At 38.4% G+C, this 276,920-nt stretch overlaps 5 protein-coding genes and 1 long non-coding RNA gene across 12 annotated transcripts; 3 read left to right on the top strand and 3 right to left on the bottom strand.

Annotated features, from left to right (window-relative positions):
* Positions 1-3,225: 3,225 nt before the first annotated feature.
* EFHB (EF-hand domain family member B) lies at positions 3,226-27,737 on the bottom strand (the record flags this gene model as incomplete). Its single annotated transcript, XM_083378713.1, has 13 exons — positions 3,226-3,424; positions 5,607-5,788; positions 7,343-7,561; positions 9,284-9,491; positions 13,938-14,092; positions 15,123-15,190; positions 17,332-17,415; positions 18,342-18,471; positions 20,520-20,630; positions 22,150-22,330; positions 24,844-24,987; positions 26,985-27,047; positions 27,645-27,737. The coding sequence occupies 13 exons, from the start codon at positions 27,735-27,737 to the stop codon at positions 3,266-3,268; spliced, it is 1,797 nt and encodes a 598-aa protein (XP_083234839.1). The 3' UTR covers positions 3,226-3,265.
* Positions 27,738-34,960: 7,223 nt separating this feature from the next.
* Positions 34,961-62,101, top strand: RAB5A (RAB5A, member RAS oncogene family). Of its 2 annotated transcripts, none has more exons than XM_083379388.1 (6): positions 34,961-35,141; positions 45,011-45,263; positions 54,471-54,622; positions 55,742-55,864; positions 58,357-58,450; positions 60,684-62,101. In XM_083379388.1, exons 2-6 carry the CDS (start codon positions 45,101-45,103, stop codon positions 60,797-60,799), a joined length of 648 nt encoding a protein of 215 aa, XP_083235514.1. In that variant the 5' UTR covers positions 34,961-35,141; positions 45,011-45,100; the 3' UTR covers positions 60,800-62,101. The 2 variants fall into 2 exon arrangements, with proteins under 2 accessions (XP_083235514.1, XP_083235515.1); XM_083379389.1 differs by lacking the exon at positions 34,961-35,141 and adding an exon at positions 35,664-36,123.
* Positions 62,102-62,198: 97 nt separating this feature from the next.
* PP2D1 (protein phosphatase 2C like domain containing 1) lies at positions 62,199-68,371 on the bottom strand (the record flags this gene model as incomplete). The annotated part of the gene is made up of 2 exons (XM_083377586.1): positions 62,199-63,079; positions 66,949-68,371. 2 exons carry the CDS (start codon positions 68,369-68,371, stop codon positions 62,199-62,201), a joined length of 2,304 nt encoding a protein of 767 aa, XP_083233712.1.
* A 13,618-nt stretch (positions 68,372-81,989) lies between these two features.
* KAT2B (lysine acetyltransferase 2B) lies at positions 81,990-160,570 on the top strand. Of its 4 annotated transcripts, none has more exons than XM_083376123.1 (18): positions 81,990-82,388; positions 106,055-106,181; positions 109,396-109,541; positions 109,707-109,796; positions 111,387-111,568; positions 113,827-114,018; positions 124,060-124,166; positions 135,868-135,993; positions 137,012-137,148; positions 139,937-140,145; positions 142,242-142,368; positions 146,944-147,054; positions 147,741-147,884; positions 156,679-156,793; positions 157,245-157,281; positions 157,489-157,552; positions 157,638-157,722; positions 159,952-160,570. In XM_083376123.1, exons 1-18 carry the CDS (start codon positions 82,059-82,061, stop codon positions 160,143-160,145), a joined length of 2,523 nt encoding a protein of 840 aa, XP_083232249.1. In that variant the 5' UTR covers positions 81,990-82,058; the 3' UTR covers positions 160,146-160,570. The 4 variants fall into 4 exon arrangements, with proteins under 4 accessions (XP_083232249.1, XP_083232250.1, XP_083232248.1 ...); XM_083376124.1 differs by having other exon boundaries at positions 139,934-140,145; positions 157,494-157,552; XM_083376122.1 differs by having other exon boundaries at positions 139,934-140,145.
* Positions 160,571-160,691: 121 nt separating this feature from the next.
* On the bottom strand, positions 160,692-187,035 carry SGO1 (shugoshin 1). 3 transcript variants are annotated; one of them, XM_083376686.1, is made up of 11 exons: positions 186,810-187,020; positions 179,644-179,695; positions 172,760-172,822; positions 172,123-172,266; positions 171,851-172,047; positions 171,575-171,679; positions 170,718-170,785; positions 168,450-168,598; positions 164,321-165,163; positions 163,737-163,908; positions 160,692-163,580 (listed from the first exon to the last, which is right to left on the bottom strand). In XM_083376686.1, exons 4-11 carry the CDS (start codon positions 172,256-172,258, stop codon positions 163,442-163,444), a joined length of 1,809 nt encoding a protein of 602 aa, XP_083232812.1. In that variant the 5' UTR covers positions 172,259-172,266; positions 172,760-172,822; positions 179,644-179,695; positions 186,810-187,020; the 3' UTR covers positions 160,692-163,441. The 3 variants fall into 3 exon arrangements, with proteins under 3 accessions (XP_083232812.1, XP_083232811.1, XP_083232813.1); XM_083376685.1 differs by lacking the exon at positions 179,644-179,695 and having other exon boundaries at positions 186,810-187,035; XM_083376687.1 differs by lacking the exons at positions 160,692-163,580; positions 163,737-163,908; positions 179,644-179,695 and having other exon boundaries at positions 163,961-165,163; positions 186,810-187,035.
* A 15,542-nt stretch (positions 187,036-202,577) lies between these two features.
* LOC310648529 lies at positions 202,578-203,271 on the top strand. Its single transcript, XR_014494105.1, has 2 exons — positions 202,578-202,660; positions 203,173-203,271. It is a non-coding gene; the product is annotated as an uncharacterized lncRNA (long non-coding RNA).
* Positions 203,272-276,920: the final 73,649 nt, after the last annotated feature.

Here is a 276,920-nt window from a genome sequence, read left to right as displayed (position 1 = left end):
CAGCTGCTCTTTGTTTAATCAAAGCCCTGAAGGTCAGGACAACAGTCTTTTCTTTCTGGACTGTACATTTAGGGCAGTATTTTCATCCACCACTAGATGTCAGCACCAGTCCATCTTTCAATTTTCTGTATTTCTTTCCCATAAACTTGCTGCTTCCATTTAGAGAGGAGGGTGGAACAAAGCCCCCCCCTTCAATTTCGGAGGATTTTTACTTCTGGGTTTTGTTTTTTTTCTCAGGAAATCAGTCAGGAGAAGAGATAAAATCAATATTCTTACCCAGTTCAGTTATGTTGTTTACAATCACGCTTAGTTTAGTGCTTTTTGGCTTCAGCTGCATGTAGCTTGGGCTAGATTCACGAATGATGCTAGCCTTTCTTCTGTTGGTTTTTGGAAAGCTTTCCCCAGATGTCCAGACCAACCACCATCTCCCCAGGATCGGCAGGGCTTGCCTCCTTCCTTGCCACTTTTCTGGGGCGGCTTTGGGCCCATTTAGGGTTTACAGAGAGAAATCAACCTTAGGGATCAGATTGTCTCGATCCCTTGGCTGTCACACTAGCTGCACAGAACCGGAAGTCTTGAATGGATGTGTTTCATAATTCAATACATCATGTGATGTAACAGATGTATATAATGCACTTGTGTGAAATAAAGAAATGTTTTCTGAATTTTGGTTTCTGCAATTTTTGTTGCTTTTGTGTGGACCATCATTCTTAATTGTCAACATTTTTGTTGCCACTCCTGTCTCATAATTCTTCAATTAACACTTAATTTAATGCAGGCATGTCAAACACAAGGCCTGCGGGTCAGATCTGGCACCCAATGGGCCCATATCTGGCCTGTGGGCCTGCCCCAGAGATAGAATGGGACCAGCCCTTGCCATCCCAGCCCGAGGCCAACCCAGCCAGGCTCCCCCCAGGAATGCACACAGGAGGAGATGAGTGTGCAGGGGCCAATGGTGCCTCTTGAGGACAGGGGAACTCCATTCTTCCCATTCGCCAAGGCCATTGCAAGTGGGGCAGCAGGCGGGAGGCTCATTCCGTGTATCATGAAGCTGGAGGATGAGGTTGGATGGTGGGTGAAAAGTGCACAGAGGCTGAAGTGTGGTGTCACCCCTGCCCCACTACCTGCCTTGCCTCACCTCACAGCAACAGCAGCAGGTGGAGGCAAAGGCATGGGAGGGCACATGATTAATGTAACATGTGGCTGTGTGATTCATCATGCCTGCAAGCAACCAAAAACTAGATGGTGGGAAAGAGTAGGTGAGTGACATGTAGCATGTCTGGCAGGCTGGATCACATGCCTCCTCCCTGTGCGTCTGCCTTTGCCTGCTGCTTGGAGGGCTGGGGTGGCGGTTGCAGTATTCGGACTCACTTGTGCTACACAGGCTGTGCACACCTTGCAACCCAAATCCACCAGTCAAGATCCCCACGTGCTTGCTGCCTCCTCTGCACATACCTGGTGGGGTACCCAGCTAGGTTGGCCAGGGCAGTAGAGGCTGGTCTCTCACCATCTCTGGGGCAGCTCCATGGGACAGATATGGGCCCATCCAGCCCGCAGGCCTTGTTTTGACATTTCTGAAAACTATTTGGCTAGTTGCCCTATCTGTGCATCAGCCAAAAGGAGTTGTGAGAAGTTGCTCACTCAAAACACTGAATTTCCTGAGCTTTATGGTAGCTATATTAAAGAGGAAATCTCTATGGACTTTATAATATAGCTACCATAAAGCTCAGGAAATACAGTGATTTGGATAATAACTTATCTTTCTTAAAACAGTAATATATACATACACATAAATAGTAAGAGAAGGTAGAATAAAATACAATTATTTTGGAAAGTCATTTATTAAATATTCTCCATAATATATACTGTATGTGTATATATATATATATATATATATATATATATATATATATATATATATATATATATATATATATATATATATATATACAAATATACAAATTATTCAAATTGCTAATAAAGAATTTGGGAGGCTAAGATGATCATTTCGAACTCTTTATGTTCTCATCAGTTAGTCATACCCTTTATCTGAGATTCGAACCTGGGCTGATTATATATATCAGGCAGTGTTTTAACGTCCTGAGCCACGGGTTCTTTCTCCCTTTTATTAGCTGGAAGGCAAGGCAAATGTATGTTTAAGTATTTGTCAAGGCTTTCAGTTATATATATATATATGGATCTTTGGTCATTCGGGTTTTTCCCCGCGTAGAATTGAAGGTGTAGGAGCAACGTTTCGACGGAATCCCATCCATCCTCCTCAGGCTGGTGGCTTCAGCTTCCTTCCTTCCTTCCTTCCTTTATATATATATATATATATATATATATATATATATATATATATATACATACTATAAAAAATAATACATACATACACACACAAAAAAAAGAGAGAGAGAGAAGAGAGAAGACGGAAATTTCATGGAAGAGGAATGTACTCAAGAAAACTGCCATTCATGACTAGCCTAGTAAATTGTTATTTTATTTTTTATTTATTTTAATTCCATTTATATCCCGCCCTTCTCCGAAGACTCAGAGCGGCTTACAAGCTTAGCAGTAGCCTTCATTCTATGTATATGCCTGCTTATTAGGGCTTTCACACACACCCCAAGCGGCATTATTACAAAGTCAGCTTAATTGCCCCCAACAATCTGGGTCCTCATTTTACCTACCTCGGAAGGATGGAAGGCTGAGTAGTTTATGTACAGTAGGTTCACTGCATTGAATAACATAAAAACAATTTTGACAAATGTCATTAGATTTGGTGTACAGGTCTATCAGTGTTTGAGAGAAAAGCAGGAAAATAATGCAACTAGATTCATTGGGCTCTCAAAGTATATGTTTATTTCCAATTTCTGGAGAACAATATATGCAGCCACTATTCTTAAAAATAGCATATTTTTTGAGTGAGATAGAACATTTATAATAGTTCTGAAATTAACAATTTTTTGCCTGATGACTATTCTGACAAATTTTCTACCTTATTTTAGTTATTTTATGTTTTGAAATAAATGGGTACTATTTTGGGTCTCATAATATACAGTACATATTTCTTCTTTTTGGACATTTAATACTTTTTCAAAATACATTTTGAAATGAATATGAAACCCAATTTAATATTTTCCATAAATAAATGTCTTCATATGCACTACACGCAGACTCTCAAAACCATGTCATAACAGGAGAATTTACTGCAGTAAGAAAATATTCAATCATAAATATCACATAATTCAATGGAGAATGGTTATCAGCTGGTCAAGTGTAATGCCTGCATCTCATCTAGTACATTTCTGATGGATTCTACACAAACTTTTCCTCTGTGATCTTTCAGGCAGGCCTGCCTCCACACTTCATCAAAGCTTTCATCTGAAAGTTTCACACCAATGTTGCGCAAAATGTCTGCAATCTGTGAAATAACATATAATATTGTTAGTTCTTTGAATTTTCACATGCATGTACATATACAGAATCACTCATATATGTCTCCCTAGTCCTAGTCCAGCACTATCTCAAAAGTAGACAAAAAGTGGAGCTTTCTTGGATCATTTTACAGTATATCTAAGCTGATAGCCATGGAATAGTTGAGACTCTACACTGAAAGCCGAAGGGCAATTGAGTGAGTATACATGCCAACTGTCAGAAAAAACAAAATCATGCATTCAATTTATTTATTTATCTACTGTACTTAGTTATTTGGCCACTTGAAATACTAATGACTCTAAATAGTGTACATACTGGTCATCCATAAATCAGATTAAAAATATAAATGTCAAACTATCTCAGCATACAAGTAATCCTCAACGTACAAATGTAATGGGATCTGGCCAGCTTGGTCATATGTTGTAACAGTCATAAAATGGTTCAGTCACATGACCAATTCAATTTTATGACCTTTTGTGTTAATTATTTAGAGAACCGCTATGATCACTAAGCAAATATTATGGTCATTACATGAACTAATGGTTTGTTATGGATATGGTTTTACTGAAATGTGAAAGTAAGTTCTGTCATAGGTTGTTAAAAAGCATGGTTAAGTGACCGTGGGGCACTGCAATAGGCAGTAAATGTAGCTCTGTTGCTGAGCATCCAAAAGTTAATCATGTGACTGCTGAGAGAGCCCAACAATAAGAACTTTGAATCTGGGTCATAAATCCCCTTTTTCAGATCAGTCGTAACTTTGAATGGTTACCAAGTGACATTTTAAGTCAAGGAGTATCCATATACCAAATAAATATGGAACTTCACTTACTATACCAAAACCCAGAATCTTATGTCAGAGGAAAAATATTACAAAACCCAATTTCCAAGAATCTATTAAAAACATTAGGTAAGATTAGCTAGCTTCCATACACCATACAGGTATAGTCAGATTTCCCTCATCTCCACCCTCTTCTATGAAAAAGAACTTGGTGCTCCCCCTGCTGATTGATCAGAAAGAAGCATTTTCTAGTTTCTATTATTAACTAGAGCAGTGTTTCTCAACCTTGGCAATTTAAGATATGAGGATTTCAATTCCCATAATTGACAGCTATGTTAAACTTACAAGATTGAAAAATACTGGCCTATAGAACTAAAAATAGGTAAACCCAAGGAAGAAAATTTAGGATAAGAAGAAGCAAAATCTGGCCCTATACATCAGGGGTTATTTTCAGTTCTTCAGTTGTCTGTAGAGATTCTCAGTCATTCGGGCCATAGTTGTCTCAAATGTGCTTTTTCAAAAAGCAACTGGATTGTTGTTCTTTTCTTGAGGAAGAAGAACAAAATGTTTTGCTTCTTATCCAAGAAGCTTCATCAGTTGTGATGGGGGGGGGAATGGAAATGGAATGATAAGTATTGACAATTGAGACTGGATGATAAGTATTGACAATTGAGACTGGATGGTGGGAGAATGGAAGGCTAGATTTTGACTGGATGGTGGAAAGGGGGAAATGGAAGGATTGTATTTCTTTGCAGTCCTCTGGTCGTTAGCACTCTCACTGAGAGCTCTTTAGACCACATGGTTTATCTTTGCCCTCAGGGTCACCTGAATCAGAGTACAAAGGATTCTGGAATCTTCCTGGAATTCTGCAAGGGCTGCATTGTAGACTGAAGAGAGGTGATGTCTTATTTCTCCTCTATTGAGAGAGGGCTGCTCAATGTTAATATAAGTGGCCTCTTTTACCCCTCTTTCAAAATCCACATTTTGGATTGAGAAGCCCATCCAGTCAGAAACTATCCTTCTATCCCTCTCCATCCAATCTCAACTGTTAGTATCTATCCTTACATCCCCTCCTCCGCCCCGCCATCAGAACTGATGAAGCTTCTTGAATGAAAAGTGAAACGTTCTGTTCTTCTTCCTCAAGAAAAAAAACCATCCAGTTGCCTTTTGAAAAAGCACCTTTCAGATAGTTCTTCAGTTATTTTTCCATTTGCATTGTGATTAATACATTAAATCTGCAGCTGAGGACCTTTTTTAGTGTGAAACCTTTTTTGTTAAAACAGTTGTACTCAAGATTGGTACAAGATGATTATCAGACATTTTTAACAGAAATGTCACCTACATTCTTCTTGATAAGATAAATTATGCTATATGTTTGAGATATAACTACCTCTTCCTTTGATCTTATCCTGAAGAAGTCTTTCTCATAAACCCCTTTATTACTACTGACAGAGGGGTATAACAGTGCATACATAGTTGCTTGATCTCCATAATTAGTGGTGTCACTGATACGGCGAAAACGAGGAGCCGGAATATCTGAACGAATGGTTGGAATACCATATAGGGGGTAAACTGTGTGAAAACATATTTTAAAAAGACAAGAGAAAAACATTATGGTGCAGTTAGGAATAACAGAACTAGATTAAAGCATATCCTTTTAAAAACTCCCTTTTCCGTGCCAGGTTTTTTGAAACCCATTGAAGATAATATAAAGAGCTTCTCTTTTTATTTTTGTATGATTTTACATTTTTTGTTGTACAATGTCAATCTACAACTGGAAATAGGAATGTCAGTGACAGTCAGTAGTTTCAAAATGTAAGAACAAGTGGTGCTTCAATCACTGGGTCAAGCCCACAATTTTACAGTACCATAGACACCTCTAATTAGAGGCATAACTAAACAAGCAGTACTGAAAAAACAAAGTTCTCAAAATACACTGATCTTGGTAGGAAGGAACAACTCTACTACCTAGTTAGAGTCCTCCAATATTATCAAGGCCCCTTTGAAAGATGGAATATCAGTGATCTTCCTATTTTTGTTTTTCATTAAAAATATTTTTCTCACTGTGAGCAAAGTAATTTATACCAGTTCAAAAGGCTGATCTAGGTCAGCAATGATGTGGACGATTAGGAAGGTTTTAGATCTAAAATCTCTCCCATCATTCCTATTGCTTTATCCCTGCCATTCCAGATGTCAGACACAGATAGCCTCAGAGGCTTATGGGGGAGGGAGATAGCTGACTGATGGAAAGGATATCTTATATCTGAAATTTGGGCCTTTGGATTTCCTCCACCAAAGAGAGGAGGTCAGAGGATAACATAGAACTACCATCTTAATGTCCCTCTGAAATCAGAATTTTCATCATTCTTAAATTTTGCCTGGATCATGGACCATATTTGCAACCTACCCCAACTCATACTTATGCTATTAGTCTTTTTCCAGAAAATATGCATTTCAAATATTTGACCTAACTACGGTAGTATCTAATTTTTGAACATTTTACTTTAATATTTTAAGGATAAACACATGCAATATTTGCTTACAAACATACTATGTGTCTCAGGGATACCCCAATTTCAGTCTACAATAGGCTTATGGAGATGACTATAGGACCCAAACTTCATTATGAAGATGTTACAGAGAAATCAATGTGATGAAGGGTTTCCAGCATTCCCAGTAACAAACCATGATGCCACAATAAATAGATTAGCAATTGCTCTCTTAAAAATCTTTAGAGATGAGAGATAAAAATCTCACTTAAGTTATGTTAGAGTTATGGGAGTCAATTAAATACTGCTATTTGGATGGCAAACCATCAAAAAATCCGAAGCTATAAAATGGAAAGTTAACAAACAGTCTCAGATAGAAGGCAATGCAAAACCATTTACATTTTATTGTCAAGAAAAACAGGACAAAATTATTCATGGAATCAAGCCTGGTTTGAGGAAGTATGTATTTTAAAATAACAATATAACTATTATACAGATGCTATATTCTCTTTCAAAACAACTAAAGAAAGCAAAAGAGCAACAACAGATCTTTAGGAGACTGATTAATAAGTATGTTAATGATATATTCGAACATTTATAACCTGGTTGTAAAAGAATATATAGCTACTTTACATACATGATGAAGGAATGCCACCTACAACTGCGTTATATTGAGAAGAGGTTGTGCGATAATCAGAAAATACACGATCAGTTGGTCTTGACAGTGTTCTAGCTGTTTTTTCTAAACTTCCTGGTTCCATGGGTACAAGATCATCCTGCTTTAGCAGTGCATTTTCATTAACTTTAATTTCTGAATCATTTGCTGGAATAAGATCAAAAGGAGCTGGTTTTTTCCCTGTGAACAATGAATAAAAAGAAAAAAAAGAAAGGTTACTTTTATGGAGTGACATAAAAACTATAAAATAGCACAAAATGAGTAATTTTAGGAAGCTCTAAAATAAGTTCTAAGGCTATAAACAAGGTACTTTTTTGAAATGAAGAAGTAATGGGGTTATGAACACTTAAATGTAAGGGTCCAGCTTCAACCATGTCAAAAGAAGAAGAAAAATACTGGTCACATATGGATACAAAAGTAGACCCGTTATTTATTAATTTAATTTATTAATTATTATTAATTAAAATAATTTCAGAAATTTATATGGCTGCTATAATGCCTCGGGGAGGGGACCTACAATACAACTGATCATACTGTACAGTAAAAGAACAATTCACCCAAACACCAGAGGGAAAGCAACCATTAAAAGTCAATCAAACATCCCACCCACATTAACCCAACACTTGGGGAAAGCAGGGCTTTTTTTTGGATGGAACCTTGTAGGATATGCAAGGTGGGTTGTATGACATGAGTGAATTCCGGCACCTTTTTCTTTTACAAAAAAAGCACTGGGGGAAAGAATCAGATTTTCAGAACAATTTTGAATATGGCCAGGATGGAGGTCAAACCTATCTAATTGTCAGTTCTTGAGGTGGTAATGGGACACCCCTAACTGCCAGGAAGGTAGTAGTACCCTCTGAATGCTAGAGTATCAGTGAATCCCTTCTCCTATATCAGACATGTCAAACACAAAGCCCGGGGGCCAGATCCGGCCTGTGAAATGGTTTCATGTGGCCCGCAAAGCCATCCTGGAAACAGTGAGGGAATGGTCCCCGCTGCCTTGGCCCTGGCCCAGAGACCCTCCTTCTGCCAGAGACCCCCAGATCTGTCCCACTCCTGCCCAGGCACCCATAGGCACCCATGATGCCAATGATGTAGAGCTGGCCATGCCCACCCAGTAGGCCATACGCACTCCAGCTGCGCCCACCCAGTAGGCCATGCCCACCATGGCCATACCCACCCAGCCCCTCGAGGGCAACCACAATGCTGATGTGGTCCTCAATGAAATTGAGTTTGACACCCCTGTCCTACAGTATATGAAGGGAAAAATAGAACCAGCCAAGGTTTCTTCTTGAGTGATGACAAAATAGCTGAATGGAGCTCCCCTATTGTCTCCCCTCTCACTATTTCAAGAAAGAATATATACTCTACTGTAATATGGTCTACTTTAATAGTAATAGAAAAATAAGGAGGAAAAAGTGTGCTGATTTTATGATGATAAGTGCCCTCTACAGGCCTCAGTTATGGGGAATTAAACTATCAGCAATAGTTCTTGTCAGCAAGAATCTTTTTTTCATCTGTTGCTGAAGGACATTAGTCACCTGAAGTTAATGGAAGAGGGGGAGAAAGAATGAAAGAATAAAAATCTTCTCTAACTTCAGAGTTTTCCAGTTGTCCAAACTACAATTCTGAACATTTTTCACCCCAAGGAATGTTCAAAGTCCAGCCAGGGGATGCCAAACTTAGGTCCAGTCATTTCACACTACTATTTAAAACCAAAAGTAATCCTATGCAAGGTCCGCATGTAAGTCTCAAATTTAATCCAAAAGAAAAAATGGTTATTCTTGATTACTACAAATTCCAAATCTTTAGTTTACTTTATGAAATACTCAAGAAACGCAAGTCCACTGTATTGGTATCAGATTGAATAATATAAATTATCATTTAATGTTGGCCACATACCTTTTGTTATTATTTTTTCTTCATACTCTTGAATAGCCATTTTGTCTTTCCAGTTAAGAAAATTTGCAAACTCCAAATAGTCTATAAAACCATCTTTATCCAAATCACAGTAATTAAATAAAGAATCCAAAAGTTCATCATCCAAGTCCAAGTTAAGCTGACAGCATGCCTTCTTCAAATCTTCTCTGCTTATTTTTCGATCACCATCCTGATTAAATATGATAATATGAATTTTAAAAACAAATTTCTGTGTGCCAATTTCCTAACAGACTTGTGAATTAATACAAGAAATTATACTGTGGAGACTGAATATACTAAATTAAAACACAGCGTGCAAACATAAATTAAATTGAATTAAAGGGTCAACTGAAATAATATTTTAGATGAACTAATAACAAACCAATGTACTTTATAAAGTCAGTACAAAGGAATACAATAGATATAGATAATGTCTTCTTTCAAACTGAGGCACACAGTTGATATGTTTAAAACTATTTGAAGGATTAGTGTTTACAAATAACTTTGTTTTTCTACTTGGATAAATTGAATTCTTTCAACATTAAATAATATTGAAAGACTAACTGAAGCTGAGCTCAGGTTCTGACTTGACCACTTCCATGTTACTCTCTTGGTAGTACTAAATAAGTGGTTTGTCACTACTTTCTTCTGGGGATAATTTTTTTCCTTTCTTTTCTTTGCCTATCTTATAATCCAGGACCCCATAAAATTCAGAGACTGCTTAAAACATTGTTTACGTTATGGGTTATAAGAACATATATATTCACACCTTTTAAAAACTGCATGTCTTTTTAGAGACAAGCAATATATCTGAATTGTTATTATATAATAATTAATAAAATATCTAAAGCATTTTAATTAAAAAGGAACAGGCTTTTTTACAAAGAATTACATTTACAGTATGTTTAATGTCCTGCTTTCTTTTTTTATATAGACTCCTTCAAAAAGATACATTTTTTAATTGTCAGCCCTATTTTCTTTGCTTTCTTTTCAGCTCTGTCTGCCACCCACTGGGACATTTTTGAATTACTCACAGAATAAGCTTAAATTGCTTCATAACACAAGGACTATCTGTATGCTCTTTTCCATTGTAGCATAAAATATCAGGCTCTCCGTCCAACTGTGTGTATATCACCATCATATCAGTATCTAAACCATTGGAATTCAGTAAGGCCTCTATAATTTATTTTTCATTCTTTTTCTGTGCTGTTACATCAGCTATAAAAGTATTATGCAGTGCATAGTTGGTTAATTTTGTGTTATAGTGAGTTAGATTTACATGGTTAATTTTCCTCTAGGGATTATCATATTGTGCTGCCATCATGTGGTCATTTTGGGAACTACAATATGTTCTGTTCATGTTAATCTGTTCAGTCAATCCCTCCCATTTTGTGATGTATTTCCTCCTTCTTGTTAATCTTGAATATTGTATCACTTCCTGGACACCATTACATGTGGTCTGCTCTCGTGGTAGTACCATTACTGTCTTTGACCTTGAAATACAACAGTTGGAGTCAGAATATTATCTAACATACTCACACAACCCAACAGGTTGGTGTAATTTAAATTATAGCTAGCAATAGTCAGATAGACAGACAGACAGATAGATAGTCAAAGAGCTACCTAGATCCATACAGATTCTGATATCATCCATCATTAAAAATTACAAAAATTTAAATAAACAAGGAAGAACAATGCTTGAATGTTTTTTCTTTTGGATGATACAAAATATATATTTTGGATAAACATATTTGGATGTACACAGTGGTGGGATTCAGTCAGTTCGCACCAGTTTGGCAGAACCAGTAGCTAATTTTTTGTTGCCAAGGCCCAGAATGGACTTCCAGAAGCGGCATCCATACAGAGAACCAGTTGTTCACATATCTGAATCCCTCCACTGGATGTACTCATATATATCCAGAAAGAAGTTTCCCATGCATCCTAACTCAAGACCTGGGGAAAAGCCAGGTTTTCAAAGACTCTCTAAACAAGGTCATAGGGAAGTCATACAGATCTCTGGAGAGAATGCTTTTCTATAGAGCAAGCATCACACACAGAAGGCTCAATTCCTGGATCCAATTAGAAATAATTTAATTGCCAAAAAAACAGTGCATACCCACTCTGGCTGATTACACAGGATGAAAAGAAACTATCAGAGACAGGTATTTCTTCACACACTTACAAATCCTAGACAAGGTCACTGAGCAAGTCAATGACTGAGATGAAATAAGAAGAAATCCATCTGCTCGTGGTTGAAAAATCTGTGACTCCAGCCAACATTCTGAAACATGAATGATGCTAGGTACTATAGTTCAACAACATTCGGTTAACAACAGATTTGTATGCTGTTTACCACCTATTTGTTTACCAAATTTTCAATAGTTGTTCTCCAATTAGTTCACAGAAAGTTTAAGTATAATAACCATAAATATATCAAACTGCTTTCACTAAATTACATTGTTGTATATTATCAGGACCACATGGAAGTAACAGACAGGATTCACAGCAACAGTCTTTATTGCGAGTAGGCAGGAACAAAGGGACAATGGAGCCTCCGGAGCCCCCTTAAATACCTAGCCAGGTAAATTCCCCAAACCAATCCCCACATCTGGAATTCCCGCCGAATGCTGGCCAGCCAATCCGAGCCTTGACTGGCGCCACCTGTTGGTTCTAGTGGCTTGCTGTGATTGACAGTCCCCAGCATACACAATATATATATAATTTAAATCCTCTTCACTGGGATATGTGTAAGATACCAAGATTCACTAATTTGTATGATAACCTCTCTCTACCTACCTATAGACAGACTTCATCTTAGTGAAAAGGACTAAACAAGATACATGGAAGTGAATAAAGCCTCATGGCTGGCGTCTTACATTACACTTACCCATGATGTGTTTTCTTAGACACGATTTATGTATTAAAATGAATTGTATTAAAATCATTTGCTCAACAAATGATTGCTTGTATGATGCATGAATAGCAAAAGGTATCTTTATTTCAGGGAAATAGCTTCAGAAAGTCTACAAACAGTATGTGAAGGAAAAGGCTCTCACTGTTTGCTCCCAGCAATTGGTATTCAATTAAAAGGGATATAGAAAATGTCTCTGCATGAAATGTTGATTTTGAATTGCTTATGTATACACTAAACTATATATTTCAGATGTTTTATTCTGGACACAAACCAAAATAGATCTGTTTTGTTTTAGGTATGGATCAAAATATAGTTGTTCCAGGTAGAAGTGAGTTCTATTTTAGATGCTATAATTGAGTGTTCTTGTTTCTTGCAAATAGTAGTCATCTTTTAAATTCTGGCCCAATACAGTAGTCATGTCCGTATTGTTATTCACTTAGGCTTGGTTGTGATGATCAGAGTGGAGTTTTGGAGTAAAGTATCAGGCATTTAAAGAACACATAGTATGGAGGGAGCCTTTCTACATCTTTTCCAATTTTGACTTAGTGCAACGGGCTGGGTAGTAGTTTTAGTGAGATATAAAAAAAATGACTTGTCTGTTTATTCACTTAGGTTCAACTCAGTCCCTTTTGAGTTTAAAACTGATAGCACTGTCGATTCTAGAAAGACAGACCCACACCTACATCCATCACCACTTTCAATAGAGTTGTTTCTTTTTCTAGTTTAAACAAAGTTTTGCTTTTAAGGCTTCTTTCCACTATTATCCCAGTTTAGAGTTAGTTATGTATATTCTCCTAACTATAGACCCTCATTATAAGCCCTCCATGAACAAGCCATGATTGGAACAGCTGGACTGACCAGAAAGCTAGTCAATGGAAAGGCAATGTATTTATTTTATTTTATTTTAATTCCATTTATGTCCCACCCTTCTCCGAAGACTCAGGGCGGCTTACAAGCTTAGCAGTAGCCTTCATTCTATGTATATGCCTGCTTATTAGGGCTTTCACACACACCCCAAGCGGCATTATTACAAAGTCAGCTTAATTGCCCCCAACAATCTGGGTCCTCATTTTACCTACCTCGGAAGGATGGAAGGCTGAGTCAACCTTTTTTTTTTTTTTTTTTTATTTTTTTTTTTTATTTTTTTATTGAAAAGTTTTATAAAATACAATTTTCCTGAGTCAACCTTGAGCCTGGTGGGACTCGAACCTGCACTAATTGCAGGCAGCTGGTGTTACTTAAGGAGGCATTAGCCCACTGCTCCACCAAGGCTCAATGCCAAGCTTTGTTGGTCAAGGCAGGGGAAGAATATTTCCTGCAAGGAGGCATACCATGACTACTTCGCTTGAGGAAACAGTGATGTCACCAGACAATGTTGAAGTGGATGAGGCTGATGGAGGTGCCAGTGTTGGAATCTCTTTCTCCCCAATCCCCACAAGCAAAAGAGGTGGTGATATTCATGTTTCATGTAGTTAGCCTACCATTGTCTATGAGCAAACCATAAGTCAAAGACAAAGCTCAGAAGGCTATGCTACCTCTTTTGAATTTGAGCTCATTGCCACAGGGTGGTAGTGATTATCATCTTATCAGCAACTACCCCTTATCAACTGAGTGATAAACTGAAGTATTTCAATTTTGGCTGCAGGATTGAGGATACTGGAGTCTAAAGTTTCATACATCATTCACCAAAAAAGCTGTTATTGCTAATATGAAGTCAGTTACCTTATCATAATGCCGAAATGCATGCAATAAAGTGTCAAAATTGTGGTAATTTGCCTTTTTTAAATTTTGTCGAATTGCAGTAAAGACAGCGCGTTCTCTGTCTTTAGTCTTAAGATATTCACTCGGAAGCCGGTTATGAAGAAGGTCCCCAACACCTAAATAAGAGATATATTCTATCAAAACTTTTCTTGACCATGTTTAACTGCTCTATGATACTTCCAAAATGCTGTTCTCAAAATGAATTGCACCATAATACAAATATATCCATATTGGCTTTATCAGTAAGCAATAACTATGATGCTGTTTTCTTGTCTCTACTTTAAATCTCTTGACTCTATTTTAAATCATATCCTTCCATCATAAAGTTCTATCAGTGAATGTACAAGAAACATAAAGGAGTCCATCAGTAACAACAAAATAAATGGTTAAATGTAATAAAAAGTTAAGGAAATGACAGGAAGCAAGAAGAGCAAGGTAGCAGAAAGAAAAAGAAGATGTTATCCAGGCATTGCGATTCAAAGAATATAGTTGAAAAATGCTTAGTGAATACAAGCTGAGAAATTAAGGTCGTCTTATACCAAAATCATATCAAGCATAGTACAGGAAACTCCATAGGTAGGGGATTACCACAAAAATATATTTTTAGATGATTGCTTCCTATTTTATCTCACAAGGAACATACACTAAACACACACAAAAAAGGGCCTCTGAGAATAATTGTAACATGCAAGCAAGTATATATGGAGGCAGATGTATCTCCAGTTACTCAGGTCACAAATAATTCAGAGCTTTACGAGCAAACATCAGCCTTTGGAACTCTGCTCAGGAGCAAATGAACAACAAATTAAGCAGCACGATATGTTCATTTGTTCTTTCAATTTCTAGACTCGCAGATAAGGCACAAAACAAAATATTTTGAGGTTATGAAAGTGAGCCTTGAATTATCTCCTTTAACATTTAATTTGGTAAACACCCACTTCAGTTCCTTCATTAATTCTAATCTAACATGGCCAGTGCCAGAAGACATTAAGATGAAGCCCCGGAAAACAAAAAGTTGACCATTTTAGAATAGATGTACCAACTTCATTACAGGGAAGAAGAGAGTATTAATTTTCAGATAATAAAATAAAGCCAACATAATATTTCAAGGGTGTAAAACATAAGAGAAGCTATTTTTATGCTTGCCGTATTCTTCAGGCCGAATAAGTATTCCAAATGTGTGGTCTGGAGGAACATTAAGTGTATCTGCTAAGCTGAAAATGAAAAAAAAAACTGCTTTCAGTTTTCAGTGAAGTGTAATCTTTGTTTTAAATAGAAAAGCTTTCTTTATTTGTAAAAGAAAAATCTTTAATGAAATATGGCTAAATTGGTCATGGCGAAGCCACCATGCCTTGGGTTTCCTTGCCTACTCTTGGACAACTGAGATACAGAATAAAATATAGATAATATCTATTATGGGTACCCTTATTTTCCTAATTGGTTTATCATGTACCTTTGGTTTACTAATTGAAAGTAATCGATTAGTCTGTCCATTCATTGTTTTCTTGCTTTTTCTCCCAGAAATAATACTGAGAGATAGGAACTGAAAGGATTTCCGGACATAATCCAACAGGCACATCCATATAATTGGATATGCCTGTTGGAGCAGCTATCCTTAAAAAATAAAACAAAACATCCTTCCCCCAAGTGCTCACATGGTGATAATTTTGTAACATACCCATATTGTACTCTTAAATTTTCAAATGTGCCTTCTGGTCCAAGATTGCAATCCCTGGGCAACACTGAGAGAAAATAAATCTAACGAAACTTTAGTTTGATTTTCTTTTTCTTTTTATTGCCTACATTTATTTTGTTTACTACCATTTTGCATAAAGTTGTTAACCCTAACAAGGAATAGCATAATGGTTATATATATCTTTATCTATATAAGATAATGGTTTCCCTGTCCACACATGTCCTACTCTAGGGCATGGTGCTTAACTTCGTTTTTTGACCGAGGGAGACAAAATTGTCTGAAGACATTTTCCGTGGTCATGTCGCCAGCATGACTATATGCCAAAGGCGTATAGAATGCTGTTACCTTCCCACTGAAGTGGTACCTATTAATCTACTTGCACTTGCATGCTTTTGAACTGCTAGGTGAGCAGAAGCTGGGGCAGGAACATTGTATAGTGCTCAGGTTTTGAAACCACACTGTCAGCTTTCCAGCTGATAAGTTCAGCACCTTTAATCATTGAGCCATTACGCCCCCTTAAATATATACATGTATACACTATATGTATAAATACATACATACATATATTTGTATATATTTAAAGGGGCATGATGGCTCAGCGGTTAAAGGCACTGAGCTTGTATGCATACACATGTATACATTATACACATACGCACATTGGGCATCTCTTGTCAACCTTAATATCCTAGTAGTATAGGGGTCTCTCATCTTATGAATTATATCCACACAGTTTGAATAATTACTATCACCTCAAGGCCATTTCATTCCCCATGCACATTTCATCCTCACAAGCAGATCCCAGATATTAATTAAAGTGGTTCTAAAAGTTTCAGAGAGTATGTTCAATCAATCACTACACAGCCAAAATTAGCTAACTGAGCTATGAGAATGCCAGTCAGTCAGTGCTCACTTTCTCTGCTTCACTGTTACTAGCTGTTGACTACTATCCAAGACACTCATGGAAGGATTATAATGAGCCCTCAAGCAAATTGTAAAGATAATGTTATTCGGCAAGTTATTCTGTGTAGTACATATTCTGGAAAATCCTTATTGTGCAGCAAACCAACAATGCTGGTATTGTTTTTTATTGAATTAGGCTGAGTAAAATGCAGCTGAGCTGGCAGAAACATAGCAAGCTTCTTTACTAACACTCCCCACATGTACATACAGATTTTCACTGTTCATGAAGCAAAAGGTGTTCACTAAGATACTGTTTTTCAAGCCTATGCAAGGTATAGCAAACCAGAATTTGAAACGTTTTCCTGAGTTACTGTAAAATGGTTTGTCCAAGAGAAAGCAAATTGTCTACAAAAGAATGCAGTAGATGAGGTATAGCAGGTTGTTGTTATTATTCCCTAACTGCTGCAGACAGTAAAAACTATAAATTTTAATACTCTGCAGCATATTGTTGATATTGACATCATGGTGCCAGGTAAAGCATGCATAACAACAGAGGAACAGGATAAAGTAAGGTCTCTATCTGAACCAAGCTGAGACAAGGCAGTGTGGTATGCTACATGATTATGAATGCTAGCAATCTGAGTTTGCCAAGATATGTCTAGCTCCAAACAGTTATTGAACCAATATGTAAATAAATTCTTATAAATAATCAATTTATTTCTAGAAAATCTTAATGCAGACTTCTCTTAGTTGACTTACGGATCATGAACTTTTCCAACCTGAGGCTGAAACTTTTCATTGAAATCATCACTTATTTTAGACACAATTTTTGCTGATTTCTTCCTGTAGAAATTAAAAGGAAAATAGAGGAATAGAGGAAAAATGGCTAAATCACAATAGCAAAGAAGAACAAAGATTTTTTTATGAATCCTATGGGGAAAAAAGAATAAATTTTGACATCTCTCTCAAACTACATTATCAACAGGTTTTGTAATGCTGCAACCAGATAAGAGGTAGTGTTCAAATTCTGAATTAATTTTCAATATCTTACAGTGCCAAATGCTATACTAACAAAGTCAAGTATAATTGATTTAATGCCATTTTTGTAACATTGTAATTAGGGAACAGGCTTAGACAAAGTCAGTAAACAAACTGGATCAAGTCAACTAGAGAATAAAATATTGGCTTCCAACTACAATCTCTACTATGAAGTATGTGTTTCATTTTGTTGTGTTAAACTCCTGCCAGCTTAACTATTCATTTATCAAAACATATAAGCAAAGAACATAGACATGAATAAGTTGTGTAACAAAAAGGGTGACAGGATTAAAATAGCATTTTGAAAGTCAAAGCATTTTAAATCACTGGGCCTCCAACACAATTAATCAGAATCTCCTGAACAAAAACTGTCAAGACAGATTCAAGTGACTGAGAGGTACCAATTGTCACACAAAAATCATATTATTTCTGAATGCATACATTTTTATCTCTTAAACAACATATGAAAGGGCTGAAAATTAAAAAGAGCAAGAGAAATTAGTTAAATATTTCTCTAAAGCAGATGCACAACTTAAGACCCCAGAATAGCACCCAGACCTAAAATGTCTTTGCTATGACCTCCACATTTCAAACTATATATAATTTTAATATGACCAAAAGAGAAAAATAATTCATGGTGATTAGTCAGGTTTATGATTAATAACATTTGGACCCCTGACACTATAATTTAATTGATAATACAAAAGTTATGAATTCAAAGCATAACTTACATCTGCAGATCATGTAACCAATGTAAAGTTCTCCCAATATTCCGGCCATCATTAAAATGTGGTGTTTCTTTACCATAAAGATTAAATCTGTTGAATGTGGATGGATTATATTTTCTATTCACTGCCTCTCCTGGAGAAAATAGGACATGATCATTTATTGTCAAGGCTTTCGAGCTGCCAGGTTAATAAGCCCTCTACTTATTTAGCATTCTCAAGCAACATAAGGTTAGATGCAAAAGGTTTATTCCAGAGAATTTGGAAGCTTTAAGTCTAAGGAAGCTGTCTGCTTCAGTGCATTTTGGAATCCTAACCTTTAAATATTAGTCTTTAAATTTAACTTGCAGCCTTTCCCTCCCATCTTTTTAAGTTAATAGACATGTAGCTAGTTGAAAGATTTTGCCATTTTGCCATTACTTGTTTACAAATTACAGTTTTCTGCATGAGATTCCAACCTCATCAGTTTCAGCTATTTTGTATGAAAGTGCTTTACTCTATTAACAAAAACAACAGTAAATATTTTGGCCCAAACTACGGTAGTTCCAAATTATTTTAAGGATGTTTTGGGGTCTTTCAAAAATGCTATGAGAAGGATGCCATTGCATCTTCAAGTAGGATTACAGGAACAAGTCAAAAGAAGAAAATGTTTTCATCTTTCTGTTGTTTGCAAAACAAGAACATTTTAAATGCAGCTAGAGGGGACAAGGTTTTCTGAGCCACATTATCAGATTACGAACCAATGAGACATAAATTAGAATAAAATATCTTTTCTCTAGACTGATCCTAACCAATTCTTGGGAAACTGTTCTTCATGTTTTAATCTCCAGGCACTAATTACCTTAGTTTCTCTTCTCTGCACTTCTTCCAAGTCTCGCCATCATTTTTATAATGAGGTGACCAAAACTGGATGCAATATTCCAGATGTGGTCTTGCTAAGGTTTTATAAAGTGGTTCTAATACTTCACATGATCTCACGTCTATCCCTCCATTTATGTAACCAAGAATTTCATTGGCTTTTTTGGTTGCTGCCACACCCTGTTGGCTCACATTTAAATGTTAGTCCACTAGGACTCCAAGATCCCTCTCACAGTTACTGCTTTTGAGCCAGGTTTCACTTAATCGGTACTTGTACATTTAGTTTTTCTTGCCTAAGTGTAAAACTTTATTTTTTTTCTCCATTTTCAGCAGTCTCAGTCAGCTACCACTGTACCCAGACCTCTACTTCAATCCCAGCAAGACTATTGCCATTGAGAAATGCTACCTCAAGCCCCACATTACTGGTTTTTGCCATCTCAACTGTTTTCCATCCCATTTCTTCTTCAAGTCGCAAGATTCATTCTCATGATCCTTTGGAAACCTATCTTTCCTAGTCTCACAAGACATGAATTAGAGAAGGAATAGTGCACATGATTTGGAGAATGAGGTCTTAAAAAGCAACACCAGAACGGAACTCCTGCTGTTCCACAAATAGTATGCCTGTTCTCACAAGACCTGGGAATGTTTCTGAAGATCACAAGAATGGAAAAATGAACACACAGGTTGGAGAATGGCACAAAATAATAAAGTTTAGTGGTATGGGGCTTGCACATGGTTTGAGGTGGTATTTCTCCGTGGCAATGGCATTGCTGGGACTGAATGAGGGACCTGGAGGTCTGGCTGACACTGTTAAAAACCCCAGGACACTATTTCAGCTCCAATCCCAGGACTGTTGCTGCCACATGCCTCTGTGCAGGGCAGTCAAAAGGGGACATAGGCAAGTGGGGAGAAGATACAGTATCCCTGCAGTCATAAGTGTGGGTGAGCTGCCAAACATGATCGTGTGACTACAGGAACACTGCAGCAGCCATAAGTTCAGGCAAAGATGGTAAGTCCATTTTTTTCAGCATCCATCATAATTTTAAATGGTTGCTGAACAAATGGTCATGAGTTGAGGATTACCTGTAACTGATCTTCCTATGAAAGAAGTGTCAGAGCTATGCATTCCTGTCACCATTTCATTTCCATTTATCAAATATATTAGTATCAATTTAACAAAATCTTTAATTCAAAAGACATTGCAAGAGAAGTGTTAATTTTATTCCTTATTATAAAATGGAAAATAACCATGTCTTTGCAAAATAAAACTATGATCATATTTACATCTAGAGCTTCTTCATGATATTTATTTGTCCTTTTACTCACCAACATAATAATCATTGTGTGTCAAAACATATAATTCATGTCCTTCCTGTGCTTCCTTTTGGACTTCATCAAATGTCTTTCTGGGATTTATAATGTCTGCAGCAGAAATCTCTGAAAATAAATCAATGCATGTAATGAAACAATCTAATATAAATCAATATTTATAAATACAACATTTTTATTCATATATTTGGTTCCACAGTTTTTTATTTATATAACTGCAGAAAACCATACTGTGTAGCCATGCACAAATGAAATTTATGTATCATTGAGTAACAGCAATATATATATCTGTATGAATCATTACGGTATTTTTTATAAATTAAAATGTTTTAAAGTACATTTTAATAAAACCCTGAATACAGTGAGAGGGGAAAAAATGAGGACGATGTGCTTTTAATCAACACAGACATCAACAAATGTTATGGCAAGAACACCTTCTAGAATTTTTCTTCATTCATGCTCTCAAATTTATTCACTATTTGATTGGTTTCTTTATACAGTATAATTATTTTCTCTATGGGTTTATTTTCATTATATTTTGAAAATAGTTGATAAAAAATATGTCTGAAATCAGTGCTCTTATCTGAAGTTCTTTAGTAGATTTAGGTCATATAAAAGCAACCGCCATGCATAAAACATGCATAAAACACCACATTTCCTATCTGGTAGACCACTGACAGAGATATTTATATATTTATTCTTTTATCAGAAAGAATATGGTTATTTTTCCCCAAGTCCATCAGGAAAAAGGAACAGGGATACTGAAACCCTCTTTACCTGAAGAGAACAGGTCCAATGGGAACTGGCCACAATCACTGTGAAGTTTTGTTTCAATGAAAGGATTAGGCTGAAAAAATTATTCTGGCTTTAAAGGAAACTTGCTGGCATTTAGTTTGGAAGATTCATCAAGCCAAAAGACATTTCAGAGGCAACTTTTAGGGGCTGGAGGGAACATAATTTACAAGAGGAAGGCCTGGCTATATGATTTTCTTCTATTTGGTGGATATAGCAGGATTGGAGCAACTTGAAACACATGAAAGGCTGAATATCATTTAGTAGTCAGCTCTAAAGATGGTTTTGCTGAATATGTTAAATATAAAATGCTTTCTTGAACTTAGTTTAACTATCCATTGCAACTTATTACTGTTTATGACTCAACATTGTGTGTGAACTACATCACAAGACTTGTTCAACAAATCAGGGTTAATAAATTATGGGATAGCATAATAGATCAATCTAGCTTAATTGTGAGTATGTCTGGAGCCAACAGCAGCAAATTAAATGATTGCTTTTGATGTTCAGAGTTTATCTCAGAATACTGTTTTTAAACAACCTAATTTGAGAGCCATTTTTGTCTAGTGATTAGGGATATCAGGCTAAAAGGAGTTCTAATCCTGCCTTAGGCATGAAAGCTGGCTACGTAACTATGGGTCAGTCACTCTTTCTCAGTCACTTCACAGGGTTGTTCATGTGGCAAAAATTGAAAGAGAAAGAAGTAATAAATATATTCACTTTCTTGAGTTATTTATAAAAAAATAATAAAGGTGAGATAAAACAAATAAATTATTCAGTTCCATGTTAAATTATAGCATGAAGTGACACCGTATTTTCTTACTAATTTTCCTACCTCTTTTGACTGTTGTTCCAAATCGAGTATTATTCACATCCAACTCTTTAGGCAATCGCAGGGATTGATCATGAGATTTCCCAAGAGGAGCTTGACAGCTACTTAAGTAGACAGATTCTTTCTTTTCTTTAATTTTTTGTTGGAAGTATGTTTTAGGAGGTGGATTTGTTAATAATGATGCCTGAAGAAGTTTTATGCCATATAAAATGTATTAGTTCTGAAGTACCTTCTGTTATGCTATCACATCAGTTTTATTAATAAAATGGCACAGTATCAACTACTAATTTGATTTAGAACAGGGAAAAAATGTGAGTGATTTTTTGAAGATACTGTTATCCTTGTGTAAACTAACATATTGAAATTTCTTCTAGTTGTTCGTCACTTCCAATGTTTGTTATGTATTATTCAAAACATTTACATTTAAATATAATAAAACAACAAAAATTTCAGACACACTGGTTGTAAAATATATCTATTACAAATCATGTGATATCATTAAAGCTGTAACTAATCCTTCATTTTTTTAAAAAAATTATTACAAGGGGGCAGTGGTGGGATTCAAATACCCGTATATACTTGAGTATAAGCCGACTCGAGTATAAGCCGAGACCCCCAATTTCACCCCCAAAAACTGGAAAAAGTTATTGACTCGAGTATAAGCCGATCCGCCGTTCTGCAAGCCTCCGCCGCCAGCAGAGGCTCGATCCGCCATTTTGCAAGCCTGAATACACAGGAATACCCTGTGTGGCCGCGGCTCTCGGGGAAGCCCTGGCTGTCCGCTTCCTCGCTCCACGCTGCCATTCGGGGCCCGTGCGTTCCCCGGGCAAATCGCGGCGCCCAGCAGGCGAGGAAACACGCCCGCTCCAGTCGCCCCCCCTTCCCTCAGGAGACGCGAAGCAAGTGACCGCCCGGAGCTTACCGAGGACTTGCGCATGGCCGAGGCTTCGGTACTTCCAGGATCGCGCGCACCTCTCCCAAGCCGCTGCCGTCCGGAGACCTGCCGAAGTTTGGGGAGGTTTGGGCACCTCCCCAAACGTCGGCAGGTCTCCGGATCTCCGTGCCCTGCCTGCCTGCTTCTTTCCACTGCGGAAAGAAGCAGGCAGGCAGGCAGGGCGCGGAGGTCCGGAGACCTGCCGACGTTTGGGGAGGTTTGGGGAGGCGGAAAGAAACAGGCAGGCAGGGCGCGGAGGTCCGGAGACCTGCCGACGTTTGGGGAGGTTTGGGCACCTCCCCAAACGTCGGCAGGTCTCCGGATCTCCGTGTCCTGCCTGCCTGCTTCTTTCCGCTGCGGAAAGAAGCAGGCAGGCAGGGCGCGGAGGTCCGGAGACCTGCCGACGTTTGGGGAGGTTTGGGGAGGCGGAAAAAAGCAGGCAGGCAGGGCGCGGAGGTCCGGAGACCTGCCGACGTTTGGGGAGGTTTGGGGAGTTGCCCAAACCTCCCCAAACGTCGGCAGGTCTCTGGACGGCAGTGGCTTGGGAGAGGTGCGCGCGATCCCGGAAGCACCAAAGCCTCGGCCACGCACAAGTCCTCGGTAAGTTTTTTTTGTTGACTGGAGTATAAGCTGAAGTGGAATTTTTCAGCCCAAAAAGTGGGCTGAAAAATTCGGCTTATACTCAAGTATATACGGTATGTGAACAACTGGTTCTCTGTGTGGATGCCGCTTCCAGAAGTCTGTTCTGGGCCTGGGCAACAAAAAATTGGCTACCGGATCTACTGAACTGGTGCAAACCAGCTGAATCCCACCACTGCAAGCAGGGCCGGGGGGATGATTCTACCATACTCGATTTTACAAAGAGCTACTGTAAATCCCTGGCTGATTGAAAGATTGCCTCTGGTGACAAGGAATATATAGTAGAGGTGTTATGAATACTGCAACCTTAAAGAAGGTGGATTTTTTTTTAGAAAAAATATATCCTATTATCTATGTGTTCCACGCATAGACACTGAGTGAAACATATGTAGATAATTTTATTTTAAGAGTATCCTTCATTAAAAATGATTTACATAAATTGGAGCAGGTGCAGAAAAGGTTAATAAGAATGATTAGGGGATAGGAAACTAAATTGGGTTTTCTGGGTATCTTAGATTTTTTAAAAGGCAGTTAGAAACAAGGAAAACTAATATAAACACCTGAAGGAGTGTCAAAACAAAGTCTTCTTTGGCATCCCAGAATAATTTAAGTTACAGGAATGTAAATTCTGAATGAATGTTAGGGAAAACTTTCTGACAGTAAAAGCAGTGAACCCAACTGGTAAAAAGATATCATGATGTATTCAAGTGAAATATTGGCAGCCACTTGTTCGGGCTGCTTTTATTTGCATTAATGAATAAATTTTGGAAGTGAAGGTCTAAGTGGTCTCTTCCAATTCTACATTTTTATGAACTTATTGCTCTTCTTCCTGTTAACCTTATTTTTCTTGATTTTCACTTTGTTGTTTAATGGAGCAATCATTTCAATAATCAAAGTATGACAAGACTATTTCTGGCTTTGGTTTATCATACTTACATTGCAGAGATTTGACTGATATAAGTTATGGAAATACCAGCTATAATTTTACACAGAAAGTCACATTTCAGCATGTCCACCAAGGGTTCCTTATTCAGAACTAATTAAGACTTTTTCACATAAAATAAAATTAAGTATGACCTTTGCTTAGAAAAAAAAAAGAATATATATATACTGTATATTCTTACATTCTCTGAAGTGGTGGTTGTTATTCCATGAGTCAAATATGATGCAATGTCAGGATCATTTGCTCGACCATAAAATACTCTTTCTTTACCTGTAGGAGGATTGCTGGTATTTCTAAACTTTTTTACAACAGATGGTGTAACTGGCTACAAGACAACATGAAAGACATTTTAAAGTATACATTCTTATAAATACTTTTATTTAAAAAATAGACATGTATTAACTTCATTAGTTCACTTATACCCAAAGACACAGAATAATAATACTTTTATTAAAATTTGCTAAGATATTGCCAATTTGTCAAATTTTACAATGTAGTTCATTGAAAGATATATTTATTGAAAATGAGGGTAAAGAGAAAGTCATATATGACATTGTCATTTAATAGTCATCCCCAAATTGATATACTCCAGGAATGTAAGCTATAACTCATAATCATCAGCCAGCCTAGGTAAAGGTAAAGGTTCCCCCGCACATGCGTGCTAGTCGTTTCCGACTCTAGGGGCCGGTGCTCATCTCCGTTTTAAAGCCGAAGAGCCAGCGTTTGTCCGAGGATGTCTCCGTGGTCATGTGGCCGGCATGACTAGATGCCAAAGGCGCACGGAACGCTGTTACCTTCCCACCGTAGTGGTCCCTATTTTTCTACTTGCATTTTTACGTGCTTTCGAACTGCTAGGTGGGCAGAAGCTGGAACGAGTAACAGGCGCTCACTCTGTTACGCGGCACTCGGGATTTGACCTGCCAAACTGCCGACCTTCTGATCGACAAGCTCAGCATCCTAACCCACTGAGCCACCACGTCCCGCGTCAGCCAGCCTAATTACATATAAAACATTTCAAGCAGAAGTAATGTCTGTAATATTAATATTTTCACTGATTGCTGACCTACACAGGATCTTGACTGCTAGTAATGTGAAAACAGAAATATCTTTTAAGAAACCATGTCTTACACATCTTGATTGTTCTGAAGGTATATCTTTGTAATCTTTCATTACAGTATCAAACAACATGGCATGATACCACTGTAATGAAAGATTACAAAGATATACCTTCAGAACAATCAAGATGTGTAAGACATGGTTTCTTAAAAGATATTTCTGTTTTCACATTACTAGCAGTCGAGATCCTGTGCCATGTTGTTTGATACTGTGATGAAAGATTACAAAGATATACCTTCAGAACAATCAAGACGTGTAAAACATGGTTTCTTAAAAGATATTTCTGTTTTCACATTACTAGCAGTCGAGATCCTGTGTAGGTCAGCAATCAGTGAAAATATTAATATTACAGGCATTACTTCTGCTTGAAATGTTTTATATGTAATTAGGCTGGCTGATGATTATGAGTTATATATATACGTGTGTGTGTGTGTGTGTGTGTGTGTGTGTGTGTGTGTGTGTGTATTAAACTGTTCTCTAATTGTTTTCCCAGTGGGTAATGAACCATTGGTAACAATCATTTAAAAAAACAGCTTAAATATGTGGAATGGCTATTCTGGAACAACTGTCCTAAATGTTCCATCAGACCTGCTATTCATACATACATATATACATACACACACATGTATGTATGTATGTATGTATGTATGAACCACTTTTTTCACATTTGCACATGTCTTTTAAAGCATCTTCAGGATTCCTTGGCATGATAGAAGACTTTTTCCTAAAAATACTAAGAGAGTCCAGATCAAAATTAATTTGGCTTAATTTAATTTATTTTGAAGTATAATTATAGTTAATGAGGAAAAACATGACATATTCAATAATTTTTCCCACTATCAAATAAAAATTACAATTTAGTACCAACAATCTGGCACCAATAAAAGCCAACCTCAGAGAGTAGCAAGGATTCCACAGTTGTCCAAGTGTTTGAGATATCTGGAACCTTTGGGTCAGCCATCAATAAACACATATAAGTAAACTATGTGTGTTTGAAATACACATAGACATATTAAAAACCTTTGGTCAGCCGTGAACTGAAACAATCCACAGTGCAGCCCTGACCTACATGAATTCTCTTATATTGGAACCTTGGGTTGTGATACCTGCAAGAGTGAGTCAGATGTGTCTGTATCAAATACACACACACAAAAAAAAAATATGGTTAGATGGAAAGATGGTAAACTGAAGAATCAAGATACTCACTCTGGGTAGGATTTCAGTAAGACAAGTGGCAGCAGTTTCTCCAATTGGTATCAACTTTCCAGCCTGCAAAAAGCAAACAAGTAAAACCACATAGGCAAGATAATTTCCTTATATGGATTAGATAGCATTTATTTTTATTTTTACTAGGTTCTGGTAAAGTTTGGAGGGTCCCATCCCAGAAGACCATCTAACATTAGCCCGGATTTTTGTTACTGTAGAATTTACAAGGTGTCTAGGTTGTGGTCTGGCTCCCCACTGCCATTTTGCTCTCGCTTAAAAAAGTTCCTCAGATGTTAGCAGATGACAACGACCTAGGCCAGGTGTCGGCAACCTCGGCTCTTTTATGACTCGTGGACTTCAACTCCCAGAATTCCTGAGCCAGCATAGCTGGCTCAGGAATTCTGGGAGTTGAAGTCCACGAGTCATAAAAGAGCCGAGGTTGCCGACCCCATGCTGGCTCAGGAATTCTGGGAGTTGAAGTCCACGAGTCATAAAAGAGCCGAGGTTGCCGACCCCTGACCTAGGCAAACAGTGTTTGTCGATCTCCGCAAGTCTTCCTTTGGGCAACGAATCACACGCGAAAGTGTTGGGGCAGCAACTAATTCCAAAGTGGAAAGACCGCGATGGTGGCAGAGACGAACACAACATATAAATACTTACTGTGGGGAGCTCAGGAAACCGGTCTATAAATTTGCCTTGATACACTTGCCTAACCGTCCCATGCAGCCCCTTAACGGGCAGCCCGCCCACCATCCTGACCAGCTGGGCAATGGCGGAGGATGTTTCCTCGGGTAACCTAGCGACGGGAAAGCTCTCCGCTCCGCTCCCTCTGCTCGTTCCACTCCATAGGTACCCTGAACGATTTGCAGGGTGCGAGCCGATATATGTACTGTAATGCACGTACAGTACCACCTTCCCTCCAAACCTATGGGCTTTGCTGCCATCTACTAACTGTCAGGATTCTTACAGTCCAAATAACGATCTATCTGCGGATTTTGACCTCGAAAAACAACTCACTGAGATGCAAATAACACTGAGAGTTTGAGTGTCACCTCTTGTGTCTGGTGACAGAAGAGGGATTTGAATCCAGATCTTCCAGTCTCAATATATATATATCACATGTAACCCAACCTCCTGTGGTTCCCAAAAGAAATATTGGGCAACAACTACATCCTAAAATGCAAGGGTTAATTCAAGACATTGAGACCAGAGCAAGTAAACAGTCACTGGCTGGATTCACTTTACTGCTAATTGATAAATACAAACTATAATAACTGAGTCAATATATGATGCTAAATCACTTTGTACTTGATTGTAAAGTTTGAAATGCACTTCCGGACGAATTAGGATCAGTTGTTATTCAGACTTGAAGTTCACATATCTTAAAGTTGCTAAAGTTGAGAAACCAACAACAAATCATATCTTGAATTCTTTCTCAACTGGCAAACTATATGGGTTTTTTATTATTTTACATAACATGGATAGATAATGTACTTAGGCTTTATATTAAATGGAATTTTCTACTAGTTGCTGAATTTGCCCAATTTCCTAGTAATGAACTGTTGCAGGTCCCCCTCTCATGAAGTTCATAAACTGTGGGCTGGATACAGTAGGTTTTTTTTCCCCAGTATTGACTCACCTTTAATGAAATATTCTTCCCCTGGAAATACTGATGGCCAGTACTCTACAGATATTTAAAAAAGAATTGTTGAACCAATAGACGTTTGATTCTTAGATTCATTTAATGGCACTCTTGATGTATTATTGTCTAGTTTTTTTCATTATTCAGATTTATTTATTTACTGAATAGCTACCCATCTTGAGCATTGTGACTCTGGGCAGCATAAGAACGGAACAAGATAAATAATTTATATTAAAATACAGTCATACATTAATAGATACCAAAGATTCCCATTCATATCTGTCTCCAGGCTCCATTTTTCCAGTGTCTAATGCCTGAAGAAAAACTTAAGTTTATGCAGCCTTTCTGAAGACCAACAGGCTATCCAAAGGCCAAATTTTAGTAAATTTCCTTGTACTTTGTTCTACTCCTGCCAGAGTTTCCTTAGCTGAGGCTGGCTATAAATATTGTGAAATGAATACATAAAAATATTGACTTTTTTAAAAAGCATCAATCCCCAGAAATACTTTGAATTGCTTTGCTATTTTTATTTCTATTTGCATGCCTATTCTGCAACTGGGTAAAGGTAATCCAAGTACATTCATTCGACCACAGATTGTTTGAGTACTAACTGTACTAAACCTTAAAGGCAGTTCAGCGAATAGGAAGCAAACTCAGGTCTATATTCTAAGCGTAGATTTTATTTTCACCACTAGATGGCCTCATATCCTGTAGACTTGCCATTGAGCAACTAGACCAGGGGTAGGCAATCTCGGCTCTTTTATGACTCATGGACTTCAACTCCCAGAATTCCTAGGCCAGCCAAGCTGGCTCAGGAATTCTGAGAGTTGAAGTCCATGAGTCATAAAAGAGCCGAGGTTCCCTACCCCTAGTCTAGACAAAGGGGTTAGAAAATGTAAAAATGTTGTCCACTTTGATTAGGGTAGAAAACTAACCAAACCAGTTTACTATCACCTCTGAAGGTGTGTCAGAAAATGATATATAATTAAAATACATAGTTACATGTATCACAATATAATAAATATGCCTAATTCCCATAAAATATTTACTGTATTTACTGTTTTCTCTACAATCAATAAAAATATAAATCATTCATTCATTCAGCAAAATAATTGCTATAAAGATTTATCATCATCCAATACTATGAATAATGTTACCTTTACAAAATTAAGTTCATTGCATTTAAGTGTATATCGGATGTTGTGACCCTTTGAGAGCTGTATGCAATGAAATTTCATTTTAATGTATGCTGATTAGTGTACATTCAAACTGCAATAAAGTTATTATTTTATTCTATTATTCTAAAGAAACAACATAATTAATACAATTTGCTTTGTGTATGATTAAAGAATCTCCATCAAGTAAAAATTGTGCATTAACAGAAAACATTATCACAAAATGATTCTAACTTTATACTATATTTTAATTCCTGGATTCATAAAGCAAACTAAGCAAGCCATCTTATAGCCTAATGCAATGTATATACCAAATTAATCCCGCTCTTTCAACTTTTTTCCAGTTTGATTGTGCGTCCTTTAAAAAAAGCAGTTACTGATTTTAACTTGATAACGTAACACAATATACTCTAGGCATGTTCCTTGATAGTGATTAAATCAGCCATTTAGTCTTAAGGACTTACCCACACACCCTCCATATCCCAGTACTGAGATGACAGCTTAAAACTTCTTGGAGACATGTCTTTACAAAAGGCTCTGTATCTTGGTACCAGCTTGCTATTGATTAGCTATAGCCAAATCAGAGAATTATACCATAATTGAACTAAATAATGCCATAACCTGTCAGGAAGTTATGTTTTCCATTTGAAAATGGAATAAACCTGCTAGGTGAACAATGACCTGCAGAGCTGTATTGCTTGCTGCTTTCTCCTATCTTAGTGCAGGACTCTATACCTTAATTGTCATTTCTATTCTGACTGCTGGAAAAGGAGACTGTCTCCTGACCCTTTGTTCTTTTGGATTGGACAATAACTACCCCAAAACCCCAAAATTTGGTAAAGTCTTTGCCAACAGGCAACAGCAGGATCTCACAAACAACAGCACACTCTCCAAATAGCTACCCTGATCCACAAAACGTAATGTCATCACCAGAACACAGAACACTCTTGGTCTAGGCCAGGGGTAGGCAACCTCGGCTCTTTTATGACTCATGGACTTCAACTCCCAGAATTCCTGAGCCAGCTGGAAGGGCAGCAACAGCAAGTAATGAGACCAACAAATTCCACCAAGGATCATTTTGAGGTTGACAACTGAAGGAACCATATAGTGAGGAATCAACAGCTACTTTGCTGGCCCTGTCTATTCTATTCAGCCTTCCAACATGCCATCTGTTGAGGAATTCCTGCCCTAACTTAACTCATTCAGAAAGAAGGCACAATAAGAAGAATTTTGTGGGGACAGCAGTTTTCCAGCCAAAATTCTTTCTTCTAATCTTGAGAATGTAAACAATAATTAAAGCTATGTGAATCAACCATTAATATCTTGCAGGTATTTAAATAGGCTGCCAGTTCTGCTTTTCAATTAAATAATAACATAATTCAGTTTCTATAATATTCTGGAGATAGAAAGAGATAGATACCAAAGAAAAAGGGGAAGAAATAAGGGAAGCTGGCTTGCTTTCATTTTAAAAAAGTGAAGATAATGGCAGTCCTGCAAATTAATTGTAGAAGAAGTGTCTAGTGTGAATTATGAACCTCAGGCTCTATCTTTGTAAATTTTAAGATTATAAATCTTAATATAGATAGATTAACTCCTGAATTGTCTCCTAAGGTTACTAGAACTGTTTTGAGAACCAAGTTCTATAAGGTAGAAGATAAGCAAACTGGATGTCAGAACAAGTCATAAAAATTATTGAGAAGAGAAACCAAAGGCAAATAATATGAAAATCTTAATGAAGAATTTCAGAAAGTTATTAGAAGAGACAAGAATCAATATTACAACATCTATGAAGACATCAAAGTGAGAAATTCAGATTAAGATGCATTGATGAGAAATCTAAGGAGACAGGTTGGGGAGAGATCATCTTAGAAGAGGTTTATCTCTGTAGTCACCAAGAGCCAACACTGACTTAACGGCATATAATCAAACAATTATGACATCACTGTTCCTGATGTTAAATAGAACAAGATTACAGTCTATTATTATCACAGAAGCTACAGTATTTGTCACTGTATTACTGTTAATTATTTACAGGAAGTACTTAACAGCATGATGTTGACTATTTGAACTCTCTTCCTCTTCAAAGTTTTATATAAGTTACATTAATTTTAAATAAATACCGTACTACAAAACGTGGATAGTATACTGTCTGCAAACTGTAAAATGAAGCATAAATGTGCTTCTGTATATCTCAAATTTTATAAATATATTTTGTAATACATAGATTCTCCTCTTCCCACCCAATGGGCCACACCCACCCAATGGGCCACTCACACCCAGCACCCAATGATACATAAGTGGGTTTTGGGTTGTAGTTTGGGCACTCTGTCTCTAAAAGGTTCTCCATCACTGTTCTAGGGCATTTGTATTCATCCATGTTTCTCTTGTTTTAAATCAGTTGCATCAGTGGACTCCTCTGTGCTATAATGGCGTTGTTTTGCCTCAATTGATAGCCAACGAGCAACAACCCTTCCCTGCCTTCTACTACCCTTTTTTATTTTTGATTATTCTGAGGGAACTAGTCCAAAACACCATTACCAATTCGATTCCCTTTTGAAATCTGCATATTTGCCTACCAATTAGCAGGGGTCCTGACAAGGATTTTTAACATCTCATTGCAAACGGCATGTGTACCATCGTACTTGAAAGCAGCTACCATTGTCCCAGTCCCCAAGAAAACTGCAGTTGAGTGCCTGATCGACTACAGACCTATTGCATTAACATCTGTAGTCATGAAATGCTTCAAAAGATTGGTTCTCCAACATCTCAGGACATGCCTCCCACTGGATTTTGATAAACATCAATTTGCCTGTAGGGGGAATAGGTCGACAGACGATGCCATAGCTACTGCTTCACACTCTGTAGCAAGTCATCTTGAGAATCCTGGAAGTTATGTCGGGATGCTTTTTGTTGATTATAGCTTGGCTTTCAACACCATTTTGCCGAGCATTCTCATTGAGAAGCTGACTGACTTGAAATTCTCCCCCGCCATCTGTGACTGGATTCAAGACTTTCTTAGGGACTGGTTACAAACAGTGAGGGTTGGGTCTGCTTTGTCCACCCCCCCTGAAGTTTTGCACCGGCTCGCCACAGGGCTGCGTGCTTAGCCCCTACCTGTACTCTTTATACACATATGACTGTGTATCATCTGACCCATCCACTGTGATAATTAAGTTCGCAGATGATACAACTGTGGTGGGTCTTATTACAGGTGGGGATGAGACAGCATACAGGGTGGAGGTACAAAAACTATCCATATGGTGTAGTAACAACAACTTGCACCTGAACTTTGGCAAGCCGAAAGAGATGGTGCTAGACTTCAGGAGGAAAAAGGATGAACCTGCCCCACTTTATATCGGGGAGGGCTGTGTGGAGAGAGTTTCCTCCTTTAAATTTCTGGGAGTCTACCTCTGTGAAGATCTGACATGGAAAGTTAATACAACCCAGGTGGCTAGAAAGGCCCAACAGAGGCTTCACTTTCTCAGGGTCTTGCGGAAGAACAGGGTAGAACAACAGCTAATGACCCTCTTTTACCGGTCTACTATAGAGAGCATCCTCTCGTATGGTATTGTGGTTTGGTATGCTGGTTTGACAGCTGCAGATAGGAAAGTATTACAGAGGGTGGTAAGTACAGCACAAGACATTGTGGGCTGTCCCCTGATACCACTGGATGACATCGCCAGGGCTCGTTGCCTTGGAAGAGTGAGGAAAATTCTCAAGGATGACTCACACCCTGGACGGTATCTCTTTACTCTCCTACCATCGGGTAGGAGATATAGTATAGCCAGCCGCACCAACAGGCTGAAAAACAGCTTTTATCTGTGGGCTGTTAGGCTTTTGAACGGGAAATAATTTTTATAAACTATGCAGAATTGACTTACGAGGCCAGTGTGTGGTGCAATTAGTTCACATGGTGTAATAAGATGGAGGTTTGTTGTCACTGTGCGTTGGGGGTGGGGGCACGAAGGGAGGCTCAGCTAATCTCAATGTATACATGGTTGTACTTTGACAATAAAGGTTCATTCAAAAAGATACACCCAGCAGACTTAGTCTACTTCCAGTCTGAGATGTAGTAAGTGGTCACAATGATTGATAACCATTTGATATGAACCCTTTAAAAAGCCCACTGGAACATCATACATCTCAGACTAGATTGTTCATAACCCTAATACCTTTCCATGTTTGTGACACCAGGTGTGATGATCTCGAAGCAGAGCCCACTTAGTGGATCTGTTGAGTGTGGATTTGTTTTTAGACCCTGGCTATGTATTTTCTTAATTTTATTTGTACTGGTTTATATGTATTTTAAAGGGACGCGGTGGCTCAGTGGGTTAGGATGCTGAACTTGTCAATCGATCGGAAGGTCAGCAGTTTGGTGGGTCGAATCCCGAGTGCTGCGTAGCAGAGTGAGCGCCTGTTACTCGTCCCAGCTTCTGCCCACCTAGCAGTTCAAAAGCACGTAAAAATGCAAGTAGAAAAATAGGGACCACTACGGTGGGAAGGTAACAGTGTTCCATGCGCCTTTGGCGTCTAGTCATGCTGGCCACATGACCACGGAGACGTCCTTGGACAAGCGCTGGCTCTTCGGCTATGAAACGGAGATGAGCACCGGCCCCTAGAGTCGGAAACGACTAGCACGCATGTGCGGGGGAACCTTTACCTTTATATATGTATTTTATTTTGACTGAATTTTTTTAGTATATTTAGATTATTGTAAATTGTCCAGATGGGTTATTATTTATTAAACTTCTATGCTGCCCAACTCACCAGTGACTCTGGGCGGCTCGTAACAATCAATTACAATAATTTCACACAGTTGAGACAGGTGGCCATATAAATCAAATCAATAACTATTTCAAACTCTCAAATATCAATGTTGATGCGCGGAAAGGCTCTTTGTGAAAATTCTGCACCAGCTCAGTCGACCACACAAGTGACGCAAACAACGAGCCTTCCGGCCTCCCACAATTCTCAGCGCGAGCCGGGCTGCTTCCCAGAAAACGCCTTTCCTTACAGTCTCGATCTGTAACGCCGTCTCGACTAGCACGTGATTGTGCAAACGGAAATGATAAGAGGACGGTGGGAGGGGGGAGCGGTGACGTGGCAAGAGGAGGTGGCCACAGCTAGAGGAAGTTACGTGTTTGTGTTTTGGTTCGGGAGTAAAGGAGGAGGGAAAGACGGAAGTTGGAGGCTGTGTTTACCCCATCGTGATACACGGAAGAGCCTCGTTTCCTTGTCTCCTGTGCCGTCAGCCACAGGGTCGGGCGTTCGGCGGCAGCCTTTCTTTTGCTCAAGGAGAACGGAACTGGCGAAGAGGCTCTGGCTTTCTGTCACAGCCAGGTAAGGAGACATCAAAGCCGGATCTAATGGGGGAGGGGAACCGCCCGTGGTCCGAACAAAATGGATAGGCGCCTGCGATGCGCTCGCTCCCCCTCTTTTTTGGGGGGGCAGGGGGAGGGGGAGTTGAGCGTTGGCTACGATGCCTCAGATCGCCGTGGAAGTGGAAGGAGATGCGGCAAAGACCGAGAACTGAGCCGGTTTCCCTTTCACCCTCAAAATGGCGCCCCCAATTCTCCCACTTCCTCTTATTCCTGGGGCAGGGCTGCAGGAGAAATAACACGGGGGAAAGGCGATGTCTTGGGGCAGAAGGGATTTTTTGGGAATGCAGGGAGGGCATCTTTCCGAAGAGGGAATGAAATACGGAAGCCGAGGAAAGTTACTGGCATCTACTTATCTTGGATCTCTTATAATGTAATTTCTCTTGGATGAGGGAGGTTAAAAGAGTTGTAGGTATGCAAAATGCCGTATAGGAGATTCGTGACGTGGGCTTCCTCCATCCTTTGCAGCAAGGATGTACTAAATGTGACATGGAATTATACACAAGTAGAGAGATACTACAGGAATGTTGCTCGCGGATTAGACGTTTGAGTTCATTTGGGTTTTTTTAATTACTTGGCCTGTGGAACTGATGTGAGATTTAAACGACAGAAAAGGGAAGGTTTCATTTAATTCTTTTTTTAAAAGGACTATTTCTTTCATTGATAATCTCTAATTATTAGTGGTATTAACTTCTGTAGTAGATTAGAAGATGAATATTTTAACTTCTACCAAATAAGAACTTCAGGTTATATTCCTACTATATTTCAGAGGATGCTGTATTTCTGTTTAAAATTGGCAAATTACTATTTGATTCTGTATTAAATTCTTTTTATAACTACCTACCTAATTATTAATCTGTAGGTTTTACTTTTTACCTTTTTTATTTTTGTATGAATGGAGTAAAATCAGGAGAAGACACCTCTCTTCTATTGATGTAATAATTGTAAGTTAACATTTTGTAAAATGATCTGGAAAATTTATTTAGCAGTAAAATGAATGTTAAATACTCATAGTTCATTTTTATAACATTTTAAAGCAGTAATCTTATTCAAGTTATAACTGCATCTGATATTTAATGTTAGAAATTCAATTTGAAATTAATGATTACTGGTACTTTTAGCACAGTGTAATTTGTTCCTAAGTAAAAATAGATAATTCTAATGAAAATAATTTCCAGTGAATTAAAAAATGTTGTCTAAACATAAGGTGATATTTAGTTATTTTTTTCTTTTTGGTGAATGGCTAGTGTCATTATAGTGGCTGATATAGAAGCTATTAAAAATAAAAGTCCCAGTTTATTTTAAATTTTGTGAGTCCTTCAGATAGATTTGGATGCATTGAAGTAAAATAAGAGACATGAATTGATGAAATGTGCTTATGCATAAGATAGCCATATAATGTTGATATTTGCATGCAAATCTTAAAATTAGAGCATTCCTTTCTCATGTGCTATATTTTTATTTGATAGGTGTAATTGAAGAGCCCCCTATGTTGATTTAGTATATGTTATATTAGTTAACTAATGCCTATATTATTCCTAAATACTTAACAATATCTCACTGTTGAAATAATAGTATATAAACATGAAAAGTTATTTTGATAAGGTATAAGACTTTGGGGCATTTTGCAATTTAAAGTGTCACTCCTTTTATTAAAGTTCTAACCTCAAGTTATATGAAATTAGTTATAAAAATGCACATCTGAAAATTCAGATTTTATTTTTTATGAAATATCAGTATCATAAAACAATTAAAACATACTGCAATATTTAAATTCTGCTTTAAAATTTGTGGCTCATTAAATATTGTTTCAGATCCATTTTACTTTGATTTCATAAGAATCTGCTTTTTTTACCATGAAGGTTTTATAATCTAAATTTAGTTTTTTAAACAGGACTAATAGTTTATTAATATGTAATTCTTTCCCAAGGTACTACTAAGACAAGATACATATTCTTGCTTCTGTCACTGTTCCTGCTTCTATTTCTGGATCCCAAACAAAATAATATGAAAAGACAGGAGAGAGGTCTCATTTTTTTCCCTTTCTATGAAGAATTAAAGTTCATGCTTGTTCTGTTCCAATGAAATTGGTCCTAAGTAGCTCTTGGGATGGAAGAGAGGGGAGAGGATAGTGAAACTATAAGCTTACTATGTTTAAGAGTGGCACTTACTAGCAATAGAGTTAAAGAACCTTTTGTAATGCATTTAATTATGGTATAAATGTACTTCTTTACATTTTAAAGAAGAACTTTATGAATATATTTTATATCTAGATTAAACGGCTTGTAATCTTACAAAGGGACGCGGTGGCTCAGTGGGTTAGGACGCTGAGCTTGTCGATCAGAAGATGGGCAGTTTGGTGGGTCGAATCCCAAGTGCTGTGTAACAGAGTGAGCACCTGTTACTCGTCCCAGCTTCTGCCAACCTAGCAGTTTGAAAGCTCGTAAAAATGCAAATAGAAAAATAGGGACCACTATGGTGGGAAGGTAACAGCGTTCCATGCGCCTTTGGCGTCTAGTCATGCCGGCCACATGACCACGGAGACGTCCTCGGACAAAAGCTCGCTCTTCAGCTTTGAAACGGAGATGAGCACCAGCCCCTAGAGTTGGAAACGACTAGCACACATGTGCGGGGGAACTTTTACCTTTACCTTAATGTTACAAAATGCTTGTTATTACAAATTACAACTATTTTTCCTCATTTATACTTTGGCTTTTATTTTTTGTTTTCAAGTAAAATTTATATATGCAAACATCATTCCATGTAATCCTAGCTATAATTATCCATTAGAAATCCAACTTGTGTGTCTGTAGAATAGCTGTGTTTTTTCCTTGAATAAATGCGATTTCATACGACAGTGATGACAAACCTTTTAGAGACCGAGTGCCCAAAAACCGCCTCTGCCTCCCACCCTACCTGCTCCGCCCCCGCCTGCCCACTGCCCCACCTGCCCGCAGGGCCATGCACCACCTCTATGGCCTGCCGCAGATTGCCCAGGCAGCCCTGCAGCATGCCCTCCACCCATACCCCACAGCATCATCTGCACGCTATGGGGAGCGAGAGCGGAGTCTTGGCCCTGCTACCCGCATATCTCCTTGGCTGCATGCGGGCCGGGGAGACTCTCCTCCAGGAGGGCTGCTGGTGAGGGGAGGCGGGGCTCGGGCGATGGCACATGTACCCACAGAGAGGGCGCTGAGTGCCGCCTCTGGCACACATGCCATAGGTTTGCCACCACTCATAGGATCATTAAAGAATTGCTTTAAAAAGATGAGTCTTAAAGCATCAGCATCTTTTTTCAGGCAAAGAAGTTCTGTGTTTGCATAATTCAAAAAAGGCATAATACTCTGTAATTGCAATGAAAAAAATAAAAATGCATTTTGTTTGCTGATACCTGGATATAGTTCATTTATATTAGAACAATATATATATTATTTCTTAATACTTGTGCTTTAAGCATTACTATTCCTATGAAGAATATGTAAAAAGGCTAAAACATCCAATTTAGTTATTATCTATTTCTGTTTTTAACATTTATAAAGAAGGAATCGATAAATCAACACTTTTTAAATGGTAAGATCATCAGAGGCCTTAATTCCAATTTAGAAGCATAAATAGCAAATCTAAGAATTATCTTTTTGTAGTCTATTTTCAGGGCTGAGATAGTAATTTAAGAGATCCTTTCTGCACTAATTTTAATAGCTTTTGTGCAGTAATGTATATGTATATTAACACAGCAAGAATAACCAATCTAGTGTGTTCAGATATTTATGGATTCCAGTTTCCCTTTATAGAAAAATCCTGAGATTCAGAAAATAATGTAATTCTTTGTAAATTGCAAGATGTCATTACTATAATTGGGGAAGCAACCAGAGTCATGTCACCCCCATATTTGTAGTGTAGTATCAGTTTCATTTTAACTAGGATACAGGTAGTGATGTTGAGCTGAGTAAGAACTGATTAATATATAACAGGACGTGAAGTAATTGATGATCCAGTGAAGTTCTGAGTAAATTGTGTGACTACTAAGCAGCTAAACTGGATTTGCAATACATGTTTACTAAGGAATAAATTCCACAGTATTCCATCATCTTATCTTTAAAGTATGCTTTGATTGAGGCTTAGTGTCAAACAATGGTCTATGTGATCATGTTCTTAAAAGTAACCAGATATATTTTCAATCTTAATACCAAGGGAAAACAATTTTTCTTTCTTCTCCCAAAATAGTTTTCAATGTATGAATCTGTAAAATTTCTCTTTAAAAACTTGCTGTTATTAAAAATTCCCATGTTATATGTGATTAGAATTACAAAATAACAGATTTGGAAGACACCTTAGAGGTCTTCTGATTCAACTCCCTTTTTTAAGCAGGAGACCCTACGCCATTCTGGATAAATGACTGTTTAATATCATGTTAAAAACTTCCAGTGATGGAGCAACTAGAATTTCCATTGATTAATTGTGCTCACTGTCAGGAAATTTTTCCTTAATTCTAGGTTGGCTCTCTCTTCGATATGCTTTCATCTCTTACTTTTTGTCCTGCCCTCCACTGCTTCTCTCTCTGACAGTCACTCAAATTTTGGAAGACTGCTATTATGCCACCTCTAGTCCTTTTCTTTTTTAGATGAGGCATACCTAATAAACACAACTGTTTATCATATGTGTAGCCTCCAATCCCTTAATCTTCATCATTCTTCTCTGTACTCTTTCTAGGATCTTAACATCTTTTTTTGTATTGTGGTGACCAGAACTGGACACAGTATTCCATATGTGGTGTTACCAAAGTAGTAGATAGTGGTACTAATACTTCATGTGATCTTGATACTATTCCTTTGTTGAAGCAGCCTAGGATTGCATTGGCTTTTTTGGCAGCTGCAGTACAACTGCTGCCTTATACTTAAATGATTGTTCACTAAGACCCCTAAAACCCTCTCACAGTTAATGCTATTGAGCCAGGTACCACCAATTTTATACTCTGCATTTAGTTTTTCTTGCCAAAGTGTAAAAATAGTAATTTTCTCATCACATTCTGTTGGATAGGGCCCAGTGTCCTGGATCTTGAGCCTGTCTTCTAAACCAGGGCTTTTCAACCTTTTCACAGATTGTATTACTTTTAGGACATGACAGTAAGCAAGGTGTCAAAAACTTGATGACTAAAAAAAGAGGGGGATTTTGGGCTTTACTGGTTAGATTCATTTGTTGTTATAGACATGGCTAGTTTATAATATTATGGAAAAGTAAAAAGTTGAGGTTCAACATTAATGCAACAGAGGAAGTCAGAAGTCAATGCCTTTTCTTTTTCCCTTCTTCCCCTCACTTTTCCTTTTTTCTCACGCTTCACTCGCGAAAGCCTCTCGCTCGCTCTTTCACTCACTCACACGTCGCTCACAAAAGCTACTCTCTTTCGCTCACGTTGCTCGCAAAGGCTGCTCCATCGCTTTCTAACTCTGTGCTTTGTTAACAAAAGCCTCTCTCTTCATGTGTTTTTCCTCTCCTGCCAAAACCTTCTTTTTATAGCTTCTCTCTCCGCCCTCCTCCTCTTTTTCTCTCCAATCGGTATGCAGCCACGCACGCAGATCCTGGCGCTTCTTTTGAGCCCTGCAGCTCCAGCTGATCTCCAGGCCTTCGCAGCACCACTTTAGCTTGTTCCCTCCCCCGCTACACTTGGCTAGGGGTACGGGTGCCACGGTGCCACCGGTATAGGGCTTATTATTTTCACATACAGGAGGTGGAGTGCAGGGGAGCCAATGGGAGTCCTGCCCTCTCCATTGCATTTCTCCGTTCGTTTCTCAGCCTTCACCGTGTGTTTGTGGGACTAAAAAAAAAATTCAATCAGACCTTCTAACTTCTCTTGGAAAAAAAAAGATCTTGCAAAGTTGGAAGGTCTGATTGAACTTTTTTTTTTTTAGTCCCACAAACACAAGGCGAAGGCTGAGAAACAAACGGAGAACTGCGATACAGCTGAAAGGCAGGTTAGTGGAAAAAACGCTTGTGGGAGGCAAGGACATTTGGGCTGGGGTGGGGGTGGCAATCTTTCCCTGCGTGACTTTGGCAAGTGTCTGGCAAGCAGAGGGAAACAGTTTCACCTGTTTCACCTTACTTCATAGTGGCGGCAGCAGCTGGCAGGATGGAAGGCAAATGAGTGGCAGCAGCCGATAGAAGTCAAAAGTGCATAGTTGTTAGGTGAGCTGCAGCGCCCGCCAGGGCCCGAAGAGGTTCAGCCTGGCACATGCAGCACTGAGTAGGCATGCAGGCTGGTGCTCAGCAGCTCAAAGGTGGAGGCCTCGGCAGCGCGGTTCCACTGGTGGCCACTGGTGGAGGATCCTGGTAGGCTGACAGGGGGGGGGGCAGCCAAGAGCAGTGCTTCCAGAAGAACAAGGAGCCTCCACGAGGCCAGAAGCAGCACGGGTGGCCACTTGGCACCCGCCACGGCCGATAAGTGTCCCAGGAGCAGAAGGGCCAGCAGGCAGGGCGGGTGGAGACTGGCGTGTGTTGAGAGCTTGGCCCACAGGCACTGCTAGAAAAGCAGCAAAGCTGTGACCAGAGTTGAGGTCAGGCAGGACAGTGGCAGGTTGCGCAGCAGCCGCATGGCCTGCACAGATCACCGTTCCTGTCAGTACCTGTTAACCTGGCTGAAGAACAACCCGGCCCGGGCACCACCGGCCCCAGCAGCAGCAGGTGCAGGAGGCCCAGCCTTGGCACTGGCCAGGCGGCAGCAGCGGCAGATTCTGAAATCGATCCAGAGAAAAACAGATTTACTTTCTTCCCTTTTAGCCCCTTCTGTGTTCTCTTAAGAGCTAAACGGCAATCGCTCAGGGAAAAGGTAAGGGGGGGATGAAGAAATCTTTCTCTCCCCCCACATAGGAGTTCCTGATGTCAACTGGCCACCCCCCCCCCATCTGGTTGACAATCACTGCAGCTGGGGCTTACTTTCAGGAAAACACTGTACCCACACCTGAGACCAAACTACAGAGGTTCAGTAGCAGTCTAAGTTTTGCCAGTTAACTATCCTTCCATCCATCCAACAAGAGTAGAATAGGAGCAGCAGTCTTCTCAGAGGAAAACCTATTTGATTTCAGCTTTATTTATTGATTATATTCATTTATAAATGTTACCTTTTTAATTATTAGTGCATGTTTTGATTAACTGATTGAACCCATGTAATCAATAATAGATTATGCAGAATCTTGTACTAACTATACCATACCTATTTACCCAGTTGTAATCCTTTCCACAGACATCCATGTAACTCGTATCTGCTCCAGATTTGAAGCTGCTGTGGAAAAAGGAACTATCCTACCATCAGTCATACCACAATATTTCTTCAGAAATAAACCACACTGGGAGAATATTCAGATTTAGTAATGTTCTAGTCAATTTACCGATAGCATGTATTTGTAACAACAATATGGAGAAACATACCTTGAGAGAGGCAGCACTGCTAAAATCACTTGAAGTCACAGTGTTCCTGCTTAGGAAGTTCAATTGAGCTGCACATTTCGGTGTGAAAAGAAAAAAAGAGTTTGGCATCCATAGTTTTCCAGTTCAGTTTTGTTTCTATATTCTAAAAATTATAGAGTCTCAGCACTGAAGTTTTGCTGTAACACGGTTCTTTTTCTGAGAATTAGTAAATTCCAGTTCTGCTTGCGGCATTGTGTTAAAATAATGTAATTGTGTAAATTGTAATTTATTTAGATGGCTATATTTTATAAATTAGAGATTTGAGTGAGCATTGAAGACAATGAATGTGAACTGAGAGCCATCCTTGTCCTTTGAATTATATACTTGGGTAGTAAGAGTCGAGAAAAAGCCTAAATTTTATCTTGGGTTACATTTAATTGAAATGATGAATAGTTACGGTAATATGATTATTCTGTTAAGATATTTACTAATTTTCCCACTCAAATTCCATTAAAAATTGCTATTTGTAAAAATGTTCGGTCTTCTAGTGTGATGCTCACAACAGTTTCACTGTGTCAACCATACATAACGATTAGAAATGGGAAAAAGTAAAGGTCTTGAGTAATATAAAGGGAAACTAGAGACAGTCACTCATGAAAGGAGAATGTGAGAAGTGGGATTTGTCTTTATCATTCTATTATCTACTTCACACTGTTCTCAGCTACAAAGTAATGAGGAAAAATGGGTTTTATTTAAGTGTTGAATTAATTAGACATAAGGAGCAGTTTAGTTCTGGATTAAAGAGGTGAACCAATCCTCCTTTCAAATGTAAATAAAGCTAGTTCTTGTTTAGCTACTGCAATCTATTCCGGTAAATGGTTGCTTAGCAAACATGTGACAGAGAGAGAGAGAGAGACTAAAGATTTCTGGTTGTTGCTATCTCATCCATAAGCTTCAGCTAGTGCAGAATGCAGCGGGGGGTGGGGTGAGAGGCCCATGTTACACTATTGTTCCATAAACTACTGGCCGCCATTTTGCTTCAGGTCCAATGGTTTTCACCTTTAAAGTCGTACATGGCATGGACTCAGCTTATCTGAGAAACCAACTCAACTTGATGGAATTAGCCTGCCCGCCCCTTCCTATGCTACTAGTAGGGACATGCTACGGACCCTGTCAGCCAAGGAATTTTGACTGACAGGGTCTAGAAGAAGAGTAGAAGAAGAATCTTTTCTGCTGTGGCTAGTGCCCTCTGGATCAGGCCTTCTACCATCCTTTGGACCTTCTGGAAGACTTGAAGACATGGCTGCACAAACTAGCCTGGGGGCCCAATGGGAACGTGTCACTTTGGAGCTGACTAATGGAGTAGATAACACACCACCTTTTTCCTGTGTGCACTTTGCTCTTCTCTCTCCTTATTAATTTTTTAAATTGAATTTTAAATTTAGGACCCTTACTTAATGGTTTAATGTTTTATAGTGCATTTGAATGCTGGTAAGCCATCCAGAGTTGCCTCTAGCTAGATGGACAGCTCACAAGTTTATTTATTTAATTAATTCTCCTGGGTATCAATGCCCAAGTTGCTTTCATTCCAGTGTGTGTTTTTGGGTGCAGAAATTTGGTTGTAAGTGCATGCATTGGTCAGATAATGATATTTTACTACTGTTTCTTACTGTCATATTTGTAAACAATTGCTAATTAAAGTAGTTGCTAAATGAAGATTGGCTATATTACTGGCATCTATTTTGGCTACTGCACTGCTGAGATATCTGAATAACTAGAGCTAAAGTCATATTTCTTCACTATTGTTTTCAGTTCAAAGCTTAATCCTGTTTTGGACTAGCAGATTTAAAATAGATGTCCTGGTAATGACAACATTTATCAGATTAAATTGCTATGGCCAACTAATCTTTCCCTTTTGTTCATAAATACACACCAGTAGTTTACAAATCTTCAGAGTAGAGTATTGTGAATGAGGAACTCAAAGTATTTCCTCTGTATAAGAGTAAAAAAGTATTAATAAAAATGATGTAATTTCTGAAGCAAATATTTATTTGGCTGTTTGAGTTGTACCACTGCTTGTTACTAATTTTATTCACATTTTGTAAAGCTTTTATTATAAACAGATTATGATTAACAATACCATTCAGAGATAAATTATTTTGCATTGTGTATTATAGTACTTTTAGGTCTTTAATATTAATTCTTTGAAGATATTGGTGGAAATACAGTTCAGTGTCCAACTGTATTTCCCTGAACCTGTTATATATATAAATATGGTATATAAATTTGATTTGCTGTAATTCATTGCTGGTTAACCTGCTGTCAAATATGCATAGTGTTTTGAAAATCAGGGCACCCTATTGATGACTGTAAGTTTTAGTATGACTGTGCCCATGATCTTTTCTAAAATGTGAATGCTATTTTATATTACAGGCTGCCTTGAGGTGAAGGCACATTGAGGTTTGCATCCTGGAATCTATATTTTTAAGAATCTGAAACAAGGGACTCCTTTTTAGTTTGGACATGGCCAACCGAGGAGCAACTAGACCCAATGGGCCCAATGCTGGGAATAAAATATGTCAGTTCAAGTTAGTTCTTCTTGGTGAATCTGCAGTTGGCAAATCAAGTCTGGTGCTTCGCTTTGTTAAAGGCCAGTTTCATGAGTTCCAAGAAAGTACAATTGGAGGTGAGAAATGTTAAAATTTCAAATTTAATCATTTATGCTTATGAATCTGTAATTCATGTCAAGGTAAATAAATTATGCTTAATTGTATCTCTGTCACAGGCTTATTGTATTACTTGTGTAATTTTAAAATGGTTTGGGGCTCTTTTACTTCCAATGATTTTTTAAGTATGCTTAAAAATCTCTGAGACAAGTTTTAGAGAAAGTTCTTAAATGAGACACAGTTAATTACAGATAATTTTATAATCTACTGTATCTTACAGTTAAGTTACAGGTTGTTGTCGCTTACAATAATGGTATGTGGAAATGACCTTGAGAAACCAGAGACAGAAATGCTGCCTAGGGAATGAGGACCATAACCATAGCTTAGCAGTCCCCAGTCTTTTGTCTATAGACCAACAGCAGCGATGGGGGGAAGGGATGGTTTTGCACATGTAACCTACCACTTACATGGCCTGGTTCTCGACAGGCCCTGGACTGGTAGTGGTCCTGGGATTGGGACCCCTGTCATAACTGCATAATGGATGGAGCAAGTGGCTCAGGAAGGACACTCCCTAAGTTATCAAGCTGTAAAGGTGATTGCAGGAGAATTATATTATTGGATTCCAAGATTGATGTCAGCCTGTATAGGAATAGGAAAGACCACCAGATAAGTTAAGTCTACTTTATGCTAAAGCTACATTTATAGAACCTTGCAAATCTGAAAGTACAATTCTGACACCATCGCTTTTACAGCCTGATAACCTAAGAAAGGTCCCTCCTTAGCCTCTTGTTTTGTCTGCTGTGCAGCTGTGGGCTGTGTTCCCTTTTATCTGAGTATTTCCTAGGCAGTATCTCTTTGTTCCAAAGTCATTCCCACATACCATTACAGGAACTTACAACCAGAATTGAGCCAAAAATTTCCATTGCTAGGTGAGGCAGTTTTTAAGTAAGTTGTGCCTCATTTAATGACCTTTTTGCTACTATTGATAGGTGGATCAATTAAGTGAATCATGGTCATTAAGTGAATCTAGATTCTCCCCATAGATTTTGCTTGTCAGAAGATGGCTAAGAACGTTAAAAAATGGGATCATATGGCCCAGGATAGCGCAACTGATAAATACATGGCAGTTGCCTATTGCCCAAATTTTGATTATGTGACCATGGGTATGCTTCAATGGTTATAAATGTGAAAAACAGTCATAAAATTTTTCCAGTGCTGTTGCATCTTTGAATAATCACTAAATGAATAGTTGTAAGTTGAGGATTATTTATACATTTATTGACCATTTGTTTAAAGTTGCATTAGCATTAGTATCAGATCCTTCCATGCTATGTAGCATATTGGGCAACAAGGGATCTCCAGCATTTTTTTTATTTTGGGCAAGTACTTTAGTATCTTCCCATGTGATGTTTAGAGTCTTTTAAGTCTTCCATGAACATTCTTTGCCATGTATTTTGAGGGCATCCTCTTGGATATTTGGCATTGGGGCAAGGAGTTTCCATCTCATTGCCATCTTGAGGATTCATATGGGGAATATAACCTGCAAGTTGGAATTTTCTGCATGCAACAATGTTATGTAATTCATTAGTAATATGGTCAAAATAGTAAATCTATTGGATTTGATGAAGGCAACTTTGTTGGAAGACATCAGGTCTGTTGTTATACTCGCTGTCGTCTTCCAGGTCTTACTGGCATAAATGGCTGTTGGGATTGCTGTAGAGGCATGCAAACAGCATTTATGTTTCAGTGATATAGACAACGACCAGATTTTATTCATACTCTGGAAAATAGCTGTTACTTTTCCAATGTGGGTCTTGATGCCTTTCTGTGCATCTTCATTTTGGACAGTTATATTAGCCAAATAGGTAAAACGTCCTACTTTTTCAAGTTGCTATGATCCAAGTGTGATTCTCCTTATCTGTGTAGAGGGGCTCATATTTATGATCTTCGATTTGTTGGCACTTATCCTGAGGCCAATTTGGTTAGTTCTTCATCAGAGGCAGTTGTCACTTGTTACAGTTTTGTCCCATCTTTCTCAAGGCAATATCATCTACAAAATACAACTTACAGCAGTGCATAAATAAATAAATACCCCTTTTATGACTTTTGTAGTGTTCCTCAATCACACGATCACAGTTATAGTCCATAACCATTGTCCTTTGTCGGACCTGTGGGGTTTTTTTCCCCTCTTATGAAGACATGCATCATAATACTAGTGATGTTTATGTGGAAGATTAATATGTTCTCTGTTCAGGACATTACTATTATTACTCTTTAATGACTAAAGGTAGTAATCCTGGAACAGTATCCAGGTAAACTATTGATATCTGAGAAAAAAATATCTCTTTGACCATAAGTTAAAGTACAGCTTAAATGCCTAAAATATGCCAATTGTGTTATTAGCAACTTAGTGCTTTTGATTCTAATTAGCAATGAGTATCTATATGACCGTTGCACTAACCTTAATGATGTTAATTCATTAACCCATGGTTGGGAATCACCATTTAGTCCATTATATTTATAGCACTCATAATTCCCAAATTCAATAGAGTCTTATCTTTAATTTACTTTAATGCTGTTCCCACAGCTGGCTTGAAAGGGAAGTAGAGGAAAACCCCATATGAAACTTGACACTGCCCATGTGATATGGATACTGTAGAAACCACAGCTTATTTTCCTCTATACTGCCAGTTTTACAGGGACATTTGTCACTAGTTGATTACCCCACTTTTATTTAAATTTCTGGGGTCTCTGATAGTTTTTATTATATGTTAAACAATCAAGGTATATTTATTAGTGTAAAACATAGTAAAATTTTATTACATTATGTATACACGTCACTCACAAATAGTTGCCAATAATTCGTTGTTCGGGATAGTTTGCTATTGTTCATTTCATTGAATATATTTTTATTGGTCAGTGACTGAAATACAGTTTCTATCTTCTGTCTAGTTCAGCATTGCCCAACCTTATCGAGTTGGTGGCCGGGCATGGTGGGGGGGAAAGAGGGGATGGTTTTGTGTGAGAGGCAAGTGTGTGCACAAGCATAGCTTCATTTTTATGAGTAGCAGTCGGCGCTTGAGTGAATGGGGCTGCTCACTGCTCATGTGAGTTGGGCTGCACCAGCCTGCTACTCACACATCCCAGTTGCAACTAAGCCACGGCTCACAGGTTGGGGACCCCTGGTCTAGTCCATTAGTATGATGCACTAACATCTATCATTGTTGGGAAGAACCAATAGTCTTCTTTGGCCATGATGGTGGATGAGCATTTATGAAGAAAGTAGGGTAAACCCTATGTTGTTTCATCATTAATAACAATGATTATCAACACTGCTAATTAATGATACAGAAAATATTTACACACGCACATCTGTTATTGGCATGCTTGGGTCTTTAAGCATTCTCCCACTTCTTCATGGATTGAGCACATGTTTAGAATTCAGTGTACTATTGGGGACAATTTGTTCATGGATTATTTTATACATCCTTAATAATTGATAAAATTCCAATAATTTTATGTATTTAAAATACCAAGGAGCCGTGGAGATACAGTGGTTATAATGCAATATTGCAGGCTAATTCAGGTCACTGCCATGAGTTTGATCCTCACTGGCTCAAGGTTGATTCAACCTTCCAAGGTTGGTAAAATGAGGGCCCAGATTGTTGGGGGCAATATGCTGACTCAGTAAACTGCTTAGAGAGGGATGTAAAGCACTATGAAGCAGTATATAAGTCTTATTATTGCTTTTGCTATTAATGAACAATTGCCCTGAAATGTTTTTACTAAATCAGTTTTAATAATACTATAAATGGTTGCAAGACATTCTGAAAAATAAGGAATTGGCAGCCTAGAGCCTTAAGATCTGATCTAACTGAGGACCATTGCACTGGCTATACATGCAATAGTACAATGTAAACATACAGTGTGTTCTCTTGCACATTGCCAGACATGTACCATTAAAGGTATCCTATGCGGTTTCAGCCAATACTTTGTATGTGGTAACTAATAAAATTAAGGAGATCAGATGTCAACTGCAAAAAACTGGGCAACCAGCAGATGGCAGCAAAATTTTTTTTTATATTTGCTGTCATCTTCGGTGATGCGGTTACAGTCTACATTTGTTTGCCCTAAAAAAATGTTGAGGTTAGTTTTGTCTCAGAATAGAAGCCTATGTACCACATAACATGGATGTTATTTATTTCAATTTTTTAAATGTTATGTCTATTGCATTAGATCCTGGTGGCATAAGTTGAAATAAAAATACATTATACAGTGTTTAGGTTTGCATAATCTGCTAGATTATTGTTGCTTTCTTCAGAATTCTTGTAATAAATACAAATTTGGCACATATATTGCCATGGAATATACTAAGAGGCTCACAACCATAAAGAAAGAAATGAAAAGAAAGTTTTAACAAAGTGAAAGTAAAAGAATAGAAAAAGAAAACAAAGAAAACAAATCAATATGACTAGTAAAAAAAGTTGAACAGAGGGGAGGGGGTGGAGTCTGCTGTCGATCTAGAGCAGAGGTCTTCAAACTTGGCCCTTTTATGACTTGTGGACTTCAACTCCTAGAATTCTGTGAATTGAAGTTCACAAGTCAAAAAGGGCCAACTTTGAAGACCCCTGCTCTATAGCCACCTGCACAGTTGAATTCTTCTATTGTGTCCCAGGCAGATTTGCAGAGCCAGATCTTTGGACTCTTACAGAAGGATAGGAGGTTGGGGGCAAATCTTACCCTAGAGCAGAGGTCCCAAACCTTTTGGGCATCAGGGATCAGTCCCGTGGAGAGAGGTTTTTCTGCGAACTAGAGTGTGTGTGGTTTTGTGTGCTGCCTGCATCTCACGGATGGGGCTTTGCTTGTTTCTGTGGACTGGTTGCTGGCATGCCACAGCCCAGTATTGGTCCACAGACTGGGGTTTGGGGACCCCTGCCCTAGAGGGTAGGGTGTTACAAAGCGTGGTTGCTGCAGCAGAGAAGGCTCTTTTTCTGGATCCTGACAAAGTTCTTTGACTGATGGGATCTGCTGGCCAGAGTGGAACAGGATAGTTGTAGTGGGACAACATATTTCATCAGATAGCCTGGACCTATGTCGTTAAGAGTTTTAAAAGTCATAAACAACATCTTGAATTGCACTCGAAAGCACATGGATTGCCAGTGTAGATTGTGAAGCAGAAGTGTAATATGAGCCATCCTAGATGCTCCCAAATACTGCTGTCACTGCCACACTTTGCACTAATTGAAGCTTCCAAATGGATTTCAAACCCGTAGAGTACATTTCAATAGTCCAAACAGGATGACTAGGGCTTGAATAACTGAGCGCAGGGAGTCATAATCCAGGAAAGGTCGCAGCTGGTGCACAGACTGGAGCTGTGCAAAATTCTCATAGTTGTGTCTGCTACTTGCTTTTCAAGCAGGAGATGTGAATGCAGAAGAACCCCAAGTTGCAAACTGGATCTGAACAGGGAAGTGCAATCCTGTCCAGTACCAGACATGACAACCTCTGTGTACCCAAAGGTACTCAGTTTTCCAGGATTCATTTGTAATCTGTTGTCTCCCATCCAGGCATTGCGAGAGAGCAGAGAAACAACCACTTGTTTATAGAGATGTAGTGTCATTTGCATATTGATGATATTTCAACTCAGTGACTGTGTGTAGATTTTAAATAGGAGAGAAGAGTATGCTACAAGTGAGCAGTTGGGTTGGATCTCACTCCATATTAATACCAATTGTGACCAACCTCAAATAAAGGGACTGAACCAGTTTAAAGCTGTGCCATCCACCATCCAACTCATGAAGCTGACCAAAAGAATGCCATGGTTAATGGTATCAAAGGCCACTGAAAGATCACGAATGGTGAGAATGGTTCCATTACTCTTGTTTCACTCTCAGTAGAAGCCATCCATAAGTCTCATAGCTAGGCCTGAATCCAAGCCTTGAAGGAGGTCCATGAAATCCTTTTCATACTCTCTGGAGCTGCCAAGCAACCGCCTTTTCTACCATTTTCTCTAAATGACAAAAATTGTCCAGGCAGGTGAGGTCAGGTGATAGTTTCTTAAGTAGAGGACAAACCAGAACCTCCCCTTAAACAGTCCCAAGAATATTCCCTCTCACAATGAAAAATTTATCACTGCATGAACTGACCTACTGGTCACTGCCATGGAGGCTTTCATCAGCCCAGAGAGGCAAGGATCTAATGGAGAGGTAGTTGAATTGACAGCACAGAGGACCCTCTCCACTTCCGCAAATTACTAGGCAAGATGACTCCCTAGACCTCATGAGGATCTGCACCACAGAAAGATTTTAACTGGGAACAAATCTTGAGTGATTTTATCTGATAGAATGGAGATGTCTTGGGGATGATTGTTAAGCCTCTCCCCCTCCTGGACTAAGAGAGATTCTGCAATTCAGAACAGGGCCAAAGAGAAACCCTCTGCAGATGCAATAAAAGCAGAGAAGTATTGTTTTTTTTCTTTTCATTTTATTGCAGATTTATATATCACTCTACAGCAGGGGTGTCAAACTCAATTTCATTGAGGGCCGCATCAGCATTGCGGTTGCCCTCAGGGGGCCGGGTGGGTATGGTCAGGGTGGGCGTGGCCTACTGGGTGGGCATGGCCAGCTCTACATCGTTCGTATCAAGGGTGCCTATGGGGGCCTGGGCAGGAGTGGGACAGATCTGGCAGAAGGAGGGTGCTGGGCCAGGGCCAGGGTGCTGGGCCAGGGCCAAGGCAGTCATTCCCTCACTGTTTCCAGGATGGCTTCGTGGGCCACATGAAACCACTTTGTGGGCCGGATCCGGGCCCCGGGCCTTGTGTTTGACATGTCTGCTCTACAGTGTTTTATAGCAGCAGTCCCCAACTTTTTTGTTACCAGGAACCAGTTTCATGGAAGACAATTTTTCCACTGACAGGGGAGAGCATGTAAGCTAGATTCTGCACATGTGCAGTTTCACTCACCTACTGCTCACCTCCAGCTGTGCAGCCCAGTTCCTAATAGGCCATGGACCAGTACTGGTCCACAGCACGGGGGTTGGGGAGCCCTGTTTTACAGCATTCTCTGAGCGCTTTACAATATCAGCATACTGCCCCCAACAATCTGTGTCCTCATTTTACTGATACAGAAGGATGGAAAACTTGAGTCAATCTTGAGCTCATCAGGATCAAACTCCTGACTTGGTAGAGTTAGCCTGCAATACTGCATTCTAACCACTGTGCCACTACAACTCTTTTTAGATCTTATTAGCAGACTCATCCTCATCTCCAGTGGCATTCTCTTAAATAGTTTCAGAACCCTTAGTTCCTCTATGAACCATGGGAAACAATGGAGTGAAAGGTCAAGAGAGATCACATAGGCATAGTCTTGTCCAGAGTCACAGGGGCCTTTTCATTCCAGGCTGTTCCAAGTCTTCAACAGCAAATCGTGCAATAAATCCTCCAGGACATCCCCCATATCCTTCTGGGGGCAGACCATTTGGGTGGATCTGGTCTCTGCAGAGGCGGGTGGTGTAAAAAAGAGTCTCAAGGATATTTTTAGATTCCCCCACAGGTCATGTTGACATTGCTCCAATAAGAATATTAGATCTGGTATGTGACCACTATTCTGGTTTGGATCTATGACATAGCTGCCATGGAGGTTATGAACTGAGCCACTTCTCAGGCTGAGTGCAAGGAAGGCGGTTTGAAATCAGTCAGCTTTTACAATTGACTTATAGTGAATTTGTCGGTACCGATGGTGTTCAAGTGGTGCTCCAGTTGTTTTGGAATTGAACCCATTATTATTTATTATCTGATTATTTTCAATGTTTGCTGACTTTCAATATTTGTAAACCCAGATTGGCACAAAATCTTATCAATAAAATAAAAAATAACGAAAATTTATAAACCATTGGGTCTAACTTGTACTTTCTTAGAAATTTGAATCTGCCTGAGACACTATCACTTATAATACAGATCATAATTAAAGCTTGTTCCCAGGCGTTTTACACTTTTATTCTTTTCTTTGCAATATGCTGCAGAGCTGTAGCAGTCTATTACCTCTACCTTGTTTTGGATCTACTTGTTCTTCCCAGAATACCTCACACACATCCACACACTTGTTTGTTTGTGTGTGTGTGTGTGTGTTTCTCTGCACTGAAATCATCTTTAAGAAAGATTTGCCATAATAACTAAGAAACTAGAGAAATGAAGTTGGAATTATTTAATTTTAGAAACTTGGTATGGTAAAGTATTTCATAGGAAGTAAGGAAATAATATAGTACTTAAGCTCAGTATTTGTGATTATATGGACAAGTTATTAAATTAATCTTCCTCAGTCTGGTAATTTTTGAATATGTGGGATAGAAAAGGAGATCTTATCATTAATCATAAAACCCCTTATAGTTTGGATTTAGATAAGTGTCATCAGCACAAGGTTACAAAGTTCTTCGATATATGAGAGATTGTCTTCCTATATTTAAATATTTTTATTGAAATTTAACATTGCAAAGTTATGAATTGAATTTAGATTTGACCTTATACCATGTTTCCCCAAAAATAAGACCTGGTCTTTTTTTTCTTTTTTTTTGCGTCCAAAAGAGGCACCAAGTCTTATTTTAAAGGGGTTTCTTTTCCACTGGCAGTGGCACCAACCAGCCAGCCCACTTCTGCAGCTAAAGGAGCAGCTTAATTCTGCAGCTGAGAATGGAGCTTGGGCCTGCATTTCACAGTCAGAGGCCTTTCCAGGCAAGCTAAGGATTGAATCCATAGCTCGGTTCTTAGCTGCAGAGGCCATTCGGAAAGGCCTCTGACTGCAAAATGCAGGCTGGGGAATGCAGCAGAAGAATTGGGCTGGCAAGTAGAGGCAGGCTGCAATGGTAAGTGGGTGTGTGGCATGCGGGGCAGCTCCACCCCTTCCCTATCTTGATTTTTAGACGGTCGCCTCGTCCCAAAACTAGGGCTTATTTTTGGGGTAGAGGTTATTAGGCCCAGCCCCCAAAATCAAGCTAGGACTTATTTTGGGGGTATATCTTACTTTCGGGGAAACAGTAATATACACTAGTATCTACACATAGTGTATAGTATACATACTATGTCAACTCTAAAATGCAGCCCTGTGTCTATAAAACTGTAAAATAAAGCACTATTACTATCATGGAATTTTTAATGGAGTGTGGCAGAACAGAACATTCTAAGCCAATGGGACATGCAGAGAACCCAATTTCTGTTCCTTTCTCTTTTTCTTTAGCTGCTTTTTTAACGCAAACGGTATGTCTTGATGACACAACAATAAAATTTGAAATTTGGGATACAGCTGGTCAAGAACGGTACCACAGTTTGGCACCAATGTATTACAGAGGAGCACAGGCAGCTATAGTTGTTTACGATATTACCAATGAGGTAGGTAAAGTTAATGTGATAGTCGAAATAGAAAACATTAATATAGTATTCATTTATACAATGTGACATAGTATTTCCATCATAACAAACAATATGTTTGCTCTACTTTTAACATTCAGTGGCAGTTGTTCAATAACATAGATTATTTACATTCAAAAATTTAGGACGACAGCATTTTTTCGCTCACCTGTCTGTCATTTCCTAAGCATCAAGGGGGTTAACTTTAGAATAGATGTCAGGAAATCATCTTCTGCTATATATTGCTCCTAAAGTAGCTGTTTTTTTTTTCAACTTTCAAAGCAATTTGCAGTATATGTTCCCAAATTGTCATTTTGCAAAATATTACAAAGGTCTGTATTATACCATAAAATATCAAATTATACTATTGTGCTTTTGATTTTACTCAGTGAAAAATATTGCTATCCATTTTGGATTTTTTTCCTTCAAGTTTAATTAAGATAGTTTCAAATTTTTATACAGTATCATTTCTGCATCTTATATGGGGTTGTTGCCATGTTCTCTTGTTTATTTTTTATTTTTATATTATTAATATTTTATATGAAAGCTAGCTGGGTGACTTTGGGCCAGTCATATCCATTTTATGCTACAATAATGAGTGAATATCTACATGTCATGTCATGTTTTTTTTCCATTCTTTGCTTCAAGATATTAAAAGAATCTTGTAATTTATGTACATTTATTATAGAATAATTTTTATAGATTGTAATCTATTTCATCAAAGGTATAAAGAATAAGATATGTATGCAAAATATAGTACAGTAAACTAATAAAATGGTTAAAGGAAAAAATGTAGGTATGGAAGTCTATATAAGCTATATAGATATTCGCTGTTTGCACAACATTTTCTTTTGCCTATTTCACGTTAATGACTTGGCTGTTTTATAGATTAATTTATAATCCTAAACACATCTTCATTGATGTCAAGAGTTTTGAAGCAGTTTATAGTTATAAGAGTTTGTAAAATTAGGAGTTTATCCAACAAAAGGGGAAACAGTTAAATTAAAATGTAGTTTTTTGCATTGGATATCCAGCCATATCCTTTTATGGCATCTTGTAAAATGAAAACAGAAATGAGTTTTTTCTTTAAATACTTAACAGGAATCTTTTGCAAGAGCAAAAAACTGGGTAAAAGAACTCCAGAGGCAAGCAAGTCCCAACATTGTAATAGCTTTAGCAGGAAATAAGGCTGATCTAGCTAACAAAAGGGCTGTAGATTTTCAGGTAAGTTTTAGTTCTAATATTTTGTCTGAAATTGTAGCTTTGCTGAAATAATGTATAGAAATGTAAAACACTAGTAATATTACTTTGATAGGATTCTGCTAGTTAGATATTTATTTTATGATTCATATTGTGAATATTTGAAGTCATCACTCAGAAACATCTAAATCTACTGATCAATGTAAAAATAATAGCTGGGAAGCAAATGCTAGTAATTACAGTTGTACCTTGGTATTTGACTGCTTCAGAACTCATTGAATTAACATATTTGGATGCAAAAATGTCTCGGTACTCATAGTTTCTTTGGTATTTGGCACCCTGCAAAAAGAAGAGAGGGACAACCGCAGAGGGCAGAGAGGAAGTTGCCATACTGGGAAGGCTGCTGCAAAAGGAAGAGGGGGATGGCCACAGGGCGGACAGGAAGGCAGCCATGCTAGCAAATCACGGGCATAGGAAAAAGGACACACAGAAAGTTTTTCCCTGCGAAACAAATGGTCACGTTGAAAGTCCACTTTGTTTGGCACTCGTCATGCTTCCCAAGACCAATTAACATTGAGTACTGAGTATCACTGTATTTATACCAACAGTATAAATACAGTGTATTTATACATAAAGAACTATCAATTCTCCCTCCTCCTTATTAAGCAACATAGTCATATTTATTACAATAATTGTAATTGATTAGAACTGCCAGATGAGATTGAAGAGCATAACTCATGTTATACTATTATGAATAAAGGAGTCTATCTTTACTGTTAGTAGTAAAGGATTTTACTCTAATTGTTGCCAAGGGCCATTGTGTCAGTGCTGTCCAAAGACATTTCTGTGGTCAAATGGCCAGCATGATTTTACAGAGTGCTGTTACTTTACCACCCAAAGTGGTACCTTGCAGTGCAGTGCAGTGCTTCAGGAGTGAAGAAGCTGGGCTTGTTGACTGGAAAGCCAACAGTCCAGTTTCACGACCCAAGCGTCACATGTTGGAGTGAGCTCCTGTTCTTGCTCTAACTCTTGCCAACCTAGCAGTTTGAAAGCATGCAAATGCAAGTGGATAAATACTATCAATACATAATTCTATATAAAAAAGTTAAAATGCAGTCTTAGATGCTGTCAAATTCAGAAGCCCAGGTATACTGTATTAGTTTACCTAACACATGTTAATATGCTTGAATAAATAAAATATTACATTTGGACTATAGAGGATCCAATTTAAATTGTCACACAGTCTTGGGGTTCATTGGGTGATTTTTGCCAATCATTAAACTATTTTAACAGATTTATAGCAAGGTGAAATGTGAAAAAAATATATGCATACTTAACAGGCAGATTTTAATTGGTGATAATTATGGGTAAAAGTAGGACCTGTCAGGAATTTTGAAGGCCATGAATAATGCAACTCTTTGTGTATAAACACTGTAGAGAAAAGCCCCAGCTGTAAAAGAGGGTATTTGAATTGGAGAGAAAAATTAGAAATGCTTCCATGTGCTTGTCAAAGTTTTAGCAAAGCAGATCTATTCTTTAGTATTAATATTTCATTACCTTTAAAGTAAGGATGAATAACATTGCCAAGAGAGTTATCAACAATAAGTTAACACATATAAGTGCTAATGTCATATCACAAACTTATAATACTGTATATATTTTCTTGGTTTTCAGCTGTCACCAGAGGTTCAACTGTATTAATTTTATAGTATTTTCAAAAATTAAGTCTTAGAGATCACATCTGCTTGGTATTTACTGTATTGTAATAGAATTTTCTACTTATTTGGAGATTGTTATTTGTTGCCTTTCTGAATCTTAAGTGGAATCCCATAAATCAGAAACATGACTGTTTGCAGAAATTCCTATGAAATAGGATAGTTATGGGAGATGTGTTAAATTTAGCATCACTATGTTTATCATTACAAGTATATTTTAGCAAGCACCAACCCAAATAGCATGTAAATACACTGCAGATTTAAAGATCTCAGTAAAAAATAAACAAGACTTTGAATTGAAGGTGATTCATGGTAACTTTTGTCAACAATTCAGAAATTGTTATTTCCTTCTTCAAGATTTTTTTTTTATTTTTGAGTTTACCGTAAAAATTAACTCTAAATAAATTCTGTAGAGGCAACAGTATAATAATGCGTATAACTTCTAATAATTTCCCTTGTTAGCCCTTTTGTTTTCAAAAAAGTATAGAACCATAATTAGAATCCAATTTTCTTTATACTTTAATCACCAAATGAGCTTGTAATAATAGATAATAGATCTTGAGAAGAAATCATTCAGGAGTTTTATACTTCATTTCTACTTCATCAGTTGCATTTTTGTTCATTTTTGTAGATGTCACACCAAATATTTAAAATTGCTAGTTTTTCTGAGAGCATTGATCTGACTAAACTAGTCAAGTCAAAAATTGATCTTTAAAACATTATTCTAGCTCCAGACAATACTTATAGTTTGTATAATACAGAATTACAACAAGAAAAATAAATGGCATTTTAAATTTACAGGAAGCACAGTCTTATGCAGATGACAACAGTTTATTGTTCATGGAGACCTCAGCTAAAACATCACTGAATGTAAATGAAATATTCATGGCAATTGGTAAGTGAACTCTTAAAGTTACAGTTCAAAAATATTTTTGTGATACTTAAGATAGAGTAGTCATCAAAATCATCAGACTACAGTGGCAAATGGACAGCCTAACCTCTGGTTTCTGCTTGATAGTAATGTGACATTTTTAATCATAAAATACACAGCGATTTTATACAATTTGCTGCTATTTATAAATTAATAAACTCAAAAGTATTAATAGAATGCAGAATATTGAAATAAAAAGTAGATCAACAAAAATAATGTTCACTTTGAACATGTAACGATTTATTTTTAATGAAGCACTTTTGATTTTAAGTAAAATAAAGTATTTCCAATACTGCTATGGCAGATAGTTTATGGGCCCATAAATCATGATTGGTTGAGGAAAATTTAGTTTTATCAAAAGGAGCACATAATTAATAAACCTATTAACTAAATGAGATCTGAAGGCTGTTATACATATGGAATGGAATCCAAGCTTATTTGTATATTGAAGGTGGCCTAAATTAAAGCCTTAATTTGGCATATCTTATTCATTAGGCCTATAGAGATGAACCAGTTCAAGTACTACTAAACCCAAATCCACAGTTATATTTAATTTCAGTATCTGAGAATCTGTGTTAGGTCAGTTTTTACTGATTGTGTCAAATTAAGCTCATTCCAATATTTATTTGTTCAGTTGACTGGAGCTATATCATATTTGTTATGTTGACATCTTCTTTTATTCTTTTAAGTAGGTAAAGTCCCATTAGAAAGCATTTATATTTCCAATGTGTTTGCAAAGTGATTTCCTATGTGAAAGTAAAGTGTTTACAGGTAGTCCTCAACATACCACAGTTTGTTTATTGACCGTTCAAAGTTACAATGGCACTGAAAAAAGTGACTTATGACCGTTTCTTATACTTAACAACCTGGACTGACAGGGATTTTAATTATGTTTTTAATTTTTAACTTAATTTTAATTTATTCTACTGGGGCTATTAATTTAATTTCTTTTTAACTTTTGTATTATTGTATTTTATTGTTGTTAGCCGCCCTGAGTCCTTTGGGAGATAGGGCGGCATATAAGTCCCAATAATAAATAAATAAATTGCAACATTGCCAGGGACATGTTATCAAAATTCAGACACTTGCCATCTGACCCATATTTATGACGGTTATGTGTTCTGGGGCCTTGGGATCGCTTTTATGACTTTCTGACAAGCAAAGTCAGTGGGCAAGCCAAATTCATTTAACAATCAATGTTACTAACTTAACAACTGCAATGATTCTCTTAACAGCTGTGGTAAGAAACATAAAATGCGGCAAAACTCACTTAACTTTCTCAGTAACAGAAATTTTGGGACTCAGTTGTGATCAAGTCAAGGACTATCTGTACTTAAAACTTGTCCTGTGTAATCTTCAGTACTGAGCTGCCTTTTTGTGTGTATTTCAAAATGAGTACAATCTTATATAATTAAGATTAGAAAAGAAAATTAGAAAAGTAATCCTGAATATTAAAAATTTTATGAAGCAGAAAAATTAATTTGAATGAGATATAAACCAAGCAAAATATATTATTTATTCCCATGAAAATGTATTAATTTATTGTCCAATTTTGCAGCATTTATATTTCCAGGGACCTTTGGCAATTTATATCAGGGGTCCCCAACTCCCAGTCCGTGGACTAGTACCAGGCTGCGGCATGCCAGTAAGCGGTCCACACAAACAAGAAAAGCCCCATCCATGAGATGCAGGCAGCACATAAAACCACATACCCTCTGGTCCATGGAAAAACCTCTCTCCATGGAACTGGTCCCTGGTGCCCAAAAGATTGGGGACCTCTGATTTATATAGAAAAATTGACTCATTGAACACTTTGTAATAAGCCATGATTTTTTTCAACATGGTTTTTAAAATAAGTCACAGTGAACATTAACGGGCAAGTTTAAACTATACACAGACATTGAAATAGCTCCATAATCTTTCAGATTTTTTGAAGAAGAAATACTTGTGTGCTGCAAAAAAAAAAGTAATTATAGTATGAAATATATGGTATAGTTATTGGAACTAGCTGCTGATAAGCCAAGTTAAAACAAGGCTTATTCAAGAAGCACTGTGTAAGGATCAGGTGAACTTTGTCAACTTGTGGAAGATTAGTCAGAATAAAAAAAAATGTTCTGTTAGCTATACATAAAGACAGCTAATGCTTTTTAATATATATATACATATATATATTCTAATTTTGCTATATTTTTTATAGCTAAAAGGTTGCCGAAGAATGAACCACAGAATACAGGAGCTAACTCTAGTAGAGGAAGAGGAGTAGATCTTACTGAACCAACACAACCAACTAAAAGTCAATGTTGTAGCAACTAAAATTTCAGCTGCTTTAAACTGTCTTGAATATTCTTCCACTTCCTAACTTGTTAATAACAATTTGGAACGTTTAACCTGGCCCGATACAGCTTCCAAAAGTGAAGAGACTTATGAAATAGTTGTTTCTAATACAGAATGATTTTGTCCTAATTTTTAATAACGTGCATGTATCGCTGGCTGTTATGTTTCAACACTGGGGTGGGGTAGGACAAGAAGCTGGCTAAACCTGCTTCACTGAAGAGATTTTTAACTGGATTACATATCATTAGGAATAGAAATTGAACTGCTCCGTGGATCTCCGTGGATATTGGTTACTGTTAAAATGTAATGAATAGAATTGGGATCCTCCATTTGTGATATGGCAAAAAAGGGGTAAATATACCTTCTGAATTTCCTGTAAGCTTATTAACAGTATTTATGCAAAATGTTTATGTGGGTAATTACCATTTAAATATACATTCCACAATTTCATAACTTAAGTGAAATATGTGCAAGATTAATTTTATTGATCCTGTGCCTGCTGAACAATTTTCTTTAGTTATTACACTATATATAAATTTGTCAAAACCCAGTTTAATTTTTTTTAAAAAAAAATCAAGCTTCACACATTTTTCCTGCTTTTAAAATGTCACAACCAATGAATTCAACTTGTGATGCAACACATCTTTCCCAACAAATTGTTGAGACATATGAAAACTAGGTAGCTGATTTTGATTTTAATCAGTGTTGACCATTAACACAATTACCTTTTCCCTAAGAATATAACTCGTCAGAGCACTAACAATTATGTACATTCAACTTGATTTTAAATTGGGATGTCAATGTACTGTAAATAGGGTACTGCATTGTAGTCTACATATGTTTAATACTCTGTACTATTTAAGAGTTGCTTAAAATATACAATATGTACAGTTATTTTAAAGAGCTAACATTTTGTTTTCCCCAGATTGCAAGGGGGATTAAGTTCTTCCTTCATGGCTAGAACAGTAATAAAAGATGCTCTTGTACCTGTAACATAAATACTACTGTCTGTCTGTAATGAATTCTGCAACATTGTTTCCCAAAGTCCATTTTATTTTGATTTGTCCAGTATATTGCACTAATTCTTTAGTTATTTTCATTATATGAAATCTACCAAGTGTCAGAAAAGATGATTTAATCTATTTAAATGTTGAACTGCTAGCAAAAAACTTACATGTGCAGATGTAAATTTGCAGTAATTTGGGCTTAGCAAAGAAAATAACAGTTCACCAGTGTTTAGTTTTATATTGAGTGCTCAGGTTTGAATAAAGTGGTATAAAAAGGAAATCATGGTAATCATTCTTTTAAAACAAGTGTTTATTTTTATGCATTATCTCAGTGTTTCTTACTCTTGTTTTTCCCCATTAGCACATCAGCACTAAATAAAAGGCATGGTATCACATCCATTTAAGAGAGCTAGCAGTACAGAAACATTATTTCTAGAACCTGCTTTAAGAGCAGCTTTTACTAAGTGCTTAGTAATATATTTTGCTGCAAGATTATAAAATGTTGTAGAATCTATTTCTGAATCTTCAGATATCTGTAAAAATTCATGACACTCAGATACCAGGTCCTCTGAATTTTTGTTATTTTCTTTTGCACTTACTTCAGTGTCTGGTGGAGTGCTCTCTCTTGAAGATGTAGCAATGTTAACTGGTGCTTCTAAAGAATTTTCTGATAGTTTCTTTTCTGTAGAGATACTACAACTTCTTGAGGGGACTACTCTTTCTTGTTCTGTACTATTGTTAGTTGGGAGCTTTAACTGAAAATTTGGTTCAGTTTCCTCTTTATTGCCTAAATCTGATTCAGGAAAAAAATCACGATTCATATACCATGAATAGAATTGATGTTCCAAAGATAACTTTGAAGCTTTGGGAATGCAACTTTTCATCAATTGGGCACGTTGATACTTTGCCAAATAAGTAGAAAACAAAGTTATTGTTAATAGCACAACCTCACTTTTATCTAAAACTTCCCAAAGTCCATTAGTTGCTATAATAAGAAATTGACATGAGTTATCAACAGAGAAAGAGATTGTATTTGGTACAGGAATAACTGTTTTCTTCATCTTTGGGTTTCCATGATGGCCAAGGCCACGAGTATTTTTTATTAGTCCTTCTATTAGACCTTTAGGCTCATTACTGCTGATAGATCCACCATTCTGAAGAACGCGTCTCCTTTCCTCTCTACAGTATGTGGAGTGTTCTTTAGTAAGCCAATAGCTCTTTCCATTTTTGCATAAAACTGCATGAACATTACCTAAAATTTTAAAAAAAATTGTATAATTTTGAAGACATATACAAGAGATTTTGGGTTCAAGTATTATTTGTGCTGTATCGGTTATTGCTTTTCCATATCTAGATAAGCCCTAGTTTTTGATGTAGCAGTATGGATGTGTAACAATCTGAATACAGTATTATAATACTAAAGTTAATGTGTTTTTGAGTGTGTATATCTTGTATAGTAGTACCCTCATGGTTCCTAGTCACATTCTGATTTTTAAAAACTATTCAAGGTATTTTCTAAAAGTTCACTACACATTACAAAAATGTTGCTGTGAAAAACAGGGTAATGCAAAGGGTCTTTGTTTCAATGAGGAAATGTGGTTAACAGGACTTAAACAAATATAGGGCCACTAAAAGGAGAGTGAAGTATCAATATGCTTCAGCAAATCCCTGAAGCGTATAAATATAAAGGAACATAAGACTATGGTGGCTGACAGTACAATAAATCTACATTTTAAAAAAAAATATTAGCCTGATTAATGCCTGATAGTTTTTAAAAGCCAGCAAGCACTGGGAAGAAAGTGTTCCCAGTTTTGTAAAGAAAGTGTAAAGTTGATAACTTGGCAACTTTAAAATGTGTGGACTTCAGCACCCAAAATTCCAGGTGGGTGTGGAAATCCATATGTCTTAAAGTTGCCAAGTGTGACAAACAAAACAGAATAGCCTTTCACATATTCATGTCTCAGATATTTTGGAACTGCAACTTCCAAACTCTCAGCAGTTTAGGTAACATAGTTGATGGTATCTGGGTGTGGAAACCTTGACTTCCTTAGTATAACTACTAAGGTTATTGTGTACTATGAAATTCTCTGCTCTGAAACAGCACTTTTTGGGTAGGATGAGCAGGCATTATTATTAGTAATACCACGTAATGCTTATCTGACTAGAGTTTCTCTCTCAAATAGTACTTTACCTCAAATAACAAAAACTGCATAAACTGAAAAAAATGGCTTTGTTTTGAATCCAGGACAACATTGCATTCCAGAGGTTTTATTGAACTATTGAAGCTCAAAAGAAATAAAACCTAGAGTGTTTTGATTGTGCTATGCTTTGATCAAAATAAGATCTCAAAGAATCCCACAGTGATTTTACAAGATGAGCCAGAGATGGCTGATATCTGCCACCTGCTTTCCTTTATCACCTATTTCTCTTCAACAATTTGCAGTTCAGTATATCCCACCAGTCTGCCTGCCCACCCACCTGACTTTCCCAGCCACCTTGTAGATATACTGACCCATGCACCAGTTATTCATTATGACATATAGAACAGGATAAATCTTAACATGCTTTATTCTAATCCGCCCTTTCTGATTTTCCCAGTCCTTCCTCTTTGCATCTGCTGTCCTTTTTTTTTACTCATCCCAGCCACAAACCACTTATGCTGGGAACAGCTGTTTTTTGCTCTTATGTACAAACCAAAACACCCAGACCCAAACAACTTTAAAACAACTTTTCTGGGCACAGAATGGCTCCTGCAAGTAATTTCTCAAAGGTCCTTTTTCAAGGGGCAACTGGACTTTTTTGTTTTTCTTTAAAGATATTTCGCTTCTCATCCAAGAAGCTTCTTCAGTGAAACATCTTCAAAGAAAAACAAAGTCCTGTTGCCTCTTGAAAAGTACCTTTGACACAACCATGTCCTGGATGAGTGAGAATCTCCATAAACATCTGGCAAGAAATGTATAGAAATCCTTACTGAAAACTTTGCTGGTGCTTAATACAGTAGTAAAAAATATTCAAAGTCCAATGGATCCCAGGGGTTAAAACCAGCAATTTTTCAACAAAGTATACTCAGAACCTAGTGGGTAGGGTCAATTATATCCCAATTTTTAAGTTTTTAACATTACATGGCATTTATTAATTTATTATTATAACATTTACACTAATCCAATGACTTGGTGGCAGGATGTCAAAGCTCTACGATTGCAAGAGTAATTGTTATTAGTTGCGAAGTCGTGTCCAACCCATCGCAACCCATGGACAACGTTCCTCCAGGCCTTCCTATTCTCTACCATCTTTTGAAGTCCATTTAAGCTCATGCCTACTACTTCAGTGACTCCATCCAGCCACCTCATTCTCTGTCATCCCGTTCTTCTCTTGCCCTTCATCTTTCCCAGCATTAGGCTCTTCTCCAGTGAGTCCTTCCTTCTCATTAGGTGGCCAAAGGATCTGGCCTTAAAGAGCAGTCAGGGTTGATCTCTAGGACTGACCGGTTTGATTGCCTTGCAGTCCAGGGGACTCGCATGAGTAATAGATGGTATATATAGCAGGCCGCCAATTTAATAATCCAAGTAAGCAAGATGGGAAATTTCTGGCTGATACTTCAATTAGACCTTGGAGTGGATGCCTTTTCTACCAGAGATTTGCCTACATTCACATTCAAGTTCAAATCTTTATTTAAACTTTCCTAAGTTTTACTGCTTAAAATTCTGTTTATATCCTGGGCGGGTTTTTTTTTTTAAAAATACCTACATATGGCAGGATCCTATTGCTGTGTCTACTTCCATTTTTTAAAAAGATCTTTTCCCCAAATTCCTATTGTATGATAGATCAATTTTCCAAAAAAGACCTTTGGCTAATACACTGCCAGTCTGGATGAAGGCAATACGATTTGTTACAGGTAGTCCTCTGCTTGCAACCACAATTGGGATTTGAATTTCCATCACTTAAGTAATGTACTCACTTAGTAATGGCAGTCCTGGCGCATCCTGTTGGTATTGTTGGCTGAATTCCATGAATTAGCCCAGTTCATTCCAATCCCAAGCCTTGTTATGGCAAGGGACTGTCTCCTCTTCAACTCTCCCATCCACCTATCTCCTCCCCCCCCATCTCTTTCCTTTTGGCCACCCTGCATCCTGCCTTGCTGTGCAGCAAACAGTCCCGCAACCATGTGGCTCTGGTGCGGCTTGCCACTTTGTTGGTCAAGAGCTTCTTGGTGTACCATAGCTCTAGGGCTGCCAGAAGCCCCAAAGGTACAGCCCACCAGGAAACCTCAGCCACTGAGCCAGTTCTAGCCACAATAATGCTCATCACATGCTCTATGTGGACCCTGCCTCCCTATGTTCATCTGGCCTTTGTCAGCTTCTGTTCCTGCTACTGACAAGGTGTGCCTGCCCTGACCCTTCACAAGGCAGCTATTGGCCACATGAAGCCATCTTCTCTGGGTCCCATAAGGAAACTGCCACATGCAGCTTTGAGATGAAAATCTCATGTGGACAGCAGCTGTCTTGTGATGGGCCAGGTCAGCACTGGAAGTAAGAAAATGGCAAAGGTCAGCTAGGGCAATAGAGGTCACAGATTGCAGTGGGCCAAAAGGACACAGGTGGGGGAGATAGGCAGGTGGGGGGAGTTGAAGGGCTTATGGTACAGGTGGATTGCCATGCACTTAAATTTTGATCATGTGATCATAGTGTGCTGCATAACAGCCATAACTTTGGGGACTGGTCCTCCATTTAGCACCAACCTAATTTTGAACAGTCATAGAATAAATGGTTGTATGTCAAGGACAACCTGTACAATTTAATTGGGATCACTCATAATTCAAGTTATGATCTGCTCAGGTAAATCAACAGTACCAACCAGAGTTAGTTGTCGTATTATATAATTGAAATGAACTAACAATATATTTAGAAAAAGATACCTTCATAGATTATAAAATATAAATTATTAGGAAAATTCTGCTGAAAAATTCAGAATTGCACAATCTATACAATAAACAACTATTCCAGGTCTATTCTTAGAATAATTCTAGAATTCAGTGGCTAACAGTTGTGTACCACCCAGAGAAACAAAATGCAAGAATGGGAGAGAAACATAATAACCTGAATTTTATGATTTTATACATACCAATGTTAGCAATATGCATTACTCCAGCAATTTCATCTGAATTCTCATTGTTTTCAATCCAACCTGCTTCCTCCATGTCATCTTTACTATTTGCCGGATGCTCGTTATCTTCTGACTCTGTGGTGCTTTTTTTCATTCCATCATTTATACTTTCAAGCAGTTCTCGAGGATGTCCTGTGAGACAACTTGTCTCTTCTGTGTTGTTCTGTCCCTTTCCATGACTGATTCTTGTAAATGGCTCTTGGTGCAGTTCTGTTTCAGAGCCTTTCTCTTGTTCTGTGTTGTTCTGTTCTTCTCCATCGCTTATTCTTCCAAGTGGTTTCTCTTTCTGCTGTTCCATAATTTTGTCTACTTCTTGTTCTATGATACTTATCATCATTCTATTTGTTTTAGGTAGCCCCTTCTCATGTTGCATGAAGTTCTGCTCCTTATTATCATTTATTGTTTCTACTATTTCTTCCCCTTTTTTTTCTTCTTGGTTTTGTTTTATGTTGCTTGGCATTTCTACTAAACATATGGCAGTTGTACAGCTACTCCAGCAAACTTTGGAAATTTCACCTCGTCCAAGACGTAAAAGTCTATCCATTCTCCAAAAAGCTTTTACAAATGCTCTGTGAATCCATTCATATTTATTTGGTTGTGAGTTTTGGCTTCTGGCTTTTGCAACAGCAAATACTTGCTCTTTTAATTCATAATCTTCTTTAAAAATAGTGCAAAAAGAATGAAGCATGTTTTTTTCAGCATCACTAATCTTATAAGAGGAATCATTACGAGAAAGCTGGTCAAGAAGTAGAAGAGGAAGTTCATCTGAAGTTAACTGAGCAGCAGAAATTCCATTATTTCCATCAAAGAGTCCAAATAAGCAAGTATCTTTCCTGTGACCATAATTATCTAGTACAATAAATACGTCTTCCATTTCTGTGTGCCAAACAGCATTTTTATCTTGACAAATTGCTATGGCTTTAATCAGTGAATTGCTTACTTCTTTAATATACACCGAACTTTGAACAATGTTATTGACGCAAAAGTATGGAGAAACTTTGATGCACTCCTTAAGAAGATCAATGGAACAACCAATCTTTTCTATCTCTCGTTCAGGATACTGAGCAGTTTTTTGCAATCTTAAAATGAGTTGCTTTCTCCGAAGGATAATTTTTTTTATATCTATAGGCTCCACATATGGCCACTTATAATGCAGTACAGCTTGAGCTTGGTGAACCTTTTTGTGATGAAAAAGTTGGCTGATGTATACCATTTCTTCACAAATAGAACATGGAATACTAATATCTAAACTTTCAATTTTCTTGAAATCAGTGATAAACACCTTTGCTAAATCCTGTTCCTTTTTGCAGGATTCAGAATTCTGTAGTTCTTGTTCCTCTTCAATAGTTCCAAAGTTTTGTAGCTCTGTTCGGTATGTCATTCTGGGGGTGGGGGGAATAAATAAAATATATTCAATAATTATTAAACAAATCTAAAAAAACACAGGCCTGTATCCAAGAAGTCTCAAAAGTAGTTTTGAAATATAGGGAAGTTTCAAAGAAGTCTGATATAGATAAAAGCAAGGAAGAAATTAACTATTGAAAGGTGCTGGGGATCCCCTCTAAATCTTAAATTTATTTCCTCATAGGTAAAAACAGCCATTTAGATTACAGCTCCTATTTTGTATATCTATTGTGGATCCCGAGGTAATTATGAATAGCTGTTTCTACTTTTTTATTACTTATAGTGAATTGTCATTGCATACTGCAAAGTATAACTTTACAAACATTTGCTGAAGAATGGATCTCATGTGTTGAAATAATGTATATGAAATGCCTGGGGATGGTTTGACCATATTGACCCTGTTGAAGTGGACAAGGTCCTAGATGCTGTCAGTGCCACCACCTGTCAGATCCTGTCCCTTCTGGATGGGTGAAAGCTTCCAGGATGGTGACTGGCAGGTGGGTCCATGCAGTAATTAACACATCACTAGAGGAGGGAACATTTCTGGAGGCTTTTAAGGAGGCCCTGGTTCACCCACTCCTTAAAAAAAACATTACTGGATCACACATTGGACAATTTTTGTCTAGTTTCCAATCTTCCCTTTTGGGGAAAGATTTTTTAAAAGGTGGTAGCATGGCAGCTTCAGAGGGTCCTGGATGATATGGATTATCTGGACCCTTTCAGTCAGGCCGAGTTATGGGACAGAAACAGCATTGGTCATGCTGGAACTCTATAATGAACTCCTCTCTGAAGCTAAGATACCAGATTTGTGGTCGGAAGCACTTATTACCCTGATACCAAAGGAAGAAACAGAAATACAGAAAATAAAGAAACTATTGACCAATTTCCTTGCTGAATATGGACTATAAAATATTTGCATCAAACATGGCTGAAAGGCTTAAAAAGTTCCTAAATGAATTTATACGTATGGATCAAAATGGGTTCCTGCCCAAAAGACAGATTAGAGACAATATGCAAATTATATTAAACATATTAGAATATTATGAAACACATCCCAAAAAACAGATGGCATTGATGTTTTTGGATGCGCAGAAAGCATTTGACAATGTGAATTGGCAATTCATGATAAGACAACTACAGATTATGGATTTTGGGGAGAAATTTATAAATGTAATTAAAGCAATTTACAATAAGCAAATAGCCAAAATAATGATTAATGGAGATGTGACTGAAAAGATTAATATTATGAAGGGAACAAGGCAGGGATGCACTTTATCCCCATTATTGTTTGTATTGACAGTAGAGATACTAATTAGAACTATAAGACAGAATAAGGATATAAAAGGTATGAAAGTTAAGAGAGAAGAATATAAGCTACAAGCTTTTGCAGATGATTTAGTATTTATCTTGGAGGAGCCACTAGAGACAGGACCTGTATTAATAGAACAAATAGAAAAATATGGTGAAGTAGCAGGTTTGAAGATTACTAAAGATAAAACAAAAATGTTAGTGAAAAATATTACTGAAAAACAAAAAAAAAGAATTGATGGGAAATTTAGAGATACAGATTGTAAAGAAGGTAAAATATCTGGGAATTCACCTGACAGCAAGATGTACAACAATTAAAGAAGGTAACTAATACAAATTGAAAAGACAAATCAAAGTAGATTTGGATAAATGGAAAAAGGTACAACTATCATTAATGGGCAGGATTGCAATAATCAAAATGAATATATTACCACGATTGTTGTTTTTGTTTTCAACAATAACAATAAGATTGGAAAAGAAATATTTTGAGGGGCTAAATAAAATAATTTTGAAATATATTTGGCAGGGGAAAAGGCAAGGATTAATGTAAAAATGTTACAGGATGCAAGACTCAGAGGTGGGTTTAGCTTACCTAACTGGGAATTATATTACCAGGCTGCAGTAATGTCATGGATGAGAGAATGGATTTTACTGAGGAATACTAGATTATTGACATTAGAAGGACATGATTTACAGTTGGGATGGCATTCATTCATATGGTATGGGAAAAATAGAATACACAGCTATTTCCAGAGACATTATATCAGGAATTCTTTATTGATGGTTTGGGAGAAAATAAAGAGGAAGCATTACTTGAGGATTCCAGATTGGCTCTCAACGATGGAAGCGTTAATATACCCCAATATGTTTAACATGGGAAACATAAGATATAAAGACCTACTAACAGATACGGGGAAGCTGAAAACCAAACAACAATTAGAGGAACAAGGAATAAAGATGGATTGGTACATGAGAATGCAAATACAATCTAGATATGAAAAAGATGCTAAAATAGATGCTTTTAATTTGGGGAGACCACAGATGAAATACTTATGGGAACTGAAGAAAAATGGATTAAAAATGTATAGCTACTTATTATATAGGGAATTAGAGGAGGAGCAAGTTAAGGAGTCAATGATAAAATGGTCAAGAAATTTTGGATATACGATTGAATTAGATAGATGGCAGCAATTGGGGGAAAGAAACTATAAACTGACAATGGCGACAGAACGCTCAGAATGGAGTTCCATCACCTTTTTTGGATGGAACCTTGTAGGGTAGGCAAGGCAGGTTGTATGACATGTGAGTTCTGGCACCTTTTTCTTTTACAAAAAAAGCACTGGCGACAGCGTATAAAGAAAATATGTACAAGATGTTCTACAGATGGCATATGTCTCCAGAAAAACTAGCTAAAATGTTTAAGGACAGATCTATGAAATGTTGGAAATGCCATCAAATACCAGGCTCTTTCTATCATATGTGGTGGACGTGTGCAGAAGCTAAAACCTATTGGAATATAATCAAATCATGGATAGAAAAGATGATACAACAACGTATAGAATTAAGACCAGAAATATTCCTGTTGGGTATTTTACCAGAGAAATATAGCAAAGAGAACACATATTTGATTATTCATATAACCACTGCAGCTAGGATAGTGTTTGCACAAAACTGGAAGGCACTGAAAGCTCCTCCAGAAGAAGAGGTGATCAGGAAAGCAATGGAATGTGCGGAAATGAATAGATTAACAATGATAATTAAAGATAAGACAGAATCAGAGTATTATGAAATTTTGGGGAAATTTTATGAGTGGGTGAAAAAGAATATGCTTAAAAGACAGCTAACACTAATTTAGATGGAAGAAAAATGAGGAGATAAGGATATTATCATACCTAATATAGACATTGAAAATCCAAGGAGAGGAGCTGCTCGGACATCACCCCTGAATTGTATTGGAAGAGGAATGGGAGGGAAGAAAGGAGAGGAGAGAGGGAAGAGAGTAGAGGAGGGGGTAGGAAGGTTGGAGGGAAAGAGGAGGAACGGGAGGGGGGTGGTGAGGGAAAGGAGAGGAGAGGAAGAAGAGGGAAGTAGGAAAGAAAGGAGAAAGGGAGAAAAAGTAGAGAAGAGGGAAGAGAGAGAAGGAGGGTGGATACAGTGAAAGGGGAAATGGACGAGCAGCACCCAAACGTACGTGTATGTATACTGCTCAAAAAAATAAAGGGAACACAAGATAAGACATCCTACTATTAAATACAGTACATTGTGTTCCCTTTATTTTTTTTTTTGAGCAGTATATTTATGTATGTCGATATATTTGTTGACTTGTTTGTGGAAGAAATGGGAAAATAAAATTACACACACATACACACACACACGGCTTTGACTGAACAAGACTGGCAAGATCAAATAGCTTTGGATACATGGAACGCTGAAATCTGGGATTTTGTCATCTCTGACTCTGGATGGTGTAGCACTACTGCAGAAATATCTGGTCTGCAACTTGGGGGTTCTTCTGTACTCACAATTCCTGCTTGAAGTGCAGTGGCACTCATGGCTAGGACAGCCTTTGCACAACTTTGGATTTTGTGCCAGTTGTTGCCTTTCATGGATCAGGAGTCTCTGCGCTCAATTGTTCAGGCCCTAGTCATCTCACTGGTGTGTGTGTGTGTGTGTATTTTATGTACAATGTGCAATTTATTGAAATTAACTCTTAAGGTTAAAATGAGATTATGACTTTCAAAATTTGTTCCATCCTACAGTTTCCAATATTGTTAAACTTTGTAACATTGCCACCCTATATTATACAGAAAGAAGATCCAAACTGTTCGATTTCCAGCATTTTGAGGGAAAGGAGCCTCAAAACCTGCTCCTTTCAAATTGGTATAATATACTGGCAATAACATATCTTATAGCAGTTATCTCTAAGTGTAAAGTTTTAGGTTATTTTAATATTCTTTGTTCCATTGAAATTATCACTGTTCCATTCTTATAACTGCATCAAAATTTTATATTAGTTTAATCATGCAGATTTTAATTTGTAAAGGATCTGAATCATATTTCACTATTTCATTATCAATAGGCCTAGTTGGTCAGAGACAAAAATAACAAAAACTTTCCTAAAAGACTAGAAACTTTATATAGAATTTTCCTGAAATAGGAAGGAAATGAAATGATGATTTATGGATTTGAAAATTAAGAAGTATATGGATTAATTGAGGGATGAAGGAACTATAACAGCTAAGAGGGAGGAGAGATAATAAGATTGTAATTATCTGTTCAAAAGAAGGTTAGAAGTCATATTTTCTTTAAATTTAGTTTTGTTCTTGCACTTTTTCTTTCCTTTTTTCTTTTAATTTGTCTTTTGTTTTATGAAAAAAATATTAATAAATATAAATAAAATTATAACAATGGGTCCAGCAAATGTTAATTATAAATGATAAGATTTTCAAATTTAGTCAAATGCCTCAGCATTCCCTTATTCCTCTAATCATCTTCTTGTTATGCTACTTATTTGAATATTGGAATCAGCTAAGTGTAGAAGAGCACCATGTGACAAAAGATTCAAGATATCTTTATTTTGTTCTATTAATAAAAAAATCTTGTAACCTAAACAGATTGTTGTCTCAACTGAGCAAATTTATTTGTATTTTCTTCATAATAAAAACATTCAGTAAAGAAGGAAGAGGAGGGAACTGTGGACACTGTTTTTCTCTATATCACAGATGTTCAGTAAATTGCTTAATAAAAGATAGCCTCTAAAATTGTTGTTTTGGAGGTATATTGACTCAGATATATCAATGTGGTCCCTATGGAATGTCTGCCTCTTTCCCTTCCCATCTAAATAAAGCATGCCTTCAAAAAAAAAAAAGACAAACACTCAATGATTCCGCAACATGGTGTTAATGCAGGACCTTGCATTAATCCATTTAAGCTCCAGATTCACTTGACTGGATGAAACAGCACCTGGTTCCATGTCTACAAATCAGAATTTTTACCCTTTTAAAGTTTGACAATAGGTTGAGATTATTTCAACACCTAATTTACAGCTGGATTACAGATTACAATCAGATTTCTCCTTTGTTATGATGATTATGCTCAAGTGTTATTGGACAACATTTCTCAGCCTAATTTATTTCATATTGTCTTTGTAGGTCTAAATATAAATGATAGGGGAATGGTGAGGCATCATTTATCTTTTTTTTTTATTAAAGAGTTTTACAAAAACAAAATTTTACAATATATCCCCAAATCCCTCCCACCCCAAACCCCCCCACTTCCCCCCCCACTTCCCAGAGCTAAATACAGGATTATAGTTACAATAATCATATTCTAAATAAAAATTATGCATAATATACAATTAACCAAATTCATAATGCGCTTCAACTCTCTTTTAACATAACTACAAACAACGTACCAATAACCATATCTTTTATGAAAATGTTCTAAAATCCCCTAAACTATTCTTAAATTATTTTCAGACATCTGTCTAAAGTAAAAGTCATTAACCAATGATGGCCGATGTGGTTTATACATGATGTTAAAAGAAAAATCTTCATCAGGGTCCAGTCCAAGCCAGGAATAAACAAAATGGAGACTGCTGTAGAAAGATGGTTGTAGTTTATTGAAGAACAGAACCACAAGACATGTGGCTGTGGAGCAGCTGACCATATAGTGCTGAGAGTGGTGGGTTTTTATATCTTCTTGGGCTTTTGTGTTTGGATTCCTGTGCTTTGTTTTTCCTGTGTCATCTACTTTGACCTGAGTCCTTTTTGTATTCTGATGGTGGTAGGGTAATCCTATTATGTCCTAAAGGTCATGTCCTGCTTCCCTGTGGCTGTGGCTGATGGCTATGTCCTGTGTTGGATGAGGGAGGGGTTGCTGGTTCTCTTCCTATCACTCTGCTATTTTTAGCTATCAGTTTTGCTCCAAGGGATTTTGAAAGATCCTGTATTGAATGGGTTTCTGCAGGCAGTATTTGCTCATGAGGGGGGCCTCAGACTTGAATGGGATTATCAAATCTGCATTTCTACAGACCTGGCCTGCTGAGTTTCTGTTTGGGGCTATTAAGAAAAACTGGGCCTGCTTTTCTGCCTTTAAGATCCTTGGGGAAATATAATATTCTGCCTTTTTAATATCCCCCAAAATATTTCCTTCTTCAGGGATAAAAGGATTATCTCCAAATTCTAAATTTATTTTGTCTAAATAAGTATACAAATATATTCAGTTCTTATCTAAGCAGTGGTTATATGTTTTCATTAGTTATGTCACTTGCTAAATTAGAAGCAAGTGACAAGATATGTTTACATATCTCAGCTTCTACAAATGTAAATTCTACAAGTGAATTATTGAGTGAAGAAAATAATTGTTGTAATGCATTGTTTTTATTGCTGCTACTATTAAAGTCTGTTGTAAATCAACTTTCAGTCAATATCGTGTGGTAGCCTTCAGTTATAGTATTTTAAGAGAGAAATGTATTATTGCATGTCACATTCATACTTAGTTCTTTCATATTATCATCTGGTCTTAAAGTATTCCTCAAGCAGGAACTATTTAAATATATTAAATCAAATCAAAGCACTTCAGATGTAGCCACATCATGCATTCATCTAAAGCAGACATGTCAAACTCACGACGTCATGTGATATCATATCACGCAAAGTATCGGAGCTTTTTCACCATTGCTGGCAATGGGGTGGGTGTGGCTTCCCAATGATGTGTCCAGCCCATGGGCCAGCAGTTTGAGACCCCCGATCTAAAGCATGGGTGTCAAACTCGCCACATCACGTGATGTGTTGTGACATATTGCGACTCTTTTTGTATTGCTGGCAATGAGGTAGGTGCGGCTTTGGTATGATGAAACTGGCCCGCGAGCCGGCAGTTTGACACCCTTGAAAAGGTATTACAAAACTGTGTTTTATATTTTCACTTTTTTACCAAACAATTAATAGAATTGATTTTTTATCCACATAATGATTTGGCATTTTTGGTGGATTATTTATGTAATCCCAGCATTTTATCCTAACTGCTGGATATATTCAAAATCTAGGAAGTTTAGGGGGTTTTGTGTGTGTTTTTTAGTTAATTCCTATTTTCTAATTTGTTGCACAACTACTCAATTTGCAATACAATTTATTTATTTTATTTATTAATTTTATTTGTATATCGCCCTTCTCCCGAAGGACTCAGGGCGCTGAACAGGGCAATACATATTAAAAAACAAGATACAAAAATTAAAAAACGATTAAACAATGCCCATGAATAAGTTAACACACATTAAAATAGATTAAAATGAATTAATAAAACCCAACCCCATCCCATCAGGCCAGGCCAGCTTGTTCAAAAAGTTAGGTTTTGAGATCGCACCGGAAGGAGCGGAGGTCAGGCGCCATCCGGAGCTCGACCGGAAGATGATTCCATAAGTCCGGCGCACCCACAGAGAACGCCCTCCCCCTGGGGGCCACCAGTCAACATTCTTTGACCGGTGGCACCCTGAGGAGGCCCTCTCTGTGGGAGCGTACTGGGCGGAGGGAAGTTGACGCCGGCCGCAGGTGCTCCCCAAGGTATTCCGGATCCATGCCATAATCCCTTTGAAGCTTCTTATATTATCTTGTGGTTTTTACTATTCTCAATGCTATGAGTTCTTGAATAAACCTTTGAGAGTTTGAATCCCAGAATTTTACATATTTCATGGAAAAATGATCTAAAATTGGAGATTTATATAATTAGGTAAAATTCACAATCCATATATAGATATCTATACTTCACATGAAAACCATGGGGAGTTCCCATTAGGAAATTGTATTTTTGGATATTTTCAGTGTTTATAATTATTTTAAAGTAATTATGGGAGCATGATATTTGAAATTTATTTTTGAAACTGAAATCTAAAAAGATGTTAATTAAATTCTAATGGAAAATAAAAGGCTAACTGCTAACTAGTTGCACAGGCTATATTTTTAAAAGTCTTTATTTACTGCTGAACAATATTTACAATGGTATAATTATCACAATGGTATAATTTGGCTGTGGTGGGTGTGCCAATGAGAATCTAAGTAGCAATATTTGATTTCCTATCCATTGTCTTAGAACCAAAAATAAAATGGAGGGGGGGACTTTCACTGTATATAGAAGATACCAATGTCAATTATCTCATCAAAGCTTTGTTTAGGAATAGATAATTAATGTCTTGGCCTTGGACCATTTAGCTGTTGTATGTGCTAATAAAGATTAAAATAGCCAACCTCCTTAAGTCATAGCAAGAAGAAAGGACAGATAGTTATTTCTGGAAGTTTATGCAAGACAGTGACCATAGGAAGTGTTTTTCTTGCTTCCTAGTATGGGAAAACCTAAGCATTATATTTTATTTTTCTAGATTATCAGCAATAAAACAAAAGTTGTTATAAAAGCCAAACTCTTGCTGTCAAAAGTTAATGTAGAACACCATCAATATGTTATGTTACATAATGTAATGAATCAAGAATGTGGTCAAATATTGTTTAGTGCAAGTATTATTTAGTCTAGTATCCTGGATTAAAAACAAAATAAACAGGCACAACTTCAAGAGTAAATAAAAAGTTCATTAAAAAAGTGGGCACCACTATTTTCATAGTGTAATATAATTTGTTGTTTGCTTACTTCTATATTAAGACAATCATTTTCTTAAATAATCTTAACAGTCTCGCCTACAAAATTAAAATAAACAAACATAGTTAGGAAGAAATAATTTTGCATCTGTTGAACATAGCTTTTTAATAAAATACTTTAAGATATTTTATTTTAGATCTTAAAATACAGTGTTAGGAAATGATCAACAGTATAATCCAATATGTGTCTATTTAAAAGTAAATTATTCAGTAGGGATTATTTTCAGTTAACTAGGAATAGCCTTGTATCATAAATATTTTTAGATTTAAATACAGGGGGGATGATTTAAATATTAAGAACCAGATTATTAAGCATAATTATGTTTCTTTTTTCTGCATGATATGGGGAAGGAGCTCTTAGGTCATTTCACATATAATTATACAATAAAGGATGATTACATTTACACATCATGCAAGGTCCATGGTTTACTATACAAAACACAATTACTAGGTTAAACAAACTAATAAAACAGGCTATGATTTTTTTTAGAGAAAAGGCTAAGTATATACATTGCACTAAAAAAAGACCAAACAAAATTCATTATTGCTAAGAGGACAACTCATTTAATGGAATTTTGGCTTGACATGGAGATAAAACATATATGAATAGTGGTGGAATGGGATACCTAGTAGAACACAGCAAATTATCCCTTGAAAAACAGCTGTACAAAAACTTATTCTGAACCAAAAAATACACTTAATTATATATGTTGCGGGACTCATTACTTTAATTCTGTGTAAGATGGGGAGCTTCTTAAATTGGACATGCCATTTGTAGTTTTCAAAAATGTAAATTATATTTTAAATTTATTAGAAAAAACTGGTTAATTAAATATTTTTAAAGCAATCAACTTAGCTGATTAAACACTGTCACAACGGAGAAAATAAGGAACTAGCATGAAAACACAGTAGGCAGCAGACAAAATATTGATGTAAGATGGATGTTATTGAATAGATACTATTTTAGAAGTATTTAAAAACATTTAAAAAGCATTAAGAAGGGGCAGTTTAAGAACTAAATAAAAATGCATTGAACTAGAACGTCTTGCTGTACATTGGCTAAAATTATTTTATTCTTTACATTTTTGCTACAGAAGCCAGGAAAAAATAGTTACAAAATAGGAATTTTAGAAGTAGAAAATTATGTGAATTTATGACTCAGGTGTGGTGGCACAGGGAGCATCAAGTTTACGAATTCTATACAAAGCCAGTGTGAATGTCCCAAAGCAACCCTGGAACTTCAAGGCAAGTTGAGAATCATTATACAATATGAGCTAGATTTTCAACCTCATATATGAGGTCTCTGCTTGTGATTATGTGCCTGTAATACATATTTAGAAGCTCAATTAAATCCTTTTAAGTGATTTGGATTTCAGTCCTGATACTCCCAAGAATAAAAGTTGTTGTAGTTCAATGTTATTGCAAAATACTATTTTTAAAATTAAAACTTATTGAAATCTACTTTTTATTTCTGATTTGTTTGTCCACTGTAACTGGAATGTGTGATTGTCTTTAGGCATGCAGAGCCCTGGCCAGTGGAACTAGTTTTGTAAAGCTTTCCTGTTGCTTTTTTCGGCCATGTTCAGTCTTTACCCCTCTCTGACTATCTAATCACAGCCTTCTTGAATTTATGCTTTTCACTCAGTGAAAATCTGTAAATCAGTACCTTAAGCTTCTAGAAAGCGGTATGTTCTTTGGAATTCCTTTCTCTGATACTGTTGCACATTAATTCTGGACTAGTAGTTAAGTCCAATGTTTACAATTATTACTATAGTAACGGTATCCTTAGCCACTGAGATATTGTTCTGATTTGTATTATGTAGCAAGGCTAAAATTGGTGCTTCCTGTTTTGTTTTGGGCTTCTGTATTTTTGTTTCTCTTAGACAAATCAAAACCAAGAAATATCCTTAACATTTGAACTTAATGGAGGTATCATTAGCTCCTTAGTACCTTAAGCTATATTGTTTCATGAACAGATTCTGCTGCTAAATGCACAAAAAATTGAAAGCTTATAAATAAAATCCATCCATGAATTTGGTTTGTCTTGATTTTCATCATCAGCATATTGCAGCAATCTGCTCATTATTAAGGAAGTATTTGTGTTAATAGGATGTTACATCCAGCTTAAACCAGTCTTCAAGATCTATTGACATTAGTGTGATGTGAAAGTGCTTACAACTGCCAAATTTACTGATTAAGTGTTGGATTTAGGTTGGAAAGACTGAGGTTCAAGTCCCTGTTCAATCATGGTGTTTAGTAAATGATTTGAGCCAATCATTTTCTGTCTAGGCATTTGTCAGGAGTTAATACAGTACAGACTTGAACACACACTCTTTCTCAGATTTATCATGGAGAAAAATTAAGCACTGTGTTAGCTGCTTAGAGTTCCATTTTAAAAAAGTGGCAAAAAGATGCAAAATAAGTAAGAGTAAGGTTTGTATTCAACATACTAGGTATGATCACAGCAAAGCCTTCTGTAGATATAACAACATAATGTCTGAAGTAAATGTATGAATTTATGACTGGTCCTTTTTGAACTGATTACATTAAGAGTTAAAATGGTTGCCTTTGAATCATCCTCAACTCCTAGTGACAGCCTTAACTAATCCCTTAAATTTTGTTGGCAAGATATTTGTTTTGCTCTAGCTTTCTTCTTGCAAGGGCTGAGAATGAGTAACTGGCCCAAAGTGATCCAGCTGGTTTTATGCTTAAAGCTGGACTAGAATTACAATATCCTGATTTCTAGCTCAGTGACTTAACATACAATTGTAAGGACTGGAATTCATTTTTAAATGTTTGCTCTGGCAGCAAACTGTCTTTTGTCATTCGAGACCAAGTAGGTAACAACCAAAAAAGAGCTTTTAAGTTGTACCATCATTTAGCATTATTTTTTCCTAAATAAATTTGATACGTACCAAAATCTTTTGGAGTCATGTGAAAAGACTTTTTGATAGTATCTTTGTAAGTAATTGGCTTGGAAGTGTTAAAATATATGATATAGAAATCTTTAAATAAATACAGTAAGAGATATAATTTTGTGCTACAGCTGTTTTTAATGTAATCTTTATTAATGTTCTACATGTAAAATAAACATGAAACACAATACAGAAATGAAAATAGAAATATGAACCTGCAGAACTAAACATCTAACTTAAAAAACCTTAGCCCTCCTATTCTAAAAAGAATTAAAAGGCCATCTTACTCTAGATTAGTTTTCAACTATTGTAAAGCTTGCCTAAGTCTAGTTTGAACACTATTTTGACACAAACTACCATGGACCAATTGTTTATTGCTGCATGAATTATCCTCTGGAGAGAATATATACCATTGGTAGGGCAAAGGATTAATAAAAAACAATGAAGCAAAAAGTCAGTGAAATAGATAATCAACAAAAGAGTTAGTTAGGTTGTCATTTTAATGCTTATCTCCTCCAGCAAATCATTTCAGGAAATGGCAGCTTGTTAACTAGAGAGCTGATTTTCTCCAACATACATCTCATCTCTCTCTTTCTCGCAATTTTAAAAAAGTTGGTCGCGAGGAAGTCGAAGCAAGGTTTTCCATTGCCAGCTATCACTTTTCCCTTCCTGCAATTTTAACCAGTTTTTCTTTAATCCAAGCCAAAGTAACAATGGTTGTTGAAACTCCACCCGGGTGCCTTTTCAGCATTTACCTTCAACAGGTCTGCGAGCTCGCTTTCTAACGCAACAACTTTTTCAGAAATGAACGTATGAAGGAATGAACGAACCGTGAACTTCCTTTTATCCTAAAGACATTGCTCTGTGCTCTTTGGAAGCAAGGGAAAGGCCGCGAGATAACTTATGTAGGCGGGAGCGCATGTTTGGCTGTCACCACTACGGTACTTGGCGCGCGCACAAGGGTGGAAGCGCGCACAAGGCAGCTGTTATCACCCGAGGGCCTCGGTCCAGTCTGCTGCGGACCAGGTTCACCCCTTTCTCTACCTTTTGAGGAAGTGGCACGCATCCAGGGAACTTCTCACTTTCGCCTCCGAGTGGTAGTTTTTACACAGCAAATATCCGTGCGCGCGCCCGAGTTCTGTGACATGGTAGAGTGCCGGAGATTTATTGCGGCATAAGCTGGTATCTCACGGCACCTCTAAAGTCCTCGTCTTCATGATTCCAGAAGACTTATTTCGTAACAAATTAGAGAAGTCTGGATTCTGTAACAGAGGGGCTTTCGCTAACCTGACCCACTCCATTCCCCCCTGCCATCATAGCTCCTTTCTCCGCAGACGATCCTTGGGCATGGGCGCCGCGCGCAGGGCACAGAGAAGTACGATGCCCGTCCTGGGGCGCAAAAATGGACTCTGGAAGGTTACATAGCCGTGAATATGCTGCTAAGGGAGAACTGTTGGAGGCGGCGCTGTTTTAGTACCTAGGCGAGGGAGGCCCAGGCCGTGTCGGCAGCGGGATCTTTCCGCCAAGAGGGACAACCACGCCAAGCTCTAAGAACATGTCCGTCTTTCTCCCTTACTGTCTCCTTAACAGGCGCCTCGCCTCCGCCTTCTCTTCCCTTCCCCAGCAGGACCCGCCCGCGGTGCGGCCTGTCCCCTCCCTCCTTGGGAGCAGCCGGCGGCTGCAAAGCGGGGAAAGGGGAGGGTCCAGAGCGCTCGACGGGCGCGCTGAACCGGGCACGGAGCAAGGCTGGCGTCGGTCACAACACAGCCGAGCCTCCCGCCGCCCGCGCTGCTGCGGCATGTCTGAGGCTGGTGCGGCCGGGCTTGGAGCTGCAGCTGCAGCGGCAGCAGGAGCAAGCCTTGGGGTCAACGGCGGCGGGGCCGGAGCACTGCAGCAGGGTTCCCCGGCCGCTGGAGGGTTGCCTGCTTGTGGTCCCGCCCGAGCTGTTATCGCTGCTGCCGCAGCTGCTACTGCTGAGAGCCCTGCAGGAGGAGGCAGTGGAAGTGGTAGTAGTAGCAACAGCGGCGGGGGGCTCGGCTCAGCTCGTATAGCGGGGAAGAAGGCACAGCTTCGCTCTGCACCCCGCGCCAAGAAGCTAGAGAAACTGGGAGTTTATTCTGCCTGCAAGGTACTCAGCCAGCTCTCGGGTGGGGAGGAAAAACAGACAAGATTAAGGGATTGCATCGACGTCCAGCACAGAGGTCGCCGCACTTGCTGCTTGCCCTTAGGGGGCGCCCAAAGATGTAGCTGTTGCAGTTTATAGTTGTCGTCAGAAGGGGAGGTGCGGGAGTGGTTCGCTGGGACTGCAGCCGGTGCTTTTAATGAAATAAATAGGCTCTAAAACGCAGCGGTTGGCTCGGTGGTCATTTTGAGGGTACGCCTGTGCGGTTTGCCGCTGGATTTCCTATTCGTGTATAGCGTGGCAATTCTTTTCCAATTGGAAAAGTGGTTTTCTGCTCAATTATTCGTGTGTACCTGTGTGTTTTATAAAGAGCAATTCTGATTAATTATTTCTTGCATATATCCATGGTTTTTAATTCGCAGTACAAAATTCTGTTGCATCAGTTGGAGTGCTGTGTGCGAAATACTACATAGACTTTAAAAATATCAGATGTCAAATATAAAAATTGCTTGAAAATGAAACTGTCCTAGACATTGTCCTTGTGTGGAACAACTGTGAATATTTAGGGTAAAAACTTTTTAGTGCTGGTCAGATCTTCACTAGATCTTCATTTCATTTGCTTCAACTCTAGCAAGATGCAAAACGTGCTAAAATTTAGCCCATATAACAATTGTCAGAGATCAACTCCCCTTTCCTTTGTTCATCTGCTCAGTGGAGACACCTTTGGTTACCTCTCTGTAATCTGCACAGCAGTATTTTTCAGTTTACCTTTCTCTGGCTTTGTTTTGCTTTTTGTCTGCAAAGCTTAGCTCAGTTTCTTCACTTGAATCTTTTGTTATCATTCCATGTGACTCATTTCTGCTCTGCTTCTGAATAAGTTTCTCCAACCTGGTGTCCTGATAATTACAGTCACGGTGCCCCTGAGAATATAGGAAATTACATCTCTACAAGTTCTGGATGGCATCAAGCTTGGGAGTAGGTTACCTGCTCCATTCTGTTTTGTATCTTTTAACACTCTACTGAGTTTTTTCAAAGTTGTTTTCCTCTTTGTAACTACTATTTGAACAAGCTGGCCTGGCCTGATGGGGGATGTATTGGGGTTTTTATTCCGGGTTTTTATACTATTATTTATTGTTTTAGCTCGGGCCTCTATTTAATTCTCTTTTAACTTTTGTACTTTGTATTTTATATGTGCCCTGTTCACCACCCTGAGTCCTTCGGGAGAAGGGCGGTATACAAATATAATAAACTTAAACTTAAACTTAGCCTATAATCCCATCATCAATCTTTATTTATTTTAGGTCCATCTTTTAATATGCATATTCCTAGTGATATGTTGGAAGAAGTGTTTTAAGGAGGAGAGCACAGATGTGTGCATTAAGAGGGAGTGCTTTACCATTCTGCTCCAGTTTTTTTGCAGTAGTAAGAAAATAAACTCTCTTGGCAGCAGTCATAAAAAGATACACTGCTGAAACGAAGCAGAATGTCAGTGTAAGTAACAGAGTCAAGAGAACTCAACCCCAACAGGCTATGCCAGCTTTGGTTTTCATTGTGTTATTTGCTTGATAAAATGCTGTTTCAATTGTTTCTCATGTAAACATAAAATTAGGCACAAAACCAAATTCTGCTTTAAACAGCCACTGTATTTGCTAAGAGATAAACAATTCTGCTTCCTGATTTTTTTTATTTTTTTTTTCCAGCAGGGGAGGTATGCAAAAAAGTCATTCCAGCAACTCCCTATTGAATAGTGTGTAGTGCCAGTGAATGTGAGAGAGGAGGAGAATAAAAGAGATACTTGTATTGGAGACAAGCAGTTATAGCTCCTCCTGTTCACCCACTTCCTTCTGCCAAATCTTGGCAACAGAGCCTTTGTTTTGACAGGATGGCAGCAGAAGGAGGTGGGGATTGTGGCTTGTTCCTTCTGCAGCCTATGGCTGACAAGAACTCTGACACACACGCACACAAAAGTGGATTACCAATTGTGTGAGGTTAGAAAGAGCTCAGCAGCCTGGAAACGCATTGAAAGGATTTTTTTCTCTCTGTTTATATCAATGTTATTACTGCAAAAGGAAGTTAGGTCAAATAAAGCCATGCAGAGCTTTATTTATCCTATTACAGTTTTTGAAGAAATTTTGCTCATAGTGTGCATTCTTCCTTTTTCTCATTTTAATCTAGTAGTACCATGTACTATGTAGGTCTTGAGTGGTGGTGACAGGCGTAATATCATTTAGATAGTCCAGTGTTATATGGAGATTTGAATTTTTATCTTCCAAGGCCCTAGTTCTCCACTCTTATATTCTTGCCTTTAAACAGATTTTATGTTGCGTTTTATATATTTTTATTTCATGAATGTATAATATTAAAAGATGAGCAAGGCTTCAAAAGTGATTAAGTGCAACAATTAAAAAATAAAAAATGATCTAGTAAACTATAAAGAGAGAAACTTCCAGAACTTTGACCATGTTGCTGAAAGGTTCTTATTTTTTGTAATTTAAAAAAAGTACAAACCGTGACACACCACATATATTGAAGTTGCTTATGTACTGCTGCAAATCAGGAAAGATTTATCTTTCCTATGTTGTGTTATAATTCATTTAACTAATTATATCACTGGAAAAATCATTGATATCTTTATATATAGATTCCAAATATTAGGGATATAGCCAGGAAAAAGAAAAAATGACTTTCATGTAGAGTGATTGATTCAGACTCTTGTTATCAACACTCTTCATATTAGCCTAAAATGCTATAAAAATAGGAAAAAACAGTCCAGCTCACTAATGTTTCAACTCTGTGACCATCATAAATATGAGTCAATTGCCAAGTGTCTGAATTTTGATCACATGATCAAGGTCATAATTCTGAAAAATGGTCACAAGGCATTTTTTCAGTAATGTAACTTTGAACGGCCACTAATGAAGTACTGTAAATCGAGGACTACTTGTATATGCATTTATAGCAGCTGCGCTTAAACTTAATTATTAGTTATCTACTTTAGGACACAGAAATATCAAAGTAGATATTCTGTTTTTAATTCCAATTACATATGCTTAAGTTTGCTTTAATAATTGTTGACCAGTTAACATTCACTTTCTGAGAGATGTGCATATTCTTCCTTTTCATTTTCCTAGGTAGACAAATAAGATTTCCATATTATGTTTAAATAAATTGTATTCTAATAATCAAATTCTGTTTTCTTTATTATAACCCAGTAAAGTTGTATGTGAAAGATTATTTGGTTGGATATTTTGGAGAAGTAAATTTTTACTTTGCTTTGATTGAATAACACAGTTTTAATTATGGGGCATCCCTTTGCTTCTATTGTACAGGTTCTAGTCATACATTTTTCCCTTTGGAAAATTTTATTAAATGCACACACTAATGTTTTGGCTCAGGATTCTTTAGAGCAAAGGCAAGTGAGTTATGATTTGTGGAGTCTGTAGAAACTTTTGACAAGCCTACAGATTTCTTTTCTAGATTAGTTTTATGCAGAACTTGCTGTTCTGTAGAACATCAACAGATTCCATTTTCCTTTCAGACTGGTCTGATAGGGTCAGCCACAGTAGTGAGAAGCTGCGAAATAATTCCTCACCCCAACTGTCTAGTGCTCAGTTGTGGAAGGTGCTACCTGATACTCAGTTCAATGAGGCTTAATGAGCTCCACTCCCTTTTGCCACTTTTTAACCCCTCACCCAATGTGGTATGTATGTACTTATGTATAAAGTTAAAAAAAAAACAGTGAGAGGAAATTCCTAGAGCAGTCCCATTTGGGACCTCTGTATGATTTCATCCTTAAGCCTGAAACCTGAAAAAGTTATCACTATCCTTGTGTCCTTTTTTTGGACGATATGGTCAGGAGTGCAAGAACAAACAAGCAGAATGACATTTGTCTTTAGAAAGTGTTTACTTGGGGAAAAATGACAATTGTACTGGTAAATATAGTTGTAAATATATCTGCATACAAAGTACTTCAAGTACTTTTAACCAAGTCCCTATCTATTCCTTGTAATAACATTCATTTCATTTTATAGTATAATGCAAATAATTATAACATAAAATATATAATAAATATGTAATATTAATAAAATAAATTCAAACAATTGCACACTTACTGCTCAAATTAGGCATAATCACATGAACCTGAATGAATATAGAAATATTTATAACCTTGTTAAGCAGTAAATTATTCAAGCAATGATTTAAAAAAATTCAGTTACTGCCTTTCAAACATTGAATAAAGAAAAGAAGGAACAAGAACGTCACATTTCATTGCAAAATAAAAGACTTAAAATTAATATATAACACATCCTAAAATCTGAAAACTCTTTTTCATGCATACTTCCTACGACTTTTTTCATACATTATATGGCAACAAATTCTCCAAGTTTATGATTCATCTAGATATATTAGTATTTCTTTACATCTGGGGTCCCCAACATTGAGCTGTGGGCCCTACAGGTCCTTCCAGGATTTCCCTTGACAGCTTCCAGGTTTTATGTCTCACTTGATTTCATTTTATTCTTAAAAATAAATTTAAATAAAGTTGTGGTTGTAAACAAGAGCTTGAGGGTTTTATTGCATTTAAATTAACCTATATTCTTTGTTATAGCTACATTCAGATCAGTTTAAATTAGTCAAACAATAATTAGAAATAAAGGTGCTCTTTTGTACTGACTCCACTAGCTCATTGGTCCTCTGCACCAGTCTTTTGCAATTTATGTGTTCCAAATATTCTGGACTACCATTCTCATAATCTTTGGAGATTGCCCATACGACTGATCATTGCAGTTGCTATTCAAAGCATTTTAAGAATATCAATTTGGTAATTGCACATCTTTGTGGATTTTGCAAAGTTTAAGGTAGATAACTTTAGTGGAGATTGAATAGGAGTCTCTTACATTGATATACTGTCTTTTTTGATATTAACTGTCATATAAACCATATACTTAGCGAAAATTTCCCAAGATTATATGCAACTCCAATTCTGTTTTTCAAAACAATTAAATGTAGAGAATTGTGATTTATCCCAACTCTTAATTAAAATGGGCTCAGACTATAGGTTTTTGACCAATTAATTAGAATACATTATAATTTTATGAACTTGTACCTAACAGAGAACTTTTTTATGAAGCAGTGGGAAAGGAATGGAAAGAGGCTTATATAAAGTAAGCTTATTGTGATTTTGTGTTATTTTCTACTTAGGAATAGGAAGATTCCTGATGTTTTTAATAATAACTCAGTTTATTTTTTGTCATATTTAAGAACTACTATCTCCTTCATAGGATGGCATGGTGGCTCAGTAGGTAAGACATTGAGCTTGTCAGCTGGAAAGCTGGTAGCTCAGGTTTAAGACCCAAGTGCCATGTGATGGGGTGAACTCCCATCCTTGCCCCATCTCCTGCCAACCTAGGAGTTGCAAAACATGCAAATGCAAGTAGATAAATAGTACCACTTCACGGAAGAGTAACAGTGCTCCATGACATGCTGGCCACATAATCTCATAAAGTGCTGGCTCAATGGCCTTGAAACAGAAATGAGCACCTTTGTAGAGAGACTTACATTTGAAACAGGATTGAAGTAAAGATGTTTATAGGGCGGCAATGTCTAATCCCAATTAAGTTTAATTTGGTAGTTTTCAAATTATGAATCCCAGTCATGGAATGCATTTTTGTGTACAAATTCTAACAAACAAATTATCACAAATCTTTCTGATCATAACTCATGCGCATTTTAAAAACATTTTAGGCTGAAGAAGTAGACTTTTTTTTACAAGATTCTGTTTCAAAATCACTTTGTTAAATTAAATGCTCTTGAATGTTGCCTCGTTAATTCATTTTAAAACATGCTATATTTTGAGCAATGTAGCAAGCAATTTGGCCCCTAATTTGGGCAATGTAGCAAGCAATATAGTCCTATTTCTGTGTTATCAAACTTTGATTCACAATTTGCTGGACCAAGGCCAATGTTTAATACCATGCATTCTAATTTTAACCTTTTATTGCACAATATTGATTTAAAGAATGAACAGTAAATGTGGCAACCATATGGATTAATCATGACAGTTTTTGAGGAAAGTAATTTAAATATGATTTACAACTGATGCTTTGGAATAAAAGAAAATAACAGCAGAACATGTTCATCATGAAACAAATCCATAGTAATTTATTTTTCACTATTGGTTAGCATAAGACCCTTGATAAACATTTTAGCTTAGGGAATGCATTAATACAAAATTTATGTAACTATATTGAAGTAATCCAATAGTAGATTTTATTCCTGTTTACAATATAGAGAATGTTCCTATATTTACTGTGTCCCTGGTGAGTGAAATGTGAATCTGAAGTGGAGTGAGTAGCTAGAAGGAACTGTTTAGAATGGGAAGACTCAGATTCAAATTCTCTGCTATGAATCTTGTTGTAGTTCTTAATGCAATCATTGCAGATAGAAATTGTTATGCACGTGTGTGTGTGTGTGTGTGTGTGTGTGTGTGTATTGATTGGTGGGGGGGTTGCGGTGGGTAGGTAGGTAGGTAAGTAGATGGGTGGGTGGAGATAGATAGACAGATCGATAGTCTGATAGTCTTTCAAATTCAAAGAAGACTGTTGTGGAGTTCACCTGTGGACATGGAGGTGATTGTGCAGTCCTAGTCTGGAGGTGAAGAATCTAGCACAATGGAGGCACTGAAAGTCTATTGTAATAACTATGGGTGTTATCCTATGGTGCCACTTACAGTTTTCTAGCAGTTTTTCATGGTGCCTGTTTTCAAAGCCAGTGGAGATGTTTTAGCACAGGGCCTACTAACAGGTCTGTTAGCAGACCCAGCTAGTAAATCCCTTGGCTGTATGTCACAGTGGTGTAGGATTTTCTTTGTAGTGTCTTTGTAGAGCTTGTGTCTTTCCAGTCTCCAGTATACCATAGTATACCAGTATACCATACCATTGGTGAGGCATGCAATAGTCATCCATTCTGATGATGTGTCCCAATGAAGTATATCTGGGCTTTGCTAATCAGGGACCCAATGCTGGTGGACTTCGTGCAGTCCAAGATTTCCAGTTGAAAACTGAGTCTTGTCAAAGAATTCTAGGAATGGAGCAGAAAACATGCATGTGAAATTTCCCAGTTATTTGATGTATTACTGGTACATAGTCCAGTATAACCACAGGTTTGTAGACTTTCAGCTTTATGGGGATATGGACATTGTGTTGATTGAGCAGTCTAGTATGCAGTTGCTTCAGAGCCTGTCTGGCTTTGCTGATCCTTGAGTCAGTTTCTTTGTCCAAGACCCGAGATGATACTTCTCAGGTATTGAACTGTTTACCTTTGTCAGCTGGGTTGGTTTTACAGATATTTGGCATGGGCTAGTGAAGTACTTCAGTCTTGTTCAGGTTGATAGTAAATCTGAAAAGGATAGCAATGTCTGAGAATTCATTCAGCATCAACCGTAATCACTCTTGTTGTGTGCCAGGAGCATACAGTCATCATCAAAGAAGGGATCCTTGAATTACTATATGGAGTCACTTTGTCCATCCATTCAAATGTTGTAGATCACAGAGAAAACAGTTTAGTTGGAATCTGTTGTATACTCTCCAGTCCCTGTACAGCATAAGGCAACATGTAATTGAAGAACAGATTGAACAGGACCGGTATTAGGACACAACTTCAATTCACCTCATTGGAAATAGCAAATGCAGTTGATGTATCACTGTAAAGAACCTTCCCTGTCATTCCATCATGGAGTAGGTGAATCAACTTCACAAATTTCTTCAGTCATCCAGAAGATTTCAGGATGGACCAGAGAGCCTTCTTGTTTACAGTGTCAAATGCCTTTGTCAGGTCAATGAAGATAGAGTAAAGAGATTTATTCTGCTCAATGGCAAATCTCATGTCTGCTGTAGTCTGTTCTGGCAGAAAGCGTCACTGCACCTCTGGGAGATTCTTTTTTAAAACAATGACAAGACTGTTCAGGAGAATCTGAGCAAAAATCTTGCAGTGAGGTAGTCCTGTAGTTCCCACAGTCTAATTTGCTTCCTTTATTTTCTAGAACAGCCACCACGAGAGCATCACAGTCATCAAACATTTCTTCTGCGAGCCTAGTGTCTTCCAAGATTTCTTGGAATGCCTGTAAGGCATTTGGGACTGGTATTTTATAGATTTTGGCAGGAATACCATCATGTCCTGTGGCTTTTTAAAAGTTCATCTGCAAGATTGCTTTCTGGATCTGATGAGAAAAGAGAAGCAGATCTAGAGTAAGACTGGCAACTGAGGAACTTGTTGGAAGATGGCCTATTGAGTAAATTAAATGTAGAATGGTTTATCAATCCTTCCTGATTGATCAGATTTGGCCTATGAGATGACAGTATGAGGGAGTGTCCTAATGTAGAAGGACCACAAAATGCCTTCATGATCATGGTGCTGAAGAACTCTGGTGACATGCATATCTGCATAGCATTTCACCTATACACCCTTTCTGTGCCACCACGTGTCCTCTATACCTTGGAATCCTCCTAGTACTTCGTACTGCAAGTGTTTAAACTTCTCTTTCTTTGAGGTTTATAATGAGTCATAGGCCTTGTTATGGGCATGGAAAGGTCTTGGTGTGTCCAGATTTTCAGTCTTAAGTCTTAACAATTTCCTACAAGTGATGAATTGCCAGAAAGCTTTTTATTTAAGTACATTTTGAAAATGTTGGACAATAATAATAATAATAATAATAATAATAATAATAATAATAACAACAACAACAACAACAACAACAACAACAGCAAGAAGAAGAAGAAGAAGAAGAAGAAAGAAGAAGAAAGAAGAAGAAAGAAGAAGAAAGAAGAAGAAGGATGAAGTTGGAAGGGACCTTGGAGATCATCTAGTCCAACCCCCAGCTCAGGCAGGAAACCCTATACAATTTCGGACAAATGGCTGTCCAGTCTCTTCTAGCACTGTGTTGGCTTTTTTGGCAGCTGCAGCACACTGCTGGCTCATATTTAAGTGATTGTCCATTAGGACTCCGAGAACCCTCTCACAGTTACTACTATTGAGCAAGGTACCCCCTATACTATACCTGTACATTTGGCTTTTCTTGCCTAAATGTAGAACCTTACTTTTTTCACCATTGAATTTCATTTTGTTAGATAGGGCCCAGTGTCTGTCCAGATCCTCCTGTATCTTAAGCCTGTCTTCTGGAGTGTTAGCCATTCCTGCCAGCTTGGTGTCGTCTGCAAATTTGATGAGTTCCCCATTCATCCCTTTGTCCAAATCGTTGGTGAAGATGTTGAAGAGCACTGGGCCCAGAACAGAGCCCTGGGGCACCCCACTACATACTTCCCTCCATGTAGATGTGGTTCCATTGAGGACCACACACTGACTATGGCCGGTCAGCCAGCTACGAATCCATCTGGTGGTGATTCTGTCTAACCCACATTTTTCTATCTTATCAAATGCCTTACTGAAGTCCAAGTAAATTATATCTACAGCATTCCTCTGGTCCACTAATTTTGTCACTTGGTCAAAGAATGTAATAAGATTTGTCTGGCATGATCTGATTTTGACAAATCCATGTTGGCTTTTAGTAATGACTTTGTTTGCCTCTAGGTGCTCGCTGATTCGTTTTTTGATTATCTTTTCCAGAATCTTCCCAGGTATTGAGGTCAGGCTGATAGGTGTGTAATTTCCTGGATTCATTTTTCTCCTTTTTTTAAGATGGGAACTACATCATCTCTTTTCCAATCCTCTGGTAGTTCTCCAGTGCTCCAGGATCTTTGAAAAATATAGTTCAGTGGTTCTGAGATCACATCTGCCAGTTCCTTGAGAACCTTGGGGTGTAATCCATCTGGTCCTGGTGATTTGAACTCGTCTAGACTGGACAGGTGCTCACTTACCATTTTCTTGCCTATCTTAACTTGTGTTTCTGTTCTGTTTTTTATGGCACTATTTTTGATAGGTTGGTCTGTTTTTTCCCTGTTGCAGATGCAAAAAACGAGTTAAATAGTTCTGCTTTCTCCCTGTTGCTTGTCACCTTCTTGCCACTTACATCCACTAATGGATCAATCATTTCCTTCACTTTTTTCTTGTTTTTTACATGTTGAAAGAAGCTTTTTTTGTTATTGTTCACTTTGGTCGCAAGCCTTAGTTCATTTTGAGCCTTAGCTTTCCTCACTTCTTGTTTGCAGGCTCCGGCTATTTGCTGATATTCTGCCTTAGTTATGTGCCCCTCTTTCCATTTTCTATACTTGGCCTTTTTATCTTTCAATTTGTCAGAGAGTTCTTTATGCAGCCATGCTGGTTTCTTTTGAGAGCTGTTATTTTTCCTTTTTGTTGGTATTGTGCTACACTGGGCTTTTATTATCTCACTTTTCAAAATTTCCCAAGCTGCTTGAGTTGTTTTCCCCTTGAGGATTCTCATCCATGGATTCCTTCCCAAACCCTCTGTAAGTTTATTGAAATTAGCTCTCTTAAAGTCCAAGACTCTAGTTTGACTGTGTTCTATTGCTTGTGCTCCCATAATGTTGAATTCCAATATTGCATAATCACTTCCTCCCAAGGTTCTTGTGGCTTCAACACCTTCTATCATTTCATCTCTGTTAGTGAGAATTAGGTCCAAAATGGCTAATCCCCTAGTTCCCTTCTCTACTTTTTGGGTGACAAAGTTGTCTGCTAGGTTTGTCAGGAATCTGTTTGATCTTCCACTTCGTGTGGATTTTGTCTCCCAGTTGATGTCAGGGTAGTTAAAGTCCCCCATTAGTATTGTGATGTGCTTCCTACATACCTTAGTTAGCTGACTAGCAAAAAAGTTCATCTATTTCCTCTGTTTGGTTGGGTGGCCTATAATATACACCTATGGCAATGTCATCCCCCCCTTTTATATTCACCCAAATGCATTCAAGTTTACAGTTTTCATTATTGTTGTCCTCTATTTTTGTAGAGATGTAGTTATTCCTTATATAGAGGGCAACTCAACCTCCTCTTTTATTTGGTCTGTTTCTTTTAAATAATTTAAATTCCCTCTAGCTGTGTGTTCCATTTGTGGGTTTCGTCCCACCATGTTTCCGTAATGGCAACAATATCATATCTGCCCTCATTAACCTGAATTTCTAGTTCACCTGTTTGCTGTTCATACTCTGTGCATTGGTGTATAGACATTTGAGTCCTTTATGTCTGACCCTGTGTTTACTTTCCACATAACCTGTGTGGTGCCTGAGTTCCCCTATTGTCTTACCACCTATATGGTTAGTGCACTTTGTGTGGCACTTGGTAATAGAAGCTTGCTTTTGCTTGACAGCAAGGTTGATATTCTTGTCCACATACACATCTATGTTACATGCAAACACATCTATGTTACATGCATGTTACTTGGCCTGGGTCTTGCAGTCTGCCGATGTTGGATGATGTTCTGACAGTTCTTGGTTACTTGTGGTGTAAAAAACCTGAGTACAGGTTGAGGACCAACCAGATTAGTCTGTGATCTGTCCAGCACTCAGCATGGCCCAGGTAATGGTAAAATCTTTATGGTCATAGTGACATAATCTGACATAGTTAAATAAGTGCCAGTGTTCAGACTTAGGATGTATCCAGGTTGTTTGGTACTTTTTTTGCAAATCAGAACATAGTGTTAGTAATGCAAAGGTTGTGCTCAGTGCATTTGCTCAGAAGGAGCAAGCCATTACTATTTGATTTTCCCAGTACATGCCTTCCAAAGTTTTCATCCCAGTTGTCACTTTCTGTTCCTGCCCTGGCCTTGATGTTGTCCATAGTGACAAATTTGTCCTGGTGGGTTTGAATAATCTGCTCTAGATTCCCATATAAATCTCTTTGTCTGTATTTGAGAGAGTTGGTATCTAGGCACTATAGTAGTGATGTAGTAGGATTTGTTGAGAGAAAAGAAAACGTCATAGTGTGTTCGTTTATTCTAGTAAGTTGTGATGGCTTCATCTAATGACAGCTCAGATGAGGAAGAAGAGCTGATTCTGGGGACTTTGGAGGAGTGTAGAGGAGTGTCAGAAAGATGGTGAGGTCTCCGAGCAGGGAATGGATGGAGAAGGAATGCAGCTGCAACCAGTCAGCAAGAATGAGGAGTAATTGCCTCTTCCACTATATCCCAGGGCATGCTGGGCTGAACTGAAACGAGCAATGGAGGTCAGCGGGGCTATTTGTGAGGAGGCATCCTCACCCCTCCTAATAAGTTACACCAATGTGAATCTATTTAGCCCAATGGGGGAGCAGCATGATGGTGGAAACAATTCAATTTCCTGCTCTGTATGTGTTCTGGCTTTGTGAATGCCTGCCTTTGTTTCTTGACCCTGAGCTTGGATTTAGGATTCATGAGTGGATTCTGAATTTGTACCTTTAGATCTGTGCCTGGATTTAGATTTTGAATTTGGTTGGTTGACTTCGTGCTGGACTTGTGGTCTTTGCTTTATAAAATTGGGGGGGGGGGGCTGTTTGCAGGCAAACCTATTGTAAAAAGGACTTAGGGGAATGATAGAGGCTTGTAGAGTTTTTTAAAAAGCCCTTAAAATCTTTGTTCGTGCATACGTGATCTGGAACAGGACATTAGTAGAGAGGTACAAGTACAGATTGGGGAAGACCTGGCTTAAAAACAGTAACCGTGAGAGGGACCTTGGAATTCTAGTGGACAATCACTTAACCATGAGCTAGCAGTGTGCAGCAGCAGCCAGAAAGGCTAATACAATCCTGGGTTGTATAAACAGAGGCATAGAATCAAGATCATGTGAGGTATTGGTACCGCTTTATAAAACCCTAGTAAGACCACACCTGGAATATTGCAGCCAATTTTGGTCACCATATCATAAAATAATGTTGAGAGTTTGAAAAAATTCAAAGGAGCAACTAAGATGATCAAAGGCTTGGGGACTAAAACATATGAGGAACGGTTGCAGGATTTGGGTATGGCTAGTCTAAAGAAAAGAAGAAATAGGGGAGAATAATAGCAGTATTCCAGTATTTGAGAGGTCACCACAAAGAAGAGGGGGTCAAATTATTCTCCAAAGCTCCAGAGGGCAGGACAAGAAATAATGGTTGGAAACTGATCAAAGAGAGAAGCTACCTGGAATTAAGGAGAAACTTCCTGACAGTAAGGACAATTAACCAGTAGAATAGCTTGCCTTCAGAAATCATGGGCGCTCCATCACTAGAGATTTTAAAAAAGGCTAGACAGTCACTTGTCTGAAACGGTATAGGTTCTCCTGCTTGAGCAGTGGGCTGGACTAGAAGACCTCCAAGGTCCCTTTCAGCCCTATTCTGTTCTGTGTTCTTCTGCAGAGCAGTTTTAATTGCAAAACCTACTCTGTGAATCCTATTGAGAGTCTGTGGTTTCTCTTTGTAAAAGAACATATATCCATTTGCTACTTCCTAAAATGAACCCGCATCTACAAGCCTGGTCTCACTGAGTGTAGTAATATCAATGCTGTAACAGCAAAGTTCAGCTGCTATAAATGTGGTTCATTTATAGGCTGATAACTTGTCTCTAACCAGCAATGTGTGGAAACTCTAGGCTCTGATGATGAATTTTCTTTGATATGTTTTTCTTAATACTTGACTGCTGTGGAACTGATCTGCCAACTGCAGTTGGATAACCAGATATTGTGGGGCCAATCAATAGGGTACCTTTTGTAGCCTATTCGTCATGTGAATGTGGGCAGTGCTATCCTAAAAAGGGCTGCTCGTTCATCTTGGATGTTTCCAGATGTGTTCTTGCCCTGGGTTTTGAGCCAAACAACTATTGTCCAAAATAATTAATTCCATTATTTCTTACAGGAAAAAGACAAAACTAGTTTTAAAAAGAAATGTTAAAACCTGTCCAATTCTTCCTTAACTGTCAATCTGTAGATAGCGTTAGAGGCTAATACAATTGAAAAGTGTTACGGTAAGTATAACATAGTGGTAATATAAGGATAGCTAAATAATATGAGTTTATGTCTTTGCTCTTTTTTAATCCATAACTCACCATCAACTGCGACATAGCATTTCTAAATTATTGCTGGCTTGTTTAGTTTACCAATTTTTAGAAGATTTTCTGTCAACAGTGCCTCAAAGTTCTTTTGAAGAGTTTCATCTGTCGGAACCATGGCATTTTCAGTGTTAAGATTTCTAATTCAAAAGGAAAGCAGCTAACAAAGATAAAAAAAATATTGTTGTGTGTTCCTTTAAATATAACATACAAAATTTAGAATAATGATTTAGTACAACTGATTTAGTAAGAGTTTGATTTTTGCTTTATTATTCTGCATAATGTCTGCATCTTACAGCACAATAGCTGTAAGCCAAGGATGTGGCATCTGAAAACCTTTAGGTAGGGAGGAACCTTGACACCCTTCAAAAAATTTGCACTGTAAATTTGTAACGTGATGAAAGAGGGCATTTGTTAAAATTTTTGGAGATCAGTTATATTTAATTTTATTTTAAACATGTAAATAAGGTAAAGGTAAAGGTTCCCCCGCACATGCGTGCTAGTCGTTTCCGACTCTAGGGGCCGGTGCTCATCTCCGTTTCAAAGCTGAAGAGCCAGCGCTTGTCCGAGGACGTCTCCGTGGTCATGTGGCCCGTGCGCCTTTGGCGTCTAGTCATGCTGGCCACATGACCACGGAAACATGTAAATACAATTAGATTATTTTTATTTTGTTTTTTTTAGCATGACACTGCCTACCTTCTGAAGTGCTCTTATCCCAGCATGCCCTTCAGTGCCATATGTAACAGGAATGGCTAACCTGACATTTCAGGGCATATAGCCTCTACGGTTCCATTGTCATGATCCACGTAACTCTCACTTTGCTCCAAATTGGTACTTTTGTGGGTCATCACTCTTGAGAAGGAATGCCTGCTATAGTTCAGAAAGTTATCGACTTACAACCATTCATTTAGTGACTTCTCAAAGTTACAATGGCATTGAAAAAAAGTGACTTACGTCTATTTTTCGCACTCAGGACTATTGCAGCTTCCCCACAGTCAGGTGATCAAAATTCAGAGGCTTGGCAACTGCAGCATCCCGGGTCACGTTGTTACTTTTTGCAACCTTCAGACAAGCAAAGTCAATGGGATTTCACTTAGCAACAGTGTTACTAACTTAACAATTACAGTGATTTACTTAACAACCAATGGCAAGAAAGGTCGTAAAATGGGGCAAAATTCACTTAACAAATGTCCTGCTTAGCAACAGAAATTTTGGACACAATTGTGGTCATAAGTTGAAGACTACTTGTATATACCCTAAATAACATTTTTTTTAAAAAAAAAACTTCCAATCTCCTAACAGGAAAAAAAGAGGGAATATTTATTATCTTACACAGGATTCTGGGTGATTTATAGTCAAATTAAATAATAAAATCTGAAGAGAAGCCAGAATAGAAATAAAATAATGAAAAACACATTCAATGCCCTTAGCGTATCCATGGCCTACATGCCATAGAAGCCTGAGGGAGGAGCAGTTGCCTCATTCTATCTTCTGAAACTTTGTCCTCAAAATAAATGTGGGCCCTGCCCATCAAAAGATTGCTTATTACCATCAGTTTGCAAACCATATTTGTGGATATTTTATATTTATGCTGAATCTGAAGGAATCTAAATAGCTTTTTAAACCTTGTTTTGTGTGATTCTGAAAATTACTGTCTATGTTAGATTGAAGATAAAGAAAAGAGCTTTGTTGTGATAATTTACATGACTGAACATATTAACCAATATAAACATATTAAATAATATATTAAATAATATATCAGGGATAGACTTAAGATAGGAAAGTTGCATTGCTAGTTGAAGGTTTGGTTAGAAAAGATTTCTGAATCCAGACTGTTTAATGATAAAATAACAAAATGTCTTCCTCTTTATATTGATAAGGATTAGGAAAAATGGATTTCTTTTAATGAAAAAAAATGTGAAAATGTACAAAAATTGAGAATTAAATACTCACAGAAGAAAAAAATCTAGCACAAACTTCCCGAGATTAGAGGTTATCTTATTTAGGACATTTGATGCTTCTGAATTACTGTTTTGCAACTTGCCAAGTAGAAGTTTCCAATAAACCACAGTATGATTTTTTTTCCTCTGTCCATGATCTAGTTCACTGCTACAAGCTAATTAACCTGGAGTAAAATATAACAGCTTTCATAAAACTGGAAATTAACTGCATTTAAATTAAACCCTCTACTATAGTGACATTTGCCATCTGAATTCTGTTCCACAAACAATGCATTGTAGTCTTATGTATGATTGCAGCCCAAAGATTCCCTGTTATTTATTACTTATTTTATATACAACTTAATGTAATTTCTATACAAACGATACAATACAATGCTGCCTGCTGCGAGACACTAAATATTTTCCTTCTGAATATGCTCACAGTGCTTTTACAACATAATTTCATGCATCCCATCCTAATTAAAAGTAGAACAGTGCCATTTTATTAAAACCCGGGGGGAGGGGGAGGGGAGACTCAAAAGTGTTCAGTGGGATGTCATTTAAGTTTCTAAAAAGTAGAGTGCTCAGTGTTGAATAGAAAACAGTGGTTGTTGGAGTGTATAATTGAAGGGATGCTCCTCAGAGAAATGGTTGTGTTTGAAAGTTACTTACTGCCTTTGAAGAAAGTTTTAAAATGTTTGTGTTAATTAATGAGAGATAATGTGAACCTTGCGCCAACCCTTTTAAAATAAGTGTACTTATTAACTCGCAGTTGGTTTCAAATACCATTCAAAGAACTTTTAATCTTTAAATGACCTGAATCTGCACCACCCTTAAAGTTTATGAGGTCTCCTTTGTCTTGAAGGCCTGGATATAAGTTCTTACTCAGCCTTATTTATTGTTTAAAAAGAATCTGGAAATAAAGTTGGTAACATAAAAATGGAGCTACTTTTTTAACATTCTCTTTGCCTGTAGGAGGGTGGTATTTGTTTTTTGGCAGGTGAGTATTGACAGTGACAATATTGCCACATCAGTTTGTTTTCATCCTTTAAGCTAATTATTGTGCAATACTATGTTTTTGTGTAGGTACTTCATAGTTTTTAGATTGTGGATAATTATGCTACAAAGGTTGTTTTTTCATGTCTGGATAAAATTTTGTGTCTGTGCCTCATAAAGGCTTCTAATTTGCTTATGGCAGCATTTTATTGTTCATAGACCTTGAAAGTCCTATGTGTTTTTTTAACATTCATACATTTTTACCAGCATACTGTTCACCTAGAAGGCAGTTAAGTATTGTATTTGGCAAATTTGTCAGGATTCAAATGCAAGTAAGGAGAAAAAAGAAAATACTATTGCACTAATACAATTTCCAGATGACATTCTGTTCTGGAAAATTGCCATCGCCAAGGGCTCTTCAATAATAACTTCTAAACTGGGTGACAAAAAAAAATGGAGGTCAAGAATAGTAACTGATTTTTAAAGTGATAACTATCTTACCTCAACCACAAATTTTTATAAGTTCAGACTTTTTTTGTCAACTAGTGATCCTTTGCTTCAGTTTTTCTGTTTTCTATCCATTCTACATCCCTTCCCCAAAATGCTATTATAGCTGGAAAAAAAGAAGGATTGGCTATGCATTACTATTTGATAATAGTGTAGTGTTACCCCCTTGGAGGCCGCCAAAGCACAGGCCCTCCTAACCCCCTTTAGTCCTGCTCAACAGCTGTGCTCTCAAGGCGATGTCAGAATGTCCAGTTTCAGCGGGAGCTCACACGAAGTGAAGAGATGGCAAGTTCTCATTGTGAGAGTTGGGCTTGCAGGAACAAAGGTGACCGATCCCTAACCAGGGTGGTTAGTGCGTAACAGAATTTAACACCCTCAGGCATTTAGCAATAATAATCAATATTCAGTAGCAGTCGTTTGAGAAACAAGAGGAGTGTGTGGAAAGAACTCCTCAGCTCCAAGCAGCAGCAGAAACCAGGGCAACTCCCCACAATGTTTACAGCATGCACAGGTGGTAACGATCAACCGCTGGTCTCCAGAGTGGTAGCGGCTTGCCTCCTCTTCTGTCGGGACCCGTTGTCCCAGGTCTCTCTGCCAAATTCCCCCCACACTCTCTTTCTCTTCTTCTCATTCCCACTACTCCAAAGGAGAGGAATCACCTAAAATTCCCATTCTATTTGGCTTCACCTGGTCTCTCCCCAACAGCAACAACAACCACCCTCATCCCCTTTCTCTTTCTCCCCTTTCCCCAATCTACACCTGCTGTGCCCAAACTGTCAGCAACTGTCTGAGCTTTGTACTCCCCTCTTGCTGGCCAGGCTCCTGCAAAGCCTTTCACTCAGCCTGCCACAATAGGATTAGGAGACTTCCATCTGGGAGAAACCAGGAAAATATTTAATAGTATGTTGAAAAATACACTGCTTAGGTTTAGTTCTAATGCAGTTAGCCCATGTAAACCTTTTATTGGAAAACATCAAATTGTTACATATTTTATTAGTAAAATATAGTGAATTAGTTTTATATCTTTTATATATTATAAAAATAATCATGATGGAATTTAAGTTAAAATTCAAGGACTAATGCTAACCATTATGAAAAAAATCATAGTATTTCAGTTTCTGTATCATTTTAAAAAAGCAATGGCTCTTAATATTCATGTTAGATTGGACTTCCTAGTCTCATGCTCTTTAGATATATTAAGGGTTATACACTGGAAAGACTGCTATAGATGAGTGCTTAAGTGAACTAGCCCACCTACTCATTATTGTAGCTTTTGGGTTAAAATCTTGAAAAACAAAGTTATTCTGTTCATAACTATTTCATCATCATTTGGTGTCTACCTCTGAAAAGACAGTTTCTACAATATTGTATATATTATATATATGCACCTCTCTCTCTCTCTATTACACACACACACACACACACACACACACACACAATGTTTGGGCAATTGGATGTTTCCCAGGCTTTTGTGATTAAATCTGTCCAATTAGTATCATGAATGGTCCAGAATTACAGGGTTGGTAATCCAAAATATCTGCAGGCATTGTATGATTTCTCTGTTATGTAATGTTTGTGTGTGTGTGTGTGTGTGTGTGTGTGTGTGTGTAATGTTAGATTTAGAGTAGCCATTTTCTGAGTGGGAACTTTCACTCCATCTCTTATCTTTACTAGTCAGAAGGATTTACAATACTTTGAACTGGGGTAAAAGAAGCTGCAGAGAGACTCAGAGAAATGTCCTTCTATGAATAGGAACAATGTGAGTAAAATTGGCTGTCAATTTTACTCATTTTTCAACATTTGTGTATATACACTTATATGTACCTTATTTTCCGGCATATAAGACGACTGGGCGTATAAGACGACCCCTACATTTCCTGTTAAATTATAGGGTTTGGGCTCTACTCGCCGTATAAGACTACCCCTCTTCCAACGCACACCAAATAAAAATTAAAAAACATCAGATTTGATTTTAATATGGTAATTTTAATTCAAATGCTTATGACATGCAGGTACTTAGTAGGAAAACTGTCACTTATAAACAACGCTGTTTGTCATCAAACATGTAAACATAAAACAGTGCAAGTGGATTAAACTTAATAATAATAATAATAATAATAATAATAATAATAATAATAATAATAATAAGAAGAAGAAGAAGAAGAAGAAGAAGAAGAAGAAGAAGAAGAAGAAGAAGAAGAAGTAGTAGTTGGAAGGGACCTTGGAGGTCATCTAGTCCAACCCCCTGCTAAGGCAGGAAACCCTATACCATTTCAGACAAATGGCTGTCCAGTCTCTTCTTAAAAACTTCCAGTGTTGGAGCATTCACCACTTCTGGAGGCAGGTTGTTCCACTGGTTAATTGTTCTAACTGTCAGGAAGTTTCTCCTTAGTTCTAGGTTGCTTCTCTCCTTGACTAGTTTCCATCCATTGCTTCTTGTCCTGCTTTCAGGTGCTTTGGAAAATAGCTTGGCTCCCTCTTCTTTGTGGCAGCCCCTGAGATATTGGATCACTGCTATCATGTCACACCTCAACCTTGTCTTCATTAAACTACACATACCCAATTCCAGCAACCATTTCCTATTTTCCTAATTCACTTTTTCACTTTTCCTAATTCACTCTAAAGCTTTCCCTGCGCAGAGCCTTAAGTAACACCAGCTGCCTGCAATTAGTGCAGGTTCACATCCCACCAGGCTCAAGGTTGACTCAGCCTTCCATCCTTCCGAGGTAGGTAAAATGAGGACCCAGATTGTTGGGAGCAATAAGCTGACTTTGTAATAATGCTGCTTGTGGGGGGTGGGGGGGTGAAAGCTCTAATAAGTAGGCATATACATAGAATGAAGGCTATTGCTAAGCACATTGATTTGTGCTTTAAATTGTAAGCCGCCCTGAGTCTTCGGAGAAGGGCAGGATATAAATGGGATTTAAAAAAAAAAGACCAAATGGGAGATCCGCTCCAGGTTTTCCAGCCAGCCAGCCCAGTTCCTGAGTCAAATGTGTCCTTAGAGCTAAGCAGCTGCTCTGACTGCGGCATTCCCCACCTGCCTTTCAAGTTGGGATAGACTACAGCTGCTCTTCAACTTTAGAAGGAAAGATGCCCAGACCCCAGCCTGTAAAAAATCACAGACTGCAGCTTCTTCTCAAATTGGTCCCACTTTCTCTGCACAGACTAAATGGAAGATCCGCTCCAGGTTTTCCAGCCAGCCCTGTCCCTAAAGTTTCAGCACCCGGCGTATAAGCCGACCCCTGACTTTTGAGAAGATTTTCATGGGTTAAAAAGTCGTCTTATACGCCGGAAACTACGTTATATTTTGTTGTTGTTAGCTGTGAAGTTGTGTCCGACCCATCACGACCCTATGGACAACGTTCCTCCTGGCCTTCCTGTCCTCTACCATCTTCTGGAGTCCATTTAAGCTCACGCCTACTGCTTCAGTGACTTCATCCAGCCACCTCATTCTCTGTCGTCCCTTTCTTCTATTGCCCTCAATCTTTCCCAGCATTAGGCTTTTCTCCAGTGAATCCTTCCTTCTCATAAGGTGGCCAAAATATTTGAGTTTCAACTTCAGGATCTGACCTAAAGAACAGTCAGGGTTGATCTCTTCTAGGACTGACCGGTTTGATCGCCTTGCAGTCCAAGGGACTCGCAGGAGTCTTCTCCAGCACCATAGTTCAAAAGCTTCAATTCTTTGGCGCTCAGCCATTCTTATGGTCCAACTTTCACAGCCATACATTGCAACTGGGAAAACCATAGCCTTGACTATATGCACTTTTGTTGGCAGGGTGACATCTCTGCTTTTTAGTATGCTGTCTAGATTTGCCATAGCTTTCCTCCCCAGAAGCAATTGTCTTTTAATTTCTTGGCTGCAGTCCCCGTCTGTGGTGATCTTGGAGCCCAGGAAAATAAAATCTGTCACTACGTCCATTTCTTCCCCATCTATTTGCCAGGAATTGAGAGGGCCGGATGCCATGATCTTGGTTTTCTTAATGTTAAGTTTCAACCCAACTTTTGCACTCTCCTTCTTCACCCGCAACAAGAGGCTCTTTAGTTCCTCTTCACTTTCTGCTGTTAGAGTGGTATCATCTACATATCTTAGGTTGTTGATATTTCTTCTGGCAATCTTAATTCCAACTTTTGATTCATCTAGCCCTGCCTTTCTCATGATGTGCTCTGCATATAAGTTAAATAGGCAGGGCAACGGTGTACAGCCTTGCCGGACTCCTTTCCCAATTTTGAACCAATCAGTGCTTCCATGTCTAGTTCTCACTGTTGCTTCTTGACCTGCATATAGGTTTCTCAAGAGGCAAATAAGATGGTCTGCTACTCCCATCTCTAAGAACTTGCCACAGTTTGTTGTGATCCACACAATCAAAGGCTTTAGCGTAGTCAATGAAGCAGAAGTAGATGTTTTTCTGGAACTCCCTAGCTTTCTCCATGATCCAGTGTATGTTGGCAATTTGATCTCTAGTTCCTCTGCCTCTTCGAAATCCTGCCTGTACTTCAGGTAGTTCTCGATCCACATACTGCTGGAGTCTAGCTTGTAGGATTTTAAGCATAACTTTACTAGCATGTGAAATGAGTGCAATGGTGCGATAGTTTGAACATTCTTTGGCACTGCCTTTCTTTGGAATTGGAATGTAAACTGATCTTTTCCAGTCTTGTGTCCACTGTTGAGTTTTCCAAAAGTGTAGCACTTTTACTGCATCGTCTTTTAAGATTTTGAATAGCTCAGCTGGAATACTGTCACCTCCACTAGCTTTGTTGTTGCTCAGTTTTTCTAAGGCCCACTTCACTTCACATTCTAGGATGTCTGGCTCAAGGTCAGTGACCACCTCATTGTGGTTATCAGGGACGTTAAGCTCATTCACCTATAGTTCTTCTGTGTAATTTTGCCACCTCTTAATCTCTTCTGCCTCTGCTAGGTCCCTGCCATTTTGGTCCTTTAAGCATGCCCATTTTTGCATGAAACGTTCCCTTCATCTCTCCAATTTTCTTGAAGAGATCTCTAGTCCTCCCTATTCTATTGTTTTCTTCTGTTTCTTTGCACTATTCATTTAAGAAGGCATTCTTATCTCTTCTAGCTATTCTCTGGAATTCTGCATTTAATTGGGCGTATCTTTCTTTTTCTCCCTTGCCTTTCGCTTCCCTCCTTTCCTCAGCTATTTGCAAAGCTTCCTCAGACAGCCATTTTGCTTTCTTGCATTTCTTTTTCTTTGGGATGGTTTTAGTTGCTACCTCTTGTACAATGTTGCGAACCTCTGTCCATAGTTCTTCAGGCACTCTGTCTATCAGATCTAATTCCTTAAATCTATTTGTCACCTCTACTGTATATTCAACAGGGATATGAAATAATAATAATAATAATAATAATAATAATAATAATAATAATAATAATAATAATAATAATAATATAATAATAATAATAATAATAATAATAATAATAATAATAATAATAATAATAATAATAAGTAGTAGTAGTAGTAGTAGTTGGGAGGGACCTTGGAGGTCATCTAGTCCAACCCCCTGCTCAGGCAGGAAACCCTATACCATTTCAGGCAATTCATACCTGAGTGGCCTAGTGCTTTTCCCTACTTTTGTCAGTTTACGCCTAAATTTTGCAACGAGAAGCTCATGATCTGAGCCACAGTCAGCTCCTGGTCTTGTTTCTACTGACTGTTGTTGGAAAAGAGTGTTTGCTATGACCATCGTATTCTCTTGACAAAATTCTATCAGCCTGTGCCCTGCTTCATTTTGTACTGCAAGGCCAAACTTGTCTGTTATTCCAGTTATCTTTTGGCTTCCTACTTTAGCATTCCAATCCCCCATGATGATAAGGACATAATTTTTTGGTGTTAGTTCTACTGTGATATTGAATGGTTTGCCTTGGATTTGAACTGAGATCATTCTGTCATTTTGGGGATTGTATCCCAGTATTGTTTTTCCTACTCTTTTATTGACTATGAATGTATGTATATATGCACACATTAATATTATTATTAATATTTTGGTGGTAAGATAAAATAAGCAATCAGAAGAAACATGATTTCACAAAATGAGAACATTATCATATCTTATTCCCCAGACTTTATCATCTTTCCCTGAAACCCTCTTTAGCAGCTGTTCATGCACGAATATAGAACAAAAGTAAATAGTGTTTTTACTGAATTAAAAACACACTGCTATCATGATTTCAGAAATATGGTAATAATTGCTATTATTCAAATTTACATAATTTCTCTTTGTTTTCTACCCCTATTTTTTAAAAATTGCAGGCAGAGGATTCTTGTAAATGTAATGGCTGGAAAAACCCTAACCCACCTCCTACTCCACCCAGGGTAGATTTGCAGCAGTCTGTTGTGAGCCTTACTGAACCATGCCGTAGTTGTAATCATGCACTAGGTAAGGTTTCTTTTGTTTGTTCTTTTTCAGAAATATTTTTGTGAATATTATAGAATACACCAGGATTTCCCAAATTGTGAGATGTACTTTCCTTGGGCAAGTCAAGGAAAGATGTAAGTCAAAGGGAGGTGTGAAGAACTTTTTAAATACATTGTTATAATAAACTCACCTTTCCAAATTTTTCATTATTATAGGTAGTCCTCAACTTACAACCACTAATAAACACTAAATTTCTGTTCCTAAGCGAAATTAGTTTTTTTAGTGAATTTTGCCCCATTTTACGACTTTTCCTGCCACACTTGTTAAGTCAATCACTGCAGTTGTTAACTTAGTAATACGGTTATCAATTGGTTTCCCCATTAATTTTGCTTGTCAGAAGGTTGTAAAGATGATCACATGACCTTGGGACACTCATAAATATGAGCCACTTGCCAGGCATTCAGGACCATGGGGTTGGTGCAAAAGTTGTAAGTGTGAAAAAGTCACTTTTTTTAGTGGCATTGAACGGTCACCAAATGAAAGGTTGTAAGTTGACGATTACTTGCATTGTTTTTATTGTTCATTGGGGATTATTTTGGTGTTGGGATTTTTAGGGGAGGGGTGTTCATTAACCCCTTTAAGAAGAGAATAAAAGTGCAAAGATAAAAAAATTAGGAATCCCTGTCATAAGGAACATATGGAGGTATTTGGGTTTGTGTGTATGTATGTAATGCCATTTTACTTATTTCTACAAGTAAGGTAAGGTAAAGTAAAGATTAAGATAAGATTAAGATAACCTTTATTGTCATTTTTTTGCTGTGGGCACAACGGCACACATCAAAAATGAAATTTAGTTGCCCGCTCTCAAAGTGAAACACATACATGACACACACCTAATCATACTATATAAAACATATGTATAGACCCACATCCCTACATTCTTGTTGTTAGTTGCGAAGTTGTGTCCGACCCACCGCGACCCCATGGACAACGTTCCTTCAGGCCTTCCTGTCCTCTACCATCTTCTGGAGTCCATTTAAGTTCAACCTATATATACACCCTTACATATACATAACAAATAAATATTAAATACTGTCCATCTTGAATATATAACGGAAGGAGGAAGCTTGAGAGTTCACAAAGTTAATGCTGTATGGAATGAAACTATGGTTGAATCTGGATGTTAGATATACCACTAAAGCAGTGATGGCGACCCTTTTAGACACTGAGTATCCCAAAACCGCACCCTCTGCCTCCGCTCCATCCCTCACGCCATGCCACGCCTACCCACAGGGCCACCCACTGCCTCCACGGCTCACCGCAGCAGATCGCCCAGATGGCCCTGCAGCGCAATGGTGACCATGCCCTCCGCTTGTGCCTGGCATCATCTGCACATGACAGGGTGCAAGGGCAGAGTCTTGTCCCCACTGCCCGGCTGCCATGTCCTTGCCTGCACTGCTCCATGCGGGCTGTGCCTGGGGATGACTCTCCTCGGGGGGGATGCTGGTGAAGTGGCCATGGGGGAGGCGGGGCTGGGGCAACTGCGCATGCCCACAGAGAGGGCTCTGTGTGCCACTAGTTTGCTACCACTGCTATATCTAAAGATATGCTGTAGATGAAAATAGTATAGCAAAGAAAGACTGAGAAAGTAGTAATTTTTTCCTTTCCCCAGCATGGCACTATCCAGATATGTTACACTTCAACTTCCAGAATCCTCAGATAGCATCACAAACATATATCGCAAAATCCAGATGATATTGATAAGAATGTATTTCATTTTGCTATTGCTATGCTATGCTATGCTAGTGTGTGTATACATACTATATTTATATGTGTATGTTAATAAGATAAAGTTGCATTTATACCTGTTTCAGATAAACCATCGGCCCTGCCTCTAGAAGCGATAAAGCAAGATTATTGTATAAAGGGAATCTATGTGATAGTATCACTTGGTTTGCATACCTTGTCAAAAGTAGAGTAAAGCCTGGACAAAGGTTGTGTAACTAGTGTGCTTTAATAAGGTAGTATCCACAGCTTGTCATATTTGAAAGCAGTTAGTGACATTTATTATAGACAAGGCCAATGAAACAATGGATTTTATTTATACTTAGTGTCAGGAGCCAGAATAGACTTCAAAAGTACTACAAGTGTATTTCATGCTACATATACACAAGAATTTGAACCATTAATGATCAAGGTGAATTAGCTCCAGATCAGAATAAATAGGCTTCAAAAGGGCTAGTTCTCTTATGGGATTGTAGTGGCTCAAACTGATGATGTATTTGACCCCCACCCTTGGGCTCAGCTTGATTATCTCCTAGGTTTAGACTATGATGTTTTTATAAGCTAAAATGTGTTAACCTGCTTTAAAGGAAATAGATAAACTACTGAAGATAGGAAATCATGATAGAAGTTTAGACCAGAGTTTAAAATGTGTTATTAAAATGACAACTAATTTCCTAATTAGCATCCAGCTGTTTCATGATAACTACCATTTAATAAGCTTTTAAGACAGGAATATTATTTTTATTACGGTAAGTCATCAGGGACATATATTAATAAATGTTTTTTTAAAAAAATGAATGAGTTAACATACAGCACTTGGGCATTCTTAGAAAACCCTGCAAAAATTTAGTGAAGTTTTTCATTCCAAAATTTTCCTAGAAATTGCATCCTTGATTAGTATCTGAAATAAAATTGTATCTGAGGAGGAAATCTGTAAGAAATGTTAGATTACCAATATTATTTAAGGCAGATGAAGTAGTTCCTTCTATTTATAAACTGTTAACTAAAACATTCTCCTAGTAGCAAACTTGCCTGCATTATGAAATGTATAATATTAAACATATAGTAAAAGATCACTCCCTTATAAAAAAAAATTAGAAAACTGATTCAGTATAGTAGCACAACAGTGTTTGCCCCTACAAATAATTCTTTCATTAACTAAACAAGGGGAAAAACCTAAAAATGACTCTGATGATGGTTGTAAACAGCCTGTTCTGTGGAAAAGAATGCAGGCTTTACCAAATGTTTGCTCCAGGGTGATATAAACAAGTTTGACTGTTGCTGGTTTAAGATTGGCGCTGTATTGTTAGGTTCCTCAGACCTATGATTTCTTCATACTGAATTGAAGCCTATACATAAAAAGAAGTCATCAAGTCAAGAATGACTGTACTATGTATTTTCAGTAGCTTACCTTTTCCTTGAAAACCTAAGATTTTCTTGTTTGTTTTAGCCGCTCATGTTTCCCATTTGGAGAATGTCTCAGAAGAAGAAATGAACAGACTATTGGGGATTGTGTTGGATGTTGAGTATCTATTCACCTGTGTTCACAAAGAAGAAGATGCAGATACCAAGCAGGTTTATTTCTACTTATTCAAGGTAAACTGAACGCTTTTCTGTTTAGAAAATACATTTTAAGTTGCAGCTGTGACCAGAAATGCATTCATTTAAGCCACACAGACAAGTGTGTAGAAATGTTATAAACATAAATAAAAGTATGAAATTGTCATATTTCATTATCATTTTCCAATTTCTTTTCAACAGCTTTTGAGGAAGTGTATATTACAGATGGGGAAACCAGTTGTAGAAGGATCTCTGGAGAGTCCCCCATTTGAGAAACCTAGTATTGAACAGGTAAAGTATGCATGCAGGCATCTCTTCGTATGATATTACCTTTATCTAACAGTTCTTTCAAAAATAGATAAAGAGTCCATGGCAATACAAAAATATGATTTTCTTATGTGGACCAAGAAAGAAAGCTGTCAACATAAAAGTTCACATTAGGATAGTTTTGCCTTCTCCTATGCCAATAGGCCTTGTAAATCTATTGCATGTATTTCAGAATGCAACTTGCACTCTCATCTATATGTATAATGATTACCTATAGTTTAAGTAGTACTCTTCTTAATGTATTCTTTTGTACATGTCTGCAGAGAGGCCTTTGTATTTTAGTTCAGTGCCCCTGGAAATTGGATGGAAAAAGCATCTTGTAAATTGGAAAATCCACCATTAGCAATACAAAAGAGGATGTTTAAAAGGAATCCAGTAGCTGATACAATTTGTATCACTACAAGACCCTAGGTAGGTAGCTGATATTTTTTAGAAACTAAGGTGCTGATTCAGGAAGGTAACTATTGTTATTAGCTGAGATTAATATAGTAGTAGTAATTAAATGTTAAGCATTTAATACTTTACTTTTTTTTACTTTACTTTTATTAAATTTGTATACCGCCCTTCTCCCGAAGGACTCAGGGCGGTTAACAGGGCATATATAAATAACAATACAAAAATTAAAAAGGAATTAAACAAATGCCCAATTAAAATTAATAAGCTTATTGTACTGGAATGAGGTTTAAAATTGTATAGAATACTGGTTGTTTTAACACCCATTTGAGAAGATTCATAATGTCATGAACAAATCTGGATATATAGGTTTAATTATGTCAGATTATTTTGTCCAAAGTTACTTTAACAAATGCAGTTTGGATTCATAAATGAAACTGGAGCTGTATTTATTACAGCCAGGGAAGATTCACTAAAATGCTCTGATATGGACAGTAGCAGGGGCTACAGGCACAAAGAAACATTTGAGTTATAATAATTACATATCTCAATTCCTGATCTTTTCTTGTACTTCTCTACACCTTCAAGTGAGAAGATGGTAAGGGAGGGTTTAAAACTTTGCATGCAATATTAGAAACTACATTTACTTATAAACCTTAGCTCATAACTCCAGAATTATAGTTTTAAATACTATGGGTGTGTTTTGTAAAATTGGAAATATAATAAGAGCACCTTTAGATGTCAAATTTGTTTTAAACTGAAGGGCATTCCTGAACATCATGGTTTATTATACAGAAATTTCCCAACTGGTTATCGATCTTTGGTTTGTTTACCTACATAAAATCACTGTTATAATATAGAAGTTAATATCTGAGCATATATTGTCGACTAAAAGTGATATGCCATTGTGATCAGCCAAACTATATATTATAAAGAGTGATATAGTCTCTTTCCTAAGAAACCAAAAAGAACAAAATGTATTTACAACAGCATTTAAACATTAGATATAAAATATGAAACAAATACAAGCTGGTCGGTAAAGATTCAGTGACATTTTCAATAGAAAGTATTTGCTAGAACTTATTTCTCCTTAGGTCCATAACATTTCTGAATTTTATATCAGGTTTTCACAACTTCTCTCCTTTCTGTTTCTTCTTTAAGGGAGTTAATAATTTTGTGCAATACAAATTTAGTCACCTACCATCAAAAGAGAGACAAACCATAGTAGAATTGGCTAAAATGTTTCTCAATCGCATCAATTACTGGCACTTGGAAACACCTTCCCAGTGGCGACTGAGGTCACCTAATGACGACATTGCTGGCTATAAAATAAACTACACAAGGTAACAGTATCTTTTTTTTTAGATTGTTACTAAACATGGCTCTAACATGGTTTTTTGTTCCCCTGGGGCTTTAGCAAGCTAAGTTCTCAAGGCTTGGCAAAAGGCAGCGGGATTGGAACCACTTTGATCTGAATGATATTTGGCAGAGCCATGACAGAAAAGACTCTCCTCTTGTGCACTGCCAGACAACATTCTTTAATTGATGAGACCCACACCTTGCTCCTCCTGCTGGACCTGCTGGAATATGTAGATGTAGTTGGAAAGAGGTAATCTCTCAGAAAATCCAGTTCTATATTGAAGAACTTCATAGATCACTACAGTAGTTCCTGGGACCAATGCAGCCTATAGAGTAGAGTTGTAAGATGTGCTGATTGATGAGCACATATAACTGCTTGTGCGGTTTTGCACCTACTGAAGTTCCTGAATACTCTTAAAATGTAGATATTTTGCATGTAATCCATTGGAGAAGTGATCATACAATACATGGTTAAGCAAAGGCCTTTCTGAGCACAGCTTCCATAGCTCCACAAGGACACCCAAACTGTGCACAAGTACAACCCCATCCAAAACAAGAGATAGAAAGGCCCCAACATCCAAAGGCATTCAGTTTTGCTTGGGTTTAGCTGAAGCTTGTTTCACAGTAGGAAAGAGGCCATAGGAGTGCAATCAGATCCATGTCTCCCCTTATTCCAGGGCTCAACCAGAGCCTCAATTGGATTATGCAACAAACTATCAGGAAGAATCTCTAGCTGACTCCGAAACCCAAAGGTACATTGGTTGCCTGGGCTAGCCAGTCTGCAGTGCGGAGTCATGCCAGAGAACTCCACGATTATCAAGGAGCGATTAGATCATGACAGCAGGGAACAAGTGAGAGCTCCCCATATCCAGATCACAATTGTCAGGACTCTGACAGCAGAATCAGATTAGGCCTATCACTCCTTTCAAATATTGTGCCCTGGATTACATAGGATAGGCCTATGGATATCATGCTGTCCATGAACTCCCAAGGTGCCTCTGACTCCAATTCAAGAAAACACAGATTAAGTTTCCAGGATCATAAACCTGAGAAATTCCACTGCCAGCTCAATTATGAAATCAAGCCAGATCTTCGTAATGCATACTAGGTAAACCCTTTCAACTGTAGTCAAATCACATTTTGGGCAACTGTTTTTACTGGGCATTATTACTGATACTACTGTTGTGGACACTAAGCTGATGTTGAATTTAATTACGGCAGCGAGACTTTTAGTAGGGCAATATTGGAAGAAGGAAGAACTGCCAACTATAGAAGAATGGACTTTAAAAGTTTCCAACCTGGCGGAAATGGCAAAGATCTCAGCGTACTTGAAAGATCAGTCGCAACAGAGATATATTGTGGAGTGGAGAAGATGGATTCATTATATCTAGAATAAATATGGGACTAAAAAGTTTCATTTAGAATTTGAATAAGTATTGATGTGATATTTATATTGCTTGTAGTTATTTTATAAGAGTTAAAGTGCGATAGATTTAATAGTTTATTGTTGTTTGCATAAGGTAGACTATGATTGTTTGTATTTTTATACCCTGTATTGAGCTCTGGGGAGGGGGGAGGGGGAAGGGAGGGAGGTGTTGGAGAGGGTTGGGGAGAGGGGAGGGGGTTGGGAGGGGTTTTGTTTTGTTAAAATGATATAAAATAAATAAAATAAACTGTAGTCAAATCACAGATGAGGGTAGCCTTTTTACAGTCTGACCTGGCATTAAAAAGCAGCAGTCAAAAACCCAGGCTGAATGTCTGCTGACTACAAAATAGGGTAGAGCCCAGAGGGCCAGAGTAGAATATCTCCTTACCATCACTCATATACTTAACATATTCCTGGGAGGGGATCTAAGTCCTTGGAGCACTTTAGCTCACACTCCTAGCTTCCCAATATCCCTAATGGCACCCCACTTTCCAAAAATACAATCCCCTTCAGGCACCCCCATCCAGATTCTTTTCACCATCCTGGCAGGGAATCTGATTTATAATCTGTTACAGTCTGGTTCATCTAGGAGATATTAAGAAATAATCTAGGCTATATAGTTCTGGCTGAATGTAGGTGCTTTCTGTAGTTCAGTTAGTTACAACCTACAGAATAATTATATGATATAAAATGCTTGTTTAGAAATTTCAGTAATCCATTCTGTAAAGTAAAACAGTTATTAAGTGAGTTTGATTGAAATACATTGCATGGTAATTTGGGTTAATTGAGCTTGTATTTTATTTTTTTCCTTTGTAGGTGGTTGTGTTACTGCAATGTCCCCCAGTTTTGTGACAGTCTACCTCAATATGAAACCACACAAATTTTTGGGAGAACCCTGCTGCGCTCTGTTTTTACCGTTATGAGACGGCAACTTCTTGAACATGCAAGACAGGAAAAGGACAAACTTCCTCTTGAGAAACGAACACTAATCCTAACACATTTTCCCAAGTAATTTTTTTTAAAGTTATCAATTTTCTGATTAATTTGAAAACTACATATTCCTCTTTTATAGAGTTACAAGGTTTAGGCTGCAAAATTCCAGATTATCACTTAATGGTAGAGATACAAAGAAAATTGTTTTGATTATCAGTTAGAGCAGTACAGAGTTTTGCAATCCGGATATCGTAGCTTTGTTCTTTCAGTGTTATCATGACCTATTACTGTAATAGTCTTTCCTTACTATAAAGTCTGAAGGAAAATACACCATAATTACCGGTATTTATCATGGGGAGCAGTATCAAGAGAAAATGCCATTTAAAAAGTATACAAACAAGCTGTAGAATAACTCTGGAAGAATGTCTTCTGTTAAAACTTCTGGAACCATTCTGTAGTGATTTAACTCTTTGTTCCTGATAATTCTAAACCATAATGTGATTGCTCAATTTTGACCTAACATGCTGTTTGAACTCGGCTAACTGTGGTTTATTCAGTAAGCGCTGGCTTACTATGAAGTGTTAATTTTATCGTAAAGTATGATCCACGAATACTTATATATTTTTACTAAAGGAATTTAAAGTTCCTGCTTCCTATAGTTGGATCTGAAACACTAGAAATCTACATCTCTTGATGTTATCAGAAGCTATTAGAAGAACTCCGTATCTATAAATTAATACTGTGGATTCAGAGCTTCTAAATGCAAATTCTCATAAGAGGGTGGGGGAAGGCTGTTCTGTTGACAACTGGATTATAAAAAGCAAGATGGAGGAAACACCTAGTACATTCATGTGAAGCTTCCCCCACCTCTCCCATGGCCCAACTTAATGCCATTCAGTATCTGGATTGCAGGGTGCATTTGCCTAGGGGTTAGTGTTATTCACTTCAGTGCTACTTGCATCTGAATAAATATGTATAGAAGAGCAGACTTTAGGAATTTTGTTGTTTATCAGATGAAAATTATTCAGGATAAAAAGCTTAGCATAAACCATTTAGGGTAAGGTTGTTCTTGCCGCAAATTTATGTCAGAATATTTTACATATAAACATGTAACTTAATACAGCAAAAACATTATCTTCTGTCAGAAATAATGTATGTTCCTGTACTGGCCTACCTGTGTATAAAGAATTTTAGTCTTCCCAATCAGTATATCAATCATAATTTCATCTGGATTCAAATAATGAAAAACAGCTCAAAAATCCTTAATGTACATAAAACATCTGTATCCAATTATACAGATCAGCTTGGACTGGGATCCTGTATTTTTGCATTTAAATGGAAGATTTCCTAATTGCAAAATTAAGTTTTTGAAAATGCTCAGAATATGAATATTTCCATAAATGTAGTCTTTCATTCATAAAGTATCTTAAAAGCCACTGAGCAGACTTTGGCAAAATGGTAGTTTTCATAAGCCAAAGGTTTGAAATAATCCAAATTTGTAAATATTCATATAAATTTTAGAGGAAAAAAATAGCACAAAATAGTTTATTTAGATTTGCTGTCTTGCTCTTAAAATTAATAGGGAAGTAACTTCTGGATAGGGACGCGGTGGCTCAGTGGGTTAGGACGCTGAGCTTGTCGATCAGAAGGTCTTCAGTTTGGCGGGTCGAATCCCGAGTGCCGCGTAACAGAGTGAGCGCCTGTTACTCGTCCCAGCTTCTGCCCACCTAGCAGTTCGAAAGCACGTAAAAATGCAAGTAGAAAAATAGGGACCACTATGGTGGGAAGGTAACAGCGTTCCGTGCGCCTTTGGCGTCTAGTCATGCCGGCCACATGACCACGGAGACGTCCTCGGACAAACGCTGGCTCTTCGGCTATGAAACGGAGATGAGCACCGGCCCCTAGAGTCGGAAACGACTAGCACGCATGTGCGGGGGAACCTTTACCTTTACCTTTAACTTCTGGATACCATATAGGTTACAATATGGATACAATATAGGTTCTAGATCTTGGCTGCAAAAACCCAGACAACAAAGAGATACGGAAAATTTATGTAGTAACAAAAATGCCAACTCCAGTCTAAACATCAGGTTGACTGTGACCGACCAATCACAATAATTTATTAAATTTATATGCCTCCTAACTCCTAGCAACATGAGCAGTCTCAGTGTTATGATGAGATTTAAGTATGCATATTGTTTTCTGATGAGTTTATGTTGAAAATGAACATGCAAGCATGGAACTGTCAGGTAATTAGCCCCTTATTGTGGAATAAAGCTGCAGGTTAAGTCACTTAACCTGGTACCTGAAAACGGGTCATTAAATCTAACTGGTTCTATAAGCATTTTGTCAGTAAAATAGTATTATTTTCAGGAGGAATCACTATTGAGAATTGTGATGTGATGTGGTTGTGATGTGAATTGTCCACTTCTCCCTGCTGTTTTGGCTTCTAGGATGATTGCTTTCTTGTTGTGAATGCTTGGAATGTACCACCCTGAAGTTAATCCAGAGAAAAAACAGTGGCCAATAAAGTTAACCACTGATGTAGCTTCTTTTTTGTTTATGGATACTTCAGATAGTGGTAGTCATTCCATATTTCTATGGGATTTTGTGCTATTTCTAGAAGGTATCTCAAATATCAAAAGCCATCTTGATTGCTAATTTCTTATCACAGGTGGAACAGTGTTTTAGTTTTCTAAAATAATAGACACAAGACGGCAACTTGCAGCAACTATGACTGCAACTTGCAGCAGATGCCTCCCATTTGGCATCTGTTTCAGTGAGAAGTGATCAGATATTGCAGGATAGGCTAGGTAGAAAAAAGTTTCTTTCCCTTTTCAAAAGCTTTCCAAGCCAGTGTATCCCAAATAAATACTGTAATGTTTGCTTAAGCAGTAGATTAAAGGGCTCTGAACTCAGCAAAACTTGGAATGAAGGAAGAATAATAGTTTACAAAACCCATTAGCCTCTGAACGCTCTTGACTTTCTGGGGTAGTTGCCAAATGTAATAGCTTCAACTTCGTTAGACTCCATCTGTATCTCTATTGATAAGATGCAGTATCCCAAAACATCTGATGTGCTTCAAATTCACATTTTTACAATGTAACACAGAGGTAGTGTACTTGGAGATGCTGCAAGTCTACTCATACAATATGAGTTTCATATTGTTTAGAAGATAAATGGATTAGAATGTCATCAAGACAGAGTCTAATAGATTCATAGAGTCAAGTCCTAGAAAATATTCTTCAGACTTTGGAAGGCAACAGGTGCGCAGCATAGCCTAGACAGCATCACTGTGTATTAAAAGTGATCATGCTGCGTGTGGAAAGAAATTGCCCATTCATCACCACCTTGGATATGAAGCAAATTGTAAGCATCACTAGGCTTAACTTAGTAAAGATGCATATCTTTTGCAAATGCTTGAAAAGTTCAGTGATTGAGGCAGAGAGTATCTTGGTGGAGCAGTGGGCTAATGCCTCCTTAAGTAACACCAGCTGCCTGCAATTATTGCAGGTTCGCATCCCACCTGGCTCAAGGTTGACTCAGCCTTCCATCCTTCCGAGGTAGGTAAAATGAGAACCCAGATTGTTGGGGGCAATAAGCTGACTTTGTAATAATGCCGCTTGGGGGGGGCAAAAGCCCTAATAAGAAGGCATATACATAGAATGAAGGCTATTGCTAAGCACATTTAATTTGTGCTTAGATTGTAAGCCGCCCTGAGTCTTCAGAGAAGGGCGGGATATAAATGAGATTAAAATAAAAATAAATAAATTCCAGATGGAGATCTGGTTGACAGCCTGGAAATTACAGGTCCCATAATTTATATATTTACAAACAGAACACCAGTAGGAGCTGGTGCAATAGATGAGTGGATGAATTTTAAGGTTTTTGCTTATAAAATCATAAAAGCCCCAATTCCAAATAGATCTGCTCAATTGGGCAGTGATCAGCTCAGTGGGGCAATGATAAGGCCGATGAGATGGTAGTTTATTATCCTCTTGCTTACTGAAATCTGTGAAGTTATCATACTAAGCAGACTGTTGGGAAACTGCAGGATGTGTAGTTGGTATATGTTCCACATAATCAAGGAAGCTGAAATTTAGAGTTTCCTTTGGTCAGATGATGTGGGGCATGAATTTGTACTCAGTCAGAGGCCACAGCTACAGAAAAATGTGGAACAGAGAAATAATTTTATGTTTCCCAGTGTTTTGCCAAGTCCATTTCAGTTTACTCTAACCCATGTTCCAGGGCCAGAAAACACAGGCCTGACAGTGAATTCCATTGGAAGTGGAGCTGTATTGAGCCTTGGGGAATTTTGTAGGTGAAGTACTGGTCCAAGAATTACTTATGGCTCCAGAATTTATTATGGTCTGAGATCATAAGATTGGAAAACTAAAATTTAGATGATCACTAATATTACCACATGTTTTCTGTGTATGGTTCAAGAGCTGGGGCTGTGTAGAAGTGCTTGTAATAATCTTGGTTTAGGAATCTCTAAATTGGGACCATCCATTTACCTGGTACAGAAGAATGTAGTTTCTTGGTTGGATATGTAGTGTAATCTCCATAATGCAATATATACCAGGGTTATCATTTGCTTTTACTTTAGTTGGTAGATGTCCAGGTGATGAATTAGGTATTTGGAGTTTGAAGCCATTTTATATTTGGTATGAAACTGGATGGAAATACGCTTTTCATTAGTCCAGAGGCCCATGAATTTGCAAGCACATTTGACTTAAATCTTGCAAAATGTAAGCATATTATACTCAAACCAGAGTCTTGTCTTATCTAGGATGCCACCAGCTCTCCTGGCATTGGGTCCAGCCTCATTTTACTCTAGTTCTTGTGCCAAGAACCTGAGTCAGTCACATATTCAGCTACTGATCTGACTTCTAGTAACAGTTGTCTAATGTGATGACTTGCCAGGGTGGATTTAGTAGGATTTTCAAACATGAACATGAATTACCTGATACACTCACTATAAAGGGAATAGCCCATTTAGCAATTGAACCAAAAATGGGATGATAACGAACCTGATTTTATGGTCTAAACAGAAATCTTCAAGATAACATCTCACATTCAGTTTCTCAAACCAGGAACCTAGCAGAGAGCACAATTACATTTATCAGGTGTTGAGACAGGATATTTAGGACATGGTATTTCCATCTGTATTGGCAAATATGTCAGCTGAGCTTTCAGTTACTCATTTTTAGCTAGCGGTTGCTCCATTAACATTGACTGCAGTTGAGGTACTTCTTATATGAGGTTGGTAAATAGCCCTGTGCCAGCAATTATAAATACAGGTGGTCATACTTGTATCAGAGTTCTTTATGACAGTTTTAAATCTTATCACAGTGCAAAAATGTTAATGCTCAGGAAAAACAAGATTACTTCAGAAGCAAAGGCTCCATGTGTGCAAGTCCAAGATTTAAATTTGAGACTGGTCTTGTACCAATCCAAAAATCAGAAACAGCACATCAAGAACTCAGATTTGGGGTTGGAAAGTTGTTTGCTAACAGAAATTTGACTCCCAAGTCCCTCTTTTACAGCACTGTTTTGGATGTGCCTGTTTTCCTGAATCATCTTTTACTTTAGATGACCCTCACAGAACATCTGTTTTACTCAATTGATCTTTCTGCATAATAGGGTTTAGGATCATTTTCTGCTCAGAAAAAAGTCAGGTAATTTAACTTGTATTTTTGCAGTAAATGTCTAAGACTTGCAGGTTTATTTTCCAATCAGTTCTGTTCCTTAGCGTTGGCTACAGTTACCTGGCTCCTGAGTTGAGTCAGAATCTGTCTTGCTCTTCCGCTTTAGGGTCTGACTCATCAGATGGGTCTAGGACAGGAATGTCAAATTCACAATGTCACGTGATGTTGCGCAATATATCGTGACTTTTTCCCCATTGCCGTCAATGGGGAGGGCGCAGTTTTGTCTTGATGCATCCGGCCATGGGCCGGCAGTTTGACATGCTAGGATAACTCGTCATGGTCAATTCAACATAGGACAATTCAATTTTGTATTAATCATCTTGTTCAGTTACTTTTAATTATTGGTGACTACATTGTCATCAAAATTATTGTAACTCTTGTATTTTCTGGATTGACTTTCTTTTATTATTATTGGCCACGATTTTATTGAAATTAATTCAGCTTTTGTATTTGTTGAATTGTCCCATGGCAAGTTGGTTGCGATGAGTTCGCCCATTCTGTCATCAGACAGGCCATTATCAAAATTGCTTTGGCTAGCTAACATCGTCCTTCTGTTCTTCAAGTTAGTTGAATTCCAACTCCCATAAACTTCAGTTCCCCAAATTCCCAACTAGCATGGCAGACCCAATACTTCTGAAAGGCATGAGTTTGGAGAACATCTGAGCTATATGGTTAATGAATATGCTAAGTGGTTAGTTTTAATAGGTAGTCAGTCATATGTTACATATTTATCATGTAACATTATGGAATCTAATACCTTTTCCTTGGAACCATAGCTTATATCAAACACTGTCCAAATTTGATTTGTTCATATATGTCTTTTTTATTGAACTGACATAATCGTACATTCAAGGTGAAATAAGAAAGTTGATATCCTGGAACAATAATCCTTAATGCAATGAGCTGATGATTTGTGCAAGAAATTAGCACCATTTTATATAGGTTTATTTAAAACTTATCAATTGAATTCAGTTGATCTTCTTCCTAGCAGAGTGCTTTAGCACTATCAGTCTCACATTGTAAAATTAAGCTCTTGTAATCAGAATTATATCCCAAGGTGATCAATAGATCATTCTCTTGTCTGTAGGACTGTAGTCATATAATTACATTTCATAGTTTTGTTAACTGAAAAATAGGTTGCATTATGTTTTAGCAGGTTTAATTCCTGTAATAATACACATAGCTAATATACTATAGCTGGAATGATAATTGTTATGAATGTTAACAATAATCACTGTAGGTACCGTATATGGAAGCTTTTGAGTGGAAGGGATCTTTTTTGCATCAGTTCAATGTAAGAAGAAAAATACATTTTTCCCTTTAATATATGGGTTGAGTCATTACATATTTGTAAAATTTATTCTTGCAGTGGTTAATGTTGTTATTCTGGGGCTGCTTTAACTAAACTGCCTGCTACCTGGTGGAACTGCCATTTAGAATTCTGGGTGGGTTCTTATTTTTCAAAGCAGAGTCTTCAACAGACAACAAGGAAAGATTATAACAGCTTGCTTTAAATTTTGAAGGTTATAAATAACAGTTTAACAGTCAGAAGAGCAATGGGCATCACTTTGGTATGATGGAACTTAAGCAGTCTCCCAAATGCTTCTGTTACCTGTTGTGATCTGTGATATCAGCTCCTATTTGTTTTCAGAGCTTGTTAGGATTAGAAAATCAAAACTAAAGCTTTTATGATGAGTGTCCATTTATGGTTCATTTATATCTATAAGTGGTTTCATTTCTGGTTTATTCTTAAAGTATTATTATTAAAATAGATTTTGCTATTTCTTTGCTGGTATAATTCCTTTGGGAATTTATTCTGGATTGTTTGATGTGGCTTAATTTCTCTAAGCCATCTGGTTGCTTTCTTGTAGATAAAAATGCATGGATATCTTTTAAAATACTTATGTATGAAATAACATTAAGCCATTTGGTTAATTTTGGTAGGAAAATGTGTAGTTGTACATTTATTTTTCTACCTCCTTTGTCCCAAACAAAAATCCATTAAACTCTAAATAAATATTTAAGGAATAAAATATAGCTTTCATAGATATAGGGCAACAGTTTTTAAAATAATGTCTTTGAGGAAAACAAATATCCTTAAAATTTACAAGGATTTGTTTTATAAAAGCAAAATATAATGGTCTGCTGGGTTCCATTAGGATTGCTTTGCTGCCATCTAGTGGTCCTCTGGATGTCTGCATTACAAATATATAGCCACAGCTTCCATTCATCTCTAATCAATAGTTGTTTATAATATTTAGAAGAAGTCAAGACTTTTAAAGTAGAATTGATATAAGTACAGTACCTCTAATTCATCTCTTGTCTGGCGCCTCTGTATACTACATACATACATACATGTTTAATGGTTAAAGTGCTGGAGTAGGAGCAAGGAACCCAAGTTCTAATCCTTTTCTCAGGCTTGGAGGCCAGATGATGATTTTGATCACTTAGTCCTAGAGTGAAATGTCAAAGAACATCTATCTACTTACCCTCATGGTGGACTATAGTCCACAATCTTCAGTAAAGACATCTTCATCTCACATAAAGTTTGTTTGGGCTGATAACCTCCCTCCGTCCTGTACGTTCCCACAGAGAGGGCCTCCTCAGGGTACCACCGGTCAGAGAATGTCGGCTGGTGAACCCCAGGGGGAGAGCATTCTCGGTGGGTGCACCAATCCTTTGGAACCGCTTACCGGCTGAACTCCGGATGGCCCCCGACCTTCGCTCCTTCCGGCGTGATCTAAAAACTTATCTATTCGAACAAGCCGGCCTGGCCTGATGGGTTTGGGTTTTAACATTATTTTAACTAACCTACTACATTGGGCACAATCATTTAACTTTAAATCTTGTATCCTGTATTCTTATTTTTGTTGCCCTGTACACCGCCCTGAGTCCTTCGGGAGAAGGGCGGTATATAAATCAAATAACAAATAAATAAATAAATAAATAAATAAATAAATAAATAAATAAATAAATAAATAAATAAATAAATAAAATATCTTGACATTGATTGATGGATTCATTCATTAGTTGCCATCAAATCTGTGTTAACTCTTAGCACAGATAGATACACATTCTCCGTGATCATCTGTCACCCAACCTGGTATATCAAGTATTCCAGTGGTATCCCCATCTGCATGGTGAGGTCATCCACTTCTTTATTTCTACTTGGCCCAGCATAAGCATTTTTTTCTGGAAAGGCTAGGTATTTTCAAGATAAAGAGAAAAAATTGAGCTTGATCATTTGTACCATGAATAAGAACTTGGTTTGATTTGTTTGATGATGCATGTGTTTGTTTTCTTAGCAGTCCATGATGTTTTTAAGCATTTTCCCCAATACTAAATTTTAAGAGCAGCTTTATTGTTTCCATCTTGATTCTTCAAAGGTCAACATTCACTTTCTTAGAGTGTCATAGGGAATGCCATTGTTTGCATTATTCTGATCTTTCTGGGTATAGACATATCACAACATCTGAATATCTTTTCCAAGTTCTTCATGGTTATTCTATGAAATGCTAGTTATGGCACATTTCTTGATTGTTTATTCCTTTATACTCCTCCCATATTTGTTTCTTTGAATGAATTAGTATCTGCTCATTGGTGTTCTTCAGCATACCAGTTGGAATACCTGCCTACCATGATCAAGCAGCACAGAAGAACTTTTTATATCTATATCTCCTATATTTCTATATCTACATGCTATACATTTATATCTATCGAAGCTGTCTACTTATCTCTCTGCCTCTCTATCTGCTATACACATAAACACAGATATGTACATATATGCATACGTATTTATATACACACAATCACAAATATATAAAAACACACTAACACACATTTATATCTTCTTTCTAGTGTCTGTGTTACTTAGGACAGCTTACAACAAGTAAAAGTAATAAGTTAGGCTGATCTGACTACTTTTTATATTATGTAGTTCCAGTCTAACGTTTGGATCTTAGAATACCCATTATTCAAAGCAAAAACTTCCATTAAAAATATTGTAAATTTATTTATTTATTTATTTATTTTTATTACATTTATATCCCGCCCTTCTCCGAAGACTCCGAATGGCCCACTATGAATAGTTGCATGTGGTCAGAATAGGAAAACAAGCGAGTGAACATTTTTTTTGAACATGGTAATCTTTAAAATGATTAGATTGTAATACTTATAATATGATTTTACTATTTTAATATATTAAAGTACTTTAGGGAATGAAGCCAAAAAGGTACTTATCTTTGAATACTTTTAAAAATAAGCTAGTTTGACTATACCATTTATTTTAGAGATATCATATATATGCTTTGTCATTTTTCTCAGTTATCTCTATAATAGAACAAGACATAGTTGTCCTGGTAGGTTAGACTATGTACATTAATGCTGCTTTGACTTCTGTTTTAAGGTTCCTGTCCATGTTGGAGGAAGAGGTATACAGTCAAAATTCTCCTATCTGGGATCCAGATTTCATAACTTCCACTTCTCGAAGCAGCCAACTAGGCATCCAAACAGGTAAATACTCTAATGCAAGACAAGATGAAGACCAAAATACATCTTTGTTAACTTTATTCAGTTAATGGACAGTCTTGTGCCACTTATAAATGGATAAAGATTGTCTTCTAAGTTAATTTGAATATCACTTACACAGTCCTTTACAATTATGGTTCTTCTGTTTCATTTATTTTGTTTATTAAATTTATATGCCTTTTATCTCATTCTCGAGGGACTCTGCCTAATTTACATGCATCATAAAAGTAAAGGCACACAAAATTAAATATTAAAATGAACAGAGATTTCCTAAGTTTTAAAAAAAGAATACTACAGATTGGAGGCAGGATCTTTTTCCTAGTCAACTGACCACTTTCAACACTGAATGTCCCATTAGGGTCCAAGGCCAATCGGCAGAGCCAAATTTTGAGGCTCTTACAGAAGGGGCCGGAATGGGATAAGTTGCAGCAGCCAAACATGGCAGGGCTGGCTCACCACCAGCAGCTCACCCAGGTGGTCTCTGCCAACTCACTGGCACCAAATCACTGCAGGACAATTCCACACAGCCAATTTGACCAGCATCAACTTCCTTCCACCCAGTGCGTTCCCACAGGGAGGGCCTCCTCAGGGTGCCGCCATTCGGAGAATGCCGTCTGGTGACCCCTAGGGGGAGGGCGTTCTCTGTGGGTGCGCCTGACCTGTGGAACCGTTTACCAGTTGAGCTCTGGATGGCTCCCGACCTTCGCTCCTTCCGACGCGACCTAAAAACCTATTTGTTTGTACAAGCCAGCCTGGTCTGATGGGTTTTGTTTTAATTATTGTTTTAATGTAATTTATTTTCTGCATTTGGGCACTAGGTTTTAATTTCTGTATTTTGGGTATTTTGATATTTATGTCCCTGTTCACCGCCCTGAGTCCTTCGGGAGAAGGGCGTTATACAAATCAAAATAAATAAATAAATAAATTTGCTGCGGAGACAACTTGCTATAGGCAACCAAGTGGATGAATGAGCGAGCAAGTGGGGAGAGTGCTGAGTGGGAGCAGGGGGCTTCCCATTTTCACGTCCCTATTATTGCTGGAGTACTGAGCTTTGGGCTGAAGAAGCCGGGATTTGTGGTGTCAGTGGATGGGTCAGGCAGCAGGTCAGGGGCATCCCCTGCAATTGCTGCTGTCACACTGAGCTTTGGGCTACAGAGAACAGGGACGGTGGTGGTGGGGTGTGTGAAAATAGGATGCCTCCACTCACTACTGCCTTCCAACTGCCCGACTTGCCCACTGAGTTCGGTGGCAGTGGCAGTGGGTGTAAAAATGGGAAGCCCCCACCCCTCTCTGCTCACTCTACCTGCTTGCTCACCTGCTAGAGCAGAGGTCTCCAACTTTTTTGGGCACCAAGGATGGGTGGAGAGACGGGTGGACCGGAGAGGGCATGGGAGGGAGCGTGGTTTTGTGTGATGCCTGCATCTCACGGATGTGGCTTTGCTTGTTTGTGCGGACCAGTTGCTAGCATGTCGCAGCCTGGTACTGGTCCACGGACCAGGGGTTGGGAACTCTTGTACTAAGGTCCCCCTCCAACCTGCAGGAAGTTGTCCCCAGGACAAGTTGTCTTGCTGCAACTTAATGGCCATGAGCTGGCTGTGCCAAATTTTCCTAGACCTGTAGAGGTGCATCTCCTCTGGAGGGTTGCAGTGTTTCAGAGAACATCATGTTTTGCTGTAATTTTGTCCAGGTAAAATCTTGTAGAGAGATATTGTTTCATAAGAAGCAGGCAGGTATCTAATTACCGTAGATTTTTATTTAACACCTTCCTATAGAAGCAGAGTCACATTTAAATAAATTTACAAAATATCATCATCATCATCACCATCAAAGCTGAATCCTGGAAATATAATTAAAGCCATTAATACATGCGCTGTTCCAGTGACACACTAGCCAGCTGGAATTATCAACTGGACTTTGGCTGAATTGGAACACCTAGACTGGAAAACGTGTAAACTTTTGAATATGCACCATGTTCTACATCCACAAAATGACATTGACAGGTTATACCTGCCAAGAAGAATAGGGGGCAGAGGGCTACTGCAAATCCACCAAACTGTAGAAGAAGAAAAATGAAGTTTCAATGACTATGTGAATCTAAGTACAGAAAAATTGCCGCAGGCTGTGAAAACAGAGCATTATAAAAATAACAGAAACAAAGGCAGAATATAAGTTAAAACGGCTGGATGACAGATTAAATAGATGGAAAACCAAAGCTTTGCATGGAAAAACATTGAAGGAAAATGTGATAACAACTTGACATGGGCATGGCTTAAGATGGGAACCATCAAGAAAGAAACAGAAGTCTTAACACTGGCTGCTCAAGAACAAGCACTACAAACTAATGCCATGAAAGCAAAGATACAAAAATCTACTGACAATCCAAATTGCCGACTTTGCAACAACAAAGTTGAAACTGTTTCACATTTAATATGTGAGTGCAACAAAATCACGCAAACTGATTACAAAGCTAGACATGACCGAGTTGCTAAACTAATCCACTGGGCATTGTTGTGATTCAGGGTCAGCCTGTGGGTTCGGCAGTTGGGTCAGACGACTCAGAGGAGGAGGAGGAGGGGGGTGTTGAAGAGCTTGCTGAGGGGGTTGGACAGCTTGATGAGAACCCTCAGCCAGGCCCCTCTCATCTGGTCACGACGCAGACCCAGCTGTGTGAGCCTGACAGTGTGGATGAAGATGATCCACCGCTGGCTGGCCCTGTTCAAGGACGCCCGACGCAGGAGGCAGTCAATCAGGAGTAAACAGAGGAAGGCAATGGGGCTCCTCGGAAGGAGGCAGAGAGAAGCCACGCCCTGAACTGTATTTAAGGGGGAATGCGTGGGAGGGCTGGTTTGCTGAAGGCAACCGCTTGAAAAGCTCCTGTTTCTTGGTTCGTGTCTTGTTCTATTTGTTTTTGTAGCAATAAATTTGGCAGGCGTAATTCCAGCCTCTTGCCTTCTTGTAAAAGGGGTTGTCCCTGCCTTTTCTGCACGGCCAGTAGCAGGCTGGTACAGAACAGGCATTGTGTAAAAAATACGACTTGCCTGTGTTCGAAAAGTCGTGGGAACATAGGATGGAAAAAGTCAAGAATGAGAGGATGAAGATCTTGTGGGACTTCCGAATACAGACAGATCGCCATTTGGAACACAACACGCCAGATATCGCAATTGTAGACAACCGAAGCATACAGTTGATTGATATCACTGTATCAGGAGATGCCAGAGTCGAAGAAAAAGAACTGGAAAAAATTATGAAATACTGCGACCTGGCCATCAAAACTGCGCAATTATGGATGAAACGTGTAATAGTGATACCCATTGTCATCGGGGCACTGGGAACTATGTCCAAAAACTTTGCAAAATACATCAAGAAATTGCAGCTTCCTGCAATAACTCCAGCAAAGCTACAAAAAACTGTGCTACTCGGAACATCTTACATTTTAAGGAGATACCTAGTTGATACCTAGGATGCTGGCAGCAAGCCGTGTCAACTATTAGTGCTAATCAATTTGAATATTCAGTTGACTGAGGTTCATGTTTAATGAATAAAAGTTTTTATAATAATAGTAATAGTAGTAATTATAACAACCACCACCACCTTAGGGACCTTAGAGGTCTTCTAGTCCAACTCCCTATACCATTTCAGACAAATGGTTGTCCAGTAAAAACTTCCAGTGTACATATAGCTCCATTTTGAACTGTGGATTTTTGGTTCTCTGAGCTTGGTTGTTTTCTTGCAGATTGTTTACTACCAGGCTAGGTAAACATCAGTATGTGGGAAATTTTAGTAGAGATGTGGCTTCCTCCTTAGTAGTTCCTTGATTAGGGCCTTGTTTCCTCTCTGATAGTTGATTTCGTTCTGTTTCCTATATCAGGATTTTGGCTGCTGGTGAAGATGTGTTCTAGGCTGTTTGTTTCACATCCAGGTTTTTGATTGTGTCTTTTAAATAATATGTAAAATGGAGTTGTGTCTATGTGTCTATTGTTGGCTTATTTGGGTGAATGCCAAGCTTCTAGGAATTCCCTTGCATTTTTTTATTTGGCTTGATCAATAACATTAACAGTTTCCCAGTTGAAACAGTGTTCGTCATGTCTTCTGATTGCTAGCAGATGTTCATGGAAAGCAGTCTGCTAGTCTTTTTTCCAACAGCCTACATAGTGGCTGTTACAGTGTTTACACTGTATGATGAGTCTAATTTTTCTTCTTTGGCTGCTTTGGAGGGATTTTGTTGCTGGGTGAGCTAGTGATGATGAGTGGTTATAGTAGTCTGTTTCATTATCTCAGAAATGTTTTTGATGTATGATAACACTATTTTTTTGTAGGTTGTAATAGTTGAGGAATGTACTTAGCTACCTTTTGATCAAGTCGCTGGGTATCCATTGAAAGATGTTTTATAGGTGATCTGCTTCCCCTTTTTGATATTCCAGGTTACTGCAGTGAGTATGTTTTAATAAAAGTGAATTTCTAATTTGCCAATGTTTCTTTGCTCGTGAGCATATCCAGGAAGGATAGTGTGGTGATGCCTTCTTTTGTAAACTTTATTTCTGTATTCTAGTATGTTGTTTATTGTCTCATATATCTTCTCTACTGCTCCTATGACAAAGATGTAAGGAAGGAACAGCACCAGGTAAAGGGAAGATACAATATCAGAGACAAGATTGGACACCTACTATATATAAACAGCTGTCAAATCCCATTCTCCCTTGCAGTGATAATGTTACCTAGCCTGGTAATAAAGTATCTGCAAAAACCCCCAAAAACAACAACAAAAAACCCCCCAAAAAACCAAAAAACAAAATACAAGCTCAGAGAGTGTTAAGAACCAACAATTTTCAAAGTGCAATTGTTGGCCTGAAAAACTACTAGAAGCTGCTAAGATTACTTCTCTTAAATAAGCAACTGTTTGTTAATGATAATAACACTTAACACTAAATAAAATTTATGCAGCAGTTCCCTCAAGAACCTAAAACATTCCATTATAATTCTGTAATTCTTCAGTTAAGAGCTTTCTCTCCTGCTTTCATTAGGGTAATTCTCACATACTTGGGTTGCCTCAGTTGTCTCAGGCATGACCACTGGAAAACAATTCTACATTCCAAATGTAGAATGTAAAGACTTAGACTTATTTCTAAATTTTAGATAAGAGCAAGTAAAACGGTACACAGTAAACATTCAGATTGGCTAAAAAGCCAGTTTACAGTACATGGAGAAATGGAATATATTAATGCTAATATTGAAAACACCATGGATTTGATTTTGGAAAAAATCACTAGACAAGTGTCCCTTATTCACCTTTAGCAAGGACTGGGCTAATAGGCCAGAAGCCTGATTTGTTAGATAGTTCTTTTGCAAGGGTTGGTCACCTCTCAACTTGTCTTATGAGCAGATGTTCAGATTTTGGGATTTGTAGTTAACAGTTTTAGATGGGGAAAAAAACCAGGAATTATTTCAATTCAATCCTTATTGCAGTCATGGACCAGCACAAAAAAATTAAAACATTAAAATAAAGCAAAGCTGAACAGAACTGAACAGCACAAGGTATAGTAATATGTTAACAACTGACGATGAAATAAAAGTCTGCCTAATTTTACAGACAATGTAACAAATCTTAGCTATGTTCAAAGAAACAGAATCATGCTGATCCAATAATAGTTTAATGTAAAAATGTTCAGAGTTTCCAGGATATTTAATTAGGTAAGGTGTTATGAGTCTGTGAGTCCCAGAGGGAGGAGAGGGGGACAAAATAGCAGGATATGAGCTGCAGTTTCAATGGTCCCTTGTCCACAGAGGCACAGCTTTAGCTCATAATGGAACTTTTTTATATTGGCCCTCCAGAACTGCTGTGGGCAGAGCGTTCCAATGTGCTAAAGTTAATGTTCTTCAAACTTTAGAGACAGTTATCTAATATAAATATATTGATAGATTGTGAGTGGGGGAGGGGGTTCCTGTCTGTTTAAGAAAACATTATTGGGTAAAACAGACAGGCCCTGTTGAACTTCCTGGACTTAATATGTTGTTTAAATGCACTAAGTCAGACATGTCAAACACAAGGCCCGGGGGCCAGATCCAGCCCGCAAAGTGGTTTCATGCGGCCCACAAAGCCACCCTGGAAACATTGAGGGAACGGCCCCCACTGCCTTGGCCCTGGCCCAGAGACCCTCCTCCTGCCAGAGACCCTCAGATCTGTCCCACTCCTGCCCAGGCCCCCATAGGCACCCTTGATGAGAACGATGTAGAGCTGGCCATGCCCACCCAGTAGGCCATACGCACTTTAGCCACGCCCACCCAGTAGGCCACACCCACCCGGCCTCCTGAGGGCAACCGCAATGCTGATACGGCCCTCAATGAAATTGAGTTTGACACCCCTGCACTAAGTGCATGCTCATAGCCCATCATTGGGAACTGAGATGTTGGAATTTTAATACAATAGCATTAATTCATGTTTAATTTATTCCTTATTCTCTATAAGGAAGGGGCTCAGACCTGTGCGGAAGAACAGTAGTTTCAGCTAATGTGTTACAATGCAGATCCATGCACTAGTTTCTATCTTGAACAGGCCTGCCTCCCCACATAAAACTATCATGGAAACAAAGGGGGCCACCTGCAATATGGCCCTTAGAAATTTAGACTGGAACTTTTCAAAAAGGGCAAAAGAGGAATAGGATAGAGTCTTTGGTGAAAATAGCTTTGGTGCTGCCTGTATATACCATGCTCCTCTAGTGAAATAGAAAGATTGGATTGCAGTCACTGTTTTTTGAGCATTTTGTATAACATAGTTTTGGTGCATACTGCATTTTATGGAACAATGGAAAATCATGCCCAGATATTTAAATATTTTAACTTGTTCTATATTCTGGTCATTTATCCTCCAAGCATGGTATTTAGGTTTCTTTGCAAAAAAAATAATAATAATAGAATTTTTGTTTTACTATGATTGATTTTTGAAAGCTTGCTCTGGGCAATACCTGGTCAAGGCATTCAGGGTCTGTTTGAGTCCAGTTAATGTTTGTGTCAGAAGTGCAATGTCATCTGCATACTGTATAAGAAGTTGGTAATATGCCTGTTTGCTAATTTTGGTGGATGGTACTCTTGATTCATTTTGGCCATGAGTGACTTTATATATAAATTAAACAGAGGAGGGGACTATAGTACTTACCTGCCTCACTCCTTTTTACATTGGAATCTATTAGTATAATGGCCTTGCACACTACAAGGGACTTTGAATCTGGAATTCTTATAGAGATTATGCATGAGGAAAAATAGCTATCTATCAATGGTGGTGTGCTGAAACTTTGTCCCAAGCCTTGTTCTGGGAACTAAATCAAATGCAGATCTAAAATCAACAAATCCAGTGCACAGTGTAGAATCTGCTTTAGATGTGTACTTTTCAGCCAGATATTGAAATATAAGGGCATGTCAATATATAGAGTATCCAGACCTAAAGCCTTCTTGCTCATCAGCCATCTCTGAATCAATCCAATCAACTGATTTATTATCTTAGTGTCTAGCTTATGGCTTGCTTATTATGCTTAAGAGGTTACTAGACCTGTAATTTGCAGGCAAATCTCGTGTGCCCTTTTTGTATATGGGCACACTAATAGCTAAGCAACAGTCCTCAGGAATCTGTGCAGTGTGATCAATAATTAAGATAAAACAGGAAGGCAAGAACAGGGCTCCACCAGCCTATATTGTTTCACAATATTTCAGGGGTAATAAAGTCGTTGCCTGGGGCTTTACCAGACTTTAGCTGTTTTACAAGCTTCTTTATTTCAGCATTTGTGACAGGGGCCCATTTGGGAAGCTTTGAGATCCAAATCAAATTTAGAGAGCTCTTCTTGTAGATATGATCTTCTAAAGTGGTTTTTCCCACACACATGCATGTAAGAGATAAATGGAAGAGGTCTCTTGATTGGATGAGAAGTTATTAAGTGCAAGAATAAAGGGGAATATCTGGCTTGGGAGGCTGTTGTCAATTGCTGCCAGGAAGCCTAGTGAATTCTTTTATCTTATTTTTTTAAAAAAAATTATGTTTATATTGTTTCTTCAGGAACATATAGTCCTGAATAGAATGCTCAGCTGGATTCTCTTTATATAAATTGGATCTCCTGATCAGTTTACTTTTGGCCTCAAGGCATTCTATGCCAGACCAGGAGGACTCAGAGGGGAAAAACTCTGCCTGCTTGTTTTCCACTTTTGCTTGAGACCTGAGTAGAAAGTACTGGCTTGAATAACTGCATTAAATGGGAGAATGTCTGTCAGAACGAGTTCTCAAATCTCTCTTTGACTGTAGTAGTGTGGAGATGTAGAACTGCTTCAGAGTGAAGCAGGTGAGAGATTTGACTACTAAATTGTTGAGACCATTTGGCATAGGCCATTTCTACTTCTGAATTCAATTCCAAAAATGGGATAAGTTCTATTTCCCTAAAACAGTTATTAAATGCTTTTATGATTATGATACCTGGGAAGTGATTGCTTTCAGGCCGGTTTTCTAAGTAATTTCCCCCCCAGATATAATTAAGTTCTGTAAGATCAGAGTATAATCAGTAAGGGAGGGGCTTGTGCCAGCCCAGTGAGAGAATTCATCGTGGGTACTGATAAATCCATTTAATAAATGTAGAATTAGTTTGGTTTTACTTTGTAGAAGGCACAACGCCTTGTAACCTCTTTTAAATCTGGGGATTGTTGGGTTAACAGAGGGGACATTATAGCTGGTTCAGAAGGGTTTTGCTGGAACCTGAGTGAAAAGTGCCTTGTCGTTCAATCCTATCCTTGCATTGAAGTCGCCCAAAACAATTACATAAAATGAGTGATTATTTGATTTGAGAATATGCTTCAAATTAGGACCATAAACTATTAAATTGGATCATGTTTAGAGATGATGGAAGATAAACAGTAATAATTCAATATTATTAGATTTTAATAATTGAATAATGCTCTCCATAGGATCTAGCTGTGTAGCATTTAGGCATAGCTTAATTGAGACTTGTATACAGATAGACCTCTACTTAAGATCACAGCAGAGCCCAAGATTTCTGTTGCTAAGTGAGAGAGTTGTTAAGCAAATTTTGCCCCACTTTAAGTGAATCACTATAGTTTTTAAGTTAGTAACACAGTTCTTAAGTGTATCTGGTTCCCCCATTGACTTTGCTTGTCAGAAGGTTGCAAAAAGTGATCACATGAGCCCAGGTCACTGCAACCATCATAAATATGAGACAGTTGCCATGCATCCTAATTTTGATCATATGACCATGAGGATGCTGCAATGGTCATAACTGTGAAAAATGGCCATGTCACTTTTTTCAGTGCCATTGTAACTTTGAATAGTTATTAAATGAAGTGTTACAAGTTGAGGACTACTTGTACTTAAATCACCACTTAAATACTATCTGCCTTATCCTGGTCCAGGAACTTGTGAAAGTAAAAAGGATTTGTACCCATTTATATACATATTTCTTGAAGCAGGAATAAGTAGAATTCAGCCATGTAATTTGTAAACACAGAGATTCGGCATTCCAGCCTGCAGAATTCCATGAAAGGAGAGTTAGGACCTTAGGAGCATATAATTGTCAATCTGAATTCCCAATAGTGACCACTGGTAGAGGCAGATCTTGAGGAATAGCGAAACACAGATTACTTCATGGTGTTGGTTATTATTATTATTCTATAATAAAACTATTAAGAAATAGTTTTATTATAGATGTCAGGGGAGTCAGTATCAGTATTGGTAACAATACATCTGGTATATACACAATTATTTTGAGGTTCAACTTCTTCCTATATTGTAATTTTTGTTTTTCTTTATCGTGAGGGTCGGTATTCAACAGACTTAGATCTGGTACAGGTGTCTCTGGATCTGTGATCCCCACTACTGCTGGTGATAACTCAGATATGAGTTCATTAGAATGTAATGTATTCAGCTGTATACAATGGTTAATGCCTTGGATTTCCCTTGAGGACTCTACTTGGCAAGGTAGCTTGCTTGATCCATTAAGTTGTTCACCAAATTGGTTTCCTTTTGTTGTGATGTTTTTCTGCTGACAATGTGATTTGGGCTAACTAAAGCTCCTTTTTGTTGTTTTGTGGTGATGCTGGAAAATGAACTTGTCAGCTTTTCAGCAGAAGAGCAGCTAGGGGGTAGTAGAGTATTGAAAGACTCAGTTGCAAGAGTCACTGACTAAAGCATTGATTTTACTGTCTCAAGCTTATATATGATGGTTTTGTTGCTTTTCCTAGGGAGGTCGCCAAATATCTGTCCCAGTTCTTCCTCATCTTCCATAGAGTCGGCTGATGTCCATATTTTTGTTTTAATTAAATCAAGGGTATTATGCTTATCTGAGCCCAACCTTGGAGTTGGTGGAACATTCTGCTGTATAGGTATTGGCTGGCTGATTTCATCAGCTCTGGGGCTTGATGCCCTTCCTATGTGATTGGTTGTCCTTCCTAAGTTCAGCAGAGGCGGTACACATGTAGGTGTGATTTGAAAATCCCTTAAGAAATATCCGTTTAAAGATCATTGAAGAGAGTGCAAAATGACTAAAAGCAAGCATTATTCTGTTAAGACCTTGCCATATGGAGCCAGGTGATTTCACTAAGTTCAGCTGGAATTGCTTCTACGGTGAAGCAATTGTGAAAGGGAGTGAAATATTACTTTTCTATTTTCCCACTTAACTTTGTTGGGAGGATTAATTGCCATCTGCAGCAAAATCCTGTGACATTGTAAAACTAGCTTATCCGTGGCAATTTCCATACATATGAGGACATGCATTTGTGAGTATTTTGAGAGTTTTGGAGCAGCTGGATTGGTAACTGGCTTCATGTCAGATTTAGTTATATTATTTTCCATTATAGAAAAAAGTTTGTCTACTTTCTGATTGACATTTAATAGCTGGTTAAAGATTGCAATAACTCTTTTAGCAGTTTAGTAGGCAGTTCTTAGCAATTAGATCTGCATCCACTTTTCAGTTTTTTGTGGTTTTAAAGGTGAATGCCCCTCTTTCTCCTATAGAAACTTCATCTTCAGAGGAAGAGAAGTCACTCTCTTCCCAGTCACGTAGGGCATAAGATTTATTTGTGAAGATTGTGAGGGAGAGGAAGGGAAAAAAGGAGATTTATGTGCTATATTATGGTGCTGGAACAAATCCTTCAGCTTCAGATGCCTAGAAGTTGCTGCCACCTTTGAATGTTCAGAAGGCTTGGAATTTTCTCTTTGTGGCATTTTCAGTCTCGTTCTTGTCTTTAGTCTTTCTCTTTGGGTTATATATATGATGATGTGACATATATATATATATATATATATATATATATATATATATATATATATATATATATATATATATATATATTATATATATATTATATATATATATATATATATATATATATATATATATATATATATATATATATATATATATATATATATATATATATATATATATATATATTATATATATATTAGTGCTGTTGTAAGTTAGAATAGTCACTAAACAAATGGTTGTAAGTCGAGGACTGCCTATAGTTTAAAAGGGTTGCTAATCAGGATGTCCCATATTGATGGTTGGTTAAATTCTTACCTCTGACTGGAATTATTTTTATATTTTATCATCTTTTGAAGTGTTTGGGTTTTTTTGATGCTACATCCACCTGCGTCTTAATTTCATATGCCTCAACTCTGGCTTTCTTTCTCTGTTAGTTATTAACCGTCCTCCTATGATGAGATCTGTTTCATACAGTTCAAGTCCCTCATCTTTGGAACAACCTAGTGGAGGAACTATGAGTCCTGCTTCCAAATCTGCTTCTGGCCTGGACCAAAACATAGGTAATATAAATAGCAAAGAATTTTGTCTGTTTTGCTACAATTTCTATAGATAAATGAGGCACAGAGTTTTGATGCAACAACTATAATTGCCTTAATGATTGTGCTGATGATCTTCTCATATTGCCTTCGGGAAGAGCTATGGCATATTCATATATGGAAACAGGCCAGCTATTTGTTAAAGCTAGGACAACAATACTATATACAATAAAATCTTAAAATACTGTAGATTAAGACAATAGTGAATCGTCTTTACTGAAATTATGCAGTAGCCAGGAAAATACTAATGCAAGCAAGACCACAATGTGTGGTCATGATTTTTTATCATGTCCCAAATCCTATCAGTTTAGTTTTCTAACAAAATAAAAATACTAAGTACTGTGGCTACAGGCCATACTGAGAGTCAAATGAATGACTATTATTTTATAAATGGGAAATTATTATGACTCACTGTCTGAATGCTAAACTGAATGATAATTATGATATTTCTTTATTATTCTCCAAAGAGTTTTAGTGGATTGGGTTTCAGATTTGGTTATATTTTAAACTAGTTTTCCTAGGCGTATATATTTTAGTCCTCAAACTAGTCCTGGTATAGCATTAGCTTAAATCAAGCACTGTCTTGCTAGAATTGAACCTCTACGTCCTTTATAATAAGTCAAAGAGCCCGAATGCTCCCTAAAAAAGCTTTGTGGTAGTATAAAAGATTCTAGGCATTCTTTGTTGTGGCCCCCATGCTCTGGAACTCCCAATCCCCAGGGCTTTTTGTAGTACCCTCCCAGCCATTGGTAATATGGAGAGTTGAACCCTGATGAGATGGTTAATACAGCTGATTTCTGAGTAGCTTCTACCAATTTCATATTGTTGAATATAATTTGTTTGCTACCGAAGTTCATAGCTTTTTTAACTCAACAATCAAATATTTCTCAACAATGAGTAATATAATTTAATGTTTTTTGATTCTGGTAATTCTGGTAACAACATTTGGATTTTGTTGTTAAATAATTATTTTGTTATTTAGGAGAAAAGAGAAAAAATAATGAAAGTTATTCTTCGGAGACTGCTAAAAAACCACGGGTTATAGGAGATATTCCTGTTGAACTGATCAATGAAGTGATGTCAACCATTACAGATCCAACAGCAATGCTTGGTCCAGAGGTGAGAAATGTACCTTTCAGAATTAATTAATGTCAAAAATAAGGATAGCACATTACATTTTCTAACTATAGGTATCAATGGGGTTATTGTCATATCAAGATATTTTTTTAATTTCAATATTATTGAGCTGATTTTTATTTGAAGGCAGTTTTTCATTATTAATACTTTAATAGAATTCAGCCTAAGTAGATGCCTCATATTGCCTGGACTTGTAATTCCTGGAATTCCTACCCAATAGACCATAGCTAAGAATTCTGGGATTATTAAAAGTAGTAAAGTGTATCCGAACACATCAAGCTGCTAGTATTTATACACATATGACATGTAAATATTGTATGTATAGACTAGAAAATGACAAATTTAAAAATAAATTTTAACTTAAAAGGATATTTTTAATGTCATAGCTGGCATACAGTTAGTTTTGTTCAAACATCTTGTCTTTTTGCATATGATTCAGTTTTATCATTTGAATTTCAAAATGTGTTCATATTTAGAAGGGGAATTGTTCATATGAATTAATATTGTATATTCAGTCATATGAAGAAAATTAGTCAAGATCTCATCTCAAGCAAATTTATAATGTTTCATGAACTTAGCGTAATTTGCTAGATTTCTTTACTTTATAGACTGCTCAACTCCTAAATGATTCTGAGCAGCTTGCAACTAAAAAGTCAGCATATGAGATCAAAATAAATCATATTTCAGATCAAGCAAATCATATCAAAATAAAACAAAACAAAAAGAGGCTCCAAACTGTCTCTAAAATCTTATTCTGTAACATGGCTCATCATCTATATTTCCATTAGATTACTTTGAGAATATGTGAATATCAAATTCTCAATGATTTGGTTTAAATTAGATCCTTTCCCCCTTCCACCGCTTTTCTCTATCTCCACTCATTATCTTCCCTTCAACATAGATAATTTTTAATTAATTCAGCACAGCATTTTTCTTTACTTGTAGTCTTTTGTCTCATTACTACTGAAAACCTGCCCCCTAACTGTGGTTTATAGGAGGAGAAAAATGTGAAGAATTTTTGCATTGGGCAACTTCTGTATATAGCTAGTCAGCCAAGTTGTCAAAGAAGGCATAATTTGCGTAGTTGTACTAGTTCTCACCATCTTTAGAACATTGGTCCGGGTTACTTACGGGAGCACCTGCGGCCGGCATCAACTTCCCTTCGTCCAGTGCGCTCCCACAGAGAGGGCCTCCTTAGGGTGCCGTCGGTCAAAGAGTGTTGACTGGCGGCCCCCAGGGGGAGGGCGTTCTCTGTGGGCGCGCCAGACCTGTGGAACCGTTTACCGGTGGAGCTCCGGATGGCTCCCGACCTTCGCTCCTTCCGACGTGACCTAAAAACATATTTATTTGAACAAGCCGGCCTGGTCTGATGGGTTTAGGGGTATTTTAATGTTATTGTATTAATTGTATTGAATTGGGCTGTAATATTTAATATTTTTTAAAAAAATTTGTACGTTGTATTTTATTGTATTGCCCTGTACACCGCCCTGAGTCCTTTGGGAGAAGGGCGGTATAGAAATTAAATTATTATTATTATTTCTTTTTGCATGTTGTAATCATTAACATTGTACAGATAGTCCTTGACTAATGATGATAATTGGGACTAGAATTCTAGTTGCAAGTCATTGCAGTTATAAGTCAAGGCACCCAAGTGTCTGGACCTACTTTTGACATTTTTCGAAGCAGTAATTAAATGTATCATTTAACAGGATGTTTTTTTGCTAGAAAGTGCCCAAAAATCTTATAAATTGCCATCACATGACCTCAGGATAATACAACCAGCCATAAAGTTGAGCCAGTTGCCATGCACCCAAAACATGCCAGACCACAGGGAGGAACATTTTACACGATAGAAGTGCTTTACAGCAGTGGTGGGATTCAGCCAGTTTGCACCACTTCAGCAGAACCGGTAGCTAATGTTTTGTTGCCCAGGCCCAGAATGGACTTCCAGAAGCAACATTCACACAGAGAACCAGTTGTTCGCGTATTTGAATCCCACCACTGCTTTACAGACTATAAAGCACTTTTTTCAATGCCATCATAATTTCACAATCATAAAAAGACTGGTAACAAGTTGAAAACTATTACTATGATTGATACTAAATAATTTAGTGGTATTTTTTGGATTGCAAAACAAATAACTGACTCCTGGCTATTTAATACTATTTAGATTTAGATGTTTGTAATTGAGATGATATATTAAAGCTGCGACCTCCAACCTTTTGGGTGCCAGGGATGTTTTTTCCATGGATTGGGGGAGGCATGGATCCCATGTGTGCACGGATGGGGCTTCATTCACTTGCACGGCCCAGTTTCTGGTGGGCCATGGATTGGTGCTGGTCATAGCCCAGGGGTTGGGGACCCCTGTATTAAAAGACACAAGTAACATTGAATGATGTTTTGTTTTACTTTTGAAGTAGAAATTATGCAAAGGTTTTCATTTTTTAAAGTATTAGATATAAGCTGATTGACAGAAATATTCTTTTGTATAGCAAGAGCGCTGTAATGGATTTTTGAAACATTTTTTCTCATGGTAAAAACCTAGGTAAGTACCAAATAAGTTATTAAATATTTAGCCTGAATTGCTGGATATTTTTATTACTTACTCAGTTAGAGAGGCAACCTTAAACAGAAGTATGTGTCATTAAAACAAATGGGAAAGATTTCCAACTCTATTTACTGAGATATATATTGACTATATATGAAAAGGAAAAAAAGGATTCCTGAAATAAATACTGAATCATTTTTCATTGTTTTTTTCATAAAGCAGACTAATTTTCTTTCTGCACACTCTGCCCGGGATGAAGCTGCAAGATTGGAAGAGCGTAGGGGAGTGATTGAATTTCATGTGGTTGGAAATTCCTTAAATCAAAAACCAAATAAAAAGATTATGATGTGGCTGGTTGGCTTACAAAATGTATTCTCGCATCAGTTACCCAGAATGCCAAAAGAGTATATTACTCGTCTAGTCTTTGATCCGTGAGTATCATCTCTTTGTTTTTCTTAATGGGAAAGATAGAACAAGTAAGGGGATAATATTTATTGAATGGGTTCATTTTTAGAAATTTAAAACAAGCTTTTAAATCTATGGACTGTTGATTTGGGACTTGGAACAACAACAGTAACAAAAAGGAAGATGACAAGTTAATTAGATAGCTAGGTATCCATTTGGTAAAGTGTAGTGGTTGTAATTTATGGCATTCTTTGTTAGAATTCTTAAACTTTGGGCAGGCTAACAGATAGAGGTAAAGATTGGGATTTGCATTTAGTGATTCATTGTAAAGTTTGTTCCAAATAATAAGAAATAGGCAATACTTAATCTTTCACAGATAGAGATGATTTATCATTGGAACAGGAAAGAGGACAATTTGGGCAATTCTTGCTCCCTTCCAAAATGTTCTCTGGAAAAGTGGTATAGGAATTGCATGTACAGTTGTTTTCTATCACATCAACTTTTGGTAATATTAATATTACTGTTTGGCTCTTCAAAATTATCAGTTAATAAGATGTCTTTAGTACTGCTTCTTAAAAACCCCTTTTTAACTGCTTAATAACTATACTTAAAGCCCTTCAAGACACAAGACCTGTAGGATTGCCTGTCTCCAATTATCTCTGCCCCATGAGATTCAGCAGAAGAGTGAGCATGCTTCAAGTCCATTTCATGAAAAAAGTTTCTTATTTGTGACCTAGAAAGTACGCTTTCCCTGTGATAAGTCTGGGCCTGTCTTTGGAACAAGAGGGTCTTCATCCTTACATAAGGCCTTGAACATTTATTTTTTTTACCCTGGGCATTTGGCCAGAGTACCAGAGAAGCTCATCCTAAAATTAAATTATAATATGTCATGATTTGGCTTTGACTATCTTGTATTGTGGTGTTTTTTGTATGATCACTGTTTTTAACGTTTTTAACCATATGTAAGCTGCCCAGGGTCATTATTTGTAAGTTAGGCACCCATGTAAATAATGTAAATAAATATCTTTACTAAGAAATTATCAAAACTATCATACATCTAACTTTTAAATAAAATAAATGCTATTTAAAAGTTGAAACATTGAGTCAATGTTTTTCAGTATTTTCATACTTTAAACAGTCTTGGTTCTAGATATTCTATAAATTTCCTAAAATGGAACCTATTGCCTTCTAGGTATTATTGAAAATTTTTCCATCAGTCCCAGCAAGCATGGTCAATAGTCAGGGGCAATGGGAACAGTCCGACTGTCATTGCCTTAAGCTATTTGCTAATTACTAGAGAGGAAATTATAACAAATGTTTGTCTCATGTTTCAAAAGATTTGAAACTTTATCAAGTTAATTGGTTTTGGGTTTGGTTTTTTTTTGCAGTTTGAAATTTATTCAGTATAAAAAAAAAATGTGTTGAAAAGATTATCAGTGAAGGAGCCCTGCCAGAAATTAAATCAGTCAGTCAGGAAGAGAGATTTTTCACTTTTCTGGCAAACTTCCAGAAGACTAGAAAAACTATTAGACTTACTTAATCACGTACTAATTCAGGCCCTGCTAGGAGTATTGTAGAAGTTGTATATTGACCCTGCTAGTAAAATGAACAAGAGTGAGGACTGGCCTGGACTGAGTTCAAAATTGGTTCTCTGTCTTTGTGGAAGAAGTAGACCAATTGATTTAAGAGGAGACAGGGAATCCCTACAATTCTGGTAAAGGCTTGAAAGATGATGATAAACTACAGCCTGAAAATCCAATTCTTTCCAGTCAGACTAACTCTTATAGTTTTAATAAAAAAAAATTCCTTCTCTCTGGAAACAGGCCGCTGAGTAGAAGTTGGCATTATTCAATAGAACTATTCCCGCCTTGAAGAAACTTATTATTCCAGTATAATAAGATGGGACAGGAGATAATCAGTGGAAAGGAATCTAAAAATGCAGTCAGAATATTTTATGTTGCCAGAGCATCAGTTTTCTGGACATCTTTTGAAAATAAAATCCAATTTAGTATCAAAATCTATGCAAAACATCTTTTATTTATAATTGCTATGGCTATGAAGGCACCGGTGATGGGCATCATTAATGAGTATATGGTTTATATGTCAAAATATATAACTACAGGAAACACAAGACCCTTGCATTAATAAAGGATGGTCGTGTGATTGGTGGTATCTGTTTTCGGATGTTCCCATCTCAAGGATTTACGGAAATAGTTTTCTGTGCTGTGACTTCTAATGAACAAGTCAAGGTAAAACAAATATTAATTGCATTATAAGACAAATGTACAATGCACAGGTATAATTGGATTTTATGTGACCTCATAGTCCTAAACTTGAACAAATGGAGGAAATAATTCAAAGTACAGTTTACTTTTTAAAAAGGAACCAGAACACTGAATAAAACATATGGCAAAATAACATTCTCTTGTGAATTAATTCTACTTACACCACTTAAAGGAAATTTCAACTCTGTGTCTGTCAGTAAGGAATGTAATATCTATATAAGTCTTCCATTTTATTTCCAGTTTGGTACCAGTGTAAATAATGGGACAAATAAGATAAAAGGGGATGGTTGGGAAACTATGTGCACAATTAGAATATTTTTTTTTATTTTTGCTGAATGTGGTTGAAGTATACCTAAAGTCACAACCTATTGCACGGGATGTGAGTATTATTATAATAATGTAAATTATAATATTGAAAAATCTGCTGGCAATAAACAACAGTTGTTCCCCAACTTTTAGACTCTGTCTATAATAATGGAATTATTGCTTTTATTTATTTATTTTTATTTTATTTTAATTCCATTTATATCCCGCCCTTCTCCGAAGACTCAGGGCGGCTTACAAGCTTAGCAGTAGCCTTCATTCTATGTATATGCCTGCTTATTAGGGCTTTCACACACACCCCCCAAGCGGCATTATTACAAAGTCAGCTTAATTGCCCCCAACAATTTGGGTCCTCATTTTACCTACTTCGCAAGGATGGAAGGCTGAGTCAACCCTGAGCCTGGTGGGACTCGAACCTGCACTAATTGCAGGCAGCTGGCGTTACTTAAGGAGGCATTAGCCCACTGTTCCACCAAGGCTTATTACTAAACACCTGCTCATGCAGGAAACCCTATACCATTTCAGACAAATGGTTGTCCAGTCTCTTTTTAAAAACTTACAGTGTTGGAGCATTCACAGATTCTAGAGAGGCAGGTTGTTTCACTAAGTAATTGTTCTAACTGTCAGGAAATTTCTCCATAGTTCTAGGTTGCTTCTCTGGTTAGTTTCCATCCATTGCTTCTTGTCTTGCCTTTGGGCACTTTGGAGAATAGCTGTCAAGTTTCCAACATATGGGCTTTTCAAGTGACTCTGAGGCATTGTTTACCTTAAAAATCCTTTATTAGCCTAATACACTGGCAAATGCTTGCTCGAAGGAAGCTGGAATCTGAAATCTCCGCCCCCTTGCACAATATATTAAAACACATTTCTCCATCTTTCTAATTTTGTCATTAATCATATTCTCCAATTAATTTAAAGAATCAGTTTCCCTTCTGTTAGAAAACTGGCTAAGCTTTTATCTTCTTTAATTTCAGATGGCCTTGAGGAACAATCCTCCTCTTCTCCCCTCCCAACCTTAATCCAATCTCTCAAGACAATACACAAGTTTAACATATGAAATGACTACCGTATATACTTGAGTATAAGCCGAATTTTTCAGCCCACTTTTTGGGCTGAAAAATTCCACTTCGGCTTATACTCCAGTCAACAAAAAAAACTTACCGAGGACTTGTGCGCGGCCGAGTCTTTGGTGCTTCCGGGATCGCCCGCACCTCTCCCAAGCCACCGCCGTCCGAGACCTGCCGAAGTTTGGGGAGGTTTGGGGAGGTGCGCGCGCACCTCCCCAAACTCCGCGCCTTGCCTGCCTGCTTCTTTCCGCAGCGGAAAGAAGCAGGCAGGCAGGGCGCGGAGGAACGGAGACTTGCCGACGTTTGGGGAGGTTTGGGCGCCTCCCCAAACCTCGGCAGGTCTCCGTTCCTCCGCGCAGACCTGCCGACGTTTGGGGAGGTTTGGGCGCCTCCCCAAACCTCCCCAAACCTCGGCAGGTCTCCGTTCCTCCTGCCGACCTTTGGGGAGGTTTGGGCGCCTCCCCAAACCTCCCCAAACCTCGGCAGGTCTCCGTTCCTCCTGCCGACCTTTGGGGAGGTTTGGGTGCCTCCCCAAACCTCCCCAAACCTCGGCAGGTCTCCGTTCCTCCTGCCGACCTTTGGGGAGGTTTGGGCGCCTCCCCAAACCTCGGCAGGTCTCCGTTCCTCCGCGCAGACCTGCCGACGTTTGGGGAGGTTTGGGCGCCTCCCCAAACCTCCCCAAACCTCGGCAGGTCTCCGTTCTTCCTGCCGACCTTTGGGGAGGTTTGGGCGCCTCCCCAAACCTCCCCAAACCTCGGCAGGTCTGCGCGGAGGAACGGAGACCTGCCGAGGTTTGGGGAGGTTTGGGGAGGTTTGGGGAGGCGCCCAAACCTCCCCAAACAGGAACGGAGACCTGCCGAGGTTTGGGGAGGTTTGGGGAGGCGCCCAAACCTCCCCAAAGGTCGGCAGGTCTGCGCGGAGGAACGGAGACCTGCCGAGGTTTGGGGAGGTTTGGGGAGGCGCCCAAACCTCCCCAAAGGTCGGCAGGAGGAACGGAGACCTGCCGAGGTTTGGGGAGGTTTGGGGAGGCGCCCAAACCTCCCCAAAGGTCGGCAGGAGGAACGGAGACCTGCCGAGGTTTGGGGAGGTTTGGGGAGGCGCCCAAACCTCCCCAAAGGTCGGCAGGAGGAACGGAGACCTGCCGAGGTTTGGGGAGGTTTGGGGAGGCGCCCAAACCTCCCCAAAGGTCGGCAGGAGGAACGGAGACCTGCCGAGGTTTGGGGAGGTTTGGGGAGGCGCCCAAACCTCCCCAAAGGTCGGCAGGTCTGCGCGGAGGAACGGAGACCTGCCAAGGTTTGGGGAGGCGCCCAAACCTCCCCAAAGGTCGGCAGGAGGAACGGAGACCTGCCGAGGTTTGGGGAGGTTTGGGGAGGCGCCCAAACCTCCCCAAAGGTCGGCAGGAGGAACGGAGACCTGCCGAGGTTTGGGGAGGCGCCCAAACCTCCCCAAAGGTCGGCAGGAGGAACGGAGACCTGCCGAGGTTTGGGGAGGTTTGGGGAGGCGCCCAAACCTCCCCAAAGGTCGGCAGGAGGAACGGAGACCTGCCGAGGTTTGGGGAGGTTTGGGGAGGCGCCCAAACCTCCCCAAAGGTCGGCAGGAGGAACGGAGACCTGCCGAGGTTTGGGGAGGTTTGGGGAGGCGCCCAAACCTCCCCAAAGGTCGGCAGGTCTGCGCGGAGGAACGGAGACCTGCAGAGGTTTGGGGAGGTTTGGGGAGGCGCCCAAACCTCCCCAAAGGTCGGCAGGAGGAACGGAGACCTGCCGAGGTTTGGGGAGGTTTGGGGAGGCGCCCAAACCTCCCCAAAGGTCGGCAGGAGGAACGGAGACCTGCCGAGGTTTGGGGAGGTTTGGGGAGGCGCCCAAACCTCCCCAAAGGTCGGCAGGAGGAACGGAGACCTGCCGAGGTTTGGGGAGGCGCCCAAACCTCCCCAAAGGTCGGCAGGTCTGCGCGGAGGAACGGAGACCTGCCGAGGTTTGGGGAGGTTTGGGGAGGCGCCCAAACCTCCCCAAAGGTCGGCAGGAGGAACGGAGACCTGCCGAGGTTTGGGGAGGTTTGGGGAGGCGCCCAAACCTCCCCAAAGGTCGGCAGGAGGAACGGAGACCTGCCGACGAGCCGCGGCCACACAGGGTATTCCTGTGTATTCAGGCTTGCAAAATGGCGGATCGAGCCTCTGCTGGCGGCAGAGGCTTGCAGAACGGCGGATCGGCTTATACTCGAGTCGGCTTATACTCAAGTATATACGGTACTTCTTCATCTCTTGTCAAGCAATAACATTTGATGCGTTGACAATAACTTGACTCCCTCTTCTTTGTGGCAACTCCTAAGATATTGGAACACTGCTATCATGTCACCCTTCATCCTTCTCTTCATTAAACTAGACATACCCGTTTCAGCAACCGTTCCTTATATGTTTTAGCCTCTAGTCCCCTAATCATCTTTGTTGCTCTTCTCTGTACTCTTTCTAGAGTCTCAACATCTTTTTTACATCGTGGTGACCAAAACTGGATGCAGTATTCCAATTGTGGCCTTACCAAGGCATTGTGAAGTGGTATTAACACTTCATGTGATCTTGATTCACTGTACTGATGTTTAATATTTTGATACACATTGTATATGTGGTTTTTGAGAATTTTATGCACTAATGCTGTGTTCTGTTATCCCATAAGAAATAAATAAATAAAATAAAACGATGAAAAAAAGCATTAGGGGAAATTATAACATCAACCCTAGGAGCAGGTTGTTATCAGATGCCTCATTAAAGGTAGAAAAAAGCTAAATAAATAAATAAATACAGAGTTGATAAAATAAGCTCAGTTACAGATGCAGCTTTGTGTGCAAGATTCACTTATTCATTTTCTCTGGAAAGGTAGGTTAGTTATAACTTCTTATTCTGGTTAGACTTGGCTGCAAAGTATTATTTTGAAAATAGTTTTTAGAAGCAGGATTTAACATAGCTCATGTAATTGGAAAAGAAAACTTGATAACCACTATTTCTGCCAGGAGATGAAAAATTCTGTTCTCACATACACTTCTTAGAGGCCCACAGTATTTCTGCATTTAAATTGCTTTATTGCTGCAAACTCTAAGCAGTAAGGTTTTAATACATTGCAATCCTCAATTGATAAACTGGATCATAATTTCTTTGCAGGGTTATGGAACACACTTAATGAATCATCTGAAAGAATATCACATTAAGCATAATATTCTCAATTTCCTTACATACGCTGATGAATATGCAATTGGCTACTTCAAGAAACAAGTAAGTAGAACTTTGGGAGCAATTTTCAACCCATGTAGCAAAATAAAATTTGAATAACTACAAGACTTTCAGAGTGATCTTATTATCTGAAGGACAATATTCCTGTCTTTGAATTTAAAGTCTATTGTTAATATACAATCAACTTAAAGCAAAATGTTGTGGCATTTTAAGCTAATCAATTTTATTACAGTATAAGTTTTCATTATTGCATCAAATACTAATCTTTAATATGCAAATGATTCTATTTTTGCTACAAATGATTAATTGGGCCACTGGAAAAACTAAAGATGTTTTTTTCTGTTTTTTTAGAAATCTATAGTTCTCACAGTTTCTTTAAACTAATAGTTCATTCCTGGGTTGTATTTTCTATTGTTGTTGTGTGACTCCTCTGTGTAATATATTCTCCCTCTTGCTGTTTTTGAGAGCCTCTGACAGAGGAGCTGTAATTATCTCTGGGTAGTAACTACTGATGAATTACATAGTGACCTTGGCAAATATATTATATATCTTGTTTCTTCCCTATATAATGTGATGTTTTCATAAATTTAAATTAAGGGTGGTAGTAACTGATCTGTCAGGTTGCTGAATTGCCATCTCCAAGTACATGAAGGAAAATATCACTACTGTAAAATATCACAATGGCTTCAGTAAGCAAGTAAAAAATACATTGGTTATTCTTTCTTTAGGGCTTTTCAAAAGATATTAAAGTACCAAAAGCAAAATATGTTGGCTATATAAAGGATTATGAAGGAGCAACTTTAATGGGATGTGAATTGAATCCAAGAATTCCTTACACTGAATTTTCAGTCATCATTAAGAAACAAAAAGAGGTAAAAGTGATTTTCTATATATCTATGTACATCTATATATATCTATATATCTATATCTATCTTTGTGTGTGTGTGTACACACACATTAATCAGGTATTGTTTTTAATCAATTCATTAACACTAGCAAAGCTACTCAGGAGTTGGATAATTGTACAACATTTAGTTTTTTATTCCAATGATACAGTGCAAAATGATATTAATTTTTATGAGAAACATCTGAAGGAAAAAGTACAATGACTATTTCCCTCTTGTTTGTTTTCTGAGTATTAATTGAAAAGCAGAACATTTAAACTTGTATATTATAGATGGACATTGGATATCATTATAAGATAGTCCCCATTTAGCAACTGCCTCAGATAACGATCACTACAATGGTGATGAAAAAATAACTTTGCAACCAGTGCCCATATTTGTGACCTTCACAGTGTTTGTTTTTCTCTCTCTCATCAGGCATTTTCCATTATAATTAGTTATATGTATATCTTCTGCTTGTCAATTTTTTCCTCTCCCCACCACCATAAACAACAGACATTGCCTAAAAAAGCTGTCTCCTCCTCAGCTGTTTTTGTCCCCAATGCAGCACATCCCTAAAAAGTGCTAACTGCAAATTCAGCTCTTAATTAGTTGATTAGAACTCTTTGGCCAGCTTTTGCTGCTGCTCGACACTGGCAATACCTAATTAATTTGAAGGCTTCTTTTCCTCCTAAGTGACATGTTGATGATAGCCACAAGTGCATTAGACAAATAACTCCAGCACATTCCTTTCTGTGTGTATTCCCTATTGCGTGCCTGATTACTCTCTTGTAATTGCTTTTTCTGAAAGGAATATGAATACAAACATCAATTCTTTTCTTGCTAATTATCCCATCACCAAAGGGCAGGGACTGGGGGAAAACGGCCATTTCTGGTTGTTCCTTTTTGATGCTGTAAAGATGTAACCACAGATAGCTGGGTGGCCCCAAATTTATTGAATATGCCACCCAGAAACACTTTAGGAAAAATGGTCGGCCATATAAATTGGACCAATAAATAAAAGAAAACCTGAAATAAAATTGTAAGCATAGTCATGGTCACATGATTTTTCGTTAGGGACTACTTTGCTTAACAACTGAGTTTCCAGTGCCAACCGCAGTTGCCAGTTGAGGACTATCTGTATAAAATTGGAGTGTTCTCTTCTGTCAGGGAGAAAGAATAGATCACCGACCTTGGATGTGGGAGATCAGTTCTATCTCCCTATCAGTTACTTTGACCAGTTGTTTTTGAACTGAAGAAATCGTAATCTTGAAAGTCCTAAATTTCAGTGCTATAAACAGACAGTGGGACAGGAGAAGCCTTAAATCTGAGAAATCCAAAGCTGTCGAGCTCTGCAAGTCTGGGAACAAGAACAAATTGGGTTTCTTCAGTTTTGTTGCTAGTAGTGTAATGTAATTGAATCTTGAAAAATTCCAAAGCCAACTTATACTAGCAGAATTAAGGTGAGGTTTCTCTTGTTGTTGTTAGTTGCGAAGTCATGTCTGACCCACCGCGACCCTATGGACAACGTTCCTCCAGGCCTTCCTGTCCTCTGCCATCTTCTGAAGTCCATTTAAGCTCACGCCTACTGCTTCAGTGACTCCATCCAGCCACCTCATTCTCTGTCGTCCCCTTCTTCTATTGCCCTCAATCTTTCCCAGCATTAGGCTCTTCTCCAGTGAGTCCTTCCTTCTCATTAGGTGGCCAAAGTATTTGAGTTTTAGCTTCAGGATCTGGCCTTCTAAAGAGCAGTCAGGGTTGATCTCCTCTAGGACTGACCGGTTTGATCGCCTTGCAGTCCAAGCGACTCGCAGGAGTCTTCTCCAGCACCATAGTTCAAAGGCTTCAATTCTTTGGCGCTCAGCCTTTCTTATGGTCCAGCTTTCACTGCCATACATTGCAACTGGGAAGACCATAGCCTTGACTATACACACTTTTGTTGACAGGGTGATGTCTCTGCTTCTCTTAGTCTCATATTTTTCCCTCTCATAAAAGCCCTGCTTCCAGTATTGGTCTTGGTTTCTTGTTCATATTTTGTGCTATATTCCGAATCTGCTAGACATTCCATCTGGCATAGAATATACTCTCCTCCCCAAAGAAGGGGCAAGCATCTTCTCTAGATCAATGGGACAATCTGAAATAGAAGAATCCAGAGAAACAGTAATGTGCCCCTACTTCCCACAGTAAAGTATGCAGGGTGTATGCATGGTGGAGAATATTGAGGAGAATATCGAGCCCTTCTACCCCTTGTGATCAAAAATTGATCATGAGATAGTTCAGGGGGACGAAGGTTGTCTGGAAATTTTATTCAGAGCTGGCAATGTGGGCATGTGTACTCCTGCACAAGGAATGTAGAGTTATTATATGTAAATTCTGCAAATGGCAATGGCAGATCAGTTGCCTTGTTGACAAGATATATCTCTACAGAAACACACAGCATTAGTCTTTCCTGTCTACCTACTCCTCTCCAAGTGAGTGACACTAACAAATAAATATAAAAATGCAGTGCAGTACTTATTGCTGGAGAGGGAGAAACACATACCAATAGCTGCATGAATGGTTCATTCACGGGGGGGGGGGGGCATTTTATCTATGGGATACTTTGGAAAACATTGATCCAAGTCCTGACAAATGAGCATCTTTGTTGTAGAATAATCCAACAGATCCAACTGTTTATCCATCCCTAATCTCTTTAGAGTATTCCTCTCTGGATGCGGTGGGGGTGGGATTGGGAATTGCCAGGTTTCAAGATTGTGGTAGAAAGAGATGGATAGGAGACATAACATTCAGGCTTCATAACAGAGCCAAGAACTTAAAAATGGTGTCTTGCTGATTTGATACTGTAGGTAGTATCTGAGACTTCTGTTGGTCTTCCAAATGTTTATGATTTGTCTCCATCTGCAGCTATCCTCTAGGAAAGTCTCCATTGTTGAAATGCTGATTTTAGTCCTTGCTCTCCTTTGTCAAAGCCTGAATAAAAGCAGTGCCCAAAGTAGAGCAATATTCCATTCAATGTTATGTCAGTTTATTTAACAAAGGAGCTGCTGGAATCCATATGGCAGAATTTTAAGTTCTGTAAGGCTGCTTATTCTAGAGTGGACCACTTAAATTAATGCCAGTTTCTCAAAAGTTGAGCTAATGATTTGTGCACTTTACAAAATCAGGAATGAAGTAAAAGTTGGCAAACCATCCAAAACATTGGACAGCTTTTTCATTTCAATTCTTTTTTATATAAAAATATACTTTTTACAGGATAAATCTGTACTCTTCTCCTAGAGATTCAGTAATCTAAATAATCCATTTTAGGAGGATCAGTTGCACAGGTTGCAACTTGCAACAGCAATTCCAGTAATCCTGTGATTGTGATTGTTAGGCAGTGGCCTCACACTTCTATCTTTTTGTCCTTGCCTGTATTTCAAAGGTCCCAATCTCTGACTTTTTGGCTGCCCTGTACTTCACTACTTCTTCCTGCTGATTCCTACTGTTCCCAGCTGACCTTCACCATTTGGTTTCCTCACTGCTGACAAGGCATATTCTCTGAGGCAGTTGCTGGCCATTTGTGTGGCCCTCATGTGGTCTCTGTGTTCCCAAAGTCTTTTATACATTCCACCACAATTATCTCCTTTCAGAAATGTATAAAAGACTATAGTTCAGTGAACTACAGGTAGTCCTTAATTTATGACCACAACTAAGCCCAAAATTTTGGTTGCTAAGTGAAATAGTTGTTAAGTGAGTTTTGCCCCATTTTATGAACTTTCCATGGTTGTTAAGTGAATCACTGCAGTTGTTAAATTTATAACATGAAGTGAATCTGGTAAGTGAATCTGGCTTCCCCATTGACTTTGCTCATCAAAAGGGTCACAAAAGGTGATCACATGACCCTGGGACACTACAGTCATCATAAATATGAATCAGTTGCCAAGCATCCAAATTTTGATCATGTAACAATGGGGATATTGTGATGGTTGTAAGTGTGAAAACGTTATAACACACTTTTTCAGTGGCATTCATTATCACTTTGAACAATCACTAAACGAATAGTTGTAAGCTGAGGACTACTTTTAGGTTTTGTCAAGTGTCAGGATAATGATCAGGTCAACAAGCAATTGATTCTTTTGGATCCAGAGACAATGAACACTTTAGTAAATAAAGCGATTTTAAGTATTATTATTACCTCAAGCAAACAATTTTAAAAGCATTTCATCTTTCTTGCTTTGTGGCACACATCTTTCCTTAAGCGGTCATTAGCAACAGATGGCAGAGCCAGATTTACTGCTTCTAGGACATCAACCATCTTGTCCATGTACTAGTAAAATAAAATAAATCCAACAGTTTTAACAATCATTTATTGAGGCATACTCCCGTTATCATTTATTCAGATATACTCAATAAATGTTAGATGTCATTTTGATCCAAATTATCTGTAAAAGCTATTGCAACCCCAAATACATGACAGGTTCAAAAATATGTTGATTTAGGACACAGGTCTGCAACCCGCGGCACCGGAGCCGCATGCGGCTCTTTCAGCAGTCTCCTGCGGCTCCCAGTCCTCTGCCATATGCAGTCCAAAAAAAAAGTGGGACTAAAAAAGTTCAGCCAATCAATTCAAATATGCAGGATAGGTGCATATCTCACCTTGGCTCCACTCTTCAGTCAAACCCTGTTCTGCGCATGCTTGCATGTATGCGCATGCGCACATATTTTTTGCGGCTCCCAGTTTTTCATTTTGTGAGGGAACCGGTTCCGAGTGGCTCTTTCACTGTTTCAGGTTGCTGACCCCTGATTTAGGAGATAATGATTAAAAGCAGATTTATTGTTAGCACTTTATTAGTTTACCAATTTTTTTGTGTATCAGACTTTCTTTTGCTGTGCGTGTAAATTCATCCTATTCCTTTAAAGTATTATCTTCTGACCCATCCATCTATTTTGTTGGGCAAATCTTAAACCTTTTCTAAAATTTCAGTAAATACATTGCTATCCCTTCATTATATAGGACATTCTCCTCTCTCTGTTTATTATGCTGCTTAATACCTGGATGCCCTTTATAATCAAATTAGGCCTGGGGCAATCTGATCATAGTGCAGCTATGCCACAGTTTTATAGATCCAGAGATTTATCCAATTGCTTTTTGTGTGCCCTTGATAGACATTTGTACATTAAAGTCAAAGTGGAGGCTTCAGGGACATTCAGATCATTTCAAAGGGGAAGGCAAAGATAGTTTGTCAATTGCCTCTTCCAACTATTTAATGTTTTCTAAGTGGACTTGTTATTAAACTCTTCCAAAAGTATTACCCGGTCCCCAAATTATCATTTGTTTAATGCTTAATGTTGATAAAATTAGCTTACATTTCTATTGTTCCATTGAAATAGAGGTTTGTGCTGACCTTGACCTCCCTTTTCTTGTTTTAGAGCAGGGGTGTCAAACTCAATTTCATTGAGGGCCGCATCAGCATTGCGGTTGCCCTCAAGGGGCTGGGTGGGTATGGCCAGGGTGGGCATGGCCTACTGGGTGGGCGTGGCTAGAGTCTGTATGGCCTGCTGGGTGGGCATGGCCAGCTCTACAACGTTTGCATCAAGGGTGCCTATGGGGGCCTGGGCAGGAGTGGGACAGATCTGAGGGTCTCTGGCAGAAGGAAGGACTCTGGGCCAGGGCCAAGGCAGTGGGGGCCGTTCCCTCACTGTTTCCAGGGTAGCTTTGGGGGCCACATGAAACCACTTTGCAGGTTGGATCTGGCCCCCGGGCCTTGTGTTTGACATGTCTGCTTTAGAGTCATTTCATCCACTTCTATGTTCAGTGGCTGCTTTAATTGTGACTGGGTAGATTTCCCCCCTACCCCCGATGTTGTAATGCAAGTAAACTGTAATAGAGGACACCATATTTCTGCACTTTTGAACAGCTAAAAGTTTTACCTCATTGAAAATATGGTGGGAAGTAAAACCTGTATCCTTTCTGACCATAGGTCTGATATTTTTTTTAACCAGAATCTAATGTTTAGGTTTAATAGAATTAAGTTGCCCACCCTCAGGTGTGTAAGTGTGTTTGCAGGTCTCTTGAATACTTCTGCACTAAAGATTAATCATCAACAATTAACATAATCATAACAATGCCCAACAGTGTATGGCTGAATTCAAGCAACGTTAAAACAAAACCTGAGCAGTTCATTGCATTTTCTGTTTGGCTAAGACAATGTTGTACAATTCAGTTGCAAAGAAATAGTATTTAACTTCCATATACCGTAACTTTCTAAAATCAAAATTTGCAAAGGTTCAAAGAAGAAAAGCTAGGCATGTTCAGGTCTAAACTGCTTCTACAGTGGAGAGCCCATCAAACATTGTTCTAAAAATATTTTCTTTTTCCCCCTTTTATTCATCATGTGCTGTGTTGAGGGACAAATATGTAGAATTTAAAAGCTAAAACACGGGAAGCTCCCATCCCTTCTTTCTATCTGAATCACTTACATTCATTGTTATATTATTGTCAGCAATGAGAATTTTCTTCTCTCTTCCCTACAAAACATTTTTGGCTTCTGTCCTCATCATTTGGGACCTTTTCCCATGTAGTCCCATCAGTATTATTATTTTCCCAATTCTTTCTTATCACAGCCATATGCAAAGGCAATTGCAATTATTTTTTTCCCCTACACTCAACCTTCCCTCCTTTTTCTCTCTTCTAAGGACCTGCATTAAAATCATTGGTAGACTCTTGTTGTAAGACAGGGAGTAAGATTGTGGGTAAAAACTGGAATGCAAAATATTTTTGTGGACAGCACAACAGATAGTAAGCAAATCTGTTCTTGGAGACTAATTGGGTCTCCTCAAGAGGAGTAGTCAATTTTCTTAACAGAAACAGCTTTAAGAAATGATATTTATAAAATTCAAATATTATTCTAATAAAGAGCAGAACATCTAGGATACTTATTATTTTGACACTAGAGTTTGAAGCAATTATTTCTCACCCCTCCAAGTTTAACAAACAAACAATTTATTCAGGGCTCCTTTTATGTTCTTTCCAGGGAACTAAAAAAATCTCTCAGCCATCAATGTAAGCTGTGGGTCCCTGAAATATTATGCACTATCCATGCATAGGGGTGCACTCAGCTCCAGATGAATTTTGGCTACCTCTTCCACAATTTTTGTATATAGCTAACAAGTTCTGCCAAATTTATAAACAGTTTATTTTCATGTGTTCTCAGTTAACTGATCCAATTCAGATACATACCAGAAGTAGAAGCAACATTATCTACTTTCTTTTGAAAGCCCTGGGCTGGGGATTATTGCCTCTTAATCTTTCTCTTGACTCTTAGCATTGGTGGCAACTTTTTGGGAAGTGGTTTGCCAATGCCTCCTTCCTAGAGCTGAAAAACCATGAGTTTCCCCCCAATTAGATGTCATGAAAAGCGGCAAAGCCAGAATCAGAACATTTTCACTGGATCACATCTTCATTGCCAATTATGTTTTGCCAAATGTCAAGGCAGTGATCACATGCCCAGGCATTGGTCCTTCTATCTATGAACACCCCGATAAACAAAGGGATTTTAAGCTTTGTTACCTCAAACAAACACATTTGAAAGCATAACTTAAAAAGCAAACACACCAAGCAAGATAATATTATAAATCTCTTACAGGCTGTCAGGACCTCCTTAACTGCCTTATGTGCAGTTAATTTTTCAGCAGTACCCAGCACCAGGTTCCATTGCAGATTCACAGCTCTCCTTAGAAGACCATATAGTAGCTGTGACTAGGGGGGCCTTCGCCCAGGTTCGCCTGGTGCGCCAGTTGCGGCCCTATCTAGACCGGGATGCCTTACGTACGGTCACTCATGCGCTCGTGACCTCTCGTCTTGATTACTGCAATGCTCTCTACATGGGGCTACCCTTGAAGACCACTCGGAGGCTCCAACTGGTACAGAATGCAGCCGCGAGAGTTGTGTTGGGAGTTTCCCGATACTCCCATGTCACACCTTTGCTCCGCGAGCTGCATTGGCTAACAGTTGTCTTCCGGGTGAGGTTCAAGGTGTTAGTAATGACCTACAAAGCCCTTCATGGCATAGGTCCGGAATACCTTGGGGAGCACCTGCAGCCGGCGTCAACTTCCCTCCGCCCAGTACGCTCCCACAGAGAGGGCCTCCTCAGGGTGCCACCGGTCAAAGAATGCCGACTGGTGGCCCCCAGGGGGAGGGCGTTCTCTGTGGGTGCACCGGATTTATGGAACCATCTTCCGGTCGAGCTCCGGATGGCACCCGATCTCCGCTCCTTCCGGCGCGATCTTAAAACCCATCTCTTTAAAAAAGCTGGCCTGGCCTGATGGGACGGGGTGGGATTTTTATAAATGAACTTCAATTTTTAATCTGTATTAATTTATTATGGGCATTGTTTAATCACATTTTAATAATTTTTAATTTTTGTATCTAGTTTTTATGTATTGCCCTGTTCACCGCCCTGAGTCCTCCAGGAGAAGGGCAGTATATAAATTAAATAAATAAATAAATAAATAAATAAAATATCATTATTGAGGAAAGAAGCAACTTGGATAAATATGTGCTGCAGATGAGTTCCACATTCACATTTGCATTTAATACATTAGATAAAATGGCTTATAAACACCAATATCTTAGATAATTTATATATTTCAGATCCATAAGTTTTCATTCCCCTCTAAATATTCACTTTTATTCACTTTTTACTGAAATTCATTTGTTCACATATGAACCTGTTCAAAAATTAATCTCATTTAAAATAATGTTGCTTTTTACAGTTCTATTTTTGTCTTGTCTTTATTCCAGATCATTAAAAAATTAATTGAAAGGAAGCAAGCACAGATTCAGAAAGTTTATCCTGGCCTTTCTTGTTTCAAAGATGGAGTACGACAGATTCCCATAGAAAGTATTCCTGGAATTAGTATGTACCCTGTGCTTTTTAGCTGTTTTGTTTTACTTGCCAAGGTCATGTTTAATGATTTCTTATCTTTTTCTGCAAATATTGGTTTAATTTAATTTTAAACTACTGGATTCTCTTCTCCAGATCTAGATTATTTATAACATTTATTTTAATGACAATTGTGTATTTTAATTGTGTATTCTGGCAGGGTTCTTTATTTTCTTGTTATTAGCCAGAATTAATATATAGATAATTACTATTACTTTTATAGTACTTTGGATATTAAAAACAAAAACTGATGCTTCCTTGACTGATTTATATGTAGAAATTAATTGTTGGGGATTTGTTCAAGATATTCAGATATATCTGAACGTTGGCTTATTCTCTAAAGCAGAGTATATGGGTTTCAGTCCACACATTGTAACTTACCATTTTTTATTTGCCTTTTGCTTTAATTTTGCTTGTTGCCTAGGAGAGACTGGCTGGAAACCAAGTAATAAAGAGAAGGGGTAAGTATTGTTAAGTGATAACATAAATTAAATAAAACCCTTTTCAAATTGACTATTAATACATTCCTTAAAAACAATTGAATCTGTATTTCTAACAGCAGAAAATGGACAGTTTAGTCATTAATAGTTTATAATCGCTGGGTTGTTGACTATTTAAAATAACTGTATAGACCATACATTTTAATCTTGTCTGCTTTTTGTTTTAAGTAAAGAACCCAAAGATCTGGATCAACTTTACAGCACGCTAAAAAACATTCTACAACAGGTCAAGGTAGGTTTTATGTTTTGTTTTTGTAAATCTCACAAAAAATTTTCTGATATAAAACATTGATCAGTAACCTTTTTTTCCCCCCTAGAGCCACCAAAGTGCTTGGCCTTTCATGGAACCAGTGAAGAGAACAGAGGCCCCTGGATATTATGAAGTTATAAGGTTTCCTATGGGTAATGCCATTAGTATTTTAAAAAGGCATTTATGGAAAATGAAAATAAATTTTAAAATATGGAACTGTAAGTGTGCTGTTCCATCAGCTTTACACAACCATCGGAAACTTTTTTTCAGTGTAATGACACAATTTAATGATATCTGCATTAGAAAAAGCAGATACACTACATTCAGAAAGTATTCAGACATCCCTTCACTTTTGTCAATTTTGTTATGCTGTAGCCTGATTCTACAGTTTTTGAAGTTCATTAATCTACACTCAGTACCTCATAATGACAACGGAAAACAGAATTATAGAAATGTCAGTAAATTTATTTAAAAGAAAAAAACTGAAATATCACATTGGTATAAGTATTTAGACTCTTCACTCAGTACTTTGTTGAAGCACCTTTGGCAGCAATTACAGCCTCTAGTCTTTTGGGGTATGATGTGACAAGCTTTGCACACCTGGATTGGGGGATTTTCTACCATTCTTCCTTGCAAATCCTCTCAAGCTCAGTCAGGTTGGATGGCGACTATCAGTGGACACCCATTTTCAGATCCCTCCAGAGATGTTCAGTAGGGTTCAAGTCAGGGCTCTAGCTGGGCCACTCTATGACATTCATAGATATATCCTTAAGCCACTCCTGTGTTGCCTTGGCTGTGTGCTTAGTTCACTGCCATGTTGGAAAGTGATCCTTCAGACCAGTCTGAGGTCCTGAGCACTGTAGAACAGGTTTTTATTGAGGATATCCCTGTACTTTCCTCCGTTCAGCTTTCCCTCAACTCTGACCAGTCTTCCAGTCCCTGCTGCTGAATAACACCCCCACAGCAGGATGCTGCTACCACCATGCTTCACTGCTGGGATAATATTGGGCAGGTGATGAGTGGTGCCTGGTTTCCTTCAGACATAATGTTTAAAATTGAGACCAAACAGTTCAAACTTAGCTTCATCAGACCAGAGAATCTTGTTCCTCACAGACAGAGTCCTTTTTTTGCAATTTCCAAGCAGGCTTTCATGTGTTTGCGCTGAGAAGCTTCCATCTAGCCACTTTGTCATAAAACCTTGATCAGTGGAGGGCTGCTGTGATGGTTATCCTTTTGGAAATCTGCCCCATCTCCACACAGGATCTCTGGAGCTCATTCAGAGTGACCCATCGGCCCTTCTCCCCCTATTATTCAGTTTGGCTGGGCAACCAGCTCTTGGATGAGTCTTGGTTGTGCCACAAACGTCTTCCATTTGAGAGTAATGGGGGCCACTGTGCTCTTAGGAATCTCCAGTGCAGCAGAAATTTTATTGTAGCCTTCCCCAGATCTGTGCCTTGCAATAATTCTGTCTGAGCTTTACAGGCAGTTCCTTTGACCTCCTGGCTTTTGTATTTTTTTTTAAATCCCATTTATATTCCGACCGAAGACTCAGGGCAGCTTACAATCTAAAGCACAAATCAATGTGCTTAGCAAATTGTCAGCTGTGAGGTCTTCTGTTGAGATGTGTGCCTTTCCAAATCATGTTCAATCAATTTAATTGGACTACAATCAAGATGTAGAAATATGTCAGCAACAATCAAGAGAAATGAGGGGTACTGGAGTTAAATTTGCAAAGGGTCTGAATACTTATGCAAATGTGATATTTGTTTTTTTCTTTCTGATAAATTTAGACATTTCTAAAATTCTGTTTTCACTTTGCCATTATGGAGTAGAGTGTAGATTAATGAGAAAAAAAATTAATTTCAACAACTGTAGAATCGGGCTGTAGCATAACAAAACTGACAAAAGTGAAGGGGGTCTGAATACTTTCTGAATGCATTGTATGTCAGAAAATGATCTTGAAGCATCATATGTAGGAGCTCATGAAAAGGATTTTGTTTGGATTCACCTGTCATCAGCACTTATTTATTTGTTCAAAATACATTTATTTGTAAGCAGGAGACCTTTCTGCTTACAGAAAGCTGCTTTTGCCAGAACAATAATTATATACTTAAAAGGCAGCGTTCTCCTCCACAGTGAGATTATTTTTACTCACCATCCTAAAAACAACAGAATACCTGCCCACATTCATTTTTTGTAACTGGATGGCAGATTTATTATAATTTATAAAAAATATATGATTCAGCTGCAAAAAGGTTAGTGATTATGTATATAAACCATGATTTTATGTAGCACTAAAATAACAAGTTCATTCACTAAAGAGAGAGGGAAACAACAGAATCAGATGATATTCTAATAATAAGATGTTTGTTCTTACACAGATCTGAAAACTATGAGTGAACGACTGAAGAATAGATACTACGTATCTAAGAAATTATTCATGGCAGATATGCAGCGAGTATTTACTAACTGCAGAGAGTACAACCCACCTGAAAGTGAATATTACAAATGTGCCAATATACTGGAGAAATTCTTTTACACAAAAATTAAAGAAGCTGGATTAATTGACAAATAATTTTCTTGTCATACAATTAAGATGCCTAATGTAACAGCAAAATATGCAGTTCTTTCACTAGATTCGAAACTTGTTTATAAAGTAAAACTTTCTTAACTAGCACTTTTAAACATGTAATATAGAAGAGTTTATTTTATTAAAGTATTTTTAAATGTACACTTGCATGCCCTTTTGCGGTGTATTCAATTTTTATTAGATGTATTGCACAAACTGTTTGGAGATTTGGAAAGGGTAAATTTCCAAGCAGTGAATGTTTATGCTTAATGTATCAGATTGAAAAATAGCTTATTTTTACAGCAAATATGTTAATGAAGGGGGAAATGAATTATATATTATGAATTATATATAATACTAATACCTATATAATGAATATATTTTATTTTCATATATATGTATGTGTATATATATATATATATATATATATATATATATATATATATATGTATGTATATATATATATGTATGTATATATATATATATATATATATATATATATATATATATATATATATATATACACACACATATATACACTACACACACACACACACACACACATATGAAAATAAAACATTCACTAAGAGAAGGTGCTTAAGCTGTAAGAATGGAATTCCCTTATTAGGTTCAAGTTTAACTTCCTCTGTGAATTAGGTAGGTTCTTAGAATGAAGGCAAATACACGTGTCCCAAGATAATGTTGCAGGATCCAATCTGGGTGAGTCATAGGGATCAGAGGTTTAGTCTGCCAAGCTTCCGGACTCGTGCTGGAACCCATCCTCAGGGCTGAAGATGGGTTCCAGCACAAGTGTGACAGCTCAGAAGACTAAATCTCTGGTCCCAGATTGGACCTTGATTCTTAATATTTGCATTTCAAGGAAAATGTAGTATCATCAGAGTTTGTGTTAAGCTCCAAACCGTTGCTTAGTCTTTTAGTAGATTTAGAACACTACTATTTCTACTATTGAACGCAATCTACAATACCTTTCTTTTATAGATTTGTATGGATCTTTATGCATGAAAACTATTTTGCAAAAAGTACAGTAGGTGCTGCAGTGAGTGGGTGGAATGGACAATTATTTGAATTCTCATTTAGACCTTAGTCCTGAGTATAGTGTATGTTGATAAATGCATATACACCTAAAGCATACAACCCTGAAGAATGTGTACTTAACTGCGCAATGGGATCAGTAGAACCTGATTGATAAGAAACCACATCTAATTTTAGTGCAGATCAGAATATTTCTGACTTAACTATAAAATGCTGATATACACAATTTCCCCAGTTATTTGCACTGTAAAGTGATGGGAAAACATACTGAAATCTGAAGGCACGACTGATAGACTTTAGTGGTTAGTTCAGAGCTTGACTGCACCCAGCCCAATGCTACATAGCATACAACTTGGTTTGTGTCTGGCCATAGATGAAACAATTTTATACAAGTAGCTAAGTAGCTTTGAGTAGATTCTTACCCCATTTACCCCAATTTCCTCTTGGACTGATACTAATTTTTTAATTAGGAATTTGAATTTTATTATTAATTCCATATATATTTGAGCTAGTTCTTACATTATACATAAGAATTAAACTTCATTTGATGTCATTAGTTATTGGGGAAGCCATACTCATTAACCACTCAGTTCTACAATGTATTTCACAACACTGGAGGGGAAAGTAAGATACCCCCTAGTATTTATGTAAGTGTGTGTGTGTGTGTGTGTATACACACACATGTATACACTGTACATGCTGAAATATTTCACTAGTAAACTGTTGTAGAAAGTAACGACATTACAAAAGGAGGATTTTTTTGGCACAATGCCTATAGTAATGTTTTATTCTGATTAGATGAACATTGCTAGAAGGAAATGGTACATAATAGATAAAATAGTAATATAGAAATGCCTTAGTGCTTTATATAAACCAGAATGAGCTTTGTATTTAAGGTACAATGATGCAACTTTGTTTTAGAATATTTAAATAGTAATTTTCATGTATTTTGTAAACTGGGCCAACAGAGTCACCTCTAAAGCTTGATATCCTGTGAAAGTGTTATTTTCAAAGATTCTTATTGTCTTGAAATTAGAGTCTCTTCTATATTGAGAACATTTTGGTTTCTAATTTAAAGATTATTTTCATAGATATTGTGCAATAAAGTTATACACAGTATGTGTTTAAATACTTTAACTGAAATTTTACATTTGTAAAATTATTTATTGTACTGGTATAAAATGTTTTAAATTATATGTATAACATTGATCTTGTGTGCTATTTTGTAATTTGCATATAAAAATACCAGACATACCCATTGTTTGTAGAGTACTTCTCATTTTATGAAATGGAATGTAAGTATGATGTAACACCTTCAGGTAATAAGAACTGGAACTCACCGTACAGTAGTAAATCCAATGGGATTTCTACTTTTCATACAGATTAATATAGGTTTTCCAATAAAATAAAAACATGTTATCTATTTATGACTTAGATTCTACATATAGATATCTACTTAAAAAAACTAGTTAAACCACTGATAGCATAAGCTTACAATCTAAAGACACAAAAGACAAGAAAAATGCTATTTTGGATATGATTGTTAAAATTTAATTTAAGATGTAGCCATTAATTAAAATTCTTGTACCAAAAGTAAATGCATATAGGCTTCTGCTTTCTCTTTGCTATAAGTGCTATCAGGAAACTAATAGTTGCTTTGAAATAACTGAATAAAAATACTAGCATATAACCTGAGGTACATCACCAACTCACATTTACTCAGAACTTCTAGAGAATTCATTGGTATTTATTCCTAATAAACCTACAGAACAGGACAGCATATTCAGGTTATTTTTATTAACTTGGAATAATTGCAAGAAAATGGAGGCTGAAAATATGCTAATATTGATAATTAAAACAAATTACCTTTATCAAAATTACTGAACATTTCATTATGCCATATAAGCAAGTAATAGTCCAGAAGAGACAACACAGTTTTAACTTTATTTCTAATGACAGACTGTTAAAATGAACTTCATTTGTTAGCAAGTAAATGATAATCTGCATTTCAAACCTATTATTTTTTTTCTATCATGTTCAGGAAATAGCTCCTCCTAATATGATAGGTTATTGACTCTTCTGAATCGATAAATTCTAGAAAGCAGTGTATGTGTGTTATCATATATTATCAAAGTATTCATAAATTTAGATCAGAAAAACATATGCAAAAGCTCCATCTCCAGAATTTTAGTAAATATACTTTCAGCATAATATAAATGAGAAGTTAAATGTACTTCATAAAAAGTATCTTAATAACCAACAAATGCTTCATTGTATCTGGACAGCAACTTTTTATTAAGTGATTTGGAGTTGGTGTTCTTTCTCTCTTTAAAAATGGGAGAGTTCAGAAAGCTGGTATCCGTAAAAGGGTCGCCTCTTCTGAGTTTCCTATCAAAACAAATTTGATATTTTTTTGTAAAATTGATGAATTGAAACAATTCAAATAACAAAAATGTGAAATTAATGGTAGTTCTTACAGTAGAAAAAACCATGATAAGACTATATAATTGACTTTTGAAAGATTTCAAAAACAAAAATACCAACCCACTGAGACTTGGCTCCTTATAGCTCACATAACTAGTACTTCTACGTCTTTGGTGAACAGTATCTTTTGCTGTAGTACTGAAGGCTGGCTGAGAAATTCTTGTTTGGCAAGAAGTTGATACAACATTGGTAATATCATTAAGATGTTTATAAATTGCCTCAGATGATTCACCTGTTGATAGAAAGAACTGTCACTTTTTTTCCCTAATTGTTACCATTATTATTCGCCCCCCTAGTTTCAGGCAATGCTAATCTGAAGAAAACTCACCTTTAAAACTATATTACTGAATAAAACCAATATTTAGTTCTTATGACCACTACAGCTTGTTCATTTAAAAAAGTTCAATGCTTTGTTGGCTACCTTCAAAGTACAGAGATTTTTTAAAGCTTATGTTGCAAGGGCAAGAGCAAGGAAACAATGCACTTCTGCATATTTATTAAAAACCTCTTTTGAAAAATATTAGCAATAAAAACTTTTAAGAATCTTCAACTATCTGCTATTCTTGATTCCAGTACAGGAGATTGAAAACCATGTTCTAAAGTAGTACATTTCCTTTTACAATCGAAAACAAGAATTTTCTTACCCAAATGAGATTCAGGTATCTTGGTATTCCTGTTTCCCCCCTCAGGATTTCTATCATGTTGCTCAGACGCAGTTCTCTTTGATGGTCGTGATTTTGAGCGTAGTGGGATTACATCTGTTCCAGTATTTAAAGTTTCATTGTTTTTTGATTTTTTTGAGTAAGGCACATAGAGACTATCGTCAGGATCTTCTTGTGAAACTGATGATTCATCACTACAGATTTCTGCTTTTTCTGTATAATCTCTGTCATCGACATGTTCATTTTGTTTGTTTTGGCGAAAAGGTGTTACATGAACAGACTCTTCACTAATAAAATCATAAGCATCATTGGAACGAATGGATGTATCTGCTTTTTGTTTAGCTCCAGCATGCTTATTGCAGTTTTTGTCTTTGTTGGATCTTGCCTTGGGCATATTTTTTGTGGTTGCCAATTTTCTCTTCTGACTCTTTCCTTTCTGAATTTTAAAGGCACCAGTATTATTAAAATTTTGTTTTGAAAAGGCTGTGGCCTTTTCAATTTGCATATCTGATTCACTTTTATCAGATTCAATTTGCATATCTGGTTCACTTTTATCAATGTTTACACTATGCTTGCCCTCCTGACTAATAGATATTTCTTCACAATTTTCAATATTAATATTTGAACATGAAAGATCAACACTGATATCTGGAATGCCATCATTTGATTTAAAGACTTCACTGAGGGAATTAATTTTTAAATGACGACGGACAGAAACATTTTTAGGCACAGAATAGTCAATTTGCCTGTCTTCATCAACTCTAATAATTCTGCTCCCAGAGTTTACATGATCTGGATGATCTTCACAGGAATAATTCTGGCAACCTGAGAATTTAAAGTATGCATCAGTGACCTGCAAAGCTATATTTAAAGAGAAACAATTTATGTTCAATAGAAAGCTAAGCAAATTTATAGATCTAATAAATTACACTTTCCATAATAAGTAGCAGGTTCTACTATCTTGGAAACAGTAAATATAGTGAATAAAATTTATTAGATGCAAATCATAATGAAATTCTATACTCTTATGAAATTCTTCCAATCAAACGATACATGAATTACTTATATTTAAATACATATTTAATTTACACATAACTTTGTATTATGCAAGACAGTTATAGAATGTTATAAAAACAGCTTCTAAAAAGTAAAAAAATGTAAATTGAAGGCACTATCTCAAGGCTAAGAAGAGATGGTTTGTTTTTTTAAAAAAAAAAATCAATTATCAAAACTGTAAGCCAAAAAAACTTTCAAATTCCGTAACTTGGGATGTAGCCCAGGAGGCAACACACTCCTTTATTTGGTAGAAAGGCAGGTTTTTTTTTTATAATGGGGCATCTTCAGAACGGCGTGCCCTCCTGATCTTAATATCTAAACAAATTCACCATGACCTAGCATTTCTGATTGTCTTTGACTGGAGCTTTTAAAGCTTTAAAAGTTAGTAATATCTCAAAATGTCACTTCCCCATAGACTCTAGTAAACCATGGTGCACATGCATGTTCTGCTTCCACAACTCCTCTTCTGTTGCCTCTCTTCCCCACTTTAGTCTGCTAAACCTGTCTCTATAAACCTTCCTGACATTCTTACAAGTCTTGCCCCCAGGCCCCAACATCATGCCCAGGCTTTGCTTGTCAATTACATGAACAATTTTCTCCCTTCATTCAAGGCAGGGCATGAATAATCGTAGGGACCATTTGGTGTACAGATAATCCTCAAGTTATTATGGACCAGAATTTCTGTTGCTAACAATATGGTCATAAAATGTGATGTCATGTGACAGCATCATTTAATGCCAGCAATCGTGGCACTCCCCATTGGCAGCAATAAATGAACTCTAATTGTCCATAGTTGAGGATCTACCCCAAACTAAGCCATTCAGACTTGGTCCTTCCCAGTCCCACACCCAGTTCTTCAAGGCACTGCCTCCCTTTCGACACCCTCCAATTGGACTGTATTCTCCTCCATCTTTGCCTGTTTGGCTATCCTGCACCCTACCTTGCAGAATGGCAAGAAGCCCCAGAACAATGTGGCTCTGGGGCTGCTTGCCATGCTGCAGCTTGGGTTTCTTGGCACACCACAGTTCTGAGATTATAAGAAGCCCCTGAGCTGCAGTTTGCTGCAAAATCCCGGCCATCTTGCAATGCCAGCAATGTGCACAAAGCTGCAATTATCTTGGGAAACGTCAACCACCCCAGCAGCTTGGCAAAAAAAAAAAAAACTAGCTGTCCCAGGAAGCCTCAGCTGCCCCCCCAAAAGTCCCACCCAGTCATCCTTGCCATCCTGCACTCTGAGACCCTGCCACCACAGCTGATCTTTGTTGTCTTCTTGCTCCCACTGCTGATGAGGTGTGCCAGCTCTGGTTCTTCACCAGGCAGCTGCTGGCCATTTGAGGTCATCTTCCCCAGGCCTAACAAGGAAACTGCACTTCAGTGGTTTTGGGAAGAAAGTCTTAAGGGCCTGGCTGGGCATGCTTGGTCAGCAATAGGGACAAGAAGATGGCAAAGATCAGCTAGGGTGGCAGAAACCCAAAAGTCCATAGATAGGTGCAGATATTCAGGTAGGGAGAAATGAAGCAATTCTGCAGTCATAAGTGTGGGTGAGTTGCCAAGTGCCCAAATTTTGATCATATAATTAGATGATATAGCAGTTGTAACTTCCAGGACTACAGTTAAGTCCCTCTATTCAGTACCATCCGTAAATTGAAGATATATTGTAGTGGTTAAAATACCAGGCTAAAAAAATGGGTGACTGCGTTTTAACCCTGTTTTAGGCACAAATCCAGCTGAGCGAATCACTGCCTTTCAACCCTACTTGACAATGGCAAACCATTTCTGAAAATCTTGTCAAGAAAACTGCAGCGACTAGTCCAAGCAGTCACCACAAGTCAATACTGACCTGAAGGCACCAAAATAAATAAATAAAGGTTAATAAAATACAGCATTCTAGTACATTAATTAATATTAATATTTCTATACCGCCCTTCTCCCGAACATTTAAATCTGACTTCACAATTTGAAAAGATAATTGAAATAGATATTTTAGCAGCATCTAAAATCTGTAAATTATCAATTGTTCAGAATTGTTTTGAATTTTTTTTAAAACCTACAGAAATTTTTTAAAAATAGTTATAAGTCATTTGCAATAAGCAGTTGGAATATTCCATACTGATAAACCAATAATGCTCTTAAAAATGTTAAACATATTTTTTAGATTAATTAAATGAGATTTAATTCTACAAACAACTATTTAACATGAGTTATCAAATTCTTTATCTTGGAAAAATAAAATGATTTGGAGACATATACATATATGATATGGATTTGTTCTGCTATGGTCCCAGTTTAATAATCAGATAGTTTTGAGAAAACTATTGTGTGACTGTGATTTCGAACTATATACCAAAACTTTGGAATGTATGAACTCATGAACTATGGATTAATCAATTTGTAATTCAAAGAGTGCACTAGGTTAATTATATGTATTTGCTTTGGCCCTCTTCTGATGAAAGACTGATCAATATTATTTTGTTTAATGATGTATTGATTAATGCAGTTTAATGCTCTTATTAAAAAAACTGAGCTTATTGTAAATATATATATATATATATATATATGTGTGTGTGTGTGTGTGTATATATATGTATATATGTATGTATATATATATATGTATGTATATATATATATATATGTATATATATATATATGTATATGTATATATATGTATGTATATATATATGTATGTATATATATATGTATATATATATATATATATATATATATATATATATATATATACACACACACACACACACACACACACACACACCTCCTTCATACTGAAAATATAATAGATATACTTCCTACTCAGGGCTGACATCCTTTTACTTTTCTAGAATTCTAGTAGCTATTTTTTATGTACTGAAGCTGAATATTTTACTCTTTCATTCCCATATTACAAATTTTTTGAAACTCAAATGAGTTTCAAAAAATAGTTTGAGCCTTTTCAAACTTTAAGAACAATTCTTAAGTAAACAGGAAAATAATTAACCTGCAATATGCATAAACCATTAGTTAAAGCTTTCACCTCAGTTTTATAACTGTGATAACTCACCTGTATCTTCCTGAGACTCTGAAGATGTATTTTCAATGTCACCACAGAAATTTAAGTCACTATCTGAACAAAGTCTTTCCACTTTATCTTGCATTTTCTCTGCATCTTCTTTACCTACTTCTACAGCAAGAATATGCCTTAGAAGTGTCCTATAAAAGATAAGTGGAATAGATTTTAAATGTCTAGTTTAAACAGTTTGTTCCACTGAAGCAGCATGCGTTAAATTTCTTCATTTTTCTAAAACTGCTTAAATTTGAATGAATATTTCAGATATAATACCTGCTGAATATTTCAGATATAATACCTGCTGAAAGTGTTCAACTATTAAGAGTTTAAAAAGGTGAAATAAAAGTTATGTTAATTTCATATCAAATATAACTTACACTTTCATGCATTTTTAATGCAAAAAACCCCTCTATATAAACTTCAAATATTATACAGACTTGTAAAATAAAATGGTTCATAATCTCTGATGAATTTTTTGTAACACTTAGAAAATAAGATTCTAGGATATGCCCAAAACTATATTAGCATTAAAATTAAAAGAAAAGAACAATATATCAATATTGTAATTTGTACTCTTGCATAGATCTTAGACTAGTCATTTTTAATTTTTACATTTCTTCTGATTGTGCACAAATTCATGGCATAATGCCAATAACAAATGGCTGCTGATCTCTGAATCATGGGAATACTTTCAAGATTGTACTTATTAAATTTGTTCAACAAACTTGATCAAGTTAGGTAAAATAAATTAAATTAAATTAAAAAATACATCAAGTAAATAGAGAGGGAGGAGAGCTAAAGATGAGAGCTCTTTAATAAACCTGCCCCTCAGATTAAGGTCAACATCACAATTCTGTCTTCTATTGTATTACACATGAAACAAAATATACTTTTAATACATACATGATATGTAGTATCTTTTAATAAAGTGTCTTATTATAAATGGTTATAATAATAATCAAAACCTGTTTTGTGTATTATAATGCTTTGTTACTTTTCTTCCTGGAATAATAAAATTAAACCATTAATCTTATGCTAATATTTAATACAAAACCCTTATTTTCCTTTTGGATTATATATTACGTATATACTTGAGTATAAGCCGACTCGAGCATAAGCCGAGACCCCTAATTTTACCCCAAAAAAACTGGAAAAAGTTATTGACTCGAGTATAAGCCGAGTATAAGTATAAGCTTGGCCCCTTCTTAGCAACATACCGTATCTATATTCTGTGCCACGACGAGCCGCTCGTTGACTCTGGCAGCATCCCGGAGCTGGCTCCGCCGCGGTTCGCAGGGTCCCTGCAGAGGCTTGCAGGGCTGGCAGAGGTGGCGGCAGTCCAGCGTTGTTTCTCCCCCTCGTGCGTGTGTGTGTGTGAGACCCGCAGGAATGGCTAGTAAAGGTGGCGGCAGTCCGGCATTTGCGTTTCTCTGTGTGTCAAGCCCCGTAGGCTCGACACACAGGAAGGGGGGAATGCCGGAATGCCGCTTCCCTACCAGCCATTCCCGTGGGTCTGACACACGCACGCACGAGGGGGAGAAACAACGCTGGACTGACGCCACCTCTACCAGCTCTGCAAGGCTCTGTCGCTCCCTTCTCTCAGCAGCCTGGCCCGAACGAAGGGACAGTTCTTTTTTTTTTGTTCACTGGAGTATAAGCCGAAGTGGATTTTTTCAGCCCAAAAAGTGGGCTGAAAAATTCGGCTTATACTCAAGTATATATGGTGAATGAATTGAAAACAGGCAATCTCCTCAAGTTTACTTCAAAATATGTTTGCCTTGTGGAATTTATTTTTTGCATTTTGTCAGGGTCCAGATTTTTCTGATGCTGCTTATTCAGTATAGATTTTGCTCATCTAATCCAAAGACAGAGAATGCTTGCTGAAAGTGCTCAACTATTAAAGAGTTGTAACAGGAAAGCCCCACCCCCACCACAGCTCACAAAACAGGTGTTCTTCGTCCTGATCCTTCTCTGTATCAGCTTGTACTTGTTCTCATACATCTAATCTCACCCTTGGTAGGGTTGTTCTTATTCTCTTGGAAGTCGTTGACCATTACAAAAATTCTTTAGGACTTGAGTGACTTTAAGGTAGTAATAGAATTATAATTTTTATTATACTTTAATATTATATTTTTGTTAGTATTGAATCCACTGTGTCAATTGGTTTTATTTAGCCTTGACTGAAGCACTTCATCCATTTTAAAAACAGATTTTGAAAAGCAATTGTTCGTTTAAAAATCCAAATTCATGAAGTATACTTACAAAGAATCATGCTTCTTTAAACTTCCAGGGGCACATTCCTCATGTTCAAAGTCATACTGAATTGTATTCTACAGAAATTAGACATGTTGAAAAAAAATTATTGGGGTTAGGGTTACTGAGTCAGATACAATATTTGCAAAATACACAAACACGGGTTCCAGCAGCAGTTTGTACATCAATTTACTGTGAAAAGTCACTAAGAGGAATTCTGCCAGTCAAAGGTCAGTAAGATGAATTAAAATTATAGTAGGACATTGTAAAAAATAGGATCACCCTGTGCAATTCATATTTTACAAAATATCCATCATGACATCAATGTTTTTAACATTGAATTAATGTCTACTAAAGACACTGAATTTCTGTTTAGGTTCATCATACACCAGCATTAGGAGTTTGTTTTTCAATCTGTTACTAGCTGTAATGTCGGACAAGAAAAATATTTAAAATAAATCCCATATTATCAAATCTCATTTTTAGTGCTATCACTTTACTTTTGCAAAAAGTAGGTATAAAAAATAGGAAGAGAACACTTGAGGTTTATAGAAGAAAATAGGAGTTATCCTATTTGAAGTCCAAAAGGATTTGAGCGATTAAATATAAACATATACCAGACAATCTGTTACTGCAACTTAGCCAATATATTTCTGCAACTTCAGTTGACAGAACAGAGCACTTGGGAGTTTTCTCAAAATAATTCAATCTTGAATACTTGAATCTCATTTCGGGTTTGAGACAATTTTTAGATCCTAATAGGTCAAAATCATTGATTTGTATAAATATTTTTCCAATAATCTGCACTGATGGTCCAAACCTATAGATTACAAATGCACATATAAAGAGGAGAATAAAAAGCTTACAAAAGCAGCAGTAGAGACATCATTTAAGGGATCAAGAATATTAGCTGCACTGAGTAGATCTTGAACAACTTTGGAAATAATCTTCTTCACTAACATGAATCCATTCTAATTGAAAACAAAATAAAATAACTATAAAGGGCATTTCATAAAAAATCTATTAACATTCTGAAGCTTCTTTAAACATAATTGTAAAAATAATCAAAACAATGATTACAATATAAATATAAATTTATTATTTATAATTTACTTTCTGAAACCAAATTAAAAAACAAATACCTCAGCATGTTGGTTTTTTTGATGTAATTTAAGCTTTCTTTGTAGGTCAAAATTCTGAAACTTCAGGCTCTGATACTCTTTCTTTAAATATAGTATGATATCTTGTGCTTCCCTCATTTTATTCCTCTCTTCTTCTAAAGCCAAAGCTAAAGCACGATTATTTGCTTGAAAAATTTTCATCTGTGCCACAGAATTATCTAAAAAAGATGGATAATTTTAACTTCAAAAATTATATTTTGGGGGGAGGGAAAAGAGAATATTAAAATACTTACCTGTAATTTTACTCTTAATAGGTAAAACCTGGTTCACTTTACCCAGTTTTGCGCATTTTTTATTTCTCTTTTCTTTCATTCGTTCTTTTATATCTTCCAAACTATCCTTAAAGGACTTTTTCAAAACTTTCGCCATATTTCATTCTAAAAATAAAGAAACTGTTGTATTCAAATATATTTAAAATTTTACCACTTTAACAAATCATTTATAATAACTAGGTTTTATAGCAATAAAGTTTTATACTTGAGAAAAAAATAGCATTTTAAAATACTTCTGCAAAATCTCTTCATGAAAGCTTGTTCTTCAACAAGACTAAACAATGTAAAGGTTAAATTTGAAAAAATACTGTCCAAATTGATTTTAACTTGCAGTCTTAGATATGTTGGTATCCGTATCTTCTTTAAGGAGATGATTACAACAAAGCATTTATTATACAATAAAAATATTTGTCCTCATGTAATGTTGCTACTGTTTATATAAAAAAGCAGTTTAGACACCAACTGTATTCTGCTCCCTATGGCTCATTTCATTTGAAAGATGAAAACTAAATTTTAGTTTTACTTATGAATTATGAATACTTATTATTGTTCTTTTTCTCTTATAATGTTTGTATTATTAGAATATTTTATTTCTTACCAAATCCGATTCTGAGCTGGGATCAAGAAAACAGCCAACTGCATAAAGTTCCTTTTTCTTCACCTAAATACGATGACAGCAAGCTGTTAGGTGTGAAGCTTCAAAGAACCTTTCTTCTAGCACAGGTTATATAAACCATGATTAGCTCCTCCTTTACAGTGCCATTCAACCAATCCCACCCCCTCATCATTCCATATAAGGAACATCTTCCTACCATGCCAGAGCGTCTAAATTTTCGAGAATAATCTATCTAATGAGATGCTATCCTTGAAATGTACACCTTATCTCAATTCCCTGGATAAGCTACATTCAAGGCCTATGAACAGTGAAAAGCAAGAAAGCTAACAAATCTTAAGGAAAACAAAATGAGACGGAATTTCAGAGCTTTAATAAAAGTGCTCAGAAATGCACAAATTAAATATTATAATATAAAAACTGAAAATATTCTAACAATTCCAATTTTTCTTAAATTTTAAACCACACTTAAATTTCAGTGATTATATTTAGTTAGCATCAAGGTTGATACATTTCAGTCCACTCAGATTGATTTTCATTGGTAAAGATTTAAAAGCAATAGCAAGTTGATAACAAAGTAAAACCTTGACAACAACAAAATGCAGCTATCCTATTCACAGCAAATGTCTTATCTAGGTCACATCCAAGATCACATTGTTCTGAATGGTCTCTTAAGATTTCTCTCGTTTGAGTAATAAGAAAATACAAGCAAATACAAGCAAGAAAACAAATATTCCTCAATTGTAGTGTCTAAATCATGAAAAACAACCTTACATTGGGCACCTCTGAATAGGGCATTGCAAAACCATGACTTTTAGCTGGGAAACAATTTGGTTTACTAGGCCACAAGTTCTTAACTGAGTCTTCTCTCTGTCGCCGTTCAGGATCAATTTAGATTGTTGGGAATGTTTCATTACACTAGCTCTTTAAATCTTTAAACAGTTCATATATATGTGGAGCAGTGAGGTTTGGTAGTGCATGTAACTTACACACACACATTGTGGGTACCTTCTATCACCACATTTTCCCAAATCTTTTCTTCCCCTTCAAATGTATAACACGATAAGAGGGATTTTGGATAGATAAGCAATAAAAACTTAGGTGTACTTTTTATGTACTTCTAATATCAGTGAGATCATGGAAAGCAACTCTATAATGAAACATCCATACTTATCTTCTGCAACGTACGTGTGATATGGAAATAGTATTTTAAAAACATTATGTTCCTTTCCTATAACTCAAACATGGAGTTTTCTAAAAAAAGAAATCAAAGATAAAGAGTATCCCAGAATATAGCTTCCTTAAAATTACAGAGAGACACCAATCCTGGCTATAAATTGGAAGCCTATCTGAGGTCTTCTTTTACTATTTTCATTATCTTGGGGTCTGTGATATTGACATATAAACTAAAACAAGTACAAACCCCAATATAAAGGCTAGAATCAAATTATTAATACCAGCTTAAATGTTTTTGCTATTAATACCTCCAGTCAAGGTGAGGTATGTAGGTATGTATGTATAAAGTAAAGTTGTGTCCAGCTTTAGAGGCAATGCTCATTTCCATTTCTTAATCAAGGGAGTCTGACTTTCCTTGGTCATGTGGCCAGCAAGACTATATTCCATATGTATTTTTATGGTATCCTCAACCTTTACAGAAGGAACTATACATCAAATAATAATCACGTTGTCATGCTACCTCTCAGATAACAGTACAAGAAAACTATAAACTGCATGAAATCTCATCGCTTGTCCCCATTATTATTAAATTTAGAGGCAGCAAACAAAAAAACACCCAACCTTTTACTGGCACTCATTTGCAGGACTATTGTGAGAATGTAGCTTATCCTTGGACACCCCTATATCTGCCTCCACATGGGAAGAATATTGCAGCCAATTATTCATGCCCAATTGGACTAATGGAATAGAGGACCCACAAAATGATCAACAGACCTGTAACTCCACTCCACCATGCTCTCTGGTGATTGAGCAAAAAACTGGAGAACTCATTCAGACTCTGATTCTCAACAAGAATCCCAGAGAAAATCTTCTATCTCCAAAATTATTTGATTGGTGGGCTTCCTTACTTGCAAGTTCATTTACCTATACAAATAGTTCCTGACAAATTCTAGATGATTGGGACCCCTCTATTAAGGTTCCCATTTACAAAAAGAGAAATTATAAATTAATTACCCTATTTGACATTGTAGCAAAACTGTGTGGCAAGTATTTTTATGTAAGATTGAGGAATGGGTAATGGAAAAGTGCTTGCTTCCTCCAAAGCAAGGTGCTTTTAGGCCAGTTCACCCTACTACTGATAACTACTTCATTTTATGCCATCTAATAGAAAAATAAATAGTTAAAGGAAGCCATACACCAGTTTACAACTTTTATAGATCTCAGTGCAGCATTTGATTTGACAAATAGGGATCTTCCCTCAGAAGAAATTTATGCACCTGATCATAGACCTCAGCAAGGATCATAAAGCAGCTCACCTACTATAGTTACCAATAATAAAGGTATACAACAAGATAGTCCCAAAGATCAGGAATTCCTAAGTATTAAGGTAATGGGTAAGACCCTAGTATCAAGTTGCTTAGGAATGTTTTCAGTAAGGAGGAAGGTTATTAATAAATATAGGGCTTACAACGATTACTTTGTAGTCTTTAGGGTGTAACCTTTACCTGAATTGTGTTACTATGACCCCTTGAAGATATATGCATGATGTTGCTCTTAATGACTAATTTAGAATGGGGATGTATTTCCATGACTGGTTCAAGGAAATGTATACTTTTCAAAATTGTATAAGAGAGGCTCTACTCCAAGCCCAGGTATGCCCACTTGGAACTTGCTTCCAGATAATCCTTTTCCTTTCCAGCTATCAGGTGTGGTTCGTTGGGCTTACGTGCCAGATAAAAGGACCCAAGCTTTTTAGGACAACAATTCTGGTGCCTGAACAGGGACAAAACCTGAGGGCCTTGTCTGGTTCTACTGAGTTGATCTTGAAATGTCACCCAATAACATACACTAGTAGAGATAAAATAAAATGATTGAAAAGTGTATGAATGTTTTTCAATTAAATTCATGGCTGGATCCCTGGGCTGTCTATTGACCCAACACCTCAGCTCTACCCAGATCCTGCAAATCTATTTATACTGTGATTGGAATGTTTCTGGGGGGGGGAAACATGAGGCTAGTAGATCCGTGTACCCCTACTTTAGAAGGCTGCAAGCCTATGTATCATCACTGAATAAGATTGAGTTGGATTTTTGGGCTAGCATAATGGTGACATCAGACTCAAAAGAGTGATATCTAAGGAGTGTTGAAGGAGGGCCAAGGACGATGGGGAAGGTTTGCATTCTCAATCTTTATCAGTGAATACCTCGTCTATAACACGTATAAAGTCCATTCCTATTATCTGATCATTTGGAGCAGGCCTGACAAGGCTTCAGCATCTGAGCATCAAGACCAGGACATGTTGACCTGTCTGGTGAAGCTGGCTTTTTCACACCATCTGACTCTCTGCTAATGCCAAGACTAGTATTTTCTACCTGTGAAGCATTATTGAGCTTTCTTGGAGAAAATAGTAAGCAGGTCATGGCATTGAATGGTGAGAAGACTACAGAGCAAGATCTGAGAATGTAGCCCTCTTGGTTGCATCATAAAACATTGGAAAAGGTTTATTAGGGACAGCCTAACAAAGACCAAATTGGAGCTTTCTGGGTATAAATCTTCATTCACGTCATTCTTTGGAAGATGGCTGTGAAATGGGTTTTGGGGATACAATAACATTGTACAGTAGCCTTTATTACATAGTCTTTGAATATATAGTAGCCTTTGTTACACATACATGGTCTGTGAATTTTTTTCTCTTTGGTTCAATGTTTAACTCTGCGCCGCCATTCTCGCAGGAGGGAGGGATAATTTCCTGTGGTGCTAATGTGTGCTGAAACTATTTTGCAATTGCAGTTATTGTTATGGTGGTAATTATCCTTGCTGACAAATGAGCAAATGGAATAACTGTGTACTGAGATGTTTTTGAGGTTTTTTCGGAGGAGAAGGAGGAGAGATGATGTAAAATATAATTTCACTGTGCCACAACTCCTTCAAAAGCAGAAGAGGATTTACTTAAAGAAACCCACGGAGGACACGTAATGGGTTCAGCTCCACTTTATCTAGTTAAGAAGCAGCTTGTGAATTCACCAGTGTTAGATATTTAGAAAAGGGGGAAGGGGAAAACAACTGGTTAATAAAGCCTTCTCACTTTCCCACTTTTGGCAATGGCCATGTGAGCCAAGAGAGTATTTTGGCATGCTGCCTTTAAGGTGGGTTCCCTCCTAGGATAGAGATCTTAGCTGGGTCTTTTTTTAACCTTTCTATATTTGTAAAAATTACCAGCTCAATTGGGTTGACTGTTGTAGTTTTGATATCTACATCTCCCAAAGAAAAGAAAATGTTATGCAGAATGCAAGGAGAGGAAATTAAAGAATGATTAAGCTGCTGTCTGTGGGACTAAGCTCTGATGTTAAAGGCTGAATCTAGAAGAAAGAAAAAATTTAAAGGAGAAGGCAGCCAAAAGGGTTTTGAAGGGGAAAGGGAGAAGAGAGCAGAAACCCTGTTGATGGCAATGGCTGCAAGTGGTACTGCATGCATACTGGTAGAAGCCAGGAGAGGATGACTACTGCCTTACGGATCAAAGATGGCTGGATGACTTTGAGCTAGTGTCTCTCTCTCTCTCTCTCTCAGCACAACCCACCTCACAAGGTTGTTGTTGTAAGCAAAGAGGAGGAAGGAGTATTAGGTATGTTAGCAGCCTTGATTTAATTATATTTATTACTTGTTATTTATTATACTTATTATTTAATGTTTGTAAGCCCAGAGATGCCTCTAGATGAGATGGCAGCACACAAATCGAATAAGTAAATAGTAAAGTAATAACGGTAGGATAAAAAACAAAAAAACAATAAAAAGAAAAGAAGAGGGAAAGGGGGACACAAAACAATTCCTGTTTTCCCCCTGGTCAAAATGGAAATATAGGAGAAAGACATGAAAAATTTTGGTAGCGTTTTAAATGTGAAAATGCTACTTATTAGAGCAACAGAAAAATGCCAATTAAACCTTTTTCTTTCAGCAATGGATTATGTGGTGTTCCCTCCACCCTGAGAAAAAGGTTGTTAAAATTAACCCTCAACTCAGAGATTGGAACCTCCATATTTTGCTTTGAATATTTATTCTGATTTTAGCATGCTCTTAGACTTTTGTATCTACATGGAACCTTATGAAAGGAACAGGGACTTTTCATACAACTGGAACAAAAATCCAATATATGCTGACCATACTTATTTTGTTGGAAGTTCTTTTTTTGCCTATAGAGGTGGCTGTTGTAGACTACAAAGCCCATCAAAATGTAAAAATCAAAGAACAGATAAAACAGGAACACGGACAGTTCTTATGTGTTTAAGAGAGGCTACCTACAAGCAGCTATGTTGATTCCATACGTTGAACACCTCTTTCTCCCTGAAGTACATTTTGATCTTCAAGGGCAAGATGCAAGTTAGCTTGGATAACATTTAAAATAAAAATTAACCAATCCTGATAGATCCATTCATTAGCATCAGTGTTAAAATTAAGCCAGTTACCTGCCGAGACACAGCAAGGACACTCTGGGTCAGATAATAGCCCAGCATGTTTTTTTAAAAAAATTTTCAAGGCAATTTGCTTCGCCCACAACTTGGGCAAAGAACAAAAGTGAGCTGGGGGGGGGGGGGAGAGAAGGGCAGTTGGAACCTTACATCTTATTCAGTCCAATGGCCAGACAGTGCAAGATCCTTTACCTTTTAGACATTAAATGGGTTAATACAAGTTTATTGAATTATATTTATCCATGAACCTGGCACAAGATCAAAAATAAATAGAGAAAAAATTGGGGCAATATTTAATAAAACCGCAATGGACTGATATAGTCTAACTGATTTTTTTAAAACAATGTTTGTTTGTTTTTTTTAATCCCATTTATATCCCGCCCTTCTCCGAAGACTCAGGGCGGCTTACAATTTAAAGCACAAATCAATGTGCTTAGCAATAGCCTTCATTCTGTGTATATGCCTGCTTATTAGGGCTTTCGCCCCCCCCCAGCGGCATTATTACAAAGTCAGCTTAATTGCCCCCAACAATGTTTGACTGTACAATCAGTCTAAACACTGAATTAACTCTTGTGCCATTTTTTCCCCAGCTTTATAAATTTTAATTTTAGGAAACAGTATTATTTTTTTTTGTTAAATTGTACAATGCTGTTTTTATTTAAACAGGAAAAATGAGTTCAGTATTTGCACAACCTCTACTTTTTTTAAATGGAAAACTTACATATAACAGAAAAGTTATATATAAAAGTTATCACCATTAAAAACTGAACGAATAGTAATTTGAGGATCATTGCATTTTTAGGAGAGATAGTTGGTAGACTAAGCAATCACATTAGAAAATTTTTGCCCTCCCATTGTAAATGATATTAATATCATTAATATCTACTTTGATTTTAATTAGTGCCTACTTGGGGAACTCAAAAGGCAATTGGACTAGATCTCCATACCTCTAGATCAGACATGTCAAACTCGCGACGTTATGTGATGTCGCGCAACTTATCGGGATGGTTTTGCCATTGCCGGCAATGGGGTGGGCGCAGCTTCCGCATGACATGTCCAGCCTGTGTGCCTGCAGTTTGACACCCCTGCTCTAGATGATGCCCAAATTGCTTCCAGGAGTAGTTTGGCAGTAGAAGGAATCCAGGTGTTTAACATGAAATAGATCCAAATTTCATACTGTCTATTACAAGGAGACAGCAGTACGTCCATTGAGAAAAAAGGTCAACTTACCCAGCTAATTCTGGAAACAGCTTTGATTTCCCAGGTAAAAGGGAGAGATTGGCTGAAAAATAATACTTTAAAAGGTCAGGATGGATTTACGTTTGCAAAAAAAATAGTAAATTGGTAAGAATAAATGTGTTAATTATAAATCTGCTATTAACATTGACATTTTTTTTTAAGTTGGATATTTTTTGAACTTGTCATATATGTTGAGCTGCACTAATTTGTGTAGATTATTACAGCCACGACTTCTATTGTGAGGTCCTTGAACATAATCGTGATGTCCTAGCAACAGTAAAATGGGCCCTTTATATACTTACAGCTGCTCAAGAAAGACATATGCCATCTAGCTTTCACTATGTTATTCTGCACAGAACAATAAGCAGTATACATAATGAGGATCTTTTTTTAATTCTAGGATACCAAATTTTAGATTGCTAAAAGCTTTATTTGGTATTATATTGTTCTTCTTAGTCATTGGACTCATGATATGTTGTTGTACTCAACTCCTTCCCTTCCTGATGTCCTCATGTAGCAAAGTTTTGCCAACCTTTTTAAAAGAAATCATAAGATAATGTTGGTTGATTAACAGTCCTCTATTGAGACTTTCTGTCTTTCCATAATTAGGCTGATGGTCTACTCAGCAGTCTAAATTTTAATAGTCTCCATAAATTTCTGTGACTTATGTGACCCTGCACATTTTGACACTGAGTAAAAAATAGGGCATGATAAGACAGCCCATTTTTCAAAGCTTAATCTAATTGTATTTATATATTGATAAACTATTTCTTATTCTTGTATTAAAATACTGTTTATTATTTAACACATTTTGCTGTGGAGTTGAACTGCTTTGTTCAGAAATGAGACCAATTTGACCAGACCATCTGTCTCCTACTAGGAATGCCTAACCATTACGGTGATGGGCAAGACCCTGGTGCCAAGTTGCTTAGGAATGTTTTTAGTAAGGGGGAAGGCTTCTGATAAGACAGACATGTCCCGTGAAGTGGTTTCATGTGGCCCGCGAAGCCATCCTGGAAACAGTGAGTGAACGGCCCCCACTGCCTTGGCCCAGAGACCCTCAGATCTGTCCCACTCCTGCCCAGGCCCCCATAGGCATCCTTGATGTGAATGATGTAGAGCTGGCCACGCCCACCCAGTAGGCCACGCCCACCCTGGCCATACCCACCCGGCCCCCTGAGGGCAACCGTAATGCTGATGCGGCCCTCCGTGAAATTGAGTTTGACACCCCTGTGATAAGATAAAGGACATAGCTACTTTGTAACCTTTAGCTTGTAACCTTTAGCTAAACTGTTAGTATAGTCCTGAACATGTATGCTTGATGTTGTTGTTAATTATTGGTTTATAATGATGTGTTTCCATGATTGGTTCATGGCAATATATACTTTTCAAAACTATATAAGAAGGTGTCCACTCTAAGTTGGGGTACACTCATTTGGAATTTGCTTCCAGACAGCTCTCTTTTAATTGGAAATAAAAGTTTTCTTTTCCTTTTCAGCTATCTGGTACAGTTCACTGGGCTTGCATGCCAGATGAAAGGACCCAAACTTTCTGGGACAACAATGCCAGGAATAAAAGGTCTCCATGCATTGTCTCCTTTCTTGCAACTGATTAGTTTACAAACTTTCCCCAACACTAACTATCACATCACACAAACAAAACACATGAGAAGCCTTTCTAAAACAAGCATTGCTTTATTTCAGTTCAACAGCAATGTTTTTACGCACTGCTTTCCCACTGATTAAAAAAAGGATATGAATATCCTAGGTCACTCAGAACACACACTTCTTCCAGGCCCCATTAAGAGGCAAAAATTGTCTCCAGTTCTTCATTTGCAACCAAAAGGGAAAAAAAATCTGACAAACATTCCAATGAGCAAAGGAGAGACCTCTACAAACTTACACACACACACACACACACACACACACACACACACACACACAAGTACAGCTCAGTTGGGATAGAAGAATCACAGTGAAGCTAAACCACGGGAAATACAAACACACTGAGACATAAAAACAACTTTTTACATACACCCATGAATCAACCTGCACAATGAATCAACCTTCCTGTCCGTTACCTTTCCAGGGTGATAGAAGGGGGAAAAAAATCATTCAAAGCAGTAAAACACATACACGCCATTGCCAATCTGCAAAAGTACCCCACGTAAATTGCTGCATATCTCAAAACTCACCGTAGCAAGGCAAATTTCAAACATGTTGGTTTTTTTAAAAAAATCAAAGGAATTTTGGATAACATCACTTCCGCTGAATGACTGAAAAAATCCATGTGACTCAAACCAAAATTCCAATACTATCCCATTTAATACTAAGTACAAAGACAAGACACGTAACAATCCATCCAATTAGTTCCTCTTTTTGTTCCCTACAAGAATGATTAATGATACCTATATTAGCATGGAATCTAGCAGGATAGAAAAAAAGACTGTTCCATCTGCCTAAATTTCTGTTCAATTTTCATCTGATTGAAGAAACTTGGTTAACAGACAGCAATGAACAAATTACAATATCTGGCTTTTAAGTCCTGGATCACCCTAGCATGGAAAATAAGAGAAAGGCTGGGCAATAGGGAATCTGGCCATGTTGATCAAGGAAGAAGTGGAATGGAATGGCACAGATGACCAAGCATGCCTTTTCATGTTTTTTTGCTTAGCTGTTAAATTCCCATATAAGGCCTCAGCGATTGTGATGTTAAATATGTACCGGTATATACTCACACATATTACTTCTCTGGCATATGGGTGAACTTAGAGCAAACCTTGATAGAGCTAAATTCAAAAATTCCCCCAAATAGTTATAATTGTATTGGGAGATTTTAATTTGAGATTGGAACCTTCTGTACAAATTTCCCCATTATCTTTATGGTCCTTTAGGGACTAGAAAAGAAATTCCACCAGTATACAGGTGTTAAACTTGGTTTGCAAATGTACCGTATTTTTCGGACCATAAGACGCACTTTTTTCCCCCAAAAGTGGGGGAAAAAACAAGGGTGCGTCTTATGGTCCGAAGGTGATCCGTATGGCCAGCCCCAACTTCTGCAAGTGGAAAGCAAGGGAGATTGCCAGGAGCACGAATCGGCACATGATGAGAAACGCCGATCTCACGCTCCTGCGCTCTCCCTCGCTCGGTTTCAGCTTCCCTTGCTACAAGAGAAAGCAGGCTGAAACGGAGTGAGGGAGATTGCCAGGAATGCGAATCAGCTGATCTCGCGCTGCTGCAATCTGCCTCGTTTCAGCCTGCTTTCTCTTGTAGCAAGGGAAGCTGAAACCGAGCGAGGGAGAGTGCAGGAGCACGAGATCAGCCGATTCGCATTTCTGGCAATCTCCCTCGCTCCGTTTCAGCTTGCTTTCTGCAAGAGAAAGCCGGGCTGCAGGGCCGCCTCCGCGGGTACTGCTCTAATGCAGAGAGGGAAGGACAAAGAGGGAGGGAAGGAAGGAAGGAAGGAAGGAAGGAAGGAAGGAAGGAAGGAAGGAAGGAAGGAAGGAAGGAAGGGACAATCGGAGAGGGAGGGAGAGAAAGAGAGAGAGAGAGAAAAGGAGAAAGAATTTTTTTTCTTGTTTTCCTGCTCTAAAAACTGGGTGCGTCTTATGGTCCAAAAAATACGGTAACTTGCAATTTCTAGGGAGCAAAGATCTAAGTTTTGTATAACCTTTACTTACCATTCAGAGATATCAAGTAGTATTTTAGATTATGTATGTGTCTCTAACAGTTTCTTGTCTTTTTTCTCAGACTTCCAGGTTTATGTAAGAGATGAGGGTGACCACTAACCAGCTGCTCTTAATTTTTGTGAGCGTTCAGATCACAGACCCTACACCACAACTGATAGATGGGTTTCACTTTATTTAAAGGTTCACCAGGACAGAAGGATAAAATGAACCAGAATAGATGTGATGGCTTTGATTGAATATATGAAATTTTATCAAACCCTAATTCTGGTAGTTACTTAACCTTTAACAGATACCAGCTCTCTACTTACAGCTGATTAAACCCTAAATGCAGTACTAAGAAAATTCTAAACTGAAAAGGCTCTGAAAAGGTGTTCATTGGTTTGATTCAGAGAGCAACTCCCTGAGAAAACAATTAAGACTAGCTAAGTGTACAGCACAGAACTATCCATCAAATAATAATCACGTTGCCATGTTACCACTCAGACAAGAGTACAAGTTTATTTAATCATATCAATAATTCCTGCCAAATTCCAGCTTGTAGGGACCTCTCTGTTATAGGTCCCATTTAAAAAAAGAGTGATAAGGGTGGTCTTTCAAATGATAGATCAATTACCTTAGTTGCTGTCGTAGCAAACTTGTATGCCAAATTATATGCCTTTAACTATATATATTTCTATTAAACATCATAAAATGAAGCAATTGTCAGCTATATAAAAAGATTGAGAACCAGGCTTACTTTCGAAAGAGCAAATTGGTTTTAGGTCAGGTTGCTCCACTATTGACAACTGCTTCATTTTAATCCATTTAATAAAAAAATATATATAGTTAAAGGGAGCCAACTGTTTACACTTTTATAGATCTTACTGCAGCATTTGATTCAATAGAGACTTTCTTTGGAAGCACCTTATGAACTTGAGCATAGTTCCCAGAATCACCCATCTTCAAAAAATGGGAAAAAAATGGATCCAAAAAATCTATAGACCAATCAGCCTGAAATCAACACCTGAGAAGATCCTGGGAAAAAATAATCAAGCAACAGATCTATGAACAGCTAGAGGCAAGAAAGTTATAACTAGTAACTAACATGGGTTTGTAAAAAAAAAATCTTGCCAAACAAACCTTATTGTATTCTTTGATAAAGTAACTAAATTAATGGACCAGCAAAATGCTGTGGACATAGTATATTCAGATTTCAATACGGCATGTGACAAAATAGATCACAACCTATTTCTTGGTAAGTTAGAAAAATGTGGGATAGACAGTATCACTATCAGATGGATTCATAACTGGCTGACAAACCGCATTTAACCTTTAGTCCTCACTGGAACTACATCTACATGGAAAGAAGGATGCAGTGGAGTACCCCAAGGTTCTGTCTTAGGCCCAGTACTTTTCAACATCTTCATAAATGATTTAGTTGGGGGGATAGAAAGGGAACTCATCAAATTAACAGATGATACCAAACAGGCTGGAATAGGCAATATCCGGGAAGATATGCTCAAAATCAAAAATTCTACATGTACTAACTGCAGCAAGAATTGTATTTGCCCAACATTGGAAAAATGAAAATTTACCAACTGAAGAAGTATTAATTAAGAAAATTTTAGAGTGTGCAAAAATGGACAGATTGACTTTAAAGATAAAAGAGAAAGAAGACCCAGTGTATTTTAAAACATGGGATAATTTCTATCAATGGCTAGAAACATGAGCTAGAGAGAAAGGAATGTGATATGTAACTTTGAATATATATTAGTAAGAGGGAGACTATTGAGCAATTAACATATTGTTTATGATAATTAACTACTATGTATTATTTCTTGATACATGAACCCAGTCATTATGCTGTTTGCTAAATATTGAGAATGTTATTTGGAAAAACCCTAACCTCAACCCCAATCCTAACCCTAACCCAAATCCCAACCCCAATCCCACCTCATTCCTAGCCCCCTATAAAAACTAATAAAATTTATACAAAACAAGGATCTTGATAGACTTGAACACTGGACCCTAGCTAATAAAAGAAAATTCAATGATGAGAAAAGTAACATTTTGCACTTAAAGCCCTACAGGAGGCTTTTAAGTAGAGATTGGATAGCCATTTGTCTGAAATTGTACAGGATCTTCTGTTTGAGGAGAGGATTGGACTGGAAGAGCTCCAAGGTCCCTTCCAGATTTATGATTCTCTTTAAGTTCTTCATTCTAAGAGTGATTGACCGAAAGCTGTCAGGTGAATGGTCACAAAGACCCCACTCCTTTCAGCACACTTTATATGAACCAACCCTTATTTTACAATACAGGTAGTCCTCAACTTACAATAGTTCATTTAGTGACCATTCAAAGTCATAATGGCAGCGGACACTGACTTATTATCATTTTTCACACTTAAGTCTGTTGCAACATCTCCATGGTCACATGATCAAAATTCAGATGCTTGGCAACTGACACATATTTTTAACAGTTGCAGTGTCCTGGGGTCATATGATCCCCTTTTGCAACTTTCTGATAAGTCAATAGGAATGTAAGATTCACATAACAACCATGTTAGTAACTGAAAAACTGCAGTGATTTCACTTTACAACCGTGGCAAGAAAAGTTGTAAAATAGTAGTAAGATAGATTTTGGGCTCAATTGTGGTTGTCAGTCAAGGACTACTTATATTGGTCCCACGCCAGGGCCTCTAACTTTTTCAAAAATATATTTATCAAATGAGAAGCTATTCTAGGAATATATACCTTATTTCACTTTCCTAAGCTACTTTCAAGACAATGAAAAGTAAGAAGGCTAACAAATCTTAAAGAAAGCAAAATGAAACATGGTTCCTGAGCATTAATAAAAGTGTAAATCATCAAATAAACTATATTATAAAATAAAATACAAACATATTTTAACAGCCTCACTAGATCAGATTACTGTATCAGGTATGACATGGGAATATGTTATGAGTACTAATAGTGAAGAAAAACTGTAGTCACATGCACACATGAATGAAAACAATCAAATCTCAGGTTTCTAGATTTCTTAAAGTACAGAAACTATCAAATGTAATACATTTTTGATACATTAAGACAACTTGATTTTGTCGGGCACAAAACTGAGTAAAAATTCTCCTTGTTCTCAACTTGAATTATGAATTATTACTTTAATCGACTTCTGCAATAATTTAGGTACACGGCAAAAATCATAATGCAAATGAATAATTTGAATTGTACTCCATGAAACAGTTGTACAAATACCAGAAAGTTGTAGAACGATATACACATTTCCCTGGGGCAGACTCCCCTCCCTCACCATTCAGTTCAAAGGAACTTATTTCTGAATTGGTATACCTGGGATTGCACATGGCCATAGTTCCACTGAATTAAGCAGGTTTTTAAAAAGCAGTTTTAACAGGGAGCAAGGAGGCAATTCTAGGAGAAAGCCCAGTTATTTTAGGGCCTGTTCTTAATGGGACGGGATATTTATCTATTACCTCCGTTCCCTTCCGACTGTGCCCTTCGCCACTACTAGCCGCATGCCCGAGGGACTCAACCCAACGTCCCTTTAGCGCGCGGTTCGCGTTCTTCCTCCAATAGCCTTTTTCTTCACTGCAGGGTTACAAGCACCGCGGCAACTCGGGGTCTCTACGGCCGTTAGAGCGCTTTAGTATTGCTTTCAAGTTCTCCCCTCCAAAGCTTCGCTTCTCCGCTTGTTCGAAAGTCTCCGCTGCTTGTCCTGATTGGCTGATTGGAACGAGACAGCGCATGCGCGACCTCTCGTTTTCCGCCTTTGTTACCTACGGTACAGAGCATGTCTGTAAATTCCTTCCTCTTTTGCTTGCGTTGGCCTAAGCTTTTGACCCTTCTAGCTTTCCGTCCTAGCATTCCTTCACGAGGCTTTGGGTTTGCTGTGTAAACAAACAATTAGGTGGATGGAAATCGTTCGTGAGTCGGCTCAGAGCAGCATTTCCCCCTCGCTGGCTTATTAAATAATTTGCTTCTCTAACGGTGTACCTTCTGCAATAGATTCAGGACAGATACTCTGGGGGGAAAAAAGATTTCACGTTATTTATACTAAAAAGTTTTTTATAAATCGTTCGTCGCTGCTCCCCCTTTTCTCAAAATTGGAATGATTAGAAAAAAATACTTTTCCAGCTCCCTCCACAAATCGGCCTGCAGCAATCTCATTTCTAGTATTTGTTTCTGAGATACTCCTAAAGAGCAAACTTCAAAATTAACTGAAGCAGTCTCAAGTTGCAAACTTCACAAATATAGGTGAAGGCCATGATGGTTTTTAAATCAGGTGCTTTATCTTAAATTCATTGTTAGTTATAGTACCAGAATAAGGTAATCCAGTAGAGTGAATCTGAAATCTCAGATGTAATATGTTGAGTGGATTTAAAAATGGTGGCAAGTGTGTTTTCACCACTTTTATTTCCTTTTCAGTGTGTTATGTGAACATGGTAATGTCTAATATTTTTCTGTGAAGCTGTGGTTAGCCATCCTTTGGATCACAGGAAAGCAGGAGAAAACATTTACTTTTGTTAGAACAATAAATAAATAAATAAATAAATTAACCAGTGGAACAACCTGCCTCCAGAGGTGGTGAATGCTCCAATACTGGAGGTTTTTAAGAAGAGACTGGACAGCCATTTGCCTGAAATGGTATAAGGTTTCCTGCCTGAGCAGAAGTAATACCTCATCCTGCCTAAATATACCCAAAGTTAGGTCAGTAGAACAAGTTCTATCCAGGATCTAACTGTGAACAGGCCTCATGCCTTACACATTCATCTATATTGTTGGTAAAAATGACTTTGTTTGTCTGGACTTGTCCAGAAAAAGTGAATAGAAAAGCCTTTTTAAGAGAAAGTTGCACATTTGGTTCTAATCAACTCCAAAAGCCATCTTTTAACGCAATAGCTTTATTTATTATTACTTGTTTTTATTATTTCTATTCTTAAAGTTGTTTTTCCAAATAATCATTTATTTTCACAATCACAAATTTTGAAAATCTTATCTTAAGCCATAAAGCATGTTTCAAAAATTATAATTAGGACATACGGATGCAGTTTATAGACTGGTAGAGACAGTTTATGGAGATGGGTATGCAAGAAGTGTTAAGGTAAATCTTAAATTATCAATTCATTCAAGAGATGATGAGTTCCACTCATAGAACTTTCTTGGTAGAAGGAGATGGATAATCCACCCTCATGCAGCTCTTATGTATCTTCAAAATCCATTCCAGAATGTCTCCCGGAGATTTTGAGGTACTTGAGACACTATGGAAAAGACATTAGATTTTCCTTGGAGATATAGAGTGGCATTAGATTTGACTAGGAAATTCTTCAAAGTGTCCTCCTGGTGTGGAGCAGATTTGGTCTAAGCAATATTTTTCAGCCTTGTTATTTTTTAATTAATATGAGATGCCTTATTTAATTTATTAATATTTACTTTAGTTTACTGATTTATGTTTTATATTTTAAACCATCAAATAACAAACAAATAAAATGGACATGAAAGGAACCCTCTTGGGCGTCATCTGGGAAATGATGATGTCACCAGTTAATCTTCTCACCCAGGAAAGTACCTTGTAGTAGGTACTTCTGACATGGAAAAAAATAACATTTTCCTGAGGTGTTTTGGGCATTGTACAATACAATATCAGTAAATAAAACAATGTTAAAAATTAACATTAAAATTAAAATTCTAAGATGGCCATTTAATGTTGGTTATTGCATGGCAGGGTGACTCTCATGAGACTACCCAGCCCCATGGTTGAGGGGCCCTCTCTTCCCCCCATGCAAGGCCATAGAGCCAAGTTTTGACGCCTTTGCAGAAAGCCAAGAGATTGACGGCTTTCCTCATCTCTGGAGGCAGGAAGTTCCACATTGCAGGGGCAGCAGCAGAGAAGTCTTTCTTCCTAGACCCTGACAGTTGAAATTCTTTGACTGAGGGGTCTATAGCTTCCCTGCTTCATAGAGTGAGACAGACTGAGAAGATGGGACATAGCTAGTTCTGTAATTAAATGGCCCTATGCAAGATCAGGCTTTATAGGTGGTGATCAATACCTTGAATTGGACCTGGAAGCAAACTGGTACCCAATGCAATTTGCAGAGCCAAGATGTTATATGTGCCTTTTTTCAGATACCCAATATGGCTCACGGAACCTCACTGTACCAGCTGAAGTATCTGGATACTTTTTGGGGGAAAGCCCAATGTAGAGTGTGTTGCAATAGTTCAGTTGAGAGATATACAGGGCACAAATAATTGAACATAGACCCTCCCTCTCCAGGAAAGGGTGTAGTTAGCACACAGCATAGAGTTGGACAAAGGCCCTATTGGTCATGGCTACCACCTGCTCACTGAGCAGGAATCATGAGTCCAAGTAGACTTCCATTTTCACAGTGGGTCTGTCTGCAACCCAATCCAAGAACAAAAATGATAATTTTTTGGGTACAAAGGGGCCCACCCATAGCCACTCCATCTTACCAACTAATTTCAGCTATAGTCTGTTGTTCCTCATCCATTGCTAAAGGATGTCCACTGCAACACTCAGTTCACCTGGGATAGAGCTATATAACTGGGTATTATTTATGTATTGGTTATACCTCATCCTGTGGAGATGGATGATTTCACCCAGTTGTTTCTTGTAGATGTTAAAAAGGATAGAGAGAGTACTGAGCCCTGTGACACCTCACAAAGGAGAATAGACTAATGTAGTAGAATGCTACATCACCATTGCAAGCATGAACAAAATAAACAGTAGTAGTATAACAGTTTCTTTTTCCAAAATGGTCTGCTTTAGTTTGATCCTACAGAACTGTAGAGAAACTAAAATACTGTCTACTGTCTTTTTTTTCATTTTCAAAATCTAATTCGGCACAAATTGAAATGTAAAAATATTCAACCCAAGGGTGAAAATACTAAACTTAGAAGCTGAGACATGTAGCATCATACCGTAGATATAATAAACCGTGGACAAAGGCAGTCAGTGAAGGAAAATCTTATTTATTATAATCCATAGTCTTGATTTAAACAGAAAATGATTGTATTAGTGGTGAATTTCTGTTGCTGCTGGTATCAAAATGTCTTAGGTCTTGGTTGACTAATTTTGAAATTCTTATATCTTCAAGAAGCTTAGCACAAAGTCAGAATAAATTGACAGTCAAGATCAACAGTCATTTGTTTTTGGTACCTTTTAATGTGAGTTTTACAAGATGATATTATAATTTGAATGTAAGAAATTAAAAGAAAGGGAATTGAAGAAAAATATTTCCTGAAGCCTGATTAATTAAGGCCTATTGTTTTTAATGTCTCTCCCCATTTTGTTGCTTCAGAGGTTCCTGGTTATCTCACCAAGCCTTGGTCTTGGGGAGTTGGAGAAATGTCTAGATAGCTCTATTACTGAGGTAGATATAATCACTAAGTCTCTTCCTGGGGTTTATATATTTTAATTGTACTAATATTTAATCTTTAATATTCATATTTTTAGAATAAATGTTTTATATGTGTAATATTTAATGCATGCACTGTTTATTTAATGTATGCCATCTTTCTGTGAAATGGGCAACCATATAAATTTCATAAATAAGTAAATAGATAATAAATAAGTAAATAGATAATATAATAAAAAAAGCTTCTTTCAACATGTAAAAAAGAAAAAAGTTAAGGAAATCATTGGTCCATTAGTGAGGGAAAGTGGCAAGAAGGTGACAAGCAACAGGGAGAAAGCAGAACTATTTAACTCGTTTTTTGTATCTGTCTTTACACAAAGGGGAAAAAAAGTCCAACCTATCAAAAACAGTGCCATAAAAAACAGAACAGAAACACAAGTTAAGATAGGCAAGAAAATGGTAAGTGAGCACCTGTCCAGCCTAGACGAGTTCAAATCACCAGGACCAGATGGATTACACCCCAAGGTTCTCAAGGAACTGGCAGACGTGATCTCAGAACCACTGAACTATATTTTTCAAAGATCCTGGAGCACTGGGGAACTACCAGAGGACTGGAAGAGAGCTGATGTAGTTCCCATCTTCAAAAAATGAAAAAAAAATGGATCCAGAAAATTACAGACCTATCAGCCTGACCTCAATACCTGGGAAGATTCTGGAAAAGATAATTAAACAATGAATCAGCAAACACCTAGATGCAAACAAAGTCATCACTAAAAGCCAACATGGGTTTGTCAAAAACAGATCATGCCAGATAAATCTTACTGTATTCTTTCACAAAATGACAAAATTAGTGGACCAGAGGAATGCTATGGATATAATTTACTTGGACTTCAGTAAAGTATTTGATAAAGTAGATCACAACCTACTACTTGATAAGATAGAAAAATGTGGTTTAGACAACATCACCACCAGATGGATTCATAGCTGGCTGACAGGCTGTACTCAGCATGTGGTCATCAATGGAACTACATCTACATGGAAGTAAGTGTGTAGTGGGGTGCCCCAGGGCTCTGTTCTGGACCCAGTGCACTTCAACATCTTCATCAACGATTTGGATGATGGGATAGATGGGGAACTCATCAAATTTGCAGATGACACCAAGCTGGCAGGAATAGCCAATACTCCAAAAGAAAGGCTTAAGATACAGGAGGATCTAGACAGACTTGAACACTGGGCGCTGTCTAACAAAATGAAATTTAATGGTGAAAAAAGTAAGGTTCTACATTTAGGCATGATAAACCAAATGCACAGGTATAGTATAGGTCAGGGGTGTCAAACCCAATTTCATTGAGGGCTGCATCAGCATTGCAGTTGCCCTCAGGGGGCCGGGTGGGTATGGCCAGGGTGGGCGTGGCCTACTGGGTGGGCATGGCTAGAGTGCGTATGGCCCACTGGGTGGGCATGGCCAGCTCTACATCATTCGCATCAAGGGTACTTATGGGGGCCTGGGCAGGAGTGGGACAGATCTGAGGGTCTCTGGCAGAAGGAGGGTCTCTGGGCCAAAGCCAAGGCAGTGGAGGCCGTTCCCTCACTGTTTCCAGGATGGCTTTGCGGGCCCCATGAAACCACTTCGCGGGCTGGATCCGCCCCCCAGGCCTTGTGTTTGACATGTCTGGTATAGGTGGTACCTTGCTCAGTAGTAGTTACTGTGAGAGGGATCTTGGAGTCCTAGTGGACAATCACTTAATATGAGCCAGCAGTGTGCTGCAGCTGCCAAAAAAGCCAATACAGTGCTAGGCTGAATAGAATCAAGATTACATGAAGTATTAATACCACTTTACAATGCCTTGGTAAGGCCATACTTAGAATATTGCATCCAGTTTTGGTCACCACGATGTAAAAAAGATGTTGAGACTCTAGAAAGGGTACCGAAAAGAGCAACAAAGATGATTAGGGGGCTGGAGGCTAAAACATATAGGGAACGGTTGCTGGAATTGGGTATGTGTAGTTTAACGAAGAGTGAGGGGTGACATGATAGCAGTGTTCCAATATCTCAGGGGCTGCCACAAAGAAGAGGGAGTCAAGCTATTCTCCAAAGCACCTGAAAGGACAAGAAGCAACGGATGGAAACTAGTCAAGGAGAAAAGCAACCTAGAACTAAGGAGAAACTTCCTGACAGTTAGAACAATTAACCAAGTGGAACAACCTGCCTCCAGAAGCAGTGAATGCTCCAACACTGGAAGTTTTTAAGAAGAGACTGGACAGCCATTTGCCTGAAATGGTATAGGGTTTCCTGCCTGAGCAGGGGGTTGGACTAGATGACCTCCAAGGTCCCTTCCAATTTTATTATTATTATTATTATTATTATTATTATTATTATTATTATTATTATTATTATTATTATTATTATTATTATTATACAATGACAAGGTATAGTTGTACTATGGTATTTCATGTAGATGTTATATTGAAGAAAATGGGAAAGGGAATTAAGTTCAAGTTTATATATAGTATTTTACTGACATATTGGCCCTCAGGTCTCTGACTATTTTTGCAGAAACCTGAAATTTATGGTAATAATCCAATATATTGCTTCAAGTTCATTATAGTTCATTATAGTTTGTTTACAACCACTCGTCTAGCAGCTGTTCAAAGTTACAACTGCGCTGAAAAAACGGACTCACATTTAAAACCATCATAGCATCCCCATGGTGATATGATCAGAATTCAGGTGCTTGGCAATTGGCACGTATTTTCAACTATTGCAGCATACCAGAGTCACATGACCACTAATCATGACCCTCCCAGCCAGCTTCGGACAAGCAAAGTCAATGGAGGAAGGTAGATTTGCTTAACAACCATGTGATTCACTTAACTGAATGATTTACTTAACAATTATGGAAAAAAGATTATAAAAATGGGCACAACTCATTTAAGAACCACTCTGCATAACCATGGAAATTGTGGTCCCAATTGTGTTCATAAGTTGAGGCCTACCTATATAATAAAAGAGATTTTACACCCTATTTATTCATTTATATTAATTTATCAACTCCAAAAGGGGTTACTTTCTTATAGTTTAATATTTCATTTACTGTTGATTATTTGACCAAAACAACTTTTCAGAAAGTAATTAAAATGATAACCTCTTCAAATTGAAATCCTGCATGTATCTCCTAGGTTTAATGAAGAAAGGATATTTATTTTATCTGAAATAGGCAAATTCAAACATACTTATTTGCTCTCACTTTACAGAACAGCAGTTTTTAAAAAGATCACTTGGTGGAGCTAGATTATTCTCTAAGTGAAAGGTCTGAACGTAAAGCAGACTGCCTTAAAGGCTGATTGGTTTGTGAGAAGGATTTTACTGATAATTACAAAACAAAAGTTGTTCAAAAACAACTTAGTGACAACTACTTTTCCTTGGATAGGCTGAACCCCCAATATAAAGGCAATGCTGCAGCCTGCTGTTAGCTATTTCTCTGGTCCTTCAAAACTGAAGAAAGCAAAATCTAGTTCAGTTCACCGACCAAGAATAAAAGGGACTTTCAGTTCTACACTGTATTGCAGTTGAATAATGTTAAAATCTATGGAGAAAGTCTTTCAGCTAAAAGACATAGTAAAAAAGGATGTGCAAAATACTTAGAATGGAGAATATATTTGTTATTAGTCATTTTTCTCACTCATAGACATACTAGTAAAAAAAGATACAGAATCCGTCAATATATTCATTATTGTGAAACTTCCAGATAGCCAAGACTTACTATCTAGCAACACATTATATTATTATACCCTACTTTCTAAGTGCTTTATGCCAGAGATGAAATTGGAACCAGGGTGTCTCAACCAACCCGATGACTTACCAGATGTACTCCTGTAGCAATGGTTGTAGCATACAGGTCATGCCATTTTCCATTGAGGTTTACCAGTTTTCATGTCAAGAGTTATTACTATGTGGTTCATGGGAGGGTGTCGAGGGGAAGGATGAGCAAATGACAAAACATATGTAATGCTCTCTTGCATTAGATATCAGGACGCACATACCTGTTTTATCATTTTGGCATCATTAGAGTTTGCTGCCAATGCTGCTGATTACCCTGCTAACTTTAATAGGAAGCGAATTAACATTGGTAAATATTATCATAATCCTATCATGTTTATTTTTAAATCTTGCTATATAATTCCTTTCTGATCTCTGGGTTTGCAGTCAGATATGTATTTTTTCTTTCTCTGGGTATGTCATACAAGTCACACTTCAAAATAGAGAGAGAAGGGAGACTATAGTAAATCAATAAGTAAACATTGAATTAAGAACTGCTAAATAATTTCCCTGAAAAGGAGTCCAGTTTGCAAATTATCTATCTGTCTGTCTTTCTCTCTGTCTGTCAGTCTGTCATCCAGCCATCAATCCATGAACCTGGGTAGCTGTCTCCTTGGATATTGAAGAAGCTTTAAATATGCTGTTCCTTTTTCTGTTAGATTAATATGAGTATTCTACTCAATATCTGATACTTTCCTTCTTTTGGTAACATTATTGGAAGAGGATTAAACATACATACATACATCTAGCTCCTTCTCCCCCCCTCCATTCCAAGGATAATTTGAAGCTGAACATAAGGAACGATGAAGCCAATCTGAAACTCAGTAATCTAAATCTTACATTGCATGATATATACTTAAGCCTAACCAGACTCAAGGGCCAATGACGGTTGGATAAGATCAACTAAATTTGGGATTTTTTTCCTTGCCTAGCGTGTAAATTCACTTTTATTGTAGATGTTCCATGTATTTAAAATAAGTTTATAGGATTTCTTGGTCCACAGAACAGAGGGACTGCGTGGCCTGGAAGAAGCCAAACAAGCTAGCCAATATCACTTATTGGGTTTGAAAGATAATTTTCTTATTAATATGCTTGTTCTCTTGCAAACATTTCATGGCCCAGCCAGGTAGCATCATCAGTGCTAGAAGGAAGGTTGGGAAGAGGAGGAAGAGGAGGAGGACTGTGGGGTCCTTGGTGCTCTCTGAGCTTGGTTGTTTTCTTGCAGAAGTTTCATTACCCAAACTAGGTAACGTCATCAGTGCTAGAAGAGAGTGGGGTTGGTGGAGAGGGAGAGGAGGAGGAGGACTTTCTGAACTTGCTTGTTCTCTTGCAAATATTTCATGGCCTAACTAGGTAACATCACCAGTGCTAGAAGGGCGGTTGGGAGGAGGAGGAGGAGGAGGAGGAGGAGGAAGAGGAGGAGGAATGCAAGTAGTCCTTGCAACCATTCATTTAGTGACCATTTGAAGTTACAACAGCAATGGAAAAAGTGACTCATGACCTATTTTCCACACTTACAACTGTTGCAGCATCTCCAGGGTCACGTGATCCAAATTCAGATGCTGGGCAACTGACCCATATTTATGACCATTGTTGTTTTCCCAAGGTCACGTGATCCCCTTTTGCGACCTTCTGACAAGCAAAGTCAAGGGGGGAAGCTAGACCATGTTACTAACTTATCAACTGCAGCGATTCGCTCAACAAACTGGGGTGGGAAAGGTCGTAAAATGGGGCAGAGCTCACTTAACAAATATCTCACTTAACCACAGACAGCTTGGATGTCAATTGTAGTCGTAGTAATAATACACCATTTGGTTCCCCCAAGAGTATCTTACTCCCAGGAAGCCTTTTTTTGAAATGAAATAAAATCAGCACACAGCCCTGGTACAGCCTTCTCCTCTGAAGAAAGGGAGCAGGGTGCGATTTTTGCCTTGAGGCCATTTGGTCCTCTGCCTGAGCATGTGCTGAGTGCAAGGGATCCCTCAGGCTCAGAGGGGTCCCCAGTGAACCACAGTGATGGCCCGAATGCGACATTTCCCTCCCTCCCCCTCTTTGCTTTCCCCAGCATTCACTTGATGGGCTAGAGTCAGCCTTAGAAGCCCCCAGCCCATATTTTCATGGTGAGGGGGAAAGGGCCAGGGTGTCTGCCACCCTCTCTTCTTAACGAGGCCTGAGTAGGCTTTGTTCTTGGGCAGAAGAGGGCTCAGCTGGAGGATCTTGATCAAATCCAGGCCCAGGAAGCTGCCTGATAAGTGTCTGGATGGAACAAATTAGAATAGACCTGGAAAGGACCTTGGAGGTCTTCTAGTGCAACCCCCTTCTCAAGCAGGAGACCCTAGAGCTGTGGTGGGCATGTACGCCATTACCCCAATCCTAGGCCTTCAGCTGGGTTTTGTAAAACCTTTTCACTTTAGGCCTTTGCTGCTGTGTGCAAAAAAAGGTTCAATCAATCAATCAATTTCAACTTCTCGCAGGAAAAAAAAGATCTCGCAAAGTTGGAATTGATTGATTGAACTTTTTAGGCCCACCCAGTCTGCCGTTACCACCGCAGCCATCCCCATCCAATGGGCCATGCCCATCCAATGGGCCACACCCATCCAATGGGCCACGCCCACCTGGCACCCGACGATACATAAGTGGGTTTTGGGTTACAGTTTGGGCACTCAGTCTCCAAAAGGTTTGCCACCACTGCCCTAGACCATTCCAGACAAGTGGCTGTCCAGTCTCTTCTTAAAATCCTCCAGTGATGGAGCACTCCCAACTTCTGGTGCCAAGCTGCTCCACTGATAAATTGTCCTCACTGTTAGGAAATTTCTCCTTAATTCCAGGTTGCTTCTCTCCTTGATCAGTTTTCACCCATTGCTTCTTGTCCTGCTTGCAGGTGCTTTGGAGTATGACCCTCCCTCTTCTTTGTGGCAGCCCCTCAAATATTGGAACACTGCTGTCATGTCCCCCCCATAGTCCTTCTTTTCTCTAGACTGGCCATTCCCAAATCCTCTAACTGTTCTTCCTATGTTTTAGTTTCCAGGCCTTTAATCATCCTAACTGCTCTTCTGTCTACTTTTTCCAAAGTCTTCCAGAGCAGAGGGGAGGCCAAAGCGGGCCTTTCCCTGGACTTCAGCCTGGTCACTTCCAGTGGATGAACTGAGATGGAGAGTCGTTTCCTTTGTCTGCCTTTTCTAGACAGGCCAAGTGAAGCAGCTCTTTGGGGAGATGTTTCCTCCCATTTTGGGTGGACCCCCCCCAGATTCCTCCTGGTCATTAATCTAATTGCATTGACCAGCAGCAGAAATAACAATGGCTTCCTGGAGAGTTTGGGCTTCCCCCTCTCTTTGGAAGACAATTGTCCCCTGCTGGAAAGCAACAGAGGCGCCTTTGGCAACCCCCGGAGCTGGAGTGGGGGGCACATGGGTCCCTTGCTTCGCTTCTCTGTTTCAGCCTGGACTCCTGAGATGGGCAGCTTTGTAGCCCTGGAGGAGGAGAAAGGCAACCCTTAGGAGACAGGATGGGGCTGCTCATTTGAAAAGAACAATATAGGAGTGCTCAGCTCTCTCTCTCTCTCTTTTTCTTTCTCTCTTTCTTTCTCCTCCACACTGTTGGATAAAGATATGACAAAAGGCAAGGGAAAAGGTCAATGGCTTTCTTTCTTTCTTTCTTTCTTTCTTTCTTTCTTTCTTTCTTTCTTTCTTTCTTTCTTTTTATTTATTACATTTATTTATTTATTTACTTACATATAACCAGCAAGTAATAGACCATAGGTCATAAATCATAGTTACAATCATTAATCATAAGTTACAAATGGCAACTGATAAATCTTAAGAAACCAATAGAAGGAAAGATGAGAAAAGATGAGAAACGAGATAGTGCTGTGGGAATTAAGTGTTCAGCAGAGTGATGGCACGGGAGAAAAAAATGTACTGTCTAGTTCACGGGTCGGCAACCCACGGCTCTGGAGCCGCATGCAGCTCTTTTAGCCTTCTGCAGCTCCTAGCTTGCAGAAGGAGAGACAGAGACAGAGAGAGGCACTTGCGCTTCCCTTCTCTCTCTCTCTCTCTCTCTCTCTCTCTGTGTCTGTGTTTGTGTGTAACTCACACTGTCCTCCGAGAAGCTGACAAGCTTATTGGGCGGGGCTCCTGTTCCACAGGAAGCAGGAAGAGAGACAGCCCAATAAGAAAATGTATCAGCTTGTCCAAGAACAGCATGAAGCCAGGTTGCCAGGTGAACAGAAGATCGGTGAGAGGGAGTGGGGGGGAGAGAGGGAGGGAGAGAGACAGAGAGAGAGAAGGGAAGCGCAAGTGTCTCTGTCTGTCTCTCTGTCTCTTTCACTCACACACACAACACACAAACACACTGAGTGGGAGAAGAGGACTGGCAGACCAAGGGCAGAAAGAGAGATGGGGGGAAGAGAGGGAGAGAGAGAGAAAGAGAAGGGAAGCGCAAGTGCCTCTATCTGTCTCTCTGTTTCTTTCTCTCGCTCACACACACACAACACACACAAACACACTGAGTGGGGTAAGAGGACTGGCAGACCAAGGGCAGAAAGAGAGGGGGGAGAGAGAAATATGAATATATGTAGTCCTTATTGGACTTTTAATAAAGAATGTTTAATGAAATATTTTGATTTTTTTAATTAAGAGGTAAGCTATGGGGATAATTATGCTGTATTTAAAGATGGTAGATAAGCTACTAAAATTGTTTTTACCTGTTGGGATGAAGGAGAAAGGTTCCCCCCCCTCTTTCTCCTGTCCTTTCCTCCCCCCCCCACAATTTTTTTCTTTTCCATTTTTCTCTTTGTAGTTTTTATAGTTTGCACCGGCTTTTTATTTCATAAATACAAGGAGGACTTGTATTTATAGTTATTTGAGTATTTTATTTGAAAGTAGCCTTCGACTCAGCGTCTTTTTTTTTAGTTCAAAATGCTTTTGTTGCATGCAGAAATTTTGTTTTCTTTGTAGCAGTTTATTGATTTCAATAATAATAATAATAATAATAATAATAATAATAATAATAAAATAATAATAATAATAATAATAATAATAATAATAAACCTTTATTGTCAAAGTACAACATGTGTACATTGAGATTAGCAGCACAGTATAGTTTTTTTATACATAGCATAAAGGTAAAAAACAATATATGCAGTGTTATCTTCATTTTAGATGTCAAAAGGGTTTTACGGCTCCCAGTGGGTTTTTTTTCGGTGGGAAAGGGGTCCAAGTGGCACTCTGAGTTTTTTTAGGTTGTCTACCCCCCCTGCCCTATACTGTTAGATGAAATATTTGCAGAAAACTTTCCTTTCAGCATAAAGGCCTGGTTCTGCTCCCAGGCCTGGGATCTTGAACGTGTGAAGTTGTCTCCTGGCTGTGTTAGCATTTGTGGACTGTTATTTTCCTAGCTACTGAGCATTTTTTTATGTTTATGATTGTAATAGTTTTTATTTTTCTTTAATATAAAAGCCATCTAGAATCACTTGTTGAGATGAGAGGCTATACAAATTGATTAAACAAACACATAAATAAATGCAAAATGTCTTTGATGAGGGTGACATACACATCTTTAAAATAAAGTATGATATATTTCTTTGCAATGAGGGAATGGACAACTTTCAGCAGCTGAGTCTCCGCTTTTCTAAATTCTAACTTTGGAAGTGAAGGACCTGGTGAACCAGGTTGTAAGAATAAGAAGGGAAAGAATTATATTTCATTTTTGAAATATAAAAAAATAACTCCTCTTGTTTTGTCCATTTTTCATATTATTTAGACTTCACTTCTGAATTTTTAGCTACATTTGTTCTTGTTTCTCCTTGTTTGATGTCATCTGAACTGTGACCACCTGCATGACAAACAGATATGATTCTTGTCAGCTAGAATACCTTAAAAATGAACAGTACTTCAAAAAAGAAAAGTTGTATTGCTATTGGCAAAATAATGTTTCTCCTACCTTTTGTACTCAACCTGATTGTTTTCTTTTTTTAAAAAAAAGCTTTGATTTAATAATAGCATTCTAATTGGAGGGCCTACAGTTCCTCATTTCATGATAGTTTAAGTGACTTATGAGCTTAAGAAATCAAATTGTTCATTTCCTGCTTAGGTTCTTGCCACAGTTTTTTGTCACGTATAAATGTTATCTGTTCTTGCAGTCTCCATCTAGTTTAAAAGGAAGATACAGTTAATCAATCAGTAAATCCCAAATCTCTGTAACTTCATTCAGCTCCAGATGTAGGTCAATTACTTTTGGCATTTGGGTAGTTTGCAGGAGAACATCTATGCATGCACAAATTAATCAAACCTATTCTGAAAGGGTTTGTGCTGCAAAGCTGTTATCTTGACCTCAAGTGAAGCTTCTTGAAGTTACATTGCAAAAAAATGTATTCATATTGTAGGTATTGTTTCTAGATTTAGATTTAGATAACCTTTATTGACATTTTTTTACTGTTGGCACAACGACACACGTCAAAAATGAAATTTAGTTGCCCACTCTCAAAGTGAAACAAATACATGACACACACCTAACCATACTATATACAACATATGTATAGACCCACACCCCTATATTACATAACAAATAAATATTAAATACTGTCCATCTTGAATATATAACGGAAGGAGGAAGCTTGAGAGTTCACAAGGTTAATGCTGTATGGAATGAAACTATTGTTTCTAATAGAACTTTGTAAGTGATGAATGATAAAAAAAAATCCCGGGGCTGTATCCAAAATGAAAATTCCAAGTACTGTACACCCCTCAGGTAAATGTGAATTGCTCTTCCCTTTCACCAAATAATTTAAGATCCATTTTGTTCACTTTCCTGATTTGGTTCTTATAACAAACCTGGGAGATAATTTAGGCTGAGTGCTAATGACTGCCCTAATGATTTTGGCAGATTAAATATCTAAGTGGCTCACTACTTCTATAACAAGTATCTCAGCTAAAATGAAAAAAATACATAATTCATTAATTCTGTTCAATTATTCATGATATACAGAGGTTTATTTATTTACTTGTTTGTTAAATTTGTATGCCTTTCGTCTTGCCTAGAAGTTATTGTATATCTTATATTTACCCCAAACGAATTGGGACATCCTCAAAATGATAGAATACATATATGTATATATGTATACATATATGTATATATGCATGTATGTATGTATGTATGTATTGTATGTATGTATGTATGTATGTATGAATGATCTGAAGACAACCCCAATTGAACAGATATGGGCGAACCAAAGAAAGAGAGCGCCACAACACACATACACACCAACACACAAAGAACGTCCAAATACAGCAAGATCAACTAAATCAGATAGTGGAAAGCAAGGGCAGCATATGAATAAACAAAAAACATTGGGGTGGCTAGTGCAGGGATCATATAAAGATCAGTGGATAAAGCACTGAAAGAAAGTCATACGTGCAAGTGAATTGGGGTGGGGAGCTGTTTACAGTCAAGAGGGAAACCCAGGAATAGCACAGAATGGCCAATCACAAGCAAGGAGGGTAGAGAAGGAGGACACAGAGAACAAGGAAATACAAATACCAACAGCTATGACATTGAATGAGGAACAGCAAAAGAAAACAAGATCAGTTAAGGTAGTCAAACCAAAACAGATAGGGAGGAGAAAGATTAAAAAAAGGGACAGTAAGACCAGATTGCAAGAGAAGCGATATGAGACAGAACAATCACAATTGGCTAGAGCAAGGTCCATCACGTGGCCAATGAGCAGAGCACGGAACCAAACAGGCTTACCAACGGTTTTTCAAACCTTCAATGCTTTCTCTGATGATGCTGGCAGAGGACCAGCATAAGCTTAGATTAGGTAGATATGCTTTAAACGGTTACTTTTTATTTCTTATTATGATCTTTTAGCAATAAACGACTGTTTTTTATCCACCCCGGTGTTCGAAGAATATGGATTATCTGCCCATTAATATGTACACATCACATCTTTTTATATGCACATGCATTCACATTTACACTCCTTACACTCAACTGCATACTGCATAGACTTACATTCTCTTTATTCTTTGGACAGAAACAGCAAAACAAAAAAAGAGGAAAGAAAATGGAATAGGGATGGGCTGAAGAAGCAGATTGTTGTGTACTGGGTTCTTTGCTTGAGTGAAGAGATGAGGTGAGTGAGTTCAGTCAGAAACATTCTTCATTTGCTTGCAGGAACCGAACTGGGGAAACAGGGCTGCAAATGCAGTTATTTATACTCTGGCCTTTAGGTGGCGGCCAATAGGTTTAATGAAACCTATTGCCGCCCTAGAAGCAGCCAATGGCAGCACTGGAGACAGGTTGTCTCAGGAGCTGGGAGCCATTAGCCAGCTCCCTGCTTAAGCAACCTTCCAGCAATCAAAACCCACATGATACATTCAGTAAAACAAAGCCCAAAACATTACACCCATAACTGAAAGAAGAAGAGAAAGCAGTAGAAAAAGCTGAATCTAGTTGAGCAAGCAAAGAAAATAACTGGGCAAAGAAGGAAAGAAAACAGGAGCTGCATATAGATATTACAATTCATTAACAAGGGTATGAGCCCATCTCTTCCAAGTGGCTGCAGAGGATAATCTCCAGAGGCCTCTTCATCAGTGCTATCTGTATGAAGCTATTTTTAATTCTCGTCCATTTGTTTGTTTTCAGTGATATTCTCAGCAACTGACACTCAACTACTTCCCCTCTTCCAGTTTCCAGGAAGTATTTGGGAGATTCATCTTCCATCAAATAAACACTGTATATGTATCAGGGGTGTCAAACTCAATTTCATTGAGGGCCGCATCAGCATTGCAGTTGCCCTCAGGGGGCTGGGTAGGTGTGGCCAGGGTGGGCGTGGCCTACTGGGTGGGTGTGGCCAGAGTGCGTATGGCCTACTGGGTGGGCGTGGCCAGCTGTACATTGTTCCCATCAAGGGTGCCTATGGGGGCCTGGACAGGAGTGGGACAGATCTGAGGGTCTCTGGGCCAGGGCCAAGGCAGTGGGGGCCGTTCCCTCCCTGTTTCCAGGATGGCTTCGCGGGCCACATGAAACCACTTCGCGGGCTGGATCCGGCCCCCGGGCCTTGTGTTTGACATGTCTGATATAGATGGTGCATATAGCTTCTTATTAGCAAGGTCTAATTTGCAGAGATTGTCCTCCCATCTACGCATCAGTAGTGCACAGGTTTTTCTCCCCCTTAAGGTCACATTTTCTCAGGGATATTGTATTTGAAACCCCATGAGAGTTGACTGAATAGCTGAAGCAAACAGCAGGGTCAGAGTCAAAAGTGGTAGGGGGACATTTTTTTCCTAGCAACTTGCATTTTCTTCTACTATTCTTTCATCTTTTCCTCCTCTTCCTTCCTATGTATCTTCTTGTCTCTCTCTTTGCAAAGCATTTTCAAATAAGGCTGAGGGTTGACTGTGGCCCTAACAACGGGCTACCAATTCCTATAGAAACATTCATTTACTCTTCCCAGATTGCAGTTTTGAGAGGAAAAAGTCTATTCTATGTTTTTTAAAAAAATATCTAGATACTTCCGCTCTTTAAATTGACAAGCTGGGCAATATTCAGTTTTGGGGGGCAGGCACACTGATTATTATTTAAGTCTTTCCCTTGTTATTTTGATTTAAATTTTATTGATTGAAATCATATTTGGAAATTATTGCACAAACACTCTTTTATCTGCACTAGCCTGGGTAAAATGAAAGGAAGCTAAAAATGATCATACATAGCACTATGATAGAGCAATATATATACTATAGCAGTAATTCATGTCCTTTCTTCCCCTAACAGTTTTTAACAATTATTCTCTAGTTAATAGCTCTTGAAATTCTACCAGTCAAATAACTGTTTATCTGTAAAAAGCCTGAAGATGGAGATTTAACTGCTAAAATCATTAGCTTTCATATAATTCCTTTTCAGATTAGATTTAAAGGCATTGACCATCAAGTCTCAGGAGGTCATGAGTAGATGAGGTACTTTCAACTCAAACACTGTTACAATTAATTTACTCCTGCAAATGTGTAAGGTAGCTTTGAAGGCCAATAAAGTGTTTCAAGCAACCATAAGAACATTAGTTAGTTTAATGAGAACATTATTGACTGCCGACACACTGAGGAATATATTAAGATTTTGATTTTGCTACAGAGATTTGTTGCAAGAACACTGGAAATTGAGCAGGCAATGCAGATGGCTAAGTCTTTATTCAGTTTGCTTCATGATCAAGAGCTACACTAGATTTGCACCATTGGGCAGACATTGAGCATTATATTTAATACAATGATCCAGCCAGTTCAGAATTATTCAGGTAGGAGATCTGAAAGCTTAGGCTGATTGACAATTATTAAGATAGCAGTTTCCATAGTTGGATGGAATCTGAAGGTACAATCTTTTATATTCCTGACAAGGGATGACATTTTGATAAGAATGTCTGAAATAACAGAAATAGCTTTGTCACTTCTAAATTAAATGAGTTTGGTTTGTATCTCTTAAAAAATAATGATCCCAACCCAGCCATTTTGGGTAAGCAAAATCCTGCATCACATTAGTTGCCTGTTGACTTATCAGAACAGGATGGGTATCATGAAATATAACATCCAAATTACTTTTTAATATTCCTAGATTTCACTTTGATCATAACTGGTTTGTTGAAAATGGGCATCATGGATTTCTACAATTAGAAGGTTAGTAAATACACAAAATAGTAAAAGTTCAAATATGGGTTACAAAATCCCCCCAAAAGGTGGTGGTGGGTGCTGGGTCTGCTATTTATATATACAAAGCCTCTTGGTATTTTGATCCTGATCTCTAAGGCTCTTGCCTTCCATGAACATTTTAGTCCAGTTTCCCAATACAATGTTAAAAGAACAACCTTTTTCTTAGTAGATGAAGTTTAAGATTTTTAACTTAGCTTAAAGCCTTTTATCTTTGCTCAGATCTGTGAGTTCCTTCCCTTTTATCTCTTGCTCTCTGTAAAATCATAAGCCTTGTTATTTTACAATCAGGCTTATGTTCTTGTATTTTTCGGTTATTCCAACTTGGATTTAGAGATCTCTAAAATATTTATATTGCTGTTGAGGTAAGCAGTCCAGTGGTCTAACAGTTTATATACATAAGCTTTATCATTAATAAAGCTTAATATCCAGAGCCTTGGTGGAGCAGTGAGCTAATGCCTCCTTAAGTAACACCAGCTGCCTGCAATTAGTGCAGGTTCGCATCCCACCAGGCTCAAGGTTGACTCAGCCTTCCATCCTTCCGAGGTAGGTAAAATGAGGACCCAGATTGTTGGGGGCAATTAAGCTGACTTTATAATAATGCCGCTTGGGGTGTGTGTGAAAGCCCTAATAAGCAGGCATATACATAGAATGAAGGCTACTGCTAAGCTTGTAAGCCGCCCTGAGTCTTCGGAGAAGGGCAGGATATAAATGGAATTAAAATAAAATAAATAATAAATAAATATTCTTGTGCTTTGGAGTTATGCTTTGAAACCAGTAACAATATAATATTCCTTCTAGTTGCCTTCTGTATTCAAATTGTCATGCTGAGATTAGGCTTTGTTTTTTATTTTATATATATTGTTATAATAGTCATTAATCTACAGTTTATTCTACTACAGTAAGGATATTTTTTTAAAAAAATATTTCATATTATTCATATTGTATAGTTTATAGTATAGCTGGATGGAGATGTACTTTCTTCTAACATTAGAATTAGAGTTCTTTATTGGCCAAGTGTGATTGGACACACAAGGAATTTGTCTCCAGTGCATAAGTTCTCAGTGTACATGCAAGCAACAAGTGATAAACCATGATTATAATCATAAAATATATTAATCATAAATCATAAGATACAACACTCAGAGATGGTCATAGGATACTAAATAAGCAATATCTAAATGGTAAATTTCCAGTGTTAACACTAATGAACTTTGCAATGATTTCATTGAGTCAAGGTATCATGTTCATCCGGAAAGACATATATATTGTTCCTGTATTAGTGTTGTGGTCCATCAGCTACCAATGGAGCTAGCAGCCGAGTCAGATGTGGGGGAAGGAAAGAGGGAGCCTGAGTTAACATGGGAGCCTGGAGCCTTTGGAAGGCTCCAATGAGCAAGACGACTAAGAGCCAGATGCAGAACCGGGACCATCTGCCCGTGCTTAGGCAGAAAGGCAGCTGTTTTTGGCGCCTGAGCTGAGTTATGTGGAGAAACATCCCAGACGCACATATGGGTAGAGAGGAGAGGAGAGGAATGGAAGGGTAGGAGCTGGCTCTCAGAGAAAAGGAGACATTAGCCAGCCCCCTCCATGGCTGGAACATAAGTAGGAGGGATTGGGAGCGGCCAGTTGTCACAGACAACTGTTCGTGTTACAGGTTATGTCAATCAGTCAGATGTCTTTGCCAAGATTTCTTTGCTAAGACCCAGGTTGTTCGGGACTACTTGTTTTGTGTTTGAAGTGCAAATTGAGTCTCCCTGCTGGGAACTAATAGACATTGAAATTGTCTCAGCCAGTGTGAGCAGAGACTGCTACTGCTTGGTTAAGCATTTAAAGATTGGTTATCTGGAGTTCTCCACTGTCTAAAGTTTGTTCCTGCCTTGTAAATAAAAGGGGTATTTACTCATGAGTAAGCAGTTGATCATTACTCACACAGACTGGGTCAGGACAGTTTGCATTACAAATGTAGCAATGCTGCTTATGGGGAGCAAAATGGATGCTGGTGTGCAAATGAATGCTGCAACTTGCTAAGGCTTGCCACTTATTTTTGTTCAGTTGCTAAGTCATGTCCAACTCTTCATGATTCCATGAACCAGAGTACTTCAGGCCTTCCTGCTTTCATTGTCTTCCAGAGTTTGCCCTAAGTCATGTTCATTGCCATCGATGGCATTGTCTGACCATGTCATCCTCTGCTCTCTCTTCTCCTTTTCCCTTCAAAGGTACGTGTAGGGTGCCAAAGGGCTTGGGGGGGGGGAATAGGAGGGGGGAATTGCAGAGCTTCTGTGGTCATAAGTGAAGGTGGGTTGCCAACTGCTTGAATTTTGGTCATGTGACCAGAGGAGCACTACAACAGCTGTTATTATGGATTATAAATCTATTTTTTCACCACAGTCATAATGGTTGCTGAATAAATGATCATAAGTTGAGGACTACCAATATCACTTTCTTCCAGGTACAATAAAGTTATCCAGTTGATAATTTTGTCTATCTTTATGCTATAGTTACTGAAATAAATTTTTAGTTTCTTATAAAATAAGCTGAATTACTCATAGCTCAGATTAGATTCCTTAATATATCTGTATCGATTTAATTTGTTCAGCGTATGCACCTCCAAAAAAAATTGCTGGGTGATTTATAATATGTCCAGTACTTAAGTTTCAAACCATGCAAATAAAACAACATGACACCTCAGATAGCAGCCCAACATTTAGGAAAAAAAAATTCAACAGGAGCTCTGAATGCTGTCTAACCACAGGCCTGGGAACACCTAATTCATAGCTCGTTTTTTTGTATAAGCCTTCCCCAACAAGACCTCTCCAAATATATTGTCATGTTGAACCTGTTTGCAAATTCTGAGAGATGTGATCATAAACATCAGAAATTTTACACTGGGGAATGTTGCCCCATATAATTTATTCTTAACTAAAACTCTGGGCAAGAGCTGTTAAATCTCTGTATGTCTCTGTGAGGTGAAGTAGTGCAGAGGCCCTTTTATAGGTTATAACTTGTAATGTCTTGAACCAACCTCCTCTGGCTGATATGGATTGGGCTCCAATACAGTATTTAATATCAAACACAGATAAACCTACAGACATTATGAGTAGTTACATGTGAATATAAAAGAATAATTACTGATGTAAATTATTTACTGTGACTTTGAAGAACCTAATCAGTTTTTCCCCCCACTGGAGAGAAAACAAGAAACGCAGAAATACACTGTACGACCCCTTATCAACTGAATTGGAGAGTCATGTACAAGTGTATATACATAAATGTGTGCTCGTTTTTCTCTATATTCAGTATCAAATGAAAATTTTTCTTACAGCCGGAAAGCAAAACAATAAATTATAGACCTGTAATCAGGCCTTTTTTTTCTCATTGAACGCTCAGAACAGCATTCTGGCCCCCTTTTTTTTTGCAAAAAGAAAAAAGCTCCCTCTATTGGCTTTTGAAAGCCTATTGCAGGGATAGACAATCTTGGCTCTTTTTTATGACTCATGGAATTCAACTCCCAGAAATCCTGAGCCAGCCACGCTGAGGGGAAAGAGAGAGGTTTCCAAGCTGAGCCTACCCTGCACTAGAGGAGGACATTAAAATTATTTACAAGGTTATTTCTTTAGGAACTAAACTTTTAGAATCTAAAACAGCTAATTCAAAAAAGTCAACAGGAAAGAACCTCACATTTTTCATCTGCTTCTGTCTTTTGGAAGGTAAAATTAGATAACAAAATAATCTATTTCCTATGTTAACATCTTTGCAATGAAATCAATAAATATCAGACATGCAAAGAAACAAAAATAAGTCCAAAATATCTGTATTACATCCAGAAATGCCAACTTTGCAACCAATATTTTTCATCCATAACTATGGCACCCTAAGGATACCTGCATACATGCAAATGCTTCTCTGGGATCAGTAACGCAGCAGGGATTGCTTTTTCCTTTCAGTAACAGATTGCTGGGAAATACCAAACATGGCCTTCAGAATTCCAATGTTTGTAACAAATTTTTCTGGATGTGGTTGGAAAGAGGCCTAGAAATGCCAGCACAAATACATCACACTTGCTGAACGTGCACACACAACTAATTACAATCTTCAATTATATGTGATATATCTAAAATGAGATGGGCTGTCTCAACTGCAACTTGCAAACCGTTCCTTTCTGTGGCAAAACAATCCAGGACAAGCTGATCAGCAAAGCTTAGAGAGGACTCATTAACACAATTTTTGGGAAGGAAAGAAACAGAAGGACAGTTTAACATCTTCCAGTTGATGTTATGTTATGTAACATCTTCTGGGAGTTGAAGTCCACGAGTCATAAAAGAGCCAAGGTTGCCTACGCCTGGCCTATTGGCTTTCAAAAGCCAATAGGAATTGCTGCTGAGCGCGCCAAAAGACCTGGCTGGCAAATGTTACACAGGGAAGTTGTCTGCCGCGAAGGCAGGAACTTTGCACCCCTCCCTGCTGCCCAACTACACCATCTCAACTAGGTAAGTAAGATATTATTTGCAAATAGGATGGCAATAAACAATTTAGGCTGCATTTACATCAGGGCTTTTCAACCTTTTCAGAAATTGTACCACTTTTAGAACATGACAATATTCAAGCACCACCAGTGCTTAACAAGGTGTCAAAAACTTGATGACTAAAAAAAAGGGGGGCTATTTTGGGTTTCATTGGTTAGATTCATTTATTGTGATAGAAATGGCTAGTTTATAATATTATAGAAAAGCAAAAAGTTGAGGTTCAATGTTAATGCTTCCTTCTACTCCTGTAACAGAGAATTCAGAAGTCAGTGCCTTTTCTTTTCCCCTTCTCCCCCTCACTTTTCCCTTTTTCTCTCATCCTTCGCTCACAAAAGTCCCCCCCACTCACTCACACTTTGCTCACAAAAGCCTCCAGTCGCTCTCACTCCTCCGTCTCTTTCAAAGGAACCTCATTCAGTCTTTCCCCCATTCACTCCATCTCTTTCAAAGGCCCCTTGCTCGCTTGCTCACTTAGTGCCCCGTTGCTTCCAAACACCATTTGCTCGTTCACTCACTCACTTACTGCCCCGTCGCTTCCAAATGCCATTTGCTCATTCGCACACTCACTTACCGCCCCATCACTTCCAAACGTTTCCAAAGCCACTTGCTTGCTCACTCACTTACTGCATTTGGAAGCGACGGGGCAGTAAGTGAACGAGTGCCGGTGCCAGAGGCCATCAGCTGTTTGGTGCTGGAGACCACTGCCATGAGGAACACAGCTCTGGGTCGGGGTTCAGAGCAGCTCTGGGTGGGGGCTCAGCACAGGCCGCAGTGTGGCAACTGCAAGGAGGAGAATCCCCATGGCGGCTGTGGGGAGGGGAATCCCTGCGGCATGCAGCTCCGAGCCGCAGGGGCAGGGGTGCAAAGGATAGGCGGTGACGCCGTAGCAAGACACCAGGCTCAAAATTTAAGAGAGAAGTTTTATAAAATGTTTTATAGGTGGCACTTAGATCCTAAAAAATTAGCAAGTATGTATCCGAACTGCCAGCCCAAATGTTGGAGGTGTGGTTGTGAAGATGCAACGTATTTTCATATATGGTGGACTTGTAAAAAGGTTAAAGCTTTTTGGATTAAAATTTGGTGGAATATGCAAAAAATATTCAAGAAAAGGATAAAGTTTTGTCCGCAATTGTTTTTACTGGGCATTATTACAGATACTACTGTTGTGGACACTAAGTTGATGTTGAATTTAATTATGGCAGCGAGACTTTTAGTAGCGCAATATTGGAAGAAGGAAGAACTGCCAACTATAGAAGAATGGACTTTAAAAGTTTCCAATCTGGTGGAAATGGCAAAGATCTCAGCGTACTTGAAAGACCAGTCGCAACAGAGATATATTGTGGAGTGGAGAAGATGGATTGATTAAATCCAGAATAAATATGGGACTAAAAAGTTTCACCTAGCATTTGAATAAGTATTGGATTTATGTGATATATAAATTACTTGTAGTTATTTTAATAAGAGTTAAAGTGCGATAGAATTTAATATTTTATTGTTGTTTGCATATGGTAGATCAGACATGTCAAACACAAGGCCCGGGGGCCAGATCAGGCCCGCGAAGTGGTTTTATGTGGCCCCTGAAGCCATACTGGAAACAGTGAGGGAACAGTCCCCGCTGCCTTGGCCCTGACCCAGAGACCCTCCTTCTGCTAGAGACCCCCAGATCTGTCCCTCTCCAGCCCAGGCCCCCATAGGCACCCTTGATATGAATGATGTAGAGCTGGCCATGCCCACCCAGTAGGCCATACGCACTCTAGCCACACCCACCCAGTAGGCCACACCCACCCTGGCCATACCCACCCGCCCCCCTGAGGGCAACCACAATGCTGATGCAGCCCTCAATGAAATTGAGTTTGATACCCCTGTGGTAGATTATGACTTTTTGTATTTTTATACCCTGTATTTAGCTCTGGGAAGTCGGGGAGGGGGGAGGGGGAGGGGAGGGAAGAGTTGGGGAGGTTTGGAGAGAGGGGAGGGGGTTGGGAGGGGTTTTGTCTTTTAAAAAAATGTACTGTAAAATTTTCAATAAAACAAAAAAAGACACCAGCATCGTTCCCAGTGACAGGACCTCTGAATCAGCACCTCTGAGTTCCGGCACCTTTTTTTTTTTTTTTAGAAAAACAGCACTGCCTACAATTAACAATAAAACTTTTTAAAATTCAATATAGTTACATGAAATCCATTATTATAGTAATAGTAGCATAAATAGAAGTGACAATCACCAAAATTATCTAGTATCCTAGACTCCCTGCCTAATCACCTAACATGTCTATTCAGGTTAGGGAAGAAAGGAAACCTCGCTCGAGGTCATATATAGAATTCCCCCAACCAACTTGCTAAGAATGAAGAAGCTACTTGGATAAGCACAGAAATATTTCGAACCAACAGGAAAATAAAAGAAGTTCAGTTGCCCTGACTCAATATCCAGACAACTCTACCAAGATGACCAACAATCTCCACCAACATATGATCAGTATCTACAACTCAGGTACTGTAGCAGGATTGGAATGCCAGTTGGGAATCAATATAATTTTAAAATGGTTTTACATTTGAAACTTGTCAATGCCAGACTTCTTTAATGCTGTCATGCAGAATATTTTCTTCAGATACTCTAAATAAAGATTGAAGGAAATTGCTTGGAGATTTCCACGGAACTAGATTTGCTAAATCCATGGAAATGAACTCTGTCAAAGTATTTCATTTCATTTCATTAAATTTATATGCCACCCTTCTCCCTGAGGACTCAGGGTGGCTCACAACAAATAAAAATTAAAAAACATAAGAGTAAAAAATTTAAAAGAGAATGCATTGGTGAACGGAGATTGTCACTATAGTTTCCAACTTTTTTGATTGAGAAAAAAACATACACAACATAGGAAATTCCTATGGAAATAAAAATTTGCTTTTGAAAAATCTACATTTAAAAAGGCTGCAGCACCAAAAAAGGATGTCAAGAAAATTGGTTTTTGTAGGATTTCTGTGTATTAAGGAAAAGTAAAAGTTCTGCATACTAGGGAAATTGCAAATAAAAATGGATCCAGATGTTTGAACTGATCTTTTAAAAATAAGAACAGTGACCAGCCTGGATGGGCAAGGCTGGCCTAGAACTTCAAATGCTACACTGTCAAAAAACCAATTTTGTTATATTAAGCCAGATGAAGCAGTCACAAAGCAGAAGGATTTTAATTCTAGCCCTGACACTTCCTGATGGCAAGGATGATTGAGCTGCCAAATATGAATATAGCTGTAACAGTAGAGTGCCAATTATATCTTTGATTTTTGGCAGCAGAATATAAATGTTCTTTTGAAATTTTCTACTATGTTTTAAAAAGAAAAACTAGATAGGCTATTTCTTTACATTTTCTCCTGGGAAATGAGAAAATCCTCAGTAATTTCTGAAGGGTATCTTTCTTTTGGTAGTGCAGTAGTAATATCACTACTACAACATTGCTATTATTTGTAGTAATAATAAAATAATTTATATGTTCTCCAACTCTCAATGACTTTTTACAAATGGTTTACAAATAGTTTAAAACATTAAAAACAAGAAAACCAACAAAAGATAAAAAAGAATGGTACCAATGGCAGGATGACAAAACAGATGGGAACAAAAGAAAACAACTCACAAAGTCTAAGAGGGTCTAAGTTACTTTCAGCAAAACGTCTTTGAAGGAATTCTTAGTCTATATCAATTTAACTGAAGAACTGGAAACTAGGAGTTTTCATGTCAGACTGCTGGACAGATAACCCTACAATGAAAGGCAAGATATTCACACCTCATAATTATTTTGTAGCTATGTTTGTACAAGAATGAAGCATTTCACCACCTATCACAGGCAAGAAGTTTCAAGAGTAAATTCTTTTTCACACAGGTGTCAAACCACATCACATGACGTATCGTGACTTTTTTCACATTGCTGGAGCTGGGGGTGGGCACGGCCTCTGCAGGATGTAACCGGCCCGCAGGGTGGCAGTTTGACGCACCTGCTTTTTCATCAAATTGAAAAAGAACTGCGAGGAAAAAACTAAATTAAAAATTTCTTTGGTTGATTCTATTGAATACTTTTTGCTTGGGCCAGAGAACAATAAATGACCATGTTACTATTTAGATATAAATGCTTATGAACTTCTAGTTAGTCAAGCACAGAAGCTTTATCCTTATTTTTGATTTCATGAGTTGTTCAGTGATCAGAGGAGAAACAGAAATGTGTGGTTCCCAAGCTCTGTGGATTGTACCAAAGTTTAGAACAGGATATTTGAATGCATAAGCCTTCATGTGATTTGGAACCATAGTTTGGTTTCTCATTTGTGAGTCCAAATCATACCTATGCATAGCTTTGTCAAAGACATTTTGATATCCAAGGATGAGAATTAAATTGTTCTGTTTTTATTTCTTGTATAGAAATATTTATCCCCATAGAACAGTAAGGGAAGAATGAGAGAAAAACTGGGAAGAGAAAATAATTTACTGGTATACAAGTTTACTTTATTGTTTTCTTCTTAAAAGAAGTACTAGGAACTAGGGAATTGACAGTAAATCATTCCTTTATCAGTTTTCCTATGATTAAAAATAATTATAAACCTCTACCTTGTGAGAAACATCATTTTGTTTATAATAAATTATAATTTTATTTATATCTACAAATTTACTCTGACCTGTAGCATTCCTGTCTGCATTTTTAGCTTTATTAAGCTACTAGATAAATGTATCTACTGTATACAGTATGTCTCATGTTTTTCTCCTTCCTCGATTAACTCACAGCATACTGTTTTATTTTGACTGAATTACAGTTTAATGACACATGGCTATACATTCAAATTCAGTTTACACTATTTTGAATTAGATTTGGGATCAGTAAAGAAATACTAAGAAAAGCTAATAAGCAGTTGGCCATATCCTGATTAATAAGGCAGAGCTAAATGACAACCACTACCTTCTTGTTTTCTAATCAATGAGTCTAGAAATGAGTGGATAATGAAACAAAAAAAATATTAAGTCAGCTGGTTATAATCTTCCAAGATAAGTACAAGAGAAAACCTGCCCTTATAAAGCATATATTTGTTCTGCTCAGCTTGAACAATGAAAATTAATCAATGTAACTTCATGTTTGTGCTCCATTACATGAGCAAAAGCCGGAGCTTTTGTTAGAAGGACACCCAAACATATTATTTACCTGAAAAGTAACTTACCTTTCTATAGAGCTCATTGGTTTTTCTCATTTTTTGATTATAAGCTGAATTTCAAGGAACAAATTAATAAATTTATCATTTTCCTTCTAATAGTGTCACATGGACAGTTTGATGAAATAGCTCATTATAATCGGTGAAGTGAAATATGAGTTCCATCAACACATTTTCATTAAATGGGGTTACTGGAATTAGTTTACTGCTACCAACAACCATTCAATACAAAAATAAAATTAAGCAGGCTATTACAGATAAATTCAGTTAAACAACTGTCCCAAGCCAATAGAGTCAGTACAATCTCTTCCCTTCTGCCAGTGTAGTCCTAGTCCCTCTTAAGTGAAAAAAGGCTGCAATATTGATGTGTTCACCAAAGACAACTGCCAGTGTGAAATTCAGGAACACTATTATGTGATTAAAAGATCTATGGATTTTAATAGATTATAGAGAAAAATATACAGTAAATGCAATTCAAATTCTTAAATCACACAAGTTTTATACTTAAAAGTTGCATAGTGAACTTGCAAAGTAGCTTGCCTATCCTAAATCTAATTTATTTATTAATCAAATTTATATAACTGCCTACCTCACAAAAATATATCTGGATGGCATGCAACAATCCAATAAAATATAAATGTAAAACAATTGTTACCTAAAAACTATTATATAATAGTATTAAAACATTAACAAACTATAAAAGTAACCCTAAATAAGAAAAACAAATAGAGGAATGTAAATAATAGGCACAAGTTCAACGATTCCCTGGGATTGCCAGGTCTGCTGACATAACAAATCTTCAGGGACTTTTGAAAGTTCAGAAGTGCTGAAGCTAATCTCATCTCTGGAGGAGAAATTTCCACAATGTGGGTGACAGATCAGAAAAGGCCCACTGCCTTAGGGTCCACCAAATGTAGCTTTTTAGACAACAGAATCCATAGGATGCCCATTATATTGGATCTAGTGGGATGGGCAGATAAAATTGGGAAAAGGCTGCCCATCAAATAACCAGTCTCATGACAAGTAGAGTTTGAATGGTCAACTCCAGCACATTGAATTGCACCCAAAAACAATTCATGCAGCAGAGGTATAATGTTTTTTTTTAATCAGAAACATGTGATTAATTGATTGATTGCACCACCACCCCATCTTGTTTGAGCATGACTACTTGTGCTACTTGCATCTTGCACCAGCTTCAGGAGCAGTAGAGATTACTCTGATAGATCATAGAGCAATGTGTGCATGTATACCAACTTAGGTTCCCAAGAGCAGGTTGTGTATTTTAGTATCCCCAAATTGCCATCACTCCCCTAAATGAGATGCTAGTTTAATCCCTTTAAGAGTAGTAGTAGCAGCAATGTATTAACTGATTAGTCATGCAAGCATATAAAAAATAAAATAAAAATTAAATACAGGATCAGGGTAAATAAATAAAAGAAAATGTAGAAATAAAATACACATGTGGTAAACACAAAGAATTAGCATTCAGATAAATACATCAGCTTTACAGAATATCCCAATCTATTCTGTATAATGGTTTCTTAGCTCAATTGCCTTAACTATAAACTTAGCATTTCTGCTCACAATGTATACATTAGAACCTAAGAGAAAATAGGGCAGTTTGCAGTTCAGATCTCAGTGGACTGGCCCGTCTTAACAATTTCATCATACGTATTGATAAGTATTTTTTCAAACTGGAAAATAGTTCTGGGCTTAGCCAGCCAATTTAAAAATCCATTCTTGAGATTTTTGCCAATAACTTTTAGTCAATTTGGGTACTGAGATCTAGACTCTGTTTAAAAGTTTCTCTTACCTCAGGGGCAGTTGAGGAAAAAAAAAACTAGATGGAAAACCTATGCTGCAAAATAAATTTGGTTTACCAAGGAATCGCACTGAGACATACTTATTTGCTCCACTAAATATGCAGTATTTTGGATAGCTAACAGGATTCATTGAATGGATTCTGTATCAGTGAGTGAAAACTTTATATTTCTTCTCTGATTGCAGGGGTTGAGGTGTTCTTATCATTTCCCTGTATACTTCTTTAAAAAACAGGTCTGAACTAGTTCAAATAAGGTAGCTTTCTTAAGACTCTACAATTCCACCCCATAACTAACCATTGGGACTATTTTTGCCCAATATCAATATCAGAGTTAAGATAACTGTGTAATTTAAACACAATAATTTATATAATATTTTAGTATTTACCTTGGTCTTTGCTGAATTTCATTTAAAATAATTTACTCACAACCAAGTGTTAAATAATATTTTTATCTCATCATCACCACCACCACCATCATCATCATTTTAGCCACCGTCTATCCACTGCATGATAAAGGCCTCTTCTGCATGTTTCTAACCAACCAATACAGTCCTGAGCCTTTCTTTTGACAATTGGGCCTGCAATACTTGCTGATGTCAACGATCCATCTTGTTTTAGGCCTATTTCGTGGATGCTTTTTATCAAGTGGGATCCATTCTGTGACTGCCTTGGTCCAACTGACATCAGTTCTTCTTGCTATGTGACCAGCCCATTTCCATTTCAATTCTTTTACTCTCTTGATGATATTATATATTTTTGTTTTTTCTCTAATCCATATGCAAGTCTTTCTATCTTGCCTTGCAATGCTGAGCACATATCTTTTGATGGCTCTTTGCACCACTCATAGCTTTTGTATCAATTGTGAGGTTAGTGCCATGTTTCACTGGCATATGTTAGAGCAGATAACACACATTGATCGATTTTTTTCCCTCTTCAGGCATAGGGGAAAGTTGTTCTTGAAAATGATGTTGTTCTCTTCTCACAAGACCCAGAAAAGCTACAAAGACACATACAAGAGCTGCACAAAGCAGGAGAAACATTTGCCTTAAAATACATATGAAAAAGATCCAGGTTATGTTTAATAAATTCACCAAAGGAAAAAAAAATCTATAGAAGAACTAATGTAGTAGACCACTACATATACCTTGGCCAACAGATCTTAATGGAAGGTGATACAATAAAGGAAATGGAATGGCGTGTTAAATGTGGTTGGCAGACATTCGGCAAGCTAAGCATAATTTTCAAGAACAACCTCCCCCTATTTTTTTATTTACTCCTTGGTAAATAAGTACTCCGCTCCTAAATAAGTAAATGAATTCACTTATTTATTAAGCTCTCCATTTATTTGCCATTATATTTTACACTGGGGTTAGAACTTTCAGATAGCTGTTTGAGTAGAAGATCTTAACCAAGACAGCTTACATTTTTTAATTGTCAATTTCTTCCATAGAGTGCTTCTCTTTACAGAAATCAAGAGCTGCATTCAGATCAATAAAGATGATAAACAGTTTCTTTCTTTAGTTAGTTGTTTTGTTACAAGATGGTGTAAAATAAAACAGTTCTCTGTTGTACTCTGGTCTGAATCCAGCCTGCTCCTCAACCAAGATCTATTTTTTTCAAAAGATGTTTTAGTCATGATTCTAATAAGATGTATTGGTCTGTAATTTTTTGGATCACTCTTCTTCTTCTTTATATATGGAGAAGATAATGGTGACTTCCTTCTGATTGAGATGCAGCCTGTATTATTTCTATGGGAGAACAGCCCTGCTAACAATGGAGTCCACCAATCAATTTATGTCTTGAAGAGTTTTGGGGATATAAATTTTTCTAATGCCTCATCTTCAATGCCTCATTGGACTTCTGAGATTGAATAATAAATTTGCTTTCTCATACTGACCCTGGGATGCCAGCAGGGAATATTTTCAAAGGATGGGGTATCAATAATTTGCTTATGTGGGAGCTCTGGTTAGGATTAGTAAATAATTTGCATAAAAATCAGCCCACACTGCAGCTGGAATAGAACTATATAACTGGAATTTACATTCCTTCACTAAAACCAGATACAGTGTTCCAGGAGAAAATTGAATTTCTCCCTTTCAGTAAAAATTCCAGATGTGAATATATTTTGGCTGTACAGGACATTTCTTAAAATCAATCTAATTCATAATTCATCCCTAATTCATACAAGAAAAAAAACAAAGAAAAATAGTTTTTTTTTAGATTCTAATATATCTTCTATGCTTTTTATCTGATTGTTCCTGCATTTATTATACTAGTCTGTGGTCATAATAAAGATTTAATTGCATTTAGAGTATTTTTCTTCTGCTACAAAAGTTCTTCCCTAGAATATCTAAAGCTTTTTAAAATCCATTATCTATAATCAAGTCAGGCAGATTTATCTCCCGTAAGTCCTGATTATTTCAAACTGTAATAGAAATGAATGAAATGTAAAAGAGGAATGGTACATATTTTTTCATTTTTTATTTTTTGCTGACAGCTGATTGTAGTCATTTTTTGTGTGTATATATGTATATGTATATGTGTGTGTGTGTGTGTGTGTGTGTGTGTGTGTATAATAGATAGATGTTAATAAAATTCATTCAGATTTTCTGTTCTATACTCTATTATAATCTTTTTAATACTCTAAAGAAATTACATGGAAGTAGTAATTTATTGGCTATGTATTCTTTTCAAGAATCATCACCAGGCTGAATGTAAAATGTTGATGATAAGATTGGGTCCAAGTTATTTAAAGGACCTTTTAAATTTTGCAATTTATCTTAAGGCTTTGATATTCCTTACTCAAGCCCACCATCAGAACATCCCAGATTTGAGAGACGAGAGAGATCCCCAAAACTAGAATTGGGAGACTTTTCAGAAGTGGCCTTCTGGTTTTGAAACTCTGTTACAATACGTGATTCCATCTTTATAAATGTGTGAGAAACTCTTAGATGTATGGAATTTAATTTCAAAATAGCTTCTATTCAAAGTGTTATGAATTTGGTTTTAAGCTCCTTTTAAACTACTCCTGTTTTTAATTTTATAAATAAAGTTTTGTTTCAACTTTAACGGTTACCTTATAGACTTAATTTACCCTCTATAATTTACCTTAAAATGGCTTTCTCCTGAAAGTAACTTAAACTTATAAAGGCAAATGAAAGAAATTTTGCATAAATAAAGGCAAATATTAAATTTACATTTAGGTATATGGTATTAATGCGGTGGCTCAGTGGGTTAGGACGCTGAGCTTGTCAATCAGAAGGTCAGCAGTTTGGCGGGTCGAATCCTGAGTATCGCATAACAGAGTGAGCGCCTGTTACTTGTCCCAGCTTCTGCCAACCTAGCAGTTCAAAAGCATGTAAAAATGCAAGTAGAAAAATAGGGACCACTACAGTGGGAAGGTAACAGCGTTCCGTGGCGCCTTTGGTGTCTAGTCATGCTGGCCACATGACCATGGAGATGTTCTCGGACAAGCGCTGGCTCTTCGGCTTTGAAATGGAGATGAGCACCGGCCCCTAGAGTTGGAAACGACTAGCACGCATGTGCGGGGGAACCTTTACCTTTACCTTATATGGTATTAGCAAATGTACCTGTCCTGATATAGCAAATCTAAAATATGAAGAGATTGTCATGTCTGAGATCTAAATAAGTTTAAAGTATGTAAAAAAAGGAGATGTTAAGGAGGAAAGCATATTTCAGTCAAAAAAGCACTAGCCTTAAAATGCATAGGTTTATTTATTAACTATAAAGAAAAGCAAACTAGGTTCAAATGTCTGATTTGAGGATCTGGGAAATCTTCCCATAAACTTTCCATAAACACACCATTGTTTTTTAACCTCTATTTAAGCAAACTCCAGTTGTTAGACAGCTTTTACTGCAGACACATCACAAGTATGACAAGTGACTTTGGCTTTGTGCCATGTACGTCAATTCATATTAGGCAGCTTGGGTGACAGACAGGAATGATATAAAATGTCAAAGGAAACACTTAATAGAATGTAACATTTCTGTTGAAATGCATTTACCAAAGCTGTAGTTTAACACAATAAATACTGTAGAATTTTTTTCTCAAGGTGATTAGGATTTATTGGTCATTGCATGTGTAAACTAGTGGGAATTTGTAATTTGCCTAAAAATTTGGGATACATGAGACAAGTGTTATGTAGGCTGTTCATCACCACTTAAAAATAAAGTGAGCCAATGCTGTTTATATTAGTGATATTTATATTAGCATCTGTATTGCTACCACAAATCAGAATACTTCCTATTACATCCTTCCAAAATATTTAAGTAGTATTCTTAAGATATTTTCAGATTCCCTTTGAGTAAAAACACTAAATAACTGTGTCTAATATCTAGATAAATATATCTAAGAATGCTGGAGACAATGTTAACACAATGGGTGTTTATTTTTGCAATACAATTTGATTAGTCATTTTTAGATCAAGGTTTGCCAAGGCTTACTGACCTTTTCCTGTCATGTAGACATCAGTTGTAGTATTTTAGGAATGCTGAAACATTTACCTCCTCCCATGCTTAACATGCCACTGATATTTACATTAATTTTTATGATCTTTCTTTGCTGCACAAGAAAAGGAAGATCCGGGCATTTAAAATAAATAAATGTAATGGTTTGATAAATAAATATAATAAACCCACAGCATATGTTATAACAGCTGCCTTGAGATCAGATATTTGGGTATTCTATTTTCAACAGTCCAATTGTTTTTGTAACTTATATAGTATGATTCACCCTCAAAATGAACAGTTCTGAACATCTTCATCTGATGAATTTGTAATTGGCTGACCAACCATACTCAACATGTAGTCCTCAATGAGACTGCATCTACTTGGAGGGAAGTATGCAGTGGGGTACCTCAAGGCTCTGTCTTAGGCCCAGTACTCTTCAATATCTTCGTCAATAATTTGGATGAGGGGATAGATGGGGAACTCATCAAATTTGCAGACGATACCAAGCTGGCAGGAATATCTAAAACTTCAGAAGATAGGCTTAAGATACAAAAGGATTTGGCAGACTTGGACATCGGACCCTATCTTAAAATGAAATTCAGTGTTGAAAAAAGTAAGGTTCTACATATAGGCAAGAAAAACTAAATGCACAGGTATAGTATAGGTGGAACCTGGCGCAATAATAGTAACTGTGAAAAAGATCTTGGGAGTCCTAGTGGAGAATCACTTAAATATGAAGCCAGCAGTGTACTGCAGCTGCCAAAAGCCCCAACAAAGTCCTAGGCTGCATTAACAGAGGGATAGAATCAAGATCATGTGCTGGAATACTGCATCCAGCTTTTTTCACAACAATGTAAAAAAAAAGATGTTAAGACATTCAAAAGAGTGCAGAGAAGAGCAACAAAAATGATTAGGGGACTGGAGGCTAAAACATAAGGAATGGTTGCTAGAATTGGGTATGTCTAGTTTAATGAAAAGGAGGAGTAGGGGTGACATGATAGCAGTGTTCCAATATTTAAGGTGTTGCCCCAAAGAAGAGGGAATCAATCTATTCTCCAAAGCAACTAAAGGCAGGACAAGAAGAAATGGATGGAAATTAATCAAAGAGAGAAGCAACCTAGAACTCAGGAGAAATTTCCTGACAGAACAATTAATCAGTGAAACAACTTGCCTTCAGAAGTTGTGAATGCTCCAACACTGGAGGTTTTTAAGAAGAGACTGGACAGCCATTTATCGGCAATGGTATAGGGTTTCTGTTTGAGCAGCAAGTTGGACTAGAAGACCTCCAAGGACCCTTCCAACTCTGTTATTCTGTTAATTCTGTTAAATATTGTTTCTTGTCTTTATTTAGTGACAGCGGAATTGGGAGAAAAGCCCCAAATGTCCATGAATGTAAGTGTTAATACATTGTTAAGACAATAGAATTTGTTCCCACATAAACATTTATAGGATTATTTCTTAAAAATGATAAGAAAAAAACAGTATAGAAAACAATAAACCATTACAGAAAATCACAGTCTACTGGCACTTTTTATGAACACATAGTGGGAACAAAGTACTGAAATTAGTCATTAAGAATGGTTTTCTGTTTATGGACCCCATATTGAATGTTATATATCAGACATGTCAAACTCGCGATGTCATGTGACTCCGCGAAACTTATCAGGACAGTTTTGCCATTGCCGACAGTGAGGTGGGCACGGCTTCCACGTGACGTGTCTAGCCTGCGGGCCGGCAGTTTGACACCCCTGATATATATCATATATATCACACACTATCTGGGATATTGCATAAAAGTTTTCACCACCTTACTGGTTTTATATATTCTATTCTGACCTGTCAGATTCAAAAGGCTACTCTGTTTTGTTAAAGATGCACTCAGAGGATCATAATGTACTGTAGGTTCAACAGGCCATTAACATAATAGATTTATTAGCATTAAAATGAAGCAATACAATTCTCTCTTCTTACTATGTTTTTTGTAAGCTATTGTAGCTTTATAATAATGAGAGAGAAAAAATTACTCTGGATTTAATGATTACATAGTTGGGGATATCCTTATATCCATAATCTCAACCAAGGGGATATTTTTTGTTCTACTTGAATAGGCAAACCTTATAACCTCATTGTATGCCATTTTACACAGTATACAAAGATCTAATTCTATAGAGAAGGCTAATCATGATAAGGGTAAAAAAGAGAAAAAGTAGAGAATCAGCAGCAACATGGGTAGAATGAGTTACACTGGTCATTTGTGTACCATTGGAAGACCTGAAAGGCCAGTGTAGGGACAGATATCATAGAGAAAATCTATATCAGGCATGTCAAACTCGTGACGTCACGTGACATCACACGATGTATCGTGACTTTTTCCGCATTGCCAGCAATGGGGAGGGTACGGTTTGATCGTGATGCATCTGACCCATGGGCCGGCAGTTTGACATGCCTGATCTGTATGGTCATTAAATGTTGGCAATAACCTAATGGCATATAATCAATCAATCATACTATTTTATATTTTGAAACTCAGCCACGTCAGACATTTTATGGATAACTGAATTGTAGTGAAAGAAAATCCCAAAAAGGAATATATATGTTGAAAAATGCTGTAGACGTTATGATGCTAACTATTAATAAAAAATAGCACAAAGGAATTTTTGGCCTGTTGAAGAAGATTTATATGTTACTGGGCATTGCTAGTCAAGCTGAAAATAACTTCTTCACTGGCATTCCAGTAATGTTCTCCTTTATAATCCTTTCTTTAGGTGAGAATTTGTACATGCGAACTTGCTGTTCATACAGGATTTATATATTGCTGACAAGAAGTATAAAATAATGTGCATATTTCTCTTTTTATTATTTCAAAATGTAATCTTAGCTATAACATGACGACTTCAGCCATCAGGATGTAGAGCAATATATGAATGATACAGTCCAACTTTAGCAAGATTGATTGCATATTTTCAGTTGCATGACCTGAGTGCTTGCCTTACATATTTTATTTAGGTGGTTCCAACTGCTGGCTCAGCTGGGGCTGGTGAAATGATAAGCACATGATGCTGTATTTGCTTTTAAAATCTTGCTTCCCATCACAGAGATAGGAGGACAAAAAAAAAGAATATTGAAATAACAGCTGGAACAGCACTAACGGATATGAGGCTACTGAGAATATTACAGTGCGAAGCCTTGTTTTGCAAAAATATGCCAGAATTACAAATTCATTTCTAAAACTGTGATTTTATGGGGATGAGGAGACTGTGCATCCCATATTTCCCATGGCAAAGTCAGATCCTATGAACTTATTAAATTGAAATCGACAAAGAAAATTGAAAAGGGATCTGTTGCTTATTAGTGACTGACTTTGGTATTTGTAGCCAGAAAAATTTAGCTTCCAGACACCATCCTAGTCCTGTGGTGGTGAACCTATGGCAAGCATGCCACATGTGGCACACAGAGCCGTCCTTGTGGGCATGCGCACCATTGCCACAGACAGAGGGATGCAGGGCCGAGCTTCTCCCCTCCCCTCTCCTTGCATGCAGAGTCCAGGAACAGCTGCAAGAGCTGGGCGGGGTGAGAGAACCTATAAAAGGAGCAATTTTGGTGGAGAGTGAGTGGGCGGCCTTTGGAAGTGACCAGTGGTGGGTTTCACATCATTTAACAACCGGTTCTCTGCCTCGCCTTCCCTCCATCTTGGTCAGGCTGGGCTGCTCAAGGGGTTGGCTGGGGTGGGGGCAGGAGGGTGAGGGTCATCAGGTCCCAGCTGGGAGAAGGCAGGGGGTCTGGCTAGGGGGGGCAGGAAGGCCAGGATGCCTCTGCAGAGGAAAGCCGCCCTCCCACCGGTGGAGCCTCTCATCCACACTGCGGTCACATAGGATTGCATAGAAGGGGCTAGGGGGCCAGCTGGCAGGGGGGAATCAGAGCTGCCATATCCCTTCCACAGTGCAGCCCCATCAGCATGGGCAGGGATGGCCCCGGGACGGCAAGAAAGGAGCCCTCATCTGGTGTGGGCGCTGTCTACATGGTGGCTCTGACAGGGTGTGTGTGTGGCTGCTGCTCCTCATTCTTGACCAGCCAACCACACAGGGAAGCAGGAGGTGGTGGCAGTGATCCCTGCATTACCAAGCCCGGCCAGCAGCAGATCTGGAAGCAAAGCTGTGCCACCCATACTCCCGCTGGTGGAGGCAGCGGCAGGGGAAGATGAGCGGTGGTGCACACCCACCCCTTCCCACTGCCACTCCACATCGTTCTTCATGCATGACCCAGAGGTGAATGCGGGATGATGTGGGGCAGCAGCGGCAAAGGAAGGGTGCATGCCAGATCCCGCCTTTCTCCGCTGCCACCCCCCCCACCAGCACGAGGATGGGTGGCACAGCTTCGCTTCCAGATCTGCTGCCTGACACCATCGGCCCCTGCACATAGAGGCCAGCGAGCGCATGGGGGCTGATGGTATCCATCAGCAGCCACAGCATACTGGCTGTCCTGTATAATGGTGAACTAGCCACAGAGCCCCATTAGTGTGGGTGGAGATGGCCCTGGACTGTACATGTGGGATGATGTGGGGTGGCAGCAGGGAGGGGTGGGCATACACCACAGCTCACCTTCCCCCGCTGCTGCCTTCACCAGCATGAGTATGGATGCCTCCTGCTTCCATATGTGGTTGGCTGGTCAAGGGGCTTGAAGCGGCAGGAGCAGCAGCAGCCACCACCCCCATCAGAGCCACTGTGTAAACAGGACCCGCACCAGGTGAGGGCTCATTTCCAGCTGTCTTGGGACCATCTTCACCCATGCCGATGCAGCTGCCATGATGCAGGACAGCCAGAGGCTGTGGCTGCTGATGGACACCATCAGCCCCCATGCGATGGTGTCAGGCAGCAGCTGGTCTGACCCCTGCCTTGCGTTGCCCCATGGCAATTGGCACACCGCCCTGCCTCACCCCACAGGTCGAGCCTTTGGACCATTGCCCCAACTGCCAGAGACACCCTGGATTTCCCCCAATCCTATCCATCTCCCACAGGCATCCCTCTGCACAAGCATCATCGAGGTGGCCATACCCACAGTGGTCACGCCCACCCAGTTGGCTGTGATCACTGTGGCCATGCCCACCCAGCTGCTTTCTGCTGGCCTCCACTTTCTTCAACTTGGACAGAGCAGAGCCACCCAAGCTGTTAGCATCTGATTTGAGTGAGGAGGAGAAGAGCGTTTCCTCACAAACTGCTTGAAGCTCCGCAGATTGAAGAGCTTCAGCTGAGGCTGCTTTACACCTTCCTCTCCATCCTCGAAGCTGCTTAAGCACCATTGGCTGCAGAAAGCCATTTCAGCTCTCAGCTGGTTTTGGCATAGGTCACTTCAGCTGGTGGGAACCAACCAATCCAAATCAGAAAATATGTGCAGACTAAACTGCGGACTGGGAAAGAGGTTCCTTCAATCAATTCCTTGGGCACAGTAGTCCCCTCCTCTTCGAGAAGCCTCATCCAACTCTACATGGGGGAGTGCAGAAGATGAGAAGAAGAGTGTGAGGCCAGGTGAGAATATCAGCAATGGTGGCATGGTGGCTGGGTGGCTGGGGAGGGAGGATCATAGCAATGGCATTGGCAGCTCCCCCCACCCAGCCCGTTTTCCCAGCCAGGTCCATATGATGCTTGGCAGAATCGTCCCCCGCATGCCCCATCTGATCCATGTACCTTCTTTCTAATGGTCCTCCATCTCTTCCTCCATCACTGCCATATGCAGTCCCAAGAAGAAGAGAAGTTTGAGGGCAATCCCACAAACAAAAGCTTGTGGGCAGTTTCACAAGCAAAATAAGTTTGTGGGCAGTCCCACAAACAAAAGAAAATCAATCAATTCCAACTTTACAAGATCTTTTTTTTTCCATGAGAAATTGAAATTGATTGATTGAATTCCCACTTTTTTCTTTGCAAATGGCAGAGGAGGACTGGGAGCCGCACGTGGCTCCAGAACCATGGGTTGCTGACCCGTTGTCTAGTGGCATTAAAGCCAACTGAGTAGCTTTGGGCAGTTCCTTTCTCAGCCCAATTCACCTCACAGGATTTTTGTAGGGAAAATAGGAAGAGTATTAGATATGTTCACTGCCTTGGGTTGTAATAATAATAATAATAATAATAATAATAATAATAATAATAATAATAATAATAATAATAATAATAATAATAATAATAATAATAATAATAATAATAATAATAATAATAATAAAGTTGGAATAGAAAAAAATCTAAATAAATAAATAGGAGAGATTTAATAGATCATATAGATCAGGAAATTATTGAAAAATTCTTAAAAGTCCGTCTAGTATCTAAAAACCTCCAGAGAATGGGAGTCCGTAAGAATTCTGAAGAGACAGCTCCACTGGTTAACTATTCTTACGATTAGGAATTTTCTGTTGATTTGTCTCTTCTTTAATTTCATTCCATTAATTATAATTTTGATCAGTGAGAAGAAAGAACAGGTCGCATTTGAAGAAAAAAAAACACAAGTCTTGCTAACAAGTCTTGCTAAATACGTCTAGCTCCTTTACTTGCCCCCTCCTCTTACCATTCTGTAGATCTGCTCTAAAGCTTGTTATTATCCATCTTACATACTGATTTTACTCTTTAATGTGTATGCCATTCCCTCTAGTTTAATATCATCTACATATTTAATAAGCATCCATCCATGGGTTGAGAACAGAACCTTGTTGAGCTCAATATTCAATTTCTTCCAGGGTGCAGATATTCAACTAATTGCAGAATTTCCAGAATTAGTACCATATAGCCCACATTTATTGATAGAAACATTGTCAACTGTTAGGGAGTAAAGATTTAATGAACTGTTGATGAACAATCTTTGAGTAGGATTATTAAGCCACCGTTAAGTCCACTTAATTGCCATCCCATTTAACACACATTTAGCTTGCAAATCAGTTAATTATGAAGACTGTAAAACATTTCACTGAAATCAAGGACTACCACATGTGATCTACTACAATATATAATCTGAGATCACATGTTTGCAATATGTTTGCAATATGTTTGCTAATAGAAGATGTCTGTTTTAACAGTGAAATAGATTTGTAGAAAGCCAGCACCCCCCTCCCCCAGAGAAGGAAATATTTGGGAGAATATTTAAAAAGGCAGAATATTATATTTCCCCAAAGGAATAATGGAAGAAAAAAAATCTTAAAAGGCTTTTCTCCCCAAGTTTCTCCAGGCGGAAAATGAGCAGGCTAGCTCTGTAGAAATGCAGATTTGATAATTCTATTCAGAAAGAGTGGGCCACGTATTCATAAGCAAAATGCCTTCAGCCACAGCCCCAGAGAAGCAGGACATGACCTTTAGGACATAATGGGATTAACCACCACCATTAGAATGCCAAAGGGACACACTTAAGCTCCAGTCAAAGTACATACCATAGGAATAGGAAGAACCTCAAATATAAAGCCACAGGATCAGCAACAACTCCAAACCTTGTGTCCCCGGGAGGCCACCATTGTCCAGATGGCCGGGAGTGAATCCCTCCTCTTGAGATGTGGTCCTCAGGTTCAGTTGGGCTTGTTGCTCACATACCTGGCGCCCAGCTGTGTGGCAACAGCCCTGCCTGAGCTGCTCGACACCCTCTCAGGGTTGGCGGTGGAGTTCCCCAGGCTTATAGTCCTGGGTGACTTCAACCTGCCATCACTGGGGGGGTCGTCGGAGTTAGCTCGGGAGTTCATGGCTTCCATGACAGCCATGGGCCTGACCCAGGTTATTGAGGGCCCTACTCACGAGGGGGATCATACTCTCGACCTGATGTTCCTGTCTGGACAGTGGTTGGATGATCTGGGAGGGGGTTCTCCATCCATCACCCCTCTGTCATGGTCAGATCATTACCTCCTGAGGCTGGTTTTCTGTCATGCCATCCCCCGCTGCTGGGCGGCGGAACCGACCAGGTGGTTCCGCCCCAGGCGCCTAATGGACCCGGACCGGTTCCAGAGGGCGCTTGAGCCGATACCTATCACCCTTACCCACAGCCCAGTCGATGCTCTGGTGGAGGCCTGGGAAACGGCTGCCACCAGGGCACTCGACTGCGTTGTACCCATGCGACCTCTGACTCGGTGCAGATCCCGTTGGGCCCCATGGTTCTCTGTGGAGCTCCGGGAGATGAAGCGTCGGAGACGAGGTCTAGAGAGCGGTTGGAGGTCCAGCCGATCCGAATCCGACCGATTGCAGTTAAGAACCTTTATAAGGTCTTATCTTGCGGCGATAAGGACGGCGAAGTCTAACTACTTTGCCGCCCTTATCGCATCCGCAGATAATCGCCCGGCCGCCCTGTTTAGGGTGACTCGCTCCCTCCTTAACCAGGAGGTGAGAGAGGATCCCTTGCAGGGACGAGCCGAGGAGTTTAGTCATCATCTGGCGGACAAAATCGCTCGGATCCGGACCGGCCTGGACTCTGACTGGGCAGAGTCTGATGTGGAGGAATCAGGCGGTCTTGAGCATGTTATCTGGACTGAGTTCGACCCTGTTTCCCCTGATGATGTGGACAGGATCATGGGGAGACTGAGCTCCACCACCTGTTTGTTGGATCCGTGCCCCTCCTGGCTAGCTTATGCGGCTCGGGAGGGAACACGAGGCTGGTTCCATGCAGTAATAACTGCTTCTTTGAAGGAGGGTGTCTTCCCTGCCGCCTTGAAGGAGGCGGTGGTGAGACCCCTCCTCAAGAAGCCTGCTTTGGACCCGGCTGTTTTAAACAACTATCGTCCAGTCTCCAACCTTCGCTTTCTGGCGAAGGTTGTTGAGAGTGTGGTGGCGCATCAGCTCCCTCTGTTCCTGGAGGAAACTGATTATCTGGACCCGTACCAATCGGGCTTCAGGCCCGGACACAGCACGGAGACGGCATTGGTCGCACTGGTGAATGATCTCTGGAGGGCTAGGGACAGGGGTTGCTCCTCTGTCCTGGTCCTATTAGATCTCTCAGCGGCTTTCGATACCATCGACCATGGTATCCTGCTGCGGTGTCTCAGGGGGTTGGGAGTGGGAGGCACCGTTCTACGGTGGTTCTCCTCCTACCTCCGGGGCCGCTCGCAGTCGGTGTTGACAGGAGGGCAGAGATCCGCCCCGAGGTCTCTCATTTGTGGATTTCCTCAGGGATCGGTTCTCTCACCTCTCCTGTTCAACATCTATATGAAGCCGCTGGGCGAGATCATTCGTGGTTTTGGGGTGGGGTATCACCAGTATGCTGATGATACCCAACTTTTTCTTTCCACCCCGAAGCAACCCAGTGATGCCCTCTCCGTGATGTCCCGGTGCCTGGAGGCGGTTCAGGTCTGGATGGGGAGAAACAGGCTTCGTCTCAATCCCGCCAAGACTGAGTGGCTGTGCATATTGGCGTCTCGGGTTAACCATGTTATTCCACCTCTAATGATGGGGGGTGAGGTGTTACCCCCCGTTGATAGGGCTCGCAACTTGGGCGTCCTCCTGGATTCACGGCTCAATTTTGAAGATCACATAGGAGCCGTGACCAGGGGGGCTTTTGCACAGGTTCGCCTGGTGCGCCAGTTGCGTCCCTATCTGGACCGAGACGCCCTACGCACAGTCACTCATGCACTTGTGACCTCCCGTTTGGACTACTGTAACGCTCTCTACATGGGGCTGCCCTTGAAGACCACTCGGAGGCTTCAACTGGTGCAGAATGCGGCCGCGCGAGTTGTAATGGGGGTTTCCCGATACTCCCATGTAACACCTCTACTCCGCGAGCTGCATTGGCTTCCGGTTGCTCTCCGGGTGAAATTCAAGGTGCTGGTTATCACCTATAAAGCCCTACATGGCCTGGGTCCGGGATATTTGAGGGAACACCTGCTGCCGGCATCAAACGCCCTTCGCCCAGTGCGCTCCCACAGGGAGGGTCTGCTCAGGGTTCCGCCGGTGAGAGATTGCCGGCGGGTGACACCCAGGGATAGGGCCTTCTCAGTGGGAGCGCCTGCCCTCTGGAACCAGCTGCCGGTGGAGCTGAGGACTGCCCCCGACCTCCGATCATTCCGCCGGGGCCTGAAGACCTGACTCTTCGAGCTCTCGGGCCCAGGCTGAGGAGAAAATTTTAACTGGGGTTTTTAAATCTACAGGGTGAATTTAATATTTTTTAACTGGTTTTTAACTTTTGTATGTTTTGATTTTTAATTCCCTGTAAACCGCCCTGAGTCCTCAGGGAAAGGGCGGTATATAAATATAATAAAATAAAATAAATAAATAAACCCCAAAACCCAAGAAGGTATAAAAACCCACCAGTCCCAGATCCATTTTGTCAGCTTTCCTAGAACCACCTGCTGTTGGTTCTGTTCTTCAATAAACAGAACGTTCTTTCCTAAGCAGTCTTCATTTTTTTGGACTGGACCTGATGATTTTTCTTTCAACAGGTTGGTCTGGTAAAACTTCATTTTTTCAGACTCTGAAAATGGAATGTGGGACATTGTGAGCCTTATAAATAACTTTACTATATAACTGGGCAAAGCAGCTTCATTGTTCTCAGTGTCAGACAGCCAGATCAGGTTACAAACAAGCTAAGAATTGCAAGGGACCAAAAGCCTTGTTGCATTTTGCTGATACTTGCGGAGCTAAGAAGAAATCATGGTGATTTACAATGGCTGGAGGGTAGGAAAACCAGCAGGATTTCTTCTCAGTTGTGCCACGTGGCCCTGCAATGGCCCAGCAAGGGACAGCCTTCTCTATTCCAACTTCCTGAGCTCTGGATATCTTCAAAAGATAAGTGTGCAATTGTGATAAGGTGGGGTATGGAGGAGGTCTTTGGGGAACTAAAGGGGAAGGAGGCAGAGTGTGGAATATCTCAGAGGGTGAAGGTAGCCTCCTGGGAGTTCTTCTGCCTGCATTAGGTCTCCCATGGTTTTCCCCATCCCTGAGTCATCACATGCTCTACCTAATGACCAATGCACTTGACCTGTGCATTAATTTAATAAGGACACCAGTTTGCCATTCACCTTTGGTACTGGAACTGTGAAATAAATGTCTATGTTGGTGGCATGAAGGAGAGAGATCCTCCTTTTGGATCACAAGATCCAGCAAAGTTCCAAGCAGTGAGCTTCCAACTTGTTCTTGCTACTTCCCCATTCTGGAGCCTAAGAGTGTTTATTTGATTGATTGATTGATTGATCGATTGATTCATTTTATGTGCTGCCCATCTCACTCTAAAAGCAATTCAGTTATAAATATGGAACTCAAGTTACCAAAATAAAGCAGAGAAACAGTAAAATAAAAAGTGTTGGTTGGAAAGCAGACCATTTGGAGAGTGACACCAGCTGCTGCCATCTTCTCCGTCCTTTTTGTTAGGGGTCACCTTGCGAGAAAGTGAATCCCAAGACAGGCTGAGCAAGAATGGCCTGAGAGAGGCCCCAGGGCAGACATGTCAAACACAAGGCCCGGGGGCCAGATCCGCCCCGCGAAGTGGTTTCATGTGGCCCGCGAAGCCATCCTGGAAACAGTGAGGGAACAGCCCCCAATGCTTTGGCCCTGGCCCAGAGACCCTCCTTCTGCCAGAGACTCTCAGATCTGTCCCACTCCTGCCCAGGCCCCCATAGGCACCCTTGATGTGAATGATGTAGAGTTGGCCATGCCCACCCAGTAGGTTATACGCACTCTAGCCATGCCCACCCAGTAGGCCACGCCCACCCAGGCCATACCCACCCGGCCCCCTGAGGGCAACTGCAATGCTGATGCGGCCCTCAATGAAATTGAGTTTGACACCCCTGCCCCAGGGTCTCAATAGCAGATGCAACCTGCCACAGACTGAAATGCTCCTGGCTGTGCCTTCCTGGGCTGGGAACAGACACTGGCCAGATCTTTGGAGGAGGTGAAAAGGTTCCAGGGTCTTAGCTTAGGCAGTGAGATGAATAATACACAAACCATATATCTATACTGTGCCAGCCTCCCAAAATAGCAGCATGCAAATTATCAGATTAAGTACTTTCTGATCAAAATGGAGTTTCCATGGTCACCCCTCCTCCTCAACCTCTTTAATCCAAGGCTGCTATGCCACAGAGTACTGTAGGATGGTGACCAGAAGTGAAAGAGATAACATTTTCTTTCTTTTGTCAGCCAAACTGTTATTTACATGTCAGGTCAGAATCTTTATCTCAAGACTTCAGCTTCAATTGCTTTATTGCTTTACTGTTATACTGTATATTGTGATTATTGTGTTTTATTATGTACTTTAATCAGTTTATAATTTTAATATAATTTGGGACAAGAAAAGGTAGCAGGTTCATTTAAAGAATAATAATTTCTCTGATCAATTGTAAGGAAAAATGCACCCAAAATGTGTATATGAGAAAAAATAAAGGTAAATTGCTTGCAAAAACCTTAAACATTATAAAACTGCAACTCCAATATGTGCCCATTTTTTAAAAATGCAGAATAGATACATGAATTTTTACTCAGAGTGTTTATTTTTAATAACATATAAGCTTTTGGGGAAAGGTATTAAACAAAATGCAGGTTTGAGATACTGAATGAGTCAGAATTTGACAGATTCACTAATCCCTATTAGTACAATGTGTATCTAATGGGATCTATAATGAGGGAAATGTTGTCTAAGGTGGCATGTTATATTAATGGCTTAAAGAGGGTTATGTGAGATGGTACAGCTAAAACCTAGCATATAATGTTTTAGAACAAGCAGTTCCAGGAGAATAGCTTGAATCTCAATTCTAGCTTCCCACAATATCTCCAAAAATATCATCTTTAAGAGAAAACTCTGCTCTTGACATTCATTGGCTAGTTACTTACTCGTTAGATTAACTTCATTTATTTTGATAGCACATGTCTTCACTTTGTATCAAATTGTATAACACTTTAGAAGTTCTGAAATGGAGTTAGTCTTTCTGTCCAAAGAATTTAGAGATTTTCTTTAATCTGCACGGCTTTCATCAGGAAAGGCCATTTTTCATAGTCAGAGTGGTTTCAAGCTTGGCACTGATTCATGCATAGCAACAGTGACAATTTACATTTATATAGCACTTTTCATCCCCTAGGACCTAAGCAGATTTTCTAAACTACGTACACCTAGAATAACTTAATCTTGGAATGAAGGAAAATCATCACAACTGAAAGGTGAAAAGGACCTTTGTGCTAAAGGTCTGTACTGAATTTATAACAACACCCCCGATGTCACTGGAGTGTTAGTTTGCTTTTCAAGGCAAAGAATCAGGACAAATAAAAACATGGTAAGATTACAATTTTTAAAAAAGAAGCAATTTCTCTTTCCTATAAATAGCTGTTCTGGTAAGCTAATATTAGACATGATCTTGAACCTGTTACAAACCTTTAAATCTGTATCTGTTTCAGCTGCACAGGTGTGCAAAATTTGCTGGCTGGCTGGCTAACCATGATAAATAATGAGATCAGACAGCAGCAGGATACTGAAAATACTATGTTCCTGCCACCTAGTGGACATCCAAATTTTTACAATCCAGGTCCAGGTCTATAAGCATGCATTTTTATTTGATTATTAGCTGTCACAAAACCATGGAATTTGGATCCTGCTTCAATTTCACTGTTCCATTATTAATAAATGGAGGAGTCAATGCAATGCACATGCACTCTGATAATATTTGAATTGTTATGATCTTGTATCCTGCTTTCACAAAGTGGCTATCTTGGTAGCCATGGATAGATACAAACTATCAGTTTATTAGAAGGCAAACTGATGAAGTGTTCCTAGCCATCCTTCTCTATGGATGGATGGGAATTATGGGAGTTGAAATCCACACATCTTCAAGTTGCCAAAGTTGAGAAACACTGTTCTATAGTCCTTTAGTGTACATCCTATCACCCCAGCTTACCACTTCCAGATAGATGGCCTCAATGGATAGAGTGCTGGGCTGTAGTTATTCCCATGTTTATTTTCTAGGAATACTGCTGGGCATATAAAGAATATTGATTTTTTCATATCAATTAGATGAGCAATCAGTTGCTCAAGGTCTACTTGCATCCTTCAACTTTCTAAAATGGGAAGGCTTAGATGGGAAGAAAGTCTGGTGGATTTTTTTTTTGGAAAGGGTCAGCAACTACACCAATGCCTTCAGAAATCTAGTCATCTAATTCTGAATCTAAAAAGATAAAGGTCAGGGAACAGTATGGCAGAATGTTGCAACATGTGGCTGAAAGGCACTTTCAAACTGTCTAGTGAGAGCACTCTTGTTTGTGCTATCTGCTCTAGTTCAGAGCTCCTGTAGAAATCGGGGTGTGATTACTCCGTATGAATATTCATGTATCGTCATCAATATGCTTTTCTATTATATACTGTGAAATTGCTTGATAGCCTTTTGATAAGAACAAATGGGGAGAACATTGTTGAGAAATGGGATATAATTTCAAAGGCTATGCTGACTTGTTCCCAGAATTATTAATAACCTTAAAAATAATAATATGAAGCATAAACTTTGTCTGCAAATATGATGTGTTACACTAAATAGAAGAGGTGATAGATAGCTCTGATCTGGCCTCTATTTTTATTGAGAAATAAGGCAAAGGAATGCACTGACTGAGTCAGTGATTAGTTGCTCTGAATGCCTCCCTCTTTCTTGTCTGAACAACACTTCTTGTATATTAGAAAATTTATTGTCATGAATTATATAGGTCATTATTTCTCCAAATGTAAACATGTGCTGTCTTCTATTTCTTTCTCTTTCCATTCCAAATAGTTTATTTTAAGTTTCACCTACAAACATTTCACTATTATAATCCACTAGAATCAAATTATTTTTGATACACAGAGAAGAATTCTACAGATCCTACTTTCTGACTGAATAGTTGAAAGAGGAGATGGAACAGCTGTCAGAATGTGTATACAGCTAACCTAGTCCAAGGCATTTTGTTTTTTTTGAAGTGTGCTCTTCTCACTCCCTATACAGAAACCATAGCTGAAGACATTAAGGTAGATTCTTCTGGTGCAAAGTCAGTGTCTTTCTGCCACCCTAAAATATTTACTGGCAATAGCTTCATACCCTACTATACAATTCATAACGCTCAAGCTAATTTCACTAGCACTGGATCTGAAGAAACATTTTTCACTTTCTTTAACATTCAAGATTTTTTTTTTAATTCCATTTATATCCCGCCCTTCTCCGAAGACTCAGGGCGGCTTACAAGCTTAGCAGTAGCCTTCATTCTATGTATATGCCTGCTTATTAGGGCTTTCACACACACCCCAAGCGGCATTATTACAAAGTCAGCTTAATTGCCCCCAACAATCTGGGTCCTCATTGAGCCTGGTGGGATGCGAACCTGCACTAATTGCAGGCAGCTGGTGTTACTTAAGGATTAATTTTGAATAAGAAGACACTTACTCTAAAATCAGGTGGTACTGTGGCATCCAAGATAGTAGGTTTGGAGAGGTTAAATAAAGATAATTATTGCCACTAATTTGTGTTTTGATACTTAATTTAGGATTTGCAAACTGATACACAAATAATAAGAAAACTAGGATGGCAAAAAACCTTGAAAGTTTATTAAGAAATTGTCCCTCAGCAAATGGCGTTATTATTCCTAGATGCCCAGAAGGCCTTTGATAATGTTAAGTGGCCATTATATATCAACAACTTAGGTATATGGATATGGGTGAAAAATTTATAAATATAATAAGGGCAATATATACTAATCAGGAAGCTAAAATAATAATAAATGGGGAAACAACCAGGAAATTTCAAATACAAAAAGGAACACGACAAGGATGTCCTTTATCCCCATTACTATTTATACTGATGCTAGAGGTCCTAATGAGGATAATTAGAAACGAACCGCATATAAAAGGATTAGAAATTAAAAAAGAAATTTTTAAACTTCAAGCATTTGCGAACGATTTGGTCTTTATTATGGAGGATCCACAACAATCAGGACCGAAACTGTTGGAAGAATTAGATAAATCTGGAGAAGCCGCTGGGCTGAAAATAAACAAGGGTAAAACTAAAATGATTGTTAAAAATATGACGAATAAACAGAAAGAAAACTTGGCTAGGATTATGGATATACAAATAGTCAAGAAGATAAAATATCTAGGAATTACTGTTACAGCCAGATGCACTTCAATCAAAGAAGACAATTGTGACAAAATAGTGAAACAAATAAAAGAAGACCTGGAAAGATGGGGAAACTTGAGCCTTTCATTGTTAGGGAGAATTGCTGTCATAAAAATGAATGTATTATGTAAATTCCTCTTCCTCTTCCAAAATATTCCTATACAACTTGATCAAAAAATTTTTGGGAACCTGAACAAATTGACATTAAATTTTATATGGCAAGGGAAAAAACCAAGGATTAAAATGAGACATCTGCAGGATGTTAAAGAAAATGGGGGGTTTGGACTACCAGACTGGGAAACATATTATCATGCAGTGGTGTTAACCTGGATTAGAGAATGGATAATTTTAAAGAATAAAAGATTATTAACTCTAGAAGGCCATGATCTGCAATTAGGCTGGCACGCATTCATATGGAATGAGAAGCAAGGGCTATATCAACATTTTCAAAACCATCGGATTAGACAAACACTACTTAAAATTTGGAATAAAATTAGAAAACAAAATTACATTAAAGTACGAGTCTGGTTGTCCTCCCTTGAAACAATAGTCTACCCAAATTTGGAAAACAGTACTACATACAAGGATATTACAAATGAAATGGGAGAATTGAAATCTAGACAGCAACTAGAACAACAAGGGATAAAATTGGAATGGTGGGCTTACCTACAGATACAAACACAATATGGGAAAGATAAGAAAGAGTGGGGGATAAATATTCAAGAAACTGCATTGGATAAAATTTTATTGGGGCCAGATGAGAAACAAATAAGGAAATTGTATAGTTTGCTATTGGGGTACAAAATGTTTGAGGAACAAGTTAAAGAACCAATGCTGATATGGGCTAAAAATTTGGGACATGGCATAGATTTTGATATTTGGCAAACTCTGGGATAGAAATAAAAAGATAACACTGGCCTCAGGTTATAAAGAAAATTTATATAAAATGTTTTACCGGTGGCATCTCCCCCCAGCACAATTAGCCAAAATGTACAAGACAATATTCCCTAGCTGTTGGAAGTGTTCTAAAGAATTAGGTACTTATTTTCATGTTTGGTGGTCCTGTAATAAGATGCAAAAGTATTGGCAAAGGATTCGGATATGGTTAGAAGAAATATCAGGACGGAGTGTAGATTATAGACCAGAATTTTTCCTACTAGGCATAACAACAGAGAAGCATACCAAAGAAGAGTTATATATAATGATACACATCATCACAGCAGCGAGAATGATGTTCGCCCAGAAATGGAAAAACAGTGAAATACCGGATGAGAGTAAAGTGATAAATAAAATTTGGGCGTGTGCAGAAATGGACAAGTTAACTTTGGAAATTAAAAATAAAGACCAGTCAGATTACTACAAAATTTGGAATAAGTTTTACTCATGGTGGGAACAGAAAGGAAGGTCACAACAGAAACACACAGGATGCTGATTTCACATATTACTAGAATAAGGTGGTTGATAAGATTGAATATTCTATAACTGTATATAAATGATATGTACATAAAGGGACGCGGTGGCTCAGTGGGTTAGGACGCTGAGCTTGTCGATCAGAAAGTCGGCAGTTTGGCGGGTCGAATCCCGAGTGCCGCGTAGCAGAGTGAGCGCCTGTTACTTGTCCCAGCTTCTGCCAACCTAGCAGTTCGAAAGCACGTAAAAATGCAAGTAGAAAAATAGGGACCACTGTGGTGGGAAGGTAACAGCGTTCCGTGCGCCTTTGGCGTCTAGTCATGCTGGCCACATGACCACGGAGACGTCCTCGGACAAGCGCTGGCTCTTTGGCTTTGAAACGGAGATGAGCACCGGCCCCTAGAGTCGGAAACGACTAGCATGCATGTGCGGGGGAACCTTTACCTTTTTACATAAAGTGTATATATGTATATAAAACACAAAAACAGGATTATTAAGATTATAGAGGCCTTCTGATTAACATAATTCTACTTCAATAGTATAGGAAGAATCTGGCTTGGAAAAAGGTACTGCTGGCTTATATAGCAAAATATTAAGTGTCTTGTGGAACCATTTCTGGATTATTCCTATTTTATTTTCAGATAATTACAATTTCAATCAACAATAAAGGACTCTAAGTGAGAGACAACTATTCACAACAAAGTTGAAGAGGAATCAGTATCATTCTTTGCATATTGCACTTGGGTGGCTGAATTTGAGAGATTTAATTCAAGGGACTGAAGAAAGATTCAAGCCATCTTGATCATAGTTTGCATTCTGAAATAATGCATTGTATTTAGTAATTTTATATTAAATATAAGCAAAGTGCTTATATTTTTGTGTTTTTTTCATTTCTAGCATTTTTTTAAAATATAGTTCACCCAAAGAAAGAATGACTCCTTGTAAAGTATTCTGGCCTCACATTTTTGTTTTGTCTTCAGTGATGAAGAATATATAGTACAAGGAGCAAAGGGGCTGATCATAAACAATCTTTTTCATAGCAATAGTCTTGGGCAGATAAAAGAGAATAATAATTAAACAGGCCTTCCCTGTGAACTCTCCCTTTCTGTCAGGTGCTTTTTATCGTGGAACATGAGATTTGGATATTCTTTATTAACAAGCATAGATGTAAATATTAATTTGAACAAGTACACTTCCATATTGCTTATTTAACCCCACTTACCCATAGTTTAGCTATAAGCATAGCTATAAATATTAATTTGAACAAATACATTTTCCTATTGCTTGTTTAACCCCACTTACCCAAACAACCCATGTCTGCTGCAGGACTACCGCTAGTAGGAATTCTTCATTGCTTAACACCCACCACTACAGAGACTCTTTAAAAAATAAAGACAAAACCAACCAAACTTATTTCAAGGATAAGCTTTTCCTCCTAAGATTTGTTCAGTAGCAATGAATGTCTCATCTAAGGATTTTATTCTAATTATTTGATTTTTGCTTTATTTGCGGCATTAGCTAATTATCAACTCTCCTAAAACTTGTATAGAAAAAGAAGATACTATTGTCACCATATTTATCTGACTGTAGTGGAGTGGAGTCTGGATTCCCAGAAGGAAGAGGCTGCATTCCAGAGGGCAAAGAGGCAGTTTCATCTGGAGAAAGAAAGTTAAGAAGATTCCTCCCTAATTATTCGTAGACTATATCTAAAATGATGCTATATCTATATCTTTAATTTGGCATGATTTCTGTCTGTAGGTGAGGAACAATAAAGGAAGTAACTCTGCATGTCTTTCTTGTTTCTTGGGACCTGACACCGGCAAAAGGTAATCCTTGATTTAGTATAAATCCTACAATCCAAGATTTAACAAATCCCAAATAATTATCAGGGGATTTCTACACATTTCTACATTTCTACTCTCATATTTCTCTGAAAGGTAAACACCTTTCCCTCCTAGCAATTCTCATGATCTCAAGGGGGTTTCACCAAATATATGATTTTTATCTCTTTTTCAATCCCAATGTTTGCAAATGGCAAAAGACCACCATTTTTCTTGGAATCAGGATATTTCAGTTTCTACCACAAGTTCTTATGGTAACGAGTGGAGCCACACCAATAGCACTTATATACCACTTCATAGTGTTTTAGAGCTGTCTCTAAGTGGTTTACAGAGTCAGCATATTGCCCCCAACAATCTAGATCCTCATCTTACCGATCTCAGAAGGATGGAAGGCTGAGTCAAGCTTGAGTCATTCAGAATCAAACTCCTGGAGTGAGCAGTGAGTTAGCCTGCAGTACTGCATTCTAACCACTGTGCCACCACAACTCTTCCTTAGAAAGAACAACTCTTTCTACAAGAGTGAATTTTTGTTTTGGCCCATCTGAATTCTTGGCCCCAATCAGCCATTGCAGCAGCTGCAATGAAACCTCTTCCTTCCCCTTCATAAAGCTTCAGCATCTGGTTCATTGTGCTTCCAATCTGCTAGGGATTAGATATTGTCATTTTTCTCTCCCTTCTCCATCCGCCAAAATAGTAACTTATTGACACTATCAGGCATCTGGATGGAAAAAGGCTAGCATGCTGCTGTCTCATGACTACTATCCCAGTGAAAGAATTGGAATGTTAAAGATATTCAACACCATGATAACTGATGACAGGTGTTTCAATGCATTTATGTGGTGATGTTTCCTTGCAGGCATCCTACATGTATTTTGTAACCTCCAAATAAATGTACAAATATGTGACAGAAGAAAGACAAATCCAACCATTTATTTCATTTTTCTTGGGGGTGAGGATGGGGACGTATGGAGATGGGACTTCTAAATGGAGGAAAAGGTATATAGTATTTTATTTATTTATTTATTTATTTAATTTAATTTGTATACCGCCCTTCTCCCGAAGGACTGAGGGCGGTGAACAGGGCCATAAATACCAAAATAACCAAAATACAAAATTAAAAACAAATTAAACCCTAGTGCCCAAATGTAAAAATAAATTACATTAAAACAATAATTAAAACCCAAACCCATCAGACCAGGACAGCTTGTTCAAACATATAGGTTTTTAGGTCACGTCAGAAGGAGCAACGGTCGGGAGCCATCCGGAACTCGACCGGTAAATGGTTCCAAAGGTCAGGCGCACCCACAGAGAACGCCCTCCCCCTGGGAGCCACCAGACGGCATTCTCCGACCGGTGGCACCCTAAGGAGGCCCTCTCTGTGGGAGCGCACTGGGCGGAGGGAAGTTGATGTCGGCCGCAGGTGTTCCCTAAGGTATTCCGGACCCATGCCATGTAGGGCTTTGTAGGTCATTACCAGTATCTTGAATCTCACCCGGAAGGTAACCAGAAGCCAATGCAGTTCACGGAGCAGAGGTGTAATATGGGAGTATCGGGAGACCCCCAACACAACTCGCACGGCTGCATTCTGCACCAGTTGGAGCCTCAGAGTGGTCCTCAAGGGCAGCCCCATGTAGAGAGCGTTGCAGTAGTCTAACTGAGAGGTCACAAGCGCATGAGTGACTGTACACAAGGCATCCCGGTCTAGATAGGGCCGCAACTGGCGCACCAGGCGAACCTGGGTGAAGGCTCCCCTAGTCACAGTTACTATATGAAATTCTAAAGAAAGCTGTGAATCTAGGAGAACTCCCAAGTTGCGAGCCTTATCTACGGGGGGTAATAACTCACCCCCCATAGTGAGAGATGGAATGATCTGAATTTCCTGAGATGCTGGCACGTACAGCCACTCAGTCTTGTCAGGGTTGAGCTGAAGCCTTTTCCTCCCCATCAGACCCGGACATCATGTCGAGGGCATCACTGGGGTGGTTTGGGGTCAAAATGAAAAGCTGGGTATCATCAGCATACTGATGATACCCAACTCCAAAGCCACGAATGATCTCACCAAGAGGCTTATGTAATAAGCCTATGTAATAAGCTCTCAAAAAGTATACATGTGCTAGCATCTACAGCAAATTGTGTGTGTGTGTAAATTAATATAAATTAATAAAACTTAGATGTAACTTTGATTTAAGCTTGAGTGTTTGACAAATGAAAATGCTTTTTAGGGTATCTTTGAAAGTTCTCTAAAACGATCCTCATTTAAAGGTATATGCTTTCATAAAGGAAAAATACTACCTTACATACAGTAAATAGTTGTCTGACTCGGAAATGGGAAAGCTTGTTTCCCCTTTTATTTTGAACGATGCTATATATCAACAACAAAAATCCTACTGTATGAATGTATGAATATATGCATCAGCCCTTAGCTTTTTAATAGATTCTTACTTTTTACCTATTTTTCAAGTCAAGGGAGCAGTAGTAGCATTCGGCCAGTAGGTGGCTCTCAGATCACAAGAACAAAATTCTTGGTGGGGGGTGGGAAGAGGAGGGAAACGGTTAAGCATCAATCAAGCTGCAGCTGCATTGTGAACAGGTCAAAGAGCCTTCTGCTTGCTCAGCTGCATTGCCATTCTTCCAAGCCTCCTCTTTGCCACCTTATACTCTCCTCCTTTCCCAATCATTTGATGGCATATATTGTTATTCATCAACATGGCAGTACATTATATTGGAGCCAGGCCCACTTTTGAGTTTTCTGGAGGTTTTGCCTGGAAAATACACCATGTTATTCTTGTGCTACCTGATCACAAGTTCTTTAGGCAATGCATGTGAATTATACAATTCTATCTCCTCCTTTTAAACTATTTCATAGAGTTTTCCATTCATTCTTTCATTGCCTTTCAGCTGTTTATGCTGCTAATACTGCAATTGTTGTGGAAATCCATGCAATTTAAAACAGATTGCATATTGATTAGTATGAAGTCTGACGAACAAATAGTTCTTTTTCAGAACAAATGTTCTAGTTTTTGCTTTTTATGATATAACTGGGCAAAAAGCAGCCTGGTATATAAAATCCAAGATAAAAAATCCAAGTCCAATAATTCAAGGGTTGTTATTAGTACTTTATTACCAGTTCTTTGAGTATGTTCCTGAGGGCAATTTTTAAGAGCCAGTCTTTAAAAATTTCTCCTAGCTGAAATCCAGGATGAAAAAAAAGGTAAGTGAGGTGGATAAAAACAGCTTACTGAAGAAATAAGCTGAGAAAGGTTTGAGGACAAAATGTGAAGAGCTGAGAGGAAGTGAAAGTCTATGAGGGATGCATATAGATGTGTCCAGTGCTTTTTTTGTAAAAGAAAAAGGTGCCGGAACTCACATGTTATACAACCTGCCTTGCCTACCCTACAAGGTTCCATCCAAAAAAGGTGCCGGAACTCCGTTCTGAGCGTTCTATGACAAAAAAAGCCCTGGATGTGTCCAAGAGATCAGGGGTTTATGCAAAGATTTTTCATAAAACTGCCATCAAAATATATTAATAAAATTAAGAATGACTTTTAAGTAGAGTTCCCTGTAGTAGCCAAATTTTGTGCACTATGATTAAAAAAGTAATGACTCTTATTTTTACTAATACCTTGTTCTGTTGTCTTTTAGTAATTTTTGGATGATATATATTTTGGTGAATAGTCTTACTACATTGTATTTAGTAATATTTAGGAGAACAAATATGATAGTGTTGTAATAGGGATATTTAAAGTACATTGTGTTGATTTACTTACTGCTGGCAAATATGCAGTTGTTTATTTACCTTTTTTCTGATTCTGATTCTCCTTGTTATCTTTTATTCATTTTGTATGTTTTATGTTTTTGGTCATTGGCAAATGAATATTATTACTTCTAAGAAAAAGAAAAGGGCAACTGTGCACTAAATAATCCCAGTTGATCCTCCTTAAGTCTAGCGTTGTCGAATAGTGGAAGATTTTGTGAGAAGAAATATTAAATATTCTAGCATCTTGGTTTTGTGTGTGTGTGTGTGTGTGTGTGGAACAAGAAAACTTTGTTATTTTCTGCACTGAAAAGTCAACTTAAAAAAAAGATAAAGTTATTGCATTGGGTAAAAAATTCCATACCTTGCATCCTCCAGGAAATATCTAGAGCATAACTGATTTAGAAAATCAGAACCGAATTAGGCAGATTAAAAAAGAAGTCTTCACATAATTATTGTAGTTGCTGAGATTGTGGGTAAAATTATGAGGAGATACTGATGTACTGCATCCTAAAATTCCAAACAGAAAAATATTTTGTATTATTTTTATTATTCTTTGTTCTCTATATGCATTTTTAGAATTGCAAAACAAAAAACAATTTGGAAGTAAAAATTAGAAATGTCTTTGTATGCAATGAAACCAATTTTAGAGTACTTCCTGTTTCAGAACCAGTTCAAAACTATTTCATATTATGTGATTCAACATTTGATGTTTCTTTATTAAAACATAGAAAGTGTTAATTCAACCGCTGTGATTCACTTAATGAGTGCTGCAAAAAAGGCAATAAAATCAGATACAACCACAGAGTGACCTGACCCACTTAATGACCATATAATTTATGTTCATAATTCCAGGCTCACTTATGATTATAAATCAAGAACTACCTATAACATCTCTATTAGTACTTGCAGTTCTATTTTACCCAGAAGCTCTGGATACATACAACTAAATAAAAACAGATTTACAAACTTCATTGTACACTTTATAAATAAAAGCTTCATTTATTCATACACACATATTTATACATATACAACTCCCTCTTTAGGAGACTAAGCTAGGTTTGAGTTCCAGAAGAATCAAGGTGCAATGCTTGATACATTCTATCTGATAGTTTGAAATACAACAATTTCCATTTACCTTTATAAATTACAACATGGATTGGCCAGTTTCAGCTTGCTCCCCTAATCAGTTTTCCATCTGAATACTATTGATTTATCCAGCTCACCTTGGTACCATCTTTTGTTATATGAATGACCATTTGAACTTTGACAGCTATCCTTTTTAAGAAATTTTTATTCTGTTATTTTTTTACATGTTTTTTTCTTGTGTTCATGCCCTACCACATAGTGATTTACAGAAATATCTACTGTATTTTCCGGCGTATAAGATGACTGGGCATATAAGATGACCCCCCAACTTTTGAGATGATTTTCAAGATTTTTCATCTTATACGCTGGAAAATCAGCGAGCCCGGGAAGGCACGCCCTCCCCTCTCACTGTGGAGGCAGCAGGGCAGGCTGGCATCTGGCGGGAGCCGGCAGGGCAGTCCTGCGCATGCGCGCACTCCCCGGCTGCTCCTTAGCAGCTGGGGAGTGCGCGCGTGCGCAGGACTGCCCTGCCGGCTCCCGCCTGACGCTCTTCCCTCTTGAGGCAGCATCCCCGACGACTCCTTAGGAGCCGGGGAGTGATGCTGCCTCAAGAGGGAAGAGCATCGGGTGGGAGCCGGCAGGGCAGTCCTGCGCACGCGCACACTCCTCGGCTGCTCCTTAGCAGCTGGGGAGTGCGTGCGTGTGCAGGACTGCCCTGCTGGCTCCCGCCAGATGCCAGCCTTCCCTGCTTCCTCCACAGTGAGAGGGGAGGGCGTGCCTTCCCGGGCTCGCTGATTTTCCAGCGTATAAGACGACTGGGCATATAAGACGACCCCCCAACTTTTGAGGTGATTTTCATGGGTTAAAAAGTCTTCTTATACGCCGGCAAATACGGTATATATGCTTTTTCAACAGACCCTTCTATCTTTATAAGATACTTTGAATAAATTTCAATTATTCATTTGCTATATGTGAATGTGTGTGTGCGTGTGCGCTTGCATGTGCATATGTTTCCATTCATATCTTTACACAAATATGTGCCACATGGCACGATAACCACATAGCAACAAAATAATATAGTGACAACTTTATTCTGTGTACCATTAAAAGCACTTAGTACAGTTAGTGATAAAAGAATAAAATTGCTTCATAACATCAAGCTTATTTGAAATATGTATGCTAAGAGCAAAATTGTAAAATAATTTCCTTGGAAAAATTTTATTCCCAAATAAGCAGGGAGGAAATTAATAGTAAAGCTGAAGAAAAAGACAAAGAAGCTTATTCTGGCTACATAAGACCAAGTCTTATTTATTTATTATGAATAAATACATGCAAAACTAGAATGGAGAAGACAGCAATAGACAGCAAAGTAATGGAGGCAGGATAAAAATCTAATAAATAAGTAGAATTTAAAAATTTCTGTCCCTGCAAAGAAACTGAATTCCTTTCAGGAAATTGGGAATTAATGGGCTGCAGGAACACTTAGTTTAATTTTTCACACTTAGTTTGGGTCCAGAAGACATGGCCATCACAAAAGACTACGGATAGGAGACCCAGCTCCTTAGGGTCAAAAGATAATTGACACAAAATCATGGAACGGGAAAGCATTCTGCACAGGTTTGCATGTGTGGGAAGTCAGCCCCCCCACCCCACCCCAAGAAGGAATTATTAAAAGGGAGAATAATATATTTTTTCAAAGGATCTTAAAGAGGCAGAAAAGCATGCCTAGTTTTCTTAATAGCCCCAAGTCTCTCTCCTCCAAGCAGAAACCAGCTCTGTAGAAATGCAGATATAAATAATCCAGGAAGGTTGAAGACCCCCAAATAGAAGCTTAGGAAGACAAAGACATCTAAAATCTACATACCCCACCCAAAGTCTAAGACAGGACATAATAGGATTAACCCACAGATGCCAAAGGACACACTTAGACTTAGGTCAAAATACATGACGCAGGAAATACAAAGCCTCAAACAGGAACAGGAAACAACCTTAAGAGCCCCAGTGGGTATAAAAACCCACTCCCTACATGTGCTCTCTCTCTTTTCTTCCAGAGCCATCTTTCTATCTGGCTCTCCTCTTCAGTAAACTGCAATCTTCTTTCTAAAGCAGTCACCATGTTGTTTATTCCCAGCTTGGACTGAACCATGATGAAGACTTTTCCTTCAACACGTGTATATATTTCTGATTGGTACCATAGAAAAATATGCTCCTGCAGCTTTCTTCTACCAGATTCCATTCAATTTAATTGAAGAGAATTTATTTTGACATTTCTTTTTTTAAAAAGCGAGAATGTTGATGAGAGTATAGATTTACAGTAGGTGCTGGTTTTGCACCACCAACCAGTTAAGAAATGGCAAATGGGGATAGCTAGATTACCTATTTTTCATTGTGTACTCATGCTTTGAAGAATCTTTAGTTTCCTCAGTTTTCCATACTTCAGTTGAATTCCCAACAAAGAATGCAAGAGAGAGTTCATCTGATGGCTCGTTTTCAGATTGAAACATGTTGGTTGTCAAGAAAGCTTCAAGATAATAGAAGTATGGTGACAGAAAACAACAGCAGTAGCAAGCTTTGTCTGCTTTCAAAACAGCTGAAAAGCACTTAGAGAATCTAGGAAAAAATTCTCAAGCACCTGAGAATAATTGAGAGGAAAAAAAGAGCTTTAATTACAAAAAGAATAGGTTTGTGAATTTGAAAGGCATGGTATTAATACTGACTGATTTCATAATGAAAAATACTGAAGATGTGAAAAGTTCCTTTACATAGGTTAATCACAGAGATCCAAGCAATGAAGCAAAATGCTATGTTATATATTCACAAAGAACATTTTCTTCCTCTCTATTCATGATATCGCCTTTCAAAGGAGCATGGTGGTTAGGATGCCAAGTTGACGGTTAGCAAACCCGTGTTCAATATCCAAGTGCTGCCATGGGGTGGAGTGAGCTCTTGTCCTTCTCTCCAGCTCCTGCTGGGGACATGAAAAGAGCCCCCCAACTGGGTGTCCCCTGGGCAGTGGTGATGTCACCAGCTGATCCTTTCAACCCAGAAGCTCCTTGGTGCTTTTGACATGAGTACAATGCCTTTGAGACAAATATCGGAGAAAAATATGGTGATTCCGATAGTTATCCATTCCAGTCCCACTATATTTTTACGTATTTTTCCATGAAGTACATGGTTTATAAATTTTGATTTGGAATTAATTAAAATATAATAATTGTTGAGAGATTTTGTGTTTACAACACTTTTTTAGAGACTTAAGAGTTGTCCTAGAATATTTTCTGAGATTAAGTGAGCAGGTGGTCTTTCAAATAAGATTGCCAGGTTTTACAGTATATTTTTAAATGCTCTTTTTTTAATATTATGAAGGTCATTTCATACTTCAAGGATTGTTGCTTCCCTACCTCCCACCATCCACATCATTTCAATGGATAGTTAAAAATGTTTAAAAAACAGTACTGTGTAGCTGAAAATAATTTCAAAAATATGTCTTAAAAATTCTTCATTATGCACAAAATTAAAAATGTTCTAGGAGTGAAACAACCAAATCAAATTACTTTTTAAAAGGAATTTAATAAAATATTTGAAAAATCTTATGTTCTTAAGTGTTATTTCAAGTATTCTATACACAAAGGAATAAACTGATAGGAGTTGCCTTTTTACAGATATATCAAGATGTACATAAATCAGTCAAAGAAAAGAAAAGCTGTGTTTTATTTTTCTTCCTTTTGTTTTAATAAATTAAAGGCATTACCCAGTTTTCAATTTAGATATCTTCTTTTCCTTTATTTTGCATCTCAGTAACAGCAACATTTAGCAAATATTTAATTAATGATATTCTGCAGCTGTTTTAACAAGCATGTTTTATTTTAGGGCAATTGGATGAAAGAAAAGTGAAAAATAGCATGGTTATTATTGTGTAGTGGGTCCGACGCAAGAGAGACGCCAGCCGGTGTGTGAGTTCAGCTCTTTATTGGAAGGGGAAGTGAACTGAGGAATGAGGGCTACCTGGCCTCCTTATATACCTGGCCAGGTAAGATAACAGCCAATGGGGTTGGCCCTAGGTTTCCCGCCGAAACTGTCCAGGCCAACGCCCCCTGATGGCTGTTGCTATGCAGATGCCTGCATACATAACACCCCTCCCCCCTTAGAGAAGACCCACATAACAACAACAACATGCAACTACTATACTATGAGTATATATATATATATATAAAACAGTGGTGTCCTTGTGTGAGGGTCACTTGCACACATAGTCCGACAGGTAGGCTGGTGTCCTGTGTGGACGGGTGGATCGTCTGGGTGTGCTTGGCCCCTGGGCTTGGACCGTGGGTTCCTGAGGCCTTTGTGCAGAGTTGCAAGGAGCCGGCATCAGGAAGTCCTCCTCCTCTGGTCCCTGCCCTGTGACGTCCTCAGCTGGGTTGACCCCTCCTTGAGTGTGGTCCTCCTGTTGATTGTGTGCGTTGAGTTCAGGGACGTGTGTGACGCGCTCAGGGGCGTGTGTGACGTGCTCAGGGACTCTTCCTCTGAGCTGATCGATGTGTCGCCTTATGCGTCTGTCCCCCTCCACCCCTACAATGTACAAAAGGGGTCCTGTTTTCCCGACCACTGTCCCCGGAACCCAAGGATGTCCAGCCCCATAGTTCCTTGCCCAGACCAGGTCCCCCAGGTTGAGGTCCCTGTGTGTGGGTGATGATGGCAATGGTGATGGTAGTGATGCTGGTGGTGATGGTGATGATGGTGATGTTGCTCTACCGGTTTCGGCTGCTACCCGGTCTGGGTGTAGGCGGTCCAGCTTGGTGATGAGGCGCCGTCCCCATCACAGTTCTGCTGGGCTCTTGCCGGTAGCCACGCATGGTGTTGTGTGTTGGGCTAGTAAAAATTTGGCCAGTCTGTGGTGCCAGTCCCCGCTGATGATGCGCCGGAGTGCATCTTTGGTCGTCCTTACCATCCGTTCGGCCTGCCCGTTGGTAGATGGATGGAAAGGCGCAGAGGTGGCGTGCCTAATCCAGTTCACCTTCAAGAATGCCGGAAATCAGCAGCAGTAAACTGAGGCCCATTATCAGACACAATTACGTCGGGGAGGCCGTGTGTGGCAAAGAGAGCTCTGAGCACCTGGATTGTCCTCCCCGAGGTCATGTTGGGGACAGGGACTACCTCTAACCACTTGGAGTGACTGTCCACCACTACTAAAAATAGTTGACCCTGGAATGGCCCCGCATAGTCAATGTGAATGCGGGACCATGGCGTGTGTGTGGCCTCCCACCGGTGTACTGGTGCATGTGGCACTTCTGGCTTGGATCTCTGGCACGTATAACAGGCCTTGACCCGATCCTCAACCTCCTTGTCCAACCCAGGCCACCAGAGGTAGCTCCTAGCCAGTGCCTTCATCCTGACCACCCCCGAGTGCCCTTCGTGTAAGGAGTCCAATACCCTGGCGCGTAGTGCGGGTGGAATGATGACCCTGCTACCCCAAAGGAGGCACCCTTTGTGTGTGGAGATTTCATCGCGTCTAATGAAATAGGCCTGAAACTCTGGTCCCGGGGATTTGTCCTGCCACCCTGTGCAAACCCATGAGTGCACCCTGCCCATGATGTTGTCTGTGGCTGTGTGGCTGGCAATGTCCTTGGCAAGAACTGGGCACTCGGGTAGTTCCTGCAGGGCTAGGATCTGTGTGGCTGGTGCTGGGTCTGGGTTGTGTGTGTCTAGGGGGAGCCTACTTAGACTGTCTGCGTGGCCCATCTCCTTCCCTGGCTTGTGTACCAGCTTGCAATTGTATGCTGCAAGGAAGATGGACCACCGGAGCATCCTGGGGGACAGAATCTGGGGGGTTTGCCTGTCTGTGGTGAACAGGCCCATGAGTGGTTTGTGGTCCGTGAAGACAGTGAACTCCCTGCCATATAAGTAATCGTGGAATTTCTTGATTCCTGCCACGATTGCCAGGGCTTCTTTGTCTATTTGGGCATAGTTTCTTTCTGCTCCAGACAGTGTCCTAGAATAGTATGCTATGGAGACTTGTGCCCCGTTGGGCTCAAGGTGGCTTAGGACAGCACCCACACCATAAGGGGATGCATCGCAGGCGATACAAATGGGCTTGGACTCGATGAAATGGGTTACTGTGGACTTGTCCGACAGCAATGCCTTCAGGGCCTTGAAGCTCTGATCATGGGTGGCCGTCCAGGCCCATGTTGCCTGTTTGTCTAGCAGCCTGTGGAGTGGTTCAGCGATGGCTGCCTTGTGTGGGAGGAATGTATGGTAGAAATTCAGCAGACCCAGGAATGCCTGAAGCTCTGCTTTGTTCTTGGGTGTGGGTGCTAGTTTGATGGCCCTCACCTTGGATTCTGTGGGGTGGATTCCCCTGGCATCTACTCTGAACCCCAAAAATTCTGTGGAAGGAACGCCTATGCTGCATTTTTCCTTTTTGAGTTTGAGGCCAGTTGTGCGCAGCCTTGCCAGCACTTCCCTAAGCCTCCCTGCCAGTTCCTCTGCTGATGCTCCTGCGATCAGGATGTCATCAAAATAGGGGCAGACTCCTGGAATGCCCTTGAGTGTCTTTTCCATAACCTCCTGGAAAATGCCGGGAGCAACGCTGACTCCAAACTGCAGCCTGTTCACCCGGAACGCCCCCCTATGGGTTACTATGGTTTGGATGTCAGCTGTTTCCCTAGTGACCGTGAGTTGCTGGTACGCCTGTGCAAGATCGAGCCTTGCAAAAATGGAGGGCTTCCGGTGGCTCCGCGGCGCCGGAGACAGCCTTCCCGGGCTGCCCGCAGCTCAGCTGTGTGATTTTTCGCCCGAAACAGCGCCGATCAGCTGTTCGGGCGAATTTGAAGCCCCCTCCTCGGGAGAAGAGGAGGGGGTGAGCCCCCAGGTGGGGGTTGAGTTCTCCGGGGCCGCCTGAGCTTGGAGCTTGGGCGGCTGAAGGATTGAACTCCCCCGTAGCCTGGGCTGCTCCCAGCTGGCTAGCGTCTCTGCTCCGGACTTTATGGAGCAGAGCCAGGCGTCTGCGACCATCCCTGCTTGAAGGAGAGACCATGAAAGGAAAAGAGCAGGCAGAGCAGTACAAGAGGGAAAGATGAAGAGATGAAGAAGATTATTTTATTTTACTCTCAAGCTTGATGGACTTTGCTTAAAACTTAAAGTGAAAGTGCGTCACAATTGTAAGTAAAAGATGGCGGCTAAACCTCCCCCTAGAACTTTTCGGAGTGCTGGAAATTCTCCGGTGCAACAACAATCATTACTGCAGGCGTTGCATTCTCCTGATGTATTGACTTCGAAGGATCTTGAAAAACATACCCAGTTAATTCTGGAGTCAATGGGTGCTAAATTTGCACAGATGGAGGAGAAATTGGAGAAATTGGAGCAGAGAATGGAAGAAAGGATGGAACAGAAACTTAGAGAGATGAAGGCAGACATTTTGTCCTCAGTGCATAAAGTTGCTAAATGTGTGGAGGTGCTGGATGATCAAGTGCAAGACTTGACTCAAAAGAATGCTATATTAGAAGCAAAAGTTTTGGAAATTGAAGATTTAAAAGACAAAATGGATAGTGAACAGAGTCTGGCCCAATTTTACCAGATGCAGTTTGCTGTGAGAATTAGAGGCCTAAAAGAGAATATTAAGGAAGATTTAAAGCAGCTGGTTTCTGAGGCTTTTGAGGGGGTATTGAATCATCCAGCATCTGAAATAAAACAAGGTATGGACAAAGTGTTTCGTGTGAATTCGTGGATTGCTAAACAGAGAAAGTTGCCTAGAGATGTGGTGGTTTATTTTGTAAAAAGGGAAGTTAGAGATGAAGTTATACAAGCTGCCTATGATACCAAAGTTGTGATTGCTGGTCAAGAAGTTTTGGTTCTAAAAGAAATTCCTCCAAAGATCTTAAAGAGAAGGAAGGATTTTATTTTTCTTGTGCAAGAGCTCAAGCAAAGGGATATAAGGTTCAGATGGGAGATCCCAGCTGGGCTGAGCTTCATGTATGATGGCAAAAGGTTCTGTTTGGGTAATGTGAAGCAAGCGCATGACTTTTACAACAATGTTTTAAATGTAACCCCATCAACACTTCTGGAAGCTGCAGAGGGATCTGGAGAAGGAGAACATCAAGAGGATGAAGATGGACTGATAGACGAGAAGGGTACAGGAGGAGTTCAAGCTGCAACTCTTTTGGATGATATTAGAGAACAGAGGGTGACGCGTGCTGCCTTAAAACGCTCAAAAAAGACAAAAAAATAAGACCAGCAGAAATCTATGGAACTTCCACAATATACTTATAGACAAGTGGTACTTGTGTTTTTAAAAGTTTTGGGATGATATGTATGGCAACAGAATCTTTAATTTGGAATTAATGGACAATTTATTACAGAGGAAGAGGAAGAAAGTTTTGTGGGTTAATGCGGGTTAATTTGTGTAAGAACTATCTATTATAGTCTATTTTGGCTAGAGAGGTTAATAGGGATAGGTGTTTGTGATGTGTAAATGAGAATATGTTTAGGTAATAGGGAAATGTGGAAGAACATAGATGGGAATGATGCTAGTTTTCTTTTATTTTAGTTTTTTATATATATTTAGTATTGTTAAGGATTGGTTTACTTTATATAAGCTAGAGAGTGATGGATTTTAGAGTTTATAATTGTTAGTATATGATTGTTTATGATTGCTTTTTAGATATATACCTTGTATTTTGCTCTGGGAAGTCGGAGGGGGGGGAGGGGGGGAGGAGGGGAAGTAGAGGGGGGGAGGCAGGGGAGGGAGGAGGGAGAGGGGGAGGGGGGGAGATAGGGGGGAGGTAGGGAGGGGAGGAGGGAGGGGGAAGGGGGGTTTCTTAAAGGAAAATTGTATTTTTTAAAACTTTTCAATAAAAAAAAAAAAAAAAAAGATCGAGCCTTGCAAAAATGGCGCCGCCTTGGAGGGAAGCGAGAACGTGTCTGACCGCGGGAACCGGGTAAGCGTGCGGGTTTAGGGCGCGGTTCACCGAGCACTTATAGTCGGCGCAGCTCCTTATTTCCCTGTTGGATTTGAGGGGGGTCACGATGGGGGTTTCCCACTCCCCTCCATCTACAGGCTCTAAGATTCCCTGGGCCACTAACTTGTCTAGTTCGTGCATGATTTTGTGTTTGAGCGCAAACAGGACTCGCCGCAGCCGGACCCTAACGGGGGAGACGTTCAAGTTAAGCTTGAACGATATGGGGGCCCCAGTGTACTTGCCTAATGACCCGTCGAAGACGTCGGCGAACTCCCGGCAAACGGCCTCAACGGAGTCCCCCTGGATCCGATGGATCCCGGATACTGAGATTCCCAGGGCCTCAAACCAGTCCAGCCCGACCAGGCTGGCTCTGCGTCCCTCTACCACTACAACGTCCAGGTGCCCTTCGCGACCATTAAACCCCACTGAAATGGTGGCCTCCCCCTTCACCTTGACCAGCGAATTCTGAAAATCGGTCAGGGTTAATTTAGTAGGCTGTAATTTAATCCGTTGCTTGCTCTGGCTAATTATGTGGTTAAGGGTCTCATCCGAAATAATCGAGACCACTGATCCGGATTCAAGCTCCATGCTGCAAGGGACACCTTGCAAACGGATTGTTAATCTAATTTTGGGTTTGAGCAGCCGGCGGCTACCCGTGTGGTTAATGGCCAGCCGGCTCTCGACATAGCCAATTTTTGTTTTGGTGGGGGCCCCAGTACCTTTGAACGGCGGTTCCTCCGGCTGCAGCTCGTGGATCTCCTCTTGGGGGTGGCGGCTACGGTAGACAGCGGCTATGTGGCCTGTTTTCTTGCAGGCCCATTACGTGGCGGACCGGAACTTGCAGAGGCTGCGCATGTGGTTCCCACCACACCGTGCGCACCTCTGGGGAACGGCAGTGTTGCTGGGAGGCCTGGGCCTGTCTGGGCATCTGGCTCGCTGGTCGGGGGTCAACTTCCGCTGGAGGAGGTCGATGCTCAGGTCGTCCTCCTCTGTGGCCCCTCGCCGGTGGACGCTGGTTGCCTGGTTGCTGGGCCGGGTTCCCTGGCAGGCTTGGAAGGCCCCGCAGGCTGCTTCGTGGGCTAGGATGGCGTCCTTGGCTTCCTGGAGAGAGACCTCCTCTCTTTCGAACAGGCGCTCCTGCAACCGCCTGTCGCGTAGGCCGCAAATCAGCCGGTCCCGTTGTCGCTCCTCCAAATGTGTGAACCTGCAAGCGACGACAGCTTCCTGTAGGGCGGCGAGGAAGTTGGCGCCGGTCTCGTCGGGGCGCTGGTCCCTTTTCTCGAATTGTGACCGTGCGGCCACCTTGGAGCGCCGGGGCCTGAAATGTGTGTTGAGCCTGGCCACGAGGTCTCGGTACGCGATGGTGTTGATTGCCTCCTGGGGGAACAGGTTCGCGGCGACTTCCAGCAGCGCTGGTCCCCCAAGGCAGAGCAGGGTGGCCGCCTTTGCACCGTCCTCCAATATCTGATTGAACCGCATGTACAGTTCAACGTGAGCCAGGTAACGGGTCCAGGTTTCGGGGCGGCGGGTCTCGAATTCGCGGGGTTGTCCGGCTCTAGCCATGGCGGCAGTTGCTCGTGGATGTGGCGCTTGGCGTTGCCGGTTCGGCTGGCGGTCGTGGGGGGAAGAAGGAAAAATGCCTTTCCCTTCAGCTCGTGGAGCGTTTCCCCAGTGACTTCAGCTCTTGGTCGGCAGCAATCCCATCCTCATCACCACTATTGTGTAGTGGGTCCGACGCAAGAGAGACACCAGCCGGTGTGTGAGTTCAGCTCTTTATTGGAAGGGGAAGTGAACTGAGGAATGAGGGCTACCTGGCCTCCTTATATACCTGGCCAGGTAAGCTAACAGCCAATGGGGTTGGCCCTAGGTTTCCCGCCGAAACTGTCGAGGCCAACGCCCCCTGATGGCTGTTGTTATGCAGATGCCTGCATACATAACAGTTATCCTGTGATGTTTTTACCTCCTTTTATATAGATGAAACAAACACATTTGCAACTTTTGAATTAGTAGGAAATATATACCCAGCTGCTATAGATTAGCTGATAAACTATAGTTACATGTTTAAGTACTGTGATGAGTTCATACATCATGCTAAGCCACCATGTAGGATTAGGTTTGATCACAGTCATTTTTTAAAAAAAGTTAAAGTTACAAAAATAGTTTAATACAATTTAATAAACAAAAAATCAAAAATCATAGTTTAATATTGATTTATCAATGATTTGGTATAGAAAATCAAAGTCTGGATTGAAAAATCTTCTCTTCCAGTGTAATGCAGGGAAAAAAGAAATATTTTTTTTAAATGAATAAAAATAGATTTAATAGATTAACTTGTTTTGCTTAATCTAATTCTGCTTTATAAGGTTTTTGAAAAATCCAAATGGAACTATAGATTGCCTGTGCAATACCATAGATTTTTTTTTTTGTATTTTCAATAACAGTATGTTCATCTTTGTATCTATCGTCTTACAGATATTTTTAAAAACCCAAGAATTCAAACATTCTATTATGTATTGATATAAATTGCTTGGAAACAGTTGAGTAATAGTTAACTGCTGTGTTTGTTTAAACTCCAGAATGCTTGTCTCCAGAACTGTTAACTTGTCTTTAAGGCAGAAATTACCGCTTTAATTTCATTGACCGCCGCCTAGTAGTGGTCCATATAAATAGAAGCTAAGCAACAGTTAGTGCTGCTTCTGTGTTAACTGAATAAATGTGTTGCTGTTTCACCGTTCTGCCTCATCAATGCCTCACCGATCCCGAAATATAACAATGGCGACAAAGGTGGGATGTGCTGCTAAGGAGAAGAGAGCCAGAGACCCTCACTAGGGGTGAGGCCAGGCATCAGAGCCCTGGCAGGAAGTGCTTTCCCCCCTCTGTCTGCCAGCAAGTCATGCTGGAGGCAACTACGTCCTAAGGGACCTGTCCCTAGGACCAGCACAGAAGCCCTTAGCAGCACAAGGCATTGAGAGGTCGGTGACTACTTACCATGGCCAAAGTCGGCAAATTGGCGAAGTTCAATGTGGTGCATCCTGAGAGATGGAGCTCAAACATCTCTCACGTCGAGAACTACCTACAAGCTAACCAAGTTAGCAAAGATGGCTTAAAGGGCACAACACTGCTGTGCTTGTGTGGCCAGGTGACATTCGATATAGCCGAAAATCTAGTCACTCCAGCTATACTAGAGTCGGTCACCTACTCTGACCTCAAGAAGAAGCTCAGGGAACACTTCGAGTTGAGGCTGTCTGTCATTGCATGGAGACACGCATTCGAACAAAGGGAGCAGCAATCAGGTGAGTCAGCTGCCGAGTTCATAGCCGCACTATGACAGGCATCTTGGCTTTGCAACTTCACAGACCTTGAAGAGAGACCGAGAGACGATTTGGTATGCAGGTTGAGGAACAGGGACCTCCAGCAGAAGTTATTTGCGAAGGAAACCCTCACGTTCCAAGATGCCCTGAAGGAGATAATGACCAAAGAAGCTGTTGGAGGGGCCATCAAGGCCTTACGGCCCTCCAAGAACACTCCCAGCCCAGAAACTGTCCACCATGAGGACACCGAAAGAGCAGAGGATCCCGACATGAACCATGAGATTGATTGGCTGCAGAAGCAACCAGAAAGAAGCCAGCAGCCATTTGAGAAGGCAGTTCCCTTCACTCGATGTGCAGGCTGTGGAGGCTGACATAGACACTCAAAGTGCAGGTTCCATGCAGCAATGTGCCGGGCATGTGGCAAACAAGGCCACATCACTGCCATCTGTAAAGGTCACCAGAGGGACGTTCCACAAGAAGAATTATTCAGGAAAAGTACCGGGGCCCCAGGGCAACACAGAGTTGGCTATTGCTCCAGCTGAAGGAGTGTATTTAGAACAGGTGCCCATCACCCCATTAAAGAAAAGCTTAGACTCCAAGTCAGGCTTCAAGGAGTCACATGGAAGTGGACACAGGGTCAGCCCTATCTATAGTTTCCCAAGAAACTTTTGATCACATTTGCAGTTGCAGCAGCAAACGAGTCAAACTCAAGCCATCTAATCTCCTGCTGATGGGTTTCCAAAACTCCTGCATAGCAGTTAAAGGAGAAGCTACGCTCAATGTTCAGTTCAAACAGTTTGAGGGTCCCTTGGATGTCATGGTGGTAGAAGGCCACCGCACAAGCCTCATCGGGCTAGACTGGTTTGATGTCTTGGGCATCCATGTGACTGGCATAAACAGAACTCAAGCAGCGGACCTGTTGGCAGTTTGCCAGGAGTTTGCTGACGTTTTCAGCCTTAGCTTAGGGAAGTACAAGGGACCTCCAATTGCCCTCCACCTCAATCCTACCGTAACCCCAATTCGGATCAAGCCTTGTAGAATGCCTTTTGCCCTCAAACCCAAAATCGATGCAGAGCTGGACAAGCTGGTGCAACAAGGCATGTTGCCGCCAGTAGATAGTGGGATGTGGGAAACCCCCGTAGTCACGCCACTTAAGGCCAATGGTGAGATGCGCATATGTGCGGATTATAAGTGCAATATTAACAGAGCACTTCAACAACATGCATATCTGGTGCCTGTAGTCAGCCATATTTTAGCTTCACTACAGGGAGGTCGCCTATTTGCCAAAGAGCTAACTTCCAGACCCAACCTTCCTTCTGGAATTTATTTATATTTTGTGTGTGGCCTCAGTATTGAAATGGTTCTTTTTAAAACTAAAAAAGCAACTAATTCTATTGCCTTTGGTTTTCAATGAACGTTCAGCAAGAATAGATTGAGGTGTGCCACATTTTGCTGCCTGTAAACCTTTCAGGTTAAAGAAATCGATCAATGTCAGTGCTATTGGTATGGTATTATCTCTCCCAGATACAGTCTTGGAGAAGAGAAGCTACTTGAAAAAAGTCTGGAGTGAGAATTCTTATAATTTATAAGAATTTTTTAAGAATACTACAGTAGTAACAGTTATGATTTATGGTATGATGCTCATCTGACATAGAGTATGTAATCATAAGAATATCAGAATCAGACTTCTTTAAGACCATTATGCATACTTACCCCAATTCAGGATCAGTATTTCAACAGTGTTTTGAAGTTATCATTTTTCTTCAAATGTTCTGCAATGAAGCCAGTTAACTTACAGATCAGTTAGTAACACAAGGACAATAGTGGTAAATTCATGTGGAACAGTACATATTTCTGTTGTTTGAGAAGTGAAACTTGGTATGTGATAGTGTTCTGGATCTGTTGAAAGAAACAACTTTATTTACACTATTAATATCCTTGGATATTAGCTGATACTATTGGACTCCAAGTTGTCACTACAGTTGTAGAAAGATATAGCTCTGTGCTTCACTTGGAGAAAAACCATGAATATTTTTATCAGTCTTATCAAGAAATATCAGAAGCACTTAATCTTTAGTTTGTATTGTAGAACAGTTTTATTCATGTCCACAGTTACAAACTCTTTGAGCTCTCATTGGCTACAGAACATTCTGTTTTCATATACAGCCTCCACCAATCACATTTGCCTCTAGAGATGCATAAGACATATACCGGTATATCAATTTTTGAATATATCAGTACCTTGCTATGTAAACTTTGAAAAATATATTCCCATTTTCAGGTCTGAATAACATTTTCAGGTGTAATAAGGTCATTCAAATATTAGAGGGAAATGACTTTTGTTAGAAAATATGAAAATAAAAGTGAAAAGCTATGGAAAGCATATACATGCCTAGCATATTAATATCTTAGCCACACACTAGTGTCTAGTGGGATGTAAATCCAAATATCTAGTAAGTCCAGATGAGTTTTCCTTTATAGATATTAGCAATGAATGACTCATTTGATTTTATATCTTTCCAGAAGGCAAGTATCCTGCAGGGTATAAATAAGGTACAATCTTCATCAGGATCCAAGCCTTCTCTTTTTAATCTCTGTGGATGAATCTTCAGAAGAGAAGGCATGATAGAACCTCGGGTCCAAAATATGAGCGATTTTAAGGTACCGTATTGAGATATTAATAAATGATATAAAATGTTATAACAAGATGGTGAAGCAGATTTCATCTCTTTTTTAAAATGTCTAAATCATCCAATTCATTTGAGGGGAAAGTAAAACAAATAAAACATTCTTGCTATCATACTGTAAGGGAAAACTACTAATATGACTTTGGAATTAAATGCCTTTCTCAGAGAATTTCATGTAGGTTTCATGTTTGTACAATATGGGGTTTGGGGCTGTCCTTTTTTTCATACCTGAAATTTCATTAAACCTACAATGTAAAAATGCTGTTTAAAAGTCTATTTTATTACTTTTGGGGCATTAAGTAATCTTTATATCTTGATTCTGTTATTATGTTTTGGACCTTTTCATTATTTTAAAATATCCTCTTATTTTTATTAAAATATCTTGGACCCTTTAGAAATATATTTTGAAAATTAAAATACATATCCTAAAATGAATTACAGTCCTCGCTTAACAAGCATTCATTTAGCGATTGTTGGAAGTTAAGATAGTACTGAAAAAAGTTACTCGTGACTGGTCCTCAATTCTGTAGTCATGTGATCAAGACTATTTATGATACTCACAGCGTCCAACATCACATGACTGTGATTTGCAATCTTCCCTGCCAGCTTCCCACAAGAAAGTCAATGGAAAAGATGGCTGGAGGTCTCAAGTCACACTCACACAATGTTTCTCTTAATGACCATCTTGCTTAGCCTTGGATTTTTCTGATCTCAACTAAAATTTTATATAAATGTCCCTTATCAGGTTGTTCCAAAAAAAATGTAAAGGAGCTCATATTATTTGTCTCAGCTGAAATAGATGTAGTCAAAATGTAATATTGACTAATAGTAATATTGAAAGATAACATTCAACCTATATTTTCAGCTTTAGTTTTACAGATCTACTATGCAGGTTGCATAGGTTATAAAAAAGATTCATGATTTGTTTTCAGGCACAAGATACAATTCAGATGTTTGTTTTCCCCTTCACACTGGTAAAGGTCACATTTAATGAAGAAATTCCATTAGAAAAATTTTAGGTTTGAGTCTGGCCAAACTCGAGTAGCATTTATCATTTCAACAGCTGATGAAATGAGAATTTCAGATTTATTTTTCTATATTGAAATCATTATGCAAGTAACAATTAAAAACAAAAACCATTATCAGTTATTCTCTGAGGCTGTTGGTTATATTGACCCTTGAGTGGCTTTCTGTTGCTGAATTTCATATAAAATCAAATTAGCACAATTATTTCCCATGTATCTCATAATCCCTTTGCTGTCATATTAAAATGATAATTTAGGAGCAACTTTTGGAAGGGCTGTATATCTATTACTTTTGTAGGTCACATATGACTCAAAAACTTTATTTTGCACTATACATAGTTCTAATTTTATGCCAAAGCTTATGATATATATCACAATTTTTTAAGAGAACTTTATTTTCTTTCAAGCAGGGAAGTATTTCAAATCAATATCATTTCTGGAGCAGCCAATATGAAGAGTCCCTCTATGAGGGAGATGGGAAGTTTAGAAACAATTCTCCATGTTTTATTTCTATATAATATAGTGAGCAAAAGGATATTCTTAATAAGTAGCTATTTTGCTTCTTTTCTGTAAACCCACAAAATTACAACAAACTTTCTTCCTTGTATTTAATAACTTGATTTTAATGTTTTTAACGTTAATTATGCTCTTAGCTGCCAGAGTCATTTGAAATGAGACATGTGGTAAATAAATTTAATAAATAAATAAACAAACTTGCTAAAGAGAAAAATTTGCTGAGCTTATCTGCTTTCCCATGTCCTTGCATAAAGTCATATTGCATTTTCTGAATTTTGTTCATTCTTACCTCTCAGATTTATGCCAAGCACTTTCTTGGGCATATTTAACAAATAAACCTCCTGTAGTTTTGTTTGTTTGTTTTCACTCTTGTTATATTTTATTTTACATTCAGAAATTATAATGCTATTCTTTTAATATTTAAACAGAGATGCAATCTTCAAATATATGTTAAACAAATCACACAATCACTCAACCACTCCTTATTTAATATTGAAATTCATTTTATTTATTCATTTAAAAAAATTAGTGGCCACTTAATTCTCAAATGACTTTGAGCACATTACATAATTAAAAGAGAGGAAAACATTTAAAAACAAAAGGACAAAACATACATTGCATGATATAAAAATATGGGGGGCCCCCTCAACACCTATATATAAAATATAGAAAAGCCATATTGTACCATATCACTAACTTTCAAAGTGTTTTTAAGGGGTCAGCAAACATATACATTGCAAAGAAAACCTTGAGAAGAAAAGCTCTTTGTCAAAATCCAACACCAAAAGCTTCTGAGCAAATTAAACAGGCAAAGAATAAGTGGCAGGAAATTTCATTGATTGGAAACTGCAAAGAAAGAAGAAGTAGGACTAAATAATGTTTAAAGTGGGATCCCCTCAAATTCACAAAATTGGAACTGGTAATTTTTAATTTGTTTATAAAGCATCCAATGTTAGAGAGGCCAACAAGATAGGCTTATTGTTCAAGGTAGTATAATAAGTAAGGAACTGTAAAACAGCGTGAATGGGGCTCAAAAGAGCAAATCAAATTCAGTGTAAACAAGTGTTAAATGATAGATTCAAATTCAAATTCAAATTTGAGTTAAAAGGGTCTGTTGCTGGTGGGGACTGATCAGAAAAAAAGATCTTTAAATCACAATAAGTAGTTCAGTTTCAAAAGAACAGTAAGCCAAATTCTATATGTGGAACATTTAGGATGGAGACTGAAAAGAAAACAGCAAATATGAGAAAGTTCTTATATAATATATTGTATTCTGAGACCCACACATGGGATAGTGATTATAGTACTGTTTACCTCCTGTTTACCTCCTGTTAAAACAGGTATTTAGAGCTACAACTGTACACACACACAGACACAGACACAGACACAGACACACACACACACACACACACACACACACACACACACACACACACAGACCAATAGACTAGAGAGCTACAGCAGTTCCCTATTAATAAAGTGGAGCATTTCCTTGAAGAGTAATTCAGATAGAAGACATAAGAAACTATATGGGGTATAGAAAATGGAGGTTTTCTCCCTCTCTCATACTATTAAAAATCATGATGATCTATTAAAGCAAAGTATGGGGAGACTGAAAACAAACAATGTAATTAATTCAACAATGTGTTATAAAAATAAAGAACTGGTGTCAACTGTACAACAAACCTGGCTGAAGCCATCTTGCCTATTCTTGGTTACCACAAAAATAGGAGGGGAAAGTGGAAGTTTTCTGCTAGTCTAAACAATTCTCTGTCCCAGGGGAACCAAGGTCATTTCTCACAGTTGAATTGGGGGGTTGAGCATTATGTCAGAAAGCCCACCAAACTATTCTATTGAGAAACACAGTTAATTGCATAATACAGGGGTGGGGAGTTTAACTTTGTAATATTATAATTCTTTTGAGGGAATTTCAGACTTGGTTTCACTTTTGACCGTGCCAATACTTTGTAGCCAATAAACATGTTCTTAAGGAAACTTCCAGCCTCAGAGTTCTGATTTGTTTGGTCTAATCTATTGGAACCATGACAACTGGTGCTATTGGATGTGGTTATGGTCAGAAATTTAGGTTTTAAAAGGTTGCTGGCCAGCTTGATGGAAAGTAGTTTGATGACTGTTTCTGATCTTCAGAATCACAAGTAATACACCTTAAACCAACTGCTAAGAATCAAGAGAAGGTAAAGGGTTTTTTTACACATTTATGAGCTTCCAAAATATATCTGTTGGCTACTACCTGATAAAAAAGTCTTGCTTCTTATTTATCCATTGATTAATTTATCAGTCATCACTATGGCATTTCCTCTGTTTATAATATTCTTATATAAAGCCTAGAACATTTATTCAAATGACTTTAAATTTGACCTCCACATTAAAAATTGATACTGGAGTTTGACTGACCTCAGCTTATCTACAAGCCAAATATGAAGCATATCAATAGAGGTTTTCAATGAATTTCTGAATTTCACACTGGTTTGGCTGGCATGATAAAAAATGGTTCTAAAGTGTTCAGTGCAGTAACTTGTTTCAAACATCAATCATTTAACCATGTATTCTTCAAATCAACATAACTCTAGGGTCATTTTCTGCTGATAAAGTCCAAGAAATAATAGCCTCTACAGTTTTATGAAAAGAACCAGATGAATGAAGGCAAGGGAGCACAATCCTAAATTTTAGAATAGAATCTGGTTAATTAACTAGGCTGTGATTAGTTTGATCGAATCTCTCTGGGTGTTTTTAGTAGGCAATTCTGGAGCTATAGTGAGAGATTGCCATCATAGAAATACCTGTCTTGCAGGAGAGGTCATTTCAATCAATACAAACTCTGCTCAGGCAGATTCCTAATTTGGAAAAGGGAGGTCGTCTGCTTCTAAATATTTAAAATAGATCAATTATTGATTGCTTCAGGATTGGCTTTAGGTTCAGTTCCGAATCATAATTTTTTAATAAATAATATGTACTTGGCTTTCAAGAAAGCTTTTGCATTCAGTACAAAAACCAAGAAGAAAACACACAAAATACAAAGAACATACAAAGAACCCTTGAATATGATGGATGAGTTTCATCCCAGGAAATGGCCAGGGAAAAAAGGGGAGGTGTGGAATGGGATGGGGGAGGAATAGTTGCCTATATAAATGTATTGTACAGATACTCATAGAATCATGTTAAGGTTTAGTATGCCAGTAGGTCTAATTTCTCCTGTCCTCCTGTCTGCCTTTTTCTCCAACATTCTAGCACCATCTCTGCTCTTAATGATAGAATATGGCTGATGAATCACCAGATATTAGCTGTCAAATTAGTTGAATTTCAGAGAAACCATATTTAAGTTGAGCATATTGCTTCAGAAACATTATTTTTCCTTCAAAAAAAATCAAATAAGTACCCATCCTATCCAGAAGTATGTAGCCTCTTGAGTTCTGGGTTTTATATTGAGTTTCTCAATATATTTTCTCTAGCAACATAGCAATTATCATCCCAAGCAGAAATGAAGAGGGATAAGAAGAACCTTGTCAGGTTATACAATTTCTATCAGCTCAAGGAGTACAATCAGGCTGTATGTAGCATGCTGAGAGCAAATATGTAAGTAGTAAATAGTGGAATGGGTGCTTTAAATTATCTGCAAAATTTAAGCCATTGTGCCATCCAACATACAAAAACAGGTCCCAGATATCTATTCCCATCCATGCTGATAAACAATATTTTTTTGGTGTAAGCAATGGTTCTAAATTTCTGTGACCAAAGATTAACTATTCTGCCAGCTTAGCACATTTTATTTTCAGTTCCTTTACAAAAGACATGTTCAGACAATTTGTATAAAGTGGCCCTAATCTTTTGCCAAAAATCTAGTACAATTTGTTGAGATGAACTTGCTTTTTAGAAATAAAGAGGTAGGTTAGACATATTTTAATTTAAATAAGTTTCCAGCCTTTCATAGGCATAAATCATTACTATATTGTATGTTTCTACATTTTGCTTCAGGGATGATTCAGGCTGAAATCATGTATGTATAATTGCTAGTTATTAAAGAAGGTAATATAGATAAGAGCAAGAACACAGACTTATTTATAAATATGTTTAATAATAAGTTGTATCTGCAACATAAAATTGTGACATTTTTGTTGACAGTCACAGCCAGCCAGGCAATCAACTGTGCTTTTTTTGCAGTATGTTAATTCAATTCCTTCTCTCTCCCCCCCTGCTTTTTCTTTTCTTGCCTTGAGCTTGTTTCAGTTCTCTGATATCTTTTTATTAGTTCATTTTCTAAAAGATGTTTATGCATCTGTGATTGCCTATTTTTGTCTTATTCCTAATTGTAGCCATCCTGGATCCTGAATGAGCCTTGGTGGAGCAGTGGGCTAATGCCTCCTTAAGTAACACCAGCTGCCTGCAATTAGTGCAGGTTCGCATCCCACCAGGCTCAAGGTTGACTCAGCCTTCCATCCTTCCGAGGGAGGTAAAATGAGGACCCAGATTGTTGGGGGCAATTAAGCTGACTTTGTAATAATGCCGCTTGGGTGTGTGTGTGTGAAAGCCCTAATAAGCAGGCATATACATAGAATGAAGGCTACTGCTAAGCTTGTAAGCCGCCCTGAGTCTTCGGAGAAGGGCGGGATATAAATTGAATTAAAATAAATAAATAAATAAATAATAAATGTACAGAAAGAAATTGTTTTTGATATATAACATATGTATTACCTGGTTAAGACATTATTTTATGTAGTTTTTCAATCAGCCAATCACCTCTTCTTTCAAGAATCCCAAAGCCATTTTTCACCACTGTGTTTTTCTGCAAAACCCCTGCCTCCAAAGTCTGTGTCCTCAATATATATTCTGCAAAGTCTTCATTATCTTATTAGCTTTTACCTTTTCTACTTGGAGTGCTTTTTCTTAAATAATTTTTGAGGGAGCTATTTCTGCAAATATTGGGATTCTCTTGAGTATTATTATTTTCAATAGCACCATTCTTCTAATATAGCCAAACCACCTAATCAACTTCTTTATAGGCATGCACCATACTTATTTTCTTAGTTTTTTTGTGACTGCATAGCTTGTGCAGCACATCTGAAGAAAAAATAGGTTCAGAAAGGTTAAATAGGTTTTCCAGCCTATTTTTTTTATTGAAAAGTTTTAACATACAGTTTATCTTTAACAATCCCCCCTCCCCCTCCCCTCTCCCTCCCTCCTTACCCCTCCCCCCCTCCCCCCCGACTTCCCAGAGCTAAATACAAGGTATATAAAAAAACAATCATAAACAACCATATACTAACAACCATAAACTCTAAAATCCATCACTCTCTAGCTTGTATAGGATAATACAAACCTTAATGATGTTAAATATATATATAGAGAAAAAAAAGAAAGAAATAAAGAAAGAGAAAGAGAAGGAAGACTTATTCAAATGCTACATGAAACTTCTTAACCCTATATTTGTTCTGGATATACTCAATCCATTTTCTCCATTCCATAATATAACGTTCTTGCGAGTGATCTTTCAAATAAGCCGAGATCTTTGCCATCTCTGCCAGGTCGGAAACCTTTAAAGTCCATTCTTCTATAGTCGGCAGTTCCTCTTTCTTCCAATACTGACCTATTAAAAGTCTTGCTGCCGTAATTAAATTCAACATCAACTTAGTGTCCACAACCGTAGCATCTGTGATTATTCCCAACAAGAAGAATTGCGGGCAAAACTTTATCCTTTGCTTGAAGATCTTCTGCATATTCCACCAAATTTTTATCCAGAAGGCCTTAACCTTTTTACAAGTCCACCATACATGAAAATATGTTGCATCTTCATCACCACACCTCCAACATTTTGGTTGATAATTCGGATACATACTTTCAAGCTTTTTAGGATCTAAATGCCATCTATAAAACATTTTATAAAAGTTCTCTCTTAGATTTTGAGCTTGTGTAAATTTTACGTTCCTCACCCAAATCTTTTCCCACGTGTCCATTGTAATAACTTCTTGAATATTTTGGGCCCATTTTATCATACAATCCTTAACAAGTTCTGTTTCTGAGTCAATCTCTATCAATGCATGATATATCCGTTTAATATGTGCTGGACCCTGATTTCTGATTTGCTTTATCAGGTTTTCATCAGTCATTGTAAAACCATTTTTCTGATCTTCTTTCCACCTGGCCCGTAGCTGAGTATATTGAAACCAATTCTGAACAATCTTCTCATCTCGCAAGAGACTATATGATTTCAAACACCAGACATTTCTTTCCAGGCTTAGAATCTCCTTGTACGTAGTCACATCATGTTTAAAACCAGCATGTATATTTTCTATTGCGTGTTTTGGAATTGCCCACAATGGTATCTTACAGTCTAACTTATGTCTGTACTTCTTCCAAACTCTCAGCAATGCCTGTCTTAAAATATGCACTCTAAACACATTATCTACCTTCTTATCATACAACAAATATGCATGCCAGCCAAATAACAAGTCGTGGCCCTCAAGATTTAATAATCTCTCTTGTGTCAAATTAATCCAATCACTTATTCCTGCTAACGCAGCAGCTTCATAATATAATTTAAGATTGGGCATTTTAAGACCACCTCTTTCACGAGTATCCTGCATAATCTTGAGTTTAACTCGTGGTTTTTTCCCTGCCCAAACAAATTTATTGATACCTCTCTGCCATTCCTCCAAGTTAGAATCTTTCTTAAGAACCGGTATCATTTGAAATAAAAATAAGAATTTAGGCAGGACATTCATTTTTACTGCTGCAATTCGCCCCAACAAAGACAGTTGCAATTTTTCCCAACTCTCCATTTCTTTTTGGATTTTTCCCCATAATTTTTCATAATTATTTTTATATAATTTTGTATTAGAGGGCGACAAAAGCACCCCCAAATATTTGACCCTTTTGACAATCTCAAATCCAGTTAACCCTTCTAAAAGGGCCTTTTGCGATGCTGTCATGTTTTTGGCTAAGATTTTAGTTTTTTGTACATTAACTTTAAATCCAGAAACCTTCCCATATTGCATTATTATCTCCATCAGGTCCACAACAGAGCTCTCCGGCTGGGTCACTGTAACAATCAGATTAAGTCTTCTTTAATATTTTCTTTTAAACCTCTGATTCTAACAGCATACTGCATCTGGTGAAACTGAACAAGGCTTAACTCTCTGTCCATTTTGTCTCTTAAATCTTCATTCTCCAATACCTTTACTTCTAATACAGCATTTTTTTGAGTCAGATCTTCCATTTTTTCTTCCAAGCCTTGCACACATTCAGCCACACTTTCCACTGTAGACAAAATGTCTACCCTCATCGCACTAAATTTCTCTTCCATCCTCTCTTCTATTCTCTCCTCCATTTTTGCCAATTTATCACCCAATGTTTCTAAAATTACCTGGGCATGCTTTTCAAGGGCATCTTGTAAATCCTTCGATGTCAATGCAGCAGGAGGAAGCAAGGCTTGCAACGATGTCTGTTGCACCGGAGAAGTTCCAGCACTCCGAAGAGTTTTTGAGGGAGGTTTAGCCGCCATCTTTTACTTTCACTTGTGACGCACTTTCACTTTAAGTTTAAAAAGTCCATTAAGCTCGAGAGTAAAAATAAAGATCCTCTTCACCTTTTCCTCTTGTACCGCTCTGCCTGCTCCTTTTGTTCCAGAGTCTTTCCTTCTGGCAGGGGTGGTCGCAAACGCCTGGCTCTGCTCCAAGAAATCCGGAGCAGAGACGCTGACCAGCTGGGAGCAACCCAGGCTACGGGGGAGTTCGATCCTTCAGCCGCCCCAGCTTTAAACTCAGGCGGCCCCGGAGAACTCGACCCCTACCTGGGGCCTCACCCCCTCCTCTTCTCCCGAGGAGGGGGCTTCAAATTTACCCGAACAGCTGATCGGCGCTGTTTCGGGTGAAAACTACACAGCTGAGCCGCGGGCAGCCCGAAAAGGCTGTCTCCGGCGCCGCGCCGCCACCGGAAGTCGGTTTTCCAGCCTATTGAAAGCAGCTCTGGACTTCTCAGCCAAAGGAAATAGAGATTTCCAGTGGTCTGTTTCTGTTTTTGCTCGTTTTTTTAAAAAAAACAACAATAAAATAGAGAAAAAATGGACTCCATACTGGAACATATCTAACTTATTTCCATTCTTATTTCAGTATGTCACAGAGATTTAAAAACATATTGTATGACTTGACATACTGAATTCTGCAAGTGATTAGTATGGCAATACATATAACCAAAATCATCTTTCTGGAAATAGTAGTCACTTTCATGACACACAGATGTCATCTCTTTTGTGAAGACTCAGATGTATGAGTGTCATTAAAGAAGGACTTAAATTTTTTTGCTATGTTCCACATGAGATGCTGCTGTCACATCCTTGAATTTGTTAGTTTGAGTTGGTTTGCAAACACAGACACAATAAATCAATCTGCCATTTGTCAGGAAGATGATTGCCTGGAGAAATGATGTGCTTTTCAGATATGGATCTTTCACATGACCCTATTTCCATCTTGACTTATTATTCTCAGAACAGTTGTCTCAAAGGTATTCCACTAGATTAAACCAGGTACTTTGCAAACCCTCCATTTTTATTTCATGTAGGCTGACCAAGAACAGAATCCTTTATCTGAAAATTGTTGGAGAAACAGACTTACTTAAATAATTGTTGCTGTTTCATAAAAATCAACAAACCTAATATACCAAACAAGTACATTCTGTGCCTGGAGAAGACATTGTGTGGATATCTGGTGGTGCGAATTGTATTGCTCAGTGAATGTCAATTTGAATAATGTTGGTTTCTCAATCATGACTGCAATAATAATTATGATTGACTGAATTATAATCTGAAAATAGCCCACTCTAGCTGAACTGGTTAGTGATAATAAAAGCAGGGATGGATTCTAAAGAAGAAAGAAGGAAACTACATATTTCTGCAAATTATATGCTTATGTGACCTGAATGATGTTGAAAATCAGGTTTTTAGTAAAATGCCACTGAAAATACAAATATCCTTGTGAGGAAGAAAAATCAGGTCCAGTTCCAAGCTGGAAGAAAGACACTGAAAATAAAATGGAGGCTGCTGGGAAAGAAGGTCTCTGTTTATTTGGTATCCAGAAACAAAAAGGGCAGCAGTCATAAAGTTATAAAAATGGTTTACAAACCTCATGGATGGATTTATATAACATTCTAAACCAGACATGTCAAACTCACGACGTCACATGACGTCACACAACGTATCGGGACGGTTTTGCCATTGCCAGCAATGGGGTGGGCATGGCTTCCAGATGACGCGTCTGGCCCATGGGCCAGCAGTTTGACAGCCCTGTTCTAAACCAAAACACAGATTACCTTAGGGGATATTAAGGTATCTGAATCCAATAAAATACACCTGCTTATTGATTTAAAGAAGAATTTCTGAGTTCTTGGTTTTGTTGTTGTTTATGTTGATGAGAACATTTTGTTTTAATGCTAGTCACAATGGATTGAGTGGCATTTAAAAGGATGAGACAGAAGAAGGCATCAGATCAGATATCAGATACCAATCAGTACATGTCAGGAGCTATTATACTGAAGACAGACATGATTCTACCAGCAGCAAGTGGTTGCTAAAACCAAAATACCCCAGCTTCTCATTTGCACAAGAGAGAAAGCTATGCAGTGGGAATTATCTGCATTCTTTGCTTGGCATGCTTTTGCTAAATGTACCCTTAAAGTAGTTGGAAGTTCTTCCTTTGTTCATTTAGCAAAGGGTGGAACATGACAATCACAACTGTCTGCATTTGTCTAATAAAGACAGCCAAAAATTGTTGTGCATTTGCAGATCCTCCAAACTTAAGGGAACATGAGAACTGCCAGCAGAATTGGCTATTCAAATTGGAGGACTATTACTAACGACAAGCAGGCAGTTTGCTGACAGAGTTCAATGTGACGACAATAGCATTCTTTAACTGTTGAAGGAGAAAGGGGGAAGAATTAGTTCCATGGAATTGTTTCTGTATGAGCTGTGGAACAACTGAAAGATATTTCGGTAGATAGCAAAAGAGCAGCAGTTTAGCCTAGCAGGAAAAAAGATGAATATCATCTCAGCAAGTGATAACATATGGATTCCTTCAAGCAAAAGGGACCTAGCTTGAAAATGAAAAGAGATTCCAGACTCAATTTCTCCACTGACAGCTGAACTATTTTTAAATACATTGACCAAGATGGTTGAGCAATGGTAAGAACAGCCAAATATTTTTAAGTCTGCAGAAAATAGCAGCCAAAAATCAGAAAGGGAGAGATTTAGCTTTACTTTTTTGTAAGTCATAATGGAATTATTAGTTACTTCTTTTTCAAATATTCAAGAATGTAGTCTCCGTCTACTTTAACATCCTGATTTTCCCTATGAGAGAAGAGATAGACGGGTAATAGATGTGAGCCAGTTCAATCTAGTGGTTAAAGCACCAGACTAGAAACCAGGAGACCACAAGCAGAAAATTCCCACCTTAGATGTGAAAGCCAACTGGGTGACTTTGGGCCAATCACTCCCTCAGCCCAACATATCTCACAGAGTTATTATTGGGGAAAATAGGAGGAAGTAGTAGTACAGGTAGTCCTCAACTTACAACCAAAATTGAGCCCAACATTTAAATTGCTAAGTGGGACATATGTTAAGTGAATTTTGCCCCATTTTACAACTTTTCTTACTACATTTGTTAAGTGAATCACTGTAATTGTTAAATTAGTAACCCTGTTTTTAAGTGAATCTGATTTCCCTATTGACTTTGCTTGCCAGAAGGTTGCAAAAGGTGATCACATGACTCCTGTAATCATCATAAATGTGAAACTGTTTTCAAACATCTGAATGTAAATCATGTGACCATGGGGATGCTGCAACAGTCATAAGTATGAAAAATGATCATGTCACTTTTTTCAGTGCCGTTGTAACTTCAGACAGACAGTAATCAAATTGTAGTATGTCAAGGATTACCTGTATTAGGTATGTTCACTATCTTGAGATTTATAGAAATAATTAAGACAGAATAAAAATAAATAAAAAACAAAGATAGTTAATAACTAAAAAATAAATATATAAATTGTCTGAAAAAAATTCAGACAATCATCTAGTTAGAACAACAGATTCCATTTTTTTTGCCTGCCATTTAATGGTAGACTGGATTTTTGTAACTCTGATATCGTAATTGTAACAAGAAATTGAATCACTTATCTCAATCACTTGGTGTGTAAGTTTTAGGCCCTGAAGTGTAAACAGAATGAGGAAACAAGGCTGGGCAAATGATAACGTGGACATGATAATATTATTTGCAAACATCCTGTCAGGTAGAAGAATGGTCAGAGATCAATATTATAATATATGCTGTCAAAAATTTCTGCATTGCACAGTAAAGATGGCAAAGGATTTTATTATAAAACCAGAAGATTTAATGCCAATCAATGTAAATCAGTCTTTCTCAATCACATCCTATTTAGACATGCTGAAGTAGAATTCTATGCTAGCAGGTCTAGACACTATTAAGCTAGGCAGACCAGTCATGGGGGAAATGGAGAGGGGATGGGGGTGTCAAAAAGTTTAGAAGTTGATCATAAAGTCTTTTCCCCCTATTTTGTGTGCAAAGAGAGAAGGGTTTCGGGTGCACAGTTCTGGCTGTTTGATCTTTTGGATACTCCTCCCCCTGACCCAGTGGCGTAGCGTGGGGGGTGCAGGGGGGGGCAGCCACACCGGGCGCAACATCTGGGGGCGCGCGCTCGCACTGAGCTGCTCAGGGAGCCCCAAGGGCTGCACAGAGTTGGCTTGGCTCCGCTCTCGAGCTGCTCTTTCTTGCAAAGCGAAATGAGTCCGGCAGGTGAGATGGGCGGCCACATAAACTGAATAAAATAAATAGAAGCGGCCAACTCTCCGCCCAGGCTCAGGCCAACCGCAAGTGCCCCGCAGGCACCCTGGCAGGTTTGGCTGAGCGAAGACGGACCCGCTGGCCGGCCGGCCTAGCTTCGTGCGCATGCGTGGCTTTATTTAGCGTGGCTCACGTGCGAGCTTGAATGCAGCGGCTCTTGCAGGTCGGAGCCCCGCCCAGCCACCCTCGAGAGGGACCCGGAAGCATCCCGCATGCGCGTGACTCTTCTTGGAAAGTCTACGCCGCTGCGGGGCGCGTCTTTTCAGCAGTGCCGTGACATCACCGCCCGCCCGCCCCTCTATTTCCGCTTCCGGTTGCCTTGCCCCGGGTGCTGACAACCCACACTACGCCACTGCCCTGACCCACTAGCACATATTGTTGTATCTAATTTGGGATAAGTCAGCTTTCTAAACAAGAATTTGGCACCTGCACTAGGTGGCCACTGCACATTTTTCTTGCAATTTCTATCCCCTACAGATAGTCATTGACTTACATCTGTTTAACAATGATTCAAAGTTATGATGTCCTGGAAAAAATGGACTGTGACCCGCTCTCTTTAAAACCATGAAGGTTTTCTTAACAACTGTAGTAAAAATGGATGTAAAACAAGACACAGTTATGTAATGACTTGCTTTTTGACTGCATTGATTTACTATGGAAATTCCAGTTGCAATTGTGATCATGCTATATTAGGACTATCAGTAATTTTTGAAGTTGGATAACCAGTGCATGGGGCATCCTAGAAAAGTAAAATGGCTAGGAGGTTTTGTTTAATTTCGCCAATAATGTGACAATATGTGTCTTCCATCTACATTTTTCCTGCTCCTGAAAGAGACTTCTGTATTTCTTCCTTATTTTTAGGGGACATTTCTTTTGTTGGTGCTTCTGAGCTTCCTTTATTCTTAAGTGGTAGAGAATAAACAGACTCCTAGTTTCCAATGTTTTCCTATCTAAGGAAATCCTATATTAAAAAAATCACTAGATTGTCATATCCTGTTCTTAACCTTTTAATCAGTTTTTTTCTTTGCTTTGGAAGGGTGGGGTGGGATATTTTGCTAAAACAACAACAAAATATTTAAAGTTGGTGGTTTGAAATAACAATTTCAAAACAGGTGAAGTTCATAATATGAGATGTAATTTACCTGTCCTTTTGAATTGGCAAAATATCCTCTGAAAAGCTGGATTTTTTGGAATGATTTAAACATTTTTATACCTGGATCAGAAGGAACACCTGTATGGTTTATTGTTACTTTGTTCTATGTCTGCTAAAGTCAGACTAATATTCCTGAATTAAATATTTCTTGATTCAAGTCCCTCAAGAGATGTTTCAAGGTTCCATTCTGGAGTTATTTGCCTTCTGCCAGAGTTTCATGTCTCATGGGTCAGATTTATGATTTGTGAAGTATACCTGTAAACCAAGAACTCAAAGTGGTTTTAAAAAGATTTGCACTCACTCCCTTTGGCCCTCTTAACCTTTTCTGCAACAAAAGCAATGAGCAACATCAAATGAATAGAACAGTGTAATAGCAGCTGCTGATCAAAGCTGCGATCTTACATACCCTTTAACCAGTGGTGGGATTCAAATATGTGAACAACCAGTCCTCTGTGTGGATGCTGCTTCCAGAAGTCCATTCTGGGCCTGGGCAACAAAAAATTAGCTACTGGTTCTGAAGTGGTGCAAACTGGCTGAAATCCCACTGCTGCCTTTAACCAACAGTAAATCTCATGAAATGCAGTTAGATTTGTTTGGAATATGCTTGTAGAGTATGTCATTTATAGAGAAAATTTTTATGCCCATTTTCCAGAAAACTATTTATTACTCAGCTCTTATAGCCAGATATGTAAGTTGTATGTTGAATAATAGTGAAATCTTTTAAAATGCCAGGCAGCTGCTGATATGGTACAATATTGTTGTTGTTGTTAGCTATGAAGTCGTGTCTGACCCATCACGACTCTATGGACAACGTTCCTCCAGGCCTTCCTGTCCTCTACCATCTTCTGGAGTCCATTTAAGCTCACGCCTACTGCTTCAGTGACTCCATCCAGCCACCTCATTCTCTGTCGTCCCCTTCTTCTATTGCCCTCAATCTTTCCCAGCATTAGGCTCTTCTCCAGTGAGTCCTTCCTTCTCATTAGGTGGCCAAAGTATTTGAGTTTTAGCTTCAGGATCTAGCCTTCTAAAGAGCAGTCAGGATTGATCTCCTCTAGGACTGACTGGTTTGATCGCCTTGCAGTCCAAGGGACTCGCAGGAGTCTTCTCCAGCACCATAGTTCAAAGGCCTCAATTCTTTGGTGCTCAGCCTATTTTATGGTCCAACTTTCACTGCCATACATTGCAGCTGGGAAGACAATAGCCTTGACTATACACACTTTTGTTAACAGGGTGATATCTCTGCTTTTTAGTGTGCTGTCTAGATTTGCCATGGCTTTCCTCCTGAGGAGCAAGCGTCTTTTAATTTCTCGGCTACAGTCCCCATCTGCAGTGATCTTGGAGCCCATCCTGGGCTCCAAGATGGTACAATATAATATTTACCATTTAAGCTTCTTTTTTTCTTTTTTTGTCTTTTACAAACCTTGAGTGGGGATGAGAAAATGCTAAACATTCTCTAGGATGGATATGAAGTTTTTTGTAGTACTTTTTTTGCAGAATTATGCAAACCTTATCATGAAAGTTTTCAAACCCAAATACATCTTCAATTATTTAAAACATTCTTATTCTCACTTGAAACAGCAAAGGATTGGCAGAAAATAGGGCATTAAATCATTCCCCGCCCACCCCCAAAAGGGAAAATTATCAGTAATTTGTTACTTCAGCCAGACAAGTCAAGCTAAGTTATGATGAAAATGATGTGGTGTTCTTGATCACCTCCCATTCTACAGCAGATGTGATTGCTTTTATGGCAGCTATAATGTTTCTCACAGCGCCATTCTGCTTATCACAATTCTCGTCTCAGTAGAACAATATTGCCACAGCCAAGTCAATTCAGATGGCAAGAAAAGGAGAAAAAAACTACAAAGAACAAGACTCAGAACAATAACCCAGATGCATCACAAGTGATAAATGAGAGGAGGAAATTTACAAAGAAAAATTCTATTCCCCATACCCCAAAATGATACAGAGTAGGGGAATGACTGAAAATGTACTTGCTAATAGGAAGCTGTATGAATGATTCAGAATAAATATTTGGTTAAAAAA

This window comes from Vipera ursinii (assembly GCF_947247035.1).
Source record: "Vipera ursinii genome assembly, chromosome: Z".
Taxonomy (NCBI): Eukaryota; Metazoa; Chordata; class Lepidosauria; order Squamata; family Viperidae; genus Vipera; species Vipera ursinii.
The sequence above is the reverse complement of the archived record's forward strand: the minus strand, read 5'-3'. Positions and strand labels throughout refer to the sequence as shown.

What these genes read in the sequence shown, in the direction of transcription:
- RAB5A (XM_083379388.1), top strand. Translation starts at nt 45,101, where the DNA reads ATGGCCAACCGAGGAGCAACTAGACCCAATGGGCCCAATGCTGGGAAT. An exon ending in CCAAGAAAGTACAATTGGAG is followed by an intron (nt 45,264 to 54,470) that starts GTGAGAAATGTT and finishes CTTTTTCTTTAG; the next exon opens with CTGCTTTTTTAACGCAAACG. An exon ending in TGAAATATTCATGGCAATTG is followed by an intron (nt 58,451 to 60,683) that starts GTAAGTGAACTC and finishes TATTTTTTATAG; the next exon opens with CTAAAAGGTTGCCGAAGAAT.
- KAT2B (XM_083376122.1), top strand. Translation starts at nt 82,059, where the DNA reads ATGTCTGAGGCTGGTGCGGCCGGGCTTGGAGCTGCAGCTGCAGCGGCA. An exon ending in ATCCTAACACATTTTCCCAA is followed by an intron (nt 114,019 to 124,059) that starts GTAATTTTTTTT and finishes TTCTGTTTTAAG; the next exon opens with GTTCCTGTCCATGTTGGAGG. An exon ending in AGTTATAAGGTTTCCTATGG is followed by an intron (nt 157,723 to 159,951) that starts GTAATGCCATTA and finishes GTTCTTACACAG; the next exon opens with ATCTGAAAACTATGAGTGAA.
- SGO1 (XM_083376685.1), bottom strand. Translation starts at nt 172,258, where the DNA reads ATGGCGAAAGTTTTGAAAAAGTCCTTTAAGGATAGTTTGGAAGATATA. An exon ending in TATTAAGAGTAAAATTACAG is followed by an intron (nt 172,048 to 172,122) that starts GTAAGTATTTTA and finishes CATCTTTTTTAG; the next exon opens with ATAATTCTGTGGCACAGATG. An exon ending in GATACCTGAATCTCATTTGG is followed by an intron (nt 163,909 to 164,320) that starts GTAAGAAAATTC and finishes TTCTATCAACAG; the next exon opens with GTGAATCATCTGAGGCAATT.